The sequence below is a fragment of the Copadichromis virginalis genome, linkage group LG7 (genome assembly GCF_057382275.1).
Source record: "Copadichromis virginalis isolate Kocher_CV1m ecotype Utaka linkage group LG7, C_Virginalis_male_GT1.1, whole genome shotgun sequence".
Lineage (NCBI taxonomy): Eukaryota > Metazoa > Chordata > Actinopteri > Cichliformes > Cichlidae > Copadichromis > Copadichromis virginalis.
The window spans coordinates 30,865,593-31,150,032 of NC_140624.1; the positions used below are offsets into that span (position 1 = coordinate 30,865,593).

At 41.3% G+C, this 284,440-nt stretch overlaps 16 protein-coding genes, 2 long non-coding RNA genes, 3 other non-coding genes and 4 pseudogenes across 33 annotated transcripts in view; 17 read left to right on the forward strand and 8 right to left on the reverse strand.

Moving 5' to 3' along the window:
* wdr36 (WD repeat domain 36) overlaps window positions 1-12,144 on the reverse strand; it is a 12,591-nt gene extending 447 nt beyond the window's left edge. The window contains exons 1-21 of the mRNA XM_085462995.1: window positions 11,820-12,144; window positions 10,987-11,014; window positions 10,789-10,889; window positions 10,345-10,462; window positions 10,120-10,252; window positions 9,647-9,701; window positions 9,421-9,553; window positions 9,154-9,329; window positions 3,787-3,907; window positions 3,568-3,633; window positions 3,200-3,289; window positions 2,976-3,118; window positions 2,772-2,889; window positions 2,089-2,254; window positions 1,879-1,987; window positions 1,718-1,797; window positions 1,522-1,629; window positions 1,168-1,399; window positions 588-707; window positions 396-477; window positions 1-37 (exon numbers count right to left, since the gene is read on the reverse strand). The exon at window positions 1-37 is cut by the window's left edge and continues 151 nt beyond it. Of these exons, the coding sequence (XP_085319121.1) occupies window positions 1-37; window positions 396-477; window positions 588-707; window positions 1,168-1,399; window positions 1,522-1,629; window positions 1,718-1,797; window positions 1,879-1,987; window positions 2,089-2,254; window positions 2,772-2,889; window positions 2,976-3,118; window positions 3,200-3,289; window positions 3,568-3,633; window positions 3,787-3,907; window positions 9,154-9,329; window positions 9,421-9,553; window positions 9,647-9,701; window positions 10,120-10,252; window positions 10,345-10,462; window positions 10,789-10,889; window positions 10,987-11,014; window positions 11,820-11,966 (2,363 nt within the window). The 5' untranslated portion in view covers window positions 11,967-12,144. The remainder of the gene's footprint in view (window positions 38-395; window positions 478-587; window positions 708-1,167; window positions 1,400-1,521; window positions 1,630-1,717; window positions 1,798-1,878; window positions 1,988-2,088; window positions 2,255-2,771; window positions 2,890-2,975; window positions 3,119-3,199; window positions 3,290-3,567; window positions 3,634-3,786; window positions 3,908-9,153; window positions 9,330-9,420; window positions 9,554-9,646; window positions 9,702-10,119; window positions 10,253-10,344; window positions 10,463-10,788; window positions 10,890-10,986; window positions 11,015-11,819) is intronic.
* A 3,820-nt stretch (window positions 12,145-15,964) lies between these two features.
* On the forward strand, window positions 15,965-26,592 carry LOC146705345 (single-strand DNA endonuclease ASTE1-like). The gene is made up of 5 exons (XM_085462996.1): window positions 15,965-16,347; window positions 22,809-24,204; window positions 24,311-24,512; window positions 24,814-24,976; window positions 25,057-26,592. The coding sequence occupies exons 2-5, from the start codon at window positions 23,002-23,004 to the stop codon at window positions 25,307-25,309; spliced, it is 1,821 nt and encodes a 606-aa protein (XP_085319122.1). The 5' UTR covers window positions 15,965-16,347; window positions 22,809-23,001; the 3' UTR covers window positions 25,310-26,592.
* On the forward strand, window positions 18,067-21,180 carry LOC146705346 (uncharacterized). Of its 4 annotated transcripts, XR_014921344.1 has the most exons (6): window positions 18,067-18,110; window positions 18,232-18,364; window positions 18,779-18,842; window positions 19,219-19,366; window positions 19,728-19,815; window positions 20,397-21,180. It is a non-coding gene; the product is annotated as an uncharacterized LOC146705346 (long non-coding RNA). The 4 variants fall into 4 exon arrangements; XR_014921343.1 differs by having other exon boundaries at window positions 18,078-18,364; XR_014921345.1 differs by having other exon boundaries at window positions 18,078-18,364; window positions 18,807-18,842.
* A 30,969-nt stretch (window positions 26,593-57,561) lies between the features above and the next one.
* Window positions 57,562-67,440, forward strand: LOC146705347 (single-strand DNA endonuclease ASTE1-like). Its single transcript, XM_085462997.1, has 5 exons — window positions 57,562-58,799; window positions 58,904-59,108; window positions 63,908-63,967; window positions 64,643-64,808; window positions 64,889-67,440. Exons 1-5 carry the CDS (start codon window positions 57,588-57,590, stop codon window positions 65,652-65,654), a joined length of 2,409 nt encoding a protein of 802 aa, XP_085319123.1. The 5' UTR covers window positions 57,562-57,587; the 3' UTR covers window positions 65,655-67,440.
* A 3,762-nt stretch (window positions 67,441-71,202) lies between these two features.
* Window positions 71,203-75,774, forward strand: LOC146705348 (single-strand DNA endonuclease ASTE1-like). Of its 2 annotated transcripts, XM_085462999.1 has the most exons (5): window positions 71,203-72,441; window positions 72,548-72,752; window positions 74,694-74,859; window positions 74,938-75,027; window positions 75,139-75,774. In XM_085462999.1, exons 1-5 carry the CDS (start codon window positions 71,239-71,241, stop codon window positions 75,155-75,157), a joined length of 1,683 nt encoding a protein of 560 aa, XP_085319125.1. In that variant the 5' UTR covers window positions 71,203-71,238; the 3' UTR covers window positions 75,158-75,774. The 2 variants fall into 2 exon arrangements, with proteins under 2 accessions (XP_085319125.1, XP_085319124.1); XM_085462998.1 differs by having other exon boundaries at window positions 74,938-75,774.
* Window positions 75,775-80,436: 4,662 nt separating this feature from the next.
* LOC146705349 (uncharacterized) lies at window positions 80,437-82,396 on the forward strand (annotated as a pseudogene).
* A 15,047-nt stretch (window positions 82,397-97,443) lies between these two features.
* LOC146705350 (single-strand DNA endonuclease ASTE1-like) lies at window positions 97,444-100,175 on the forward strand. The gene is made up of 4 exons (XM_085465183.1): window positions 97,444-98,604; window positions 98,711-98,909; window positions 99,138-99,306; window positions 99,385-100,175. Exons 1-4 carry the CDS (start codon window positions 97,444-97,446, stop codon window positions 99,650-99,652), a joined length of 1,797 nt encoding a protein of 598 aa, XP_085321309.1. The 3' UTR covers window positions 99,653-100,175.
* A 993-nt stretch (window positions 100,176-101,168) lies between these two features.
* LOC146705351 (uncharacterized) lies at window positions 101,169-105,129 on the reverse strand (annotated as a pseudogene). Its single transcript, XR_014921346.1, has 3 exons — window positions 105,074-105,129; window positions 103,150-103,306; window positions 101,169-103,074 (listed from the first exon to the last, which is right to left on the reverse strand). The product of XR_014921346.1 is annotated as an uncharacterized LOC146705351 (transcript).
* Window positions 103,687-105,694, forward strand: LOC146705352 (mitochondrial outer membrane protein SLC25A46-like). The gene is made up of 2 exons (XM_085460997.1): window positions 103,687-103,713; window positions 105,098-105,694. Exons 1-2 carry the CDS (start codon window positions 103,687-103,689, stop codon window positions 105,692-105,694), a joined length of 624 nt encoding a protein of 207 aa, XP_085317123.1.
* Window positions 105,695-107,496: 1,802 nt separating this feature from the next.
* On the reverse strand, window positions 107,497-111,954 carry LOC146705353 (single-strand DNA endonuclease ASTE1-like). Its single transcript, XM_085465184.1, has 4 exons — window positions 110,692-111,954; window positions 110,381-110,585; window positions 109,089-109,254; window positions 107,497-109,008 (listed from the first exon to the last, which is right to left on the reverse strand). Exons 1-4 carry the CDS (start codon window positions 111,952-111,954, stop codon window positions 108,393-108,395), a joined length of 2,250 nt encoding a protein of 749 aa, XP_085321310.1. The 3' UTR covers window positions 107,497-108,392.
* Window positions 111,955-117,262: 5,308 nt separating this feature from the next.
* LOC146705354 (uncharacterized) lies at window positions 117,263-121,955 on the forward strand (annotated as a pseudogene).
* A 14,061-nt stretch (window positions 121,956-136,016) lies between these two features.
* LOC146705355 (single-strand DNA endonuclease ASTE1-like) lies at window positions 136,017-140,515 on the forward strand. Its single transcript, XM_085463001.1, has 4 exons — window positions 136,017-137,201; window positions 137,308-137,512; window positions 138,639-138,804; window positions 138,885-140,515. The coding sequence occupies exons 1-4, from the start codon at window positions 136,017-136,019 to the stop codon at window positions 139,498-139,500; spliced, it is 2,172 nt and encodes a 723-aa protein (XP_085319127.1). The 3' UTR covers window positions 139,501-140,515.
* Window positions 140,516-141,703: 1,188 nt separating this feature from the next.
* Window positions 141,704-146,672, reverse strand: LOC146705356 (mitochondrial outer membrane protein SLC25A46-like). The gene is made up of 8 exons (XM_085463002.1): window positions 146,241-146,672; window positions 145,527-145,569; window positions 144,991-145,048; window positions 144,738-144,815; window positions 144,052-144,152; window positions 143,881-143,937; window positions 143,694-143,751; window positions 141,704-142,801 (listed from the first exon to the last, which is right to left on the reverse strand). Exons 1-8 carry the CDS (start codon window positions 146,503-146,505, stop codon window positions 142,205-142,207), a joined length of 1,257 nt encoding a protein of 418 aa, XP_085319128.1. The 5' UTR covers window positions 146,506-146,672; the 3' UTR covers window positions 141,704-142,204.
* A 136-nt stretch (window positions 146,673-146,808) lies between these two features.
* On the forward strand, window positions 146,809-151,445 carry LOC146705357 (uncharacterized; annotated as a pseudogene). Its single transcript, XR_014921347.1, has 2 exons — window positions 146,809-147,117; window positions 150,493-151,445. The product of XR_014921347.1 is annotated as an uncharacterized LOC146705357 (transcript).
* Window positions 151,446-155,851: 4,406 nt separating this feature from the next.
* Window positions 155,852-158,495, reverse strand: LOC146705358 (coxsackievirus and adenovirus receptor-like). Its single transcript, XM_085465185.1, has 3 exons — window positions 158,480-158,495; window positions 156,572-156,940; window positions 155,852-156,470 (listed from the first exon to the last, which is right to left on the reverse strand). Exons 1-3 carry the CDS (start codon window positions 158,493-158,495, stop codon window positions 156,304-156,306), a joined length of 552 nt encoding a protein of 183 aa, XP_085321311.1. The 3' UTR covers window positions 155,852-156,303.
* A 7,859-nt stretch (window positions 158,496-166,354) lies between these two features.
* LOC146705359 (U6 spliceosomal RNA) lies at window positions 166,355-166,460 on the forward strand. The gene has a single exon (XR_014921792.1). It is a non-coding gene; the product is annotated as a U6 spliceosomal RNA (small nuclear RNA).
* Window positions 166,461-168,937: 2,477 nt separating this feature from the next.
* LOC146705360 (U6 spliceosomal RNA) lies at window positions 168,938-169,043 on the forward strand. The gene has a single exon (XR_014921793.1). It is a non-coding gene; the product is annotated as a U6 spliceosomal RNA (small nuclear RNA).
* Window positions 169,044-170,682: 1,639 nt separating this feature from the next.
* On the forward strand, window positions 170,683-170,788 carry LOC146705361 (U6 spliceosomal RNA). The gene has a single exon (XR_014921794.1). It is a non-coding gene; the product is annotated as a U6 spliceosomal RNA (small nuclear RNA).
* Window positions 170,789-174,554: 3,766 nt separating this feature from the next.
* LOC146705362 (histone-lysine N-methyltransferase SMYD1-like) lies at window positions 174,555-181,027 on the forward strand. Its single transcript, XM_085463005.1, has 10 exons — window positions 174,555-174,845; window positions 176,205-176,381; window positions 177,164-177,377; window positions 177,470-177,600; window positions 177,914-177,952; window positions 178,877-179,063; window positions 179,140-179,232; window positions 179,343-179,506; window positions 180,512-180,680; window positions 180,760-181,027. The coding sequence occupies exons 1-10, from the start codon at window positions 174,709-174,711 to the stop codon at window positions 180,850-180,852; spliced, it is 1,404 nt and encodes a 467-aa protein (XP_085319131.1). The 5' UTR covers window positions 174,555-174,708; the 3' UTR covers window positions 180,853-181,027.
* Window positions 181,028-181,389: 362 nt separating this feature from the next.
* Window positions 181,390-192,186, reverse strand: dqx1 (DEAQ box RNA-dependent ATPase 1). 2 transcript variants are annotated; one of them, XM_085463004.1, is made up of 12 exons: window positions 191,890-192,186; window positions 189,674-189,908; window positions 188,034-188,227; window positions 186,734-187,187; window positions 185,080-185,379; window positions 184,837-184,936; window positions 183,688-183,846; window positions 183,355-183,546; window positions 183,124-183,249; window positions 182,651-182,841; window positions 182,373-182,563; window positions 181,390-182,104 (listed from the first exon to the last, which is right to left on the reverse strand). In XM_085463004.1, the coding sequence occupies exons 1-12, from the start codon at window positions 191,898-191,900 to the stop codon at window positions 181,894-181,896; spliced, it is 2,364 nt and encodes a 787-aa protein (XP_085319130.1). In that variant the 5' UTR covers window positions 191,901-192,186; the 3' UTR covers window positions 181,390-181,893. The 2 variants fall into 2 exon arrangements, with proteins under 2 accessions (XP_085319130.1, XP_085319129.1); XM_085463003.1 differs by having other exon boundaries at window positions 189,674-190,039.
* Window positions 192,187-194,283: 2,097 nt separating this feature from the next.
* thnsl2 (threonine synthase-like 2) lies at window positions 194,284-199,923 on the reverse strand. Of its 2 annotated transcripts, none has more exons than XM_085463007.1 (9): window positions 199,662-199,923; window positions 197,867-198,098; window positions 197,583-197,777; window positions 197,347-197,499; window positions 197,029-197,268; window positions 195,615-195,763; window positions 195,173-195,298; window positions 194,947-195,101; window positions 194,284-194,738 (listed from the first exon to the last, which is right to left on the reverse strand). In XM_085463007.1, exons 2-9 carry the CDS (start codon window positions 198,087-198,089, stop codon window positions 194,513-194,515), a joined length of 1,467 nt encoding a protein of 488 aa, XP_085319133.1. In that variant the 5' UTR covers window positions 198,090-198,098; window positions 199,662-199,923; the 3' UTR covers window positions 194,284-194,512. The 2 variants fall into 2 exon arrangements, with proteins under 2 accessions (XP_085319133.1, XP_085319134.1); XM_085463008.1 differs by lacking the exon at window positions 199,662-199,923 and adding an exon at window positions 198,582-198,653.
* A 989-nt stretch (window positions 199,924-200,912) lies between these two features.
* tbc1d13 (TBC1 domain family, member 13) lies at window positions 200,913-219,847 on the reverse strand. 3 transcript variants are annotated; one of them, XR_014921349.1, is made up of 13 exons: window positions 219,716-219,847; window positions 217,211-217,284; window positions 217,077-217,117; window positions 216,619-216,680; window positions 215,402-215,501; window positions 214,100-214,182; window positions 213,867-214,026; window positions 212,380-212,590; window positions 212,114-212,277; window positions 206,312-206,472; window positions 205,679-205,736; window positions 205,116-205,595; window positions 200,913-203,702 (listed from the first exon to the last, which is right to left on the reverse strand). XR_014921349.1 is itself a non-coding variant. In XM_085463009.1 (12 exons), exons 1-12 carry the CDS (start codon window positions 219,736-219,738, stop codon window positions 205,530-205,532), a joined length of 1,203 nt encoding a protein of 400 aa, XP_085319135.1. In that variant the 5' UTR covers window positions 219,739-219,847; the 3' UTR covers window positions 200,913-205,529. The 3 variants fall into 3 exon arrangements, 1 of the variants encoding a protein (XP_085319135.1); XR_014921348.1 differs by having other exon boundaries at window positions 200,913-204,780; XM_085463009.1 differs by having other exon boundaries at window positions 200,913-205,595.
* Window positions 213,978-215,421, forward strand: LOC146705366 (uncharacterized). The gene is made up of 3 exons (XR_014921350.1): window positions 213,978-214,032; window positions 214,635-214,857; window positions 215,360-215,421. It is a non-coding gene; the product is annotated as an uncharacterized LOC146705366 (long non-coding RNA).
* Window positions 219,848-221,414: 1,567 nt separating the features above from the next.
* zer1 (zyg-11 related, cell cycle regulator) lies at window positions 221,415-233,352 on the forward strand. Its single transcript, XM_085463010.1, has 16 exons — window positions 221,415-221,605; window positions 223,394-223,610; window positions 223,698-223,848; window positions 225,843-226,297; window positions 227,326-227,499; window positions 227,593-227,707; window positions 227,832-227,978; window positions 228,074-228,247; window positions 228,615-228,830; window positions 229,410-229,451; window positions 230,084-230,203; window positions 230,806-230,921; window positions 231,034-231,222; window positions 231,319-231,416; window positions 232,013-232,115; window positions 232,634-233,352. The coding sequence occupies exons 2-16, from the start codon at window positions 223,444-223,446 to the stop codon at window positions 232,719-232,721; spliced, it is 2,355 nt and encodes a 784-aa protein (XP_085319136.1). The 5' UTR covers window positions 221,415-221,605; window positions 223,394-223,443; the 3' UTR covers window positions 232,722-233,352.
* A 5,911-nt stretch (window positions 233,353-239,263) lies between these two features.
* The window catches only part of sh3glb2b (SH3-domain GRB2-like endophilin B2b), a 65,742-nt gene continuing 20,565 nt past the window's right edge, over window positions 239,264-284,440 (forward strand). The window contains exons 1-10 of one of the 3 annotated variants that reach the window (XM_085463011.1): window positions 239,264-239,646; window positions 243,669-243,810; window positions 247,719-247,847; window positions 248,125-248,258; window positions 250,202-250,294; window positions 252,085-252,147; window positions 256,947-256,970; window positions 257,062-257,151; window positions 258,590-258,690; window positions 277,531-277,780. In XM_085463011.1, coding sequence (XP_085319137.1) covers window positions 239,584-239,646; window positions 243,669-243,810; window positions 247,719-247,847; window positions 248,125-248,258; window positions 250,202-250,294; window positions 252,085-252,147; window positions 256,947-256,970; window positions 257,062-257,151; window positions 258,590-258,690; window positions 277,531-277,780 — 1,089 coding nt within the window. In that variant the 5' untranslated portion in view covers window positions 239,264-239,583. The remainder of the gene's footprint in view (window positions 239,647-243,668; window positions 243,811-247,718; window positions 247,848-248,124; window positions 248,259-250,201; window positions 250,295-252,084; window positions 252,148-256,946; window positions 256,971-257,061; window positions 257,152-258,589; window positions 258,691-277,530; window positions 277,781-284,440) is intronic. The other 2 variants (XM_085463012.1, XM_085463013.1) reach the window with 2 other exon arrangements.

Sequence of the window (284,440 nt, forward strand, 5' to 3'; positions counted from 1 at the left end):
GGCCCACAATCCTTCAGGAGACGCAGCGGCTGATCAACTGCAGAGAGAGTATTGATCTCTGATCAGAACTCAGGTTTGTGTTTCAAACTTTGATGAAAACCATCTATTTATACTCTGATAAAATACAAAAGTATAATGTTACGGACAATATCAGATATGGACTAAAAACCACAAAAACGTCTTAATCAATCACTGGATAATTGATTCAGTTGCTGTCATTTCAGACTCTCCTCAGGTATAAAAAAATTAAGCTGTTTTCTTTCTTTATCGTTAATTTTGTTTTTCTGTCAGCTCAGTAATCAGCTTTTATTTTGAAATTCCGATTAAATACCAGCTTTAGATTTTAGTATTAAAAAATAAAAGCATGAAGGTGAGCCAATCCTGTCCCAACTCACATGATCCCGTGGTCAGAGCTGACTCCAGAGTGCAGATGAACTCTGACCTCTGAGAGAGCACGCCCCAGTTCAGCACCTTAGACTGAGACACAGGAAACACGACTTTATTTACACATGATTAAAGTGCACATCCTCAGTTTGGACTAAAACATACTCGGGTCCCGATGTGAGCGGGTCCCAGGCATATGTTACCTGTGTTTCGTGCTCGGTTTGTGTTTGCGTCGCAAATCGAGGCGTGAGTCCGGGAACTGTCGGCAGGAAGAAGGGAGCAGCAGCTGGAGCAGCAGGGGCCGCCACGGGTTTATTCCTTTTCTACAAACACCAAATCACACAGGTGAGAGGTTGTTACATGATCAGTACTCAATCCTTAGAGACCATCAGCTGATTTGTGATCATGTAAAGAATTAATCTGTTCATGAGCTGACTCATCACACTCCCAGGTGAAGCTGGTATGTGGAAGAATCAACAGTATGTGCTGCAGGGAGGTTTTAAAAAGAAGCAGACTGAACATGAAAAAAACAAAACATAAATATTTGATTTAATAAATACAAAGATGGGACTGGGAATCAATCACAGTCAGGTTTGTTCCTTTTTCACAGGATTATGATGTTGTTTTTATTTTTGGCAACAACCCAAGTGAAAAAGTGATCATTTCACTTCACATTTTAACTGCTATCACTGGTTCTTATATTTTGTCCTCCCCACTAAAATGATTTTGAAATCAAGGACCACAGCTGCTCACAGTGTTCCTAATAAAGTGACAGTTCCTCACCTTGATTTCATCGAGGTGCAGCAGACTCTTCCACCGAGACTCTGGCAGCAGAGACAAAGTTACAAGCTCCGCCCCCAGTTGTTCAGCTGACTGATAGACATCCTCCTCCTCCTCAGAATTCACCTCCTGTTCTGTCTCCTCCACCGTGACGCCCGGTAAAGTCTCCACAACTGGTTGGTAGTCAGCTGGGAGGGGGCGGAGCCCCACAGGCCCACACAGGCTCTTATTGGTCCTAAAGGAGGACAACTGCACTGTGACTGGCTGATAATGGACTTTCATATGACCAATTGTGAATAAGAAAAAAAGCCCCTGATTGGTTGCTGTAGCAAAGGCTGCATTGTGATTAGTTCATACCAGAGGTAGAGGCCCAGACTGTCAACGTGAGTTGTTGCGAGGAAGTCACCTGTCGGGGACAAGGACACACTCACTGGCGCCGTGGCAACCAGGAAACAGTCGACTAGACTGAGGATAGAAGAAAATGATGGATCTGATGATCAGCTAATGTCTCTGATTAGTTGTCCCAGTCACTCATTAAAATTTTCAGTCTTACCTTCCAGAGGGGAGGTCCCAGGCACGGATGGTACAGTCCATTGCCACAGTAACCAGCCATCGGCCATCAGGGCTGAATGTCTGAGGAATAAAAACATTTAGCTTCCTGTTAGCATACTGTGTGACGTAGTGTATGTATGCTAACACCTTCATCCAACCCACCATGTCGTTGATGTTGCCGTGGTGACCTGCAAATTTCCTAACGACTCTTCTGGTTTCTATGTCGACAACCACCAAAGTGAAGTCATCCAGTGCTAATGCTAGCATCCCACTAACAGAGAAACAGAGTGAGCAGTGTTAGGGAATGCTAATTGTTAGCATTCACTGCAGCTAATCATGCAGTTTATTAGCATCATGCTAGCTCCTAGCTACCTTTCCCTGTGTAGCTTCATGCTAGCCGGCGCAGCATTTAGTTTCATCTCTTCTTCCAGCTTCTTCGATTTGAAGCGCCAGAATTTCAGCAGCCAATCAGAGCCTGTGGTAAGGGTCAGCTGGTTCAGGGTATCCGTGGCGATGCCTCGCACCACACCATTGTGAGCTGGAGGAGCAAGACACAGGGGTTAACCTGTTACTACAGGAATTTCTGAGCTTCCTGCTCGAAAATGACACCCAAGTTCACATTTTAATCCAGAAAATCATTAATCAACATATAAACATCTTCTGTGCAAAGATTTATGCTTCTGAAGCCAAAAAGTGCAAAATGACAGCACTATTCAGGCGTTGTGCAATTATTGACGAGGTCTCTGAGAGCTAACAAGCCATTGTTTACAGTGTTACATGAAGTGGGATTGGTTTGGGGCTCCATTGTTTGTGCTTAGTGGACTTTTTAGCAAATACGCAACTGCTCTTTTAATCATCGCTTGTTTTCGCTGTGTTTGGTAGTTGTAGAAATGATTTATATGAGCATTTAGCTGAGATTCTAAGATTTCTGTGTATACATGTTCATATTTGCATAAAAGGCTCGATAGCATGACAGATTAAACTGCAGTTACCGGGGGCTTTGGGTTAATAAAATGAGAAAGTGCTGCAATCACAGGAAAAAAAGGTGAACACACCTTTCTCATCGTCACCGTAGCAACCTCGATGCAGTCCGGACTGCAGGTTGTAGACGTCCACGCGGCCACAAGATGACCCAATTACAACAAAGTTACCACAGGAAGTGATGTCAACAGCCTGGGAGCAGAAACAGGAAGTCATGTGACCCTCAGAGCCATCCAGGAGAGGAGCTTAGAGAAACACAGGTTTAAAGATGCTATTACCGTAGCAATGGCACCCCTCCGTGAGCCTGGTGGTTGCAGATGGTGCGCTCCCATCGTGCACCTCTGGTAGTTCCATGTGGTTGTTGCTAGGCGATCACGATGACATGCGACGATGCCGTCCCAGTCTGACTGACGAGTGACAGCTGTGAACAGAAAAAGGACAGTGTCAGCTTTAATGGAACGTTTTCTGTATGGACTTCTGCACAGCTTGTCATAGTGCTCACAGGAGGAGAACGCTGTGATGGCAGGAAGTCGCAGTTCCTCATACGTCAGTCCTTTCTTCTTCTTCTTTTCCTTTTTTTTGTTAACAGAGCCTAAAAGAAATAAATATAAACCATACTCAATTAAAAAAAATAAGATTTTTATTAAAGCAGCAGCATTTAGTGTCCAACATGAAACTGCAGTGGGTGAAGTCAGGAGGATGTTCTTAGCCAATAAAGGAAATAGGTCGAACAGTAAGAGTTCAGTTTTCTGTGTCATAATTTTTGTGTTATTGTTATCGAGAGGCTGCCGACAGACACACTGAGTCTGAGAAAGCGACTCTAAAATGTCATATTTTTTGAACAGAGTCTGATGGGAGGGCTGAGCTTACCATGACCCAGGTTCTTGTTGAAGCGCTCGTGGACGGTGGAGAAAGACTGCAGTGTCCCATCCTGACCTGCAGGGCGGGCAAAAGCAACACAAAACATAAATATAAAGAAGTTAAAAAAATATCAGAAAATATAAACAGCGGGTTCAAAACAGGAGGACACAGAAAAAATAAAAATGGCACAATAAATAAAGAAATATGTATACTATCATCTGATCTTACCTGCACTTAGGATGTTTTTTCCGTCATTGCCATGGTGATGAATGGTGGTGGGCGGGGCGCTGTGTCCCTGACGGATCCTCAACAGTCTGGCTCCGCCTCCTTCCTGATCAAAAATCCACACCTGAGGGGGGAAAAGGTTTTCTACTGTTTTATATTTTGTTGTAATTATTTAATTGAGAATGTTGCTTTTCATTATTTTCTTTATAATATAAGTTATTTTTTATATTTTCCTCAATGTCTGACTTTTGTTGGGAGTTTTTTTTTTTTGCTTTGTTTTTATTATTACTGCAGTTCTTGTTTATACTTCTTTTTTTGTTTATTGATCTCTGGTTTTAACCCTCTGGTCAAGATGCAGTGACTCAGAGTCTCAGTTTCAGCTTGTGTCGAATGCACAGACTTCAAACTATATACCAGTTTTTAAATCATGTTGATAGGCCACATAAAACTAGAGTTATCATAAAAAATAAAAGCAATGTTTTTTTCAAACAGTGGTGTTTACAGCGGGAAAAAATGGTAAAAACAGTGTTTTCTATGGACAGCGTTAGCAAACACTCTCCGCTTGGGAGTAAAAAAAGAAAAAAAACACCCCTTCCCTGTCTATTGGTGTTAAAGTTTACCATGTCAACCAATCAAAAAAATTCTATGGCAACATGTGACATTTGGTTGTTTAGGAAGAGGGGGAAGTTTTAGGAGCGACACCGGCGAGAGAGAGAGAGAGAGCGAAAGAAAGAGAGAGAGCGAGTTTTGATACGTGAGAGATTTGTGACATTTAGCGTGTTTGGAGGCTGTAGTTAGTGTGTAGTGTAGTCATTGTTTTGTTTTTTGTGTCAGTTATACTGCTCAATGTCACAGTTGGTGCAAAAAAGCCACCAAAGGCAGAATGTATTGTTAACTCTGTCTCCAGCTAAAAAACAGGAGGGCTGATCCACCTCCTGCTGTCAGACCTGCAGGGTTTATGCCTGTGGTGTTCTCCTCGGTCTTATAGTGGACAGAAACTATCTTTTGGAGTAAACAATTTGTGTCCCTTCTTATTTGATGCAAAACACCTGATTGTTCCTTAAATAGTTTTAAATGGTTATTTAAAAACAAACAAACAAACAAAGAAAAAAAAAAAAAAAAAAAACCTGAGGCCTTGGCTGCATTTTTAGTTAAATAGTACTATATAACTTTGTTGTTTGCAAAACTTGTGCAATGTACAGTTTGTATTTGCATTTCAAGTTAAACATGTTTGTGGCTTTTACAGTAAAAATTATAACTTTTTTCTACTCGGATTTTATGTTTTTTGTCTCAATTTAGATCAACTGTGTTAATACAGTATGTCAAAATGAAAAAATAACTCTACAATCTGATACCAACTGATACCAAACAAGGCAAGATGAACAGTTTTTAAAGGTGAAATATGGAGAGAAAATGAAAAGTAGCCAAAATTGGCCAATTATACCCTGGACCCCAGAGGGTTATTCATCGTAGTCTCTGATTTTAGTTAGATTTAGTTATTATTTAGTTATATGTAGTTAATTTTAAAAGTTGTATTTTTGTTGTTTTTAAATGGAATCACTTTATTCAGGGTTCATGCGCCTTTTTCAGGATCAAATTCAAGCACTTTTTAAGCACTTTCAACTAGGGCTGCTCAATCGAATTTTAATCTAAATTACGATCTGGGCTTTCAACGATCATTAAAAGTGACTGAGCCGATTATTAGCCCCTCCCTCGTGCTTTACTCTCGCGCTGCTCCGTGTGGCAAATCGAGTGCACCTCTCTGCGTTTCGAACACGTGTCACAACAATTAAGAGGACCCGAGGGAAGCTCGGAAAGCTAAGCAGAAGTTATTTGGAGAGGAGAGTGACTGCCGCTGGTTGAAAAGAGAGGTAAAAAAACTTCAGTGGTGTGGAAACATTATGGGTTCGCGGAGTCAGACGTGGATCAAGTAGACACAGTGTGTAAACTTTGCTACAGTGTCGTAGCTGCACCACAGAGCAACACTGCAAAGTTCACGAAACATAGATGTTTACATTTTTCATTTATGTTTTATATTGCAAACATTTGCACTGTTATCAGTATTTGCACACTATTTTATATTATTTTTTGACAATCTTTAAAGCCATTATTCAATACATTGTTATTGTTAAATAAATATCATCAAATAATCGAGATCTCAATTTCAGTGAAAATAATCGTGATTATCATTTTTGCCATAATCGAGCAGCCCTACTTTCAACGTCCCTTTTCAAGCTTTTTAAGCACATCCCCCCACCCCTCGTAAAAAAACCCCCAAAAAAAACAAAAAACAAAAAAACAACCTCGCATCACCTCAGTAAGACCATGTGAAAATTAAAACAAATCAGGGTGAACTTAAACACCTTTGTTCACCTTTTGTTAAGAGATAGTAAAAAAGCACCACACAAAAATACTGCAAAAGGAAACGGTCACCTTATACACATAGTGTATAAACTCAAAATGCACATTTCACTTAAAAATTAAGATGTGAAAATGTGAACGAATCAGCTTGTTTGAGATGTTCTTCTCCTGTTGAAACCCCCCCCAAAAAGAAATAAATAAGTCTTCTCATCAGATATTGATGCTTCTTTCCTGTGTGACAGAAAATAGGAGACAGATGTTTGTTTGTTTTTTTAAGTTAATTCCCAATAAAACTGTTTTATTGCTAACTACATTGCTGTCTGTATTAATGCTGAAGTCCTAAATGATCATGAATCATGATCATGATGAATTTGTGCTAATAACATCATGTACAGTCAGACAGGCATGGAGAACAGCACTGACTGGGAGGCTTTGAACAAACATAGTTCAATTCAACATATCAGACTTTAAGAATGCACAAGCATCTACTTAAAATCTATTTAATTTATCATCCATGATATTATTATGTACAGTTCCAATGTATTTTGTATCTCCCTTAAATAAACAGGCAGCCTTAAAGTATGAAATATTCATATACAAAAACACATAAATGTGTGTACTGTCTCAGGGGCTGATAGTGCCCCACAGGCCTCAGTGTGAGCTTGCAGACATTTATAATGTTTAAGTAGATTAATGTGTCGGTGCTGACGATAAACAAATTTTGAATGAAAGCCGGGGAACTTTGGTAGCACAGAAACAAGTGGCTATTCTTTGTGACCATATGGATCGGTCCCTCATATTACCATTATTTCACCCAAAGGCACCAAGTTAATACTCAAAAAAGCTGCAGCAATACACACAAATATAAACAGTACTTGGTGACAACTTTGCTTTTAGCCTTTAACCCTCTGGGGTCTATTGGCCGTTTCTGACTACTTTTGATTTGGCCTCTATATTTCACCTTTAAAAACTGTTTATCCTGCCAATCTGTTATTTATTCATTTTGACATAATGTGTCAGCACAATTTATCTAAATTCAGACATAATTTAAAATACGAGTAGAAAGTGATATTTTTGACTGTAAAAACCACAGGCATGTTTAAGGAATCATTTTCATAACTTGTAATGCAAATTGAAATTGTACATTTTTTTAAAATATGCACAAGTTTTGCAAACAATGTCATATGGTACTATTTACCTAAAAACGCAGCCAAGGCTCAGACGTTATTCATATAACCATTATAACTATTTACAGAAAACTCAGGTGCTCTGCATCAAATAAGAAGGCACACAAATTATTTATGCAACTCCAAAAAATAGCGTGTGTCACTATAACACAGATGAGAACAGCACAGGGCAAACCTGCAGGTCTGACAGCAGGTGTGTCACTCAGCGTTTACACTGCAATCTGCCTTTGGTTGCTTTAAGGCAGCAACTGTGACGTTCACTAGTAGAACTGACACACAAAACAAAACAACAACTACACACTAACTACACAAGACAACACACTAACTTGAGACTCCAAACACGGAAAACGTCACAAATCTCTCACGTATCAAAACTCTCTCTCTCTTTTTTGCTCACTCGTGCTCTCTCACTTCCCCCTCTTCCCAAGCAACCAGATGCCACATGTTGCCATATCATTTTTTGATTGGTCGACATGGTACATTTTTCCACCAATAGGGAAGAAGTGTTTTTTCTTTTTTCACTCACGAGCAAAGCGTGTTTGCTAGCACTCTCCATAGAAAACGCCGTTTATACCGTTTCCTCCCAGAGTAAACGCCACTGTTTTATTCAAAACACATCGGTTTTACGTGGCCTATCAACACAGTTTAAACACTGGTATATAGTTTGAAGTCCGCATGTTCGACCCAAGTTGAAATGGAGACTCTGGGTCCGTCGACCCCAGAGGGTTGATCAGAAAGCCTTAAGTTAGCTAGTTATGCATCGGGCTAATGTTTAAAGCTTTCACTTGAGTAAATTAACACTGCTAACTAACGTTAGCTAAGTTCACAGCATATTCCATAATAGCGCTGCCATACTGCATCACACTCAGTTCATTTCAATCATTTCTCCAGTGAGTTTGATAGCAAAATAATAATCATAATTTTAAAAAATGGGGCGACCGTGGCTCAGGGGGTTGGGAATCGCATCTGTAACCGGAAGGTCGCCGGTTCGATCCCCGTGCTCTCTGTCCTGGTCGTTGTGTCCTTGGGCAAGACACTTTACCCTACTTGCCTACTGGTGTTGGCCAGAGGGGCCGATGGCGTGATATGGCAGCCTCGCTTCTGTCAGTCTGCCCCAGGGCAGCTGTGGCTACAACTGTAGCTGCCTCCACCAGTGTATGAATGTGAGAGTGAATGAATAGTGGTACTGTAAAGCGCTTTGGGTGCCTAGAAAAGCGCTATATAAACCCAATCCATTATTATTATTATTATTATTATTATCATTAAAATAGCGTGTGTAACGTACGCATACTGGAAAATTATTTACTAGAACTCACCTATCATGCGACTGTCGTTTTCCATCAAACACTCATTAAAACAGCAACCTGCAGGTATGTTAGCGCACTCATCCTCGACTGACCGAGGGAGGGGCGGGGTCACACGTTGAAACAGATGCAAGGCAGCCCAGGCGGGGAAATTTTGCTTTTACATTTTGCGACTCATTTTATTTCTCTATCTAATAAGAAAACTATTCAATCAGATAGTTGTTTGTGGTGAATGAAATACAGTTACACTTTCAAGCACTTTTAAGCACCACATCTGAAATGCAAGCATTTTCAAGGATTTCAAGCACCCGTACAAACCCTGTTTATTCTTGTAGTTTCATATTCTATTTTGTTTTTACACTTTTAGCTGTTTTAATTTTATTTGCTGTCGTGGTTTTTGTTGTTTGTTAGTGGGATTGTGTTTTTTAAATTTTTCTTTAATATTTAAAAATAAAGTTAAACATTAGAAAGTTATCAAAGGGTTTTCATAAATCTCTCTCGCTTGTTTTGTTTTTTACCTTGATGGCGTTGTCGGCGCCGTTGGTAACTAATATCGGCTCTCCTTGCAGGAACGTTGCCCCGGCGATGGACGTTCTGTGGGCGTGTCTGTGCTGAGTGACGAGCTGGTGACGTTCTAAATCCCAGAATGCAATGTGGCCCTGAGGACTGCCGGACGCCACAATGGGAGGGCCGTCTGAGAGACAGAGGTAAAGATACGGTGAATACGTGAAGAGAGACGGAGCCAATGGCAGCGAGCGCCACGGGCATGACATCATCACGTGTACCTGTTCTGAAAGAGAGCAATGTGATTGGTCCCCAGTCCTGCGTGAAGCTCATCAATGTCTCGTCCAGTCGGATGTTGTGAATAATGATGCGACCTGTTGCGGTGCCAACACCAACCACATCCACCGCAGGACTCTGGAAAGTTAAGTGTTCATTTACAAATCTTTCAAAATAAAAGAATCAGGTGTGTATTTACTTCCAACAATAAAAGTCTGTGAAGTTCCTGACCTGCTGCAGAACTGTGACTCCTGCTGACCAGCCAGCAAACGTGAAGAGCAGCTTACTGAGGATCAAACAACTTTATTAACACCTCATCACTTTAACATTAACACTGACGCAGGAATATGGATACACATGTAGCTTACAGTATTAACATCAACAATTTAAATATTTATTTAAAACACATGTACGTGTGTCACTTTTTATAAAAGAATAAAAAACTTTTACGATTTTAAAATAATTTATTTTTGACAGCATGCTGCAGCAGAAGATACTTTTGTAAGAGACTAAGGCCCACAAGCTGAGACAGTCGAGGCTCCTTTGAACATGCTGATGGTAGTTGTGTCATTGGTGTTTGTATGCACGTTTTACACAGCGACCATCACAGAGACATGGAAGGAAACCTAAAATCAGACAGACTCTCGGGGCATTTCTGAATGTGTGTTTCTGTCAGTGTTCAGAGTCGAGCGCTACACCCTTACCTGGTCTTGATGTTCCAGAGCTGCAGTGCACCCTGGGAGCTCCCCAGGAGCACCTTGTTCAGGTAGGTGCTCGGGTGCATCATGGCCGATACGTCAAAGGTTGATGGGTCAAAGTGCAGCCGCAGGTACACCTCTGAGAGGCAGAGAGAGTGAGGCATGATGGGTAAGAGCACATGTATGCTACAGCAGGTGAGTGCAGGGCAAGCCACACCACTTCAGACTCACCCCCACTCTGGACATCCCACACGATGACATCACCGCCGCTGTCAGCAGAGATCAGCTGATCACCCAGAGGCAGCAGCAGGCGCACTTCCTGTTCATGACCGTTGTAATGCATCACCACCTGTACGGAGAGCAAACTACTGGTTCATTTTTATTTTCTGCTCGTTTTTATTATTTTATTTTATTATTTAATTTAAATTTATCTGACCATAAAGAAAAAAATTATTCAAATAGAAATAAAACAGATTTTTTAATTAGTTATTTAAATAACATTTAATATTTTGTTTTCTAATTTGAATTTCAGAAAAGCAAAAGCACCAAATATTATAAAGATTTTTATTGTTTTTATGTTTGAAAATTAAATAATTTGTTTAACTAAAAAAAAGTAGTCAGAATTTAAAATTAAGAAAAAAAAAAGATGATAATGTTTGGTTACAGTTTTGGTACCTCTTTGTTCCTGGCAAAGGCGCTGATGAGCCGTCCGGTGGCGGCGAACACCAACATCCTGTCGGCTGCCAAACAGGTGATTTCATCTGGTAGGCTGTTACCTGGACAACAACATCACAATTTCATTACAGTACATCACAACAGAGCAGCCAATCAGAGAGCAATAAAATAAAATAAAATAAAAATCTAAGTACTCACTGACAGCAACGATCCCCAACCTGTTCACCTGCAGGAGACCAATACAGATCATCAATAATCAACAGATATTAGCCACAGCATTCAGGTTATTTTCAGAGTAACAGGCGCTCAGGATGGACTCCACACAGGAAACTGATCAGAAATCCGCAAATTAAACAATACTCCTGATGGTATCAATAAAACCTTCATCGCTGATCCTCTTTGTATGTCTCAGTCATAACAAGATTATCATATCACTGAAGGATAACTCTTTACAAACTACCCTGATTAAACCTGGGTCTTAAAATGTGTTCAGGCTGCAGGTGCACTTTAAAAAACCTACCAGCAATCCACCAATCAGAGCATAGATCAGTAATGAGTATAAACAGAGGGAGCTCAGACGCTCAGATGAGGATCAACATCTTCTGATGAACATGGTTATGAAGCTCATTTAATACCAAGCTGGTTTCTTGAACATGCCAGTGCATTCACGGCACTCTAGTAAGCTCCAGAGTCACCAGATCTTAATCCCTCTCAGCACCTTTGGGACGTGCTGAGACATCTGTATCATGGATGCAGCTGACACATCTGCAGCAGCTGAGTGATGACATCATGTCAACATGGACCAAAATATTTTAAAGCCCAAAGGAGGCCCAACCCGGTACCAGCAAAGTGCGCCTAATAAAGTGGGCGGTGAGTGGACATAACGTCATAACCTAAAGTAAAGCCACCGTAACCCCGTGTGGTTATAAAGCGGTTATAAAGTCTCGGCCTTTCCCCGTCCTGCAGGCGGTGTTAGTCAGGTTTACACTGAGTGTGAGACTGTGTGTGTGAGCACGTGCGGCTGTTCTTACGTTGAACGTGTGGAAGCTCCGGCCGACCGCGGTCACCACATAGGACTCCCGGTGCTTCAAGTGGTACCGGAGCGCGTGCGGCACGTGGTTGGAATAAAGTCCCAGGACCCGGAAACCGGAGAACAAAGAGCTGCCGCCGGCCGGCATGTCCGCTCACCGGAGAACAGCACACCTAAGAGAGCACCGAACAGACAGGGAGACACAGGTAAACAGCAGGCACCGCGAGGAGCCGCAGAGAAAACACACACGAAGGAGCCACGAGGAATCAAGTCCGGCAGGAAACACATCCCGCCGGCTCAGCAAGGTTCCGCTTCGGCTCAGTGCCGCCACCTGCTGGACGGAAACAGGACAGAACCGTGAGCGCAGAGTCGGAACAGGATGAGAAATAAAACTTTGCAATATTCTGCCTGGTTTTCCTGGTTTTATGCCGAAGGAGCTCAAACTGTGAAGGAGCTTCAGATTTAAACAATACAGAAAAGAGTTCTCTGCATAATGTGATGATCTTACATTAGAGCTGAGACGCATTAGAAACTGAACTGGTTTCATTTTTGAGTTATATCTAATCTAGATGTATACTCATTTCTCCTGAGTGAAGTCAGTTCATATTAAAATGTAGCATTTAATTAAAGACATTTAATTTATTCTTTGAAATAATCTGATTGATATTTTTTCTCTGTGTGAGGCAGGTTTTATTCTGGGTCCATTTTGGAGGTGACATCAGTGTTTCAACCATGTTTGCTTTCATCCTTCCACTTTGTGTCACTTATCCAGGTTACCAGGACAACATAAACCAAATGAATCAACTTAATCATTAATTGGTAGAAAACAGACAAAAGACCTTTAACCTGGGAACTATAATTTTTACACGTGTGGTGTGTGTCATTGACATGAAGAAAATAAAAGTCACATTTGACCTCTGATCTGGAGGTCAAAATTACAATAATAATATGTTGAGCTATTCAGACTGCCTGATAAGAGCTTGCTGGCACATGAAAGTATAACTGATGACTTTTATTATGACTTTGTTATTTACATTAGAGTAACAGGTTATAACTATTTAAATAGATAACAGTTTGAACACATGAGCCAGCACAGGTCCCATTCATAAGTTACAACACTGATCAAACAAGACTTAATGCTTTAATACTAAATTTGATAAATTTATCTGCATTAGCAGGGTTTTAAGTTGGCTGTAATACTTGATCCAGTTGTCTTGGTTAACTATAGACTGATCTCCAAATTTCTTAGTGCACTGCCAGCACCCGAACCCTAAAAAACAGAATCAACCTGGCTTGAGGGACACAGGCAGAAATCAAACAGGATCAAGAAGCTCTGAAGGAACATGGGGAACAATCAACCTACAGGACCTGAAGCTAAGTTCTACAAAGATACAAAAATATTTGAGTATGCAGATCTGAGTTAACGTTATGGAGTTACCTGGTGCACTAAGCGTGAGGAGAACTGTCACAAGCCATGCAAAAAGGCAAAGAAACCTAGGGACTGTGAGAAAATCAAAAGTGGAAAATGCACAATTTGTCTCAACAAGTCTTCTGCAGATGCTCGTGTGTAAGACAGCCAGTTCTATGTGGAATACACCCTACAAGTTCAGAAGACAATAAAACATGTGAAGAAGTTTGAGAAGAATAAATCAGAACGGAGAAAGAGAAGGTTGAGACACTGGAGGAGATGAGGAGCAGAGTGGGTGAAGGGAGCAGAGCAGCTTTGAGATACAGGTTTGATAAATACCAGGAGCTGGTAAACAGTTTAATACATGATGACATCATTATTGTCTAATGATGTAAGAAGGAGACTGTGAGCAGACAGAGAAATAATTCTATGTTAGAGGCTTAGCAGCTTATTTAAACTGACTGAACTCTGTAACACTGACCAGTTATTTCTCCATTTCATTAGAAAAGCTGCTCTTCTGTTTCTTCTTCAGAGGCTTTAAAATGATTCATGATGATCAATAAACAGATTGTATGAACAACAACTGAGTGTTTCACATTTTTCAGTTCTGATTAAGGTTTTTATAATAAACTGGAACAATTTTGTGTTTTTACAAATGAATAAAATTAAACAAGAATGTCTTTTTACAGCTTGAGGTGTCATGATCAGGCTGTGTGGCAGGCAGGAAATAGGACCCAAACGCAGACTCACGGGAAAACAGGACTGAACTCAAAATACAGCTTTATTGCTGACAAAAGATAACAGCAATACAAAATAACATGAAACTAAACTGGGAAGTACTAAGGAACTGACTTAATAGGAAACACACAGATGCGCACACAGTCATGAGGGAGAACGCAACACTGAACTGAGGGAGATATGGACATAAATGCACAGAGGGTAAACGAGGGAAGTGGGAGCACATGGGGAACACAGCTGACACAGATAATCGTAATGAGACAGGGCAGGGGTGAACACAACACTGACGGGAGACTGTCAAAGTAAAACAGGAAGTACACAGAGGTTCAGACAGGAGGAGAGAGAGCACGGGGAAAACATGGAATAAAACACAAGGAGAGACGAGGGCTCACAGATACACAGAGGGGCACACAGGGGGTAAGAGTCACAAGGGGAAAAACACATAAGGAACAACGTAACAGAGCAACCCAGGAAGCATGGCCTAAATAAGGGACAATACACAAATACATGAAAACTAAGAATACTGGGCCACCATGGCCCAGGACCATGACATGAGGAGACTTTGATAGAAACCTTCTTCAGCATGGAGGGCCAACGCTGGTTTCTGGCCCAGAGGAGGACAGACGTTACAGACAGGAGAAAAACCCTCACAGATTATCCCATCAGTGTCACACAGAGCAGGAGGACTCCCTTTATGTCTGATTTGATGTGTCCAGCTGCAGATAATCAATAACCGGACTCATGGAGACTAAAGCATATCTTACTGGTGAAAGTGAGCATCTGTCTCAGATTCTCTTTACCTCTAAACACCACAAATAACACGAGAGAAAAACATCCAGAGGTATTTTAATGTATTTATTTTAAATTTAAATATTTCTGTTCTTCAAAATACTCCAAAGTACTCGTTACTTTAAACATACTCACAGCTTTCAGAAGAATAAAGAATAAAACAGTAATTTTATATAATAGATTTTTTTCTTTTCTTTTTTTGCAAATTGGTCCCCAGTAAGAAAACAGAAAGAAAGAGAAGATTTTCTGTGTATGAAGAAAACTTTTATAATTAGAGGACAGCCTTAGATATGAACTGCCAGAATATTTTCTATACTTTTAAATATTTATTTCTTATAATCGTGCGGACAGAGTTCTGTCATTTAATACAGCAATACTTTTTTATCATCTAAAGAAATTTAGGTGAACTGTTAAAATTGAGCTTCTTTTTCTTCTATTAAGATAATTGAGGCATTTAATGTGCATTTTCAGTTCTTTACACTGACACTTTCATTGGTTCAGAAAACTTAACCTCAAAGTTAGGCGATGCTCTGATATCAGAGTTCATGCTGTTTGTGAGCAGCATCTGTGACTCTGATTGGTCCACATTAATTTTAAAAAGCGCTAACTGGAGACCATGTGATTTCAGAAACAAACCTCATGGTGGGACTGAGTGAGGACATCTCAGCTGCTCAGTAGTGATGGTAAATTTGATTCTTTTTACTGAATCGAGTGTTAATGAGTCACTCACCAAAGTGAATCAGGTGTTTTGAGTCATTTGATTCACTGAGTCAGTTGACCAGAGAGTGCAAAAATTTTACGTTTTCACTCAAACTTAATTTGTTTCCCTTTTCATGTAAATCCCACTGCTAAGATGAATGATTAAAAAAACAACAAAAAAAACAAACAACTATTTTATAGAGAACAAAGAGCAAAAACATTTCTAAAATTAAGCAATTTCTTATCAAAATTGCTTAATAAACATTTATTTTGTTTATTTGTATTTTATTTGTATTTTCCTTAAGTGTGTCAAATATATATTTTCTCATCTAAATGTCCACTGCGCTGTGAGCCAGGGGGCGGTAATGCGCCTTAACATTGGTCAAAGGAGCTTGCAAAGAACATTGGTTGCCAACCAAGAAGAAGAAGAAGCTGTGAGCCAGGAGGGAGGGGGTTAGTGAGTGAGTGATTCGTTCGCTCGGTCTATGATTCAGCACAGGAGGGAGGGGGTGAGTAGCTCAAATGTGCTGTTAGCATGTTAGCAGCGCAATGCTACTGTGAACCGAGGAGCTATTTTCTTGATGTGAGCTTCTACTCAGGGGGTTTTCTTTCAGTTCAGAGCAGAAATGCTTTTGTTACGAAACTGGCTGTTGTTTTTCCCCCCACAATTTTAATTATAAGCTAGATATATTTCTACTAATGGAATTAGTTTGCTAACAGCAACAGGGATGAGTCAGTGAGTCAGTTGGGCTTGTGAATCATGATTCACAAGTCAGTAAAGTGATTCTCGAGTATTGAACGATTCGTTCACGAATCGAACATCACTACTGCTCAGACATTTTGAAGAGTGACTCGTCGGAGCTGCTCGGACTCTCAGCTTCTGCAGACTAAAAAGGTGAGAATCCGCTCGTTATGTCATAGTGATTGTGCAGGTAGGAGAGAGAGGCTGGAGAGACAGAGAGCCAAAGAAGGAAGGAGGACTCAGATAATGTTCAGATAAACTCTGTTTGGAGTTCGTGGCGAAGTGAAAGTGAAACTAAGCATCAACAAGTGTTTTTTTTTTGAGTATTTTAGTTTTTTTAAAAACGTTTTTCCTGAAGAGTTTTCAGAGACTGAAAATAGTTTCATAACAGATGTATTCATCTGTACGGGATCTGAGTTTGATCTGCGTCATCACAGCAGGAGCAGGGCTTGCAAAATCGCTAGCCCGACGTCCCGGGGCTAGCGATTTTTCCAGTCGGGCTACCATCTCTGCCCTGCCTGTCGGGCTAATGTAGGAAGGAAAAATATATGTCAATGCTTTTGCATTCTTTCGGAAATGTAGCTGGGTAATTATGTCATTGGCATCGGTGAGCCACTGTCAATATGTGACATATTGAATTCGCGCTTGTTTTTTGCTTTCACTTTGCAATCGCGCGAACTGTGTATAGATAGGGACAGTACTGATTGGTGAGTGATGATAATTTGCACACCAATTCCTCTGACATCGTCTTATTAATCGTTAGCTTACTATGCAAACATGACAAGTGAAATCTCCCGCAGCTTAAACATGTGAGAGGTTGATCGCGCAGAGAATCGCTGAGCTTATGTGAGTCCGTGTGTAAAAGCAGCAGGATTTATATTTTAGTTCTGCTGAGCCAAATAAGACAGGTCAGGGTGAAGAAGTGACAGCCAAAGAAAAGCTTACCACAAAACGGAGAAGTTATGACAAATCAGACTATAAGGCAAAAAGAAAGTGCAGCTTTATGGTTTCATGGACAAAAGAATTTCTGTGGCTGCAATATGACAAGCTATATAATAACCAGTGGTGCACATAAGTGGTCCGCAGGTGCGCATTTGCTGTCAAAATAGTTGCAACACGCGTTTGCGTACATAAGATTTTCTGGAGGAGGACAGACATTTGTTTAGCACTCTTAAAGATGTCGAAGAAGCAAGCTCCTTTAAGCAATTACTTTGGTTTTCCTCCACCTCCAAACAAATGTCAGAAGGAGTCCGAACCACAAAAGAAGCACGTATTCTCGAAAAAGTAGTTGCAGGAGGTGAGCTGGCTTCAAACAAATGATGAACGCACAAAGATGTGGTGCAGAATGTGCCCTGAAAATCCCACTCTAGCGGACAAAAACAGTGCTTTTTATATGGACGCAAACGCGTGTTGCAACTTCTTATCTGGTGCGCATCTTTTATTTTGACAGCGAATGCGCTGCGCACATGCAGACCACTTATGTGCACCCGTGTAAATAACATGATGTTCTGCCGGGTGTGTTGTTGGTTTTCCCTCGATTTCTGAGTCGACAAGCATCTTTGTTACTGGGACCAGTCATTTTAAGAAAGGCCCCCATTAGAACCCATGAGAAATGCAAGAAATGCATTATTGCTCAGTCTGCAATGTCTTTCCCAGAACAAACACCAGTTGCAAATAACATACTAAAAATAAACCTGAAAATCAGTCTAAAACAGCGTACTATGTTGCAAAGAGTGAACTACCACTGGCACAATTTAGCAGTCTTTGCAAACTTCAAAAAGCAAATGGCCTCGATCTTGGTTCCACTTGTCTCTTACCTGTGATTTCAGTGGAAATTTCAAATTCAGGATCTGACACAGACTGATTCATGTCCTACACACACTGAAAAAAAGGGACTGGCCATCTCTTGGATTTATGTAAGCATCTTGCATGTATTTAACACAATTGCCTCATGTTTTAAAGATAAATGTAACTATATAGTGTAAAAACTACATGATATGCAGAAAGGGTGTATTAAATTGTTTATATCATGTTCAGGTGAAGTAAGTCAATAAGATAGCAACGTTAAATCTCGTGAAACCACGCGTGATTTCATCTCGCGGGCTTTGGATCGTGGTTTAAAAAATGCATCCATCTCAGTCAAGTCGAGCAGCCAACTCTACGTTTTTTGGTATGTCTTGATTTTTTTAATTAATATTTACCATATTTCAGCCAAATGTAGTTAAACGTCTAAAGTGCCGCCATGTAACATGCTAAAAAAGAGCCGTTAGCTTATTTGCTGTTTTATCTGTTATCAAAGAATTGGCGCTTTTTCATTTGAATTTGTCTTTGGCACAAGAGCCGTAATATCACATTAAACCTAATTACGAGGCACTCATAACATAATTTGGTTTTCTGTGTGAATAGATTTGTCAACTGACTCTTCAGTTACATTGTGTATTTACTGCACCGTGGTGTTAGTGAGATTTTGGACATTGAACAGCTTTAGCTAATATCATCAGCGGTATTATGCTAGCTTACATCCCTACCCCTCCTGCCCTCACCTGCTGTCCTTTTGTTTTTGTTTTTGTTGATGCACATTGAGAGACCACATCTATTCTGCATTTCACCAGGAGTCAGCTGATGGATTGTGGGTTCAAGGTGTTATGGTAAGAAAGTATATTCTATTTTCGCTTAAGGTTTCTGTAACTTAATTATAATAGGTTTTTTATAATTATTAGGTGCATGCATACTCAAATAGACCACCCTATTAATACAACTGAGAAATCCAAAATCTGCCATAGGTTTGACTTATACCTGTATGTATTGTCAGAAAGGTGATTACTGGACTCACATTAATGCACACTTGAACTAAAATGAGGTTGTAACTTGTGGGTTCTTGGGTTGCAAATCAGAAATAAACATCTTTGGATTTTTTTAATCCCATAAGATCTGGAAACACAGTTTTTATTCAATAAAACATTACTGATTATTAACCAAGCACAGTGCCTGCTGTTATTTCAAAATAATTTTATGTCATTTCAGATGAAATGCAGCATTCCAGTGCATCCCAACCATGCCTTTACAGGTTTCTGACGGAGCTGAGTTTCTCTCTGACAGTCTGCTGAAAGTGTTTGCAAAGTGATCGGGGGAACAGGGCACAAAGCTAAAGGATGTAGCTGCCATGATGACAGTAAGAACTTTAAAATTCTTTAACTACAAAGTGTATATGTATTGCATTAGGTCAGTAAAAGATTTTTATGCTGCATCCATTGAAACAGTCAACTATTACCTGTGAGTACTGATTCCACCGAAAGGATGCCATAATTTTCGTCATGCATTTACTGGCCCACTGAGAAAAATTGATCTTTTTAAAAAAATAAATGTTCTGGAAACTATATATCCATAAAGTTGATGTCAAACAGGAACTTTTGATATTGCTTTGTAGATGCTGGTGTTGCATGTTGACTGGTTTAAGTTTTGGTCTGGGATCATTTTCTTCTCTGCTACTGAAAAGTTCACAAATCTCTGTTTTCTTTGTTATAATACTTTAGGATGACATTAATGCTCAAAGGGAGTCTCATCAAAGTGCTCCGCATCTGTGTGAAAGACAATTGCAACATCTTGGTGCAGGAGTTCATGGTGAGTGTTTTATGAGTAGATTGTGGCTTTGCAACATTTTAAAATGCATTTAGTTATCCACTTGATCCTCATTGGACCAGTTAGGACCAGTAGTCCTCTTTAATAATTTGAAGTTCACATGAGGCCTGGTAGTGAACTCAGCCGCCGGCCCTTGAGGCCCCACCCCTGTATTAGGGGTCACATCAGTGTGAAAAAACTTTAAATTTGTCATTCTAGTGAACAAAGGAAAATCCCACCAATATTTACATTAGCTTTTGTTTGAAAAAAAAAAAGACCAACAGCTAACCAAATTGTGGGGCTGAAAGTCTAAATTCTAACATCTTCTGAGTGACAAAACCTGGATTTCTGATGGGCCGGTGTCTTTCTAAGAAAAACTAATGTAAAGCATTTGAAATTATGTTTTTCACCCTCTCTTAGAAACTCTGTTAGACCATGAATGGCAGCATGGCAGGCCACTCTTTGGCTATAGCTATTTACTATGTTGCTTGCATTGGTTTAAATTACTCTAACATTAGAACTGGTAGATTCAAAAGAGATGAGTTTAAAAAGGAATCTTAAAGAAATGTTTTGTGTTTAACCAGGACTTGACTGAGGCCACTGCACAGATTGAGAAAACCACAATGAACATCTGTCTCCAGAGGATGCACCAGGCAATGACTTTTCTGACGTTGGCATCATCATCGAGGGTATAGTAGTTCTTCAAGATCTGGATAACGTGACCTTTGCAGTAGCCATGCTGTTTGGACCTTTTTTATTCCTTCAATATGAGTTACCCATCACAACTCTGCTACACTTTTGAGGTGATTCAAAGGGTGGTAATTGAGTTGGAAGCAACTCAGCTCTCAAGAAAAGCTCACAACTAAGACAAAACTGCTCCTGCAACGAAGCTCACTGTTATGCATGTGAGGTGACCAGCTCTAGGTGAGAAGACATTTAAATCTCACACTTGTTCTGCTGCATTTTTGAAGCTCAATTCCAGGAACAGATCGCAGGGTTCATTTTTATATACACTGCAACTGCCATGAGGACGAGCCGTTTTTTTGTTGTTGTTGTTGTTGTTTGTTTTTCCTTTTGCTCTGTACAAGTTCTCTGTCTGTTTGGCAGCATTTTTAAATTTCTCTTTGTATTTTTTCTTTCTTTTACTAGTGAAGAGATGTAGCGTGAACAGTTATACAGTCTAAATATCCCATATGGGTCGTGTGAAATGGTATTTTCAGTTTCATTCAGTTGAAGTAAGGAACGTTGAATATTTCTAAGCTTGCTGTTTTGAACCAAGATGTCACAGTATGATCAGTGCCGTAATTTTTGACAGTCACTGTATCAATGTTATTTTTGCATCTCTTGAATAAAGGTTTTGACCTGCAAGTGCTAATTTCTTTAGTTATTGGGGTAAAATGGGTAATGTTAATAGGAAGGTGTTTGCCAATTCAGTAACCTAATTTAATGTTAATGGAAACTAACATTACCTCAAATTGTTTAGTTATAATTGTTGTTTAACTGAATCTTGACGTCAGAGGCCTTAAATAGAATGTTTTGTATTGTTCTTTCCCAACATTTTTCAAAAGAAAGAGTCTAATTTCTTTGCTGTGATTGATTCCAGAGAACACGGAAGAACTGACATTATTTAACTGTTGGTTTATATAGATTCAGTAGTGGAGTAATGTCAGTTTAATTCTTTACCTACTGTCAATGCAGTGAAATTAGACATTTTGTTTTGAAAGGTTACTGGTGGATGCCAGCAACCATCTTGGAAGAGAACAATATAATCTGTTATAAGGCCTCCATTTGAAAATTGTGTATTTGATACTAGAATATAATAGCAAAATGTAATTTGAAGATAACATGTAGTATTTAAGTGACCAAGTAGTATTGGGTAAAAGTTATTGAATGGTGTTGGGATAAAGTGAGAAAATTGTGAAGGATTAAAATATTTCAAGAGCTCAAATTACTTCATCAAAACATGTTTAAGTCACATTTTATCAACACAAATTGCACAGGTTTATTGAACATGAATAAATTGTGTTAATTTAACTCAATTGTTTAAGTTGCTGCCAAAGCAAAACATCTGTGTGCAACAAATGTCCACCATTGAATTAAGTAAATCCAACAACATATTTTTTTCAGTGCAGTTCTTACAAGTTCATAGAAATTTCTGTTCAATTAGAACCAAGTATTTGAATTGATGATTGTAATTTTTATACAATGTTGTAATTTGTTTTTCAACAATTTTTTGATTAATGTTTTGTTTCCTTTACAATATTATACTTTAATGTATAATATTGTAAAGGAAACAAAACAGGAAACAAAACATCAATCAAAAAATTGCTCTTTTTTATTCGGGCTACTTAAATTTATTTTGGGCTACAAAAAACTGAAGAGTCCCTGCCCGAAGGGCTACCAGGGATTTTGAAATTTTGCGAGCCCTGAGGAGAGTTAGAAACCTCAGAGCTGGTACACAAAGAGAAACATGTTCAGGCTCTGTATTCACAGATCTTTGCTGTAATAATTTTTGCTGCCCTGAAAACTGATTTTTTTTCTAAGAATTTCCCTGAAAGTTCAGATCCTGTAAAGCATAGCAAGCATAGCCAAGTTCCTTGGTTGCAATTCTGTTAGAAGTGATGATGGTGAAGACAATAAGAGGATGAAGAAATCCCTGCAGAAAATTTTTCAGATAACAGGTCTTAATAAAGTGCCGTCTGAACCAAACAAAGAAATAGAAATATTGTCTGGGCACACAAATGTTTCACCTCCATCGTCCCCTCACATCATCATAACCCGCTCATCTCCATTTCCCATCTTATATGGAAACTAACAAATCATCCTGAATTCAGAATTACTTTGTTTTTCATGGCGTCTGTTGGCACTTTTTGTAAGACCATGTATATCACCTGTTAATAATACATTTTGCTTTGTCCTCTGAATGCTTTGTTACATTTTCTTGTTAGTCAGACTGAACTATTGTAAACGGCAGTAATCTTTTCTTTTTTTTGTAGAAATTTCTGCAAAGTTTCCAGTTGATCAGTCAGGAGGTCGATTCAACATTTTTCCACTGCTTTGAATAGTATTAGAACATCTGGTGGTGCACCCTCACCCTCTGCTGACATCACTGCTAGCATCGACTAATCACCAGACACAAAGGCATTAGCACAATAACCACCGCTCACCTTCACCACACCGTAAGGAATCATGGGGGTTTCAAAGTTAAAGAAAATGCTAGATGATTTGTGTCTCTGTGAAGAGGTTAAAGTAGAAAAAACAGGTCTCATCATTGATGGTGCAGCTCTGTACTATTGTTTGTATTATAACTCTGATCCAAAGCTGGACCAGCGCTGTGGAGGAGATTATCCTGGATTCAAAGATGAGGTCTGTAACTTTTTTAAGACTCTGCAGGACTGTGAAGTCACTCCATACGTCATCTTGGATGGAGGCTCAGATCCTGACAAGCACAAAACACTTGTGTCTCGCCTTGGAAATAAACTAAAAAAAGCAAAGACAATAGCAGAGAGTGAGCCTGACGCTGTGCCAAAAGGATGTAACGTCTTACCACCTCTGGTCAAAGATGTCTTCATAGAAATCTTGAAGGAGAAAGACATAGAGTTTAAACAGTGTTTAGGAGAGGCAGACCCTGAAGTTGTTTCTGCTGCAAATCAGAAACAATGTGCTGTGCTGTCCCATGACGCAGATTTCTGCATCTATGATGTGAACAAAGGTTTCCTTCATCTCGACAACTTTGAATGGAAAAGAAAGAAGGATGAAAAAATTCCTGCTAAGCTCTACACACGTTCAAAGTTTTGTGAGCATTTTAAATTGGACCCTGCTCTCATGCCAGTCTTTGCTTCAATAGCAGGAAATGATTATTCAATATTAAAAGACAATGGTACCTTTGCAAATGAATCATCTTCATCTGGTGAGTACAGCATTAAAAGACTGGATGGTATACTCAGGTTTTTAAGTAAAGTGAATCTGGATGGTTTGAACGACTCACAGAAGAGAGAACGTGCTCTGAGTCAAGCTTTAAATCATGTTGGTGAAAAAGAGAACAAAACATTCAAACTTGCCATTCAAAAATATGTTCAACCAGAAAAAACAAGTTCTAATCTGCCTTCGTGGATGCATGAAAATATGATGTCTGGAGAACTCACCACTTTCGTCACAAGTGTTGTGGATCAGAAGACAATGATGCTGACTCCAGTTGTGGAGGACTTTTCACAGCACAGTAGTTACACAGCTGCTTACCGTATCAGACAGTACTTCTATGGACTGTTAATTGGAGATAAGATGTGCACTGAATATGACAGGGATAGAGAAGATATCAAAGACAAGCGTGTCCCATCAATACTCCTCAGCAGTGATGAACAGAAACAACTGCAACTAGAGCGTCTGCATAAGGTACTGAGGTTAATCATGAAATATGTGTTTAATTACTCTGACAGGTCATAGATGTGTTTCTGTGGTACACGTGAGCATCTTGTCTGTGTGGTACCTCTCTGTGCAGGCTCCTGAGGGTTTGCGTCGCAGAGTGTTTGAAGAAGCTCTGCAGGTTCAGACTTCAGCCTTAGAAAACATCCCCGACCAGCTGAAGCTGCCAGTCTGTGTGACTGTTTTCTGGTTCAAGAGGCTACACCACCCAAAACCTGAAACTGTCCACTGCCTCCACGCCCTCCTGTTGGGGTTTGTGTTTGACCAACATGGTCCAGGTGAGTCTCACTGGGTAACATGATGGATATTTACAACGAAATGCATAGTTACAAGTCACTTAATTAGGAACACTTGTGACAGCTCTACAGTTTCAGCTCCATAAAGTTGATTATTCTGTTTATTATTCACGGTCAGCTGTCAGCAGGTTAGTCTCTCTGAAAGCAGTCAGCAGATGGACTGTAGTCAGAGTTTCTGTGACAGCAGCAGCACTGATGCTTCCACATCAGCCTGATCAAGAAGACAAACTGCTGCTGGTCTCTGGTTCTGTGTCACTGAAACTTTGTCTTATGTTGTCTGTAGAGGACGAGTTTGAGAGGAAGAGGAAAGCTTTAAAGGATGAAGGTGTGAGTAACTGGCAGCCCCGTGTGGCTCATGCTTTCAGCCAATGGCTGTGCTGCATGAGGCAGAGCCTCCACCTGAACCAGCTGCTGTGTTCCCCTCTACCAGAACCTCAGTGTGCCCGGTAAACACCAGACCAATGATGCGCTCCACAGATGTTTAACACACTTCATCAACTTTAACTGAGATTTTCTGCTTTGTCAGGCTTTACTGTGGACCTCTCCTTCATCGGCTGGCAGATGAAGACGAGATTGAAGAAGTACAGAAAACACTGAGAGGAGAAAAGAAGGAATTATATGAGAATCTAAAGACTGCTTGTAATCCATCTTCTGGAGAGGGATCCTCTCAGTCCTTGATGAGTGCAGCTCCCTCTAATGAGAAGGGATCACAGCAAGTCCAGAAACGCAAGAGGGAAGAAGAGCAGAGAGACTCAAAGCAGAAGAAAACAGATTATTGAGACCAAGTGATGCTGCTGCTCCTGAAGCTCTATTCTGTTACACTTCTTTGTTATTCTCAGAAACTTTGTACCTTTTCTGCTCTCACTTTAGCTGTACTCTGTCTTTTGTATGCTCTGCATTGTCTATACTGAATGTAAATTGCAGAAGCATGGAAAGGAGTGTGAAGGGAATTGAAATTTGGGACAACAAGGCTGCCGATTTAAAGTAAAAGAGAAATTTTTATTTGGCCAAAGAAAAACATGCAAACCAAAATACAAAAGGAAACAAAAGCTAGAGTCCAGAAATACACAGAAATAATCTGATTAATGTGCCACATGTTGTACAAAGCACTTTGAGTGCTCTGGGAGAGTAGAAATATAACAATCAGTCCATTTACCTTTTACATGACAAATGACAGTTCATGGCGGTTTTATGTCACACAGTATCCACAGGAAGTATCATGATGTGCAACAGCAGGTTAAACTCCAGTGAGATTTAGACTGAACATTGATCATCATTTTACTTATTCTGTTTTAACAGCTTTATGTTGTTAAAACAAGTTATGGTGACAATTTGTGTTACTGTGAGATGTTCTCTTCTGTCTTAACTTTCTTTTATCCTGTTTGGTTTTGAATTGTCTCTTGGGTATAAAGCTGTTTCTCCCCCTCACCCCCCTTTCTGCATCCTCAGCATCACTGACCATCCTGAAATAACACAGGTAAGATCACTGCAAATGTTGGGATCAGGAAATCAAGATAAATTTAATGTAGAAGTTGATTTTTTTTTATCATCCTCATTTTTAACTTAATCATTGAGAAAAGGAAGAATTGCCAAGGGGAAGCAGCTTTTTGTGACGTATAGACGCAGATGTGTTTTTTCCAATATTGTCTATCATTATTTTAGATATTAAGATATATTAAGAACCAGTGTTTGCAATTTTCTTGAACATGGGATTATGTACCCTAACATATCAAGTGTGCTTAAATGAATTGGTCCTGGTGGAATTAATCTATTTGTATTACAACTACAGATAAGACTTGTCTGCATAAAGAAATAAATATTAAAAATACAGTGGTTTTGTTTTTGGCTTTTTAATGAGGGGTCAGCCATGTTGAATTAGCCATATTTATAACAACCTTTTTAGAGAAGTGTGTCAGTGTGCAGCTATTTTACAATAACATCCCCATAACGTCTTTCAGACTAAAATATCTTAAATTTACATTCAGGTTTAAATTTTCCTAAATATGATTCTGCAGTAGTATCCTTTGTGTTACAATGTTACTTCTCTGACTTTAGCTGAACAGATTCTGGAGCTTCATAAATGTGTTTCAGTGTTTGAAACATGGAGAAAATCTGCCTCTTTGTTTTTTTTAAACATATATTTATTGAATTTTGTATTCAGAAACATCCAACACTTTAAACAACTTGAACATATGGCAGTAAGAAAGTACTAAGAACACAAGACATTCAAAAAACAAATAAAAAAATGTTAATAATACTAAAGGAAATTTAAAAAATATAAAATAAAAAAAAAAGTACAGGATAGTCTGTACTGTATACATTCCCAAATTTAGTTGCATATTTTCATTACATTACTCTCTCTCCAGTTCCTCAACGTCCCCGGTCTTTAAAAGCTCCAGAAACATCTTCCAAATATCAAAAAATTCTGATGATCTTTTCCTAACCACATAGGTCAGTTTCTCAAGAACTAAATTTACATTGTTTAACATTGGTCAAAAGAGGGGCCACCAACATTCTTTTAGCATATAGCAATACAACGTTTGGCCTGGAGTAAGCAAAAGTCAACCATCTTTCTCTCTGTCTGAGTTGAAATACAGTCATCTGAATAAATGCCTAAAATACAGACCTTAGGACTTAACCCTTTAAGACCTACCATAGAACCAAGTCCGCCAGAGCTTATATTATATTTTTACATGGTGTGGTGCCATTTTTGGGAGCATTTCAAGTTGCTATACATCAATACATCAATTATAGCCCAGATTTTAATAATATGTATTCATTAAGTGCATAGTAATTACATAAATTGCAAAAAAGTGCAATAAACTACAAAAAAATTGAAAATCGTTTTTGCTTTTTTAACATATATTTCTAGTTAGAGAAATTTAAGAGGCTTATCCCTCAAAACTGTAAATACAAAAAAGTTGCACAAAATAGTTTCCCACCACAGGAAATTTATTTTGAGTGCCTTCATAGTTTTATTTTTGAAATACACCAATTTTTATATACTGCAGGAAAAACGAAAATAAATATTATACTGCAAATTTGCAAAAAGGCAGCATATGCATCAAAATAAACTATTTCCAGCAGTGCAATATGAGTCCTAAGCATCCCAGAAAAGACAAAGAAAGTCATAAAGTCAAAGATAACTTTTAAAAACACCAGTATAAGCCCTGAGGCCCTGATGGTAAAAAAAAACTACATTTCCGCGAAAACGACGGCACTTCCGGTTTCGGGCAAAAGTTCGCGCTGACGTCTATTCCAACGTAGGAAGTGTTATGAACAGCTGATTGGATCGGCAAAGCGTGTTTCTGGAATATTATGTTTTTGTTGCTGCAAGTGCTTTTTATGCAGTTTTTGCAAAGCTATATGTGGAAGGAAACCGTGACCTAGTTCAAGCTGATGGCATAAGATGTAAGTACATCTCCTCCGGTTTCATATGCAAAAAAAATTATTGCACTAGCTTACGTGGTTGCAGAGCTACCGGGATTTAAAAATAGTTACGCAAAACAGAGCGTGCCCGCTCTGACCGGCTCTAAAGGGTTAATGGGACAGGGAAGATGTGATCTGAGAAATATATTTTAACACTGAGCACCAAAACTTTTGAATCTTTTCACACTCCCACAAACAGTGGTACAATGAACCTTTGTAACCAGTACACTTATAACCAATGTTCCCCCTAAGCTGTGCACGTGCGCAATTGCGCACTGCTGGCACGGTCTCTGCGCACAGAAAATTTGCGTTGCGCACAAAAAAAAAAAGATCTAACCTGATTTGAAATTAAAATTAAAACTTTAACAATTCTGTTTTGCAGTGTTAGTCAGTAAGTGACTGGCTGCTCCTGTATGGGATTACAATGATGCCACCTTATCCCATAGTCCAGCCAATCACGCGATTCACATTCGTATATACGCAGCTAATCAACGTTGACAGGCTATGACAGCGTCCTTATGTGCCGACACCGGTGTTTTAGCTAGCAAAGCGGCTGATGTGGAGTGAAGCCACGGTAATGACAACGTGTACAACCATTGGAGATGTGAGCAGGACAGACGGAACAATTGACGGAAAAAGTGTGGACTTTATACCAGTTTTTAAATTGTGTTGATAGGCCACGTAAAACCAGAGTTGTGATAAAAATATCTGCAATGTTTGGTTTTCTTCCTGAATACTGTCGTTGTTTATATTTACTGCGGGGAGAAACGGTAAAAATGGCATTTTATAAGAAAAACGAAAGCACTCTCCACCTGTGAGCAAAGACAAAACCAAAAAACCCCGCCCTTTCCTATTGGTGGAAAAATGTACGTCGACCAATCAAAAAATGATATGGCAACATGGCATTCAGTTAAGAAACGGGGGGAAGTTTTAGGAGTGATGCCGGTGTTTTGAGATGTGAGAGATTTGTGACGTTTAGCTCAAATCTTGTGTAGTTAGTGTGTAGTGTAGTCAATAGTTTTGTTGTGTGTGTCAGAACAATGAGGCGACTGCTGAATGTTACAGGTGTTACAGCAGTGATACATCTCCTGTTGTCAGGCCTGCAGGTATCAGGCTGTTGTTCTCCTTTATCTCATAGTGGACAGAAATTATTTTTTTGGAGTGGCACAAATAATTTGTGAGAACAGAGAGAGTACAGAAACTAAAACCTAAGAACTAGAAAATCACAAACCGAGAAGAACTGGAGACAAAGAAAACACAAAACAGAAGCCCAAAACACTTGCAGCCAAAAACCATAATGAGAACAATGGGTCAATGACTAAGGTACCCTAACAGTGTGGGCCAAGGGCGGGAGCACGCAGTGAGCTCTGCCCAGGCAGAGAGGTGAGAGAAAGAGTAAACAAAAACACATGTAGCCTTGCGGGGCTGGCCGGGCTGACACGGGGACTGTGACATTATGAGATCCTGTATTCCACTTTGGGCCTAGAAATATTTATAATTGAAATTTTGTTTGTGAATCTATTTTTCATGGAGTTACAAACATGTCCACTTGGACACCATGTGATTGACTTTTGAACTAAAGAAATATGTATTTAACAAATCAATAACAGAAAATGGTATACTGTATGAAAACAATGAAAATAACAAGTTTTAATGTTGTTGATGTTTTTGCACATTTTAAGATTTTTAAAGCAAAAACGCTAGAATAGAAAGGCTTGTCTATGCTCTGCTTGACACCCAGAGTCACACTGTGTTTATTGATGAAGATGTTAGTCATAGCTTGACAACCAAGACCTATCCTGTAAGGCTAAAGCTAACCACCATGATCGGAAAGGACACAGTAACACACAGGGAAAGAGTCTCAGGTCTCAGAGTGCGTGGCTATACCTCCACAAATCTCATTGATCTCCCTCCTGCCTATACCAAAGCCTGCATACCAGTGAATCGAAGGCACATTCCTACCAGTGAAACGGCGAGGCATTGGAATCATCTCAAAGCAATAGCAGATGATATTCCACCACATTTAGACTGTGAAGTTGGTCTTCTAATAGGCTATAACTGCTCACAGGCACTAGCACCAAGACAGGTCATGCTAGGAAGAGATAATGAACCTTATGTAGTCCGCACAGACCTAGGATGGAGCATCATTGGCTGCTCACCACCTCACCTTGAATCTCCTCCTGTTGCCAACATATGCCATAGAGTAACTGTCAAAGAGCTTCCTCCAGTGACGCCATCCGATGCCATTAAAGTACTTGAGTCTGACTTTAAGGACATCAACAAGGACAGCAGAACAGTGTCTCAAGATGACATCCTCTTCCTGAATATGCTAAAGGAAAGCATTTCCATGAACGCCCATGGTCACTATGAGATCTCTCCCTTTTAAAGACAGACCCTACCTTCCCAACAACAAGCAGTTAGCTATCATCCGGCTCAACCATCTCAAACGAAAGCTGCTGAACAACAAGAACTACAAGACTCACTATGTAATGTTTTTGAATGAGGTAATTAAAAACAATGATGCTGAAGAAGTTCTCTGTGAAGAGAAGGAAGGTGAAACATGGTATATTCCACACCACGGAGTTTATCATTCCAAAAAACCAGAGAAGCTCTGAGTGGTTTTTGATTGCTCGGCTAAGTACAAGGGAACTTGCCTAGATGATCATCTCCTGTCGGGCCCAGATTTGACAAATACTCTAACTGGTGTACTTATTAAATTTTGACAGAACCATGTTGCTCTGATGTGCGACAAGTTCAAAGAAGCGCCCCTCCGACAGCCAAACCCATCTGTTCTCTGATTGGATTGTTACATTTGTGATTGACATGACATTGACCAATCAGATGAAAGGAAGAAAAATAGGGTTAAAATTCGTACTTGTAACTTGCAGAGTTTCATACAGTTTTTTTTGGGCTAAGTCCACACACAAATCTTTTTTATGTACACACAAATTCATTTTACACATACAAATCCTGATTTACAAGTACAAAACTGATTTACAAGTACAAAATATTTATGACCACAATTTGAGCCCATAGACTTGTGCGTAACAAGCAAGCGAATAATGAAGAAAACAGATTTTTAGATTGGAAACTGTTCTTGAAGTATACAGAGAGAGCGAGAGAGAGAGAGAGAGCGAGCTGTGCATGACGTGTGATTTTATCCTGGTGGAAGCAAAACAGCAAAAGTAAGAGGGAATTCATGATGATGTTTATGTGAAGCGTAGTTTGGATCTTCTTTTGCTGCTGGTTCGGTCAATACAGTGGGGCAAAAAAGTATTTAGTCAGCCACCGATTGTGCAAGTTCCCCCACTTAAAATGATGACAGAGGTCAGTAATTTGCACCAGAGGTACACTTCAACTGTGAGAGACAGAATGTGAAAAAAAAATCCATGAATTCACATGGTAGGATTTGTAAAGAATTTATTCGTAAATTAGGGTGGAAAATAAGTATTTGGTCACCTCAAACAAGGAAAATCTCTGGCTCTCACAGACCTGTAACGTCTTCTGTAAGAAGCTTTTCTGTCCCCCACTCGTTACCTGTATGAATGGCACCTGTTTGAACTCATCATCTGTATAAAAGACACCTGTCCACAGCCTCAAACAGTCAGACTCCAAACTCCGCCATGGCCAAGACCAAAGAGCTCTTGAAGGACACCAGGAAAAGTATTGTAGACCTGCACCAGACTGGGAAGAGTGAATCTACAATAGGCAAGCAGCTTGGTGTGAAAAAATCAACTGTGGGAGCAATCATCAGAAAATGGAAGACATACAAGACCACTGATAATCTCCCACGATCTGGGGCTCCACGCAAGATCTCATCCCATGGGGTCAAAATGATCATGAGAACGGTGAGCAAAGATCCCAGAACCACACGGGGGGACCTGGTGAATGACCTGCAGAGAGCTGGGACCAAAGTAACAAAGGTCACCATCAGTAACACACTACAACGGCAGGGAATCAAATCAAATCAAATCAAATGTTTGGAGAGAGATAAAACTAACAGCCTTAGAATCAGCGCAAAAGGGTGTAAACACAAAGCGCGGACCCGCCGAAACATCAGAATCGAGCGAGCTGTCGGCTTTCAGCCCCGATCGTGTCCGTGCCGTCGGGTTAGAAAAGCGACATCTCACTGATTCTGATCCGCTGGCGGGTCCGCGCTTTGTGTTTACGTCTTTGTGCAGAATCCGTGTACCTGCTCTCATTTACTGTTTTAGCTGTTTGGTGGTTGTTGAAATTGTTGGGTCTGTGTTTCCACAAGCCCCGCTAATTCTAGAGACTTATTCATCATGAAGAAAACAAGACAGTCGACCGATCAATCACTTGCGCAAGGGAGGCCTGTGTCCACCACGAAAATGACCCCGACGACGACCTCCCTTGCTGCCCTTTTTATTGAGACACAGTTCACACAAAAAACATCAGAACAAAGCCATGCCCACATGGTTCTAAGACAAGGCCTTGTATGTATATGTGTGAACTTCTGTAAGAATGTGTGTGTGTGTGTGTGTCAGACCTCCTGTTGACCAAAGGGTCGTAAACGCTGGAATCTTACATCAAAAGAAGCAGATCTTCCAGATAGGATGTATCTGCAATAAAACATTACAGCCCCCCACCAGAACCTCGAGAATCTGGGGGTATAGGACAGTGGAATTTCTTTCATCAGAGTTGGCAAGCATAGAAATGACAACATTTAACAATTCACTCTAACAGAAATTTTGTGAGATTTAACCTGAGATTCTGGCGTTTTGGGCAAAATACATTTATATTGAAAAATCGATTCAGGATTTTAATGACTCGATATCACGTTATCCGAGCCAGAATTCAATTCAATTCAATTCAATTCAATTTTATTTATATAGCGCCAAATCACAACAAAAGTCGCCTCAAGGCGCTTCGTAGATACAGAGAAAAACCCAACAATCATATGACCCCCTATGAGCAAGCACTTTGGCGACAGTGGGAAGGAAAAACTCCCTTTTAACAGGAAGAAACCTCCGGCAGAACCAGGCTCAGGGAGGGGCGGCCATCTGCTGCGACCGGTTGGGGTGAGAGAAGGAAGACAGGATAAAGACATGCTGTGGAAGAGAGACAGAGGTTAATAACAGATATGATTCAATGCAGAGAGGTCTATTAATACATAGTGAGTGAGAAAGGTGACTGGAAAGGAAAAACTCAATGCATCATGGGAATCCCCCGGCAGCCTACATCTATTGCAGCATAACAAAGGGAGGATTCAGGGTCACCTGGTCCAGCCCTAACTATATGCTTTAGAAAAAAGGAAAGTTTTAAGCTTAATCTTAAAAGTAGAGATAGTGTCTGTCTCCCGAATCCAAACTGGAAGCTGGTTCCACAGAAGAGGGGCCTGAAAACTGAAGGCTCTCCCTCCCATTCTACTTTTAAATACTCTAGGAACAACAAGTAGGCCTGCAGAGCGAGAGCGGAGCGCTCTAATAGGGTGATATGGTACTACAAGGTCATTAAGATAAGATGGGGCCTGATTATTTAAGACCTTGTATGTGAGGAGCAGGATTTTGAATTCAATTCTGGATTTAACAGGAAGCCAATGAAGGGAAGCCAAAACAGGAGAAATATGCTCTCTCTTTCTAGTCCCTGTCAGGACTCTTGCTGCAGCATTTTGGATTAGCTGAAGGCTTTTCAGTGAGTTTTTTGGACATCCTGATAATAATGAATTACAGTAGTCCAGCCTGGAAGTAATAAATGCATGAACTAGTTTTTCAGAGTCACTAAGAGACAGGATATTTCTAATTTTAGAGATGTTGCGCAAATGGAAGAAAGCAGTCTTACATATTTGTTTAATATGTGCATTGAAGGACATGTCCTGGTCAAAAATGACTCCAAGGTTCCTCACCGCGTTACTGGAGGCCAAGGTAATGCCATCCAGAGTAAGAATCTGATTAGATACCATATTTCTAAGATTTTCAGGGCCGAGTACAATAACCTCAGTTTTATCTGAATTAAGAAGCAGAAAGTTAGCGGCCATCCAGGTCTTTATGTCTTTAAGACATTCCTGCAGTTTAACTAATTGGTGTGTGTTATCTGGCTTCATGGACAGATAGAGCTGGGTGTCATCTGCATAGCAGTGAAAATGTATGCTATGTCTTCTAATGATACTGCCTAAGGGAAGCATGTATAATGTAAACAGAATTGGTCCTAGCACTGAACCCTGTGGAACTCCATAATTAACCTCAGTGTGTGAAGAGGACTCTCCATTTACATGCACGAATTGGAGTCTATTAGATAGATATGATACAAACCACTGCAGTGCAGTACTTGTAATACCTACAGCATGTTCTAATCGCTCTAATAGGATATTATGATCAACAGTATCGAACGCTGCACTGAGGTCTAGCAGGACAAGCACAGAGATGAGTCCACTGTCAGAGGCCATAAGAAGATCATTTGTAACCTTCACTAAAGCTGTTTCTGTGCTGTGCTGAGCTCTGAAACCTGACTGAAACTCTTCAAATAAACCATTCCTCTGCAGATGATCTGTTAGCTGTTTGACAACTACTCTTTCAAGGATTTTTGATATGAAAGGAAGGTTGGAGATTGGCCTATAATTAGCTAAGACTGCTGGGTCTAGAGATGGCTTTTTGAGTAAAGGTTTAACTACAGCCAGCTTGAAGGCCTGTGGTACATAGCCGATTATTAGAGATAGGTTGATCATATTTAAGATCGAAGAATTAATTAATGGCAGGACTTCTTTGAGCAGTTTTGTAGGAATGGGGTCTAAAAGACACGTTGAGGGTTTGGAGGAAGTAATTATTGAAGTTAACTTGATTTTAATCGATGAATCGATTATCAAAACCCACCCCTACTGAAGAGTACTCAGAGTAAGAAAGTAAAAGTAAGTTATTGAAGGACAACACTACTAACAAGAAAACTGAACCTTGTGTTATATTAATATGACAATAGAATATTATTATCACATGATAATAAAAATATTTAAAGTCTAATTCTAATGTATGTCCTCAGTTTCAGACTGATATGTAGGACACAAGCAGAGAAGACCATCCTCTGTACTGGTGGACGTAGGTTACTGGCCTGGTGGCCTGGCTGCCCCTGAGTGGATCCGGGGCAGGCGTGGGGGTTTGGGGGTGCTTCGCCTCCGTGCTGGGGCTCTGGCTGGGCCTTGGGGGCTTCGGTCCTCGTCGGTGTGTCACCGAGGTTGTGAGCGGGTGGGTGCACGGGGGCTCAGCCCTGGCGCAGGGGGCCTCTTGTGCATTGGCCTAACTGGGGGGCTCTTCAACTGGCGGGGAGGTTGTTCCATCCTTGCAGGAGTCCACTCTGCAGGTGGGGGAGAGACATAAGAGAGGTGGAGAATAAACTTAACCTGGGTGTCTGTTGTCTTGTGTAGTCTGGGAGACGATTGAATGTTGGGGTGGGTACAGTTCCCTCTGCGATGGGGTAGGGTGGGCTGCCCCGGGTCCTGTGGGGCTTGGCAGTGCTACCGTAGGCCCCAGTCTGGATGGACCTGGGCTCCCTTGCCTTGGTGGGTACCAGAGGACAGGGGTGCCTACTGGGGTCAGCAGGGGAGCTGGCCCTAGGGAGGGGCATCCTCCCCTCCCTCCTTTTCCTCCCCATCCCCGGCTACCTCCCTCTTCCCGCTCCACCACACTCACCCACACAGGTAGGGCCTTGGGGTGCGGGTGTGTCACAAGGGTGCAGGGGAGACATTACCCCCCCCCCCTCTGTCCCCTTCTGGCCACCTGTGCCTCAATTTTATCTCACAACTTAGACATCCACATTACTTACACTCTCATAACACACACATATATATAGGGCCTTGAGGGTGGGCACGTTAACGGCGTCCAGTGGACGGTCTGTGTACTCAAACCTACCTCTGGCGCTGGTGCCCACCTCTCAATTTTAAATCCATGTAGACATTGAGGGTTCTCGGGAGGGGCCGTGCTAACACCTGCTGCTCTCTGGCAGCAGCACCATGCTCTCCCTTGTGTTAAATGCACTTTAGAACAACACGCAGCAACATTACACATGAGCGGGAGGAGGGAGGTATGGGGTCTTCAGACACCCCCGTTCTCTGCTGGCCATTGGGGCGGGGGGGCTGGGAGGAGATGTTGGCTGTCCGATTGGCCTCCCTGCTGCTGCGGAGCCTGGGGCAGTCTGCTTGCCTCCACCCCGGGGGGAAGGGTAACATCTCTTGGGTCTGGGTTCTGTTTCCCCCTCTGGGGGTGAGGGTACCTGGACCCGGAGTATAGAGTATGTTTGGGGAGTGTGATTGTGTGTACATGTCCATTTATGTCAATCCTTACGTTGGGTGAGTGCTGAGTGTTTGTATATGTGTGCATGAGGGTGGGAATGCATGTTTGTGTCTGTGTGTGCCTGTTTGTCTGTGTCTATATTTCAGGTCGGGTCTTAGACTCCACCTCTCTGGGAACTCCCAGGCCCTCCAAGGCCTATCTCCCCTCACCACACTCCCTGCCGGTGACTGATGCCCTCAGGGGTCGGTGTATTGGTGGTTCTTGGTGTCTTGGCTGGGCACTCAGGTATGTACCAGCTCACTCCCGGTGGCTACCTGGCGGGGCCTGGCGCCTGTTGCTCGGTCAGGCCTCCTCCGGGGTGCGGGGGGCCCTCGGGCCTCCGGCCTCTGGGCCTGCGGCTCGGTTCACTCTGGCACAGCTGGCTGCTGGCAGAGCCGGCGGGCACGCCGGTGCAGCCCCCTCTAGCTTCTGCTCGGTGGCTACTGGGTGACGCCTCGTCTGGGGATCCTCAGCCCTTCCCATGAGGATGGCACGGATGCCCCTCCGGTGGTCCTCCTTGGGCTCTCGCACTCTGAGGCCTCTGGATGTCTGGGGCCTGGATCTCCTCCATGCCTGCTTCATGCCCTGGGGGACGGGGCTATGGCTCGCTACATCCTCTTGCAGACCATTACATGTGGGAACTATTTGAATACAAGCGCGCTGATCCACACAGGTATGCACATGGGTGTTCACTGCTCGTAGACTTAAATTACACCTTTCTTGGCTGCTACTTCAAAGCACATTGTGCGCTGTCTGTCCTGCGTGCTGCACAACAACATTGAATATTTAATATTTACTGCTGTTTACACTTAGCTAGATTAATGCGATGGTGTTGTGTTTAGTATGTTGCTTTGTTGTTTTTTTTTTGCTTGTTTTCTATTCTTCTCTCAACAGGTGATCCAGGAGATTTTTTTTCCTCCCCCCCTTTCTCACTGTCCCTCTCCCCTTCTGTTTTTCTTTTCCTTCCTCTTTCCCTCTCCCTTTCCTATCCCTCACTCATGTCTGTCCCGTCTGTAACATCTGAAAATAAAATATAATAAATAATAAAAGCAAAGGTCGATCAAATGGACCAATACGGCAATGCCACGATGATCCATTTGGCAAAGTAAATCCATTGGGTATCCTTGTTGGTCTTCAGACAACAATTCTGACGGCTAAAGAACCAAATGGGACAGGCAGAAAAGAAAAAAAAATGATTTTCTGTTGCTAACATGAAACCACAGCCACCCTGCACCAACCAACACAGAGCTGTACTGACAGTGCAGCAAACAAACCTTTTTATCCTGAACAAAAGTGCTCAACAGTATTTTCATGCAACATTTGAATAACACAAAGTTATTATAGCTTTGGTTGTTTAGCCAGATGTTTCACAATAATGCTCACAACATTCAAAAGGAGTCAAACTGGATGAGAGCAGATGCCACAAGTCTGTGAACGAGGCTCAGAGTTGGAGGGAAATGTAGAAGAGGGTGAATCTTTCCCAGGATGCTCTCTGTTTATTACAGAGATGAGAGATTTCTTTGTTTACATTTGGTGGATTTTGTATTTTGGACTCTGCATTCAAAACAAGCAGAAACTGAAGCATTTTATATTTTCTGTTTGAAGTTTATTTCTAGGACACTTGAAGAAGAAATTCTTATTTTTTTTAATTGTTTCTGAATGTATTAAAATAAGTAAATGGTTTTAAAATGGTTTGAATATATTTTTTTTTTTTGCATGATGTGTCTTTTATTTATTTATTACCTTTATGTCATGTTTTGTTGCTCTCTCTCCTTTTTTCATTATATAGAAAATTATTTTTAAGAGCTTTTTCTTAAATAGAAATGTTTATTTTATTTATATTTAATTCATTCTTTTTATTAACCCTTTTATGCATAAATTATTAGATCCTCAGTGAAGAAATGTATTCCTCTTTGGACCTAGAAAATATTTGTCACGGCTGGCGGGTTGAGCCGTGTGGTGTGGAGGAAAAGGAGAACCCAAAATGCAGACAGCCGACGATATGAGTGAGGGTTTATTTACAGGTGACAGTGGCAGAACAGACAACGAATCATGAGACATACTAACGGAAACCTAAACTGGGAAAACTAAAGAGCAACTAGAAATCCTCAGGACACGGGGTGAAAGGCAGAGAGACACAGACTGACGGAGGATACCAAAAACGCAGCGATACACAGATGAATGCAGACGAGCCGACAACGAACACAGACCGACAACGAACACAGACCGACACCCACTAAATATACACACGCAAGGTAATCAGGTAATCACACACAGGAGGGAAGAACAGCTGAACCTAATACACATGAGGACCGGAGGAGACAAGCTGAACACAATGACAACAGACACAGACTTTCAGAACAAAACAGGAACTCTAGGACACGAGCCTTCAAAGTAAAGCAGGAAACACACAGACTGATTTACAACACAACACGGGGACATGAACAGGGCCCTGTTTCAGGAAGCCGGTTTAGTGGAAAAACTGAGTAAGTATACCCTGAGTTAACGAAAACTCTGGGTTTTCGGTTTCACAAAGCGAGTTCAGCTGAAGCCTGAGTGAGTCACTATGACGACACACGCCGTGAAGCTAACCTGCCCCCTAGCAGGTTTACTACAACTAACCTTGACTGTCTCCGCCCCTTTGTCGGAAACCTGACAGTAGGAAGTGTCAGACATGGCGTGCCACTTCCTTGAAGAGCCAGTAGATCGTGAAGCCCAAATTCTCCGCAGAGCTCTCCGCCGGGAGAGAGTGATCAGAGCGCGTATGGACATTTTATCATTTCCTGATGATTTTCTGTGTGAACGTTACCGTTTCTCAGCACAATCTATAAGTTATTTGGATAACATCCTCAGGCCATATATTACGCATGTGACATCGCGGACATTCTCTCAGTTCATTACATATTATTTGTATTGCACTTCGGTTTTTTGCAAACGGGAGCTTTCTGTATAATATTGGTGAAGCTGAGCACGTTTCCAAGGCTACCGTCTGTCGGGCAGTCAGGAATGTTACAGTTGCACTGAAACGTCTCCTGTACACGTTTGTGGTGTTCCCCGGTCATAGACCCACAAGATTTATCAAAGAGGGATGCCACAAAATTGCAGGTATCAGGATGACCAAAACTTAATTTATGATGTGGTGATACTTGAACTACTACTTAAATTTTACATTTATTTTCAGGGTTCCCAGGCGTGATTGGCTGTATAGATGGTACTCACATTCCAATCATTGCTCCTTCAGTAAATGAAGGAGACTATGTGAACAGGAAGTCTTTCCACAGCATTAATGTGCAGGTACATAGTTCCCTGTAGCATGTCAAACTAACAAATTCTTTCATTATAGTAATGGATGCTAATTTGTGTTCTCTGCACTGTGAAGATCATATGTGATGCTGCCAACATTATCAGAAATGTGGAAGCCAAGTGGCCAGGCTCTGTCCATGACTCACAAATATTCCGTGAATGTACACTGAGCACAAAATTTGGACATGGTGAGTTGAAAATACTTTAAAATATATAAAGACCAATTGCTTCAGGGACATTTGAACTGAAGTGTATCCTTCTGTCTTAGGAGAGTTCACTGGCTACTTGCTTGGTGATAGGGGGTATCCATGTTTACCCTATTTGCTTACCCCTTACTCTGACCCTGAACCGGGCCCACAGCAGCGATATAATCTGGCTAATTGCAGGACAAGAGCCAGAATTGAAATGACTATCGGAATGCTTAAGGCCCGGTTCCAGTGCCTGCAAAGACTCAGGGTCACCCCAGAAAGGGCATGTGACATTATTGTGGCATGTGTGATTCTTCACAACATTGCCACAATTAGAGGAGAACACTGTCCTTCTGAACCAGACAGCAGTGATCCAAACCATGAACATCCTGACCCTCCCACGGACATACAAGATGGAAGAGCAGTCAGAGACACCATATGTCACAATCATTTCTTTTGACCCATCACCTCAACATGTTGAAAGAAGAATAAACAGATTTTTTGTTCAACTGGCTTTATTGGTCGCCTGTGTTTCCTGTACACAAAGTATTAAAAGATGTAAACCTCATAAAGTGTCTCTGTTGCTTCCTCCTCTGTAACAGCTGTCAATGTTTCTTCATTATTTTCCTGTAGTAAAGAAATAAACAACATTGCTGTTCTACTGTAAACTCATATAATCTGTGGAGTATTACTCACAACTGCATGTTGGTCTGGCTCAACAGGAGGCTGCACCAGATGCAGTACACCATCACCATCAACTGATAGAATATGAGGTTTATACAGGTCACTTATAACTTACAAGGGACCAAATGGCAATTAACAAACATACCAATCACCTTACACTTCATTGTCATTATGCTCTCAAAGACAACCAAGACTGAGGGAAGGCAAAATCAGTAGGAAAATAACTTCACTACAAAATAATTCATTATGGTGAAGAGTTTATCAAATGAATGAGCAGCACTGCGAAGGTGACTGTGAAGAAAGGATGTATGCACATCATGTATTATTTTGAATTTACCCCTTATGTAGGCACTTGTGTCTTGCGGGGTTATTGACTCAGAGGATGTCCCCACAGAGATGCCTTCGGCCACAGGGCGCCCACTGTTTTGGCTGAGGGCCAACTGCTCAGCCTCTGTGAGTGGTGGTGGTGGAGGACCCCCACCTGTTTTTCGGGCCTCCGCTTTTTTTCTGTTGGCTATAACGGGCCACATTTGAGCATACAGAGTAAGCAAATATGTACTTGTAATGTGCTCAGATAATTTCAATAAGTGCTTACAGAGGGGAAATTAATGTAGCCTCTAACTGCAATTGATTTACATCGGACAAACAGACCAAGCACTATGGCTCATAATACAATTACACCTCACCTGTTTGGACTATATTTTTATATTTCATTTTTACTTGCTGCCAGGAACGTTTGGGGCCTGTTGGGTTGCACCTGCGCTCACATCACGTCACAAAATAAAATGTATGAAATAAAAAATAAAATAAAATAGAATAAAATAACGTGTTAAATGGGTGGAAATCCCTAGATCAATGTTTAAATTAACACTCACGCATTGACTCTGTCGGCTATGTTTTGCCATGCATGCTCCCTGTCTTTTGCAGCTGAGGCTGTGTTACTTTTTTTCTGAGAAATTTGCATGTTATCGGCATATGCTGCCATCAGAATTTCGGCCTCAAGCGCTGTAAAATACATTGACCGCGCCTTCTTTCCCTCCGTCTCCATGGTGACTCGCTTAATCTGTGCTCCACTGATCAGGGCTTTATGTATCCTCGTCCGCGCGCTTCACTTGGGGTTAAAGCAACTCCGCGTTGACTGAACTAATTGTTATCAGCCTTTCTGAAACCGAATATTCCGAGTTGGACAGTTCGGGGTTACTCAACCCTGAGTATCGTTTTTCACTCTGAGTTTTCTAAACCGGCTTCCTGAAACAGGGCCCTGAGCACCAAACTTCAGGTTCAACCCTAAACGAATACAAAATCAGAATAAACACAAGGCACAAAATTGAACTTCAAGGAAACACAAAACGCTGGGTCAAAATGACCCAGGACCATGACAATATTTATAATAGAAATTTTGTTTGTGATTCTATTTTTCATGGAGTTACAAACATGTCCACTCAGCTGGACACCATGTGTTTGACTTTTGAACTAAAGAAATATGTATTTAACAAATCTATAACAGAAAATGATATACTGTATGAAAAAAATGAAATTTTAACAGTAGTAAACATTAAAACAGTTTTAATGTTGTTGGTTTTTTGCATATTTTAAGATATTTTAAAACTTTTCAAAGCAAAAATGCTGAACTTCACTCCTGAACGATGAACTGCAGACTTTCAAGGATTTTATAAATCCTAAAAAAACAAAAAACAACCCACTTGGAAAGCAGCAAAGTCTTTTCAGTATTACTGTCATTTACAATAGTTCAATCTTACTTCAAGAAGATATTGCAAAGTATTCAGAACACAAATGAAAAATAATGTAATAAACATAATGTAATAAAGTGCAAACTGAACCAAACAAAGAAATAAAGATATTGTCGGAGCACACAAATGTTGTTTCTCTCGTCTAGTTTGCCATCATCCTCTCACATCATCATAATCCTCTCATCTCCACTTGGAAACTAAAAAATCAACATGATTTCAGACTTACTTTGTTTTTCATGGCGTCTGTTGGTACTTTTCGTTAGATCATGTATATCAACTGTTAATAATTATTTTTGCTTTGTCCTCTGAATGCTTTGTTACATTTCTTCTGCTCCTGACAGGGTAAAGAGCAGCAGATCAGAGAAGAACTCTCTGGTCCTGAAGTTCTGTTTTGTTACACTTCTTTGTTATTCCCAAACCTTTTCTGCTCTCACTTTAACTGTACTGTGTCCTCTGAATGGTCTGTATTGTCTACTTCCAATGCAAACTGCAGGTTTTTATTATTTACCCACTTTTATGTTAACACTGAATAAGGTAATAAAGAAGCATGGAGAAGACTGTGAAGGGAATTGAGCAGAATTTCCCACTGAGCGCACTCTGTGGGAAAATATTTAACTGGAATTAAATTGTTTATTTGACCGCTCTGCACGCTAAATCGCCAGACTAACAATTTGCTGCTACATTGCTGCACACAGGTACTGTACTATGTTGTGTGGAAGAAGAGTCATATGACCTACAAAATATGAATATTTTTATGTGAGCATGCTCAGAGCCTAAGCCTTAAAGCCCTAGAGGGCATTTAAACCCCCTTTACTCAATCGGTAACAGGCCCACTGGAGAAGAATGTGTGGGTAATTCTTCAAAAAGAGCTGTTACCCAGAGATGTTCCTTGGAATGGAGCTTCACAAGCAAAAACAAATCTTAGCTTATTCTTCTGTGAACAATACAGCCAATGGTGGGGAATATACCATGCCTTTCCATCATGGTTATCCAGCTCTTTGTCCCTGACAAACCTTCTCTGTTCTGTAACCTTGTTAATATTCAGCATTTTTACCTCACTACGTCAGAAAGGTAAACTAATGCTATAGTGATGATGCTCTTACTAAAACCATGAAATTGTTCTTTCCTAGAGAGAAATCTGCTCAATGCATGCTTTCAGGGATACTGATACTCACACAATTCTCTCACAAAAACACAATTTTTTGCAGAAATGTGTTTTATCTTTGCAGAAAACATCCACAGAAACATCGGTACTGACATCAGCAATTCACACAGACACAATTCAATTCTGTTTGATTTATATAAAGTGGAAAATCACAAATCACATCAAGGAGCTAAATATTGTAAGGTAAATTCAAATTCAAATTCAAATTTTATTTGTCACGTACACAGTCATACACAGTACGATATGTAGTGAAATGCTTGGACAACTGCTCATGACCTAAAGAAAACAAAAAAGGAAAAGGCTATGAATAAGATAGGAAATAAATATGAAAAATTAAAAAGGGTAAATTTAACTAGGAAGGAATAAAATATAAATTAAGGTTAAAAATGAAATAACTGTACAACACAAATTAGAATGAAGGGTAAATTTAACTGGGAAGAATAAGATAAAATATATAAATTAAAGTTGAAAATAAAATAACTGTACAACAAAATACACAATATAGAACTATATAAGAATGTATGAAGAAATATAAATATAAATAAATATATACACAATAACAGCAGCTGTACAAGTATTAACCGGAAATGAAGAATATAGTGACCAGTGTTGTGCAAAACCAAAGTCCAGAAAGTCCAGTGTGTGTGTAAGAACTGTATGTGTGGGTCAGTACTGTGTGGTGGTGTGATTGAGAGACCGTATCGCCTGCGGGAAGAAGCTCCTCCTCAGTCTCTCTGTGTTGGTCTTCAGGGAGCGGAATCGCTTTCCTGACCTCAGCAGAGAGAACAGTCTGTTGTTGGGATGGCTGAGGTCCTTCACGATCTTCCTGGCCTTGGTCCAGCACCGCCTGCTGTAGATTGAGTGCAGGTCAGGGAGCTCGGAGTGGATGGTGCGCTCAGCTGACCGCACAACCCTCTGTAGAGCTCGTCTGTCCTGCATGGTGCTGTTCCCGAACCAGGTTAAGATGTTTCCCGCCAGGATGCTCTCTATGGTGCACGAGTAAAAGTTCCTGAGCACCTTGGAGGGCAGTTGGAAGTCTCTCAAGCGTCTGAGGTGGTAGAGACGCTGTCGGGCCTTTTTCACCACAGTGTTGATGTGACAGGACCATGACAGGTCCTGCGTGATGTGAACTCCGAGGTATTTGAAGCTGTCCACTCTCTCCACTGGGCACTCGTTGATGACGGGGGTCTGGTAGTTCCTCTCCTGCTTAGTGCTGAAGTCCACTATCAGCTCCTTTGTCTTACTGACGTTTAGAAGGAGGTTGTTCCTCTGGCACCAGTTCTCCAGATTCCTAATCTCCTTCAGGTAGGCCGTCTCGTTGTTATCAGAGATCAGGCCCACCACGACGGTGTCGTCAGCAAACTTGATGATGGTGGTGGAGCTGGTAGTGGCCACACAGTCATATGTGTACAAAGAGTACAGCAGGGGGCTCAGAACACACCCCTGGGGGGCTCCAGTGCTGAGAGTGGTGGAGGCTGAGACATGTCCGCCCATCCTTACTGCCTGTGGTCTGCCAGTTAGGAAGTTGGAGATCCACTGACACATAGATGAGCTGAGTCCCAGATGCTCCAGCTTGGTGGTGAGTGTGGAGGGAATTATGGTGTTAAATGCAGAGCTGTAGTCTATGAAGAGCATTTTAACATAATTCCCCCTTCTAGTGTCCAAGTGAGTGAGTGATGTGTGGAGGAGATGAGAGATGGCATCGTCTGTGGAACGATTTGGACGGTAAGCGAACTGTAGTGGGTCCAGTGTGTCTGGTAGTGAAGAAATGATGAAGTCTCTGACCAGGCGTTCAAAGCACTTCATCACTACTGAGGTGAGGGCTACAGGGCGATAGTCATTGAGAGAAGCAGGGTGGGGTTTCTTCGGGACAGGAACAATGATGGACTCTTTGAAGCATGTGGGGATCACCGACTGAGATAAAGAGATGTTGAATATCTCAGTGAACACAGGAGCTAGCTGGTATGCGCAGTCTCTGAGGATACGACCTGGGATGCCGTCTGGTCCTGCTGCTTTCCTGGTGTTCACTCTCTTGAAGGCTCTCCTTACTTCATGCTCGGAGATGACGAGCACGTTTCCAGTGCTGGCAGTATCTTCCTGTCTGCAGCCGTTAGCGCCGCTAGTACTAGCATTGTTGGAGACCTTAGCTGCAGCCTCGAAGCGAGCATAGAAAGTGTTCAGCTCGTCTGCCAGAGTCACGGCCGCGTTCGTCATACCGGTTGTTGGTGCTTTATAGTCCGTTATTGTCCTTAGTCCCCGCCACAGGCTCCTAGAGTCACTCTGTTGGAGTTGTGACTCTAGTTTCCTCCCGTAGCGCTGCTTCGCCTCTTTCACCGCCCTCCGCACGTTATATGACGCGGCTTTGTACGGGTCCATGTCCCCCGTCATGAGTCCCGTGTTGTAGGCAGCGGTGCGGGATCTCAGAGCGTCGCGGATGGTTTTATCCACCCACGGCTTCTGGTTGGGAAACGTTGTGATAGTCTTTGTCTCCACGGTATCATCCGCTAGTTTCCCGATGAATCCCACAACCGCTTCCGTAAACACGTTGACGTCATCGTCGGAGCTGTTTCTGAACATGCCCCAGTCTGCGTCATCGAGTGCGTCCTGTAACGCGGCCACCGATTGATCCGTCCAGCGCGCGACCTTCCTCTGAACCGGAACTTCCTGTTTCAGCCTTTGTTTGTATTTTGGCATGAGGAAGATGGCGGCGTGATCAGATTTGCCAAACGGGGGGCGGGATTGTGCCTTGTAGCCGTCCTTGACCGTAGTGTAGCAGTGGTCCAGTGTCCTTTCACCCCTGGTGGGGCAGGTGATGTGTTGATAAAAGTTCGGCGCTGCGCGTTTGAGGTTGGCGCTATTAAAGTCCCCCGTCACAATAAGCGCAGCGTCCCGGTGTTTTGTCTGGTGCTGTGTGAGTGCCTCATGCAGCTCGCATAAGGCGGTGACCGTGTCCGCTTGTGGTGGAATATAAACGGCACTTACAATGACCGATGTAAATTCCCGAGGTAGATAAAAAGGACGACACATGATGGACAGTAGTTCCAGATTTGGTGTGCAGGAGCGTGTGAGAGGAACAATGTTCGCACTGTTGCACCAGTTGTTGTTCACCATTAAACACACGCCGCCTCCCCTTGACTTCCCCGAGTCCCGTGTCCTGTCCATGCGGTGAACCGAGAAGAACTCGGCCGGCTGGATGGCGTGGTCCGGCACCGCTGGGTTCAGCCATGTCTCGGTGAAGCAGAGGAGATTGCAGTCCCGAATGTCTCTCTGGAACTTTATCCTGGCCCTGAGGTCGTCAAGCTTGTTCTCCAGTGACTGGACGTTGGCGAGCAGGATGCTAGGCAGAGGTGTGCGGTGTGCACGAGCTCTCAGCCTGTTCCTGACGCCGGCTCGCTTCCCTCTAGGCCGCCGCCGCTTCCCTTTGTTCTCCCTCGAGATCTCACTCGGCCAGCTCGGATCCGGAGTTAAAAACTTCGAATTGTGAGTACATTGTATACCAATAGAAACAAGAGTGTCACTGTCATACCTAATGTACCCAATGGTGATGATTTTGCCGATTTAGAAACGCTGAAAACTAACTTAAAAAGCAAAGACAAAGAAAAAGTGGTCGGAGCAGATGTGACGGCAGCCGACCTCACCGGCGCCATCTTAAAGACCCCACAATCATACAATCTCACACACACAAGCAAACAAACATAAACTGAAGGGTTCCTGTTAAAGCTGCGATTTCCAAGAAATCACATGGGTCGGTGGCTCCTCCTCTCTAAGCTGTTTGTCTCCTTCCTCTCTGCTCTTTCACTTTCCTCAGCATCACAAACATCCAGAAACAACAGACGTAAGATCACTTCTAATGTTGGGGTAACAAGATGATGACATTATTGCTAAAAGAAACAAACTGTCTCAGTGAGAATGGAGAACCTGATTTTATTTATCGTCCTAATATTTTAATCTAATCTAAATCAATGAGAGCAGGAAGATTTACTGAAGAGAAAGCATGTCTTTGTGATGATCAGAAGCAAATGTGTTAAATCTGCCATTAAAATCTCGAAAGTTTTTATCTTTCTAATGAAAAAAAAGAATGAACATTTTTGCTGTTTTAATCTAGAGTCTTCACAGACAGCTCACTGTGTAGAGCTCAGACATCATCATGTATGTAGCACAAGTACAGTTCATTCATGAACCTAAATGCTACTTTCATGCTTTCGCATGTCATCATACCACACGCTTGCAAGGTTGTTAATCCACCTGACCTCACAGATATGGGTCAGGAAGGATCCTCTACTATTAGACAGTCAGAGTTCTCATTATCATTTATTCACATGGTCTAAGGAGCTTGGAAAGAAAAGCATCTGGACTTCTTTAATTTTCCTTGAAGATGTTTCACCTCTCATCCAAGAAGTTTCCTCAATTCATGGATGATCACACACAGGAAAACAGGAAGACTCCAGATTCAGTCCAATAAGAATCCATTTTTACTATAATTGGCTGACAAAGGATGAGTCCGTGTGTATTGGTAATACGATTCAACTGGACAGAATATAAATTGTGGTTAGCGTACATCAGTAAGCATTTCAAAAATACTGTTGTGTAACATTAGTATTGATATGAGTTTTGTAAATACCTTTGTAGATATTATTGTGTGTTTTACCATCTTTGTGTTAGCTTTCTGTTAGCTTAAAGTTACTATGCAGTTTATACTATCGTGAACAGAGATGGGCAGTAACGCGTTACTTGTAACGCGTTACTGTAATCTGATTACTTTTTTCATGTAACGAGTAAAGTAAGGGATTACTATTGCAAAATCGGTAATTAGATTACCGTTACTTTCCCGTAGGAACGCTGCGTTACTGCATTACTAAAACCGTGATTTTTTTTGCGAGAATGTCTCATGACAGTGACGTAAGCAAGTGCGACGTTGGTGACAGCAGCTGTGTGCAGATCAACAATGGATAATATATCGAGTGCGGGAGAGAGTATGAGCGTGCAGCGTTTAAAGTGTGGAAGTACTGACCTTACTTTGAGTTTGATTCCATAAAAAGTGACAAAAACATTAGCGTCCATCGTGCGTGGGAAGAAAACTTCTTTTTACAGCGAAAAAAACCCCTAAACTTCCGAGCAAGCACCGAGTAGCTACGACGTGATGGGAAACTCACAGAGACACTCGCGCGGATTCTTCAACTGACCGCAGCACACCTGCACCAGGGTAACCCTCCGCCTACCCTGCTCCTGCTTTACAGGTGAAAATAGAGCAAAAGGACCGCTGAGTCTTTGACTTTATTTATTTTCTGCTGTGTTTTACTTGCATCTGTTTGAAAGAGTGAGTGTAAACACAAAAAATATTTTATTTTATGTGCTGGAATGTGCAGAAAATAGGTTTAAATGTTAAACTAATTTATTCAAGTCAGAGAATGTTGCATATAATTAAATGTTTTGCTTGATGCATAAAGTTAAAAGATTAAAACTGATAAAACAAGTTTTAAAAAGAGACTTTTCCATTTGATTACATTTTGTATGATGGATTATGTAGAAAAAGTAGAATTGGGCTGAAAGATCTATCGCTTTATCACCTATTCAGGTTGTAAATCGTGTTTTTAAAAAGTAACTAAGTAACTAAGTAACTAAGTAATTAATTACTTTTGAAAATAAGTAATCAGTAAAGTAACGGGATTACTTTTTGGGGGAGTAATCAGTAATTAGTTACTGATTACTTTTTTCAAGTAACTTGACCAACACTGATCGTGAAGCACTCACTAATTACCCAATGTCATATATTAGCTTCTGTCGTAATTGGTAAGGTCAGTCAATAGTTAGAATGCTTCCTAATAAATACCCTTAAAAGCTTCACTGATTCTCCATGGCACTCATATTAACAGATGGTTTTTTTTTCTCATTGTAACCATAAAGAGGTCAATTAAAACTGCATGTGTGAACAAAACTAAAAACTGCATTTCAGCATAACATCAAGTATCTGAAGTTGGAGTTATTTTTTCATTTTTACAGACTGTATTAACACAATTGATCTAAAATCAGACAAAAAACATAAAATCAGAGTAGAAAAAGTTATATTTTTTACTGTAACAACCACAAACATGTTTATTGAATCATATTTCATAACTTTAAATACAAATCTAAATTGTACATTTTAAAATCATATGCACAAGTTTTGCAAACAGCAAGTTATTTGCTGTCATTTACCTTTTTTTTTAAAATAGCCATTTCAAACTATTTACATAACAATCTGGTGTTCTGCATTAAATAAGATGCCACACAAATTATTTGTGCTATTCCAAAAAATAATTCCTGTCCACTATAAAGGAGAACATCAGAAGCCTGATACCTGCAGGTCTGACAACCTGGAGACACTGTTTACACTGTAATCTGCCTTTGGTGGCGTTCTGGCAGCACCTGTAACATTCAGCAGTCGCCTCATTGTTCTGCAGTGTTGGGGAGTAGCAGAATACATGTACGGCGTTATGTATTTAAAATACAAAATATGAGTAACTGTAGTAACTGAAGATGAGATGGAGGTGAGAACATTCAACAACAGATACAAATAATTAACAGCAGAGAAAAATAATGAGGCCAGGTCAGACACTCACACAGGCTGAAGTTAGAGACAGAGTACCGGGCTGTGGTCGACTCCTTTGTCACGTGGTGTGAGCAGAATCATCTGCAGCTCAACGTGGCAAAGACCAAGGAACTGATCGTGGACTTCAGGAAGACCAGGAAACACTTGACCCCTGTTTCAATCCAGGGGGTCAGTGTTGACGTTGTGGAGGACTATAAATACCTTGGAGTACACATTGACAATAAACTGGACTGGGCTAAAAACACCACAGCACTTTACAGGAAGGGCCAGTTTTTTCTCTATTTTTTGAGGCGACTGAGGTCCTTCAACATCTGCCAGAAAATGCTGAGGATTTTCTATGAGTCTGTTGTGGCCAGTGTGATCCTCTATGCTGTTGCATGCTGGGGGAGCAGGCTGAGGGTCGCAGATGCCAACAGACTTGATAAACTGATCCAAAAGGCCAGTATGCCTGTATATATTGTGCTATTCTTAGTTAGTGTATTGTCTGTCTTTGTTAATGTTTGTTTATAATGGAGCACTGTAACGAAAAATTATTTCCCCCAGGGATCAATAAAGTATTCTGATTCTGATAAAACCACACACAGAAAAAAAGAAAAGCAGCTACTAACATAAACAGGAAGTGGAACAAGAAGACAACAAAACATAAAAAACGAATAGTAAACATGGATGAACTGCAGAGGAAAACAAAACGGTGAAACTTAGCTGAGCTAAAAACAGAAAATCATCACAAAAGTAAAAGTCATCATAAAAACAAGAAAGTTAAACAAGAACCAAAAACTCAAAATGCTGAAAATCTGTGATTAAATCAGTGGGAATTCAACTCCTCACCAACACTGAGCTGCAGTACTTTATATTCATGTTTGTTCATAAATAACATTCATGAGCACGAACTTTGCTTCACTTGTGATCCAGCTCTGAATAAGATAGAAATAGAAATGATCAGAGTTCATTCATATTCATGAACTGGATCCCCAGGTTTCATTTAATTAACACCAAATCACAACAACACTCCTCACAGCATTTTATATTGTAAGATAAAGACCACATTAATACTCCAGCTGTTTGTTATGTGTTCCTGTCTCAGTGGCAATCTGGCCCTCCAAGATAAAATGCTGCCTGCACAGATTTAAACACACTTGGTCTGTTAATCAGGACCGACTGGGATGGGGATTATTTTCAGCTGTTTTCAAGCTTGCTTCTCTACATCAGTTACCTGCTCATTTGATTTATTTGTACGTCTGTATTGATGACAGTATAAGCCTGTTCTGGAGATCCATAGCAGAAATGTTGATGTGATCCCCATCCCACATCCTCATCTGAATGTTTAAAAATCAGGACTTTTACCATCAAGACCATTTGTTTCATCATCCATTATTTTATTTTCTTAATTTCTTGATCACTGAACGTGGAAATGCTAACATGACAAATGACACTTAGTAGCTGTTTTACGTCACACAGAATCCACTGGAAGTAACATGTTGTACAACAGCAGGTTACACTGATCATCACTTAATTTGATTAAGTTTTATTATTTTTATTATTTCTGAATTATGGTGACAGTTTGTGTTTCTTTGTCAGATGTTTTCTGTCTTAACTTTCTTTTATTCACTTTCTATTGTCCATCTTTCTGTCTGAAACATCAATTTAACTTTAAGCTGGAGATGCTGATTAGATTCACTCTCTGAATTCTATTAGTTGAACATCGGCTGATAGTTCGGGAAACCAGTTATTAACTGTGTTTGCCAACCAAAGTTTCGACTTCAAGCTCTGAGTGCGCTCACATGAAAGGAGGGGCGTCACACGTTGACTACACAAAGTGGATCAGCTGAGCAGCTTACAGCAGTCAAACACTATTAGAGGAACAGGTGGCAGAGATCAATAAAGAATATGCATCAGTAAAATGAATGCTTCAGTACAAAATCATTAAATCTGATGAACTCACAACAGGACTACTGAATGTGCTCTCAGTGATGCCGTTTGTTTCTAATATGACACTTCAGAGTTCATGCAGGTAAACATTAAAGGTGTATTGTTGTTGTTAAAAAGGTGCAGACTGATATATAAAAAAAGCTCTTTCAGCAGACTTTTTATATATGACTAATTTCTAGGGGATTCTTGTTCCCATGCTGCACCGCTACACCTGATCTTAAGGTTCCTCCACTTACCAAATCTCACTTTAACCTGTGCTGATAAATGATCTCAGGCTATTATGTCCAAGCAACATCGAGTGTCAAGAATGAAGACATTCTTGACATTTAATGACTATGCAGAATAGTTGCAGACAAATATAGTACAATGACAAAAACATTGTTTAATGAGTAAATATTAAAGTAATTAATGAAGCCAAATTAAAGGAAAGAAATAAGGAAGTGATGTGGTTGTGAAAACATGCCCTATTTCCACCCTGATTGAAGGCTAACTGTGCTGTTTACATTCATGGACATTTACACTGTATTTATAAACCGTATTTATTATACTGTATTGCAACCAACACCCCTACCTCTAGCTATATAACTGTATTTATGATAGTAGCAACCCAGCAGCTCTAAACCTTACTGAATGTGCAATACCACTGTTCACATAGCACCTTATAATGCACTAATCCCTCACTTCCTGCTTACATTGCATATCTTTTTATCTTACATACCTTTTTTTGTAAAGATAAAAAACGACTATCTTACTTTCTAGATACTTACGTTGTAAGAATCTGAGTGTAAATCTACATGCTGCCAACGGAGAGATGCCAAACTGTGTTTCGTTGTTCTTGTAACAGTGACAATAAAGATCTATTCTATTTCATATTGAACTGTAGCAGCAACCAATAGTGTTGGTCTCCAGTTGGTATCAAATACTGACCATTGGTGATTGTTTAGCTTTAACAGCATTAAAATAATTTGCTTTTTTTCAGTCTGATGTTTATCAGTTTGTTTAAATATAGTACTGTGCAGAATTGTTGAGTAACCCCTCATTTTATTATATTTTGCTTCAAGCAATTAAACACTACAGTAAAACTAGTATATATTTAAACAAACAATGAATGGTTGATTCTTTGATAAAACACTGGCCTGTTCATAATTCAAACATTAAAAAGCTCCAAACACAAGGGATTAAGCAGTGCTGTGCTGGGCTCCATAGTTCTGTGCTACAAGTAAACCCGTTGTCCATCCATCCATTTTCTTCCGCTTATCTAGGATGTATTATGTGTTATACTGACTGATGAAAAGAGACCAAATAGGCAAAACTGTGTGCCATAGTCAGAGGTTAACTGGTTTGGTCACAGTTGGCGAGGGAACCGTGTGGAGAGAAGAGAAAGCAGACCAAAGTGCAGGCACTGATGACAGCGTAGCTGTGAGTGAATTTATTTAGTGAAAGACAAAATGAAACAAAAGCAGAGCATGAGGGGGACTTAGACTAACAAAACCTACACTGGGATAAACTAACAAAAGAACATGAGGAAAGTAATTAGTAGTACTATTATTAGTAAATGTTACAAAAACCTGAACACCAGGAATGCGGAGCCTGAGACATAAACACCGGGGATGAGACACATTACACCCTGGAGAAAACAGACGATCTGACGAGGAACAGAGGTGAACACACACAATAAATGTACACAGAGGGAAACGAGGAAATGGCAAACAGGTAGAGAACACAGCTAAACATAATCAAACGAGATAAGACAGAGGGGGAGCAAACAGAATACACTGACGCGGGGCATGGCACTGTCAAAGGAAATACACGAACATAGAAACCAGGACTCTAGATGTAACACAAGGAACACAAGGTAGGCACACTGACAAAACCTAAGGCCTGGAAAATCTTTAAATTACCAAAGAATAACTAAGAATACTAGAAATACGAAAGACAAAGCCATGACAAACCACTAAATCATATAAATATAAGAAAACAAAACATAAACACAGAGTCACCAGACTCCGGACCATGACACTGCAGGTGTCTGTATGTTGCTTCAGCATCTAGCTAGCTCTACTGAAGATGAGATAAAAATAAAGACAATAAAAACATAAAAGGAGTAAACTATTTTTAAGTGGCAGGTAATTTCAAACGCAATGTTTCTATCAGCTTAACAAATGCACAAACTGTGCTGCTAGCTAAAGGTCCAGCTGCTGTATTTCACAGGCAGGTGATATTTAAAGGTAAGGACTGCTCATTTAAAGCTTACATGTAAGTCCTCATGATTTTAAATCACACATTGGGTCTGTAATGTGACATTGTGCTTTTTTATATTGTGAAACCTGCTGCTAAACAAACGGAGGTAAACTGTGTTAAAGGTTATATGAACATCCTCTGCAGGTTAGTGCAGGTTAACAGGTTAGTTTGCTGTACTGTCATGGATTCAAAGTAAAGAACAGTGTGTGACTGGTGCACAGTGTCTGTGGTTTCATGGTAGGTTACATCAAGTGTAGCAGAGATTCAGATGACTTTTAGATGATGATCCTGAGATTCATTCACTGAATTCCACCTTCATACCAGCTTTGCAGAGTCTAATATAAACACAGCATAAACAGTATATTAGGGGTATTCAACTAAAATTTAAAGAGGTCGAAAAAGAGAGAAATTTGCCTTAAAAGTGTTGGAAATGCATACAACATGATCCACAAGCGTAAAATAATATTTACAGATGAGTACAATGATTTGTGTGTAACTTTTGAGGACTCACATGTGCGTGCTTCAAACCACACAGAAATAAGAATCAATCTGAACACACAAGACTATTTTACAAATGCATAAATCCAAACCCGTGTAAATACTGATCATTAACAAACAGTTGATTAAGTTTAGCTTCATGAATCTGATAATTTTATCTTTCAAAAACCTTGCTGGGAGCATAAGTGTCCCCTTTATTTGAAATAAGTAAAAAGAATAAACAAACAAAACAAAACAAATAGACACAGGTACACAGTTGAAGCCCAGAAGTCCCAGTTTTACACTGGGACTTGAACATAGCTTGCACTTGTCGATCTGTGTGAACCCCACGTGGGCATGTGATATGATCTGTGTGTACCAGGTGACCGGTGCACACGTATTTGAGGTTTTGTGAGTGAGGGAGATGTTAGTGTAGTTTCAGACATTTGGGTGCAAATTTCTCTCCATATTTAATCAACTCCCCACTTTTCTGCTCAGTGAATGAATTGAGCTTTAGCTTATTCTGACAGCATTTTAAACCTGGGCTTGAATGGAGTCAGGGTCATCCTTATACACATGTGGGGTGCTCATTGATGAGCTGGGATCGGTATTTAGTTTTGATAAAGTTCACTGTGGAGTGGAGCCAAACATGGTCAAGATGCACAGAGCTACTTTCCTCCTACCTGAGAAACCTGTCTCAGTGGCAGGATCAGTTCTTACAAACTGCTCTTTCAAGTCCACATCATCTTAGAGAAAGGAAGAAATAGATAAGGAACAAACAGTGCTGTGAACAGTGAAAAGCAATAGGTGGATGCTGGGCCTCTCCAGATGCAGCTGGTGACAGAGACTATCTTTGTTCTTCTTTCTACTGCTTTCATGTGTAACTTACTAACTCAGCTGTTGGTTTTGCAGCCTTGGTGGTTCCTGGGTTATTCTTAATCTTTTAGAGTATGCAATCTTCTGACCACATCTGTACAATGTTTTCCTCTGCTTACTTTCTACATAACAGATGTTCAAGGTGATTACATTAATTGAAATAAACTTTTCATTATTATGCATTAATATTATATTAATATGGCACCGGCTCCCCTCTGGGCTGTGTTCTTTCTCCTCTGCTCTTCTCCCTGTACACCAACTGCTGCACCTCCACCCACCAGTCTGTCAAGCTAATCAAGTTTGCAGATGACACCACCGTTATTGGACTCATCTCGGACGGGGATGAGTCTGCCTACAGGAGGGAGGTTGAACGTCTGGTGTCCTGGTGCAGCCACAACAACCTGGTGCTGAACGCCCAGAAGACAGTGGAGATTATTGTGGACTTCAGGAAGCACACAGCCCCACTCCCCCCCATCATCCTGACTGACACCCCCGTCACCTCTGTGGACTCATTCCGCTTCCTGGGTACCACCATCACCCAGGACCTGAAGTGGGAGCCCACCATCACCTCCGTCATTAAGAAAGCCCAGCAGAGGATGTACTTCCTGAGGCAGCTGAAGAAATTCAACCTGCCAACACGGACGATGATGCAATTCTACACTGCAATCATCGAGTCCATCCTCACCTCCTCCATCACCGTGTGGTACGCTGGAGCCACTATCAGGGACAAACAGAGACTGCAGCGTGTTGTGCGCTCTGCTGAGAAGGTGATTGGCTGCAGACTCCCATCTCTGCAGGACCTGTACACCTCCAGGACACTGGGGCGTGCAGCTCGGATCTCAGCTGACCCTTCTCACCCTGGACACAGTCTGTTTGACCTGCTCCCCTCAGGCAGGAGGCTCCGGTCCATTCGCACCAGAACCTCTCGCCATAAGAACAGTTTCTTCCCCTCTGCTGTTGGACACATGAACAATAACCGTATGACTGTTCCCACCACTAACACATGACCCTACGCTGTGTCACTGCATCATTCCATGTTTGGCACTGATCACCACCTGCACTCATGTATATATCATGTATATATCTATCTACTTAGCACTTTTAATTCTTATTCTTATTTTCATTTTCTTGTCTATTTAAGCGTAATTTATGACAATATGTTTGCACTGAAGCACCGCAGCAATTTCCTGATGTTGTAAACCTGCTCAACATTTGGCAATAAAACCCTTTCTGATTCTGATTCTAACAAGTATCTCTACCTCTACTTAGGTGACAAATGACTCTAGTTGTTTCACCTCTGATTAGAAACCTAAAAATGTGAATACAAACACACTGCAGTGATTTGCAGCTATTCAAAGCTCATGAGTCAAGATATGAAATGTTGAAATCTTTTGTAAATGTGTTTTACTTCAGTGCAATGCCTGCTCCTCACATAGTCTCCAACAATATCAGGTTTTCTCTCAATAATCCGATGACAGTCTGAGGTAATGATTCTCTCTAGCTTATCACAAACACTGTTTTCACTCTGTTATTTAAAAGTATGGGTGAATGCTCTAATGAGTCAATCAATTCATTGTTTCACAGAAAGCCAGTGCACCTGAGTTTGGACTGTTTGTAGTAAAGAAAGGAGAACATGGACTGAATAGGCAGTGTTACAGTGATCAACCCGAGAGGTGGTAAAATCGTGCCTTTCTTTAGCAGTGGCTCTCAATTTGAAAAGTTCCTCTTCACAACATAGTTCATTACTGAATTTAAATACTGATTTTTTAAACACCAGTTGGGACATGTGTTGATAATAAAACCTTTTTTAACCTCTATTAGTTTGGGACTAATAAAGGTTTATCGTATCGTTTTCTTATCTTAAAGAACTAAGTATCTTTGATATATTAACAGAGCTGGAAAGTTAATGAAACACATTTCATTTTGCACCACATAGTGAAATAAAACTGAAAGCCACAAGATGAAGATAAAAGAAATGAAACCAAAAGAGTAACATAGGTATGCTAGATTAGTCAGAGCAGGTGTGACTGGATCTGTCAGTGTGGGCGTGTACCTGTACGATGTTCTAGTAGGTGTATAAATATCTGCAGACACAGAGGCATTAGCACAATAACCACCGCTCACCTTCACCACACTTTAAGCAATAATGGGAATTTTAAAGTTAGAGGACTTGATAGATCAGATACCTTCTCTCTGTGAGGAGGTTAACATAGAAAAAACAGGTCTCATCATTGATGGTGCAGCTCTGTACTATTTTTTGTATTATTACTCTAATCTGAAGCTGGACCAGCGCTGTGGAGGAGATTATCCTGGATTTAAAGATGAGGTCTGTAACTTCTTTAAGACTCTGCAGGACTGTGAAGTCACTCCGTACGTCTTCCTGGATGGAGGCTCAGGATCTGACAAGCGTGAACATTTTGTGTCTCATCTAAAAAAAAAACTGGAAAAAGCAAAGACAGTAGCAAAGACTGAGCTTGGCTGCACTGTACGAAAAAGATACAGGCCTAACGTCTTACCACCTCTGGTCAGAGATGTCTTCATAGAAATCTTGAAGGAGAAAGACATAGAGTTTAAACAGTGTTTAGGAGAGGCAGACCCTGAGATTTTTTCTGCTGCAAATCAGAACCAATGTGCTGTGCTGTCCATTGACACAGATTTCTGCATCTATGATGTGCACAAAGGTTTCCTTCATCTTAAACACTTTGAGTGGAAAAGAAAGAAGGATGGAAATATTCCTGCTAAGCTCTACACACGTTCAAAGTTTTGTGAGCATTTTAAATTGGACCCTGCTCTCATGCCAGTCTTTGCTTCAATAGCAGGAAATGATTGTTCAAGATTAGGTAAAGAAATATTTGCAAATGAATCATCTTCACCTGGCCAAAACGACATCAAACGACTGTATGGTATGCTCACATTTTTAAGCAAATTGAAGCTGGACAGCTGTAATGATTCAGTGAAGAGAGAACAAGCTCTGCAAAATGCTGTAAATCACGTTCGTGAGATCGAGGACAGATCTTTCAAACTCTCCATTCAAAAATATGTTGAACCAACAAAGACTGATTCTGAGCTGCCTTTATGGGTTCTTCAAAAAATTGAGCGTGGAGAACTCACCACTTTCGTCATAAATATTGTGGATCAGAAGACAATGATCCTGCCTGCTCTTGTGGAGGACTTTTCACAGCCAAGCAGTTACACAGCTGCTTACCCCATCAGACAGTACTTCTATGGACTGTTAACTGGAGGTCAGATGTGCACTGAATATGACAGGGATAGAGAAGAGATCAAAGACAAGCGTGTCCCATCAATACTCCTCAGCAGTGATGAACAGAAACAACTGGAACTAGAGCGTCTGCATGAGGTACTGATGTTAATCAATAAATGTGTTTAATTACTCTGACAGGCCATAAACGTGTTTCCGTGGTACACATGAGCATCTTGTCTGTGTGGTACCTCTCTGTGCAGGCTCCTGAAGATTTGCGTCGCAGGGTGTTTGAAGAAGCTCTGCAGGTTCAGACTTTAGACTTAGGAAACATCCCCGACCAGCTGAAGCTGCCAGTCTGTGTGACTGTTTTCTGGTTCAAGAGGCTACAACACCACCCAAAACCTGAAACTGTCCACTGCCTCCACGCCCTCCTACTGGGGTTTATGTATCACCATGACAGTCCAGGTAAGTCTCACTGGGTAACATGGTATATATTTCCCAGATAATGGATAGAAAATATACTGTACTACAGGGTGGGCCATTTATATGGCCATTTATATATGGCCATCCAGTATCCGTAGTTTCAGGTGCTGCACATCTCGTATCTTCACACCATAGCCAATTGCCTTCAGATGACCCCAAAGATAAAAGTCTAAGGGGGTCAGATCGGGAGACCTTGGGGGCCATTCAACTGGCCCACGACGACCAATCCACTTTCCAGGAAACTGTTCATCTAGGAATGCTCGGACCTGGCACCCATAATGTGGTTGTGCACCATCTTGCTGGAAAAACTCAGGGAACGTGCCAGCTTCAGTGCACAAAGAGGGAAACACATCATCATGTAGCAATTTCAAATATCCAGTGGCCTTGAGGTTTCCATTGATGAAAAATGGACCCAGTATCGTTGTACCCCATATACCACACCAAACCATCACTTTTGTTGTTCCAACAGTCTTGGAGGGATCCATCCAATGTGGGTTAGTGTCAGACCAATAGCGGTGGTTTTGTTTGTTAACTTCACCATTCACATAAAAGTTTGCCTCATCACTGAACAAAATCTTCTGCGTGAACTGAGGGTCCTGTTCCCATTTTTGTTTTGCCCATTCTGCAAATTCTGTGCGCCGATCTGGGTCATCCTCGTTGAGATGCTGCAGTAGCTGGAGTTTGTAAGGGTGCTATTTGTGAGTAGCTAATATCCGCAGAAGGGATGTTCGACTAATGCCACTCTCCAGTGACATGCGGCAAGTGCTACGCTGTGGGCTCTTGCTGAATGAAGCTAGGACAGCCACTGATGTTTCTTCATTAGTGACAGTTTTCTTGCGTCCACATTTTGGCAAATCCAACACTGAACCAGTTTCATGAAACTTAGCAAGCAGTTTGCTAACTGTAGCATGGGAGATAGGTGGTCTCGTAGGGTGTCTTGCACTGAAATCTGCTGCAATGACCCGGTTACTGCGTTCACCAGATATCAACACAATTTCAATCCGCTCCTCACGTGTTAACCTCTTCGACATGTCAATGGCTGTGAACAAAGAGAAACCTGTAAATAACTCATGAAAGAATGAAGTTACGTTGAAACCAAGCACACCATTGTTTTTCTTGTGACATTACCAATAAGTTTGATGTGTCACATGGCCCTCTTCCTATTGAAAAAACAAAAGTTGTATCCAAGATGGCCGACTTCTAAATGGCCACCATGGTCACCACCCATCTTGAGGAGTTTGCCCCCTCACATATACTAATGTGCCACAAACAGGACTTTAATATCACCAACCATTCCCATTTTATTACGGTGTATCCATATAAATGGCACACCCTGTACTAAAAGTAGTCACTCACCCATCCAAATCATTGAGTTTAGGTGTTCCAATGACTCTCGTGGTGTAGGGTGTCTGAACTCAAGCTCCTAGGAATGCAGACTGCTCCTACAAACATGAGTAAAAGAATGCTTCGCTCTCAGGAGCTCAGTGAATTCCAGTATGGTACCACGCAACCTGTGTAACAAGTACAGTCGTGAAATTTCCTGCCTACCAAGGCTATGTCCACATGTACACGGGTACTTTTGTAAACAGAGATTTTCAGTTTTCGTTAAAAAAAAAATCCGGACCACACGTGCAGTTTTGAAAAAATATCTCTGTCCACATCTAAAGGCAAAAAACTATGGAAGCCCGTTTCCGCCACTAAAAAAAAAAAAAAAAAGGATCCATAACTCAAAATTTCGAGTTATTTTCTCGAAATTTCGAGTTATTTTCTCCAAATTTCAAGTTAGTTTCTCGAAATTTCGACATATTAACTCGAAATTTCGATTTATTAACTCAAAATTTTGAGAAAAGCAACTCGAAATTTCGAGTTAGCGCTGCCAATCAGTAATCTACGTGAATGACGTCATTTCCATGTTACCCGGAAGCTGAAGCCCTCAGCTACAAATGCTACAGCTAAGCTACCGGTATTACATCCAGTCGTGAATGCACAGATTGCTGAGTGTTTTCAGCCTGGCTTCACAAATGATGAAATCCCTGTGTTATTAGCTGAATCACATGGTGTTACTATCAGCAAACATACTTTAATTTGTTGGGATCCGTTTTTGAGTGCGCGGTCCTGCGCCATATGCTTCCGGGTAACAAGAAAGCGACCTCATTCACGTATATTTTTGATTGGCAGAGCTAACTCGAAATTTCGAGTTATGGATACTAGCTTTTTTTTTTTTTAGTGGCGGAAACGGGCTTCCATAAAAAACAAATCAAATGCTGTCAAGAACATGCAAAAAAAAAAAAAAAGGTGGCAAAATAATCCTAACCATGTTGGCCAGTTAAGCACAAACAAAGATGGCACATAAAAGCAGAAAGGAGTCCTATGTGTGGAGGGACAGTGAGGTGGAATTATTCCTCAATATCACGCTGGAATATAAAACAGCAAAAACACATGAAAACACGAACTGGGAGACTTGCCAGGGCCTTTGCAATGCTCCAAACCATGCTTTCAGTCTGTAAAACAAATTCAATGAGCTCGACTTAAGCATAGACCAAAATAGTGTTCGTGAGCAGTGCTTCCCACGGTTGCGTATTCTTTCTTTAGGTAAGGAAGCCATGGGTATGCTGGATCCTCAATAAGGAAAACTGGAATTGCCTCTTTATGTTCCACAGTTCATGCTATTTTTGAAATGTGTGTTCAGCATAGAATTTGCAAAAATATGGGTTTTGTGTACACTGCCTTGCCAACGCAACATCAATAAATTAATACCTTTAGTCACAGGTGGCTTGTATGTTCAGAGAAAACCTCCCCTTCCTGTTAACATGGTCCATAGAATTCATGGATGGTTGCTTTATTTCCACATGGGTCCCATCCACAGGACCAATACACTGAGGAATTCCATAGGCTCAGTAAAACCCTGCTACAAGTTCCTCTACTTTGTACTTGCTGGTAACTGTATAAACACAGGGCCCAAGTGAACAGTAATTGCAGTACAAACTTGTCTTACAATTTTCAACACCACTTGCCTTAATAGTCCGAAAGCGTTTGCAGTCTTGCATAACCTCACTTCATCAGCTAAATAATGCAATGTGCATGCAACTTTTTTTTTTACAACACTGACAGGCAACTTCATTTTCGTTGTTTGGGCTTCAATGTGCAGACGAAGTAGCTCACAAAGAGCCAAAAGTGAAGTCCTCAACATGCAAAAATTCTCTCGCCATTTTTCTGGAAGTACCTCCGTGCTTTCAAAGTTGTCTATCAAGAGGTGGTTCGACCCAGTCTTCGTCCGAAACAGACGACTTTGGCATTGGGATTTGGGTTGTGAGAGCATATGTGTTGAATGTAGAAGCCACAGAAGTAGAAGTTCACTCTGACGCCTCAGTCTTTCTAAATGGAGGGAAAGTAACTCCGTGTGTGTGTATATAAGCGTGAAAAAACTGCAACAGTATTTTGTCTATATCTGCCATTGTAGAAATTTATCTCATGTAAACACAGCGTGAAGTCAAAAATGGCGCACACCTTTGACGTTGGTTGACTAAATCTCAGTTTTCCTCGTCCACACGTAAATGCAAAGAGTTTTAAAAAATCTCAGTTTTCAATGATCCAAAACACCGTTTACGTGTGGACGAAAGGCCCAAACGCATAGAAAAGGCTGCATTTTCAAAAATACCCATGTACATGTGGACGTAGCCTAAAATTCCATAGTCAGCTGTTAGTGGCAGTATAACAAAGTGGGAGCGATAGGGAATGACAGCAACTCACAAAGTAGTAGGCCATGTAAAATTACAGAGTAAGCAGAAGCATTGTGCTCAGAGGTCACCAACTTTGTGCAGACAGTCACTACAGACCTCCAGACTTCGCGTGGCATTCAGATTAGCTCAAGAACAGTGCGTAGAGAGCCCTGTGTAAAGGGTTTCTATGGCGACTAACTGTATCCAAGCTTTGCATCACCAACCACAATGCAAAGAGTGGGATGCAATGGTGTAAAGCAAGCTGCCACTGGACTCTAGAGCAGTGGAGACATGTTATCTAAAGTGATGAACCACACTTCTCTGTCTGGATATCCGACTGATGAGTCTGTTCTTGATGGTGGTCAGGACAACAGTACTTGTCTGACTGCAATGTGCCAAGAGTAAAGTTTGGTGGAGAGGGGAGAGGGTGTGGGATTGTTTTTCAGGAGCTGGTCTCATCCCCTTAGTTCCAGTAAAAGGAACTCTTAATGCTTCAGCATACCAATACATTTTGGCCAACTGTGTGGGAACAGTTTGGGGACAACCCCTTCCTGTTCCAACATCGCTGCACATAACTGCACAAAGTAGGTCCATAAAGACATGGATGAGTAGGTTTGATGTGGACAAACTTGACTGACCTGCACAGAGTCCTGACCTCAACCTGACAGAACAACTGTGGGATGATTTACAGTTGAGAGTGCGAGCAAGGCCTACTCGTCCAACATCAGTGACCTTACAATTGTTTTTTATGGAAGAATGGTTAAGAAAAAAACAATATAATGGAGGCTTTCTGATGGCACTTATAAAATTGTGTTGTCCGTCCTACACTGGACGTCACTGCTTATTTATTCTATCTAAGTAATTGCGAATGTGCACCATGAGGGATATCTTTCCCCATGGAAGAAGAATAAAAGGTATTAAAAATGAAAAGAAGGAAATCAAGAAAAGCAAAATGAGGGAAGTTAACTGTTATACAATTTAAAATAAAATCTGGTTTAGCTATCAGCTGTCACTGAAAACAATGAAAAAGTGTCACATGTGAAAGATGTTCCTTCATTTCAGAAGCTAACAGAGAGGTTGAAGCAGCATCGACAGCCTCCTCTCCAAATGATGGGAAACAAGGTGAGCTCATATAGCAGAGACCTTAAGTTATAAACAGTTGTATCTATCAGTATCAACACTCTAAGTACAAGTTTCAAAACTTTAAACTTTCTCAGTTACAAAGATAAGTATATTATTTACAGTTATTCTGGTGTGTCTTGATGAGCTGCTTTGACCCCTGTTGACCTTCAACACCAAACAGGTCGAAAACAGTCTGAGGCTCTAAGCAGGTTAACTTGGGACCAGGCTAGAAGAAGATTGTGAGCATGACAGAGGATGACAGTGGCAAAAACATGTTTCTGGTGAAATGTTGTTAGTTGTTTTTAGTGTTACAAGTGTAATCGGAGTTTTCAATTTTTCAAGATACACAAAAAAAAACTTATTTAACTAAAAAATATTTGTAGATTATAAAGTGTTGGGAAATCAATGTGAAAACTGTGCAGACATGGACATCGTGGACTGTTAATAAATGTAGAATATGAATCACTACTGGCTACACTGAAAGGAAGAGGGCCCACAGAGATGACTCATGCCCTTGCATGTCACAGCAGGTTAAGACTGTGATCAGACATCCTGTAGTCAGAGTTTGTGTGACAGCAGCAGCACTGATGCTTCCACATCAGCCTGAACAAGAAGACAAACTGCTGCTGGTCTCTGGTTCTGTGTCACTGAAACTTTGTCTTATTTTGTCTGTAGAGGACGAGTTTGAGAGGAAGATGAAAGCTTTAAAGGATGCAGCTATCAGGAGGAAATGGCAGCCCCGTGTGGCTCATGCTTTCAGCCAATGGCTGTGCTGCATGAGGCAGAGCCTCCACCTGAACCAGCTGCTGTGTTCCCCTCTACCAGAACCTCAGTGTGCCCGGTAAACACCAGACCAATGATGCGCTCCACAGATGTGTAACACACTTCATCAACTTTAACTGAGATTTTCTGCTTTGTCAGGCTTTACTGTGGACCTCTCCTTCATCGGCTGGCAGATGAAGACACGATTGAAGAAGTACAGAAAACACTGAGAGGAGAAAAGAAGGAATTATATGAATATTTAAAGACGATTTCTTATCCAAAAACTACTGGGGAAGGGCCCTCAAGTGAGGAACAAGTACAGAAGACTGAGATAGAGGAGAACTCAGATGAAGATTCCAAAACCAATCCAGACAATCCACACATTGTGGAAAAAACTCTGCTTATTGGTGATGCTGTACTCAGAGATGTGCAGCTAGAGACTCCAGGAACTGTGATCAATTGCATTCCAGGAGCAAGAGCAGGTGACATTAAAGCTTATCTGAAACTGCTGTTTCAGAATGAACATAGATATGGGAAGATTGTAATTCACGTTGGCAGTAATGACAGCATTTTCAGTCAATCCGAGGTCACTAAAATTAGCATTGCATCAGTTTGTAACTTTGCCAAAAAAATGTCAGACACTGTAGTTTTCTCTGGTCCCCTCCCCTATGAGACCAATGATGTCATCTATAGCCGCATGCTGTCATTGAACCACTGGCTGTCTGCATGGTGTTCAGAAAACAGCGTGAAATTCTTAGATAACTGGCAAACCTTCTGGGAAAACCCTGGTCTTATTGTGGAAGATGGCATCCATCCCACTTTGGATGGTGCAGCTCTCCTTTCTAGACGTCTGGATGAATTTATACAGAATTTGGACAAGAAAGCCGAGTTAGGGTCTGTTGTCATAGAGACTGTGACTCCATAACACCAAAGAGTCAAAACAGCTAAATGTGGTTTACTAAATATATTATTTTTACAGTAGACGTTAAGAACACAGAGAAATGAAGTGATGCAGGTTTAAGAGATTAATGGCTTCCTTATATTTTTGGATAAACATGATGACGTTTTTAAAACTTAAAGTAATGCAGAAATAAAACACAATCCTGCCTCAACATTTAATACAGCAAGAAGAAAAGAACAAAATCAGGGAAATAAAGAGCTGTCAGTTTGGTTTGTTTTACTTCTTTCAGTCAGGTGATTGAGCTGCACTAACTCAAATATAGTTTATGAGCAGCAGGAAACTGAAGAAAACAGGAACATGGATGCCAGTCAGGTGTTTAATGAGCAGCTGAGAGAGGAAAGGAGGAGCCTTTCAAGAATTTATCAGACAAATCATTTGGTATAGACAAGTTTTTTTTGTAAAATCAAACACCTTTTGGAGAGTATTCTCATCCAGAAAAACTGTAGTCTCTGTCAGATCCGGTCCTCTTTAAATTTTAGCATGTTGATGGTAAAAATGTCTTTATCTTACCCGTTCAGCTGGTGCTGTGCCTTCTGGAGTATTTTTGTTGCTTCAAGGCCGTAACAGAGCTCATTTGCAGACTCTTAGGAGTAATCCTGTTTTTTCTGCATCTGAGGCTGAATCTCAGGTGGTGTCTGTAATCAGCCATCTTACATTCTGTTTGCTCATACTGACACACAGCCCCTAATCCTGTTAACTCTGTGATTTCATGCTGTTCTCCGGTGATTTTCTTTTCATCAGATCCCCCCCACCCCACCCCCCCTTTATGCTCAGTTTAACAAATACAAACTTGGACCAGCCTCAGTTTTGCTAGTTCAGGAAATAAAAGGTGATGAAAAATAAATACATTGTTTTGCTCTGTTTAATGTCCCTGTGTGTGTGTGTGTGTGTGTGTGTGTGTGTGTGTGTTTCACTGGTGTTTGATTGTAGGGGTGTTTGTTTCTGTTACGGCCCTAGCAGGGCCTTCTCCTGAAGTTGCCTGTGTGGGCGTGTCCTACGTATGTCCTGCCTGAGCTGCCACCTTTTTGCTTTTGAACAGCTGACTCCCATCAGCAATTAAAGGTATTTAAGGCAGGAGAACGGTGAGCTCTGGTTGTTGCAGCTAGAGAGCTATGTTTGGTGATTGTTTACGCCTGCTCTGTGGAGAGGAGTGTTTGGTGACCAAACTCTTTTTTTTTTTTTTTTTCTTTTTATTTACTTTTCAGTTTTCTGACCAATGTCTGAGTTGTTTGTTTCTTTAACTGGTCATAGCAGCTTGTCCTTCTCTTTTAGTTGAGTTATTAATAGAAACTTAAATAAAACTCTTTAATTTAACCCTTTTGCCTCCCTATCTCCTTTTTCTGACTGGGACACATTTTGTCAATTTTCCTGATCACCTGGACCCTTTTAATAGAACGTGTCATTGATGATCAATAAAGTCGGGTGAGCACAGTTTGTGTTGCATATTGTGCTTCAGCTTGTGCTGCTGTTGTACAAGGTTAATGCTGTGTGTGTGTGTGTGTGTGTGTTGCATGTCATTTGTATCTCCATGCTGTAGCCCGTACCTCATCAAGTACAGGAGACATGTTGTTAGGAGTTTTATGCTTTATGAGTTTGTAAATACTAATTTACAGTCTAAGTAATAAATTGTTTTAAAAGAATGTTTTCTATTTTGTTTTGGGATTGGTCAGAAAAACGTAGTGGGATATAAAATGTTGGAATAAAAAACAAAATAAAATTTAAATTATCATTCGAATTTGTTATTTTTCAACTGCGTTATGGACAACAAATTTGAAAATATGATTTTGGAGGTTTTTTTGTTCACTAATATCATCAAGGATTAATATTTTTATGAGTCCACATTATACTATTGAATTCAAGTTACTCAACATCCTTATGTGCCCCATCATTTTTATCGCAGTTTAACCAACATGTAAAAGATTTATGACACAGAAATCACATGTAACACCATGAACAATGTTACAGAGTTTACCGGGCACATTAGCAGGAAAAAAGAAAATATTATTTAAGATAAAGACATTTTATTTTCTCTTTTTGTTTGCATAAATATCAATACCTTTTGTCTTGGCACTGCTTCTCAGACTATAACCTCATGTAACACTGATGAAGTGCTAATGAATTCATAGAAACCAGGTATTAAGCTAGATATTGTGCGATTATCAGTTGCCTCGATCGTTAGACTTAAGAAGGGCTACTGGAGCTGATGTTCAATAATCAATAAATAAACACAACACAAAACGATTGTGCAGGTACCATGTCTGCACAAAAGCAAGGAAAAATAACAAGAAAGGAAAAGTAAAATAACTTAAGTTTCTCCTACTGGAGCAGTTCAATCAAGCTTCATCATATTTTCTAGTCTTTGGCTTGGAATGAAGTTGGTTTGGAAACATATTTGGCGATGTTTCATCTCCTGCTTTGTGTTTATCTAGGTGCCCCACACTTTGGGAACCTCTGATCTAAACATGGCTGCTCGAAGGCCAGCTAGGATCCCTGTGGACCTTGCCCTACAAATGATCCAGGACCTGTGTTGCCAACTTAGCGACTTTGTCGCTATATTTAGTGAGTTTTCAGACCCCCATAGCGACTTATTTTTCTAAAAAGCGACTAGCGACAAATCTGGCGACTTTTTCTGGTGTTATTGGAGACTTATTTATGACAACTTTTTGACATGAAAGTGTGTATCACTCTTAATCTCAACAAGCAGCAGGTGCTGCCGTGGGCACCTCACCCGTGCCAAAGCGCTCACAGGTGGAGGATAGTCCTCCCCCAGCTGCTATCAGGGCAGAAGACGTTCACACCTCCAAATGAATCGTGCATGAGTGAAGCCGCTGCTCCCGTAATGACTGTAACGCAGTCACTTCTTCTTTTACTGTTATGATGTTTTGTGGATCACAAGATTTAAAACTACTTATAAATGCAAACAAACACACAAAGTAACTTCACCAGAGAGCCTATTTCGGGTCACTTTTTTCTTGCTCCAAGCCCGGATAAAGGAGGAGGGTTGGAATTGAGACATTAAAAAAAATAATTGATAAAAGACATTTAATTTGTAGTTCTGAACACAAACATGTTTTGACGCCTGATTGATTGATTGCTAAGTGCTAAAATGTGAATGAAAATAAAAAAATGTACATGTCAAAAATGAAATTACTCTTTTGTTTGAACAAGATATATCATCTTAACCAAAATGAGAGAAATGTCTTTAGTTTATTGCAAAAAAGCATTGATTTTTTGTGAAGACTTAGGTAGTGATACAAAAACTGCAATTTCTTAAAATTAATGAAAAAATACGTAAAAATGCAAATGGCCTCATGTCATATATGTGTTTTATGAGGAACACCTGGAATATGAATATATTACAACTCTTTGTTTTAAAGATTTTGAAGAATAACACCCAGTTTATTGCAAAAACAGATTTTATTTGGGGTCATTTTTGACCCCACAAAAAGAAAGAGCGTAGGTATTGGTAGGTTGTGCATCCAAGGGTTAAAGCTTACATGTAAGTGCTCATGTTTTTAAATCACACATTGCATACATGAGACTTGGGCTTTTTCATATTGTGAAACCTGCTGCTAAACGAACTGAGGTAAACTGTGTTAAAGGTTACATGAACATCCTCTGCAGGTAATGCAGGATAAACAGGTTAGTTTGCTGCACTGTGATGGATTCAAAGTAAAGAACTGTGTGTGACTGCTGCACAGTGTCGGTGGTTTCATGGTCACAGGTAGGTTACATGAAGTGTAGCAGAGATTCATGAATTTAACTATGCTACTACTACTATTACTATGTAAGTAATAGATATATGTAAATATTAATATACACATGTACATGTCTATACTACATGTACACTAAATATACATACGTATACATATACCTGCACACATCCATACAAATAAAAGGTGCATTTTGCATGAAGCGTGTCCATGAATGTCCAGAATGTCCTGTGACTCATGATATTGTGATTGAGGAGTTATAGAATCAAAATGCTGTTGGAATGAATTCTCTGCGAAAGCGAGGGTGTTTCATCCAAACATTCATTCAAGGATCACCCAAAAGCTTAAAATTAGACTCACAAATGTGTACAATGATTTGTGTGTAACTTTTCAGGAAATGCGTGCTTCAATCCACACACAAATAATCAATATAAACACATGTAAGACTATATTACAAATGCGTAAATCCACACCTGAGTAAATACTGATCAATAACGCACAATTTATTAAGTTTAGCTTCATGAATATGATAACTTTCTCTTTTAGCACCGTTTGTTCCTCATCTATTTCTGCCTTTCTTTGTGTGACTGTTACTTTTATCTGAAAACACAGTCGTGTGTATTTCTACATCGCTATCTTTCTTTTAAAAAAAATAGTGTTTTTTCATGTATAACTAGTAGCTCAGCTGTCAACTTGTTTGCAGCCTTGGTGGTTCGGGGTTATTATTAAGATCTTCTGACCACAGCTGTACAGTGTTTTTCTTTGCTTATGTTCTACATAAAAGATGATCAGAGTGATTACATTCATTGAAATAAAATTTGTATTATTATCTATTGATATTATATTAATATTGCATTTGTAACAGAAGTATCTCCACTTCTATTTCTCTCAATAATCAGAAGACAGTCCGAGGTAATGATTCTGTCTAACTTATCACTAACTGTCATGGTCCTGGGCCATGTTGGCCCAGTGTTCTTAGTTTCCTTGTATGTTTGTATTTTATTCCATGCTTCCCCTGCCCTTTATGTCTAAGTTCTCCCCGTGCTCTCTCTTCCCCCTGTGTGCCCTCTATGTATTTATGAGCCCTCGTCCCCTTTCGTGTTTATTCCATGTCTCCCCTGCCTGTTACGTTGGTGTTCTACTCGTGCTCTCTCTCCTCCTGTACTTCCTGTTTCACCTCTCCCGTCAGTGTTCAGTTCACCCCGCCCTGTCTCGTTATGATTATCAGTGTCACCTGTGTTCCCCGTGTGTTCCCACTTCCCTCGTTACCCTCTGTGTATTTCTGTCTGCGTCTCCCTCTGTTCAGTGTGACGTCGTCCCTCATGCTGTGTGTGATTCCCCCGTGTTTCCTGGTGAGCCTTATGTTAGTTTTTCCCAGTCTAGTTTTGTATCGCCTATCATCTTCTGTTACGCAATAAAGCTGCCTTTTGAGTTTATTCCCTCGTGCCTGTGAGTCCTGCATTTTGGGTCCTACTCCTGCCTGCCGCACAGCGTTCCATGACAGTAACACCGTTTTTACTCTGTCATTTAAAAGTATGGGTGAATGCTCTGACGGGTCGAGAACCAATTAATTGTTTCACAAAAAGCCAGGGCACCTGAGTTTACTTGAAATCAAATCAAATCAAATGAAATAAAACAGAAGACCACGACATGAAGATAAAAGAAATGAAACCAAAGAGTAACATAGGTATGTTAGATTAGTCAGAACAGGTGTGACTGGTTTTGTCAGTGTGGGCGTGTACCTGTATGATGTTCTAGCAGGTGTGTAAATATCTGCAGACACAGAGGCATTAGCACAATAACCACCACTCACCTTCACAACACTTTAAGGAATCATGGAGGTTTCAACCTTAAAGAAAATGATAGATGATTTGTGTCTCTATGAAGAGGTTAACATAGAAAAAACAGGTCTCATCATTGATGGTGCAGCTCTGTACTATTCTTTGTATTATACGTCTGATCCAAAGCTGGACCAGCGCTGTGGAGGAGATTATCCTGGATTCAAAGATGAGGTCTGTAACTTCTTTAAGACTCTGCAGGACTGTGAAGTCACTCCGTACGTCATCTTGGATGGAGGCTCAGGGCCTGAGAAGCGTGAACATCTTGTGTCTCGTCTAAAACATAAACTGGAAAAAGCAAAGACAGTAGCAGAGACTGAGCCTGACGCTGCACCACAAGGATGTAACGTCTTACCACCTCTGGTAAAAGATGTCTTCATAGAAATCTTGAAGGAGAAAGACATCATGTTTGAACAGTGTTTAGGAGAGGCAGACCCTGTAATTGTTTCTGCTGCAAATCAGAAACAATGTGCTGTGCTGTCCATTGATAAGGATTTTTACATCTTTGATTTGTGCAAAGGTTTCCTTCATCTTGACAACTTTGAGTGGAAAAGCAAAGAGGATGAAAAAATTCCTGCTAAGCTCTACACACGTTCAAAGTTTTGTGAGCATTTCAAATTGGACCCTGCTCTCATGCCAGTCTTTGCTTCAATAGCAGGAAATGATTATTCAATATTAAAAGACAATGGTACCTTTGCAAATGAATCATCTTCACCTGGTGAGTACAGGATTAAAAGACTGGATGGTATGCTCAGCTTTTTAACTAAAGCGAATCTGGATGGTTTGAACGACTCACAGAAGAGAGAACGTGCTCTGAGTCAAGCTTTAAGTCATGTTGGTAAAAAAGAAAACCAAACTTTCAAACTCGCCATTCAAAAATATGTTCAACCAGAAAAAAAATGTCTTGAGTTGCCGACATGGGTGAGTAAAAAAGTTGAGCATGGAGAAATCACCACTTTCGTCACAAGTGTTTTAGATCAGAAGACTATTCTGCTGCCTGCTCTTGTGGAGGACTTTTCACAGCGCAGTAGTTACACAGCTGCTTACCCCATCAGACAGTACTTCTATGGACTGTTAACTGGAGGTCAGATGTGCACTGAATATGACAGGGATAGAGAAGAGATCAAAGACAAGCGTGTCCCATCAATACTCCTCAGCAGTGATGAACAGAAACAACTGAAATTACAGCGTCTACATAAGGTACTGAGGTTAGTCATGAAATATGTGTTTAATTACTCTGACAGGTCATAGATGTGTTTCTGTGGTACATGTGAGCATCTTGTCTGTGTGGTACCTCTCTGTGCAGGCTCCTGAGGGTTTGCGTCGCAGAGTGTTTGAAGAAGCTCTGCAGGTTCAGACTTTAGACTTAGGAAACATCCCCGACCAGCTGAAGCTGCCAGTCTGTGTGACTGTTTTCTGGTTCAAGAGGCTACAACACCACCCAAAACCTGAAACTGTCCACTGCCTCCACGCCCTCCTGTTGGGGTTTGTGTTTGACCAACATGGTCCAGGTAAGTCTTACTTGATACAATGATGGATATTTACAATGAAATGCATAGTTACATGTAGGGCTGCTCGATTATGGCAAAAATGATAATCACGATTATTTTCACTGAAATTGAGATCTCGATTATTTGACGATATTTATTTAACAATAAGAATGTATTGAATAGTGACTTTGAAGATTGTCAAAAAATAATATAAAATAGTGTGCAAATACTGATAACAGTGCAAATGTTTGCAATATAAAAAATAAATGAAAAATGTAAACATCTATGTTTAGTGAACTTTGCAGTGTTGCTCTGTGGTGCAGCTACGACACTGTAGCAAAGTTTACACACTATGTCTACTTGATCCACGTCTGACTCCGCGAACCCATAATGTTTCCACACCACTGAAGTTTTTTTTACCTCTCTTTTCAACCAGCAGCAGTCACTCTCCTCTCCAAATAATAATGGATTGGATTTATATAGCGCTTTTTCAAGGCACCCAAAGCGCTTTACAATGCCACTATTCATTCACTCTCACATTCACACACTGGTGGAGGTAAGCTACGGTTGTAGCCACAGCTGCCCTGGGGCAGACTGACAGAAGCGAGGCTGCCATATCGCACCATCGGCCCTCTGGCCAACACCAGTAGGCAGTAGGGTAAAGTGTCTTGCCCAAGGACACAACGACCAGGACAGAGAGCCCGGGGATTGAACCGGCGACCTTCCAGTTACAAATGCACTTCCCAACCCCCTGAGCCACGGTCGTCCCAAATAACTTCCGCTTAGCTTTCCGAGCTTCCCTCGGGTCCTCTTAATCAACGGTCCCCAACCCCCGGGCCTCGGACCGGTCCATGAGTCGTTTGGTACCGGGCCACGAGAGTTGAGGCTCAGGTGTGAAATGTGTGATTTTCAGGGTTTTTATCGGTTTTTGGCATTATTTTGTTATTGTTTTTATCGTTTACTCGGTTTTCCTTGGTCTTTTCACGTGTGTTATGAATAAATTTACCGGTACCGGTACTAGTTTTATTTTGTTGTATTTATCCGCAACACCTTAAAGGCCGGTCCATGAAAATATTGTCGGGCATAAACCGGTCCGTGGCACAAAAAAGGTTGGGGACCGCTGCTCTAAATGACTGAACAGCAGGTCATCTAACAGCTGCTCCTCAGCTTCCTGTTTGTGTGACATCATCATGCTCTCGTTGTTTCAAACAGGAACCGTGTGGCTGATGGCGTCATCAATCTCACACAAAGCTGGTAAGGTGTTGGAGAGATTATGCACCACTTTATGTGATCTCATGGCAGTGAAGGCATAAACCAACATCAAAAAGCCGCAACAACACCTCACTCTCATTGGTTGCTCTGTGAGTGATGTCATGAACAGAGAAAGAGGTTCTGATCTAGACCACTAGTTGGTAAACCTCATCATGTGATAAAAGGAAAGCTAATGAGCTGCTGCTAACTGACTGCTGTCATAAAAGAGGCATCGCTATTCAATAAACAATAATCAGTGATTAATTAATTGTTGTGACACGTGTTCGAAATGCAGAGAGGTGCGCTCGATTTGCCACAGGGAGCAGCGCGAGAGTAAAGCACGAGGGAGGGGCTAATAATCGACTCAGTCATTTTTAATGATCGTTGAAAGCCCAGATTGTAATCGAGATTAAAATTCGATTAATTGAGCAGCCCTAGCTACATGTCACTTTATTAGGAACACCTGTGACAGCTCTGCCATTCTGATGAAATTTCTACAGTTTCAGCTCCATAAATCTGATTATTCTGTTTATTATTCACAGTCAGCTGTCAGCAGGTTAGTCTCTCTGAAAGCAGTCAGCAGATGGACTGTAGTCAGAGTTTGTGTGACAGCAGCAGCACTGATGCTTCCACATCAGCCTGAACAAGAAGACAAACTGCTGCTGGTCTCTGGTTCTGTGTCACTGAAACTTTGTCTTATTTTGTCTGTAGAGGACGAGTTTGAGAGGAAGATGAAAGCTTTAAAGGATGCAGCTATCAGGAGGAAATGGCAGCCCCGTGTGGCTCATGCTTTCAGCCAATGGCTGTGCTGCATGAGGCAGAGCCTCCACCTGAACCAGCTGCTGTGTTCCCCTCTACCAGAACCTCAGTGTGCCCGGTAAACACCAGACCAATGATGCGCTCCACAGATGTTTAACACACTTCATCAACTTTAACTGAGATTTTGCTTTGTCAGGCTTTACTGTGGACCTCTCCTTCATCGGCTGGCAGATGAAGACACGATTGAAGAAGTACAGAAAACACTGAGAGGAGAAAAGAAGGAATTGTATGAGAACCTAAAGACTGTTTGTCATTAACTTTTTGGAAAGGGATCCTTTGTCCTTTTCCCCTTTTACTTTATTTTTACTGCATCCTCTGTATGCTCTTTTTTTAAAAGATCTTCAGATGTGACATGAAGCCATACTGAAAACAGATGATAATTATACAGGTCAAATAGTTTATATTTAAATTTAATTTTTTGTTCTTTATTTTTTCTGCACGATTGAATGAAGTGTTTGAAGTAGAGGATTTAGCGGTACAACTAAGGGTCAAAGGTCATTTTATTTCTATATGTTGGTAAATCTGTTTTTTTTCTCGGTATAAGCTAAACTCAAGAAAACGTAAAACAGTTCAAGACAGTAAAAAGTAGCTCTTTTCAACAATTTGTCTCTAATAATGACTGAACACAAAAGCCAAGAACAGAATAGTATCACAACACTGTCATCATAAAAACAAGAAAGATGAACACGAATCAAAAACCCAAAGCCCTCAAAACAGGACGAGTGTGTGATTAAATCTGTGAGAATTTCATTTTCCCCACCAGCACTGATCTGATCTGATTTTATATTCATGTTTGTTCATAAATAATATTCATGAGCCTGAACTTTTTGTCGCTCAGTGATGCAGCTCTGAGTCAGACACAGCAGTTACAAACAAAAATGATCAGAGTTCATTCATATTCATGAATTTGAGCACTGATGATCCACGAGTTATATTTTAACTCTTCATTTATAAAAGTAATTCTTTAACATTTGCCTTAAACTTGTCCTCTCTGTTTCTCCTGCTGCAGCTGGTGATCTTTAAATGTTGGGACTGTTGATTCGTTCTATCCCTGCAAATTACTATATGACTTATTTCTAAGTGATTCTTGTTCCTACGCTGCACGGCTACACCTGATCTTAGGGTTCCTCCACCTACCAAATCCCACTTTAACCCCTGCTGATAAACGATCTTAGGCTATTGTGTCCAAGCAACATCAAGAATTTAAGAACCTGTGTGCAGAAACAGAGTAACGAAAAATATGTGATGTGTTAAGTATATACAGTGGGGCAAAAAAGTATTTAGTCAGCCACCGATTGTGCAAGTTCCCCCACCTAAAATGATGACAGAGGTCAGTAATTTGCACCAGAGGTACACTTCAACTGTGAGAGACAGAATGTGAAAAAAAAATCCATGAATCCACATGGTAGGATTTGTAAAGAATTTATTCGTAAATCAGGGTGGAAAATAAGTCTCTCTATATACTGGACTGTATGTAGCAGAGATGACAATAAAGTTTACTTTGACTTCAGCAGCAAGCAGGCGCACCGAGGGCTCTCGCGCTCACTTTTCGCGTATAGAATTTTGAAAAAACATCGGTGCAAATTATAAGTCTGTATCATAATGTCTGGTGTTTTTGTGTTTGTTAGTTTGTTTTTATTTTGTTTTATTTTGGTTGGTTATTAGACGCTGCTCCAGCCAGCCAGAGAATCCCCCGCCCTCTCCTCCCTGTGCCGCAAGCAGCAGGCGCACCTTCCAAACGGAGGGCGCCCTTACTCCCAGCAAATGGGCGGCGGTAAACCGATTGGTGCCTGTGCCATTCCCAATATGCGCTGGCTGATGTCGGGGCAGCATCAGTACGAGCAATTTTTTTTTCTTTTTTTTTTGTTTTTTTTGCCGATGCCCGTGATGCCGCTCCCCACCACAATGCCTCCCTGGGCAACCGCCCATGTCACCGTATCAAAAACCGCTACTGTGTGTAGTCAGTAGTTTTGTTGTGTGTGTCAGAACAATGAGGCGACTGCTGAATGTTACAGGAGTGATACATCTGTTGTCAGGCCTGCAGGTATCAGGTTGTTGTTCTCCTTTATGTCATAGTGGACAGAAATAATTTTTTGGAGTGGCACAAAACGCCATGGCAGCATTTTCAGGTAAACAGCTGCAAAAAACTGTTTGCAAAACTCAGTAACGTTTTTGAAGAAGTAACTATATAATTAATTGCCCAATATTGGTTGAAAATACAGTATATAATGAAAAATTGGGGTTCAAGTTATTTTTACTTCCAATAGTGTTAACATACTACACAGGTCATGAACAAGATTTTTTTTCCTTTTTCATTGTAAGTGGGCTAAAGCAGTTAATTAAAAGGAGTCTAACATAAATGTAAATGCTGTAATTTGATTATTGTAATAAACCATGTAACTTGGATGGATTTGATGCTGGCGTGACCACAGTGCACACGTCTGCTGATCGCTCAGGGAGTTTGTGTGTTCACTCAGACACATGAAAAATTAGAGGGAACATTGACTTTAACCCCAGCTGATAAATTATCTCAAGTTATTATGTCCATACAAAATCAAGAATTTAAGGTCCTGAGTGCAGAAACAAAGAAAAGAATAATATGATGTATATGTTTTATTTACAAAATCAGCCACTGTGTTAGTCCATTATGTTACTTGCTCACTGTGTATTAATGAAAGGTAGTGGACACTTGAAGACACTATGCAGATGTTGTAGACAAATGCAGTACAATTACAGAAACACGTGTCAAACAAGTAATTATTAAAGTAATTAATGATGCCAAATGAAAGGAAAAAATAAGTTAACCAAACAGGAAGTGATGTGGTTGTGAAGACAGATGTTATTAGATAGAAAGAGACCAGAATGATGACTGATCTTCATCTAATGATGGATTTCATATTGAACTGCAGCAGAAACCAATAGTGTTGGTCTCCAGTTGGTATCAAATAGTCACCATTGGTGACTGGTTAGCTTTAATAGCATAAAAATAATTTGCTTTTTCTCCAGTCTGATGTTTATCAGTTTGTTTAAATACAGTACTGTACAGAATTCTTCAGTCACCCCTCATTTCTTTATATTTCACTTCAAGCAATTCAAAGGTCAAAGCTCTTCTGTGGACATCGGCTGCTTTTTCACTAATTTTCAATCCAGTCCTTTTCGCTCACCATTTTCACAGGAATGTTTGCTTGTTTCTTAAAACACTGATCTGTGAATAATTCAAGCATAAAAAAGCTCCAAACACAAGAAATGAACCAATGTTGTGTTAGGCTCCATGATTCTGTGTTAGAAGGAAAAGTGTTGTACCGACCGATAATAATCTTTTTTATTATTGATGCAGTCATGTGTCCACAGCACCGCTCAGCTAAAATGAAAGTGGGCTATGTCAGGCTGCATTTGTATTTGCATTATGGATCAATAATTGATCTGATTTTATTTTTTTGCAAGATTTTTTCAGAATGTTTGATGTTGGTTTGTTGTTTTTTCTCATCTGTCCTGACAGAAATGGTAAATTTAGTGGTGCAGTTTTTTCCTTACTTGCGCACTCAAAGAATTTTATTACTGCAAGCCTTATTCATCATCATCAGGATGTGTTCAGTCTGTTTGCTGCATTAGCTGATTTTCTCTGAGAAACATGGAAGGATTATTGAGATGGGTGGGGGAGGAGGTGAGGCTTTGTGTCATGTGATTTCACAGAACCTTTGGCACTGACCGTGAAACTGGTACAAGTAGTTTCATATTTGAATTCTCAAAGGCTTCAACAGATCAGGGTGAACAGGTTGAAGCTGGTTGATCAGGATATGTCCTTCAATGCACAAATTAAACCGATTTGCTTTCTACCATTTGTGCTCTCTAAAATTAGAAACATCCTGTCTTAGAGTGTAATAACAAACAAAAAAAGCCTTCAGTTAATCCAAAATGCTGCAGCAAGAGTCCTGACAGGGACTAGAAAGAGAGAGCATATTTCTCCAGTTTTGGCTTCCCTTCATTGGCTCCCTGTTAAATCCAGAATTCAAAATCCTGCTCCTCACATACAAGGTCTTAAATAATCAGGCCCCATCTTATCTTAATGACCTTGTAGTACCATATCACCCTATTAGAGCACTTCGCTCTCACACTGCAGAATTACTTGTTGTTCCTAGAGTATTTAAAAGTAGAATGGGAGGGAGCCTTCAGTTTTCAGGCCCCTCTTCTGTGGAACCAGCTTCCTGTTTGGATTCGGGAGATAGACACTATGTCTACTTTTAAGATTAGGCTAAAAACTTTCCTTTTTGCTAAAGCAAATCCCATATTTTTCTGACCATAAGGCGCACCAGATTATAAGATGCATTAAGCGAAACAAAATCAAGTCAAACTTTACTCAACTCATTCTTCTTGATTCCTCCACTTCTCTACCATCGATTCATTAATGTTAAATTCTCTCACAGCTGCTCTATTCCCATGTTGTTGTAGTAGATTAATGACTAACCTCATATTGTGGATGGATTATCTCAGTTGTTCTCCTGACTGAAGTTTGGTCCGTTTACAGCATCCTGCCAGGCGATTGCATTTGTCCCCAACCATCGGGAACCCTCACATTAACTTTTGTCCAGTGGAAAAAAGTTAGCCTTCATCCTCCAGCTTCACTGTGTTTATGTTATGCTAACATAGCTGTGTCATGTAGCACATCATTATATACCAGCTAGTCCAACTTCAGTAACCCTACAGAGGTCATTGCTGTTTAGTTTTATGTCTTCATTTATGTTGGAAGTGATAGCAGAGTTGTACATTTTCATTTTTTCAGAAATATCTGAGTCAGAACATGCTGTATCATGTTTAGGTGGAAACTAGCAAGCTAATTTCCTGCTAACTTCTAACTCTGTTAAATTTCTGTTTTCATGGATGCCTGGATGTTAAACCTTTTTTTTTTTTTTTTTTTTTTTTTTTTTCTTAAATGACATCAGAAACAGCAGTATGCGACATTACGTGATGGCAGAGCTTCAGTTCATCCTTTGTCATTTTTTTTTTTTTTTTTTTTTTTTTAATAAATAGGACAGGGGGAATGAATGAGAGAAAGAGGGGGAGAGAAAGAAAGAAAACCAAAGGGGAGAAGAGAGGTGAGAGGGGGGGGGAAGAGAGAGAAAAAAAAAAAGAACTCCTGGGTCACCTGTATGGAGAAAAAAAAACAAACAAACCAAAACAAACAGAGGAGACAGCAAACAACAAAGAGCAACATAATAATAGAGAAAACAAAGCACCATCACAATAAACTAGCTAGTCATAGATATCAGTATTTACTAAGTAATAAACGATATTGTGCAGCACGCAAGATAGACAGCGCACAGTGTGCTTTGAGGCAGCAGCCAAGAAAGCTTTAGTCCGCGTCTGTGAATACCCATGTGTGCATACCTGTGTGGATCAGCATGCTTGCATTCCAAAGGTTTCTCCATGTAATGATCTGCTAGGGAGTGTGGGGAGCCACACCCCCGTCCTGGATGTTAAACCTAATTGTTACACCTGGTAAAGAAGCAACGCTGATCATTTTATTAAAGATGAAAGAATTTAGACAGTTTTTAACTTTCAGTGATTCATACATAAGGCGCACTGTCGATTTTTGAGAAAATTAAAGGATTTAAGTACACCTTATAGCCCGAAAAATATGTTAGGCTGGATCAGGTAAACCTGAATCATCTCTTAGTTATGCTGCAATACGGTCTTTAAGTGATGACGTATGATCCCTGCTCCCAGGCCCAAACTCTCCTGTGTTCAATATGGCGCAATCTGTGATCCTTGTTGTTTTAACCAATCTGGTTCAAAACAACACTCTAATCTGTCATTTTGCCGGTTTCCTTGTGAAAAGAAAGAGAAGAGGAAGTGGGTGCAGTTGATAAGGTACCTTACAATGAATAAATGAATGAATAAACTTGTAAGATAAGAGCAAGTGGGTTCTTACTTTAGTTAGCTAATATAGCTAGCGCTGAACAACTAAAACTCGCTAGTAAAAGACACACCGGCTTTTACAAGTAATTTTACTTATATAGACTATGGATTTTATTGTATTTTCGCACTGAAAGACATCACCGCATGTTTGATGTCATTTTTATTTCTCCAAGCAAAGTTTGAAAGCTGAGGGTCACTTTGCTATATATTAACCTTAGCTAGCTTTCAACACTCAGAGGAATCAAAATTACATCCAAAAAGCGTTGTCTATGTAAGAAAATACATTAAAATCCATAGCTTATGTGTGAGTTAATGACCAAAACAGAGATCTAACCAACAAATAGCTTGCAAAATTTGACAGCACTTAACCTTTCTGCTAAGTTTAAAAACCAAATAGTACAACAATATGTAAGATTTTAATAATTAGGGTCACTGTCTGTGAAGGCTCTCAGTCATCCAGGTCATTGTAATCTAAGGAGCATGGAAAGAAAAGCGTCTGGACTTCTTTAAGTTTCTTGAAGACATTTCACCTCTCATCCGGATGAGAGAAGCTTCAAGAAACTTTAAGAAGTCAAGACGCTTTTCTTTTCAAGCTCCTTAAATTACTGTCACATAACTAATGGAGGGCTACTGTAGGATCACAAATTTCTCTCTCCCTTTTTAAACACGTCCACAGATGTGAAAACTTCACCCCAAACTGCAACTCAAGAGTCTGCAGTTGGCACTTCCCTCAAGGAAACATTTGCATGGAACGACGGTAAGTCTTTCCAGTTCCCAGATGACCACAAACCTGTTAGAAAAAATAAGAAAAAAAAGAGGTCCCAGCTAGTGAAAATCAGAGTGAAAGCTACATCATTCCAGCAATGCAGATACACAGATAGCTAGTGCAAGTTACTCAAAGTTTTTCCAACAGTCTTCTGGTGCTAGAGATTCTGAATGACATACTAAGACAAGAGAATGAAAAACTAAAAAAAAAACAATTAGAGAATCAGAATCAGACTTTCTCATTCAGTCAAATATCTGACAACCCTGAAAGGGTCCAGTACTATACTGGATTGCCTGATGCTGCTACTGTCCTGTTTTTAGAAACCCTTCTTTACAGATTTGAGCTCAAATATCATTCTGATTGGACTGTCCAAATGATGCCCCTGGTTGACCAGTTATTTCTAACCCTGATGAAGCTCAATTGTGGTTTAATTGTGGCCATGTAGACCTGGCTACAAGGTTTAACTGCAGCACAGCCACAGCAACTAATATTTTTACAACAATATGAAACTGTATGACATTTTGTATGTTGGCATGCTGGAAAACAACATCCCTTGAGAGCCAAAAACTGGACATCGCTACCAGATTGCTTCCAGCCATTTTCTAACCGCAGGATTGTACCTGACTGCACGGAGGTTTCTGTGTCTAACACAGAGAAGCTTGACATACAAAGTTATTTGAACAGCCAGTACAAAGGACGGACCACACTAAAGACTCTAATTGGTGTGGCTCCTAATGGTGTAATAACCTTTGTAAGCAACTTGTATGGTGGAAGTGCCTCAGATAAGGCCATAACAGCTGACTGTGGAGCACTGCAACATCTACAACCAGGTGACATGAAAATGATGTCCCGGGAGTCCGCTGTTCTCGCCGGCTCTAATAATCCTCAACCTCGCTGTCTGCTATGGAGCTAGCGGGTCACAGACGCACGTTTGGAAATATATGATATCTTGATAAATCGAGCAGATATTTGAAGTTTACACAGCTACATTCTCGCTTGAAAAGAACTTAAAAGTTTATTTTGTGACCAAGAAAGAGTAATATTTAAAAGTTTTTAGCCCCACTCATCCGCCATTGCCACGTTTGAGTTTTGGACGAAATGCATTCTGGGATATTTAGCTGTACCAAGTCCACACAAGTCACCACCAATGCATGCTCGATAAAACGGGCAGAGCGAGAACACATCCAGGATTTTTTCGCATTCTCGGCTTGATGCGTACTTCGAATTGGAACAATACTTGGTCTCTGACTGATGACGTATCACGAGTACACGAGAACGCAAGTACACACAAGTACGCATATTGAGAAAGGCCCCCCGGCTAACGAGACAGGGGGGGAAGCGAAGCTGGACGCACTGACATAAGACACAATCTTTCAAAATAAAACAGGAAACAATACAGACAAAGACGCAGACTAAGAAACAGAGACTTTACACGGGCAGAACTATTCCTAAACCAGAATGAGCTGGAACATACTAAATAATACTAATAATAATCATCATCATCATCATACAATAGATCAAGAAAATAACCAAAAATACAAAATACAACCAGAACTTTAATCATAATACAGAAATATACCAGAATAACTGAAACATAGATTTATTATAATAATCAACAAAGCACCAGTGAAACAGAAAACAATCAATCATTCAAAAATAAACCAAAACATAAGAAATTCAAAATGCTGGGTCAAAATGACCCAGAACCGTGACATATTCTCCGTGAAATTGAATGAATTATACCAGTGAGATGGTGTCATTAACAGCCCAAGATTGTTCTCTATTGACAGGCAAGATTACAAAGTCACATGGAGTCCAAATAATAAAGTGAGAGCTTTTTGCCCCCATGAGATATAGGTAGTTGACAGTAGTTGTGATTCTTTTTTAATACCAGGGAACCACTTGTCTTGTCCAGCTGAAAGAAAAAGTCCTTACTTTCTGCTGCCTGCAAAACAGTTCTGGTTCTGGCTGACTATGGTGCATTTCACCTCAATGATGCAGTCATTAGAAACTGTTCCATCTGGAGAACCACCAAGCAGGCCACTGTTGGATAAATACAGTCCCCTCTCCTTGATAGCTGCACCAGTACAGTCAGTGTACAGCTGCTTGTCCTTGGCTCATGAAGGATCCCCCAATCACATGCCTTTGGGGATGAAAATACCACTTAGTCATAAATGAATTCTTAGAAGCACAGACCCTTTCCACTAACAAATTACTTTAGATCCTTCTGTCAAGTTGTACTGGCCAAGCAGAGTCTTAAATAAGGAAGGAGGGTATGAGCGTCGCTGGACTGCACCCAGGACCAAACCAAAGTTGCTGGCTGTAATTCTCTTCTTGCGATATGCTGACCTTTTTAGAAATAAATACAAATTAAGAGGCAAAGCAAGGCGAGTTTATTTATATAGCACAATTCAACAACAAGGTGATTCAAAGTGCTTTACAGAGACATTAAAAACAAATAAAAAGCATGATTTAAAATTGATTAAAAAAACAGTAGATAAAATCAGAACAGTAGATAAAATCAGTAGTTAAAATTTTAAGTTTTGAAATTTAAGCTTAAAAGTGTGGATTTGGTGTTTTATTCAAATGCAGCTGAGAACAGGTGAGTCTTCAACCTGGATTTAAATAAACTGAGTGTTTCAGCTGATCTGAGGCTTTCTGGGAGTTTGTTCCAGATATAAGGAGCATAAAAGCTGAATGCAGCTTCTCCGTGTCTGGTTCTGACTCTGGGAACTGATAAAAGACCGGATCCAGATGACCTGAGGGATCTGGAAGGTTCATACTGGGTCAGGAGGTCACTGATGTATTTTGATCCTAAACCATTCAGAGCTTCATAGACCAGCATCAGAACTTTAAAGTCTATCCTCTGACGGACAGGCAGCCAGTGTAAGGACCTCAGAGCTGGACTGATGTGGTCCACTTTTTTGGTCTTAGTGAGGACTCGAGCAGCAGAGTTCTGAATGAGCTGTAGTTGTCTGACTGATTTTTTAGGTAGACCTGTAAAGATGCTGTTACAGTAATCAAGCCTGCTAAAGATGAATGCATGGACTAGTTTTTCCAGGTCCTGTTGAGACATCAGATCTTTTATCCTTGAAATATTCTTGAGGTGATAGTAAGCTGACTTTGTTATTGTCTTAATGTGTTTTTCTAAGTTTAGGTCTGCATCCATCACTACACCCAAATTTCTCACCTGGTTTGTGGTTTTTAGATGTATAGATTGAAGTTCTCTGGTGACCTGTAATCGTTTTTCTTTGGCGCCAAAGACTATTACCTCAGTTTTGTTTTTGTTTAGCTGGAGAAAATTGTGGCACAACCAGTCATTAATTTCCTCAATGCATTCACACAGTTCACTAAAATTTCTTGCTTAACACCTAACACCATAGATTTAATTTCAAACCTCAATTTCTTACCACAATGCATTCTTTATTTGCCCAACTGCTCCTTCCTTGATCTGTTTCTTCTCTTCCTCAGACACAGCCAGTGATGCCAGTAGATAACTAACCTTGTCTTCTGCTTGGGCATAACCCAGGTTCTTCAGCACTCCATTAAATGTCTTGGATGGTAGAGTCTAGATTTAAAGCAAAAGGATTTTAAAGGTTTTCCTGGGACCAAGCAATTTTGACCACAGAGTAGACAAAGTCATAAAATTAAAGTTGGGACAGTGGAGTTCTTTAACCTGTCCCCTTTTACTTCACTACTGTCACCATTTAATCTAAGTGTTGGATAACATATCTCTGTGGATAGATTTTCTGTGTTTGGATGTTAACAGAGCTGTGGGGGAAATGAAACACATTTGGTTTTGCTCTACAGTATGTGTAAAGATTACCATAGAGATGTAAAGATGGCAGACACAGCGATGCAAAATATGGCAACAATGAAGCAGGAATTTTAGTAATCATGATAATCTGTAGAGATAAAAAAAAACAATATAGTTTCACCTGTATAGATCACCTGCTGTCCTTGTTGTTCTGGAGCCAAAACAACACCTGTCCCTGCTGGTTGGGGCTGAAACACTCTCTGCCTTGACTGTTCTAATACTATCATATGTCGCTGTGATGAAGGTGGTAAAGATGGCAACTATAAAGAAGTACAATGATTTGATTGTTTTGGGTTTTGTTTTGTTGTTGTTGCTTTTTATAATTTTCCTTTTTGTTACGTCCCCACGAAGAAGGTCTAGGGGTGTGTGGGGGGACTGGTAACAAATGGGTCCAGAACAGAATGAAAGGAGAACAGACAGGTGTTTAGTAACCCTGGATTAACGGAGATGTTCGCGCGGCACAGAGCACCGCCTTTGCCTCCGCGAACACATCGGACTACAAACACGCACATTACCAACTCCGGAAGACGATCAAAGCAGCCAAACGTGAGTACAGGGACAGGGTGGAGCAACAGTTTGACAACCCTCGGAGTATGTGGCAGGGACTAAACACGATCACAGACTTTAGAGGGAAAACCAGCACACCGCAGACCACGGCCTCTCTGTGTGAGGATCTAAACGTATTCTACGTTAGATTCGACACAGCGAACACCATGAGACCGGACAGTGTGTGCACCGCGGATGACGTCAGTGCGCACACTGTGTCTGAGGAGGATGTGCGGAAGTGCTTCAGGAAGGTGAACGCACGCAAAGCTACTGGTCCGGACGGGATTCCCGGCCGCGTCCTCAAGTCATGCGCGGCTCAGCTGGCTGGAGTGTTCACGCACATCTTCAACCTTTCCCTCTCTCTGTCTGTAGTCCCAGCCTGCTTCAAAATGGCCACCGTCGTCCCTGTACCCAAATCCTCCACCATCTCCTCATTGAATGACTGGCGACCTGTAGCCCTGACCCCCATCGTAAGCAAATGCTTCGAGAAGCTGGTCAGGGACTTCATCTGCTCTGCACTACCCGACTCACTGGACCCTCTACAGTTTGCATACCGCCACAACAGGTCCACTGATGATGCCATAGCCCTGACACTACACACTGCCCTGTCACACCTGGAGAAGAGAGACACGTATGTGAGAATGCTGTTTGTAGATTACAGCTCAGCATTCAATACCATCGTTCCCTCGAAGCTGGACAGGAAACTGCAGGATCTAGGACTGAGCAGCTCCCTCTGCAGCTGGATCCTTAGCTTCCTGTCTGACAGACGCCAGGTGGTCAGACTGGGCAGCATCACCTCATCCCCCATCACACTGAACACTGGTGCTCCACAGGGGTGTGTACTGAGCCCTCTCCTGTACTCACTCTACACCTACGACTGCACAGCCACTAACAGCTCCAACATCATTGTGAAGTTTGCGGACGACACTACAGTGGTGGGTCTTATCACCAACGGTGATGAGACGGCTTACAGGGAGGAGGTCAGCGCCCTGACCCACTGGTGTCAAGACAACCATCTCACCCTCAACGTCGCAAAGACAAAGGAGTTGATAGTGGACTTCCGGAGGTGCAGAGAAGTACACACCCCCATCACCATCAACGGCGCTGCTGTGGAGAGAGTGTGCAGCTTCCGGTTCCTTGGTGTACATCTGGCTGAGGATCTTACGTGGTCAGTACACACAAACAAAACAGTGAAGAAGGCGCAGCAGCGCCTCTTCTTTCTCAGGAGACTGAAAAGATTCGGCATGAGCCCCCGCATCCTCAGGACCTTCTATCACTGTGCCATTGAGAGCATCCTCACTGGATGCATCACCACCTGGTATGGCAACAGCACCGCCTACAACTGCAAAGCTCTCCAGCGAGTAGTGCGGTGCTCTGTACGGATAATTGGAGGTGAGCTTCCCTCCCTCCAAGACATCTACAGGAAGCGCTGCCTGAGGAAAGCGGGGAGGATCATCAAGGACTCCAGTCACCCCAGCCATAAACTGTTCAGACTGCTTCCATCAGGAAGGAGGTTCTGCAGCATCCGGTCCCGAACCAGCAGACTGAGAGACAGCTTTTTCCATCAGGCCATCAGACTGCTGAACACGTCATAGACACCTCACCTTCACTACTGGAACTTTAACATTATGCACTCCATACTGTACAGTAATGCCACTGTTTTGCACATGTCTCAACTCTGTATATTCTTATATATTTTATTTATTGTTTACTCTATTTAATTTGTAAAATATGTGTATACACACACACACACACACACACACGTAGAAAAACATTTAGTATACACATCCAGAAATGCATATACTATTATATATTGTACATATATTTATTAGTTTCAGATTTAGCCATTCTTGTATTTTGCTTGTTTACATTATTGTATTTTGCACAACTCTGTTGCTTGTGAAGCTCGCACACAAGAATTTCACTCACATGTGCTGTACCAATGTACCTGCACATGTGATGTGACAATAAAAGTGATTTGATTTGATTTGATTTAAATAAAATAGTTTTTATTATAGAGAACCTTAACATAAAGAGCCGGCACCGCCGTTTTTCCAATAACACTAGAAAAAGAAAAAGGTCACAACAATAAAGAACACAACAGCCAAACAAAAAACTCCACATCACGAGGAAGCACTTCCAGGGGCCCACAAGGTCACCCTGTCACTAGCAGCAGCTAGGTTTACTGCTGCCGAGGCTGACAAGCCCACACTACTCACGTGAAGCAGCTACACTGCACACAGCCTGTAAATGTCAACAACAAAAGGAGTGTGTAAAACATGTATATTGTTGTGATGGCAGTATACTGTGTATATTTATACTGGCAGTATGGGAATGATTATTTGGAAATGCTTAAAATGGAAATGATCATTTACTGTGAGGTGAGGTGTGGTTGGGGTGTGGACAGTAGTTGTGCTTTTGTAATGTTGAGGTATGGACAGCTACACACTGAGGCTTTGAGCCTCAGTCCTGCCTGTTCACATTTTATTCTGTAAAAACTAAATTTTCACTGCTTTTACGACCTTTTTAGTGGGGAGAACATAGCTAGGATTTAATGATTTAACAAATCTTTTAAATCCTTTGTCCCCCACAATGCTAAATGGCTGGGAGTCCTCAATCACCATGCTAACCAGGTCTTCATCTATTTGAGATTGTTCTCCTGAGGAAAGACAATAAAGACAAAGCACAAATATAAATATCACACACGTAACTTATTACAGCTGTATAATATTGTTATATCATTTAGTAACATTACTGCATGCTATATTATCATGGCATTTGATGGCTCACCTGGTCTTGCTCCACAATCGGTGTTCCCCTTATTCTCATGCAAAGCTCTGTAGTGCCTAAGCATGGATGAGGTGTTGTTGTTATATCCCAGCTCCCTGGCACATAGCAAACACTTCACCTTGTACAAAAGTAAAGCCGCTTAACATAAATTGCATTGCACCATCAGTATTATGAAAATACATCTTCTGTAGAAATTTGCATACCTTGTTGGGAGGAATAAGATCAAAATGTTCCCACACAGGCAGAGGTGGGTCGAGTATCCAAAACTTGTACTCAAGTAAGAGTAGCATTACTTTAAAATATTATTACTCAAGTAAAAGTGAAAAGTAGTCGTCAAAAAAGTTACTCAAGTAAGAGTAAAAAATTACTTGGAGAAAAGACTACTCAAGTAGCGAGTAACTGTTTGAAATGTCCGATTTATTTTATAAATAAATGTTATCAGACAACCAAAAATTAACAAATATACAAATTTTAGTATTTTCAAAAGGAATATATGTAAAAAGATCAACAAAATAAGGCACAACAATTCTAATTTCCAGATTTCAGTTTTTCACAACATAAAGCTTTTTTCAACAATACCTACAGTAAATAATATAAATATATAAACAGTGCAAACAATTTCCAGTGACAAATGCTGTAAACTTTATATTCATTTTTGCTCCAAATGGCACAGCAGCCTCAGAGAAAACAGAACGAGGCATCTTCAACATATGTTCATACAAGGGAGCTCAGTTTACCATAAATTGTATGGGTGTGCATCTATTACTGCATATTTAGCAAAAACGGGCCATTTCTTCACTCAGTGAAGTGATGGTTAAGCTTCAGCAGCAGTTTGCTCTCAAGGTTCTTTCTGTGAAGCTGTAACTGTTCAGCAGTGAACAGGAGTCCTGCATGACTGAGAAGTCCTTCACAAGCTCCAGATGCAGGAAGAGCTGTATTGATTTTGATCGAAAGCTTCTTGATGTGAGGAAAGCCATGCAATAGATCCACACCTCCAGTGAATGGACATGAAAGGTACCTCTTTAGCTCCCCTGCTTCTGGGTTTCCTGACCCCATGGATCAATCATCTTCGTCGGTTAGGCTGCTGTCTGTGCTGGCCTCATCCAGCTCTGTGTCTAGGTGATGTCTGATGCTGCTGTTTCACATAATAAACCCTGTCACCCGCAGGTATTGCCTTCTGTTTTAACAGTTAAAGCAGTAGAGACGAGCTGTTTACATGTGCGTTGAACTCTAGCATCATTAACCAGGCTAGCTGTTAGCTTATAGCTCACGCTAGCTAACCAGCGAGCAGTTAAAAGGACAGCCGAAGCTGCACAAAACACCCACAAACTTATCTCACTACAACGTAGCGCCGAAAATGACTCACAGCTCGAGCTCGACACAGCTGCTGTAACATAAGACTGACATCCAGCTAACCACAGCTAAAAAGATATTTAGAGAAAACTTACCGTTTCCTCAGGTTACACGAGTTGAGTTGTTTCACGCTGAAAAGTTGGTTTGTTTTGGCTCTCACTGAAGACATAGCTGTTCTTTTGTACTGTTTTTAAGTGAAACATTCTTTGTATGTGAGGTCAACCAAGGGTGTTCATCCTCTTCAGCTCTAGCGTAGACGACTGGCTCTGCCATGTTTTCATGTGTTTCTTCTTTTCGTGCTTCCGCTGCTACTTTGAAATGCTTGGGCCGCTCTGCCCGCCACAGTTTCAAACTGGTCATGTGACTGCATGGCCACATCTGATTGGTAAAAAAGTTACCGGAAACTCCACTGGCGGCATGTTATCTAATGTGTTAAACTAATAATTTTTTTTAAAAGTAACGAGTTGAATTTTGCAAATGTAGCGGAGTAAAAGTACCGTTTCTTCTTCACAAATGTACTCAAGTAAAAGTAAAAAGTTTTGTGCAAAAAAGGTACTTTAAAAGTACATTTTTTTTCAAAAACTTACTTAAGTAAATGTAACGGAGTAAATGTAACTCGTTACTACCCACCTCTGCACACAGGGAAGGACATCCTCCTCTTCTTAGCTGACTCCATTCTCTCCTGACTTTCTCTCCTCACTCTCCTAAACCTCCAAACTCTCACTAACCGTAACTCTCCCTCAAACACCTACATTTTGAATGAGGTCTGAGGGGTTTATATCGCTGTCATAGCTCGCGGCAAAGCTCGAACCACTTCCTGAACCAGTCACGTGGTACAGCCGGGCAGCGAGGCTTAGGACGTCATCATTTTCAGCTCCTCCCATAAATGAAGCAAGCCTCATTACGCACATCACGGAAACGCCCCCTCCATTACCCGACACAAGCTTTGAAGCCTCGATACAGAACGTCACATCACTACCGATAAGTAAATGATTCTCAAATGTTGCCAGAGTTTCGGAATCATGAATCATCCTGTTCTTAATGAAATGTTTTCTTTTTGTTCATCAGACAGAGAAACTGTCATGCGGCGGCTGTGTGAAGGCAAGAGAGGACCCAAATGCACGGCTCTAGACACACGGGGATGAACTCAAAGGCCGGTCTTTATTAACAGGAACATAAGAAGTCATATAAAACTATACTGGGAGCAACTAAAAGCTGAGGCGCTGGGAAGACACGGAAAATGCACACAACCTAGAGGGACGACGCAACACAGAACAAAGGGACACTCTGACATAAATACACAGAATGTAATGAGGGGAGTGGGAACACACGGGGAACACAGCTGAAGACAATTACTCATGGCCGAGCAGGGAGGACACGAAACTGACGATACTGACACCAAGATGTGGACCTTAAACACAACACAGTACACAGAGATGAGCACGGAGAGAGAGAGGCAGAGAAGAAGGATGAATACGAGGGGATGAGGAGAACACAGAACACATAGGGTGGGAACACGGTACCAGAGCAAACACCACAATAAAAAACATGGACACAGAGGGAATCCAAATACCAAACCAAACAATCCAATGGACATAAGAAACAAAATACAAAACTACAGAAAAACTAAGAACACTGGGTCAAAATGACCCAGGACCATGACAGTACCCCCCCCTCAAGGGCTGGCTCCAGACAGCCCAAACACAGGAAAACAAAACCCAAACAGAAAACGACCCAGGGCGGGCGGCGGGGGCCTAGGACGGAGGGCTCGGAACAAAAAGCAAAAACGAACAACAGAAAACACAGGAGCACAAGACCAAAGGTCAAAGAAAGTTCAGGGGGCCGACCATGCGGAAGGCAATGGCGGAGACATGGAACCAGTTCAGGGGGCCGACCATGCGGAAGGCAACGCCGGCGATGCGGAAACAGTTCAGGAGGCCGGCCGTGCGCAAGGCAACGGCGGCGACGTGAAAACAGTTCAGGAGGCCGGCCGTGCGCAAGGCAACGGCGGCGGAGACAACGGAGCAGTTCAGGAGGCCGACCGCGCGGAAGGCAGCGGCGGCGGCGAAGGAGACGACGGAGCAGTTCAGGGGGCCGACCGCGCGGAAGGCAGCGGCGGCCCTCCAGTCTCAGGCGTGCTGGCCATGGCCTGGTGGGCACAGGACCAGACGGTGGCGATGCGGGGGCCGGACCAGGCGAAGCACAGGCTGAGGCTGGACCAGACGAGGACGAAGACTCGGAGGCCGGACCAGGCGGAGCTGCTGAGGCTGAGATCGGACCAGGCGTAGCAGAAGCACAGGCTGAGATCGGACCAGGCGTAGCAGAAGCACAGGCTGAGATCGGACCAGGCGTAGCAGAAGCACAGGCTGAGATCGGACCAGGCGTAGCAGAAGCACAGGCAGAGGCTGGCCCAGGCGTAGCAGAAGCACAGGCGGATGCAGCTGGACCAGGCGTAGCAGAAGCACAGGCGGATGCAGCTGGACCAGGCGTAGCAGAAGCACAGGCGGATGCAGCTGGACCAGGCGTTGACGAGGCGGTCGCAGGAGGCGGCTGGACAGGCTCCTCGGGCCCTCCAGCGGAGACAGGTGGCTGAACGGGCCCCTCGGACCCTCCAGCGGAGACAGGAGGCTGAACGGGCTCCTCGGGCCCTCCAGCGGAGACAGGAGGCTGAACGGGCTCCTCGGGCCCTCCAGCGGAGACAGGAGGCTGAACGGGCCCCTCGGACCCTCCAGCGGAGACAGGAGGCTGAACGGGCCCCTCGGACCCTTCAGCGGAGACGAGGAGGTGCTGGCCGGGCTCACTGGAACCCCCAGCGGACAAGGTAGATGGCGGCGTGGGAGCCGCGGAGTCCTGGATGAGCTCATCCGAGCTTCCAGCAGGAGCTGATGTAGAGCCAGAGAGGTTTGGGACCCCTGGCTGAATGTTAAGCCGAACAGAAGACCGTATTGCTATCGGGGAGTGGGCCAATGGTTCAGGTGCGAGCTGAGCTACTGGAGATGCGGATGAGAGTGGGAGCTGAGCTACTGATGGTGGTGAAGTAGATAACCGCACGGGAGACTGAACTGAGGGCGTCTGCACTGGCACAGGGGACTGAACTGATGTCTGTTGTAACGGAGGTGGTGAGAGTGGAGTAGGCAGTGGAGTTAATGACTTCATAGGGGAATGAACTAGAGGTAGTGACGGTTGTGGTGCTGGTGGTTGAGTGGGTGACTGTGCTAAAGGAGGCTGCACTGGGGAAAGCAGGGCTGCAGGAGGCTGCACTGGGGACACTGGAGACTGCACTGGGGACACTGGAGACTGCACTGGGGACACTGGAGACTGCACTGGGGACACTGGAGACTGCACTGGGGACACTGAGACTGCACTGGGGACACTGGAGACTGCACTGGGGACTGCAGTGATGGTTGCAGTGATGGTTGTAGTGGAGGTGTGACGGGTGGAGGAGTGGCTGAAGTGGCTGCGGGTCGGGCGGCTAACGGCTCAGCTACAGAGTGTATTAATGGCAGGGTTATGGGTCGAATGACTGACTGAGGGGCATCCTGTGCAGCTGAGTGCAATGATGGGTGTGGGAGCGGATGTAGGACAGGTGGCAGTGTCAGTTCCCCTGGGCCTACAACGCAGTTGAAAGGTGCAGGCACCTGCTGGACACCAGTCGCTCCCACCTGAGGAGTAGGTACAGGTGCAGAGACTGGCTGGGTCCTGGCGGGCCCCACCTGAGCGGTTGGCACAGATTTCGGCAGGGACTGGGCGGCTGCTGTCCCCACCCGAGGAGCCGATACAGGTGCAGGGACCAGCAGAGCCTCAGTTGACCCGGAAACCGGAACAGGGACCAGCTGGGCGCCAGCCCCCCTCACCTGGGGAATTGAGACAGGTGCAGGTGAGTGCTGGGCCGCAGTTATCCCTAGAACACAAGGGGCCTGGGAGGCGGGCCTAGAAAGAACAGTCTGCAAGAGATCGATTCCCTGCCCTGAGTGAGCGGATGAGGAACAGCGCTCTGACTTCGTAGCGTTAAGTGTACTAAAGCTGTAGCTTACAGGCACTAATGCATCACCTTCAGTGTGTACAGACTCTAGAGAAATGTGATCAGCTGATGCACCAACAGTCTTAGAGCTTCTTTCTTCGGAGCTAACCGTACTTATACTGACAGAGGAGGGGTTAATAGCCGATGTAAACATAGGTCTGTGCACCGGAGAGGCAGATGAAACAAAGTTTTTTACCACCGGATCGCCGGAAGCAGTAAACCTAGGGTAAACAGTGGTGGGTGTAGAGCCCCCTGACTCAAGAACATTTGAATCAGTACATACGTCAGAATGGACAATCCCCGGGGGTGATGGCTCAGAAGTAACGAGCTGGGGTCGAGCTATCACAGGAACATTTACAGTCTTGGATTTTACTGTTTTACCATCTAAGGGGGCAGGTAGTAAAGCCCCAGGGGTGAGCTTAACTGCAAAACAATCATCCTCAGCAGACACACAGGTAAAGGGCACAGAGACAGGTGTCTCTAACTCAGGAAATGCTGACTTCGAGTTTTTAGACCTAGGAAACACTAGCGAAGGATGATCTTTCTCGAATATGAGTCCAAACGTAGGAGAAACTGTCTCTGAGTTGACCCTCCGGGCAGTACAATGGTTCATAAGAAGTTCGGGTTCAGATTCAACGTTTACAGACCGTGAGCCTTTAGCGTCTACGGCAAGAGTCACAGAGTTTGCATTCCTGCATTCAGAGTAGTGAGAACTAGCCTCAGAGTGAACAGAGAAAGTGTCTTTGTCACTCACCCCAGCCGGCTGCCCAGTAGTCCCGGAATCCGACTGAGGAGAGGACCGGCGACGGCGTCTCCTCCTTAATGAGGGAACGGAGGTGACGGGGAAAACCGGTGATGATGCGGGGGTGACGGTCTCCTCTTCATCATCCGACCACATCGCTGCTAGGAGAGCAGCGGGAGAGCGACGGTCAGAGCTGAGAGGGGATGGAGAAGGGCTCTGCGGCAGCGGCGCCAAAAAACCCTCTCGTTTTAGCAGCTGCTGTTGCGACACCGAGAGCCCCGTCTGCTGCTGCGGTACCGTCGCGGCGAGCTTAGTTTGCTGCTGCTGCGGCGGCTGATGGGCGGAGATCTCCGTCTGCAGTCGCTGTGGCGTGGAATCCCGGGAACGGACATTGTCTGCCAGCTCACGGGCTTGTAATGCCTCCTTAGCTCGGCTCAATTCGGCGATAAAGCCTTCATAGCAGGTGAGCTGCTGAAGGAAAGGGTTTCCCTCGATTATTGCCTTTATGGCGTTAAGTCCGACGGAAATTGTCCGTGAGTCCGAGGCGTGGGTTATTCGTTGCACCAGACTCTGTACACGGAGAATATCTCCCTCACGGGCGGAGCCTGCTGGGTCCATTTCGTGGTTGCGTCGTTCTGTCATGCGGCGGCTGTGTGAAGGCAAGAGAGGACCCAAATGCACGGCTCTAGACACACGGGGATGAACTCAAAGGCCGGTCTTTATTAACAGGAACATAAGAAGTCATATAAAACTATACTGGGAGCAACTAAAAGCTGAGGCGCTGGGAAGACACGGAAAATGCACACAACCTAGAGGGACGACGCAACACAGAACAAAGGGACACTCTGACATAAATACACAGAATGTAATGAGGGGAGTGGGAACACACGGGGAACACAGCTGAAGACAATTACTCATGGCCGAGCAGGGAGGACACGAAACTGACGATACTGACACCAAGATGTGGACCTTAAACACAACACAGTACACAGAGATGAGCACGGAGAGAGAGAGGCAGAGAAGAAGGATGAATACGAGGGGATGAGGAGAACACAGAACACATAGGGTGGGAACACGGTACCAGAGCAAACACCACAATAAAAAACATGGACACAGAGGGAATCCAAATACCAAACCAAACAATCCAATGGACATAAGAAACAAAATACAAAACTACAGAAAAACTAAGAACACTGGGTCAAAATGACCCAGGACCATGACAGAAACATCTTACATTAGACAAATACCACTTCTCTCACTCCAACCGGTCACAGCAGATGGCCGCCCCTCCCTGAGCCTGGTTCTGCCAGAGGTTTCTTCCTGTTAAAAGGGAGTTTTTCCTTTCCACTGTTGCCAAAGTGCTTGCTCATAGGAGGTCATATGATTTTTGGGTTCTTTCCCTTGTATTATTTTAGGGTCTACCTTGCAATATAAAGCGCCTTGAGGCGACTGTTTTAGGATTTGGTGCTATACGAATAAAATTGAATTGAATTTAACTGTGTGAGGAAGCATGTGTAACTGAACAAGACAGTGTCACAAATGAACTGATTGTGCAGGTTTGTGCTGTTGAAATAGTTTTGCTTTCATTTCTATCAGAGATGTGCTGTAAAAGAACCAAGAAGAAAAACAGAGCAATAGACACACAGGACAACAATACTACTTTTTGTTAAATATAAGCTGGCAAAGGACATATTTAGTTGGGTGAGAGTCATTGGGTGAGAGGTGGGGGTTAGGACAGGTCACCAGTCTGTCACTGATTAAAATACATTTTTTTAGTCTTCACAGTTATCACTGGAGCTGTGAAAGCAAGAGATTAAAACAAAAGATGTTTAGCGCAGTGACAGGTAATTGACAAATTGACGCTTCCATATCAGAGAGCATTACTTCTTTTACAGAATATTCTTTGTCATTTATTGCTTTTACTTTGTTTGTAAAATCTGAATTTAAAATGTTTCAAACACTTACAGCAAAAATTTAATCAGAAAATTCGAAATCTTCTGCAAAAGTTAAAAATTTAGGAAAGCAAGTGGATTTATATCAGGTTGTATGGTTATTTGCATTATGTGTTGGTAATTAATGAGATTTTTTTTTGGTTTAATTGTTTCTTTGTTTGTTCTTTGTGCTGCTTTGACCACTCCAAAAATAGTTTCGTGTGTGTGTTTTGTCCTATTTAAACAGTCAGTTATATCATCTGCTCAAACTTAAACTTTTCTCCAAAACACATTTCGCTCATTCATGTGAGCAGCTGCAAATTTCAGTCGAGCTTCATGATGTCGATTATGGAGCTGTTGCTTCTTTCTTAGTCAGCACGCTCTCAGTCCATGGTTATATAACACTGTCTTCACTGTGGACGGTGACACTGGTGTTGCAGCAGTTTCCAGTTCATAGCAGGGTTGAGCCTTTGTGATGGACACTAAGTACCTTTGCTTTTTTAACAGAGCTGGAAAGTTAATGAAACACATTTGATTTTGCTCCACAGAGTGAAATGAAACAGAAAATCAAAACATGAAGATGAAAGAAATGAAACCAAAAGAGTAACATAGGTATGTTAGATTAGTCAGAAAAGGTGTGACTGGTTCTGTCAGTGTGGGCGTGTACCTGTATGATGTTCTAGCAGGTGTATAAATATCTGCAGACACAGAGGCATTAGCACAATAATCACTGCTCACCTTCACAACACTTTAATAAATCATGGAGGTTTCAAAGTTAAAGAAAATGATAGATGATTTGTGTCTCTATGAAGAGGTTAACATAGAAAAAACAGGTCTCATCATTGATGGTGCAGCTCTGTACTATTCTTTGTATTATACGTCTGATCCAAAGCTGGACCAGCGCTGTGGAGGAGATTATCCTGGATTCAAAGATGAGGTCTGTAACTTCTTTAAGACTCTGCAGGTCTGTGAAGTCACTCCATACATCTTCCTGGATGGAGGCTCAGATCCTGACAAGCACAAAACACTTGTGTATCGTCGAAAAGACACAGAGGAAAAAGCAAAGACAATAGCGACGACAAAGCCTGAGGATGTTGTACCAAAAGGATGTAATGTCTTACCACCTCTGGTAAAAGATGTCTTCATAGAAATCTTGAAGGAGAAAGGCATAGAGTTTAAACAGTGTTTAGGAGAGGCAGACCCTGAAGTTGTTTCTGATGCAAATCAGAAACAATGTCCTGTTCTGTCCATTGATAAGGATTTTTACATCTTTGATTTGTGCAAAGGTTTCCTTCATCTTGACAACTTTGAGTGGAAAAGCAAAAAGGATGAAAAAATTCCTGCTAAGCTCTACACACGTTCAAAGTTTTGTGAGCATTTTAAATTGGACCCTGCTCTCATGCCAGTCTTTGCTTCAATAGCAGGAAATGATTATTCAAGATTAGAAGATAGAGGTACCTTTGCAAATGAATCATCTTCATCTGGTGAGGACAGCATTAAAAGACTGGATGGTATGCTCAGGTTTTTAACTAAAGCGAATCTGGATGGTTTGAATGACTCGCAGAAGAGAGAACGTGCTCTGAGTCAAGCTTTAAATCATGTTGGTAAAAAAGAGAACCAAACTTTCAAACTCTCCATTCAAAAATATGTTCAACCAGAAAAACCAAGTTCTAAGTTGCCATCATGGGTGCGTAAAAAAGTTGAGATTGGAAAACTTACCACTTCCGTCATAAGTGTCGTGGATCAGAAGTCAATGATGCCTCCTGTTCTTGTGGAGGATTTTTCACAGCGCAGTAGTTACACCGCTGCTTACCCCATCAGACAGTACTTCTACAAACTGTTAACTAAAGATGTACAAGCTCTCCTGCCAGATTTGAGCAGTGATGAACAGAAGAATCTGCAACTACAGCGTCTGCATAAGGTACTGATGTTATTCATGAAATATGTGTTTAATTACTCTGACAGGTCATAAACGTGTTTCCGTGGTACATGTGAGCATCTTGTCTGTGTGGTACCTTTCTGTGCAGGCTCCTGAGGGTTTGCGTCGCAGAGTGTTTGAAGAAGCTCTGCAGGTTCAGACTTCAGCCTTAGAAAACATCCCCAACCAGCTGAAGCTGCCAATCTGTGTGACTGTTTTCTGGTTTAACAACTTAAAGCTTGGCCAAAAAGCTGAAACTGTCCTCCACGCCCTCCTGCTGTGGTTTGTGTGTGACCCCAATAGCCCAGGTTGGTCTCAACTTCTACAGTTTCAGCTCCATAAATCTGATTATTCTGTTTATTATTCACAGTCACCTTTCAGCAGGTTAGTCTCTCTTAAAGCAGTCAGCAGATGGACTGTAGAGTTTGTGTGACGTGTGTGACGTTTGTGTGATGTGGATCAGCCTGAACAAGAAGACAAACTGCTGCTGGTCTCTGGTTCTGTGTCACTGAAACTTTGTCTTATCTTGTCTGTAGAGGACGAGTTTGAGAGGAAGATGAAAACTTTAAAGGATGAAGGTGTGAATAACTGGCAGCCCCAGCCCCATGTTGCTAAAGCTTTCATCCAATGGCAGTGCTGCATGAGGCAGAGCCTCCACCTGAACCAGCTGCTGTGTTCCCCTCTACCAGAACCTCAGTGTGCCCGGTAAACACCAGACCAATGATGCGCTCCACAGACGTTTAACACACTTCATCAACTTTAACTGAGATTTTGCTTTATCAGGCTTTACTGTGGACCTCTTCTTCATCGGCTGGCAGATGAAGACAAGATTGAAGAAGTACAGAAAACACTGAGAGGAGAAAAGAAGGAATTGTATGAGAACCTAAAGACTGTTTGTAATCCATATTCTGGAGAGGGATCCTCTCAGTCCTCTAGGGTTGAGGTTTCCTCTACTGACATGGAGTCCTCTAATGGGGAGTGGGAGACAAAAAAGAGGAAAAAAAAGAGGGGGGGAAGAAGAACAAATTGCAGAAAAAGAAGTGATTATTGAAATTGAATGATGTTGCTACTCCTGGCAGGAACAAAAGAGCTGCTGGTCAAAGGAGGACTATTACACAGTTCTTATTATTCACTTTGTCTTTATGATTAAACTCAATTTTTCAGGTAGAGGGTTGGTCAAATGTGATGCATTCTTCATGTAGGTAAAAATCTTTAGCAGTATGGGCTAAATATGTTTGATCCAGTTCAATAAACACAGAAATGATTTATAATTTTTTTGTTTGGGACTTCAGTAACCTGATTATCATTGTGTTGTTCACCGTTTGTAACAAGTAGTCATAAGTGGCAAAAGTACAGAAATTCTTTACATAAGTAGAAGTACAGATACCTGTATATAAACAAAATATATACAGGTAAAAGTTTAATTGCTGAAGCAACTTCTTTATTCAAGCAAAAGTGAAAAAGTAGCACTGCAATATACTCAGAGTATACTCAGATGGTATACTCAGAGTAATGAAGTAAAAAGTAGCCTGTTGAAGGACATTCTACTAGGATTTTTGTACAAAGGTAATTAAAGCTTGTATTATATTAATAGAATAATAAAAATATTATTACATGACAATAAATTGCTGTTCCAGTCTAAATCTGAATTCTAATGAATGTACTCTTTATTCTGTTATGTAGGACACAAGCATTGCTATAGAATTTAAATAAATAACACCTACCTCTTGGTGAGGTGTTGTTTGGGAGAGGATGACTTTGCCTCCAAACCTACACACTAAAATGAGAACAGTCAAGGGTTACAGTTGGATTCGGCAGCTGGGGGAACACAAATATCTGTGTAGTGGCTCAGCAATGGGAAAAAAAATACAATTCACAATATTTTTTCCCACACAAGCACAAGTGAGCTTCAGTAGATTTTCTTTGTGTGTATGATGTGATCAGCTGACCTGCTCCTCTTTGTGGATTTATACAACTGAATTCAACAAGATGTACACAGCCTGAAACTATCATGTCTGATGTCCCCTACACTGACAGTATACTGTTTATACTGTCTTTGTATTAGACGGTATAAAGTTGGAATTCAGTGAATGAATCTAAACATCAGCTTAAATGCAAATTCATCTCTCTTACACTCAGAAAAATAAAGGTGCCAACTGGAACCAAAACTGCCATAGAAGAACCTTTTAGTGTCACAAAGAACCTTAAAAACAATGGTTCTTTGAAGAACTATTTCTTTCAGTGGTTCATTAAAGGACCTTTAAGAAATGGTTCTTTGGGGCACCTTAAATGGTTTTTCAAAGAACCTCTTTTTTTTTACAATGGTTATTTGAAGAACCATTGTTAAAAAGGTATTTAAAGAACCATTTTAAAGAACCTATTTTGAGTGGTTCTTTAAAGAACCACTATAAATCTTTCAAAATAAAATGTATCATAAATTTAATTTGAGTAGGGTAAAATAAATACAGGCACATAGACATATATTAATGGTTTATTGCCATTTTGTCGTATACCAAAAAAAGGGCATTTTAATCCTCAGCACAACATCACTACTAATACATGTCACACATTAGTCATTTAAACAGTAATAATTAAATATTTCTACTACACTATAAATAAATACATATTAATGAGATGAGATAGCCTTTATTTGTCAGTTGCAGGTCTTTTGCCCACAACCAAGATGACAGACCTTGCCGACCGTACATAAAATACACAAACATCACATTGGGGAGACAGGTCAGCCCGGGTAGCGAGGAAAAAAAACATTGAAATGTGTAACACAAAAGGATAATACAGGAATGCACAGATATCAACACACCATAGCACAATAAACACAGACAAGCAACATGGGAAAGAGTTCCAGTGTGTACATCTGATCTGGGACCGCTACAATCTTCGACTGCGCCTCCAGCTGACCCGATGTCCACATCAGAGGGGAGGTAAGCGTTGGAGGTGGCGTGGGATCTGGGGTAGGGAGGGTGATGCGTCAGTGAGTGCTTATCAGTATCAGTATATGTATGTGTGTGCGTGTCCATAGTTCAGCTGAGACAGTGTCCTTCGCCCTGCCAGGCTAAGTCTTCCAGCCAACCCAGGTGGCCTTGCATGGAATGGGAAGGAACAGACTAAACACAGTCGTTATCAGGGAGTTTTTGTTCAGCTCCAGCCTTGAGCCCACAGCTGGCGCTGAAGGGGTAGCCGGATTATGATGGTAATTTGTCTTTTGCAACAACTCATGAGAATTTCAAAGCTGTTCTTTAACACTCCGACACTGGTCTCTCAAACTCCCGTTGAAGAACCGCGAGCTTCCCCATGATGGTATCAAACTTGCTGGTGTTGTCATTCTTTTGCTCAGAGAGCTGATTCTGAGAACTCACGACTGCAGTCAGCTGTTCCACAATGTAATCCAACTTTCACTCAAAGGTGTTATTCTGAGCAGGCCTCTCCTTGATGTAACCCAATATATGCTCAGAGGTGTTATTCTGAGTATTCACGGCAGCTGTAAGCATCTCCAAGGTCTTAACCATGCTGCTCTCAATGAGCCCATTCTGAGAAGTCGCACCTCGTCCCATCATTTCAATCCCAGCGGGCAGCCTTGGGGGGGTTGGAACAGCCGGTTCCGCTTTCTTAATCTTCCGATAAGCCAGGGCGAAGCCAGCTCCAATCAGCAAGAACCCTGTTATCATGGTTCCGAATAGATAGATATCTTCAGCGTCCTCGATTGACAGTCCCGCCAGGCACACGACCCTCCATTCCTGCCACCCGTCCATCGTGTATCTGGCAGGGAAAGTCCCTCCAGGGCACTCGGGCTCTCCCGAGCCCAGACTTCTCGTTGAGAAAAGGGTGTCAATAGCATTCAGAGACCAGTTGATCAAATCCATAATTCTCTTTAGGTTTTAGAAACAGGCTGTGAGAGACTGTTCTAGGGAAAGTAATACAAAAAAACACGAGACTAGACAAGGACATAAGAACTAAGCAGGGAAGATAAGGGAGAGGAGAGGAGAAAAAGTGTGTCCGCCTCCTCCGAGAGCCAAAAGGAAAACTACACTAGAATAACACAACAATCAATACATGTATTGTTTAATTAATAAAACATCAGAAAGTGATAAAACACATTAGAAATAGCAATAGCTTCATAACAGACCAATAAATCAACACATTTTCATCAGTAGATGTTTGCATGTTCAGCAAAAATATTTCAACAACTATTTTTTGAAAATTATCAACAAACGTCAGCCTTACGTTATTTACGGTAAGTTTCATGTTGGACTCATGGTCCTTTGTTAGTCCAGTTTAGGACAATGTCTCTGACATATGTGTCATATCAAAACAACCCAAACCTGCAGTTGTTTCAGTTTTTCACAGGTGTTTTGTGTCAGCTGGTCAGCCTCACTCAAGCGGACATCCATATCAGCCAACTAATGACAAGCTCCTCCCATGTGCTTCAAACACCTCCCACTCTGACACAAGGAGCTGAGAGAGAGAAAAGAGTCAATTAAGAAGAAGAGAGAAAAGTGAAACCCTCCTCAGAAGGTCTGACTGGCATACCTGCAGTCGACCTGTGATGGACTCCAGTTTGGCGTTCATCTCATCCCAGCGGCATCTGCACTCCCTCCCTGCCATCAGCCGAGCATGCAGGGTGCCCTAATGTCCCGGTCAGGCTGTACTGCTGGATGAGCCAAGGTCCCGCCTCTCGCCACAGCCTCTGAACACACAAACACAAATTGCAGATTTGTGCAGGAAGTGCAGAATTTGTTTTGCTATTCTTTTCTAAATCCAGGCTTGATCACGTGGAGGTATTTGGAAAAGTTTTTTGGCCACCTACCTGCAATTGTTGTCTTCCAGAAAGAAGGACTGGAACCCAAGTCAAATGTATGCGATATACATTCAATTCACAAGAACACATTATAAAACAAAGTCCCGTTCTTGCCTGATTTGAAATGAATTCTGCATCAAAACAGGGTGACAGAATTACAACGAGAGTTTGCAGCAAATGTGAGTACAATCCTCACTTCTTACAAGCCTGCTATTAAAGTTCTCCTGTATGCAGACGACTTTCCTGTTTTCAGGGCACAACTTGGATCAATGGCTGACCTGGGTTTTATCACAAGGGTGATAAATATATAACATAAGGTCTTAAGACTAAAACTATAATACAGATCTTAGTCAGTCTTAGAGATTTGATCCAGATGCACTATACGTGCCTGCTCTGTGGTTTTCGCCTCTGTCAGTGCGCCCCAGGGCAGTTGTAGCTACACTGTAGCTTACCATCACCAGTGTGTGAATGTGTGTGTGAATGGGTGGATGACTGAATGTAGTGTAAAGTGCTTTGGGGTCCTTAGGGACTAAGTAAAGCGCTATACAAATGCAGGCCATTTACCATTTTTCCACATCACTATTTAATACAGGAAGTAGGTGAACTAGGTCATCTTTTTTGTGAGAGGACCATATTAATGAAAGAAAACCTCAATGACATCATAGAGATCCCTAAAAACGCTCCGGCTGCTTCTCTTCCTCCTCATCCTAAGCTTCCTTCCCTTTGTCCTCGACTTCCATCCAATTGTAATTCAATCTAATTGTGTTTATCCCCATTTTGTTGGAGCTGTGAACAGAATTAGTGTGAACCTGAATTAATTTGTGCAAAAAAGAAAAATCGACAGCTTTTCAGCCAGAGGTAATCTTGTGATTTAAGCCGGCAGCACAAATAGATTTATGTGTTGATGCTACCTGCTTCAGCTCTACGACTCTTCTTAGTTTAATGTAAGATGGTGGATAAAGGAAATGTGCAAAGAAAATTTTACTATATTACAAAAGGACATCTATCTTGGTAACTTCAAATGACCAGAGCATAATTTGTCAACTAGTCTGAAAATAAGTTATACAGTAACAGTCAAAGACACACCTTCTCACGTGTCACATTTTTAACAATATTATAAATTTTAATATATTCGTTTATGTACTCAGCGTACGCAGCGGTCTCCAACCTTTTTTGCGCCACGGACCGGTTTATGCCCGACAATATTTTCACGGACCGGCCTTTAAGGTGTCGCGGATAAATACAATAAAATAAAACTAGTACCGGTACCGAAAAAAAGAAGATTTATTCATAACACACGTGAAAAGACCAAGGAAAACGAGTTAACGATAAAAACGATAACAAAATAACGCTGAAAACCGATAAAAACCCTTAAAACTATACATTTCACACCTGAGCCTCAACTCTTGTGGCCCGGCACCAAACGACTCACTCACGGTCCGAGGCCCGGGGGTTGGGAACCGCTGATTTAGAGCAATGATTAGCTGGATGTGTGTGTGTGTGTGTGTGTGTGTGTGTATGTATGTGTGTGTGTATATGTGTGTGTGTGTGTGTGTGTGTGTGTGTGTGTGTGTGTGTGTGTGTGTGTGTGTGTGTGTGTGGTTTTTTTTTTTTGTTGTTGTTGTTGTTTTTTTTAAATTGATCATTTGATCGGACCTGTGTTCCTCTCTCCATCTTCAGAGCGAGATTGTGCGGGATGAGTCGTCCTCTGGCCTGCTGGACTGCGTCCGTGAGGGTGTTGCTCGACTGCTGGGTGTCGGCGCACCTCACAGTTGTCGCCTGCTTCCTCTCAGATGCCTGCTGCTTCCCGCTGCGCTGCATGCCATTCTGCGCTATGCCGTGGCTACCTCCATCCAGTGGGTGGTGCTGTGGCTGCACCAGCGTAGCAAGAAGCAGCGGGCAGAACCATCCAATCCACTGGATGCCTACTTCCCCGAGCTGGCGGCATCTTGGGCGGGTTCTCTGGTAGCTGACGTGGTGTTGTTTCCTCTTGAGACGGTGCTACATCGCCTGGCTCTGCAGGGTACGCGCACCATCATTGATGCCACCGATGGAGTGGTCGCGGTGGGAAATGGCGGGAGCCCGCTGGTAGTGCCCGTAAACACGCAGTATGATGGCTTCTCTGACTGCCTGCACGCCATCAGCCGCAAGGAAGGCGGGGCTGGCTTCTACCGAGGTTTTGGCGTGCTGGTAGCCCAGTATGCTTTGCACGGAGCGCTGCTGGCCGCCGCCAGGACGCTGATGAGGGTGCTGCTGCTGGATGCCAAGGCCAGCTAGGTTGTTACTACAGAGACTGTTGTCATGACAACAGGACATTTCTCATCTTGTAAATGAGACGAAAAAGACCTGCTCGTGTGACGACATCAGCACTTGAGTCCTGTTACCTAGCAACCACTAAGAATCACCAGATTGTGTCACCTCCTCCCCAATGATGTCACTTCCTGCTTATGTTTGGACAAACAGTGGTGGCAGTTGTTTTCCTTCACGTAAACTGAGCATCACTTCCTGTGTTTTTGTTCAGCTCTGACAGCTGATTGGTCACCCACTACTGATATACAAACAAACATGTAAACAGATGTTTTTGTATAAAGTTGTAAAAAAAAAAATTTAAAAAGTTCAGTGTAGATTTAGACGAAATTATTTCTGATCGATTGGTCTCTAAAGCGATACTTGGATGAGATGAGCCTGGCTTTTCAAAATAAGTGTCTGTTTAAGCTGGTGTAAGGTGTAATGGTGTCTGTAAATGTTTAAATGTGAAATAAATCAATGTTAATTTGACATTTTTCTTCTTTTTGAAACATTTTTAAATGGATTAATTTGGATTATTTTGAAATTCAGCTTTTTAAGTTTCATAGAAGAAATTTCAAACTTTTCTGACTTATTTTGAAAGTTTTAAAAATGTGACTGCATCTGTGTCACAGCACTGTGAAGGTAAAAACTCCTGCAGCCTCTTCTCTCCTTATGTCAGGAGCAGAGATCTCCCTCAGCATGATAAGGGTTTCTTGCTCAGAGGTGGAGGACAGACATTTGAGACGTGAGAAAAACCATCACAGAGGCTCCTGTACGTGTCACAGGTAGCAGGGGTACTTTCTAAAGTCTGCTTCAATGTTTTCAGCTGCAGATAATAACCTGACCGGTGGAGACTGCAGCGTTACTGGTTGTAATAACTGTGTTCTTCCACAAGGTGAAGCTGTTTACAGTAAGGTAAAGCATTTCCCTGTAGAGCCCTTAGTTCAGTTCGATTATATTTATATAAGTTTCCTAAAAGCGCTTTATATTAAAGTGTAACACACTGTTTGCTACTACAGCTACACATGTTTCTTTTCCAACTATTTATTTATGAGTGACTTATGTATGTATATATATGTATATATTATACTATTCTTAGTTAGTGTATTGTCTGTCTTGTCTTAATATTGGTTTAAAATGGAGCACTGTAACAAAAAATAATTTCCCCCAGGGATCAATAAAGTATTCTGATTCTGATTCTAAAGACTTTACAGTAATACAGAGAAAACATGTGGATTGACTTTTAATACAGATACTTTAACTGGGGTGAAAATAAGCGTCTGTCTGAGATTCTCTTTATTTCCAAACAGGACTAAGGAGATGAGAGGAAAACATCACCAATGCTTTATTCTTAACCTCCAGCTTTATTTGGATAGTTCACATGGAACAGGAACAAACTCGTTATTGATCTGTGTAACTTTATTCAAAAGTAATTTGCAGAGTGCTGCGACATACAAGCAAAAGCCTGACAATAAATTCAGAAACTGACGGAAAAGTCTCTGAGAAACAGTTTCCGTTTATTCACAAATGAAATACGAATTTCAAGATCATAACGTATAAGGTAGTTATTTGTAGAGTTATTTGGTTGTAATAGTTATTTGGCCCAAAACTTGAGATAATATACAGAAAAATACATCTACATTTTTAAATATGTAAACTATAACACCAAGCTAAATCACTAAATGATCCAGAAAAACACAATAATGATAAAAATTCAGTATATATAATCCAGTATATGTAGACAGAAATAAGTACTCTATCACAAGAAAAATTCTTTCAAAATCAGACATATTTTACAGTATTCATAATTTGCATTATATAATAAAATATACAATTATATTTAAAAGATTTTGTTGCAACTGTTGTGTTGCATTTGAAGAGAAAGATGTTAATGTTTTTGAAGTGATTTGAAAATTATTCCAGATTTGTGGACCACTGCATGGTCACACTGCAGGCACAAATGATAATTAAGCTGTTATAACAAACACATTAAATATCTTCATCCTTTCATGAACATTAAAGCATTTTCTTTATCTTAAAATAAGCTCCTTGAGCCGACTGTTGTGATTTGGGGCTATATAAATAAAACTGCAGTGAATTAACTTCCTGTGCTAATCATGTGTTGTTAGACAATACCTGCTAAATATGTCCACCTCGGTCTCTTGTTACAGCAAAGAACAAATAACAGACAGACTCTGATAAAACATTGATGTGTTCCTCCGCTTCCTCTCTCAGCTGCTGCTTGTTAGACACATCGTCCTGCTTTCTTCAGCTTCCGGCTGCTCAAAGACTCCTCTTCGTCAGCCCACTTTCATTCAGTTCAGTTATAAAACAAACCAAACCGATAGCCTGCTTCTATATTTCACTGGTTTACTTTTTCTTTTCTACTTAATGTATTTAATTTAGAGGTAGGGTCAAGTTTTATTCATGCATTACTTTCAGTTTCTAAAATGTCATCATGTTTATCCAAAAGACAAAAGCAGGGAGGAGGTGAGGAAGCCGTCGCTCCCGAACCTGCGTCACTGCATTTCTCTGTGTTCTTAACTTTCATTGTCAAAGAGCATTTGTGTTGAATAGAAAACATCTGCTGTTTCTTTAAAATGTGCATTAGACTGAGAATGTCACCAGGTGAGTCAGACTATCTAATATAATAATGTAACACTGAAAACACCTCAGCTTTCTGTTTTTAACTCAGAATAAACTTGGCCAGTTTTCTAGAAATGAGATCTGCACCCTCGCGAGTTGGATAGATGTGGTTGCTCTCAATGAGACCAGGTTTTAACCCAAACATTTTCCAGTTATTTATGAAGCCCACATTGTTTTCTGGACACCAGTTAGACAGCCAGCAGTTAAACGATGACAGGCTTCTAATGATGTGAGCATTGGTTCGACTGGGGAGGGGACCAGAGAAACCTACAGAATCCGACATCGTTTTTGCAAAGTTACACACCGACTCAATTTTAGGTTTTATGACCTCCAGTTGATGATTCTGGATGTCGTTATTGCTGACATGAATTACAATTTTATCAAATCTATGTTCATCCTGAGCCAGGAGTTTCAGTTTAGCCTCAATGTCGCCTGCTGTGGCCCCTGATCTGTATGTGAGTGTAGTTGCTGGAATCTCTGGGTCCACATCTTTAAGAACAGAGTCGCCAATAACCAGAGTTTTTTTCCGTGCGAGTAGATGAAAAATGGTCTTTAAATCCTGATATAATTTCTTCTTTTTTCCTCTCAGTGTTTTCAGTAGTTTTTCAAACGTCTCTTCATCTGCCAGCCGATGAAGGAGAGGTCCACAGTAAAGCCTGACAAAGCAGAAAATCTCAGTTAAAGTTGATGAAGTGTGTTACACATCTGTGGAGCGCATCATTGGTCTGGTGTTTACCGGGCACACTGAGGTTCTGGTAGAGGGGAACACAGCAGCTGGTTCAGGTGGAGGCTCTGCCTCATGCAGCACAGCCATTGGCTGAAAGCATGAGCCACACGGGGCTGCCATTTCCTCCTGATAGCTGCATCCTTTAAAGTTTTCATCTTCCTCTCAAACTCGTCCTCTACAGACAAAATAAGACAAAGTTTCAGTGACACAGAACCAGAGACCAGCAGCAGTTTGTGTGGAAGCATCAGGAACTCTGACTACAGTCCATCTGCTGACTGCTTTCAAAGAGACTATAACCTGCTGTAACATGCAGGGAAATATCCTCTGTATAAATAGTCTATGTGGACCCACTTCCTTAACCATAAAGAATGTAATTATGTAGATAACTGTAAAATTTAAATGTTCAGACTTAACTGTCTTTGTGAAACTGTAACAAAATGCCAATTTATAAGAAATACAGCTAATAAACTATGTTTCACAGAGTTACAGCAGAATAATGAACGCTGATTTCCTTTTTTTTCCTTTCAATCAGCAGTGGGACATATTGGCTTGAAAACAGTGTGATGCTTGCAGACCTGTGACCTTCATTCAGCTGTCTCTAAAACCATCTCTCCAGTCTGAGAGACAAACTAAGCCTAATCTAACTCTGCTCAGGTTATGATGTCATGTAGATGTCTACTTTATTAGCAAAATCTATGAAATATAATGTATAAATATAATGTATAAATATAATGTATTTTCCTCCTCATTCAATGATATTATTACTTACATAGTAATAGTAGTGGTAGAATAGTTACTTGCATATTTCCACAACCCTCTATCCATAATCACATACTGTGTATGCAACCATTGCATGTAGCGTATTATCTTACTTATTTTGTATTTGTTTATATTTTATTTGTATTTTTTTCAATTTTTCTTCTGCTATCCGTACCTGAGCTGAGGTAATGCACAAATTTCCCCACCACGGGATCAATAAAGTCTTATCTCTCTTATATCATCGAGGTCATATTGGGACCACTTAAACTGAAACATGCATCTCACCTTATTTCACACTTTTATATTATTTTTGATGCTTTTTGGGCTGAATCACATTTAGATGTTCCTAATAATTAGTCCACTTCAATGACAGACACAAAGAGAACAAAATAAACAACAACACTAATTAGGAGTGAAAACAATAGCAGGCGTATCACAAGTGTTACTAATAAAGTAATGAGTGAAAATACTGATTTACACATATTTCCATGTATTTGCTAGTAAAATATCAGTCATGTTGCTCAGTGAGCTCAGAGACTTACCTGGACCATCACGATCACACACAAACCCCAGCAGGAGGGCGTGGAGGCAGTGGACAGTTTCAGCTTTTTGGCCAAGCTTTAAGTTGTTAAACCAGAAAACAGTCACACAGACTGGCAGCTTCAGCTGGTCGGGGATGTTTTCTAAGGCTGAAGTCTGAACCTGCAGAGCTTCTTCAAACACTCTGCGACGCAAACCCTCAGGAGCCTGCACAGAAAGGTACCACACAGACAAGATGCTCACGTGTACCACAGAAACACATCTATGACCTGTCAGAGTAATTAAACACATATTTCATGAATAACATCAGTACCTTATGCAGACGCTGTAGTTGCAGATTCTTCTGTTCATCACTGCTCAAATCTGGCAGGAGAGCTTGTACATCTTTAGTTAACAGTTTGTGCTCTAGTTGCAGTTGTTTCCCTATGGATGGGACACGTTTGTCTTTGATCTCTTCTCTATCCCTGTCATATTCAGTGCACATCTGACCTCCAATTAACAGTCCATAGAAGTACTGTCTGATGGGGTAAGCAGCTGTGTAACTACTGTGCTGTGAAAAGTCCTCCACAAGAGCAGGCAGCATCATTGTCTTCTGATCCACAACACTTATGACGAAAGTGGTGATTTCTCCACGCTCAACTTTTTTACTCACCCATGATGGCAACTCAGAACTTGTTTTTTCTGGTTGAACATACTTTTGAATGGAGAGTTTGAAAGTTTGGTTTTCTTCTTTACCAACATGACTTAAAGCTTGACTCAGAGCACGTTCTCTCTTCTGTGAGTCGTTCAAACCATGCAGATTCACTTTACTTAAAAACCTGAGCATACCATCCAGTCTTATAATGCTGTACTCACCAGATGAAGATGATTCATTTGCAAAGGTAACATTGCCTTCTAATCTTGAATAATCATTTCCTGCTATTGAAGCAAAGACTGGCATGAGAGCAGGGTCCAATTTAAAATGCTCACAAAACTTTGAACGTGTGTAGAGCTTAGCAGGAATTTTGCCATCCTTCTTTCTTTTCCACTCAAAGTTGTCAAGATGAAGGAAACCTTTGTTCACATCATAGATGCAGAAATCTGCGTCATGGGACAGCACAGCACATTGTTTCTGATTTGCAGCAGAAACAACTTCAGGGTCTGCCTCTCCTAAACACTGTTTAAACTCTATGTCTTTCTCCTTCAAGATTTCTATGAAGACATCTTTTACCAGAGGTGGTAAGACGTTACATCCTTGTGGTGCAGCGTCAGGCTCACTCTCTGCTATTCTCTTTGCATTTTCTAGTCTATGCTTTAGACGCGAATGAAGAGTTTTCTGCTTCTCTGATCCTGCAGCTCCATCCAAGAAGATGTATGGAGTGACTTCACAGTCCTTCAAAGCCTCAAAGAACTTACAGACATCGTCTTTAAATCCAGGATAATCTCCTCCACAGCGCTGGTCCAGCTTTGGATCAGAATTATAATACAAACAATAATAAAGAGCTGCACCATCAATAATGAGACTTGTTTTTTCTACTTTAACCTCTTCACAGAAACACAAATCATCTATCATTCTCTGTAACTTTGAAATCCCCATGATTCCTTGAAGAGTATGAAGGCGAGCCGTAGTTATTGTGGTTTTGCCTCTGTGTCTGTAGATTTTTATGTACCTATGGAAACAACATATAGGTACACACCCACACAGAAACTGTCACACCCAGTTGAACCACATATTTTAGAAGCTTAAGGTTCAAATTAGTTGGGAGCACCTTCACTTAATTATAACAGTGGTTTTGTTAGGAAAACAGTTCTGTATACCAGATACTAAATTGCGTTAACGTCAGCAGCTAACATACCTAGCATAGCTAACCATTATTGTTAGCGCAACATTAAAGCTACAATGACACGTAGCAAAAACAAAACCGTAAAAATGTTGTAATGAAAATGTTTTACCTTTTCCAACAGTCCCAGAATCCAGAGCTTTGCTGTCACCATCCATGAGAAAGAGTTTTTTCCCCTTAGAAAGTTCAAGGCCCACAGCTGGCGCGTTCTAACGTCACTCCCTCTCTCTCCTTGTCATTTGGCTCGAAAGACATATTAATAAATTGCTCAGTGACGAACAAGTATTCAGATCATTTACCTAAGCAGTGTGCTTTGCCAAAACTAAACATTCTACATACAAAATGTTACATTATTATAAGTATTGAATGAACATATGCATAAGTGTGTTCATTACATTGACATTTTGAAATTGTTATTTACTTATTTTATTTTATAATTTGACTTTACATACTGCTGGGTGGTTTGTAAAGTTCACAATAACTAGTATTATCATTATGCTACATTTTCTAATATATGTATATAATATTTTCAAAAGTAATGTCTTGAAGCAGAAAATAGTAATTCTTAACTAAAATTGAAAACTTTGAATGTGTCTAATTTCCCCTGAATGGATTGTTAATTTAAAATGGCCTGTATTTGTATAGCACTTTTGTCACAGTCCGGGGTCGTATGACCTTTTGTTTTCTTGTATTTTGATATTCATTGTTTATAGTTAGTCCTTTTGGCATTAGGTCCTGGGTTCCTTAGTTGTAGTTATTATTAATTGTTTATTAGGTCTCCTTTGGGTCGTCTTCCCATGTCTTAAAGTTCCCATTGTTGTTTATTGTGTCTTATGTGTCATGTTTCTGGTCTGCCTGGTTAATGCTGTCATGCCTGTCTTGTCAAGTCCAGTTTTCATGTCGTTGTGTTTTAGTTTACATTTCCTGTGCATCATTATGTTCATCCTAGTCAGCTGTTTCCTCATGTGTCTCCACTTCCCCTCATCACCTCATGTGTGTATGACATCATTGTCAGGACGTCTGCCAATTTTCCTCATTCCATCTAGTCACAGTCATAGTTTCACATAGTTATGCTTGGTGTTTCATATTTTCAGTCGAAATAAAGGCTCGCCTCCAGTGTCTGCTTTTGGGTCTGCTCTAACAAACACACCGGCACCATGACAACTTTACTTAGTGCCTATGGACCCCAAAGCGCTTTACACTACATTCAGTCATCCACCCATTCACACAATGGTGATGGCAAGCTACATTGTAGCCACAGCCGCCATTGGGCGCACTGACAGAGGTGAGGCTGCCGGACATTGGCACCACCACCAGTAGGCAACAGGTGAAGTGTCTTGCCCAAGAACACAACGACCGAGACTGTCGGAGCCGGGGTTGGACCGGCAACCTTCCGATTACAAGACGAACTGCCAACTCTTGAGCCACGAAGTTATTCACTCTCCATATTCATAAATGTCTTAGTAATAAATTCCATATTCTATTACCATATCATTTGTGATCAGTGGGTTTGCAGGGTTGGGGTTTGTGTGTGTGTGGTGGTGGGGGGGGGGATCTTTAGAACCTAGATAGCTAAGGATAAGGAACCTTTTATTCTTTAAAGAACCATTTGTAATAGCTGAAGAACCATTCACAAAATAAAAAGGTTCTTTGACATATGATGGTTGTTTTTTTTTTTTGTTGTTGTTTTTTCTCCCCTGTCCCATTTGGTTCTTTAGCCATCAGAATTGTTGTCTGAAGACCAACAAGGATACCCAATGGATTTACTTTGCCAAATGGATCATCGTGGCATTGCCGTATTGGTCCATTTGGTCGATCTTTGTTTTTATTATTTATTATGTTTTATTTTCAGATGTTACAGACGGGACAGACATGAGTGAGGGATAGGAAAGGGAGAAAGAAAGAGGAAAGAAAGGAAAAACAGAAGGGGAGAGGGACAGTGAGAAAGGGGGGGAGAAAAAAAATAAAAATCTCCTGGATCACCTGTTGAGAGAAGAATAGAAAACAAGCAAAAAAAAGACAAAAAAAAAACAAAGCAACATACTAAACACAACACCATCGCATTAATCTAGCTAAGTGTAAACAGCAGTAAATACTAAATATTCAATGTTGTTGTGCAGCACGCAGGACAGATGTGCTTCGAAGTAGCAGCCAAGAAAGGTGTAATTTGGGTCTACGAGCAGTGAACACCCGTGTGCATACCTGTGTGGATCAGCGCGCTTGTATTCCAAAGGTTTCTCCATGTAACGATCTGCTAGGGAGTGTGGGGGGGCCACAGCCCCGTCCTCCAGGGTGTGAAGCAGGTATGGAGGAGATCAAAACTCCAGACATCCGGAGGTCCCCAGAACACAAGAGACCAAGGAAGACCAACAGAGGGGCAGCCGCGCCACTGTCCCAGTAAGAGCTGAGGAGAGTCCCAGATGAGGGTTCACTCAGCAGCCGCGGAGCAGAAGCCAGGGGGAGTTGCAGTGACGCGCCCGTGAGCTCCGCCGGCCGCCAGCTGTGCCTGAGTGACCGAGCCCCAGGCCGAGAGGCCGGGGGCACCCCACCCCCGAAGGGGCCCGAGCGAGCCCCAGGCTCCAGGCCCCGATAAGCGGCCGCCAAGGAGTGAGCCGGTGTGTACCTGGACGCCCATCCCCAGATACAAAGAACCACCAACGCACCGACACCTGAGGGAGTCCGCCACCGGCAGGGGAAGAGGTGGTAGGTGGAGATAGGCCTCCAAACCTTGGAGGGCCTGAGGTGTCCCCAGAGAGGTGGCGTCTGATACCCAACCTGACATATAGACACAGACATACAGGCACACACAGACACAAACATCCATTCCCCCCCTCATGCTCTCATATGCACTCACTCCACACTCAACCAACGTGGAGACAAACATAAAGAGACGCTGTACACACAATCACACTCCCCAAGCGTACTCTACGAACCGGGTCTAGGTACCCTTGCCCCTGGAGGGGGGAACCGCACCCAGACCCAGGTGGTGTTACCCTTTTCCCTGCGGTGGGGAGAGGCAGACCACTCCGACTCCGTAGCAGCAGGGAGGCCCCACACTCCAGACCGCAGTCGGACGGCCAACTCCACCTAGCCCTCCCGCTCCAGCAGGCCGCAGAGAATGGGGGTGGGAGAAGACTCCAAACCTCCCTCCACCCGCTCATTGTAGTGTTGATGCATGTGTGTTCTAAGGTGCAATTAAAACCCAGGAGGGCATGGAGCTACCTGCCAAGGAGCAGCAGGTAAGCACATAGTTGCAGGGTTGGGGTTTGTGTGTGTGTGGTGGTGGGGGGGGGGGATCTTTAGAACCTAGATAGCTAAGGATAAGGAACCTTTTATTCTTTAAAGAACCATTTGTAATAGCTGAAGAACCATTCACAAAATAAAAAGGTTCTTTGACATATGATGGTTGTTTTAAGAATGATAAAGACATCTGAAGAACCATTTAAGAACCATGATTTTTCTGAGAGTACACTTGATGAATAATTGCAAGGTTGGTGGTTCGATCCCCCATCTGCCCAGATCTGCATGCCAGATATCCTTGGGTAAAATATTAACCCCATATTCCTCGTTAATGCATCCATCAGAGTATTAATGTTTGTCAGTTAGAGTCACCGTTAGGGAGAGGACTCAGATAGCCATGGAGTAATCATCTGAGCAATTAGAGCCTGGTGCGTGTGCCAAAGCTCGCAGTAAGCTCCACCCAGGCAGAGTGACAAGGGGGAGAGTAAACAACCATAACAAATATAGCCTCGCTGAGCCGGCCGGGCAGACACAGGGATCATGACAGTTAGAAAGCACTTACATAGGATGAAAAAGTGCTTGTATGAATGAATCCATTTACTATGTAACCTAAATCTGACCACGAGTACAGCAGCTGGACCTTTATCTAGTAGCACACTGTGCGACAAACTGCACACAAACAGTTTGTGTGTTTGCCTGCACTATTTCAGATAACTGGAAATTCTACTTAACTGCAGTAACAAAGTATTTGTTTCTTCCTACCACTTTAAATAGTTTCGGGTTCCTAGAACCTAAATGATTTGTATCTGTGAGGTTTCACCTGAGATTCTGGCATTTTGGACAAAATAAATTTATTTTAAAAAATCGATTTAGGATTTTAATGAATCGATATCACGTTATCCAAGCCAGAATCGATTTTAGTCAATAAATCGATTATCAAAACCCACCCCTATCAGTAACTGATGAGTAGTCAGTAACTACAAATCGAATTGAATCAAATCGTGGATCGAATCGTTTTGGGACCTTGTGAATCGGAATCGAATCGATTCTAGAAATCAGTGACGATACCCAGCCCTGGTTACTGAGGCCAGTCACCCTGCAAGGACACAACTTTCCTCACAAGCACTGATTTACGATGTTTAATATTCTTTTTTTTTTTTTATAAAAATTGTTAAAATGAGCTTAAGCTTTATTAACCCTTTAAGACCTACCATAGAACCAAGTCCACCAGAGCTTATATTATAGTTTTACATGTTGTAGTGCCATTTTTGGGAGCATTTCAAGTTGCTGTACACCAATACAACCATTATAGCCCAAATTTTAATAATATGTATGCATTAAGTGCATAGTAATTACATAAATTGCAAAAAAGTGCAAAAAAACTACAAAAAAAATTGAAAATCATTTTGCTTTTTTTAACATATATTTCTAGTTAGAGAAATTTAAGAGGCTTATCCTTCAAAACTGTAAATACAAAAAAGTTGCACAAAATAGTTTCCCACCACAGGAAATTTATTTTGAGTGTCTTCATAGTTTTATTTTTGAAATACACCAATTTTTATATACTACAGGAAAAACTCAAATAAGTATTATAATGCAAATTTGCAAATAAATTGCATATGCATCAAAATTAACTATTTCCAGCAGTGCAATTTGACTTCTAAGCATCCCAGAAATGACACAGAAAGTCATAAAGTCAAACGTAACTTTTAAAAACACCAGTATAGCCTTTCAAGGCCCTGATTGTAAAAAACTACATTTCTGCAAAAATGACATCACTTCCGGTTTCGGGCAGGTCATGGGGGATATGCATAGTTCGCGCTGATGGACGTAGGAAGTGTTATGAACAGCTGATCGGATCGGCAAAGCCTGTTTCTGGAATATTGTTTTTGTTGCTGCAAGCGCTTTTTATGCAATTTTTGAAAAGCTATATGTGGAAGGAAACCGTGTCCTAGGACAAGCTGATGGCATAAGATGTAAGTACAAATCCTCCGGTTTCATATGCAAAAAAAATTATTGCACTAGCTTACATGGTTGCAGTGCTACCAGGATTTAAAAATAGTTACGCAAAACGGAGCGTGCCCGCTCTGACCGGCTTTAAAGGGTTAACTGACTGATGGTGCTCTTAGTCAGATACAGCAGTAAGAAACAGAACAGGGAAAGTCAAATAGACTTTGTTCATATTCATGAATTTGACCATGTAGGCATCAGCATATTTTCACAAAGGGTCTTCTTATGGCCTCTGACAGCAGAGTTATCTCTGTGTTTGTGAGGTCCTGCTGGACCCTAATACAGCCCTTGATACTGTTAGGGGTGACTGTAGCTGAGGAGGTAGAATAGGTCATCAAAAGGTTGGTGGTTGCTCGGGTCTGCATGCCAAATATCCTTGGGCAAGATACTAAACCCAAGTTGCTTGTCGATGCATCAATCAGAATAAGAATCTGTGTGAATGTCTGTGAAGGTTCTGAGCCTTCCAGGTCATGGTAGTCTAAAGAGCTTTGAAAGAAAAAGCATCTGGACTTCTTTACGATTCTTGAAGACATTTTACCTCTCATCCGAGAAGCTTCTTCAATGCTTCGGGACTGTTCTTCATGGTGGAGAGTCCCACATTTTTAAGTCTGGGACCAATTTTTAAAACTCCCAAACACAAACTAAACAACAGTGTATGCTGTGCAGTGCAGCAAGGAATCCTCAGACCTCTAGATTAGAGAGACCAAAGATACCATACCAACATAGAAGAGCCACCTCGACACGACAAGACTAAGCTGTGCATCTACATCTAAAGGACACTCATTAGATGTAGATTGAGGACCAAAGCGATGAAGCTTGCACCTTTATTTTTAGAAAGTCAGATATAATTTTATTGTCAGTAATTGATCTTTTTATTATGTTCTCTGTCACACAATAGACACAGGAATTGATATGTTGTACAACAGCCAGTTAGACTCCAGAATTCAGTATGTCTGCATGCCCACAGAACTGGTCTCACTATTGTCAAGTGTCCTCTGACTGTGAGGTGTCCACACTTGAAAAAGACCAGACTTTGAATTTCACTCAACTTTATTTAGACCAGCTAGTTTGATAGCTGGTAGGTAGATAGGTAGCAGCAGGTGAAAAACCTTTCAACACAAAAATAAAGAACATTTTATTACCCAGTAACCATTCAGATAAATTACATGCATTACACAGAAGACAGATGAAATAACAAAATACACTTCAGTAAAGCCATTTACCATGTGGTTAACTGTGTTAATTTAACTGTGGTTCTTAAATATACAAAATGTGTCTTCTTTCCATTTAACACTTTTTTATAAACAATTGTATTTTAAAGTTCAAACATTTTAATAGAGACTTTAACTAAGGATTTTCTTTACAAATAATTATTTTCTTTAAATCAAAACCAAACATTTATTCACTAGTTTTACGATCCACCCAAGGATTTGGGGGTAACTATTTTTAATATTAAGTAACATAAATATGTGGGAACACTAACTGCACAAACAATTTATTCAAACTTAAACATTCTGTTTTGTCAATATAATTTTTTAAACTTAAATGCAGCAACTATTTCCCTAAGCGTAAAACATTTGCACAACTGAGCTTCCATAGTTCCAAATATATGTGCAGCAAATGTGAGCTCAAGAGCTTACCCATAGCCCATCTTGTTCAAAGTCTTCCTCACAGTGGAAAAGTGGATCGTACTTTGTTTGCTGTCCTCTCAGTATGTCGCGCACGGGTTGAATGACTGCTGCATGCATTTTAAGGTCTACTAGGCACGCCCACCCTTGATTGCTCTAATGTGGGTCACTTAGCAGGGCGGCGCACACCAGGCCGCGCTTAGTTGTTGATTGCACCCCAGGGCTAATCAGCGGCCATGCGCAAGCAGCAGCACTGAACAGGTAGAGGGCAGGAGGAGGAAGAGAGGAATAACAGCCACACCTACTAGGTCAGCGCGACAACTATAAAGTTCAGGATGAGGCTGATCATCACTTCATTAGTGTGGATGAGGATTAAGCATCCACACTAATAAAGTGTTGCAACTTTTCATCTTCCGTACATTTTTTGCCGTCTATCTCCTCCAACACCGATCAAAAACCATTCAACCACAATAACCCACATAGCTAGGAGGTCTGCTGTCGGCAGTCAAGTCGGCACTGCTGGCTGACTTCTGACATGATAAGACGTATGTCATCCAGATAGGTGCCAGGCCTAGCATAGATGGCACTGTCTATGTGATGGCATGCCACATCTGGCAAACCAGATCTGGGCCACCAAAGGGCCATGATTCTTTGTGGTTTGTGGGCCATGTGTAAGCACATTGTGTGGGCCAGATCCGGGCCATACCAATTTTGCTCTGTGGGAAGATTCCTCTTCTTTTGGAGATGACTGCTGTATTTTTCTAATTTTTTACTTTTATATTTTTTAAATTCTCATTCAACTTATTCCTCTTTCAACTCTAACTACTTCCACATACATTGACATACAGCCAGCATTCAAACTTTAAAATGAAGCCAAGACATTGAACTATTCAGCTCATATTTATCTTGTCAATATCTTTTATACTTTTTCTTCATTTCCTGTTAAAGTTTCATGCTTTTTAACATTTGTTTCAGAGTTATGGCACGGAATGTTGACAGTTAGAGTGAGAAAAGTCAACTGCTAGAGTGGGAGCAAGCAAAATATTCATCTTAAAATCTTTTCTTTCAACTGCTACTGTGTCCACAGCATTTGGTCTACAGCCATCATTTCACCCTCAAAATGTAGCCGTCAATGCCCTCTTTAATTGATTGGATTTATATAGCGCTTTTTCAAGGCACCCAAAGCGCTTTACAATGCCACTATTCATTCACTCTCACATTCACACACTGGTGGAGGCAGCTACAGATGTAGCCACAGCTGCCCTGGGGGCAGATTCATCTAATGCTAGCAGTATTGTAATATATAGCTGTGTCCCAAAACGTCGGCTGTATCCTTCGGAGGACCCGCCCTTCACGGTCTACGTGGGCCGGGTCCTTCAAAGACTGAGAAGGCCGGAAGTGCGAGGCTTGTGAAATGGGACGGTCTAGCCTTCACATTTGCGTCACCAACTGTTCCCACCCTTACCACTTCTCCCCACCCTTAGCGCTTTCTCCCCCTCGGTGAAACGATGGGTGCTGTTGAAATTCTTGCTATTTTTATCTGCTTTTTGTTAATTGAAGAGTTACAACAAATCAGTCGTCGCAGACATGTCTTCAGTTTTTTCCCCCATCGTTGATGTCTGTTTTTGAAATCTGTTTACCAGTGTGAACCAGTGCATTTTACTTAAGTATAATAATCAAAATAATGTTTTGACACATAAAACATTTTTTAAAGAGGAAAAACAGCAATTAATTCATAATAACGACAAGAATAAAACAACAGAAACAATTTCTGTTGTTTTCCATATTTTTCTTCACCAGACGAGGCCACAGTACTGCAGGATTAACCTGAGTGTCCCAGTCCTGGACAGGTTTTTTAATAATGAGGACACTAGGCCTGATTTCCGTCTGAGCAGGGAGTTTCTGAAAGTGCTATTGAATCTCCTTAAGCAGGATCGAACACATGGTTGGGGTGCCTCAATTGAGGTCCTTGTGTTTCTTTTCTGGCTGGCAAGTGGAGCATCCTACAGAGTCATTTCCAGGGTGTTTGCAATATCTCGTTCCACTGTTCACTGCATCGTCCACAGGGTCACAGAGGAGGTGGTGGCTATTCACCATCAGGTCATCCACCTCCCTCGGACTCCTGAAGACCTAGATGTCATGTCTCGTTTGCAGGGCTGGCAAGACACAAAGCCTTTTTAAAGGCTGCTGGTGAAATTGATGGCTGCCATGTCCGCATCAATCCTCCCAGCAGCCCTGAGGGGCCGTTTCATCGACACATATGTGGGCTGGCCTGGGTCAGTGCATCACTCCTGGGTGCTGCGCAACACCCCACTCTACCGACAGGCCATTTACCCTCCTCCAGGGCATTTCATCCTTGCAGATGGAAAGTATCCATGTCTCTTGTCCCTGACTATTAAATTAGTCGTCAACGATTTTAATAGTCGAAGTAATCGTAACTAGTCGACTAATCGTGGCAACCCTATTCCAGGGCATGCTCTATTATAGAGCATGCTTTTGGATTGATGAAGATGAGGTTCTGGGCCATCTTCCTTCAAGCACTGAAGGTGCACCACACCACATGTAAGTCAATACAATATAGTGCCGTTGTTTTTTGAACAATTATAATGACATAATGGGAACTTTAGTGTATGTGCATGTATAAACACACAATTTAAAAAACAAAACATCTGTTTCAGGTCATAACAAAATGTGCCGTTCCGCACAACATCTGCCTCGGCGCTGGTGACGTTATGGACCCGGACGATGCGCCCGAGGATGATTTGGAAGATGAGGGGGAGGCTGGTTTGGAGGCAGTCAGTGGTGCTCTCTGGCGGGACCAGCTATCTGCTGAAGTGTCTGCCCTGGAGGAGCTACACCAGGACCATGATTATTTTTAACAGGCAAGTATTCTGTTAGTAGTGCATTTTTAAATATTACTTTTTATATCTTTATTAACAGGATTGTTTGCAACACTTTGTTTTGCATCTTTCTGAATACATCTTAGTGACATGGCAGCCGTCAGTTACATCAGCCGTGCAAACCCAAGTGACAGATGATGCGGTGGACAGTGGAAGCGAGCATCCCTATAGACCTTCTGAAGATCACCCTGTATGATGCTCCACTTACTAGCTGAAAATACAAATCAAGGTCTCACTTGTGGCACCTCCTTCGTCTCTCTGGTCCTGGTCCAGCACATTCAGCAGCACTTCCCGAGACTTCCTGCTCAGCCAAAGATCAGGCCTGGTTAAAAGTACCTGTGCTTATTGGGACATTCAGGTTAATCCTGGACTGTAATAATAATTCTTAAGAATTCCATTTTCTGTTGTTTTTTCTATTGCTACTCTTTTCAGACATAAATTTTCTTAACACAATTAATTAATGTTGTACATAGTTTGGTAAAAAAAAGAAAAATCCAATGCAAATAAAGGTGAAGCATTTACTTACGTCAGAGCACTTTTTAAAAATATGTCGTGTCGTGATAAACCGAGTAGATATTTGAAGTTTACACAGCCACATTCTCACCTGAAAATATGTTAAAAGTTTATTTTGTGACCCAGAAAGAGTAATATTAACTAACCCTTATGTAAAAAAAGAGCAGGACTGTACATCTACGTGACTGATGTTCATGAGTTTATGTCATAAGTTTAACAACTCTAAAACTTACTTCCATTTAACTGCCTTATTAAATTTACCTTAACCTCTTTAACATCTTAACATTTCTATTGGTACTTCAAAAACAACTTACATTTAAAAACGTAGGTGTCCTCGGCCGCCTTTTCTACCTCCTCTGTAGCTGCCGCCATTGCTGGAAACTGGAATAGGCTGAGCTGCGCTATGAATTCTGGGATATGGTGGGCCACAAAGGATACACCCGACCCATCCTTCAAATGTGGGGAAAAGCAGGACACATTTTTCAGCCGGATTCGGAGGAGTCTACGAATAGAGATCGACAGACCACGTGACGCACATTGCATTGTGGGTACGAGTGGCAACAAAATCGAAACACTTCATCAAGTGCTGGCATTTCCAGCACCGCTAAAATCATTAATTCTGCAGTTTTAATCCCTACTTGCATTTTATTTGCCCCAAAAACAGGTATGTACAAAATGAAGGAGAACACGGCAGGTCCGTACAAAGACAGACTTGACAAAAAGGCAAAAACAAGGTATGAGGAAAAAATCAAAGGAACGTAAGGGTTGAACTTATACGAGCATACAGAGTGAACTAAAGACGTTAGCGTGTGGCCCAACTTTCATCATGCTCGTATTTATAATTATATGGTAATTAATTAAGTGTGAGTGCATACACTCACGAAACGTTCAGATCCCTGCAATAAGCCCAGGTCCAGTTTACTTAGGTGTATCCCTAATTTCCTTCGGGATTAATAAAGTATTCTGATTCTGATTCTGATCTATTTTCTGATTTGGACTGCTTCATTTTACAGCTGTCGTTAAATTTTTGTCTTTATTTCCTGTACAGGCCAACGAAATCTATTTGTCTTTTCAGGTTGTTGCATTATGCAACATTTTCACTTCCAATAGAAATAAAATACATGTTTCATAATTCATTCAATGTATTGTCTTTTATTATGACTGACGTTATTGTTTCATTTTATTATAGAATCTTACAAAAAAGAGGCAAAACTGTATTCCATTGTGCTTTATCAGCTGCTTCGGTGAAAAACAAATTAATACTGCAAAAAAAAAAAAAATTCAAAACAACATACTGGAAAACAATTATTCATCACTTGATTGCTTCAATACAAACACTTGGGCACATATGTGTAGCACTTTTCGTGGCTGTTTTGATCTTGCTCTCCCTCTTTACCAATCAAATCTCACTGTGGTAGCAGCTTTAAACTCGGTATGACCCAGGTTGATAGAGGCTGCCCAGTCTGGATTGTATTCCAGCATTTTCCTACAAAACAGAACAAACAGCCCGCAAAGCCACAGTAAACAAAGCAGCATAGCGCAACGAATTCAGTTCAAATCAATATAAGACTTATTTGTAACCTACATCAACAATTACAGTGGCTTGCAGAAGTATTCGGCCCCCTTGAATGTTTCCACATTTTGTCACATTACAGCCACAAACATGAATCAGTTTTATTGGAATTCCAGGTGAAAGACCAACACAAAGTGGTGTACACGTGAGAAGTGGAACGAAAATCATACATGATTCTAAACATTTCTTACAAATAAATAACTGAAAAGTGGGGTGTGCGTAATTATTCAGCCCCCTGAGTCAATACTTTGTAGAACCACCTTTTGCTGCAGTTACAGCTGCCAGTCTTTTAGGGTATGTCTCTACCAGCTTTGCACATCTACAGACTGAAATCCTTGCCCATTCTTCTTTGCAAAACAGCTCCAGCTCAGTCAGATTAGATGGACAGCGTTTGTGAACAGCAGTTTTCAGATCTTGCCACAGATTCTCGATTGGATTTAGATCTGGACTTTGACTGGGCCATTCTAACACATGGATGTGTTTTGTTTTGAACCATTCCATTGTTGCCCTGGCTTTATGTTTAGGGTCGTTGTCCTGCTGGAAGGTGAACCTCCGCCCCAGTCTCAAGTCTTTTGCAAAAAGGTTTTCTTCCAAGATTGCCCTGTATTTTGCTCCATCCATCTTCCCATCAACTCTGACCAGCTTCCCTGTCCCTGCTGAAGAGAAGCACCCCCAGAGCATGATGCTGCCACCACCATATTTGACAGTGGGTATGGTGTGTTCAGAGTGATGTGCAGTGTTAGTTTCCCGCCACACATAGCGTTTTGCATTTTGGCCAAAAAGTTCCATTTTGGTCTCATCTGACCAGAGCACCTTCTTCCACATGTTTGCTGTGTCCCCCACATGGCTTGTGGCAAACTGCAAACGGGACTTCTTATGGTTTTCTGTTAACAATGGCTTTCTTCTTGCCACTCTTCCATAAAGGCCAACTTTGTGCAGTGCACGACTAATAGTTGTCCTATGGACAGATTCCCCCACCTGAGCTGTAGATCTCTGCAGCTCGTCCAGAGTCACCATGGGCCTCTCAAGTTAATCACATTAAGTTAAGACATAAGCTGTTATTGGGCACGTTGTTGTCCACGCAACTTAAATTTTTTTACTGGATTGGTAAATTGCCAAAAGAAAATGTGTTTACTTACATTTTTCCTGTTTGTTAATAATAATAATTTATTTTAAAAAATAGTTAAATTAGACAGAAGACAGAAGCGGCTACTTTCTTACTTAACCCACATATGTTCACACTGCAGGGAAAAGAATAACATGTGCAGAGGTGTTTTTTTCTGTTCTCAAACTGATCTCCCTGTTGGAGCTCAGTCTGGGGGGAGTTATTTTTTTTCTCCTTATCTTTCCTCATGTTGTGCATTTTCCATTGTTATACCTCTCTGACCTGTCTTCCCCATGTGATGTTTGTGTAATGTATGTATGGTCAGAAGGGTAAGATAGCGCTGGCAAAGGTCGGCAGCCTTAACCCAATTTCCTTCGGGGTCAACCTTCAGGATCAATAAAGTTTTATTGAATTGAATTGAATTGAATTGCTCCTCAAAATTAACAGAGCAGGGCCAAGTTTAAAAAATTAAAACACATTTTTATAGCAGCTGCCGTACAGCTCAATTCAGTACTTGTTCTCTAAGTTGACAGTTTAGAACACCTTCACATGTAAAAGAATTATATGGTTTTGACAGTTTGGTTGGTTGGTTGGTTTGGTGACCATTATCCATTTTAAGATAAGATAAGATAAAACTTTATTAATCCCTCGGGTGGGTTCCTCTGGGAAATTCGGTTTCCAAAAGCACAGCACCGACAGAAGTTACAGAGCGTGAGCAGAATATTATATATATATACACACACATATATAAATACAGAAACAAATATAAATAAAATATACGAAGGGGATAAATAGAATAAATAGGAATAAAAATAAAAATACAAGTGAATTGCACATTTCAAGTATTGAGGTCTATTGCACCATTGACTATTAACAAAAGTATTGCACAAAAGGTATTGCACAGTGAGGTGAAGAGGCACTACAGCTTAGTTGTTCCCCCCTCCCTTGTCCTCCTGTTTCCCCTCCCTCTCCCCTCCAGAGAGGAGTTAAACAGTCTGATGGCGTGTGGGACAAAGGAGTTTTTAAGTCTGTTAGTTCTTGTCTTTGGGAGAAGCAACCTGTCACTGAACAGACTCTTCTGGTTGTTAATGGCCGTGTGCAGAGGATGCCCAGCATTGTTCATAATGTCCAGCAGTTTTTTTAGTGTCCTTTTCTCTGCCACTGTCACCAGAGTGTCCAGCTTCATGCCGACCACAGAGCTAGCCTTCCTGATCAGTTTCTCCAGCCTGGATGAGTCCTCCTTTGCTGTGCTGCTCCCCCAGCACACCACAGCATAGAAAAGTACTCCAGCAACCACTGACTGGTAAAACATCCTCATCCTCATTTTGATGTATAGACTTGCAGTTTAACTACTACTGCACTTTAATTTGTAAAGTTTTTCTTTAAATTAAAAAAACAACTACTTTGAGATTTATCCCATTGTCTTTTTTGCACTACTCAGAAGAGGCTGTAGTCCTGCTGACAAAAAAGTAACTTTGTAACTTTTACTCTGAGTACATTTTAAATGAGCTACTTTTTACTTTTACTTGAGTAAATTTTTAGACAGGTAATTTTACTTTTACTTGAGTAAAATTTCAGCAAAGTAATAGTACTTTTTCCTTGAGTAAAATATTTTAGTACTCTTTCCACCTCTGAATGTCACCAATCCACAGCCACCTGCCTGCATTTCCTCCATATATGGTGACCAACCGTCCTCTTTTACCTGGACATGTCCTCTTTTCACGTTCTGTCCAGGGCATCTGGGGGATTTTCATGATTGATAAAAGTGTCCAGGTTTTCCTATATTCCGACAGAGGACCCACGTGTTTGACGTCATCCCCAAACTGCTGCTTTGTGAGCGCTTGTTCTGCACTCACAGATGGGACAGACAGCACGCAGCAACGCACCTAATGATGTTTAAAAGATCCCGAAGCGCAAGTCCATTTTCAGACAAACTGCAAAAAAAATTTCCCTCGTACCGACCCAGTGCTGGTAATTTTTCTTACCCATATGGAAAAGAGATAGAAAAAACTTATAAAAGACTTGCATAAGATTTGGCTTGCTTCATATAGTGAATCATATAAGGCTTATATGATTTACTCATGAAAGTGGCCACTTTCTCATTACTTTCATATATTGTTTTAGGAAGTATCCAAAACATACAAGTTTCATTTATATAATTTTTCAAGGGATCTTATATCTGTTTTCACACTTGTATGCTTTTCATACAAGTTTCACACAAGACAGATACAAACTTTATAAGATTTATATATATCTTTTCCATATGGGTATGCAGATGAGGCATTAATTCTGTACCATTATTTAATTCCACAGGCTTTTAAGATATTTTTTTGCACTTGTTGACTTGTGAAAGCGTATATGTGTCATGGCTGTGTGCAGGCAGGCAGGGAGGAAGGACCCAAAATGCAGGACTCGGAGGCATATGTAAACTCAAAACACGCAGGTTTATTGCTGGGCAGAAAAGGAACATAAACTTAACTAAACTAAGAATACAGAAATAAACTAAGCAGACAGGCAGGCTAGCAGACAGAACACAAAGTTAACTTGAGGGTAGAAGACGTTAACGACGCAACACAGAGTAGGGGAAGACACAGACACTAAATACAAGAGATGAACGGAGCAAAGAGGAAACAGCTGGGAGACACGGCTGATGCTGATTACACTGATGACACAGGGAGAGCACAAAGCTGAACGCACTGACATAGGACACAGACCTACAAAATAAAACAGGAAGCACACGACAGACAAAGACACACAGACTCACAAGCAGGCATAATGACATGATGGACAGACAGGGGGGACATGGAAGGAGGGACCAGGACAGGCACAGAACAGAAACCTAACAAAATGGCGAATAATAATGGAATACCTAATCAGAATAACAAAAGCATAAAGAAACAAAACACTGAGTCAACAGGCTCAGGACCACAACAGTATGGCATATTTTATTTCACAATTCATTAACCGCACAGAGAAGGCATTATTTTAATATGTTAAATATGTTTCTTTAAGCAAGTTTTTTACTGAGCCAAGTGTCCTCTTTTTTGGAAATCCAAATATGGTCACCCTACCATAGAGGCTGTGATGGCTGCACTAGCAGCCACACAGTGGTAATATCCACCATATTAGTGTAGAGGCTTATACATAAACTTGCATTCATATTTGTCTTTCTTTAAATATAGGAATTAATTTACAGGACAATAAATTAATTAATTCACATACCCACATAACACTGCATTCTAAAATAAGTGCGCACATTTTAGTTTACACTGTTATGTATGATTTAATCTTTGGTTTCTGAGTTACCTAGTTGCAGCTGCTCCAGTCCCTTGATTGAAGAGCCAAGAGGTGGAAAAGGGGCGGAGCGAGCTTTGATGGAAGACTGCAAATTGGCTCATTCCATAAATCGAGACCATGGGGGGCAATTGGAGTTCACATATGTTAGTTTAAGTTTTGTGTGTTTTACCCCTTTTTTGTGTTTTTTGTGGGCTGATCAACCACTATATAAGTTTCCCCTTTATCTCATCAAGTGAGGTCAGTATTGCGAGGGTCTGTGTGCCGCGCTGGAATGGTAGCGCTGTGCAGGGCGGCTGCTGTGTTCGCTTCGGATTACTCCTCACCCCCACCCACCCCTGTGGCTTGTCATGTCTTCACAATGTTGTGCTGTGGACATTTATGTGCTTTTTTTGTGCAGAGGAGTTTTTTTGTTTCCTGTTCTCATGCTGTCCTACCATGGAAGCATAGCATGAGCAGGGGTCTCTTTTTTTCCTCTTGTACTTTCCCCATTGTAGTGTACATTTCAATGTTTTTCTCTGATTCTACCAATCTCCGACCTGTATTCCCATGTAATGTTTGTGCTATATGTGTAAGGTCGGGGGGGGTCCCATTTCACTGCAGGGCAACCTGCATGTGACGAATAAAGCTTTGATTGATTGATTGATATTGTTGTCAACTTTGAGTACAGTTCTGTTATTTTGACCTCTTTTATGGGCCCAAGATTTTGATTCTTTTGCATGATTTAACCAATTATGTTTTTAGGATAAATAAAAAATCCTTTTTTTGGACTTTAACCTGTGCCTAGGTTTCCTTCGCTGTTCGGTCTGTCACAGAATCCAATGTTAAAATGGCTCTCAAAACTCCTCTGAAAATCAGAAGTACAGGCTGTACTTACACTGTCACCACGTCCATATAATAAACTCGACTGACACGAAAACTGAGAATTCTGTAGACCGGAGATTGCTGGCGCTCACGGTGACAGAATTTTTTCAGTACGAGTTGTAATTTTTGATTGTTGTGCGAAGAAGCTTGACGAGTGAATTGTTTGTGAGAAGAGCTGCATAAAAAAAAAAAACTTGTTGTTCCACTATGATTGTCTTGGTCTGCCTCACACTGAAATCTAGCCACTGAGGGACGCCCTGTTACAAGCTTCAATGCGTTCTTTGTTTCCTGATTTTGGAAGTCCCAGGAAGCCCGATGGGTGTGATGCCTCTGTAATGAAACCACACCTTTTATTCTTGTTTCTTAAAAGGGGAATAAACACATCAGTTGAGTAGGTGTGGCAGGTTCCTGTCAGTGTGTGCCTTTATGTTATTTTAGTACGTGTATAGATTACCATAGAGAGATAGAGATGCCAGAGATACCAATGCACAATATGGCAACAATGACGCAGGAGCTGTCCTCTTCATGACGATCTTCAGGGCTATACAAAGCTAAGGAAGATATTACTCACCTGCATGACTAACTATGCTGTCCTTGGTGTTCTGGAGTCAAAAGAGGAACCTGTCCCTGCCGGGGGCTAGGGCTGAAACAGTGCCTACCCTCACTGATCTATCATATATAATCATGATGGAGGTGCTGGTGTAACTATAACTATATGATATAATGATATCATATAATGATTTGATTGTTTTTTAAATCACTTTCCTTTTCTTAGTCTATCCTTCATTGGTAAGATACTGTGGGACAGGTAGGTGTACACACACACACAGTAAACAAACTCTTTCTGACAGAGCAGAAAAGCATCCACAGCAGCGTAATCTCGAGCCCCCTGATGCAACATTCCAAATACAAAAACACTCCATCCACAGCTTCTCCCAAACTATTTACAAAGAGCCTCTCAGAGGTGGGACCAAGTCATTGTTTTGCAAGTCTCAAGTAAGTCTCAAGTCTTTATCCCCAAGTCACAAGTCAAGTCTCAAGTAATGTCAGGCAAGAAAGAGTCGAGTCTCAAGTCACTGGTGTAAAAGTCTGAGTAAAGTCACAAGTCTGAAACTTTGAATTTCAAGTCCTTTCGAGTCTTACAAAAAACAAAAACAAAAAAAAAGCATGTTGCAGTTATATGCTAAATGTAAATATTAGACCATGTGATTTTTAAATCTGTGTTTTTCTCAACACATGACAAAATAGTGAACTTAGAAAATATACACAAATTGTGAAATTGCACCTCTATAAAATGCAGCTCAATTAAACTTAGCTCCAAGAATAATTTTCACCGACAGTTCTGAGATAAGCTGCATGTTATTCTTGGATGCGCTTGTAGGACCGGCTTTAAAATCGCATGACAAAAATATCATACACATTAAAAAAAACTGCATCACCAACATAGCCTGGACAAGATTTGCTAGTTAGATGAAGTCAGCTATCTCATCTTAGCAAAAGAGAAGGACCACCTCCTGTTCTTTACGGAACTTCAACTGTCGGACAAAGTTGGAAGTTGTTCCATCTCTGCCTGTGATTCTCTTCTTGCATGTTTTGCATATTGCGTTTCGGTTTTTTCTTGACTACTTCATAATTTATGTACCTGAAAAAAATAACTCCTTGCAACATTTTTGAGGGGGGTTTTTTCTTTTCTTTTTTAAAAAAAATCTGGTTAATTTGATTGGCTGTGCTACAGCTCACGCAGACATACGTACAGAGTGTGGTTTGAATAAATGAATTTAATTAATGGTGCACACTTTCTATATAATATGCATGTTAAATTTTATATTTGGGGTGAAATATCAAGTCTCTTCAAGTAAACCGGTTCAAGTCCAATTCAAGTACCAGGTCATTGGTGTAAAAGTCCAAGTCAAGTGACAAGTCTTAGAACATTTTAGTCCAAGTCAAGTCTAAAGTCATAAAATTAATGACTCGAGTCTGACTCGAGTCCAAGTCATGTGACTCGAGTCCACACCTCTGGAGCCTCTGACCTCTCTCCTTTACAAAAAGGAAAGCACAGGTAGGTAGCCTCCACACAAGAACACTGTCTTAACTTCTGAGTCAGAGTTACACTCGCTGTTTGTCATACAGTGATCCAGCACCAACTGAAGTCCTGATGCCGCACAAAGATGAGAACAACAGAATACACTGGTAATGCAAAGAAAGCCTGACTTTGTTGAACTCACTTTATAGTTTACCCCTCAGGTCAGCAGCATATGTTTAAGTTCAGCATTAAAAAGAGCTAAATACAGTGGAAAAAAATTGTGTTTTTTTTTTATTTTCTCCAGTGTTCCTTCCAACCAGGTTTGAAGTCAGTGAAAGCAGCTGTCTGCTCCACAGGAGACAAACACAAAACACAGACACAAACGAAGCTGAGTGAAAAAAAACACCTGAACCACAAACTGACCTTCATGAAAATATTACAAACCAAGCTCTGAGCACACTCACATAAATGGTGGTGTTTCATTTGACTTCTTCAGGAACCGGTGACAGAGATCAATAAAGCAGACGTGGAAATCAATTTGGTTCGTCACCAGATCAAATTTATTGACTGAACATCTCAAATGATGAATGTCCTACAAACTGATCAGTGTTCTGTTAGCTGTAATTAAACAGTGTAAAATATACTTTAGGACCAAACATCACAAAAATGATGTGAATGTACCCACATTAAAGTGACAATGCGATGCACAGTAACTTCACAGCTGGGCTTCATCTGGTGGTTCTACTAAGTTACAGTTTGACATACGTTAAAAACTCCTTCAGCAAAGACTCTCACGCTGAAAACAGACTTTAAATGTATGAAAGAAAGCAATGAAAATGTGGAGCTTCTAGCTGATTTTAAACTGTATTTATTTTAAACCAGGTGTTCCAGCTGGTCTGTCATGTATAGACATGAGGTTTTCAGATCTTTCAGGTTGAAGCTGTTCTATGGAGTACAGTCACCTGGATTCCTGACCTAACGGTTTATTTGTTTGTTTTTGTTTTATTTTTTTATATTTTGAATCATATTGCAAAACAAGCTAACTATACAAATTTTATTATACCAACTGTATACAGTCTTGTATGAAGACAATACATGTCTTTATACTATATATAAAGGTGTAGACTGCAATAAGTGTGGGCTCTTGGGGAATTCCCATGATGCATTGAATATTTCTTCTTCAGTCACCTTCCTCACTCAACATGTGTTAACAGACCTCTCTGCACGGAATCATACTTGTTGTTAATCTCTGGCTCTCTTCCTCAGCATGTCTTTTATCCTTTCTTCCTTTTTTCACCCCTGCCGGTTGCCAAAAATGGCCGCTCCTTCCTGAGTCTGGTTCTCCTGGAGGTTTCTTCCTGTTAAAAGGGAGTTTTTTCCTTCCCACTGTTGCCAAAGATTTAAGCCCTATGGGAGTGTCACCATGAGGGTCATGGACCCTGTATTGATCCTAAAGGATAACGGTCACTCCTTCGAGGATGCCAGTGTTCACATTTTGGACAGAGAAGACAGATGGTTTTAAAGAAGAGCGAAAGCAGCCATCTATGTTCCCTGTGTGACCCCCTGTGAACAGAGGGGGAGGCTTACGTCCAGATGATTTCTTTCCATGCTTCTATGACAACAGATCTTAGTGTTCCCCCACTAGGCGAATCTCACTTTAACCCCCGTGTTGGGCTCTCCTTAGCTTTTTTCTAGGTAGGTGGTGCGATTGCCCCTGGGGTGGTCCTCCTTGGGCCCTTCTAAATACTAGCATGTTCACGCACAGAGGTGTGCAAACAGGTGTGCACACGGGTGCCTCTAAACACATTGTGCGTTGTTGATCTTGTGTGCTGCTCAGTACTGTTACTTATGCTTATTTAGGTTGTTGCTGTGGTTTTCTTGAACTTCTCATCTATGTCTTTCCCTTTCCTATCCCCCGGTCATGTCTGTTCCAATTGTAACAACTTAAAAGTAAATGAGTAATTAAATAAATAAGTAATACAGATCAATCAGATGGATCAGTATGGCAAAGTCGCAATGATCCACTTGGGAAAATAAATCTGTTGGGCATTCTTGGCCTTAAGACAATAATTGCGATTGCTACAGTGCCGGACAGGACAGGCAGAAAAAGAAAAAAAGAGAGTGGTAGAATAGTTATATTTCCACAACCCTCTATGCATAATCACATACTGTGTATGCAACCATTGCATATAGCGTATTATCTTACTTATAAAAAGAGAGATAAAGAGATAAAAGTGGCTTTATTTACAAATGGTTTTCAATTTTAAAAGCTGCTCTCCACAATATGGCTGATCTGAAGAATCCAATAGAGATTGACAGACCACGTGACTTTCGCGCATTGCATGCCGGGAACTCGTGGCAAAACAATTCAAGTACCGCATCAATCGCAAGCATTTGCAGCACCGCAAAACGTTCATTCTCTGGTTTCAATACCTTCTTGCTCTTTCTTTGTCCCCCAAAAAAGTTATGTACAAAACGAAGGAGAACAATGCCGGTCCGTACAAAGACAGACTTGATGAAAAGTCAAAGAAAAGATACGAGGAAAAAATCAAAGGTGTGAAAGGGTCAGACCCTTACGAGCACACAGAGTGGACAAAAGACGTTAGCGTGCTGCCCAACTTTCACCACGCTCAGATTTATAATTATACGGTTCTTGGAGTGAGTGCATACACTCATGAAGTTTAGTAACTTCAGGTCACTGCAACAAGCCCAGGTACAGTTTACCAACGGATGGGTGCAGGACCTTGAAACGCACCGTGTAAAGACCATTGTACGAACAAAGGTAAGTTTACCAGTCTCACAAATTATCTTCATAAATACACATTCGTTAACCATTTATTAATATAACCTTTGAGCTCAACGGTAATTAATTAGTAGTGGAAATAATTTCTGGTAGCATCACAGAAATGTAGCAGTGACAATAATACTGTATGCTGTAATCGTACTGGGCAATTAGTGATACAAATAAACTGTTTTATCCTGTGAATAAAAGTATATGTTTTTGTCAATGTACCATAATAACAGAAGCGAAACGCAATATTGTGTCACGACAATTCACTATTTATGCACAATAAATAAAGGAGCATAGCGCGACAATTTCTGTTCAGCGCCAGACTTGCTTGTAACCTATATCACCAGTTATGTTAAGAAAAATGACGCATTAACTACAACAGAAGACTGACCTTTGTGGAAATGCTTGGAGCAGGTTAACACAACGAGGAACGAAGCATTGCGCCATATTGAACACAGGAGAGTTTAGGGTTCATACGTCATCACTTTATATATATATATATATATATATATATATATATATATATATATATATATATATATATATATATAAAAGACCGTATTAGAGCATAACTAAGAGAGGATTCAGGGTCACCTGATCCAGCCCAAACTACCATATTTGTTTGGACATGTGTGGAAAAAGACCAAGTATCGTTTCTGTTCCAACAGAGTTATTAAGAGAAACACATTTGGTTTTGCTCCACAGATTAAAATTAAATAGAAAACCACACAATAAAATAGAAATAAAACCAACAGAGTAACAGAGGTATGTTAGATGCATCAGAGCAGGTGTGACCAGTGTTGGGAAGGTTACTTTTAAAATGTATTCCATTACAGAATACAGAATACATGCCCCAAAATGTATTCTGTAACATATTCCGTTATGTTACTGAATGACAGTAACGTATTCTGAATACTTTGGATTACTTAATATATTATCATGCTTTTTACAACGTGAATGTACTATTGCTGTGTGATTTATTACTATTACTGAAGGTCCGCGACTCCGAACTGTAGTAAAGGGACCTCTGACTAATACGGCGGGGTCCCTGTCGGCTCGTAGCCGAAAAATAGCTTTACTTTGTTGTGTGGGTCAACTTTTCTTGCGAGTGACAGAGAGAGGCGTTGAAAGACTGCTCCAACGGAACTTGTTGTTTTCGGAGGAAAACACGAACACGGTGTACAGTCGAGTCTTAATAGCTTACTTACAACTGGGCTCGTCAGGCTCTCTTCTTGGCTGAAGTGGTTATTATTATATTTACATGCTTCCAGCTCCCGTTTTTCCTCGATGACAGCTCGTACCTTTCCACTCCCCTTTTTCTCCCTCCTTACGCTCACAGACCCATAACGTGTATGGCAGTCCATTCTCCCTGCAACACGGACTACACTGCCCATGATGCTACATTCTTTAGAGCTATGCTTGTAGCATTCTGCCTGTTAGCTTAGCACAACAACAACAGCAACGAAAAGGCGCTCTCTCACCCAGGAAACACACAGTCGCAGAGAGAGAGAGAGCGTCGCCCTGTAAACATGGCAACCGCATGCCGCCTGGAACAAAGAGCGTAGCTGTCAAACAAACCCAAACAGTCCTGACAAAATGAAACAGGAAAGTACCGCAGTGTAATCCATTTATTTCAACAAAGTAACTGTATTCTGAATACCACTTTTTAAACGGTAACTAACGGAATACAGTTACTCATATTTTGTATTTTAAATACGTAACAGCGGTACATGTATTCCGTTACTCCCCAACACTGGGTGTGACAGTTTCTGTGTGGGTGTGTACCTATATGTTGTTTCCATAGGTACATAAAAATCTACAGACACAGAGGCAAAACCACAATAAGTACGGCTCGCCTTCATACTCTTCAAGGAATCATGGGGATTTCAAAGTTACAGAGAATGATAGATGATTTGTGTTTCTGTGAAGAGGTTAAAGTAGAAAAAACAAGTCTCATTATTGATGGTGCAGCTCTTTATTATTGTTTGTATTATAATTCTGATCCAAAGCTGGACCAGCGCTGTGGAGGAGATTATCCTGGATTTAAAGACGATGTCTGTAAGTTCTTTGAGGCTTTGAAGAACTGCGAAGTCACTCCATACATCTTCTTGGATGGAGCTGCAGGATCAGAGAAGCAGAAAACTCTTCATTCGCGTCTAAAGCGTAGACTAGAAAATGCAAAGACAATAGCAGAGAGTGAGCCTGACGCTGCACCACAAGGATGTAATGTCTTACCACCTCTGGTAAAAGATGTCTTCATAGAAATCTTGAAGGAGAAAGACATAGAGTTTAAACAGTGTTTAGGAGAGGCAGACCCTGAAGTTGTTTCTGCTGCAAATCAGAAACAATGTGCTGTGCTGTCCCATGACGCAGATTTCTGCATCTATGATGTGAACAAAGGTTTCCTTCATCTTGACAACTTTGAGTGGAAAAGAAAGAAGGATGGCAAAATTCCTGCTAAGCTCTACACACGTTCAAAGTTTTGTGAGCATTTTAAATTGGACCCTGCTCTCATGCCAGTCTTTGCTTCAATAGCAGGAAATGATTATTCAATATTAAAAGACAATGGTACCTTTGCAAATGAATCATCTTCATCTGGTGAGTACAGGATTAAAAGACTGGATGGTATACTCAGGTTTTTAAGTAAAGTGAATCTGCATGGTTTGAACGACTCACAGAAGAGAGAACGTGCTCTGAGTCAAGCTTTAAGTCATGTTGGTAAAGAAGAAAACCAAACTTTCAAACTCTCCATTCAAAAGTATGTTCAACCAGAAAAAACAAGTTCTGAGTTGCCATCATGGGTGAGTAAAAAAGTTGAGCGTGGAGAAATCACCACTTTCGTCATAAGTGTTGTGGATCAGAAGACTATTCTGCTGCCTGTTCTTGTGGAGGACTTTTCACAGCGCAGTAGTTACACAGCTGCTTACCCCATCAGACAGTACTTCTATGGACTGTTAATTGGAGGTCAGATGTGCACTGAATATGACAGGGATAGAGAAGAGATCAAAGACAAACGTGTCCCATCCATAGGGAAACAACTGCAACTACAGCATCTGCATAAGGTACTGAGGTTAATCATGAAATATGTGTTTAATTACTCTGACAGGTCATAGATGTGTTTCTGTGGTACATGTGAGCATCTTGTCTGTGTGGTACCTTTCTGTGCAGGCTCCTGAGGGTTTGCGTCGCAGAGTGTTTGAAGAAGCTCTGCAGGTTCAGACTTCAGCCTTAGAAAACATCCCCGACCAGCTGAAGCTGCCAGTCTGTGTGACTGTTTTCTGGTTTAACAACTTAAAGCTTGGCCAAAAAGCTGAAACTGTCCACTGCCTCCACGCCCTCCTGCTGGGGTTTGTGTGTGATCGTGATGGTCCAGGTAAGTCTCTGAGCTCACTGAGCAACATGACTGATATTTTACTAGCAAATACATGGAAATATGTGTAAATCAGTATTTTCACTCATTACTTTATTAGTAACACTTGTGATACGCCTGCTATTGTTTTCACTCCTATTTAGTGTTGTTGTTTATTTTGTTCTCTTTGTGTCTGTCATTGAAGTGGACTAATTATTAGGAACATCTAAATGTGATTCAGCCCAAAAAGCATCAAAAATAATATAAAAGTGTGAAATAAGGTGAGATGCATGTTTCAGTTTAAGTGGTCCCAATATGACCTCGATGATATAAGAGAGATAAGACTTTATTGATCCCGTGGTGGGGAAATTTGTGCATTACCTCAGCTCAGGTACGGATAGCAGAAGAAAAATTGAAAAAAATACAAATAAAATATAAACAAATACAAAATAAGTAAGATAATACGCTACATGCAATGGTTGCATACACAGTATGTGATTATGGATGGAGGGTTGTGGAAATATGCAAGTAACTATTCTACCACTACTATTACTATGTAAGTAATAATATCATTGAATGAGGAGGAAAATACATTATATTTATACATTATATTTATACATTATATTTCATAGATTTTGCTAATAAAGTAGACATCTACATGACATCATAACCTGAGCAGAGTTAGATTAGGCTTAGTTTGTCTCTCAGACTGGAGAGATGGTTTTAGAGACAGCTGAATGAAAGTCACAGGTCTGCAAGCATCACACTGTTTTCAAGCCAATATGTCCCACTGCTGATTGAAAGGAAAAAAAAGGAAATCAGTGTTCATTATTCTGCTGTAACTCTGTGAAACATAGTTTATTAGCTGTATTTCTTATAAATTGGCATTTTGTTACAGTTTCACAAAGACAGTTAAGTCTGAACATTTAAATTTTACAGTTATCTACATAATTACATTCTTTATGGTTAAGGAAGTGGGTCCACATAGACTATTTATACAGAGGATATTTCCCTGCATGTTACAGCAGGTTATAGTCTCTTTGAAAGCAGTCAGCAGATGGACTGTAGTCAGAGTTCCTGATGCTTCCACACAAACTGCTGCTGGTCTCTGGTTCTGTGTCACTGAAACTTTGTCTTATTTTGTCTGTAGAGGACGAGTTTGAGAGGAAGATGAAAACTTTAAAGGATGCAGCTATCAGGAGGAAATGGCAGCCCCGTGTGGCTCATGCTTTCAGCCAATGGCTGTGCTGCATGAGGCAGAGCCTCCACCTGAACCAGCTGCTGTGTTCCCCTCTACCAGAACCTCAGTGTGCCCGGTAAACACCAGACCAATGATGCGCTCCACAGATGTGTAACACACTTCATCAACTTTAACTGAGATTTTCTGCTTTGTCAGGCTTTACTGTGGACCTCTCCTTCATCGGCTGGCAGATGAAGAGACGTTTGAAAAACTACTGAAAACACTGAGAGGAAAAAAGAAGAAATTATATCAGGATTTAAAGACCATTTTTCATCTACTCGCACGGAAAAAAACTCTGGTTATCGGCGACTCTGTTCTTAAAGATGTGGACCCAGAGATTCCAGCAACTACACTCACATACAGATCAGGGGCCACAGCAGGCGACATTGAGGCTAAACTGAAACTCCTGGCTCAGGATGAACATAGATTTGATAAAATTGTAATTCATGTCAGCAATAACGACATCCAGAATCATCAACTGGAGGTCATAAAACCTAAAATTGAGTCGGTGTGTAACTTTGCAAAAACGATGTCGGATTCTGTAGGTTTCTCTGGTCCCCTCCCCAGTCGAACCAATGCTCACATCATTAGAAGCCTGTCATCGTTTAACTGCTGGCTGTCTAACTGGTGTCCAGAAAACAATGTAGGCTTCATAAATAACTGGAAAATGTTTGGGTTAAAACCTGGTCTCATTGAGAGCAACCACATCTATCCAACTCGCGAGGGTGCAGATCTCATTTCTAGAAAACTGGCCAAGTTTATTCTGAGTTAAAAACAGAAAGCTGAGGTGTTTTCAGTGTTACATTATTATATTAGATAGTCTGACTCACCTGGTGACGTTCTCAGTCTAATGCACATTTTAAAGAAACAGCAGATGTTTTCTATTCAACACAAATGCTCTTTGACAATGAAAGTTAAGAACACAGAGAAATGCAGTGACGCAGGTTTGGGAGCGACGGCTTCCTCACCTCCTCCCTGCTTTTGTCTTTTGGATAAACATGATGACATTTTAGAAACTGAAAGTAATGCATGAATAAAACTTGACCCTACCTCTAAATTAAATACATTAAGTAGAAAAGAAAAAGTAAACCAGTGAAATATAGAAGCAGGCTATCGGTTTGGTTTGTTTTATAACTGAACTGAATGAAAGTGGGCTGACGAAGAGGAGTCTTTGAGCAGCCGGAAGCTGAAGAAAGCAGGACGATGTGTCTAACAAGCAGCAGCTGAGAGAGGAAGCGGAGGAACACATCAATGTTTTATCAGAGTCTGTCTATTATTTGTTCTTTGCTGTAACAAGAGACCGAGGTGGACATATTTAGCAGGTATTGTCTAACAACACATGATTAGCACAGGAAGTTAATTCACTGCAGTTTTATTTATACAGCCCCAAATCACAACAGTCGGCTCAAGGAGCTTATTTTAAGATAAAGAAAATGCTTTAATGTTCATGAAAGGATGAAGATATTTAATGTGTTTGTTATAACAGCTTAATTATCATTTGTGCCTGCAGTGTGACCATGCAGTGGTCCACAAATCTGGAATAATTTTCAAATCACTTCAAAAACATTAACATCTTTCTCTTCAAATGCAACACAACAGTTGCAACAAAATCTTTTAAATATAATTGTATATTTTATTATATAATGCAAATTATGAATACTGTAAAATATGTCTGATTTTGAAAGAATTTTTCTTGTGATAGAGTACTATTATTTCTGTCTACATATACTGGATTATATATACTGAATTTTTATCATTATTGTGTTTTTCTGGATCATTTAGTGATTTAGCTTGGTGTTATAGTTTACATATTTTAAAATGTAGATGTATTTTTCTGTATATTATCTCAAGTTTTGGGCCAAATAACTATTACAACCAAATAACTCTACAAATAACTACCTTATACGTTATGATCTTGAAATTCGTATTTCATTTGTGAATAAACGGAAACTGTTTCTCAGAGACTTTTCCGTCAGTTTCTGAATTTATTGTCAGGCTTTTGCTTGTATGTCGCAGCACTCTGCAAATTACTTTTGAATAAAGTTACACAGATCAATAACGAGTTTGTTCCTGTTCCATGTGAACTATCCAGATAAAGCTGGAGGTTAAGAATAAAGCATTGGTGATGTTTTCCTCTCATCTCCTTAGTCCTGTTTGGAAATAAAGAGAATCTCAGACAGATGCTTATTTTCACCCCAGTTAAAGTATCTGTATTAAAAGTCAATCCACATGTTTTCTCTGTATTACTGTAAAGTCTTTAGAATCAGAATCAGAATACTTTATTGATCCCTGGGGGAAATTATTTTTTGTTACAGTGCTCCATTTTAAACCAATATTAAGACAAGACAGACAATACACTAACTAAGAATAGTATAATATATACATATATATACATACATACATAAGTCACTCATAAATAAATAGTTGGAAAAGAAACATGTGTAGCTGTAGTAGCAAACAGTGTGTTACACTTTAATATAAAGCGCTTTTAGGAAACTTATATAAATATAATCGAACTGAACTAAGGGCTCTACAGGGAAATGCTTTACCTTACTGTAAACAGCTTCACCTTGTGGAAGAACACAGTTATTACAACCAGTAACGCTGCAGTCTCCACCGGTCAGGTTATTATCTGCAGCTGAAAACATTGAAGCAGACTTTAGAAAGTACCCCTGCTACCTGTGACACGTACAGGATCCTCTGTGATGGTTTTTCTCACGTCTCAAATGTCTGTCCTCCACCTCTGAGCAAGAAACCCTTATCATGCTGAGGGAGATCTCTGCTCCTGACATAAGGAGAGAAGAGGCTGCAGGAGTTTTAACCTTCACAGTGCTGTGACACAGATGCAGTCACATTTTTAAAACTTTCAAAATAAGTCAGAAAAGTTTGAAATTTCTTCTATGAAACTTAAAAAGCTGAATTTCAAAATAATCCAAATTAATCCATTTAAAAATGTTTCAAAAAGAAGAAAAATGTCAAATTAACATTGATTTATTTCACATTTAAACATTTACAGACACCATTACACCTTACACCAGCTTAAACAGACACTTATTTTGAAAAGCCCGGCTCATCTCATCCAAGTATCGCTTTAGAGACCAATCGATCAGAAATAATTTAGTCTAAATCTACACTGAACTTTTTTTAATTTTTTTTTTACAACTTTATACAAAAACATCTGTTTACATGTTTGTTTGTATATCAGTAGTGGGTGACCAATCAGCTGTCAGAGCTGAACAAAAACACAGGAAGTGATGCTCAGTTTACGTGAAGGAAAACAACTGCCACCACTGTTTGTCCAAACATAAGCAGGAAGTGACATCATTGGGGAGGAGGTGACACAATCTGGTGATTCTTAGTGGTTGCTAGGTAACAGGACTCAAGTGCTGATGTCGTCACACGAGCAGGTCTTTTTCGTCTCATTTACAAGATGAGAAATGTCCTGTTGTCATGACAACAGTCTCTGTAGTAACAACCTAGCTGGCCTTGGCATCCAGCAGCAGCACCCTCATCAGCGTCCTGGCGGCGGCCAGCAGCGCTCCGTGCAAAGCATACTGGGCTACCAGCACGCCAAAACCTCGGTAGAAGCCAGCCCCGCCTTCCTTGCGGCTGATGGCGTGCAGGCAGTCAGAGAAGCCATCATACTGCGTGTTTACGGGCACTACCAGCGGGCTCCCGCCATTTCCCACCGCGACCACTCCATCGGTGGCATCAATGATGGTGCGCGTACCCTGCAGAGCCAGGCGATGTAGCACCGTCTCAAGAGGAAACAACACCACGTCAGCCACCAGAGAACCCGCCCAAGATGCCGCCAGCTCGGGGAAGTAGGCATCCAGTGGATTGGATGGTTCTGCCCGCTGCTTCTTGCTACGCTGGTGCAGCCACAGCACCACCCGCTGGATGGAGGTAGCCACAGCATAGCGCAGAATGGCATGCAGCGCAGCGGGAAGCAGCAGGCATCTGAGAGGAAGCAGGCGACGACTGTGAGGTGCGCCGACACCCAGCAGTCGAGCAACACCCTCACGGACGCAGTCCAGCAGGCCAGAGGACGACTCATCCCGCACAATCTCGCTCTGAAGATGGAGAGAGGAACACAGGTCCGATCAAATGATCAATTTAAAAAAAACAACAACAACAACAAAAAAAAAAAAACACACACACACACACACACACACACACACACACACACACACACACACACACACACATATACACACACACATACATACACACACACACACACACACACACACACATCCAGCTAATCATTGCTCTAAATCAGCGGTCACCAACCCCCGGGCCTCGGACCGTGAGTGAGTCGTTTGGTGCCGGGCCACAAGAGTTGAGGCTCAGGTGTGAAATGTATAGTTTTAAGGGTTTTTATCGGTTTTCAGCGTTATTTTGTTATCGTTTTTATCGTTAACTCGTTTTCCTTGGTCTTTTCACGTGTGTTATGAATAAATCTTCTTTTTTTCGGTACCGGTACTAGTTTTATTTTATTGTATTTATCCGCGACACCTTAAAGGCCGGTCCGTGAAAATATTGTCGGGCATAAACCGGTCCGTGGCGCAAAAAAGGTTGGGGACCGCTGCTCTAAATGACTGAACAGCTGCTCCTCAGCTTCCTGTTTGTGTGACATCATCATGCTCTCGTTGTTTCAAACAGGAACCGTGTGGCTGATGGCGTCATCAATCTCACACAACGCTGGTAAGGTGTTGGAGAGATTATGCACCACTTTATGTGATCTCATGGCAGTGAAGGCATAAACCAACATCAAAAAGTCGCAACAACACCTCACTCTCATTGGTTGCTCTGTGAGTGATGTCATGAACAGAGAAAGAGGTTCTGATCTAGACCACTAGTTGGTAAACCTCATCATGTGATAAAAGGAAAGCTAATGAGCTGCTGCTAACTGACTGCTGTCATAAAAGAGGCATCGCTATTCAATAAACAATAATCAGTGACCTGCACGGTCTCAATGAGGCTGGCACAGTAAAATGGAAGAGCGACGACTGCCGTTAATCTGCAAGAGAGAGAGAGAGAAAGAGGAGGCGGGGTCAGTTTGTATCTCAGTCTCTGTTTAACAGCAAAAAAAAAAAAAAAAAAAAAGAACTGACAGGTAAGAAGATGAAGAAGAAGAAGAAAAACTGACCCTTTAAGCAGCAAATGCCCAGCCACCTGTTTCCAGCTGCACCTGTGAGGAAGCTCCCTTCACGCACACACACACACACACACACACACACACACACACACACACACACACACACGTCAGAGTGACGTTGTACAATACTGTATCCATGTGCTAGTGGGAGCAGGTGGTTACCGTGGCAGTGGCGTGAACTCGCTGATGATGCCCTCGGCTCCGAGCGTAACACCATGAACGATGAATGTGCTGCCCATCCCCTTCCACAGAGCCTTCACACCCTGATCAACACAACATATTAATCACCGACAACATAATAACACAATTTATATCCTGAAGTATAAATGCGTGTGGACAGGCCGACTCAGGTTAGTGGGAGGAAGCCGGAGTAGATCAGTAGTAGTCCTCCTTCCTGTGAGGCAACATCACAGTGCCCCCTCCATCATCAATAATTAAGTCTCTATTTTTATTCTTTTAATATTTATCTATGAGTTTTCATATTGTATTTATAATAAATACATTATACTGTATTATTATTTATTTAGATTATTCTGATCAGTTGTAAACCTCCATATTGTATCTGCATTTACTATTTTGCAATATTTAAACTTTTTAAACTTATTTGTAAATAATGTTAGAATACTTTCATTTTCCATTTTAATATATTTAACTTTGTATTATTAAAAGAAATATTCTAAATGTCATTATGTCCAAATACATTTAGATTTTCCTATTTGATTAATATTTTTATACTGCTTTTTATACAAATATAATTATCATAATTTATAAGAAACAATCAAACATATTCAAAATGATCTTTTTACATATATTTTTATTCATCTTTGGGTTTTAGTGTGTCCCGTTACCTGAGCTTTGGTGATGCTGTACATTACAGCGACAGCGCTGAATGGAGTCAGGTGATAACACCGGGCGTGGTAGTTCACCTGATGTAAACAGCCAATCAGAGTGCAGCAACAGAAAGAGGAAAATAAAAATTTAATGTCTCAAAACGCACAAAAATGAAATAAAAAAGTTTCTCCCACAGCGTTAATAAAAGTATTTTAATCCATAGCCATCATTATTTATGGATCATTTATTGATAAGAAGGTGAGGTCATACCTGGCACTGTCTGCGGAACACAATGCAGGGGTGAGAGAGGACGTTCTCTGTGAACAGACTGAGTGCACACACACACACACACACACACACACACACACACACACACACACACACACACACACACACACACGTTTTAGTTAGAAACCCCCTGACTTCTCCAAACTCACACTTCAGCCTGTTTTTGGGATGAAAGTGTCAAAAAGTAAAACATCTCGCTTTTTGGTTGTCACTAATGGCGAGCACTGACACAGTCTCGTCCCTTTTTTGCTCTCATTTTTCCCTGTGATTAGAACCAAAATCACCACCAGCATCTTTGACTCGACAGTGGAGACTTTTGTTGCAGTGAGTCGCTGAAACTAAATGAAGCTTCAGCTTCAGTGGAAACACTGAGAACAGAAAGATGTGTGATTGTTCCCAACCATGGAGTCCAAACAGTTCAGACTGAATAAACTCATTCAAGCTGAATATTGGTCCACATTCAGTGACTTGGTCCGAGCCTCTGCTCATCTTGAAACCATGAGAAACGATTTCCTCACCTGACGAATCCAACCCCGAAGCCAGCGAATCGATTCAGCTGCTCTGCAACGACAAAAGCAAACACGATAAACTCGCACAGTGCAGGACGTCCATAAATAAAATCAATAACGGCTTTATTCACATAAGCTACCAAACAGTCTGCTGTCTAGTTCATTCATCACCGAGGATGATTCCACTGTTTTAATAACTTTTAACTCCAATAAAGTTAGTTAATAAGTAGTAAACTAAACATAGCACAACAAACACAAATTACAGAAAGCTGCCTTTGAGAGTTCAGGCGGTGCTGCAGAATAAAGCTGCTCATACCAGATATTTACTGTCAAGCTCGTTGGAGTTAGACTCTGTTTTGCGTTACTTACTGTATTTCCAGGTATGTTTGCATGTTTTTAACACATCTTTGCATTTTGCGTTTCCCATTTTGGGAAATGATGGGCGAGTCAAAATTTTACTATATTACTGTATTTACTATTTGTGCATTTTGTTAGCCAACTGGCTAATATAATTAGCCTTCTAGTTAACTAGCCGCTAGCCCAGTCCGTTTATTACATAATTACTCTGAGCTTGATTAGCTTGTGCGCTAGCTTCCGGTTAGCATGCATGCTGACAGGTCATCGGCGCCTATCAGACCATTATCTCTTTAGTTGGCCAGCTCTGGCTTCATCCTGTCACTAGCCAGCTAGACTAGGTGACTCTGAACCTGCACAACAACCTACCAGCGGGGGGCCTGCTGGGATTTGGAGCTTCCCAGCCGCTTGCAGAACCTGCGATCTCTCCCGGGGCGTCATCGAACAGAGGTGTCCGCTCTCCAGGGTGCAGGTTGCGGCTGCCGGGGATGTCGGGCGGCGTGGTGACCCAGTGGTGGAGCTGCGGTTCGGCGGGGGCTCCGGCGCTCCGAACCGGGTAGCCCGCTCCGTACAGCGGGTCATCCCGGCCACGGTACCCGAGCCCGTCGAAGCTGTCCGGCCGCCTGGAGGCCATGTCAGGGTCGGAGCGAGTGAGGGGGGCGACACTGATATCCGGCTAGCAGAGCTCAGGGGAGCGCATCAAAGTGTGCGCGGACAGAAGACACGGTTTAATGGAGAACCTGTAACGACCTAATCAACCCGACCCACACCAAAACATCCACCTGCCACCCGGAAACACTTCTTTTTCTATACTTTGTATACCGGCTGACTGCTCGTGCTGCCTCCTACAGGCCATCAGAGAGTGGTGAACCCTAGCTGGGTTATGTCTTTCTGCACGCTCAAACGTTTGTGCTGGTTTGTGTTGCACAAACTTTCGGTTCAAGTGACTTCTTTAGTCTCAGCTGACTGCAGGTTTTCACAACCTTATGGAACTGACCTCACAGCCCATTGTTCATTTAGTAGGCTAGTTTCACTAATTGGAAATTATTTCACTTGTAGCACATAAGCACAGTGTGTATAAGGAAAGAACACAAACACACAACAAGAGTTGAGCAGATTTGTGAAAATGTGAAATACCTGCAGTGGTGTCAAAATGGAACCTGAAATTTTCCCTTTAAAAAAAAATCCTCAGAGAGCTGCAGGAGCTGTACCGTTGTATCTAAAGCTGACAGATTATCATATCCAGGTAAAATAGTTTGATTAATCTGTAAGTTTTTAGCTAGTTTTATGGTTAATTTCAGGAACTGAATCATTGGTGATCAAATATACACATTTATTATAGCTAGAAAAACTAAATATATCTTTCAAATTTAAAATAGAGCATATATATATATATATATATATATATATATATATAATAGATATCTGACTATTTTACAGGATAGACAATATAAACATATTTAAAATTAAAGGAATTGAAATGTACATTGTGCCTTGGTTTAGTGTCTGGAAGAGTCCTGTCTCAGTCAATTATAGATGATGTGAGAGGGCGGGTGTGTGTGTTTAGGGCACGGATGGCTTGGGGATAGAAGCTCCTCTTGAGTCTCTCTGTCCTTGTCCGGAAGATGCGGAACCTTCTACCAGATTGCAGAAGTTGGAACAGTTTGTTGCCAGGATGAGACGGGTCCTTCAGTATCTGCGCTGCTCTAGTCCGGCATCTCCTGGTGTAGGTGTCCTGAAGCGGGGCGAGAGCAATCCTGCAGCAGCGTTCTGCTGTACGGATCACTCTCTGGAGAGCTTTTTGGTCCTTCACACAGCTGTTCCCAAACCACGATGTCATGTTCTGTGTGAGGATGCTCTCCACAGCGCCTGTATAGAAAATCCTGAGGATCTTTGGAGAGACCCTGAACTTCCTCAGTTGTCGTAGGTGATACAGGCGCTGCCTAGCCTTTTTGGTCTGGACCTGAATGTGGGCAGCCCATGTCAGGTCTGAGGAGATGTGGACACCAAGATACTTGAAGGACTGCACCCTCTCCACTGGAGCTCCATTGATGATAATGGGCTTGTAGTCTCTGTGCTGACCCCTTCTGAAGTCCACCACCAGCTCCTTGGTCTTGCTGACGTTCAGCTGGAGGTGGTTGTCCTGGCACCACGATGCCAGATTCTTCACTTCATCCATGTAGGCCGCCTCATCGTTGTTGGAGATGGCACCCAACACCACTGTGTCGTCAGCAAACTTCACAATGGTGTTGGAGCCATGGGTGGCCACACAGTCTGAAGTGTAGAGGGAGTAGAGCAGTGGCGAGAGGACAGATCCCTGAGGTGTTCCTGTGTTGATGGTGATGCTGTTGGAGAAGCACCTGCCCACCCTCACCACCTGAGTTCTGCCAGTGAGGAAGTCCAACACCCATGCACACAGACGGCTGTTAAGAGTCCCAGATCCCTCAGCTTTGTGAACAGTCTGCAGGGCACTATTGTGTTAAACGCTGAACTGTAATCAACAAACAGCATTCGCACATAGTTACTCTGTTTCTTGTCCACGTGGCTGAGAGTGGTGTGTAGGACGTGGGCGATGGCATCCTCTGTGGATCTGTTGGATCTGTAGGCGAACTGCAGCGGATCTGTGGTGTCTGGGATGGAGGAGGAGATGATGTTCTTCAGCAGCCTCTCAAACACCTTCATTACTACTGAGGTCAGTGCAACTGGCCGGTAATCGTTCAGGGATGAGGGTTTGCTGTTCTTGGGCACAGGGATGATGGTGGATCTTTTGAAGCATGTGGGGACCACAGACTTCGCCAGGGACTCGTTGAAGATGTAAGTGAACACACCTGCTAGCTGGTCAGCACAGCAGCGCAGCAGACGGCCGGTGATGCCGTCTGGCCCCGCCGCTTTCCTTGTGTTCACTCTCCTCAGTGCCGCTCGGACGTCATGCTCCGCGATGCTGGTCACCGGTCTCTCGCTGATGACGTCACTGTCCTCGGTAGTCAGGCGGTAGATAGCATTAGCCGCCTGGCTAACCTCAAAACGGGCGTAGAACCGATTCAGCTCGTTGGTGAATGCAGAGTCGGCGTTGATCGGCGCAGTGTCCCTGGCTTTGTAGTCCGTAATGGTGCGTAGTCCGTGCCACATACTCCGTGTGTCGCCCTGGTGGAAGCGGGACTCCACACGTTCCCGGTACCTGCGTTTGGCATCTCTCACCGCGCGCCGCACGCCGTATGAGGCCGCTTTGTAGGCGCTCATATCGCCAGTGGCGAGACCCGCGTTGTAGGAGGTGGTCCTGGCGTTTACTGCAGTGCGGATCGATCTGTCCATCCACGGTTTCTGGTTTGGGAATGTGGTGACTCTCGCAGTGGGGATAATCTCCTCCGCTAGCATATTGACGAAGCATACTGCTACTTCCGTAAACTTGTTGATGTCGACTGCACATGCTCTGAACATGTCCCAGTCTACGTCGTTGAGTGCGTCCTGTAGCGTAGCTTCTGATTGGGCAGTCCACCGTTTTACTTCCTTCGTGGTCACGTCTTCCCTCCGTATGCTTTGTTTATACTGGGGAATGAGGAAGATGGCGTTGTGGTCAGACTTCCCAAAAGCCGGGTGTGAGACAGCTTTGTAGCCCTGCTTGTATGGCGTGTAGCAGTGATCCAAAATCCGATCCCCTCTCGTTGGACACGAGACATGCTGGTAAAAGTTTGGCATGACTTGTCTGAGGTTCGCTTTGTTAAAGTCTCCTGCTACAATGAGGGCTGCGCCCGGGTCCTTGTTTTGAAGCCAGCTCAGCACATCATGTAATTCGGACAAAGCCATACCTGTGTCCGCTTGGGGTGGGATGTAGACCGCCGTGGCGATGACTGAGGTGAACTCACGGGGCAGATAGAAAGGGCGGCACTTAATGCTCAGGAACTCCAGATGTGGCGAGCAGCCGCTGGAGAGAGTAGAAATGCTCCTGGCATCACACCACTTTCTGTTTACCATGAAACACACTCCTCCACCTTTGGTTTTGTTCGACTCTGCCGTTCTGTCCGCACGGAGCACAAAGAATGAATCCGACGGAGTTACGGCCTGGTCCGGCACGGTGGGGGACAGCCATGTCTCCGTGAAGCACAGAATGTTGCAGTCCCTCATGTCACGTTGGAAGGTGACCCTTGCTCTTAGGTCATCGAGCTTGTTCTCCATGGATTGTACATTGGCCAGTAGGATACTGGGCAGTGGTGCGCGATGCGCCTGCTGTCTCAGTCTGTTCCTAATACCAGCGCGTTTTCCCCGGCGCTTCTTTGTTCTGCGCCTCGGATGAGCGGCCCGTCCTTTGTTGTTCTCCGCGCCGCGTAGAATCTCTGGCGGCCAGGAAGGGTCAGGTTTAAAAGTGTCCAAGATTAGATGTGCAACCTTGGCACCGATTCAGTTGATCTTCTTGTGTGTGTGGAAAAATGTCACAAAACTGAAAACAGACTCTTTAATGTTTGAGTTCACAACAAACCTGATTTGCACAGGTAAGGCGTACAACATTGGAGTCTTTTCACTGTGCGTTAGTTTGTTTAATTAAGTGTAAAATTCTGAATGCTTTGATCTCTGAAGATAGCCCATATCGTACCTTAATAGTAAAACTGTTTATGTTGTTCTTTAGCTTTTCCTTAACCAGAGCAGACCTCTGTACTGCAGTGTCCCAGTGCTGGACAGTGTCTTTAACCATGAGGACACCAAGCCTGAATTTCAGCTCAGCTGGTAGTTTCTGGCAGTGCTGCTTAATCCACTGAACCAGAATCGGAAGCATGGATGGGGTGCCCCAATTGAGACTTTTTCTTTGCTAGTTGGCAAGTGGAGCATCCCACAGGCTGCTCTCAGGTGTTAGGGGTGCCTCATTCTAGAGTCTTCTACAGTCCACAGACTCACAGAGGAGGTCGTGGACACCAGGTCTTCCAGATCCCCAAGACCGTCAAAGACATGGAGGTAGTGTCCCATACGTTTGCAGGGCTAGTATGCCTCAGAGTTTTTCTGAAAGCAGCTGGTGCAATCGATTGCTGCCACATCTACATTAAGCCTCTGAGGGCCCATCATCTTACAGGCGGCTTGTGACCATCAGGGCTTTATTGACGCGTACCTGACCAGCCTCAGGTCAGTGTATGAGTCCAGACTGCTCCGCCACAGCCCACTGTGCAGGCAGTCAGTCAGTCTACCCTCCTCAAGGGCATTTTATCTTGGCAGATGGAGTGTACCCATGACTCCAATGTCCATTACCCCTCATCACTCCCTACAAAAGGCAAGTACAAGCTGTGGGAGCCCAGCGCGTCAACAGCCAATATTCCAGGGCACATTCTATTATGAAGACCAGATTCTGAGCCATCTTCCTGCAAGTGCTGGAGGTCATAACAGCATATGCTTCTTCTGCTTCCGTGCCGGTGACATCATGGCCCCGCAGAATGAGCCTGAGAAATATGCAGGAGTGGTTGAGAGGATGACTGGTTTGGAGGCAGTCACGGGTTCTCTCTGTCAGAGCAAACTCTCTGCTGTCCTGGAGGAGGTACACCAGAACACGACTACTTTTAACAGGCAAGCTAAAAAATTTAAGTATAGGTTCCTCTTATGTTTTTTTTTAGTGCTTTGTTAACCTGTTTTGTTTGTTGAAGAGTGACTAGTATCCACATTTTTTTTGTTTCATCTTAGTGGCAGCCACCGATGGACAATGGAAGGAAGCATCCAAAGCACTCTCTACAGACCACCCGACCAGAAAAGACAAGATACGGGTCTCAGGAGCAGTACAACATCCCTCTCTCTGATCTAGCTTCAGCAGAAACTGCCAGAGACTTCCTGTCCAGGCAAACATCGGGCCTGCTGTGCTATTAAAGTTCAAAGAAACAATCCAGGTACAGGTCAGTCAGATTAATCCTGTGGTCTGCACTATAAATACCTGTACATAGTTGTTTTCTTATCCTGTAAATATTCTTGATTTCTTGTATATATTCTCGTTTTGTTGTTACCTTTTCATTTTCTTCTATTTTATTAATCAGACATTTAAAATGTTCCAAATTATCTTTATGTTATAGATGTAAAAAATAAATAAATAAAATATGCTGATGACAGTTATCTATGCATCCATCCAAATTCATTATTGATAACACATATACATGTTTTGTATTTGATTTTTTAAATTGTCCCACTTCTTTTTAGCATGTAAGGGGTGACCTACCCCCATAGGCCCATCTTTTCCAGAATAATAGATAATTTTTTTGACAGCCTGGTAGAAAGAGAAACAATACTGTCCCATATACTGGCTCTCTTGATATCATAATTCAATTTCAATTTCAATTTTATTTCTATAGCACATTTAAAAGTCACAGGTACAACAAAGTGCCCCTGGGCCTAGGGCTCAGTCACTCTGGCACAGCTGGCTGCCGTCGGAGCTCACGGGCACGTCACTGCAACCCCATCTGGCTTCTGCTCCGTGGCTGCTGGGTGAGCCCTCATCTGGGACTCTCCTCAGCTCTTTCCGGGATAGTGGCGCGGCTGCCCCTCTGTTAGTCTTCCTTGGACTCTTGTACTCTGAGGGTCTCTGGATGTCTGGAGCCTGGATCTCCTCCATACCTGCTTCATGCCCTGGAGGACGGGGCTATGGCCCCCCACACCCTCTAGCAGATCATTACATGAAGGAACCTTTTGAATACAAGCGCGCTCACGCTCACAGGTGTGCACACGGGTGCTCACACACACAAACTACACCTTTTTTGGCTGCTACCTCAAAGCACACTGTGCGCTGTCGATCCTACGTGCTGCACAATAATATTCCATATTATATATTATATACACATAGATTATCGTGATGATGTTGTTTATTATATCGCTCTCTTTTTTGCTTGTTTTCTCTTCTTTCTTTTTTTTCTCTCTCAACAGGTGATCCAGGTGATTGATATATATATATGTATATGTATTTTTTTGTCCCCCCACCTCATTTTTTGTTTTGTGCCCTTTATCACTGTTCCTCTTCCCTGCTGTTTCTTTCTTTCTCCCTTTCCCTTCCACCAGCCATGTATGTCCCATATGTAACACCTGAAAATAAAATAAAAAATAGTAAATAGTAAAAAATAGTTTTATTTTACTTTTATTCTTTTTTTTTTTTTTACCTCATAATGGTATCCTGTCAACGTCACTTTCTTAACACAATGCCTACTAATTTTAATTATTGCAACAACTTGATAATTATTGGTATTTGTACGTTGTTTTTAAGAGAAGTTATTTATTATTCAATGATACTATAAACACATACCTTGTTTTTAATGCTCACAGCTTTGCTCCATATTTAGAGTATGTGGCGCTGTATACTTGACTCACTCCACAAACAAAACGAAATGTTGGGGCAGCATCGAGGTAAATCCTCTATTGAGCTGCCATGTAACACTAATGTAAAAACAGCTGCAGCAACATTTAGTTTCAAAAAAGAAAATCACATTTGTTAAAAAACCTTTTGATAATTTTGGTTTCTAACATCACTCTTACATTAACAATATATTGTTTTACTATTTTCCTTTTCTTCTTTGTCCAGTCTTTGTTAATGCCTGATTTTGTTCACCTGATCCTTATTAATTTGGTTCTCTCTGAGCATTTGCTGTCTGTAAACTTGGTCTTTCTCTAATTGTTACATACCCCTTTTTTTTTTAATCAAAAGGCTGTCAGAATCCCCCCTTTTTTCTTTTCTTATATTCGTTTTGCTTTGTCTTCAACTACATCTGAGATATTTCAATTTATTTACAATTTTTCTGTGAAGAACTCTGTTGAAAACATCTTAAATAAATCCAACCAGCACAAACCCGTCTTTTGGTATTAAAAGATTTATTTATTTTTTTGCTAAAAAAAAAAAAAAAAGAAGAAGCCCGGGGTCAATATTTCCAAATAAAAGGTGTGGTTACACTCATTTTTTTTACGTTATTGGATATGTAGGTGTTTCCCTCAAAATGCAAATGTTTTGGTATATTAGAGTAGTTAAATTGCACCACATTTAATGCTCAAGAACAGCATGTCTTTTTGTGCACCCCATCAATAAATGTAAATTTGTCTTAATTTATTTGAAATACCACAGGAGATGTTACCAGAAAATGCTGGAAACATGTTCCCAAACTTTGGTTCTTTGCTGTCCTCAACCTGAGATATTTTTGATACTAGAGCTCTGTAACATGTACTGATAACATTACCCGAAAACCTCAGTGCAACACACCTTTTTTTTTTTCTCTACACAGGAACCGCATTGCCCTAATTAAAATATAAATTACTGCTGATGCCTGCTTATATAGGAAAATATTTATTTTGTACACACAGACACAAATCAGTGTTTTGAGATGACCGTATCACAAACTGCCATGATCCTGTGTTAGATGGATTCTCACACCAATGGGGCAAAAATTTCTGCTGCTGCTTGAGTAATTTTATCATTTCTGTGTGTTTTGAGTTTGAGTTTCACCTTAATATCTTTCTTATTGTCGTATTTATTTGGGTGTGCTGAGTGCATTTTGAGCCTTCACAGGAGAGCACGGTCCATTACAAGAAGCTGTTAAGCAAAGTAACAGGTGGTTTCTGGCTGTATGTTGACTTTTTTTTAAAGCAGACACGTCTGGATTGTGTGTGTGAGGAAAAACACTCTCTGAAGGTTTGCTTTAACGACATTAAGTCCTGCTGCAGCACGAGCCTGTGAAGGTGAGTAACTGAAGACTGAAGTCTGTTAGGAGGCACGGAAGAGAGGGAGCCCAGAGGCCAGGACGTGGACGTGGACCCAAACACAGATTTGATCATAGGAAACAGCAGTAAGGTAAACAAGGTAAACGTAGTTTAGAAACAACGAACACGAAGCAGAGGCGGCTTGTAACTAACGTGAGGTTAGCTGACGAACGGAGAAGACAGTGAGGGCTCCGACCTATAACGCCACAGTCGCTGGATTCTTGGCTCCCGTGAAGAGATGTTCATTTTCACATCGGAGTTTATTGAAGATTAATGTTGTTGTTGTTGTTTTTTGAGTTTTTGGTTTTTTTAAGTTTGATTCTGTCAGTTATGCCGTGCTGTGATTAAATTAGAACTGGCCTGGTGTGTAAAGTATGCCATGAACACTTTTATGCCTGAGATCATTAAAAGCGATTGAATGATTTATGAAAATATTTTTGTTCCAGCTGTTGCTTCAATTTGACCTTAACACTTAAGCTCACATCTGTGATGGGACACGAGGAGAGGATGTAAAAGTGTGTGCATATGAATGGAGCTCGCTAACTAAGCTAGCTAACATTAGCAGATCTGATGACTCCACTAAATATATATATATATATATATTTAAATGAATAAATAAATAAACTAAATGGCTTTTCAGGTGATAACTGCAGTCTAGAAGTTATCACTTGGTTGGTCTAGATTTTACTCAGGTTCAGTGATGATTTCTTTGCTTTGAACTGATTCCAGCTCTGTTTAATTACAACTATTTAAATGTTGAAGATGAATTTTAACTTTTACAGCCAAGGACAACAAAAGACTAGACTGACTTACAAAAAGTGATGCAGACATTTATTAGCAGTACACAAACTCATGCTACACAATCTGTAGTGAGAGTACCAACAGGAAGAGGCGTAGACAAGACTCCCCCATCTGAAATTGGAGGTCATTCAGCTGTAATCAACCAGTAGGTCCTGCACCATTAAACAGCTTAGTAACAACTGTTGGTTTATAATCTACAGTAATACACAGTGTATTTGTTGTCAGTCAGCTCAGTGTCTGTAAGATCTAACGTAGATTAGTTTAGCATGTTCTGTCTGAGAGATTTCTAAAAAATTCAAACGTACAGCTGTGCTATCACTTCCAGCATAAATGAAGACAGAAAATTAAACAGCAGTGACGTTTGCAGGGTTACTGAAGTTGGACTAGCTGGTATATAATTATGTGCTATGTGACCGCTAGCGACACAGCTATGTTAGCATAACATAAACACAGTGAAGCTGGAGGATGAACGCTAACCTTTTTCAACTAAATAAACGATAACACGAGGGTTCCCGATGGTTGGGGGAAAATGCAATCGCATGGCAGGATGCTGTAAACGGACCAAACTTCGGTCAGGAGAACAACTGAGATGATCCATCCACAATACGAGGTTAGTCATTAATAAACTGCAACAACATGGGAACAGAGAAGCTGCGAGAGAATTCAACATTAATGAATCAATGGTACAGAAGTGAAGGAAGCAAGAAAAATTACATGAATAAAGTCTGACTTATCTGACTGTTTTGTTTTGCTTATTGCGGCTTTTAATTCAGTGCACCTTGTGGTCCGAAAAATACAGTAATGAAAACCCAAATAAAGTACTGGTGTATAAACACTGAGGATAATAAGAGGCATGTAAAAATCAAACCAAATACTGAGCGTTCAGTCAAGTCTTCAATGTCAACACTGGAAACGGCACCAGGAGGCTTGCACTTCATCCTGTTGTTGCTGCTGAGCCGTGATTCTGTTGCCTTTTAAGTTTTCTGTAAATCAATAGACCACTGACAACAACCACTGTTGTAGAAAAAACTAGCACACCAACTATCAGTCCAACAGATCCATCTTCCTCCCATCTGTCCTCTCTGTGTCCTCCTGGTGGATCTGTAGGTGAGAAATAGGTGTGAGGGACAGGAACGTGATCACTGAAGCACAGACCAGAATCAATTTCCTCTTCAAACTGCACACACTGAACTCAAACTCACCTGAAGGAACAACACTCAGGTTGATGATATTTATGGGGTCAGTCGTCAGCCAAGTTCTCTTCATTCGAGTTGTTCCTGTCCTCTGGATGATACGACACTCATATGTTCCAGCATCACTAATCGTCACATCCTTCAGCACCAATGAGACGTCTCCATCTTTCATCTGGTTATCCTGCAGGTCCACCCGGCCCTTAAAGGATGGATCCTGGTAATCTGGATGAAGTTGGTTGTCCCGGTATAAGATCACATACTCGTCTCTCTTCAGGTCAGGCCTGCTCCACTCTACAACTGAGATCAGGATGTTATTGTTTGGAGCTCGACATGGCAGAGTGACGTTCAGTCCAGACTCAGCTGTGATGTTTTTCAGCTCTAAAAGAGGAAACAACACAAAGTAGAGGGGTTAGAGCAACCATTGTATAACTGCTTGCTTCTACAACAGCCAATCACAGTGAGGAGTGAGACAGACCACTGTTGGGTCAGTGTACCGTGCCTCTGAGACTGTGCTGAGACACAGCAAACTTTGTGGCAGTGGCACATAGTGATGAGACATTCTGGACGAGTTGGTTACTGTGGGGTCCAGGTATCGCCTCATGCTACAGGTAATGAAACTGACACTAGCCAAAAGCAAAACTAGTGGGAAAAAACCCAGAAAGGATGAAGAGGGAAAAATGTCCACCTTGTGGTTGCTTCATTGCCTCTCATTCTGTAACAGTCATCAACCGCAGCAAAACAATACCCGGTGGTGTACGTAAATTATGCATGATGAAGTGTTAAAATTTTGATAGATCAGTCCATAGCACCTTCTTCCAGTCTTCAGTAGTCTATCGGTGGTGTTTCATGCCACAGGCATGTCTCGTTTTCTTATTCTGACGACTTACCAATGGTTTCTTGTTGTAACTCGCTGTGCTTGAAGTTGGGAAGTCTGTCACATAAGCTGTTGACTCCGAGAAACTTGTCTGTTGATTTTTATTGTGGTCTGCCAGACCTCTTCCTGTCTGAGATTCCCCAGGTTCTGAGTGCCCTTTGATGGTGAAGGGAACTGTACCAACTAACACAGTGACTTTCTTTGCAAATTCACTGTAGGAAAGACTTTTAAACCTTATGATGAGTTGTCTGCCATCCATTGTTAATTGCTTTTTTCTTTCTTTTTCTATAGCAACACACAAATTTCTTCAGTACATTACTGCAGTACAACTGAGTACATTAAGGGTATGGTACCTCATTGTGTTCCAACACTGCATTTACAACCCCCTGCCCCCAGCAGACAGACCAGTTTGTAAGTAATCAAGAAAAATTGGGACACCTGTAGCAATTGGTAGCATCGACTTTGAAGGCTTGATCAATCTCTACTGTTGCAGAACAGCTTTAAGTTGTTAAGCTATTTCTTGTTCCCTGAAAAAGGCCTTTTTGTAGGATTCTGAAATAAAAATTTAAAAACTAGAAGAATTTGTGTTCTAAAACATTTTACTAGTAGTGTAAATCAGTGCATACAGATTACAGAACAAAACCATGCCATGGTACAATTAAATATGCAGTCCCCTCATTATAGGTTACTGTGTCTATTCAGTGCAGCCACTGCTGGCCTTTATTCTTTGAACAAAAAGCTTTATTCAATGGAGACTCATTCTGAAAACTACAGATGCTGCAGGCAGTAAAGTTCTTTGGTCTCTGTGGTCAGACATGGAGTCAAAACGTTACAAGGCCACAGACACCACCCAGCCTCGTGTTGCCTTAGCGTAGCGTAGCCTTGCTTTGTGTGTATAACAACCACCACCAGCCTCGTGTCAACACACAAAGAAACTCAGTCATTATGAAAATAATTCTTCAAGAAACAGTATTTATATGTAAAATGGGCAGATACTACTACTTCTATAAACCAAATGTGAATGTTTAAGAAATAACGCTCACCTGCAGAGACAAGCATGACAATGCTGAAAAACCACAAGAACCAGCGGAACAACACAGATGACTCGGCAGCCATTCTTGTGCTTTCTAGATCAGCTGACTGTATTTTGTTTTATGAGTATGTTATTGTTTTCTGTTAATGCCACAGGCTACTTTAAAAACTAAAGGAATGCCAAAGTCACAAACCACGTTTTCAGCAGTGCGCCGCCATTACTGTTCAGGAAGAAACTTAGCTGAAAACGTCATCACATGGAATTTTTTTTTTTTTATAGACAGCACAAGTTTAGAGCTGATGTATTTCACGTGAAAGGGTGTTTTGGGTGAGAGAAATAGCAGCCCTGAGACCTAAACTATTTTTAATTTTCTCCTAACTATTTGTAATGAGTTTATATTCCTGTCTGGCCCAACTAAGCTTCCTTTATTAACTGGAAGATGTAACACAGTTGTTACTTACTTAAAAAAATAAAAATCCTGAGTTTCAGGAGCTTAAATATTATTCACAGCTCACCTACTTTTCCATCCAGTTTTCAGAAACTGCATTAGCCTTGCATGTTTTCATGTTTCTTGGTGTATTCTAATAAGTTAAATAAAAAACAACCTGGCAGGGCAAAAGCTGCTGATAACAATTTGAACCTCTGTAAATGTGAATTCTTACCTTTTTTTAAAAAATGTGTATTGTGTTAGTTTGTTCTTTATCTGAAGCTCAGGTGGTCACAACAGGAAAGTATTATCCTGATTAAGCCGGAGTCATGTTAATATATTCATTTAGTGATGGTCACAGAGCGGTCAGTTTACTGAAAATATTGTTTACAGATACAGAAGGTTGTTTCAAAACACTAACTGTTGCTCTGAAGAGATCTTCTTAGCTCTTCTAAATGTCACGGTGGAAAAAAACACGGAAAAACCAAAAATCTACAAGAGAATAAATCATTTGGTCATAAAATAAAGCTCATAAAATCAAGACTATAGAACTTGACTACATGCTGAAGTGGCTATTCAGCCATCTGATTCATGTTACAGCAGCTCATGAGTGAATGAACATGGTGCAATAAAAGTACTTTTAAAACTATATTTTTCCAAAAACTTGCATTTACTTGAGTGCAGTTAGGGGTTGGAATGGTGTGCAGTGGTTTTTGGAGTGTAATCATGGGGTTAGAGTGAGCAGTAATTTTACTAGTGCTCCACACTGTGCTACAACCGCTCTGTCCCCTTGTTTCTTAACTGAACCTTTAGTCTGCCTGGCTCTTGAACAACAAAGTATTTTAAAAATGTCGCAAGTTTATGTGGTGATATTCTCATGCATGAGGCAACTACGAAAACAGCAAATAAATAGACATCTGCATCTTTTCTCCGGAAATGAACATTTTGATCCAATATAGGTAATTCATCAAGATGGCTGGAGAGAGTTTGTAGTTATATACAGTCTGTATAAATTTGGTTAATTTAACAAACATTTGTAGGGAGATGGTTGTTACTGTGAATTTACAGCAGTTACAGTGATTAGTAATAAACAGAGCCAGTGAGATTGAGTCGAGCTTGAGTAGATTTAAGAAAGTGAGTGACCTACGTGTGTCAGTTGGTTTGTGGTGTGGTTTTGATTTTTTCGGTGAGTTAGAATTTTTTGGTTTTAAAGCCAAGTTAAGAATATTCATAGTTTAATTTCCAAAACTTGCATGTGATCTTCAGTCTGTAGCAGATCTACTGACTATCACCTAGCAGCTGGAGCACTCTCAAATGGAGCTCAGTCCACTACTGCCACCTGTGGCCAGGTGCCATAGCTTACGACCAGATTAACTTGAGACACACATCTGTACCTGGTTCTATCACCACATTGAGTAGAGGCTGAGTGGCTGCACTTGCATCTGGCATGTGAGTGAAGTTGGCCCCCCACCTTCGTCAAATCTAACAAAAGTGGTATCAAACGTTTGTGCTACGTTTGTGCTGCAAAATTTTTCGTTTGGGGGCCAACTTCACTCACATAAATCATGTGCATTCAAATCTACCCACAAGCATGTTGAAAGATGCAATGCCAGCAATGTGGATTGTCAAGAATTAAACCAATCATTAAGCAAAGACAACAGCGATCATTTCTTCTGTTTATTTAGCATGCATAACATTTGTAGTAGCCTTCTGTACAGTCCACGCTCACTGTGTGGTATCACTTTCCGTAGCTGTTGCATTCAATCTGAAAGAAAAATTAGATTGTCAGAGTCATTCATCTAAAGTCAGGCTGTTGAGTGAAGGAACTAAACATATCTGAATGTGCAGGTACTGCAGATTTCTGTGCAAAAGTCTTATCTGTGGATTGCTCGATGTTTTCATGTGTCCTTTAGGTGCTCCGTGTGTTTAAAGTGCAAAGGCATGCAGGTCACCTGAACTATAAGTTTTCTGTTGGTGCATCAAAGTGACATTTTACCCAGTGATGTTGAAGTAAACCATTTAAGGTGCTTCAGTCTTAGGTATTGATTTGGTTATCTTACCCACTGATCTGTTTCTGCACCCGAGCTTCTCTCACCACAGGCATGACAACTTTTTGTGGACCCCTGCCAAACTGATGTCATTAAACATTAGTCCATAATTAATGCAGCATTTTTTCGCCCCACCATTGTCAAATAGGCACAAACATTACACCGTCATTCCCTTCCAATAAGGTGATTTGGAAAAAGTTTACATACCTCACTTTCCAACTCTTTCCCAGGGGCCAAGTCAACATTCTCAGAAAATAACTTCACCATCTCCTTAGTCATCATCTTCTGGGTCACAGCAAGACTGCACCGGCGATTTCCCCTAACAGGAAGGTGGTGACACTGGTGGTGCTGATGGCCCCTCACAAGGAGCAAACAGTTCCTTCAGTTTTGCTTGGACCCTCTCTTTAGGCTGGAAGTAGTGTGTCAATTGGTCTGTGTTAATCTTGAGAGTCCTCTTTCCCTTCTCTGACACCAAGTTTTGCCCTCCGGCTTCATAATTTTAAAGGGTCCCACCATATCCAAATCCAGTTTGCCACCTTTCCTCTCTTCTTGCCTTATATTTTTCTGCAAAACAAGGTCTCCCACCTGAAAACTATCCTCCTCTCCCCTTTTTGTTTCTCTCCTGTGGATATTTTCTTGGCTGCTTTTGGCATTTTTGGTCACTTCAGCATACACCACCTCCTGAGATTTTAGGCCCTCACAAACTTCACTGAAATGATCATACAGACGCTTTCTTCTGTAATCTGCCAAAATAGAAGGACACCGAGTAACTGAAACTGGATTAAAACATTTTCCCTCAAGTGCATTATAGCATTTTACCTGCATTCCTTTGGGATCTCCAATGGATACCTTGCCTCCCTGCCGAACATGAGGAAAAGGGCGCTTTATTTTGTAGTCACCTGCTTTCTTGTTTTGAGCCCGAACATAGTCAACTGCAGAAATTTGTCCCAGCTCTTTGAGTGGTCAGTCACCAGTTTATTGAGGGATCTGAAATTTGGTAGCATGAAAAAGAAAAATATACTCAATATGCAGTTTTGTGACGTAGTTACAACATTAAATATAAAGGGCAGTACTTAACCTCTGGCTTGTGCCATTTAATTTTTCCACAAGGCCATTTGTTTGGGGATGACATGCTGAGCAGAGGCTTCTTTTGATGCCCAGAGTTTCACACAGGTCATAGATGACCTTGAAAAGTTGATCACATTAGTCATCACAGCTGAAATTACATATTTGCTTTATTTATTAATGTTGTAGCTTGTGGGAAAACTCTGAGCCCTGGTCTGTTAGCAGTCTTTTAGGTGCACCTAATTTGTAAAAGAGATCAAGAATACACCGGTGTCCTCATCTGCTGTTTTACTTTTTAGTGGGTAGGACTCTGTCCATTTGGTGAAATAATCAATCATGACACAAATGTATTGATTACCGCCATTTGTTAAGGTTAGTTTACCAACAAGATCCATTCCAGTGAGCTCAAAGGGCTCTGTGAATTATGAGGAAAAAAGACAAGTGTGTTATATTATGTTTGAAGTATTTGAATAGTATCAACTATTCTGTCTGCATTACTGTAACAACTATTGGAATGTATAATTTTTTCCCTTCCCATATGGAAAAGAAATAGAAAAAACTTGCATCAGATGTGGCCTACTTCATATGGTGAATCATATAAGGCTTACATGATTTACTCATGAAAGTGGCCACTTTCATATATTGTTTTAGGAAGTATCCAAAACATACAAGTTTCATTTATATAATTTTTCTAGGGATCTTATATCTTTTTTCACTCTTGTATGCTTTTCATACAAGTTTCACAAAAGACAGATACAAACTTTATAAGATTTATATACATCCTTTCCATATGGGATGATATTGCCCTGGTTATATTGGCATTGTGGACACTGAGCAACCTAGTGACAAATAGAGTAACATTAAATTCTTAAAAACAGTCTAAATTTCTCCTTGCTTTTCATAATAATCAGCACAATGACTTATAGCTGTAGATAATATGTGTTTGTCAAAACCAACAGAGTACAAACAAAGAAAAGCACAGTAAAACACACACCTTTGTTCATGCTCATCTTGAAGAACTGTACTCACACATTTTTGAATGTCCCCTTCCATGCCAGGGAAGTAATAGTGTGCCATGATAGTCTGAGTCTTCTTCCATCCACAGTGTCCACCAAAGTGGCTGTAATGAAATATCCTTAAGCATTTCATTTGCCTCTTTGGCAGAGCAGACCACTTTCACCAAGTGCTCAGTTTTAGTTTTCTTTCCATCAAGATTAAACGTGTAAAAGCGGGAAAAAAAACAAAACAAATGAACACATGAAAGCAGAATAGTACACTCTGATAGTTTACATGAAATAATCAATTGTACTCATCATTTTTCCTGAAGGTCTCAACTCTTCTCTTAATTGTACATCTTTCTCTGCTTCTTGACCCTTCAGCAGTTGTGGAGTTTGCACTCCAGAAGCTCCCTCACAAGTTTGGGCTCCATTCCCCCCACCTACGCCTGTCCATGTATCTATTACACCTGATAACTTACCTACTCCACTGTACCACAAACACACAGAGTCAGAAAGAAAAGAAAGCAAACCAACTGAAACACCCCAGTCACTCACTTTCTTAAATCCACTCACTTTCACAAGCGCTTCTCAATCACCACCCTGGCTATAATTGCTTTCTAACCACTGTAAATTCACTGTAACTACTTTCTCCTCATAAACCCCCAAAGGTTTGTTTTACTCACCAAGCTTATATAGACTGTGTATAACTACCAATTCTCTCCAGCTGTGCTTATCAATTACCTATACTGGCTACTGGTGTTCCTAGCAAACACTACACGATTCTCCAAGGTGAGTTACACAGATGGAATATACAAAGTCCCTACCCTGTTATTTCAGTTAAAATGTGCAGAGAAAAGACTTACCTGGATGACTGAGTATGCATCAAGACATTATTTTATTAATATTTATTAATATTAATATTTTATTATTATATTATATTATTATAATATTTTTATTTTTAATGTAAATGAGAGCGGCACAAACAGGGGGGGAGTTGACCTCTGATGACATCTAGAAATTTGTATTAATATCTTTAAAATGAATGCAGCACAAACGAAATTTTTTGCAGCACAAACATTTGATACCATTTTTATTTGATTGAAGAAAATTGGGGGGGGGCAACTTCACTCACATGTTAATCTGGTTGTATGTTCCCTCTAATTTTTCATGTGTCCCTGAGCGGTCCCTTGGACCTCTGTGAGCAGACGCAGACAGACAGCAGACGTGTGCACTGTGGTCACGCCAGCGTCGAATCCATCCAAGTTACATGGTTTATTAAAATAATCAAATTACAGCATTTACATTTAATTAACTGCTTTAGCCCACTTACAATGGAAATTTGAAAAAATCTTGTTCATGACCTGTGTAGGATGTTAACACTATTGGAAGTAAAAATAACTTGAACTCCAATTTTGAAAGCACAACTTTCTTTCTTTCTTTTTTTTCTTTCTTTCTTTTTTTTATAAAGCTCTGACTTGTATTACGAGTCTGTGGTCTGGGAGAGAGTCCTGTAACTCTGTCTGTAAAATACAGTATATAATGACCAGTGCTGGGCAATTAATTATATAGTTACTTCTTCAAAAAAGTTACTGAGTTTTGTAAACAAGAAAGTTTTTTTGCAGCTGTTTACCTAAAAATGCAGCCAAGGCGTTTTTTAAATAAACATTTCAAACTATTTACAGAACAATCAGCTGTTCTGCATCAAATTTGATGCCACACAAATTATTTGTGACACTCCAAAAAATAATTTCTGTCCACTATGAGATAAAGGAGAACAACAGCCTGATACCTGCAGGCCTGGCAACAGGAGATGTATCACTCCTGTAACACCTGTAACATTCAGCAGTCGCCTCATTGTTCTGACACACACAACAAAACTATTGACTACACTACACAACAAAACACACTAACTACACAACAAAACACACTAACTACGCAAGATTAGCGCTAAACGTCGCAAATCTCTCACATCTCAAAACACCGCCGTCACTCGTAAAACTTCCCCCTCCCTAAACAACTAAATGCTATGTTGCCATATCATTTTTTTGATTGGTCGACATGGTACATTTTTCGGTCAATAGGAAAGGGTGGTTTTGGTTTTCTTTTTGCTCACAGGCTTTCGAGCGTTTTCCTTATAAAACGCCGTTTCTTCCCGCAGTAAATATAAACAACGACAGTATTCAGGAAGAAAACCAAACATTACATATAATTTTATCATAACTCTGGTTTTACGTGGCCTATCAACACAATTTAAAAACTGGTATAAAGTCCACACTTTTTCCGTCACAAAAAGCCAGTGTATATAATGATGTGAAATATGTGATCGCTAGCGACTCAGCTATGTTAGCATAATATAAACAGCTGGAGGATGAACACTAACTTTTATCCACTCCATGGCTACTCTTCGCCTGTCTGTTAGTCTCCCTTCGGTGGTAACTAGGTTCTGCATTAAATCTTTGCTTTTTCCATGTGAGATTTTGGATTCCGTTTGATTTTTGTTTGTGCAATTAGTGATCAGCACAAATGATGATACCGCCTATGGGAAGCATGTATAATATAAATTGAAGGAAGAAGAATGCCTTGGTGTTATTAAAAAAAAACAAAACAGAAAAGAACATAACAGCTGTCTTGAACTAACGTTAGTGTAGAGACGTCCCTAATAGAGCTAATAGATGAGGGGCTGCTGGAGGTCACACATTAGCTGGACCAACCTGGAGAGTCACCAAAGCCAAGGAGGTCATACACAATGAACATAATCAACTTTTTGGGATAATTGAAAGTGGTTTTAAAATGGGAGCTGTTTCAGAGGCAGTCAGCAGCAGAATGATAAGCAGAATGAGTCCAGGTCCTGCTGGGATTCAGAAAAACCTCCGGATCTGAGTCCTGATGCAAGATCCAGACCCTGTGGAGGTCTTTCTGTTTGAGTGCAGCAGGGCCGGGTTTCTCTCTCCTCCCGCCTCCTGATGGTGTCTCTCTCCCAGCCTGCAGGGCGGGTGAAGGTCAGTCGGGGGTGGGAGGGTTGTTGAGTCGGCTTTTGTTCTGCTGCCTTCAGCCGTCCAATCAGCAGCGTGTGAGTACAACCGATTTGTGTATATTACCCACAATGCCTCCGTGTGTCTCACAGGCTCAAAGTGAAAGCAGAGAATGAGGAACAGACTCAGACTGGCGCTCTCTGAGCCTCTGTGTCTTCTTACAGATGTATAACCGACCCAGCAGCACCGAGACGTGTTTCTGCTGCAGTTTCCCATCAGTTTAAACGCAGTTTAAGCCTCTTCCCACTGTAACCGTGACTCAGACAGCTTCCGTGACGGAGGGCTTTAAATAGCTCCCGGGTCCTTAGAGCTGTCGTGTTACTTCGGTAGCACATATACTAAAATTGGAACGATACAGAGAAGATTAGCATGGCCCCTGCGCAAGGATGACACGCAAATTCGTGAAGCGTTCCTCATTTTCTCTTTTAAAAACACGCACAAAATCTGTGTTTAATCATTCTTTAGCTGACTGACTGTAAATTTAAATCATGCAGGAAGTGCCTCTGACTCCGCCCCCTGGTGGTAGAGAGTCTAATTAGTGTGTGTTATCTGGCTTCATGGATCGATAAAGTTGGGTGTTATCTGCAGATCAGTGAAAATGTATTCTGTACCTTCTAATGATACTGCGTAAGGGAAGTTTGTGTAAGGCAAAAAATTAAAAACATCACAGGAGGCGCCGCTGGAGGTCACACATTAGCTGGACCAACCTGGAGAGTCAGCACTTGCTCCTTTTGTTGGACGTTTTAAGCTCATAATGGATGTCATATTGACGAATGGAGGCCATTCTGAGAGTTCACGTGTTTGTCCTGCTACAGCCCTTAATGTGAGATTTTTCACATTAAGGGCTGTAGCAGGACAAACACGTGTTGGTGTTGGAGTCAGACACAATATTAAAATATGTCATTCTTTATGTTAAATTAGATACAAGTATATACATTCATTCTTCTGTATTTACTGTCATTAAAACACACAGTTGACCTGAGTTGTACTTCAACTTGGGCAGGACTTTCATTTTGAAGGAAATCCCCTCCATCACCACCACCACCCTACCTGTGGATGGACAGAGATCATGACCAGAGATACTGTGAGTGTTACCCAAACAGAGAAAATCTGATTTTCATACATTTAAAGATTTTCAAGACTCGCTGAATCCAAATATACGCAGAGATGAAGTTTGTTTCCTCTGCTGTCTGAGTCAAAATGAATGACATGAGTGTTGAGATGAATTCCTCAGCAGGCTGCAGTGGCCCTGAGGAGTAAAACTGGGGGGTGTTTTTCCACAACCATCTATGGATTACCTTATATTTTAATTACCTTTCAAAGTAAATTCCACAGAAGAAAATAAAGATAAAAAAAAGAGAAGTGGCTCCTGTGTGCGCCAGACTCCATTCAATATTTATATAAATTACTGTGTCCTTGGTTTCCAACCAAGAAAGTGAGTTTTATAGCAACTCCAAAGTTGTGCTTGAATTATGCAGGGAGGTTTAATAAATTCAACAATGGATGTTGGTTACAGAGAATTTCTCCTCAGCAGAGCTGTGCAGCCCTCATGTAGCATCCCAACCGAAAAACTCAAATAAAAAAAACAAAAACATGAAGGTCAAGTATTCCCCACAGTGTGAGCCGATTTTCTCAGCAGGATGTGTACCTCTGCTTAGAATAATGTTCGAAGCCGTATTTCACAAATGTACAAGTTTGTCTTTTGTGAATTAAGCATGTTAATCTGCAATAATAAAGGTGTTTTTTCTGACCTACATTTCAAACTTAAAACCATCATTTTAACCGTTCAGTTCTCCAAACTTTAGTGAAGCTGGGCTAAAGCCGTTCACCATCACCTGTCCTCCTTAAGATGGGAGATTGTGGGAAGAAACCCGTTATAAGCCTGAACGTCTGATCAATATTTTATTCTGGATTTGTAGGTTGACCCGACTGGTTTACTCCGTGGTGTCATGAGTCATCTTTGTGACCTTGTTAATGATTTGATCAAAGTAATTTATACTTTTAATGGACATCTGTGATGTGGCTGATTTCCTCCTTTCGCACTCCCACTATGCAGCTTGTAGTCAGACAGCGATGCCCTGAGATTGCTAAATATTACAATTTTTATACGGAGTCTGGTGAGGTCTGTCGTCTTAAATCAGAGACTCTTATATCTCAGTGTCGCCCTTGTGTGGCAGGTTGGTGGAGCTGCAGGTTTTGTTTTTGTCATTTAAACAAAAGCAGACTTCCTCCTTCAGTTTAACGCAGGAAAATAAAGACAGCAAAGCAGTTTTTAGTCCACACATACACTTAATGTTCAGAGGCAGCATTCAGTATAACAATAATTAAGAGAGGTTTTAAAATAGAGGCCAGATCAGGAGCTGTTTCAGAGGCAGTCAGCAGCAGAATGAGTCCAGGTCCTGCTGGGATTCAGAAAAACCTCCATATCTGAGTCCTGATGCAAGATCCGGACCCTGTGGAGGTCTTTCTGTTTGAGTGCAGCAGGGCCGGGTTTCTCTCTCCTCCCCCCTCCTGATGGTGTCTCTCTCCCAGCCTGCAGGGCGGGTGAAGGTCAGTCGGGGGTGGGAGGGTTGTTGAGTCGGCTTTTGTTCTGCTGCCTTCAGCCGTCCAATCAGCAGCGTGTGAGTACAACCGATTTGTGTATATTACCCACAATGCCTCCGTGTGTCTCACGGGCTCAAAGTGAAAGCAGAGAATGAGGAACAGACTCAGACTGGCGCTCTCTGAGCCTCTGTGTCTTCTTACAGATGTATAACCGACCCAGCAGCACCGAGACGTGTTTCTGCTGCAGTTTCCCATCAGTTTAAACGCAGTTTAAGCCTCTTCCCACTGTAACCGTGACTCAGACAGCTTCCGTGACGGAGGGCTTTAAATAGCTCCCGGGTCCTTGGAGCTGTCGTGTTACTTCGGTAGCACATATACTAAAATTGGAACGATACAGAGAAGATTAGCATGGCCCCTGCGCAAGGATGACACGCAAATTCGTGAAGCGTTCCTCATTTTCCCTTTTAAAAACACGCACAAAATCTGTGTTTAATCATTCTTTAGCTGACTGACTGTAGCTCCTGTGCGCGCCAGACTTCGTTCAATATTTAGCTAAATTACTGTGTCTTTGGTTTGTAATCAATAAAGCGAGTTTTATATCAACCCCAACGTTGTACATGAATTATGCAGGGGGGGGTTAATAAATTCGGCGATGGTTGTTGGTGACAGAGAGTTTCTGCTCTGCAGAGCTTTGCAGCCCTCATGTAGCATCCCAGCCAAATGTCTGAAATAAAAAACATGAAGTTCAAATATTTCCTACAGTGTGAGCCGATTTCCTCAGGAGGTTGTGGAGCTAGAATAATATTTGAAGCCGTATTTTGCAAATGTACGAGTTTGTCTTTTGTGAATTAATACAGAGCATGTTCATTTGCTGTAATAAATGTGTTTTTTCTGACCTACATTTCAAAATTAAAAGCACAATTTTTAACTGCCCAGTTCTTCAAATGTTAGTGAAGCTGGGCTAAAGTCTTTCACAGTCACCGGTCCTCCTTCAGGCGGGGATTGTGGGAAGAAAACCGACGTCTACTGAGCTTGGAAAGAAAAGAGTCTGGACTTCTTTAAGTTGCTTGAAGACGTTTCACCTCTCACCCGAGAAGCTTCTTCAGTTCTAGGGTCAGATGGTGGAGAGTCCAGAAGAAAACCGACATAAACCTGAAAATCTCACAAATATTCTACGCCGGTTTGTAACCTGGTCCAACTAGTTTAGTGCAGGCTGTCATGAGTCATCTTTGTGACGTTGTTAATGCTTTGATCAGAAGTAACTGATAATTTTAATGAGATTGGTGATGCGGCTGATTTCCTCCTCTTGCAGTCACACTCCTCAGCTTCGCGTCCACACAGCGACGCCCTGAGGCAGCCACTGGAACTGCGGCTGGTGTTTTAAGAGATAAGAGATAACGCTTTATTGTCGTTGCAGTCATACCTAGTGCAATAGTACAACGAAATTGCAAAACTGTCCCACGTTGGCAATACGTACAACACAACACAAACAAGAGAACACAACACAGTAACTTAATAAATAAAAAGAATGAGTGTATATTTTTATTGCACATTATTAGTATTATTTTTATTGTCCATAAAGGCAGATATTCAGGTCAGCTTGGACCTGATTGGCTGCTGTCAGCTGTTAGCATTGATTAGGGCTATTGCGCTGTTGTACAAGCTGTCCTGGAGTCTGTTTGTCCGCGACCTCCGCAGCCTGAAGGAGCTGATCAGTGTTTTTGCCCACAATAAGCTGAGATTCTGAAATATACTATGTGCCGAATTTCCCACCAAGTGGTAATGAGTAATGTTCTGCCTTCAGCCGTCCAATCAGCAGCGTGTGAGTACAACCGATTTGTGTATATTACCCACAATGCCTCCGTGTGTCTCACGGGCTCAAAGTGAAAGCAGAGAATGAGGAACAGACTCAGACTGGCGCTCTCTGAGCTTCTGTGTCTTCTTACAGATGTATAAACGACCCAGCAGCACCCAGACGTGTTTCTGCTGCAGTTTCCCATCAGTTTAAACGCAGTTTAAGCCTCTTCCCACTGTAACCGTGACTCAGACAGCTTCCGTGACGGAGGGCTTTAAATAGCTCCCGGGTCCTTGGAGCTGTCGTGTTACTTCGGTAGCACATATACTAAAATTGGAACGATACAGAGAAGATTAGCATGGCCCCTGCGCAAGGATGACACGCAAATTCGTGAAGCGTTCCTCATTTTCTCTTTTAAAAACACGCACAAAATCTGTGTTTAATCATTCTTTAGCTGACTGACTGTAGAGTTAAATCATGCAGGAAGTGCCTCTGACTCCGCCCCCTGGTGGTACACAAGCAGGCGATGGCAGCGGTGCCGAAACATTTAAATTTTAAGATTTAGGATTTTTGTCCACATGCTAAGTTCTGCTTCTCCTGCACGACTTTTACTGAGATCACAGCAGGATTGTAACATGAGATCAGTGTGAAGTTTAAAGCCGCACATTATGCTGTAAACGTTCCTGATCAGAGGCTGGTTCGGTGCTCAGAAACGTGTTTAACAGCAGTTAAGTAATATTTTTATATTATTAAAATATTTATAAAATTAATGAGTGCGTGTTAAAAGAGAGAGAGGGGACACTTAAACGCTCTGAATTGAAATGTAAACTTTGATCAGAGTTAATGAAGTTTTTATATCCTGTTGGTCTCTGAAGATAGGGTTAGTGTGGATAATGCTTCAGTCCTGTGCCAGGACCAGAAGTACACAAATACTTAGATACTCAGAAGTACAGAACAGCCTCAGGGAGAAGCTGAAGTACTGATTTATCTTTAAAGAAATGGAGAAGTTGAGGCTCTGAAATATGCTTAAAGGTTAAAACGGCAGCAGATTTCTGTAACATTTGTTATGTTTAGTTCTTTATAGACTCGTTCACGCTCGGCCTGACTCTCCTCAGACGACTGAGCTAACCTGTAGTAAGCAGTGATAAAGTGTGTCTGTAGAAAATGTCCTTCTCATTCTGCAGTGTTTCCTCCTGACATGGAGGCCACGGACCGACTCCTCAGTGTGACTTAATATCTGAAATGTGTGGTGGAGTGTAAAGACCTTCATCACTGACACTGATGTTTCTAATTGAACGCCATCATATGACTGTGAATATCTCAAAAATTGGTCTGAGCTGAAATCACACAGAAGTGAACTCTGTTATCAAATCAGGTGTAATTGTAATTCAATCATGTTTGCACTGTTTGACCTGTTGAGCTTGTCTTGTTGTTTACATGCATGTCTAAATATTTCTTCTACCTTGTATATTTTATATTTTCTTCTGTTTTTGCATTATTGTTATTATTGTTCTTCGGTATGCTGCATCTATTGATTTATTCCTTCTCTTTCTACTTTGCTGCTATAACAAAGTGAATTTCTGGGACTTATAAATTCTTTCTTATCACTGTGATGGAAATAACTGTAAACAAAGATGGCAAATAGTTCTTTCTTTTTTAAAAAGGAGTCTGGAGACATGTCACTGTGCTGGTGATATCCATGTCGATGATTTGATTTGATGAAGCCTTTATTTGTGACTTGCAGTTGCCTGCAGCAAAATTGGACCTCTTGCAACCATACATACATTACACAAACTTCACATTGGGGAGACAGGTCAGAACAGGTAGCGTAAAGAACAACAATGAAATGTACAACACAAAAGGGCAGTGGAGGAGAAAAAAGAGAACTCTGCTCAGACTGAGCTCCTGATAGGGGATCAGTATGAGAACAGAAAACAAAAACTCCTCAGCACAAAAATCTTCACACCATAACACCATGGAAACACGTGACAAGCAACAGGGATGGGTGAGTAGGGTCAGAGTAAGCCAATGCAGACGGCAGCATCAGGTCATCTCTGCGCGTTGCAGCTGACCCACCGTCTGCATCGGAAGGGGGGAAGAATTGGAGGTGATGACGGTGGGTCGGTCCCCTCGTCCAGAACGTCAGCTGACATCTTTGAGCTTGATGCCTGCTGCTGCTGCAGCTACTCCACCCCGATCAGTTTTGTGTAACTCATCACACGTAGATCTCAAAGTATGAACGTCATTTATACTGTGAGAACAGAGCAGCTTAAAGGTGAAACCTGTGTACACAGCAGGCTTGATCAAACCCACGTGAAGACTAAACACCTTTGGCTCACCTCATCTGGTCTGGCAGTGGAAACCAGGGCTCAGGTTGGACGAGGTCAGGAACTGCTCGGTTATGGTGGAGGAGCCACCAAAGATGGAAGGGGAGCCTTGTGAGGAGTAGCAGCAGGAGATGGCACCTCCGCAAGCTGATCCAGGCCCTGTGAGACCTCCAGCAGCTCCTCCTGTGACTCCTGGTAGGAGCTGGATGTGGTTGTAGTGAGAGGCTGAATGAAAGAGAAGTAAATGTTTTAGTTCATGAAGCGTTTGATGTTTAAATTGAAGAGAGTGGAAGCTGATCAGACTGCAGAAAGAAACCATTTCTTGTTGGTTGGTGTAGCTGGTGTAACAAACCCTCTGAGGCATCCACCTCCTCTGGGCTCCGCAGCCTGCCCGATGTGGACCAATGACCTGGACTTCTTTGGAGGCTTCTAGGATGAGGGTCCCAGTGGGGGCTCTACCAGATGTTAAATGCTCCTTCTAAAATTAGGCATGAGTATGAGATAGTAAATGCAGTGATTAAAGAAAAATCTAACTCAATATGTTTGGTTTTAAAGCACTTTGGATGTGAAACAGAGAGAATTTGACACAGTTTTTAGTAATCTGCTCACTCTTTCATCAAAGCCTTCACTTGTAGAATCAGGTGTTTTATACAGTTTGATGTATGCAGCGAGCACAGATGTTATGATGATGAGCTGGATCATCCTCTCACAGTGGAATAAGTCACCGGATGTACAGCGTGAACGGTGCTCGGTTAACACAACACTGACCAACACTGTGTGCCGACTTTAAATCCTCCACCCGTGTGTTAGATAAACATTGAAATCACTGATTCACACAGTCACAGAAAGAAAATCACAGAGAGCCTCGTGTGAGTCTGAAATAATATAATTTAACTGTTTTTCACCATTATTTCATGAAAATAAAGCAAAGAAAGACTGAATAAATCGGTACTCACAAGATCCTCTGGAGCTCTGCCGATGGGAGGGTCAATGAAGAAACTGGAACAAATCCTCGAACTGTGTTGCTAACAGGGATGTTGAAGAGTGCCCTCTAGTGGATAAACTCTGACAATGATACTCACAGCACAGATGAATGGTGTTTCTCTCGTCTCTTCTTTACTTATTTAGATTTACAAACCATTTTAAATGCTGATGCTGATAAATCAGGTTGTTCAGGCTATACCACGTATTAGTATTGTTTTAAGGACCTTAATCACAGCCTGTAACCAATGTACATTTACTGGAAATATCATTTATACACGTTTTCCTCATACTGGTGCTGAGCGTGCAGCATCCACAGCATGAAACAATTCACACCTGGATTCACTTTCTCATTGGCTCTGCCTCTTCGCTACTTGTCCTGAATCTTTTAATACTTTTATCTGCACATGTGACCAGTCAGCATGACTGATATACACTTTATTGGTTATTGGGTCAGCAGTTATTTCAGACTCATCACTTTGTGGATGGTGTGACTTTAAAACAAGAATAATGTAGTTTATTGTTTTAAATATGAAGCATGGCTTTGTATTTCTGTCTGTTTTCCAATGAAAATTAACACTAAAGTGACTTTATTTCTATTTATTTCATAAAAGAAGACTTTAAAATCTTCTTTTATGTGTTAATGAGTGTAAACTGGGTGCAGTCACCTCCACTCTACTGTAAAAAGCAAAGATAAAGTCACTGAATCTGTTTCCTGTCATGTGCCTCTGACAGACAGCCACAGCTGCCCCGGACCAAAATACCACTGGGGGAACCGACCCAAACAAGGGGTACCCACATGCACCACCTCATACCTCCGTCACCTCCCTCCCTCTCTTACCGCTCTGCTGAGGTGGTTCAACCCCTTCAGGGTTATTTTTGGCCTCTGCAGGGGTCGGCCTAAGAGGAGAGAGAGAGGGCACCCGAATGTTAGTGAGAGTCCTGCACTCCCTCAGCCTGTCCCGCCCTCGGCTGCTTTCTCCTTCCTCACTGTCTCCTCTGTGTTTTGTTTGCCCGGCACAATGACTGTAGGGAACATGGAGCGAGCCGAGCTGTTTGATGCCGGGAGCAAAGGTCGAGGCTTGAGGGCCGCCAAAGAGCTCAACACGGGGGAAGTGATCTTCTCCGAGCCCAGCTTTGCAGCTGTGGTCTTCGACAGGTACGGGTCTCCTGGTCGTTCTGGGTTTTGCATGAACATGTCTCAGGTGTACTCAGACTGTGGGCGTTGGTCACCATCTCAGGGTCGTGACCTTCCTTCTAGACCTCTGAATTCTATGACATCAGCAACACGAAGGCCATCGAGGTGTCATGTGAACTTGAGCGTGACATTCTGGATCCAATGTGAGGAGGCTCCAGCAGAAAGGATTATGGCACCTTTACAAGGTTTAACGTTCAGGTTATATTAATATAAGATCAGATTTGAGAGTGTAACGGCTTTTAGCATCATATATGGAACATAAAAAAGCACATTGTGGTTGGTTTCAGGTATGCAGTGATCTGCAGGTTGATTCTCACTGTTTAGTTTGGCCTCTGGAGACAGAAAACAGACCTGTCCCCGAAAATCTGAGAGGGATGGATGTTTGACAACGCAGCAAAAGTCAAACTGGGACACACAGGAGGCCATTGCGACGTCATTAGGAACTGGATTGATGTGGTCTGCTTTGCTGGTTTCAGTGGTTTGAATAAGCTGCAGCCATCTGAGTTTAAAGTCGTTCAAGCTTGGTTTTGTTTTTTTGGCGCCAAAGTTGACAGTTGACCTTTTGACATAGAAAATGACTCTTGTGTCCAAATGTAGGTAAAAGAGAAAAGATTTATCCAGCAAATTATTGGAAAACAAACATCCAGAGAACCAGTTTGTTTTTTCTGTTCCTCTACGAGGACATGGACTCTTTGATCTTTATTGAAACTATGAGATATTATGATGAGGGCCTGCAACTGTAATTTCATACAAGAAGGTAAAAATTTTATGCCTTCGTTAAATGAACTAAAGTTATTGGATCTCAGGATCAGGCGGGAGCTGATTCCTGATTTTTTTTGAGCGTTCTACATGTTTGCTTTGGTTAGTAATGATTTGCTGATGGCTAAAATCAGCTGGTATTAAAGGGAACACTGGTTTGTTGATGTGCTAGAATACCAGACACAGATCTGGTAGCAGTGTTAGTGTTACAGCCTTATAAGAGCTCGTATCTGCAAGACGGCAGCTCACCGAAGCAGGCATGTACTGAGGGTTTCTGCACAGTGTAAGGCGGGAGCTGTCCAAAACTACAAAGAGACTGAGGACGCTGTAAGTGGTGAGAGGCATTAACAACGCTGCTTGGCGTTGTTTTGGACCGGCACAGAGGGCTAAACAAACAGTTTACACACAGACCTGCAAACTTCTGTGAGGTTTAAAGAATGATAAAGAAATGAGAATCAGGGAAACTAGAAAAACAGCTACATACTTTCATTATTCTCTGAACATAGGAGCACTCCTCATCTCTGTGATTTTACCATTAACCTGTCTGTGTTTCTCTTTCAGTTTGGCCACCCAGGTGTGCCACAGCTGCTTCCGCCATAAGGCCAATCTGCACCGCTGTGCTCAGTGCAAGTTTGCCCACTACTGCGACCGAACCTGCCAGACCGCGTGCTGGAACGAGCACAAGCAGGAGTGTGGCGCCATCAAGAAGCTCGGCAGCGCGCCCAGCGAGAATATTCGGTAAGAAAAGGTGCATGACAGAGACCTCTGGGTTTCCCACCATCGAAAAATGTGCTAACATCTGAAATGTTTTTGCTTCCTGGATAAATAAAGTTTGTAGAAGAGAAGGGAAATAAACTTTGTATGAAAAGACAGATTTTCACTCCCCTTGAACGCTTACAGACTTCACACATTCCCTGCAGTTAAGAGCTGTTTACAGGCCGCGAAGTACCAGAAAGTGTGCTTAAACTAAGATTTATTAATACCGGAAGTGATGTTAAATGTGATAATGCAAGGTTTGTCCAAATGTGCTCAATCTTGTTTTGTATTTGGTTACTACCAGCAATCCCATTTATCTGTTATCCCCAAATTACCTGTGACTCATCTAAAGCTAAGATTGGCATTGGATTTTGTTTTAGCCACGTGCTAAATAGGTAAAGTTTCTTTTGGGGTGGGGTTCAATTGGGGTGTTCCAAATTAGGTGGACCAACCCAACTAAAAAGCTTAACCAAAGTCTAAATAGGTCATTGGGGACCTGGTTAAAGCCTTTGCTGCTGTCATGATCAGAAGGTTGAACTTCCAGGTATATGAGGCTAATAAATCAGCCAGGCTGGGGGTTTGTGTCACATGATTGTTTTAGAATTGTGTGTCTACAACAAAATCCCAGTTACACCTGGAATCATTGCACTACATCATGCGTTTCCTGCCAGGTTTATTGTTCTGGACTATGATCTGGCTGATATTCCCAGGAATCTTGGACATGGATGAATGAACCTTCAATTTCCTGTTTCTTCCTGCGACAGCTTGGCAGCTCGTGTGCTGTGGCGTATGCACAAGGACACGGGCATCGCTTCCGACAGTCAGCTGATCTCTGTTGACCAACTGCAGGAGCATGTGGCCGACCTGGCCGCCGAAGACTTTAAGCAGCTCCGGGCTGACGTGCACAAGTTCCTTCAGTACTGGTCTTACAGGACGAGGCAGCACTCTGTCGACTATATCTCACACATCTTTGGCATCGTTAGTGTTTCATCATTAATCACCAAATCCAACATCCTAGCCCTGCCCCTGCTTCTTTTTACCCTTCCTGCCATCTGTGTCTGTTCTTGCAGATCAAGTGTAATGGATTCACCCTGAGTGACCAAAGAGGGCTGCAGGCTGTGGGTGTGGGTCTTTTTCCCAACCTGTGCCTGGTCAACCATGACTGCTGGCCTAACTGCACCGTCATCCTCAACCACGGGAAGTACGTATCCGAGCTGCGGAGCCCTGCTCCATCATGAAATAAACCTCTCAGGGTCATTTCATAAAAAACACTACAATTTGAAAAAATCTTAATGAAAGCACGCAGAATTTTATCCTCCTAACACTAAGAAGTTGTTTATTATGTGTCTTTTGCGCTTGTGACGACTTAATTTACAGATATATATGGAGGCATATATTAGGGAAGTAAAGTACAGTAATAAAGCCAGAGTCTGGCAGATTTAGTGGACCACACCGATGCTTTACTTTAAACAGAGTGCAGCGTATAAACGTCTGACTCTCTCTTTTCTTTGCAGCCAGTCAGCTGTGAGCTCTGCTCTCCACTCTCAGAGGAGGTATGTTTTGCAGACGTTCACCACTCGTTCCGACATATGACTGGCTTTAGTGAGAACACACAGAGACACACGCCAGTGTTTATTCCAGCTATAACGCAGAACGCTACATACAGTTTTATTATCTTTCTGTTTCTCCTGTGAGGCTGAGGAAAAAAACACAAATATTAGACTGAGGTTAGAGTTGCAGTTCCTGTGATGTCCACTGGAGGCTCCCTCGAGAAGTGCACAAGTCCCCATAGGACTTGTGTTAAAATATACAACTTCACAGCAGAAATAAAAATGTTTACAGCCTGGTACAAAATCAGTTTTGATCTCTGTGGATAGTTTCCTCTTCATAGCATCTGTGCAGGTTTGGTTGCACTAAAGAAGTTCTTAGACGTGAACTGCTTTTCCACAAGAACTTTTGAAGTTTTCAGTTTAATAACACAGTGTCTACAGGATCCACCTAAGGCTGTTAACCACTAAGGTTGCATATAGCTAAATATCCACGTTAGTTCAAATATAGTGTATCCAAACAGTAGCCAAAACGTCACTAGTCTCAGGGCTGCATTAGGTTTTTACCTTACAATTCTATGATTATAAACAAGAGATCAACCTGCCCCATATCTCTAAAAGTACACTTGTATGCAGAGATCATAGTGAACATGGACTAATCAACTTCCAGGATTCAAGATATTCAGATAGGTAACAAAGTCCAGTTTCCTCCGCTATAAAACAATTTACATGCATCGTGGTGTCCTCAGAGTTGTCCCTTAAGACGGTTGATAACCATCGTAAACCCTCACTGGGGTTTACTGAGACTCTACACATGGAACCAAATGTCTTCACCAAACTTAAAGAAGTCCAGTCACTTTCTGTTCAAGCTCCTTAGACTACCATGACCTGGATGACTGAGAAACACCATCCGGTCCTTCTCTGTCCCAGGATTGAGCTACGGGCTCTGGGGAAAATCCCTGAGGGAGAAGAGCTGACCGTGAGCTACGTGGACTTCCTGAACCTTTCGGCTGACCGCCAGAAGAAGCTAAAGGAGCGTTTCCACTTTGACTGCACCTGTGAGCACTGCAGCAAGCACATCGAGGATGACCTGATGACAGCGGGTGCAGACAGCAAAGTGCGAGGGCAAACATTAGACTGTTTTTAAAGTGTATTTTCAGTTTATTACCTCGACTTTTCTCTCATTCTCTCAGCCATCTGCGGATAAGGTAAAGGAGGTAACAGTCTTCAGTAAGGAGTCTTTGGAGAAGATTGAGAAGTCACGTGTTGAGGGAGATTACAATGAGGTACACCACGCCCCTGTCAGCTTCCTTCCACCTAACCCTCTCTTGATGACTGTTGCCATGCTTTCGTTAACTCCTTCAGTCTAGTCAGCATCTCTCCTTTCCTCTCTCAGGTGCTGAAGTTGTGTTATGAGTGTCTGCAGAAGCAGGAGAATGTCCTGGCAGATACTAACCTGTACAAGCTGCGAGTGCTCAGCATCGCCAGCGAGGTCCTGTCATACCAGCGGTCCTTCGCCAAGGCAGCAGACTACGCCCACAGGATGGTGGAGGGATACAGGTTAGTGCTGATAATAGACTCCGTATCATATCAACATAGCCGCCAGGTTTGAGAAGTGAGGCCAGTCTGGAAGCGCTTCCATGAGGCAGACCAGAACAGCACATTTAGGAGTCCCGATGTCTGCTAAACTCTCTGCAGACCTCCATAATTAAACTTTGGTAGGTCATGCATGGGAGCTAGGGTCTAAAACCATGTGTGAAATGGAAGAAGTTTGGAACCACCAGGACTCTTCATAGAGAAAGTGACTATCTGAGGTCTTGATTGGGGAGCAACGATGAACTGGTTATTCCAACAAAGCTTCCTCTGAAGAGATTAGGGATAGCCATCTCAGTAGCTCATTAATAGGGCCCTTCTGTTAGAACAGCTGGAAAGACCCAGACTATTAGACCTGATGAGGCAAAAAATTCAGTTTTGAGGTACAAAAAAAAAAAAAAAAATCAGTCCCTGCCTGTAATCTGCTAAAACTGCCCCTATAGTAAAGCATGGTGGTGGTAGCATCATGCTGTGTGGTTGCTATGTTAGTAACTTGGACATGGAGGCTGGTGTAGACTGAGGAAAAAGTAAATAATACCTCTGGTGTATACTGGGTTTGCCCCAGCACCTTATCCTGGTAGGATGTGTCCTACACTTCACTTAGATTGCATCCAGGTGGCATACTAGTCAGATACCAAAACCGCCTCAACTGCCTCTTTCAATGTGGAGGAGCACAACTCAAATGGTTGCAAACAAAGGCTACGTTCTAACGCTTTTTATCTGCTGCTTCTGAGCTTTGAAACAGTCCATCACTTCATAACAGATCTGCCTAAACATCAGCGCCTTTTAAATGAATGCATGAGACACTACTTCAACCTGGCCTGTAATCCTGCTGGAGCTCAGAGTTAATGTAAAATAAATCTACAAATAATAAATAATTTATAATATATACTCATTGCTTTAGAGTGTGTATGTAAAGCATCTAAAACGTTGATTTTGGATGACTTTCGCCCCCTTTGCTTTTGGAAACAGGAAGTTGTACCACCCCAATAACGCCCAGCTGGGTATGGCCATTATGCGGGCAGGTGTCACCCACTGGCATGCAGGGCAGATTGAGGAGGGCCACAGCCTGATCTGTCAGGCCTACCGCATCCTGATGGTCACCCATGGATCCAACCACGCCATCACCAAAGACCTGGAGGTCACAATGCACTCACATGTTTGGTCTTTAAGTGCTATAATAAATTGTAAATTCATTGATTTCACTGTTTTTGCTTTAGGGGATGCGCACACAGACCGAGCTGGAGCTGAAGATGTTCAAGCAGAACAAGGCTGCGTACCAAACCATGAGGGACGCTGCACTGAAGCACTGAACACCAGAAACCTTCACCGCTGATGCTCCTATCTTAACTGTCCGCTGTACATACCGAGTCCCCTAAAGCTCTGCAAACAGCCCCTGAGCAGAGATTGATCTGATTGCAAAGCTGCAGCTAGTAATGCAATATGCTGCATGTATGTACAATAAAAGTGGAGATACATGTGCTGTAACTACAGGCATCATTAGTGTTTATCATTCAGTGTAAATTTTATCTGCCTGAGTAATGCATCTACACAGCTCGCCGAGCAAGGACAAAGTTGACACTCCTGCTTCTTGTTGAAATACAGTCTCACAGTCTTCCCCGATGCCCAAAAACCTAAAACCAGTGGCTGAACTCACGGTTGCTACATCCTTTTTTTACTTACAGTCTGTGGTTTAGCCTCATCATTTATGTGTAATCTCACTGACAAACCAACAGACTCTTTGGAGGAGGCAATTCTCTTTAATAACTGACAGTTTTAAATCTTACAGTAAAGCGACTTTAAAGGTTAAAACTCAGGTAGCTACACAGTGCAAAATCACTCAGCTGAAATCCTGAAAACATGAAAAACTTCACTTTATTCAAAGCAGTTTTTGCACCGACACAAATTCTATTAAAAAGGGAAAAGACTGAGCAAGAAAACTGTATCAAAACAGCTGGGAAGCATCAGCATCACAACAGATCACAGTGAGCCCTGAGAAGCACCTCTTCATGGGCGTCTGCATAGAGGTCAAAGGTCGTACACTAACAGGGAGTATTGCTTCCGGTATTTCACCCTCATCGCTCCTTCCTTTTTGTCTTTAATTTAAAACTCTAAATTCATAGAAACATAGAAATCTCTCTTTAAATAAAAGCAAATGTTTGAGATTCATTTTTAAATAAAGTCAACAACAAAAACAAAAAAAGAGGAAATGAGGAGGTGTGAATGTTCATAGCCGCCACACAGAGGAGGAGACACACAGGACTGTACATTAGTGTTGCACGTGTAAAGTCACATCAAGAAGACCGCCAAGTCTTCAGAATCCTCTCCTGAGAAGCTCCGCCCCTTCTCCCTTCTCATTGGATGACGCAGAGCTCAGTGCTGGACTGATTGTGAGGCTCCTGCCCCCCCTCAGCGTCTCTAGGACTCCGGCCGTGCTCCTGCGCCGCCCCCTCCTGATCGTACAACCCTGGCGGCTCTAGGCTCTGCCGCAGCTCCATCAGCAGCTCCTTCCCGTCACTCGAAGGCAGGTTTCCAAGGAAGTACTGTGGCGCCAGCTCCACAAGCCTATGAGGAATCACGATAGGCGTCAACAGAGATGCTTAAAGGTGATAATAATCAGCACTAAGTGACAACAGCGTCTCAAAACACGACTCTTTTACGCCCTCATCCTTCACAGGCTGCTCGAGGCAGCTGAGAGCGTTGTGGAGGGTCTGATTTTTAAATTAGATTATAATGTGCTCAGACACTGGGATTAAAAATGTTTTTCACTTTAATAAAGTTGCATGAAGCCACTTTTTTACTACATTGCAGCCAATTTGCAGCTTTAACTCACATCTGTGGGTGGACGTCAGAGGCGATGCGAATGCAGTTGTCGCGGGAGATGGTGAACTCGTGATAGAGGACCCAACTGGGGGGGTCGGGCCGCGGCTGTCGACACAGGTAAGAGGAGAAGGGGTGAAGGTGAGCCACGTGGCGGTGAGTTAGCAGGAGGTAGTTACCGGAGCCGTCCACATCGTGAGCCACCTGAGGAGGAGGAGTCAGTGTTACACAAATTCACCAAGTGGAAGAGCAGAAATATGGGTAAAAATATTTTTAAAATGAGGAGTTTACTTTGAGGAAGAAGCCTGAGATGAGAGCCCGCTTGATGTTCGTGCAGTTGTCTTGGCATCCGAAAGTGGGAGGAGAAACGGGAAGCTCTATCCGCTGCATCACCTCCAGCAGCTGCGCCCTGATCACCACAGCCAATCGCAGGGCGGCGTGACAGAGGAAGTTCGTCGTGCACCAGGCCTCATCCTGATTGTCTGCAGTGATCACACACAGGCCGGCCAGCAATCAGAGGAACCAGCAGAAGCAGTTATTGAATTTCAGGACTTGTACCCAGAAAACAGTGAAAATGTTTTTGGGTTTTTTTTTTTTCCTTTAGGCTTCAACTTGATTAATGTCAAATACAGCATGGAAACGGGTCCACGGGCTGTTCTGTTAAATTTCTGTTTCATGGAAAAAAGTTGCCTAAAGCTTCTGAAAAATATTGCACCATCACTGCTGAGCACAGTACATCTGTGATGAAGGTTAAGTGTACGTACGCTCCAAGAAGGCATTATATATATTGATGAGAGTCATGTGATCTCCCTCTGTGTGCATCAGAGGCCTCCAGTGTGTGACGGCAGCCTCCTCTCTGCTGGGCTCTGCAGTGACGAAGCAGGAAGGAGCTGCAACAAGAAAACACAAAGATCAGATCAAATGTTCTTTATTAAAAGAGTCAATGTAGAACGAATGTCTCTCATCGGGCTTCACTTCCTGCAATGCTTGCTTACCCGTGAGCATCGCAGCTATCGTGAGCAGCTCGTCGACGCAGTCGTACTCGCAGGCGGCGATCAGGGCTTTCGCCAGCGACGGCTCCAAGGGCAGCTCTGACATTATGATGCCGACCTCCGACAGGTTTCCGTCGTCGTCCAGCGCTGCCAGATAGTCCAGGTCCTCCAGGGCCTGCATCAGGGCCTCAGGGGCTGGGGGGAGGGGCAGAGAGAGGAGGGTATGAGGGTAAATCCAAACTACTACCAGTTTGGACTGTCTCCTTAGCATGGGTACAAACGTGTACCTCCTTCACTGTGTGCTCTGTGGCACAGAGGAGGTTTGCAAAAAGTCACCTGGTCTGTCCAGGAACTTGCACTGCCCCATGTCAGCAATATCCAGCCTCTTCAGCAGCAGCACCAGGTGGCTGAGGTTCTCCTCCATCACACCTGGACAGTGAGCCTCCGCCATCCCCTCTTCATACAGGGACTGGGAGTACAGACGCAGGCACAGGCCTAAAAAGTGAGAGAAGTCACACAGTTAACAGCCATGGTGAAACACTGCAGGTGTTAAAGGTATTTTCTGTAAACTCCTGTTTAAAAATAGTTCAAATCCTCCCAGAATTATCCAAAGCAGCCAGCAGAGTGTGAAGAAAGATACAGAGCTAGGCCTCTCCCTGTCCATGTAATACCAAACTTTACCATAAGATGGCAGCATGCAGTCTGCCGAGAGGAACTGCACTATAACTACATGGACGACCCTGTTTTATACCTCACAGTCACCTAAAGTTAAAACCATTTAATCCCCGCTGTATTCTGCTCATGTTTAATGGTCTTCTTTTACTTCTGTAAAACCATCACTGATACATTTATGCTATCATCTACTGAAAGGTTTTGGAAGTTACCGTTTGTCCCTAAATCCTGCACTGAGCTTATTTTGGGGGATTAGTTAGAAAAGTTAGAATTTGTCGCTCCGTTTGCCTTTAATCAGTTGGTAAAATTACATCTAAACGAAACCTCAGTGAGCTGCTGTCACTAAATCAATTTCAGGCCATTTAAAGTTACCCGGCAGCTGTTCAGCCTGGAGCGACTGTAAAGATGAGCTGTTCTGCTGCCTTAAAATGGTAGATACTGCAATACACCCTATAATCAAGCACTTAGTGACAGTGGAAAGGAAAAACTTCCTTTTAACACGAAGAAGCCTCCAGCAGAATCAGGCTCAGGTAGGGGCTGCACCTGCTGCGACCAGCTGGGGGTGCAAATATGTGAAACTTAAAATTAGATCAACGGTCACTTCAGACTCTCACCACCAAAGTTGAGAAACCAGCAGGTGACATCATGGCAGCTATGGACATCTTTTATTTACAGTCTATGGGAAATACCAATGGAGTTTTATCTTTCAGTCTTTGAGCTGTGATTAGCTCAGTCAGTGCTTCATAACTCTTCAGCAAACTGTTAACCCTCAGGAAGCATTTGTGTGGGAGTGAAACCTGAACAGATGCGTACCTGGAAGGTGGCTGTTCACCCTCTGAGTGCGCATGTCGGCCTGGTGTTTGCTGATCGTCCTCAGAACCTGAGAGTTTGCTCTTATTTGTGGATTATAAACCTGCCACAGAACATGAATTAAATTCAAGCTCAAAAACAGGCCTGAATATGCGTAAAGCTTATTAAGTGATAATAAAAAAAAAAAAAAAAAAAAAAAGAGTACTTTTACATGAAATATTGCTGTTGATACAAAAACAAACTCACATTTTTTAGTTGGAGCCCCATGTCGATGACGTAGCGAACTCCGGGCAGTGAGAAGGATGCCTCTGCAAGTGCATCGGTGAGGATGACTTTCCTTTTTTTGCCCACACCTCCAGCTCCCAGTGCCGAGCTGTCCTCAGAGCTGCCGTCCTCCCTCAGGGTGGACGCATCAGGGTCGGACTCGTAGATCCGCTGTGTAAGCCCACCCAGTCCGGCATGGAGGGGGAGGAGTCGCAGAGCGCCGAGCTGAGGACTCAAAGCTACACACTCCTTCTCCAGCAGGGCGGCGCACTCTTCTATTTCCTGTTTAACAGAGAGGAGACAGGACATGATCAAATCCACTGTGAGGGTGTGATTCAGGGGACATGTTTTCATCACCAGGCTGAAAAAGCACCAACAGCTGCAGTTCCCCTGATGTCCACTGGGGCTACAGCAGTGAGGCCCCATACTCTCCCGTGTTAAAGTGCCTGACATTAAAGCAGAAATAAACATTTACAACCTGATACGTAACCGGTTTTGCCTCCATTGCCGATTTCCTCTTGTTTGCGCTGTTGGTTCCTTTTGGGGCATTTCTCTAAAAATGAAACACCTTCCACAAACAAACAAGCACAAAAAACCCTCACCTAGCTTGTGCTCTGTGAGGTTAAATGATGCTCCTGCCAAAGTTTGATGGTTTTAGCTCTCTGATAGAAGACAAAGAAGTCAAAATGTTCTAAATAAAGAGCACACTTAACAGAGTGAATGTTTTTAGGTGGCCTGCTGTCACCTGCAGCTGTCCTTCTTTTCTAGCGTTGCTTCTCCAAACTGAGGACGAGCTGATTGTCACTTAGTGGCAATTTAAAAAGAACTTGACAGTGTTCCACTCCAGGTAATCCTAACTAAACCACCCTCGAGGGAGACAAGGCCTCAACAGTGAGTGAAGGAGCAGGAGGTGTGGTGATGTTGACACAAAGGGAGTTTAAATGAGAGTCTAAAGTGAAGGTCAATATGTACAGAAAGCACATGAGGGATTTCTGCATATTTGTAGTTTCATTTGAGCTGAGACATCAGACACCTGCAAAGCCCCAGACGCCTCTCAGGTGGAGCTGACCTTATTTCACTGCTCTGCAGGACAAAGGTGGTGAAACTCTACAACTCAGAATAAAGAATGAAGATCGGTTTGGGTAATTTGCTTTGTGTTAAAGTGTAAAAACTAAACACTGTGTTAAAGGAATAAGATCAGGGGTCATTGTACCAACAGGCCCAGGCGTTGTTTACTTTGTTTGAAACAGAGATAGCTCAGTGGGTGGTTCCATGATTGGAAGGTCGGGGGATCGAATCCACCGAACCCTGAGGTACCCCTGAGCAAGGTACCGTCTCCGCACACTGCTCCCCGAGTGCTGGATTGGTGGCTGCCCACTGCTTCACTGAGTGAATGGGTTAAATGCAGAGGACTAATTTCCTACAGACTAATTTCCTATGGCATTAATATAGTGTACATCATTATTAAATCAGTCTTTGGTTTAGTTTTTGTTAAATGAGTCATGCTTTCCTTCATTAGAGGTTGTATTTAAATAATTTTCATGCCTGCTGATGTGGAGATTAATTTTTAAAGATATTCTGTCACAAAAAACCTCGGAGGATCTACTTTCTTCTCCGTGGCCGTTTACTCGTGTACCTGTGCACTGGCCAGAAACACCATCACGTCTCCTTCCTCTCCTCTCCGGTGCAGATCCAGCACCATGTGACATGCGACGGCGGTGGGTTCCTTTCCCGCTGAAAGCTCCCTGTACAGTGTCTCCACCTCCACGTTCACAGCCTTCCTTTCCACTGCTCCACCCTCTCCCTCCTCCTCCTGGTCTCCATTAGCAGGCTCTGAGGGGAGGTTGTCCAAGGAGAGGTGAGGGACAGAGGGTCCCAGGAAGGTGGCGAGCCGAGGGGCGAGAGTGGGGTGAGTGAGGAGGACCACTCGGAAGTTGTCAGGCCTTTGGCGGCAGACGTCGCACAGCAGGCCAAGCAGCACGTCTGTGGGCACTGTGCGCTCCTGGAGCTCATCCAAGACCACGACGCCGTACTGATGCAGCAGGGGGTCTGACATCATTTCCTCCAGCAACAGCGTGTCGCTGACAAACCTGCGGAGAGGGCATCAAAACAGGACACGTGGATCAATCTCAGAGGAAACTAAAGTGTACAGAGTATAAGAATTGATGGTGAGGCTGCGGGCAGAAGAAAGGCAGAGGAATATTTTCATCCAGAACCAAAGAAATCCAGAGATGCAGAAGTTTAGACTTTAACATGGATCAAATGTTTCATGCAGGTTTGTTTCAGAGACTTTTCAAAGAATAACAAAAAGGAATAATTTGATACTTGCTTCCTTGTTGTGAGTTAAATGAGAACAGGGAATGAGCTGCAGTAGCTCCGTTCAAAGCAATCCTTATTTATCTTTTATCGAGCCTTTATGTAACCACTCTGTTCATCTAACTGAAACGAGCCATTTCAGCTCCCGTCTTTTTAAGACCCCCCTGATTGATCACCTTCTGAAAGCCTGCAGAGGGGCATCATCCAATGCTTATAAGATATACTGCCTGTACCTGCTGGATTAGAGTGTAAACGTGTTATGAAGTGATGGCAGCTGATCTTGAAAGCAGAAGAAAGACAATATCTAGTGTAAATATTGAAGCAAAGATTCAGAGCAGTCTAAGGTTTATCGCAGATTAATTACTTTTACTTACGATTACCTAATTGTTTGATACTGACAACAAGAAGCAGTGCTGCTCTGTTCTATGCACTGTGTGCCTCATTTTTTAAATAACATTATAATTCACAATAAAAAGCATTTATCTTAAAAATATATTGTATCTAAAAGGTACAAGAGACAGAGTAAAGGAGAAATTTCAGAGTAATCTGAATACTTTTTATTTGCCACTACAGAAATGAAATTACTTTGAAAACAGCGTAAGATTTCAAAAGGATCTAACCTGAGCATGGTGTCAGGCGTGCAGCCGTCATCGTTGGGCACTCTGTAGCCGACCTCCAGACCCAGGCTGAGGTCCATCTCATCGGCCACGCGCAGGGCCAGACTCACCGCCGCCACCGAGTGAGGCTGCGAGCAGCACACGAGGCCATGAGAGAACTCGTAGGAGAGCGCGTACTCCACGCACCACTGAGGAACCTGCAGTGAGCACATGGGAGGACAGAGGTCACACAATGTTTTTAGACTTAATAAAGTTCTTCAAAGCCTATAATTCACACTATACTTGCGCAACATCATGAGCTTTTGGATGGACTGCTGTCATTTGGCTGTAAGCATTCAAATTCTGAGTGCTGCTTGTGATTGGTTCTCTTGCCCTCGTCTGCTAGTCAAGTCTGCTCACTGAGCCTGCCATGGCTGCGACCAGACAACCACCGCCATGCTGCATGACCTCAGACACCACAAGAAACCAGTGCACAAGTCCCAAAACCTGCACATGACCTACGTTTAGTCATCTTCAAAAGGTGCAGAAACCAGTGGGTGACATCACCATGGCTACATCCATCCCTTATTAACAGCAATAAATAAACTGCCAACAAGTGTCATCCACGCATTACCAAAGAGAACAAGCTGGGCCTTAAATGGAGCTTAAATCCATATTTAATCAAAGCTTTCATTTGATCTTAAGAGGAGGAGGGGGAAGCTGATGGGACCCAAACTAAGAATAAAGAATTAAATACAAAATAAGCAAAATATTCAGACCCAGAATAGACAAAAATGTACCCTTATGACACGTTTTTGTTCTTCTAAATTAAACCTTGAAGAGGAAATCAGGACTCATCAACACTGAGTAAAAACAGAAGAAATTACTGACATACAGCGAGCGCACTGAGGGGCAAAGGTCAAAGTGATAACAGATATGTGACCCAGATTCAGGTTAATAAACAGACAGCGCAGATAAAGGCTGTAACACAAAAAGAAAGACAAAGTGAAGGTATCACAAAAAACAGCCGATCAACAGAGACCGAAGCAACGAGCACATAAAGACTCACAGGGAGGAGGAGGAGGTGGTGCTGGAAATGAGATCTGTGGGTGTTTCAGGACTAAATGAGCGTTCAGGTTACAGCACAGCACTGTGAATCTATCACATTGGTTTAATGGTGTCATTCATTAGCCTGTGGGTGGATGTAACTATGGAGCAGGCATATAGATAACCAGATTGTCCCTGAGAGACAGACCCAGCACAGAAACCACCTCCAGGCCTGCAGTTCCTCTGATGTCCACTTGAGGCTGGCTCCACACACGAGTCATGTTAAAAGACCGGGTGTCAGACTGGACACATACAGCTCAGTCTGATCTTAAATGAGTGAGACCAGTAAAACCACCGTAAAGCACACAGGCTTCTAAACCAGCAAAACTCAAAACACAGTTTGAATTTACAAAGAAAAGACCAAAAATCAAGCCAAGTGTAAGATAAAGAGGGATTATTTTGATGCAAGTCATGCAAAGCGTCTCTAGTAGAGTCCAAGAATGAAAATATGGATTAGGAAATTTTCTAAATGGGAGCAACTGGGAGGCAGTCACAGATCTGACTGGCTTTGTTACATTTTCGAAAAAAACAAAAAACGTTTTCCTGCCTGTGGTTACCTGCGTGCTTTTCCCAGACCCACTGGGCGCGCTCAGTAGGACCATGTTGTGGCTCTCGAGGTGCTCCAGCAGACTCTGCCTGAGTCGCCACACTGGAAAGCGCTGCCTCTCCTCCAGCAGGGCATAGTATCGCGAAGAAAAGGGCAAACCATCATAAGGGTTCACCTCCAGGTCTCCCAGTCCTTCATCCTCACCGCCTCGACTTCCTCCATCTTCTTCATCGTCCAGATCCCCGCTTAAGAGGGAAGACACAGACAGTGAGTCCAGAGCTGTGGAGGGCCGAAGTTGGGAGGCAGAGGCAGTGGATGGCTTTGCTGCCATCGGTGATGACATCATCAGCAGGTTATCTGAGATTCCTTAGATTACCTGCAGAGAGAAAAAAAAAAACAACTAAAGGTCACAACGAGCAAAGTTCACCAATTCCTGCAAAACCAGAGAGGAAGAGTCTGAGGGCCCAGACTACTTCCTGAGACTTCACAGGAACCATCATGTTTGGTATGTAGCTGAGGAATGTGCGTCTCCGCCCAGACGCCACCGTGGTCATCAGACAGCTGCAGCACACACCCGCTGGGTGCCTGCTGCTCGGCTCACTTATTAATGTGTGAGGAAGCCAGAGAAGCAGATAAAAGCACAAGAAGAGGGAAAACACTGAGGTAGGGATGTGCAGCGAGAGTTCAATTTTTGATCTATTTTTAGATCATGATCACGCCTAATTTCTCCAGCGGTCCTCAGGGTTTGACTCAGTTCAGTGGGAACTGCGAGGTGTCTTTATGTAAACAGCAAAAAGTACTCTGCATGGCCAAAAACATCCAAACACACACAAAGCAAAACCAAAACCAGCAGGTGGAAGTTAAACAGATGACAGAGGCCGTCTACAGATTTTGCTTCATGTGCCACACCCTCCTCCACCTCCCTTTCCCTCCTGCTGACCTGCGCCCCTCCCTGAGCGTCTCCTTTTTGTGTTTGTGTGGTTTCAGGTGTGCCGGAGTCAGACCAGAAGCACACCGGATGACAGCAGCTCCATAATCAAATACTCAGCCCTGCCAAATGTGCCGGCGCCAAGCCAAATTTATCCACCTGTGCTGCTTTTCAGCACTCGGCCTTTGTTGCTGGTTTCCCAACATTCATCCTTTTCTATGTCTTCTTTACAGTCTCCAGATATGCTGCTAATAAGCCTCCCTTCCCACTCCACACTAACCCCCCTAATCCTGCTCCCATCTATCCAGACAGCACATCAATAGATTTTATTTAAGCCTCTCTGCAGCTTGAGGACATGTTTTTTGATATGTACTGTATTATTAATTATCATTAAAAACTCCTCGATTGTGTTACGGTGACAAAAACTACTCAGACCGCCTGGATACTCCTGCTCAGTAGCCCACCCACTTCTGTTTACAAGGAGCAACCAATCAGAAGAGGACTGTATAAGATGAAGGAGGATTATTTTTTAATTTGAAGCATGCTAAGCTACTCATATGCTCAATACATAGCTTGAAATGAGCAGAATGGATCTGTTTTTAATGAAAGATGAGAAACAGAAGCAGGTCGTTCATGTCGATGGCTGCTTCCTTGCTCTATTCAGCTACTGAAAACTGTTGGGTTGGATGTGGCTGGGCTGAACCCATCATATCAGCCTCTGGCAGAGGGGATATTCCTAACATGCCATCTCAGTCACACAGAAGCTCCACCCACTTCTGCCAATAATTAAAGAGAGAAAAGATAAATAAGACCATTATATAATAAAGAAGGTTTATTTTGAAGTGTGACTCATGCAAAGCTATTCAGTTCAGTCCAGAAATAAAAAGTTTGGAGCAGAATAAGTGGAGGGGATTATCTAATATGAATCACTCATGGGTGGAGCCACCACCAGGTTCAGGTGTTAATGAAAACCACTGATTAGATTTGGATGACAAACAAAAGACCTTCTCTTGTGACTCTACAGCAGAGACAGTGGAGTCTCTGTTTAGGAGAAACTCGGGTTTAAAAACAGTCTCTGAGAAATAAGCCTGTATCAGGGTGATGTGGCACCGTTCTGACCCTTAACCTTAACAAGCCTGACGAGTCTATTTAAGCAGACTAATGTCACAGCAGTCAGCCGCCCGCTCCTCTTTTCTTATCTCTGAGAGCCATTTTAATGCCAACGGGTCACCTGACTTGGCCGAGAGGAGGGAGGAAAGCCAGCACAGCAACGAGCCATCACAGGTACGCCTTCTTACCTGAGAGACATACCGGTCGACAGGTGAAGAAGCCCCGCTGAACCAGCCCGCCCTCCGCTCCTCCTGTTGTTGTTGCTGTCGGTTCAGAAAAAAAGCCGGCTTCACGTACCGGACAACAGCGAGACAGAGACCGGGACAGACATCCGCTCACCGGCCCTCCCCGTGAATCTTCCCCGGGCCCGCTGATCTCTTCACTGCTGACAAAGATAACGATAAAGACGGAGGAGGAGGCGTCTGCGTTAGCTGCCAGCCGCCATGTTGGCACGTCGAGCTGTCAAAGCTCGTGTTACTTTGAGGAAACCTCGGAGAGTTCAGAGCGTGACAGAGAGGCGTTCACGGAACAAGTTCGACATTTTTACTTGAGTAAAGACAGCCCAGTTAATATTTTCTTCCATTTTCCCCTCCCACATTCCCTTTATTTGTTTTTTTACTTATGAAGAAATTAAAATTATGTGTATTATTTGGACATCAAGGTCAGCAGTTCTGTGGCGCGACAACGAGACATAACCACGGTAATACGAGAAGAATTAAGATTGTTAAAAACAAATGAATAAAATAAAATACAAAAAGGGTACAATATCACACAAAAATGAATAAATATTTAAATAAATCAAAACTTTTTGCCTGTCTCCTTTGGATCTTTAGACATCAGAATTGTTGCCTGAAGGCAACAATTCATCATGGCCTTGCCATATTGGTCAGTTTGACTGACCTTTATTATAATTCTATATTTAGTTAATTTGATTTTCGGTTGTTACAGACATGACTGGGGGATAGGACAGGGAGAAAGAATGAAAGAAAGAGAGGGAGAGAAAGAAAAATAGAGGGGAGAAGAGATGGTGAGGAAGGGGGGAAGAAAAAAAAAGAAAAACAAACAAAACACCTGGATCACCTGTATGGAGATAAGAGAAAACAGAAGAGAAAACAAACAAGAAAGAGCAACATAATAAATACAACATCATCACAATAAACTAGCTAACGGTAGATACTAAATATTACATGTTATTGTGCAGTATGCAAGATCGAGAGCGCACAATGTGCTTTGAGGTAGCAGCCAAGAAAGGTGTAGTTTGTGTCTGTGAACACCCGTGTGTACACCTGTGTGCACACCTGTGTGGATCAGCACGCTTGTATTCAAGAGGTTTCTCCATGTAACGATCTGCTAGGGAGTGTGGGGAGCCATAGCCCCGCCCCTCAGGGCATGAAGCAGGTATGGAGGAGATTCAGGCCCCAGAATACGAATGAATGTTAGTTTTGATGTTTGATGAGTAAGCTTTAAAAAAATTCTTTATGTAATTTTATACTCATGTGTCTGTATTTCATATATTTCTGTATTTTCATAATTAATAGTTTAGATTGATTTATTTCAGTATGTATACACTGATTGTTATCTGTTTTAAATATATTTTAACAATAATTTGTTTAATTCTGTATTTTTTGTGTTGATTATTTATGAAGATTTATTTTTAAATATTTATTTCTTCATTTATTATGGCATGATGCAAGTATTTATTCCTGTATCTGTATTTTAAAATTTGCTGTACTACACTGATATTTATCTAATATAAAGTATATCTATAGCCACATCCAGTAAGCAGTTTAATTAACTAATTTATTTATATTTTTGCACATATGTATTCCTGTATTTTTATATTTATTTCTAAATCTTTATATTTCATTAATGAAATTTATAAATCTATATTTCTCATTTTTATAAATATATTTGGATATTTATGTATGTCTACATTTATTTAGGTTCCTCCACCTTCCTTTCTGTATTCATATATTAGTATTTACTTTAAACCACATGTTTTTTCAGTCATTTGGTCACAGGGCAGCTTTAAGGAGCCAAAATGAGTATATTTTATCAAAATAAATGTGCAATCTTACCATAATTTTTGACAAAAGTGATAGTGACAGGAATATTTATCTGTTGGTGTGTGTGTGTTCTTTTAACCTCCCTCAAATCTGGAAAACTTTCACATTTAAAGTAGTGTTTGTAATTGCCATCTGGAAATTTTAATTGATACATTCCCCAGCAGAGGGCAGTGTTTTACCAGTGGCTGTGTTTAAAGGTTTCGTCAGCTGATTCCTCTTCAACATGACACACAAAAACAAAAGTTGTAAAATTATTCCAGGCCCCAAAAGTACAAAAAGTACTTGATCCTGATATGTAGGTGCCAAAATATGATGAAGAATGACATGCCAAAAATGTATTTGTACAAAAATATGTGGATTTGACATTTCAGGGTGAGCTGTCATGAAAGCTAGACTGTTTTTATCTGTTGACCAACTCATAACTTAAAAATACATAAAGGCCTCAAACATCCTTTTAGTGTTTCCATGACTGCATGACTACAGTGATAAAAACAGCAGCTGAGACGGTTAAAGTCATAGAATTTAGCTTCATTTTATTTGTCACATACAGTTTGAAGCTGTGGAGAGACGGCTTCGTTTCAGGTGTGAAAACACAAAAGTCATATGACACCACAGACCAAAGTCCACCTGAGGGCTCACGTGATTCCTTTGCCATCAATATCATTCACTAAATCCTGATAAGCAGGTTCAGAGATCAGCGACGTGCTGCCACAGTCACCTGACCTGAAAACTGTTTAATGTCCACTCAGGTGTAGTAAGTCATGCCATTCTTCCTCGCCACGCTCACAGACTGGATTGTCTCTCTCAGTCTGTCCTCCCAGTCTTCGCACCAGTTCTGGCACCGCTCCAGCTCCTGATAACGGGTCGGCAGCTTTTCCAAAGCCAGCACCGCCTCTGGAAGGTCAAAGGTCAAAGCTGCCTTCTCCACTGCTGCCTGAAACTTGGCCGGAGAAGCAGTTGCAATGTAACATCTGTAACGAGAGAAAAGTGGACTTAACACGCAGATGTCACATGCCTCCCAGCAGGTTATTACTACTGCTAACTAACTTTATTAGAGCAACTCAGTGAACTATCAGCTGATTATTATCTGTCACAGAATAAAATATCTGCAGAGGAGAGCCTCAAGAACAGCGGGAGCACAGGTGATATGACTGAATATTTAAACTTGGCATGTCTGACCTGTTGAGCTGGGCACTGTGAGGACAGTGGTAGTGATGCCAAACTGCCACAGCTGTGTGAGGACACAGCACATACTGGTTCTCCTCCCAGCAGCTCTTCATGGTCTCCAGGATCCCCTCGTCCGTCACTGTCCCCGTCGACAGAACCTGTGACAGCTAAAAAGGAAAAAATCAGATTAGAAGCTCAGAGGAGAAGCACTGGCGTGAACCAGCTAGGTGGCGGGTACCAGTCTGCGGTGGTTTTCAGGCAGCAAGTGTCGGCGTGAGCGCTGAAACCCCTCCATCATCGTCTTCACTTTGGCACCGTCTCTGCCCAGCAGCAGCCAGAACACTCGCTCCATGTTGTATGGGTCCTGCAGGAGACAAATAAACCAGAGACATGTCACCTGTGTTACCACCCACCTGTCAGTCAAAGAGGCCACGCCTCTAATAATGGAAACTTTAAGCATTTATACAATTTAAACAGGTGAGACCAGGTGAGATTTACCCCTGTGCAGCTGATATAAAGGAGGAAATCTGCTGTAAAGTTGGACATTTTAACTGACTGTCAGAGCTTCAAGTGAACATCAGAGGAACTGCACTGTAATAAAATGCTTAAGCCATCAGGCTGTCTGAGGACTGGAGGAAATAGATACACTCTGCACACATGAGCAGGTGTAGTGTCTCTACCTGGATGTCTATAGCCGGGGCCAACGTCTGTGTGACATTAGCCGCCATGGAAAAGTCACCGCTGGTTACCATCCTGTGCACGATGTCATTGGAATTCACCATGGCAACCAGTTTCAAGGGGAGTCCCATCTGCTTTACGATGAGGCCGGCTGACCAAAAAGAAAAGAGACAGGAACAGCTTTTATAAGGAGGCACTAGTGTAAGGACAGAGAGACAGACACACAGAAAAAAAGAGGACCAAAACGACAAGATGATTACAGCTAGCTGTTCATAGATTCTAAGAGTATATGATTTAACTTTAATACAGAAAAAGAAAGAGAAAGAAAAGAAGGGTCTGGAGAGAACTGAGCAAAATCACAGAACTACTTGGTTAGTGTTAGAAAAAGACTTTTCAGAGTCTTACTGGCAGCTGTGGTGACACTTTTCTTCTTAACACTCAACAAAATATATGTGCTGCAGACAGGAAACATACTGACTAATGGAAACCATCAGTTTCAAAATAAGAGAGAAAGATTTTTTGGTGACTATTTCAAATTTTTCCATGGGACCTTGCAGATCTATGTGGCCCATCCACTGGGTGTGCACCTGCGAGCTTGACCTCAGGTCCCAGTAATTCTGTACAAAGCAAAGTGATGTGCTCGCTTGGTCTTTTCTTCATAGACGTCTTTGGATCATACTTAGTCTACTTAGGACGTAGGATAAACTTTCCCCAGGACCAAACAGAGTGTCTGCAGTGATCAGGACATTGCAAAGGTCTGCTGCATTGAAGAGAGCTGAGCTTCTGTTTTGATAGAAAAGTTGATCCATGAAGTTCAAGCTCAAATATCACTAAGCTCCTCCTCCTTTTCTGACTGATGGTAGCGTTAGGAGAATCCACGGTCTGTGATATAGTATCTGCAGATAAATCCATTTCTTTCTGCATCATCAGGTAAATTTGCATCAATTTACCTCATTTCATGGGTATGAAATCGAACTGTGGAAAAACTTCACACTTTAAGAAACAGGACAAGGAGCTTAGAGAGGAGTCGATGCTCCTCCACATCAAAAGAGTCAGTGAAGGTGGTGCAGCATCCGACCAGGATGCCTCCTGAACACCTTCTAGATGTGGCGTTGTGGGAACGTGCGACTGGGAAGAGCTCGGGATGGATTGTAACGATAAAGAAAAACATTATTTGTGTCATATTTGGAAAATTCTTGATGTTTCCTGGATGCTGAGGACACTGACCTGCAGCCAGGACCCAGATAAGCGGATGTTATTTTTGACAAAATAATAAATAAAACTGAGTAACTGAAATCTCCCTTTTTAAATAAAAATGGTTTTTAAAAAAGTAATGCTGGTGATTTTACTTTGGCTCTCAGATCAGTCTGACCAAGATTTCTCACATGGATGAGAAATCTTACATTATCAACCCACCTGCGATGTTTCCTGCCCCTCCCGTGGGAACCACCACCTCTAGCTCCGGCAGCGCTGCGCCCACATCGTCCTGCTTCACCCCACTGAGCTCCAAGTAGGCGTAGACGAAGTGGGCGAGCTGGATCATGACCCTGGACCAGTTCACTGAGTTGAGGCTCATAAGGCCGTGAGACTTAACAAGCTCCTGGTCGGCAAACAGGCGGCGCAGTGGCTGGTCTATGTCATCAGAGCTGCCGTCGGCTACAGACGGAGTGAGATTGATTCAGAGAAACTTTATAACCATAAAAAACGTGGCTGTTTGAGCTTCTCTGCGTGTACCTGCAAAAACATGGACGTTATCCTTCAAGCAAGAGATCATGTGCTTCTCTTGCACTGGAGTGATGCGTCCACGGGGGTAAACCACCACCATGTCCAGCCCAGGGAGACCTTTGGCGCTCTGGATGGCCGAGCCGCCGGTGTCCCCAGACGTACCTGAGGATGACATTTATGCCAGTTTTTCACCTGCATCTAGTTCTCTGGTTTTAACCCATAATAAAAACATGTTTCCCTCTCACCTACGAGAACAGTCGCCCTGCGGTTCTCTTTTTGCAGGAAGTAGTTTAGGAAGCGTACAGTGCAGGTCATAGCCAGGTCCTTAAAGGCCAGGGTGTCTCCATGGAAGAGCTCCAGGACAGACAGACCCCCCTTCAGCCGGGCAATTCGAACTACCTCCGGCACAGAGAAGCCAGACAGGGCTTCACCCACGAGAACTGGGAGAGAGAAACACGGGAAACAGGACTCACTGATTATCTGATCAGTTCTACCTGCATGCAACGGTGAATTTTTCCCCCCAGCTCACCTTCCAGGTGGTCTCTGGGGATCAGCTGAGGAGGGATGAACAGTGAAGCAACCTCCATCACTACTTTGGTGTAGGACAGCCCCTTCCAGCTCCTCAGGGTGTCGGGGCTCAGCAGAGGCAAACTCTCCGGCATGAACATCCCTCCATCTGGGGCATAGCCCGAAAACAGCACCTCCCGGAAGTCCCAGCCCCTGACCCCCCCACGAGTACTGCAGTACTGCATCCTACACGCCTGTGAAGGAAGGTAACAGTCATCATATCCTGGTCTGAGTTCTGTGACATCATTCTGCATCATCTGCCAGGGTGCACTTCTCTGAAACTATGTGTGTGTGTTTTTCTGTAAAGCAAAAATTTATAAGAAAAGCTTGAATTTAAGCCACACTTTTTGTTGTTATCGGTACAGGTTCATCAGCAGTCTTGACACAGACAATACCAACATGTGAATGGGTGAAAGTTTTGACTGCCATTGTACACATCCTTGGAAAGCAGGACTAAAACACTAAGAGTAAATGTGCATGTGTAAAACAAATCAGCTTTGTCTGTGGCGACACAGAATAAACAGATTTTAGAGTAAACACAAACATGTTGTGACCTTTATGAGTTATATTAAGCAGTAAATGAGCACTTTAAATTTTACTTATTATTATTTTGTGGCAGATATTGTTCCTACAAAGAAAGCCCATTTCACACTGCCAACTATAAAACACACACTTACCGCTCCGCACTGAGCAGAACTGCTGCAGTCCTTTTTTCATAATTCAGAAGAACTAACTCACAGAGTTGCTTTTTAACCAAAGCTTTCTAAACCTCGAGGCATGGCTCTACTAACCAGGAAGAAAAAAACCTGGACTTTGGAACAACCGTCCTGAAACCAGGACACACTTACTTAATATAAAGTCAGTCTAACTAAGATTTTCCCAGGTTTTCACACACATCCATGTCAGCAATATTTTCTGAATTCACTGAAAATAAAACACAGTGAATAACCGTCACATGATTCTAACATAAGCTTTGGTTCTCATTATTTTGATTGTGTTACATAAAATCTAACTGTTCTATCACGTGAACAGTGTGAAGCACCAAAACACCCACCTGTTAACCGTGCACTAACAGTGATTTTAATAAAATGCGGCAAATAAATCAGAGCCATCAGACACATGAAATTAATCTGGTACTATAACTATTATCAATCTTGAAGCTCAAGTTATCCTTCGTTTGAAAGTCTGCCGTTTTAAATTTGTTTTAAAACTTTTTTTCTTTTTTTTTTTACCACTAATTTGAGTTTTTTTAAGGTAAATTATTCTGAATCAGTTTTGGTGATGCAACTGTTTTTAAATTAACCCTTTCGGCAGCAGCAGGTTTAAGTGAACCTCTACAAGAGTTTAGGTGATTTTTGAACAGGGCAGCCTCCTGTGATCAGGTAAGAACACAGGTGCGGGTAACACCACACCTCCTGAGGCCAAAGAAGTTAGATTAAGTGAATATTTGTAAACAAAAGCGGTAACTTCATGTCAGCTAACATTTGTTTATCCTCTGCAGGGTTTTCTAATCTGTTTATACCTATATTAATATGCTGAGTGGGGTGCTCCTAAAGCAGTTTTCACATGACTAAGGTTGCATTCACCACAAGCCAAAATAGAAAAAGCAATCAGGACTTCATAAATAAAAATCAGTTTAACATAGTGAATTCTCATCAAACATGCAGTGTGTGCGGTTCTGTGTTCACTAAAATAGGCAGTCATTAATTTTAAGCGTTAGTTTTTGCTTTTAAAGCCGCTAAAACTAGCCAAGTTACCTTCAGTCTCCAGGGTTCCGAAGAAACGATGGGAGAAGTGAGAAGTGGCCGTTAGCTTAACGTTTTTTACGGAGCAGGGGAGGGAAACCGGTGCGTGTATGCAAAAACATCTTACTCTTCTTTCTTAGTGTCCCTCTTTTGCTCAACTGAGAAAAAAAAACCCTACTTTAAACACATCTAATAGTGAAGAAATGTGAACTTTGTGTGAAGCTTATTTATCCATAAGCAGCATTTTCATCAGCGAACTGAGCTCATTATTGCCCCCTGCGGTGGGAGGATGGAACAGCACCCGCTGGTGTTCAGTATGGGAGAGCAGCAGCAGGCCCTTTCTGTATCGGAGTTGTTTCAAAGTTATTTATGCATGTAATAAACCACCCGTAGTAAAAGCAATGCGCTGTTGTCACCTTACCTGAAGAGTAATGTGTTTCCTGTTATTTAGGACCATACGATACACAAATGCCCACAACGCTTGAGTAAAACTAATTAAATTATGCAAAAAAATAAATAAATAAATAAATTTTATTGATGAATTGTCTACACTTTGTGCAGTAAAAAACAAAAACAAAACAGTAATGTGGGTCGAGGATGTCTGATTAATTAAGTCTTTTTGTTTTACTCTTACCCTGCAAGTAAGTGTGTGTGTGTGTGTGTGTGTACGTACATAGCTACTGTGATACCACCCACTGATTTCAGAACTCATTTTAGAGCTTCAGTGTTTGTTGTGGCTGTCACACCATGTTAGATAATTCTGTTAATTCTTCAAAAGGCATCAACAAAACAAACATGGTCTTTAGGTCCAATTCAGGCACTCCAGCTCATTCCCCTAATATACTAACTTTAAGCTTAAGTACAGTTTGAAGGAGTGAGAACCAGCCTCAAGATAACATTAGAGCAACTGCAGCTTTTATACTTCAGTGCTGGAGGCTGGTGCTTGTTTCGATCTGTGATAAGAAAAACATGTGGTTTATCAGTAATGATGTGTGAAACTGTCTGCTGTAAAACATGACTTAATCTCAGGGTAGGCCCAATCTAAGGCATACATTACTTTTACTGTAAATGAGATCATGATTGTAAATAAAACATGATAATTATTTGACCAAAGACTTGAAACTAGCAGCTGAGATCATAAACTCATCATGAAAGTATTTACAGAGGCCACAGGAGAAGTAGGGTCCTCATAGACAGAATTTTACAGAATCCGACTTATTCTGAAACCAGAAAGAAAGAGGCATGCGATTTATCCCATTGTTCATTTTAATGCACGTCTGCAAACATGTAAAAACATATTTACAAGTCTTAACACTGGAGACGTTTTACAAAAATCATCTTACAAAATCCATTCCATGCATATAACTGATATAAGACTGAGTATAGAGAACATCACCCCCTTCAACACACACACACACACACACACACACACAGGAAATAAAAAATAAATACACATTAAAAGAGGAGCATGGGAATCTAACTAGTAACAGTCCCTCAAAATAAAAAAAAAGTAAAAATCCCAACATGGTAAAAATACAGAATAATTTTGGTCTTCGTAAACTTGCTCTTTCACACTGAACAGAATATTCCAGATGTTCAGAAGTGGTTTAATGAGACTAAAATACACTTCAATACTTTCATTTTCATGCCGGCTTTTTCTTGAGATGCAAAAAAACCCAAAAACTGCAGATTTTACTTCAGCTGCAGGTTGTCAGGAAACAAAGATTAGTGTAGTTGTGCGTTTGTTCCTTGCGGAGTCAGAAACATGAAAGATCGATTTAACAGTGTCAGCAGAAATGTGAACAACCTGTGTAGCTGTGGCAGGGCTACTTATGGTAAAAATCATAATTGTGATTATTTGGGGGAAAAACTAATCTCAGATTTTTAACGTGATTACTGATCTTTAACCTCGTATCAGTCACAGTGATGTTGCATTTTAAGCATGTTAACAAACATGCTTAAACAGCACGTGGGCCTCTCAATTCAACTCTCAAAGCAACTTTGGCCTCAACGTTCGTCTGTTATAACATAAAACAGAAAAGGAAGATCTGACTGAACCCTTAACTACTCAATGGACAGTAAGAGGTTAGAAAGTACAACAAGAAGTGCGGAAGATTTGATGTAAAATCAGCAAAATATGAGAAAGGTTCCCAGCGGACCTCCTCAGAATCAGCTCATTTTTGTTTGTACAATAACGCCAGTGCATTTATTGAAGCTACTTATAATTTTATCTTAGCACCATGGCTGTTTGTACACTAACAGGACATGGAACCTCAGCAACTGGGATGAAATTTGGTGCTTTTTTATTTATTTAATCTTTCCAGAATTTCTGAGATCTAAATATTTTTGTGGTTGAAAAACCCATTTAAACAGCAGGAGTCACAGCTGGAGGACAACCCTGGTATCAAAGTGCAGGTAGAAAGGAGGCCGGTCATATGTTATCACTTGTTTTAAGCAGCCATATATCTCACATGGTGATATGAGCCTTGAAAGTTTTACCCAAACTGCACTTTTTGAAGTTTTCTGCAGTTTATTGTCAGGAAAGATTAGAAAAAAAAAATCTTGCTGACTAAAGATCTGATTGTGGCTTCACATTATGAAACCTGTAGTGGGTCTAATACTGATCTGGTTGCAGTTTTTAAAACAGAGCTCAAATGTGTTTTTCCAGCCTAATATTTTGCACAGCTTCATTAAATAAACTGAAATTATTGTACAGAAAAAAATGATTCCAGTTTTCCTTAATAAAAACACAAAAACAGCTCAGATTATTTGAGACAATCTGAAAATACAGATTTTGGGAGATCTGTCATTTCATTTAAAGTGCGACGTACCATCTCCAGCTTGACTAAATATTGATTTCTATTGTTAGTTTAGGGGGATTTCACACCTATTGTTCGTTTAATCTGGTCTAAATAAGTGATGAGTTTGTAAACTTGTAGATTTTCCCTGTGTTTTGGTCTGTTTTCACACAGAGATGAAAACAAGTGAACTGTTCGGTCCACTCAGCGACCAGATGTGTCTGTACTGTGACTCCAACCTTATATTACTCTTAAGTTTTTTAGCTCAGACTTGTAGCGTATATCTAGTAGTTGGTTTAGCCACCATAAACGAACCGCAGCGTGACCACCTCCAAAGGGTCTCGGTGTGGTTGATTTGCTGTGATCACCATGTTCACACATCCTCGATTTAAACAGACTAAACAGCGTTGGTGGGAAAACACCTTACGATCACTTTTACAGCAGAATGTATGGGCCATTGCAGGTTTAAAGAAGAGTGATATTTAAAGAAAAAAGTTAAGCATTAAAGTTGTTTTGTTTTTTTTGTTCTTTAAAAAAAAAAAAAAAAAAAAGAAGCCAAAATGACATTTTAAAGTCATAATTTTGCAAGAAGATTTGTGTTTTTCCCCCATCAGGAAAAACTTTATCTGGATTCACCTCATCACCTTTTTCTCACAAATGTTGACTTTATCGTCTCAAAGTGTTAAAGCAGTTTATGTGTAATTCATAAATTTTTCCCTACATATGAAGCTATTGTTAGATTAACAGTTAGTGTTATATTAAGTCTGACAGTTAAAAGCGGTCACTAAAACTAAAACAAAACAGCCATTTCTCAGGTTCTGAGATTTTACTGGTTTTAGATTTAAGTGGATGCATTGTTGTAATTTCCAGCTCCAGTTTTTTCCTGAACTCTACAAGAGGAGCTTTGCATAATTCACAGTTCAAAATAATACTTCTTTATTTTACACGGAGCCTTGGGGCAGACCTTTAGATCTCAAGCTAGCCATTTTAGCTCCTCCCCCTTTAAGCCAACTTTATTCTGACTGACTGCCCCTTGTCAACTGAAGTGTGTGGGTCGTCTGTGCTTAACATGACTGTATTAGGGACGTCCCTTCTCTGTGACTTCATGCAAGTCCAAAAGTAGAAAGGAAAAAAATGAGTGTTTGGAGCATTTTGCAGCCTGAGCTTTGGTGTCAGAGGGACTAACTGTACACTGACCTTGTTATTTGTTAACTTTGGCCGTGTTTAATATGAACATCCACCACTGGAGCAGGAACTATGAGACAGGAAACAGGAAAAGAAGAACAGGTCCACTTTGATTCATTATGATAAGTTGAGCAAGAATAATCTTTTCAGTTTAAGTGAAAGAGCAACTTAACACTTCCTCAAAGTTCAGCACTGTTACAGACTGTAGGTAAAAGTAAATGAAGAAAAGTAATGTTTCTATAGTGTGGAAGATTAGGTTTAATTTTTAGAAGCAGAAAATAAAAAGCAGACAGGGAAAGCTTAGATTATTTAATGCCCAAACCAACTTCTGAGAAGTGTTTGTAAAGACGATAAACACTGCACTTTAATGGCCCTGGGCCTGTGCATGTAGGGCCACATTACAAATTCTTAGAGTTAGAATGACCTCTTTTCATTCGTGTTCAGATCAAATATCCACACAGAGTGCCTTCATATGAGCGTCATCACTCAATAAGCTTCAAAAGTTCGCTTCTTTTCTGATTCTGCATTGATTCTCCTCACTGACGTGTTACAAGCTCAAGGCTGGACACAGACGTGCACATCAGAAGAGAAAAGTGCAATGAGCCAGGATGCCGTTTTCACACTGAACATCATCAGTCTAAACCAAAAGTGATTAACTTAAATTTAGCAAGGCTATTATTTTGTTATAAACAGCCAAGCCTCCTTTCTGACTGAACAACTGCACTCTGTAAAGAAGAGGAGAAAAGAAGTGTTTCATGCCAACTTTTAGAAAGTTTGCCTAAAAGGCAGCTGTGTGGTTGATGCATTGCTATGTAAAGATAATTCCTCACTATCCAAAAACATCAAACAAACAAAAAAAACACCCTCTTTTCATTTTAAGTTACTTGAGCAACTGTGCATGATTCATAGATAAGAATAATCCTTCTTTATCTTACACTGGGCTCAGTTAATCCTTCTGTCTCAAACAAGCTATTTTAGCTCCTCACACATTTCCTCCGATTGGTCGATGACATTGGCAATTTCCAGAAGCTGGACTGATTGCTGATCAAAAATTAAGAACTTCACTAAACCATACTGTTAATATTTCATTACTATTAAAATTAAGTGCACATTGGTCCCAACGTAGTTGTGAGACTTGCTTCTTTGGGCTAGAGGAAGAAAAAAATAAAACTGCTGTGAAAATAGTGTTCAGTATGAAAAAACAACACCATTCTTTCAACAGCAGTTTCCTTCTGCTGTGATTCTCCAAAAGGTTAGAAAGCATTGCTGAGATGATAACAGGCGGAAACTATCGCTTCATGTTTCTGATGTCAGAGTGAATATATACACAGAAATGCCATCTCCCATTTCACATCCTTCAAAAGGTAAGGCATACATGTTTCTTACATCAGCAAAAATCATTGAAAATTAACTTTTTTTTTTTTTTAGAAGAACAAACATGCACATACTGCTCAACACAGTTAAACTCAATCGGACTACATACGTGATCGCAGTGGGAGTTTCCTTTGAATTCTTGGCTCCTTCGTTGAACATGTGGTTACGATTGGTAGTGTAGGATTACTGTGGCCCCGCCTCCCTACAGACCTTCATTTGTCTCCACGGGAGAGATGGCTGAGAAAGCAGGACAGGCACGTACCAAGGGAGCCTTTTCCCATAATGCATTATGACACAAGGCACCCCTCCATCCTCCACTCATTTCGAGGAAGTTTTCAGCATGTCCTCCCAAGTTTTGCACGCTGTCCCCAACATCCGTGCAGACTCTTCATTGGTCAGGTCCATCCACAACACATTTGACATGACAAATGTTTTTTTGTTGTTTTTTTTTTTTTTTCTCCTTTTTGTTTTAGACTCCCACCTACCACACGTGACCAGAGAAGGCGGGAGGACGAGGACCAGGTTAGGATGTATCCTGCAGGTCTTTGGCTTTGGTCAGGATGGTGTGGACGTCTGAGATGGGGTAATCCTGAAAGACATATCCAGCCCAATTAATCCCTGTAGCATCAGCTGCATGTCTGAACATGAACACTGTGTGCTTTAGAGTTGTACCTGCAGTAATCTCATGTTCACTGTGAAATCACCAGCCAATAAGTTATCCCGGATAAGTCTGTGAGAAGGAGGAGTTGACACAGTGTGAATGCTTCCCTTAGGAAATGTTATTTAAAAAACAAAAAAAAGAAAGTGCATACACTTCTATGCAGATGACACCCACTTCTATCCATCTATGAAGCAAGACAACTAATGCCTACTTCTAAATTCACACAAAACTCAAGTACTTCTGCAAAGACTGCCGAGTCATTTTTCCTCTTCGCAAAGAACACTGTAATGCTAAATAGCACCCTGACTCGGACTTTGAAAGCCTAGTCTGCCCATAGTCTTTTACACCTGAATAATTAACATTTCATGCTCTGTGCGTGTTCTTCAGGTAATCTATTAGAAAATAACACAGTTTCTATTGTATGCAGATGATACCCAATTATAATTATGAAGATGACAGATCAATTAATAAAACTAGAGTCATGTCTTAAAGACAAAGACCTGGATTGCTTGCATGTTTGTATTTATACATTTAAAGTAAACTAAAGTTATTGTATTTGGCTCTAAAAATCTCAGGAGAATCATGTCCAATTGATGACATATAAAAATAACTGAAATAAATTCAATCCAGTCTGAAAGACTCACATGAGCATGGCGCAGCAGACCAGGATGAGGAAATGGAATCTGTCCTGGTCAGAAAAAAGTGTGTCCCAGATGCGGATGACATCTGGCAGGAGGAACTCCTGAGATAACAACAGGGTGAGCCAGCGGAAGGTGAAATATTGTGGTTTGATGTTCTGCTCTTCCTGTGGGGGGAAGACACACAGGAAGTCAATGCAACAATTTTTAAACAAGAATTTAATCTGCATTTTACTTTTTTAAATTTTTATTGCAGGGAGAACATGAAGCTGTTCCATAAATGAAAGAAAACACAGCAGTACTGGTTTGTTTTGATTTTGTGTTTGTTTATAATTATGACTAATTATGAATTTATGAATAATCAAAGTACCGGTAGATATCTTGGTAATTCCAAGGGCTGTTTATTTTTTCCTTGCACCTGCAGCTGATCAAGAAAAAAATTTAATATTTTGACAGTGAATTAGAAGTATGCCCTATGGATGCTGCTTTGGGAGCACTAGGTGTATTGCCCAGAAACTGCTTAGTTTGAGTTGTTGAAAGTAACTCAGAATACTTCCCAGTGGGCTCACACCCAGGCAGCCATTGTCACCAGATCTATTTGGAGTTGGAAGGTTTATTAGTATCCATTTGGATTTCGCTCAGGTCTACAGTTTCAGTCTTGACTGCAGTTTTTACCTGTCTGCTAGGCCTATCCTCAGCAAATTGGCCCAGAAGATGCAAACACCATACAGTCCAGAGGTCCAGTTCTGAGACTCCAGTTAGCTGAGGTGAAACCTAATAGACAGCTAGCAGCTACAGATGAATGTGTCACCATCCACCTGTCAGTCACATTCTAGAAGCTGTAAAGGTGTTTATTTTTGCTGAAAAGTTGGACATTTAAACCCGGGAGTCTACAGGGAGTGCAGAATTATTAGGCAAGTTGTATTTTTGAGGAATAATTTTATTATTGAACAACAACCATGTTCTCAATGAACCCAAAAAACTCAGTAATATCAAAGCTGAATGTTTGTGGAAGTAGTTTTTAGTTTGTTTTTAGTTTTAGCTATTTTAGGGGGATATCTGTGTGTGCAGGTGACTATTACTGTGCATAATTATTAGGCAACTTAACAAAAAAATATATACCGTATTTTCACGACCATAAGGCGCACTTAAAAGTCTTAGATTTTCTTCAAAAAGTGCGGCGCGCCCTATAGCGCGGTGCGCCCTATGTGTTGTAAGGAGGACGTAGTAGAGAACACCATGAGAACGTTAAAGGGTGAAGTGTGGGCGTTGATCGTATATACCGGGACAATCGCACATACCTGTATAAAAGAACAGGTATGTGCATTATGCAGGACATCGTTGTTTTAACAACCCTGAAAATGGCAAAGAGACACGCTTACGAAGCACAGTTTAAACTGAAGGCCATCAGCTACGCGGAGGAACATGGAAATCGAGCAGCGGCGAGAGAATTTAAGATTAACGAATCGATGGTTCGCAAATGGAGGAAGCTGGAAAACAAGCTCCGGCAGGTCAAGAAAACGCAGCTGAGTTTCCGCGGACATAAGGCGAGGTGGCCCGAGTTGGAGGAAAGACTCGAGCGGTGGATCATCGAGCAAAGAGCGAGCGGGAGAAGCGTTTCGACGGTCACCATTCGGCTAAAAGCAGTTTCACTAGCTGAAGAGATGAACATTGAACATTTCCAAGGAGGTCGGTCTTGGTGCTTTCGTTTTATGAAACGGTGCCATTTTTCCATCCGGACCAGGACTACGGTAGCGCAGCAACTTCCAGCGGATTATAAGGAAAAGCTGGCCATCTTCCGCTCCTACTGCAGCAAACACATCGGCGACAAAAACATCCAGCCCAGCCACATCACAAACATGGACGAGGTCCCGCTCACTTTTGACATCCCGGTGAGTCACACTGTGGAGAAGAAGGGGACCAGCACGGTAGCGATACGCACAACGGGGCACGAAAAGTCTTCTTTTACTGTTGTGCTTGGCTGCCATGCTAATGGACAGAAACTGCCGCCTATGGTGATTTTTAAGCGAAAGACTTTGCCTAAAGAGAAGTTTCCAGCAGAAATCATCATTAAGGCAAATGAAAAGGGCTGGATGGATGAGGAAATGATGAAAGACTGGCTGAGGGAGGTGTATGTAAGGAGACCAGGTGGTTTTTTCCACGCAGTTTCACTAAGAGTGGAAGGCAGCGCCGGGCGAGTTACGCCACAATTTGCCAATGGATTGTAGATGCTTGGGCTAACATGTCTGCTGGCACTGTTGTTCGAGCTTTCGCAAAAGCCGGCATCGTTTCCGAGGAGCCGCACGGCACGGAAAGTGACTCTGACGGTGAAGAAAGTGAACCTGGCATGTTTGATGGAGATTTAGCGCAGCTGTTCAATTCAGACACAGAGGATGAGGACTTTGATGGGTTTGATTGATGATAAAAATGTGAGTACCAAACTTTGTTTTGCTCCTGCTTTATTTTTAAATACGCACACTTGTATACTTGTGTGTTGTTGATGATGACGATTACCGGCAATAGAAATGTAAGGTACCGAATTCAGGTTTGCTCCCGCTTTATTTTTAAATACGCATACGGTACTTGTATGCGCCCTATGGTCCAGTGCGCCTTATGTGTGTGTTAAATACAGTAAGGGCACACATAACTGAGACTGCGCCTTTTAGCACAGTGCGCCTTATGGTCGTGAAAATACGGTACCCATTTCAATTTTTATTTTTACCAGTGACACCAATATAACATCTCCACATTCACAAATATACATTTCTGACATTCAAAAACAAAACAAAAACAAATCAGCGACCAATATAGCCACCTTCCTTTGCAAGGACACTCAAAAGCCTGCCATCCATGGATTCTGTCAGTGTTTTGATCTGTTCACCATCAACATTGCGTGCAACAGCAACCACAGCCTCCCAGACACTGTTCAGAGAGGTGTACTGTTTTCGCTCCTTGTAAATCTCACATTTGATGATGGACCACAGGTTCCCAATGGGGTCCAGATCAGGTGAACAAGGTGGCCATGTCATTAGTTTTTCTTCTTTTATACCCTTTCTTGCCAGCCACGCTGTGGAGTACTTGGATGCGTGTGATGGAGCATTGTCCTGCATGGAAATCATGTTTTTCTTGAAGGATGCAGACTTCTTCCTGTACCACTGCTTGAAGAAGGTGTCTTCCAGAAACTGGCAGTAGGACTGGGAGTTGAGCTTGACTCCATCCTCAACCCGAAAAGGCCCCACAAGCTCATCTTTGATGATACCAACCAAAACCAGTACTCCACCTCCACCTTGCTGGCGTCTGAGTCGGACTGGAGCTCTCTGCCCTTTACCAATCCAGCCACGGGCCCATCCATCTGGCCCATCAAGACTCACTCTCATTTCATCAGTCCATAAAACCTTAGAAAAACCAGTCTTGAGATATTTCTTGGCCCAGTCTTGACGTTTCAGCTTGTGTGTCTTGTTCAGTGGTGGTCGTCTTTCAGCCTTTCTTACCTTGGCCATGTCTCTGAGTATTGCACACCTTGTGCTTTTGGGCACTCCAGTGATGTTGCAGCTCTGAAATATGGCCAAACTGGTGGCAAGTGGCATCTTGGCAGCTGCACGCTTGACTTTTCTCAGTTCATGGGCAGATATTTTGCCCCTTGGTTTTTCCACACGCTTCTTGCGACCCTGTTGACTATTTTGAATGAAACGCTTGATTGTTCGATGATCACGCTGCAGAAGCTTTGCAATTTTGAGACTGCTGCATCCCTCTGCAAGATATCTCACTATTTTTGACTTTTCTGAGCCTGTCAAGTCCTTCTTTTGACCCATTTTGCCAAAAGAAAGGACGTTGCCTAATAATTATGCACACCTGATATAGGGTGTTGATGTCATTAGACCACACCCCTTCTCATTACAGACATGCACATCACCTAATATGCTTAATTGGTAGTAGGCTTTCGATCCTATACAGCTTGGAGTAAGACAACATGCATGAAGAGGATGATGTGGACAAAATACTCATTTGCCTAATAATTCTGCACTCCCTGTATGGGGACTAACTCGCTTTTAGAGCCAGCATCAAGAGACCACGAGAGAAATTAGCTTGTGGTGCTGCAGCACTGGCTTTGATATTTATTCCCAGAGGTTGATTCTTACCAAAAAATAAATGAATAATAATAATAATAATAATAAAAAAAATCATCATCTTTTACATACAATCTAACATGAAAATTACAAGTTGCTTTGATTGAATTACTAAACATGAGCTCTCACAGAGTCAGTAGGCTTTAAACGTATCTGGTCAGCCCAGTTTAACCTGTGGGAGTTTCTGTTTTGCTGCTTTGTAGGAAATAAATTCCTGATGAGTGAGAAGAAAGTCTGTCAAACAGCCAAGAATCACAGCAGTTACAGGCGATTATCTTGAAAAGAAACATCATGAAAAGTGCTGACTGTCCGACAAAAATTATTTAAATCCTACAAGAGGAAGGACAGGAGAGATCTTTTCTACTTTTTTTAAAGTATCTTATCAATAAGAGAAACTGGAAAAGGGCTGACTGGAAGCAGCTCTGTTACAAACAAGGTTATCATCATTAACGAAAACTAACGAAATAACGAAAACTAGAAGTGAAAAAACATTTTCATTAACAGAAATAAAAACAAAAAAAGGAAAACTAACTAAAACTGTAATGAGTGTTCACAAAACTAACTAAAATTAACTGAATTCATAGCAAAAATGTGTTTAGTTTTCATTGATGTGTGCGTGTCATACAATAGTCAAGAGTGAAAATGAAGTTGAGTTTCCAGATTTTTGTCTTGCTGTCTCATTATGCCTGCAGGTGGCAGTATGTTAGTTGAGTCGTCTGTGTTGCTCCGTCCTCGCGCAGAATCATGTCAGGAAAAGTCGGGAGAAAGCGCCTGAGTCCAATTTGGGATTACTTTGAATATGACTGTGTTTTGGATAAAGTGTCTTGTAGTGGAAAGAGACAAATTATGAGGGACATTTCTAAAGGGAAAAAAAATCCCACAAACCTTAAAGTGCACTTGAAAAGCTCACACAAGAAGGCTAACCTAGCTTACCTTGAGAAGGTAAGGGAGCACACTCAACCCTCATCCCCAGAAAACAGAAGCTAACCCCAGGCAAGGCAGCGTGATGCATCCCGAGACAACAGGACTGGGACATCTACATAACTGTGTGAGTCAACTGCCTTCAAAAAGTTTATCAATTCACTTGAACCAAAATTACGAACACCCGGTGCTGCAAGAGTTAATAGTCTCAGTGGGGCCAAGATATACATTTTATAGTTGCCTGGTATCAATGGTTGTTCATCTGCCCTAATTTATTTATTTATTTATTTAAAGAACCCATAGTTGGGAATGTGAGTTGTCTGTCTCTGCGTGTTAGCCCTGCGACAGACAGGCGACCTGTCCAGGGTGCAGGGTATGGTAGCTGGAATAGCAACATACCCAAGGATAAGCAGAAGAGCATGACTGATATGATGAAACTGGGATTTTGCTGCACGTAATTATTGCAAACAACTAAAACTATAACTGAAACTAATCAAAACTAAACTGAAACTAAGGATTTTCAAAAAAATAAAAACTAAACTAGCAAACAATTGGTAAAAACTAATTAAAACTGATATAAAATTGAAAATCTGAAGTCAAAACTAAATAAAAATAAAAACTAATGAAAATTGCAAAACTATTAAAACCCTGGTTACAAAGCATATTCAAGTCAATTTGGTAATTGAGTTATTGAAGAAAATACTTGTTTGCGTCTGTGTTTAGTGGAAGGAACAAGAAATGTGTTAAAGGTGAACCTTACCAGCTTAAGATATAGCTCCATGTCTTTGTCTTTGAGCATGGAGTACACACTCTCCATCTTGTAGGTAATGCCACACTGAGAGTCGTCCAGGCTCTTGATGAAGTTATCTCTGTTCTCCGACATCAGATTGGTGAAACAGAAGAAGGTGTCTGCCTCAGCGTGCTCTGTGAGATGCCGCAGTAAAAAAACAAACAAACAAAAAAAAAAATCACCAAAAGGAAAACAGAGTTTATGTAAGCTTTTTTCCCCTTTTAAACGTTACAAACCTTTCCACTCGCTGTTGGGATCTGTGGCAAACGTGTAGTAAATTGGCCCCACAATCTCATTCATGCCCTGGACGTAGGCGATGCCAGGGTTCAGTTTGGCATAAATGAAGAGGATCCGCTCTACCACCTCCCAGTGGGCTTCACTGCCATTGGGCAGCACCTCGTACTCGTTAGATGGATACAGGTTCAGCGCCTTTCCAGGTGAACTCACCTGAGAAAACAAGACACAGCTGATCCGAAACAGATTTTAAGTAACATACACTCAATGGCCACTTTGTTAGGCACACCTGTACAACTGCATAGCAACAGTAATATCTAATCAGCCAATCACATGGAAGCAAGGATTAACGCCGCTTCTAATTTTTTATGCTAACAGACAAAACTGTAATGCAAATATGCCAAACACACAAAATATTCTTATTATCACAGAACACATGCTATTAATGACAATTAGACATGTGCCCATGTTATTATCGTTTACTGGCGAAGGAAACACCTGATTTATGCCAGTTATGTCTGTAAATGTTACCAAATATCAAATAGATGTGAAACAAATGGAGACATGGTGCTCATGCTGATTAGTCATATCCACATGAGCAGGGTTTCTCCACTACATAAATAATCTTGCTGCCCTCTGAATAAAACTACTGTTTCTTTGTACACACAAACTGTGTGACCAAGGCTGCTTTGTGAACACACACTTTTTCTGCACATAACTCAAACTTAACGTTTACACATTATGTGCACGTTTTAGCAGTCATCAGGGGGTTTAAGTTTTAACAACTGCCAAGTTTTTATTTCCTGCCTGGTACAGGACATGATCTACATTTTTCACCATTAACTGAGGTTGAAAGACGGTCACGGCAGAGAGAGGAATCTGTCTAGATATTATCCAAAGAACCACGATCATTCCTTTGAGGTAAAGTATTGCCCTTTCAGTCATTTACATCTAAATTTCTAATTAAAACCCCTTTTACAGATATTAACCTGAGGGTTAAAATGCCTGACCTGTAGAAACATGCTGCACCATTTCCTCTTTAAGTGACTGTGTAAACGTGTAGTTTTAAAAACTTTATGTAATGTTGCAGTAATTAAGCAGTAATTCAGGTCTGTGATTTATAGGTGGATAAATGTTTACAGAAAAGTCATGTACAACAAACGAATGTAAATAGCTGACGATGGCCATCATCATTCCATCATAAGTTATACATTCCTATTACATTTCTAATGAGATGAATTCTTAGTCATTAACTGTTTTCTTTTCTCAGCTGTACCGGTGTCAGCTTTGATGTAGGCCGTGTGAGTAACTTCAACCCTTCCTGCTGTTAATACCAGGATGATGGTTTTGTTTCAGCGCGTCACTGTACCTGAACTAACCTGTTTGTACTGTAAGCGGGGCAGAAAAGTCAAAATTCGACAGATGGGCCTGAATCAGCAAAACTGAGCTGGACCCCACAATCGCATTCATGCCCTGGATGTAGGCTTACATTGGTGACCCCGCTGCGGTTGCAGTTCACCGTTTGTGCCTTCAGCGTCGTCTGCTCCACTCGGCGACGCAGTGTCTCGTAGTCGTTCTGAGGGTCCAGGATCAGCTGACAGGGGTACTCTGTGGGGCGCTGGAAGAACGCCATGTCCGGGTACAGCCGCCTGCAGGTGAACACTCACATTCACATTACTGTTATTTAACAGAAGTAACAGAACAGCTTGTAAAGGTGTTTACCTCACGTCTTTGTCGATCTGCAGCAGAATTTCATTATCTTTAAAGTAGGTGTTCCACCTGCTGTCAGGGTTTGGATTCAGAGGCTGAAAAGAATCAGATCAGATAAAAACTATTCAATCAAACTCGTCAAGACAAGTGGCTCATGACAAAGAGCCACAGGAGAAGGTGATCTATATTTCTGTGATCTGTAAGGACGTGCTGTACATCTCTTCAGCGTTTATCTGACTGCAGAGCAAATTTGACTTTAAAGTGACTTCAAAATATAAATCCGACAGTTTCAGAATCACGCTGCTGCGTGTGTGCACTGTGTGCACGGAGATAACTTGGCTTCTTATCACTTCAGACTCTGACTCCCACGTTTTTAGAGTCAAACAGATGAAGCACAGCCATGTGCATATGAGTGATAAATAATGATAATAATAATAATAATAATAATAATAATGGATTGGATTTGCATAGCGCTTTTCAAGGCAGCCAAAGTGCTTTACAATACGACTATTCATTCACTCTCACATTCACACACTGGTGGAGGCAGCTACAGTTGTAGCCACAGCTGCCCTGGGACGGACTGACAGAAGCCAGGCTGCCATGTCGCGCCATCGGCCCCTCTGGCCATCACCAGTAGGCGGTAGGGTAAAGCGTCTTGCCCAAGGACACAACGACCAGGACAGAGAGCCCAGGGATCGAACCAGCGACCTTCCGGTTACAGATGCGATTCCCAACCCCCTGAGCCACAGTCGCCCCCAAATTAATTCATGGTAGGCACTCATTGTGATGGATTTGGTTGTTTAAAAAGCCTCTGTAACAGCTCTAGTTTATGCTACACTGTATGCCATCGTGCAAATATAAATTACTGCACACAGTCTGTGCCCAGTGTGGGCAGCAGTCACAAAGTGAAAGGTATTATTCAGTACTCACACGTTTAAAGGTTCACTCAAGCACAACCTTATGAAGCCAAGCCATAAAATTTAATGTTGCGAGTCCAGTAAAATCTTTATTATGCAGACCTCAGCTAAAGATCTGTAACAGAATCAGACCAAACTCCTGCTTGCTGAGTGCTCGAGTTGAAAACGGCAGCAGTGAGTGTTTTACGACTTTAGACTCTGTAATTATATTCACCTGACACAGTTTAATGGCACTCAGCAGGAGAATCCACACTGTTTATCTCAATCTGACACTTGTCTAACTGTTGGGAGGTGATGCTAATTTTCATTTCGATTTATCACTCATAGCACAATTTGGTTTCATTATTTCTTTCAGCTCGTCACTGCAGCGAAGAGAGAACGACAGAGGATGACTCACGTGATCCTCCATCGTCACGTCTTCTCTGGAAAGGCCCAGGTTGGCGTTGGCAATGCCGGGCTGGATGATCATCTCCTTCAGGAACTGGGAGTACACCTCTCTGTGAGACCCATGGAAGAAAAGGAAAGAATACATTAATTGATTAATAATCACTGAATTTGATTAGTCACATCAGATTCTCATATATTAGTGAATCACATGGAAGGATTCATGTCCTGTTTTTGAAGTTAAATAAAGTTTCTTTTTAGATTTTCTATTCTTTGACAAGTTTGACTGATTAAATAGTTTAAACTCTAAAAGAAAAATGACTAGTTTTTCCTCTTGTAAATTTGTCAGCGTTTCCCTTCTGAGTTTGCTTGCTTTTCCCCCTGTGTATGTGTCACCTTTTTTAAATAATAATAATAATAATAATAATGGATTGGATTTATATAGCACTTTTCAAGGCACCCAAAGCGCTTTACAATGCCACTATTCATTCACTCTCACATTCACACACTGGTGGAGGCAGCTACAGTTGTAGCCACAGCTGCCCTGGGGCAGACTGACAGAAGCGAGGCTGCCATATCGCGCCATCGGCCCCTCTGGCCAAAAGTTTTAAGATTACTTTGGGTCCTTGTATTTGGATTGCTGATGACTGATAAAACTTGTGTGTCCTTTTCCAGCTACTGAAGTGAAGCAAAAAGTTTAAGAACTACTCAACTGAGCCGCAGCATTTAAAATTAGGTTGACTCATCTTTTCAAATTAAGCAGCATTCACAAAACAAAGCAAAAGAACCACAGTGTAGTGTGGCCACTCGTGAGTTCGGCACATTTAAAGTGAATAAGAATCGAGAAGCCTCCAGCTTTCCATCTATGCACATGGAACATCGGGAAGCTCACAGAGCAGACTTCCTGCTAAATCTAAATAATCAGAGGTGGAAAAGACAATCTTCTTTAGGCTGCATATTCATTTACTAAAAATGTCCTTTTTCAACACTCTTAGATTTCACTGATTACCCCAGTAGAAGGAAAGAGTGGTTAAGACCAAACTGGGTCTCAGTGCTCTCATGTGAAACAGAGGAAACCACAACAGAGCTGCGACTTCAACCATAATGCATCATAATAAGCAGCATCAGGTTTTGTGAGTCAGACTCAGAGCAGCTGACACAAAACAAGGGTTCTCCTAAATAAAATCAAAGCACCAGCTCTTTGATCGGGCTTTAAACTGATCCACTTACCTTTGCTTTTTCAGGAAAGACTCCCACTGGGTCTGATCAACAGGTAGGTAATTAAGAAGGATCTGAGAAGGAGGTAAACAAAACACAAGAAGAACGACGCTCTGTGTTAAAAACATAATTAAAGCTGTTTCACTCCTACAAACAGATCAAAGCTCCTTGCACACTCCAAAACCACTGGGTGACATCACTGAGGCTATGTCCAGCTTTTATATACAGTCTGTAGTTTGGTCTCATGTGGTGGGAGTGTTGGAAGTGTCATGTGTCAGCAGGGATGTAGACACAAGCTGTAGTATTAAAAAGAAAGTGCAGACAACAGATCAGCAGCTATTAGTGAAACTCTTAGACAGCATTTTTTCCGTGTTTCCTGGAGTTTGGATATTTCACGGAGAGAAAATCAGTTCCCTGATATTGTTAGTTGTCTTAGACACCAACAGCCCAGTAAACTGTAAAGTGCTCACCTTCCAGCACAGCGCTCGTATGCCTCCTTCAAAAGGGATTCCTGCATTAAATAAAGAAAGGTTCCGTCAGTAAAGCTTAACAGAATATTGTACTATTACATTACCAGTCCCACCCCTTCAAAAAATCCAGTTACCATTAAAGCACAGCTCCCTCAGTGTCTTCAAGTTGATTTTTTCTTCAGCCAAGGCAACTTTGAACTCTTGTATCCTGAAAAAAAGGAGGCGAGATTAGAGCCAGTTTCATTTCTGACCCAAATGTTAACTCACCAGAGTTAGAGAGACAACAGGAGAGAGTGAATTTTAGAAGAAGATTGATGACAGCCTCTTGTCTCTGAGTCAAATATGAAGATGGGGAAATGGCATCGCTCACTATTAACACTTTTCAATCCCGACTGAAAAGTCTTAATTAGGGCTGCACGATTAATCGTTAGAAAATCGCGATCTCGATTCATACTTATGTGCGATCTCATTTCCAAATGACAACGATTTTTAAAAAGAGAGAGAGAAAAAAAAAAAAAAAAGACGACGACGATTGTACCGCATTTTGATCCGGGACGTAATCTGCATGAAAACAAGCGCTCACTCTTCCTGCTCAACAAATGACAAGGGCGGAGCCTTATACCACGTGAAACAGAAGCTGTGCCGTGTGATGCTAAAATTAGCAGGGAAAAAACAACGGAGAGCACGTCAGGGATGACGAGAAAGTGACAGGAGAAAATCCGTCCCGGTCAACCACCCAAACATCAATAACGGGAACCTTATACAGCGCTTCCCTATACCCGTCGAACTCCCGCAGGCACAAAGAAATTACGGAGGCTATCACTTATCACCTGACCAAAGATATGGCTCCCATCAACACTGTGCAAAACGAGGGATTTAGGAAAATGATCAACACCCTAGACAAACGCTACACAGTGCCGTCCCACAACTGTTTTTCTATTGTTGCACTACCTGCTCTATACACGCAGTGTCGAGCAACAGTGGAGACGGAATTTCAAGCAGTACAACATTTTGCGGCAACAACAAAACCTGAGACATTTGTTGTTTTTATGTTTATTTATTGTTTTTATGTTCAGTCTCAACTGTTACGAAGTTGATGTGCAGTTAATAAGTGCAATAAATATTTATACTGGAAAAGAAAATCGTGAGAGAATCGTGATTCTCATTTTATGCAAAATCGTGCAGCCCTAGTGTTAATAGTGAGCGATGCCATGACGGCCGTTCCCCAAAGAGGTTTGAGCCGATCTCCCACAGGAAAAATTAAACCCAGAATTAAGATGTAAATATTTGAGCCATTTTTAAAGCACAGAAAACATATCTGTTCATCAGATGTAAATAAATGTAATTTCGTACACTTTCCATTTATTCTCATTATATTACCAGGTCTTGTATAATTGCCCATTTCGTCCACACAAATTTGCCTCTGTTCCTCCCTCACACAGATCTGGGGTTTTTTCTCTCCATACGTTTGCCATTTTTCCTCTCTAAGTTGATTATTTCCCTTAAATCTTCCATTTTCTTCTCACTTGGGTGTATTTTTGACTCAGAAATGTGCCTTTTATTTAAACAAAACTGATGCCGCCCCCACAAATGTGTCACTTTTCCCTCAAAAATGTTCCACCTCAAGAATTTGACTGTTATTTCCTTATTAATTTTGTTTTATTTCCTCAACATTTTCACAGAAATTTGCTATTGTTCCCTCAGAAATTAAACATTTCTTCCTTGTAGACCTATTATTCTTCCTATTATTTCCTTGTAATGTTCCCATTTGTCCCTCCAAAATTTGCTATTTTCTTCTAACAAATTTGGGGGTTTTCTCAGTAACTATTTTTCCTACTACATTCGCCCCATTGGCCCTTTTCCCTGAAATCTAAAGGAAACTTTAAACAGAAAACACCCTGCTTTTCCTATTATAAGAATCTGCCATTTGTGTAACAGTCCTTCCTCTGTCAAATTTTCAGCTTGTGTTTACATCGTTTTCGAGTCTTTACTTGGCTCTATTTACTCTGAGATTTGATTATTACATTGACAGCAAAGACATGGTAATATTGTCAGCTTCTGTAAAATATGTACTGTTAACGAAAAAGATTTGCTCAATAAAGAAAAAGCAAAAGAGAAAAAAAACCCATAAAAAGGCATTACTAAGGTCTTTTTGTCGAGCAGTTATCAGGTCAGAGGGCCGGGTTCGTTTGTAGTAAGGACATGTGTTTGAATTTCCGTTCAGGTCTAGTGTTTATGTGTGAACAGCTGATTTATTGTCAATCTTTCGGTGACACAAACAAAGTCAGCACATACCGTTAGCCGGACAGTGGCTAATTGTTAGCCTTTTGGGAGTGGAGGAAGTTGTGTCACCTGATGTGCTAACACGGAGGTAGCATAATACCTGAATACTTGAGTTTACAAAGCACCCTGCGCGCTTTCCATCTGCGATACTAACGGTGACTCTTTTTTTTAGCTGAAAAACCCATATTAGCGTTCACAATGCGCGTGTTCCAGCGGCTGTAACTGGGCTCGTGTCTGGTCAGCGGGGCTGCTAATGCTAATTCTACGCTTTGGAGGCTAGCTGCTGAAATAAACAGCTTCAGTATGTGCGCGCGCCCTATATCCCTCACGAGGGCAGAGATTTGAATGCCTCTCACCTGTTTTTGTACGCTGTAGACATGTCGAGGCAGGAGACGGTGCTTTCCTTTAACTGTTTCCAAAGAGGAATGAATTATTGGCCACAGGGAAGTCTTCCTACTTCTCTTCTTCTTTTACCAAGGAAATCCGACAGGTAAATGCACTGTCGGCTGCAATGCTGCCTCCTGCAGACCAGTTAGTAATACATTTTTAAACGGAAGAATTCGAGAAGATTTATTCCAGAGAATACATTCTGAGTAAAGCTTTTGAGGTCCGAGTTGAGCTTTTAATTAATAAATTAAAAGACAGTTAATTACTGCCCAAACCTTTCTTTGTAACTGACAAATGTTGGCATAGATCTGACATAAATACACTCCCGCTGACAGTCCTCCCCTCAACAGCTGCAGGGTCTCTGCATGCCAAGATGCCTGAATACACGTAGTTATGGATTCACAAATATGTGACACCATCTGTAATACGACTGTTTGATCTTTCTGTTTTTGCAGCGCAGTGAGTGAGAGATAAGATGTAGGTAGTTGATTGCAGGAATTTGCTTTACAGACACAAAACATACATCACATACATCAGGAAACAAATCAAAATAATCCTACACTGTCTCCATGAATCATGGTGAAAATGTTTTGTATTTTTTTGTAAATAATAAACAACAGACTATTGTAAAAACGACAGTCTGATTCTGAACTATTAAGCATGCTGAATGTCTGAAACGATTATCCTTTCCAAAGGACAGTTAGAGGAGGTTGTCATGCAATCAGTAATATTTATTCATTTTGTTATTATGTAAAACATACAGATTTAACACAGACGATGAAAGTCACTCGGCTGGCATCACTAATCTCACCAAACAAGTAAACAGGAAATAATAAAAAAATAAGATAGACGTAAACAGGAAATTCAAGTATCGTGTCATGTTTACATTAATACTCAATCTTTTACCATGGTTCCTGCTTTTTTTTTTTTTTTTTTTTTTTAAAGAAGAAGCTTTTTTGTAGTGTTCTTCTTATTATATAATTGCACTACAGCATCCTCTAATTACCCAAAACCTTTGCGCTATTCTTTTGCAACAATCTCAGTCTTGCTTTTAATCCTCCTGTAGGAAGGAAGGGAAATTAATTATTTAACTGAGTAATACCTCTACTTTCTCTCTTTTTTCATTTTTTTCCTATTTAATAGCATTTGTTCGTAGTTCTGATTTTTGTTTCTTAAACATGTGGCAGTTTGGGTCTTCCACATACAAAGGTAAGTCAGTTTTTCTCATTTTTGTGGAAATGACAAATAAAATTTAAAACAAGGTTTTGTTTTTGTTTTTTAAAAATTCATCAGATTTCGTCCTCCATACAAGGGAATATAGATACATTTACCTTTTTTCCTGTATGTTTTTAATATCTTGGTGGGTCTAATTTTGATTTTTGATCCAGTACTCAAAAGAACTGCTGGGATGACCAAGATGGCTGCTGAGAGGCAAGAAAATAAAGGACTAATCTGCGAACGATCTTGGGTTTAACAGAATTTAAATAGGTGTCCACGTCAAATAGTATGTGTGACTATAAACATCTTTTTACTTGTGGCGATTTACGTAAACTTTACAGGTTAATAATGAACCGTTATTGGTATTGTTTAATGTATTACTTTGTTGGAAATCCATATTTATAGGAGTATTTCTGCAGATTTGGAATCAGCCTCACTCCACTGGCGGAAGTTCACCTGGCTGCTGGATGCCACCGACCTCGGAGAAGAAAAAGACGACGAAGAAGAAGAGTTGTAGAAGTAGCAGGAGGCGGAGCCTGTTTGTTGACATCGGGTGAAATCGAAAATCAGATGAGTGAAGGCTGCTGATAATTATCAGTTTGTCGCTACTACCGGAACGCGAAGCCTTGGCGAGAGCTAAGGTAGGACCCCAGCGGGGGAACCTGGCACTCAGATGCCGCTGCCCTGCGCTCGGATCCCGGCTTCACACACGCACAGCTCTGCGCTAGCTCCTCCGGCTAAGTCTGCTAGCGTCGTAGCACAGGGGGAAAGTCATCGTTAGCTTTGAGCTAATGCAGACGTTGAAATCCACTGCTGACCCGAGTTATAACTAAACTCTGAATAACAAGTGCTCATCCACGGTGTTTGAGCCTGTTGAGACTCTCTCATGACTGTTGTGTGTTTTCTCGCAGCGTTAATGATGTTAAAAGGAATTATTTTGCAGTGTAGGTAGCTAGCTAAGCTAGCTTGCTAACTTGGTAACAGTCAGAATTCATTGCTGTGTGAGTGTTTGGCTAACTCAACAGAAAAAAAAACAGTGAAAGCTGGACCTCTGGCTTCAGTCCAACAGGAGCAGTGATCACCTTTTGGTATTAACACGAAAAATGTGTTTATAGAAAATGTTAGGAGGTACAGAGCAGTTAGAAGTAAAATGCTAACATGTATGCAAAGATGCAAATAAGTGTAAACACGCTGTGTGACAGCAGTTAGGCCCTTTAACAGAAACATGTTCATTTAACTGACAGGACAAAAACTCAGCGACTTTGTAGGCAGACAGCTCACTTCAGCTCCCAACTTAGGCCACAGAAAAGTTTTGCATTTAAAGTATTTTATCAACTTGCAGAATTAAGTGTTTGAACCTTTAGTGGAGTTTACAAAAAATAATTTGGTTATATATTCAGTTTCAGGCAGCAGTTAATGCTAAGTGGCAGGTATTATCTTATTTTAACATTTGTAATAGCAGTGATCAGAGCAGTCACAATGTGAGGTTATGGTGGTAAAAAAAATCGTGATGTTAATGTAAAAAGTACAGAAAATTTGTGTGTTTGGGGGGGATAATAGCAGTTTCACGATCAAAGTACTTCTGTTTATTGTGATTTTCACCAATTAAACTCAAAATAAAAGTGTCAGGATCTATAAAAATATGATTATAACTGTTTAAATAATTATTGTGTCATGAATGGGACAGGGACCGAGTTTTGAGTGGAGTTAACTTTCAGCGTTGGTCGAGGTCTGCAGGCGCAGTCTGCTTGTCTATTTGATAAGAAATAAGAAATGTTTTTGCATATGCACATAGCTCTGATGATAATCATTTCACCACAAGAGGAAGGCTTAAAAGGTTGCAAGCACACCACTCGAATTGCTCTAAAAATAACATAGGGCTTCTAGAATAAACAATGTTATTACCTGTAAAACCGTATAGTTACCTGATATATCAAATATAGTACCAAGGTTGCTAACGCATAGAAGCGCTTTGGCCTTCCGCCTAAAGAAAGTCACCAATTTTCTTAATCAAATGGCCAAAATTAACAGGAAAATGCTCATGTGATCCCCCTCATTCATTGTCTAAATTACTTGTGGGCCAGTTGTTTTTCTGAGCAGTGTAAAAACCCTGACCGTAACATAAAAATGCTAAATTTACTTGCTAAATATACCTAATTTTCCGAGTAAAGTGTATGTGGTGGGATCATTATGGTCATACTTTGGAAGGAAGTAGTTCTTCTATTGCCTGAATATTTATGGGTTGAAATAGCCCAGAAATCTCCAGTGAATTTATTTGCACGAGCGATCCGAGGCTAAACTGATCTGTCTCTTACAGCTGTTCCTGAGTAAATTTGGGTGCTGTTTAGTTGGGTTTAAAGGCTTAGAAAAGGGAACTATTTTTTTTCTTCTGTTTCATTAGAAATGCTTCACTCGTTTTATTCTCACAGGTCCCCTGCACTGCCCCGTCTTGATCTGAGCCAGAGAAGAAGAGGCGAACATGGCAGCCAAAGCAGGAGACAACCCCGACAGCCTCATGACTCTGGCGACTGTCTTCTGCCTGAGGAACCTGAAGAAGACGATGTGCTACCAGGGCTTCAGGAACAAGCTGTGCCTGCGCTCAGACATCTTCCTCCCCAGTGAGATCTGCGACAAGCTGGTCAACACGTGAGTAACAGTCTAAAGGGTTCAGCCTGTCATGTCAGTAGCCATGGACTTTTAATTGCTTTTTGTTGTTGTTGTTTTTTTTTACAGATACATGGAACTGGTCCACACAGACAGTAACTTTGAACCAGAGGAGAGCTTCTTCCAGCTCTTCTCAGATCCCCGGAGCACCAGACTGACCCGGGTGCAGCTCAGAGAGGACTTTGTCCGTGACAGAGACCTGGAAGCCATCAAAAAACAGGTGGGAGGCAACAAGGTGGTAAGAGTAACCACACCAGTTTAAGCTTTTGGCAGGAGATATGACCATCGAAATTAAGAAAATTTGTTTTTGTTCAGCCAGTGCTGCTTCTAATTTCTGGTTGGTACTTATTCTAAAAAATAAAATCTCTGTTTTGAGATAAACTATCCATAAAGTATCAGAAATCATGGAAGAAAAACTGCATTGAAGGTGGATGGTGTAGCTGACAGAGCATGTGACGGAGTCTATCCAGTCTTTTAAATTACGTCTTAAAACTTATTTTTTTACTTTGGCTTTTGATTCTGTCTAGTTGGCTGTTTTAGCTTGTTGCGTTGTTACCTATTGTTTGTTGTCCTCTTATTGTTTGTTTTAACTGTCTCATGTTTTTATTGACTGTGAAGCACTATGGTCAAAACTGTTGTTTTAATATGTGCTATATAAATACATTTTGATTTGATTAACATTTAAACACTGGATAGTTTAAAATGCTTGAGTTTAAGGCAGCTGAGCTTCCGGTGGGTTCTTGAAGATGTCTCGCCTGTGATCCAAAAGGTTTCTTCAGTTCTAAAAGTTGATGGGGAGTCTCAGGCATTACACCTGCAGTGTGTTTCTCACAAAACTGAACAAATCAGATTTAAATAAAATTATAAGTGACAAGGGAATTCTCCTAAAATGTCTCTAAGCAGAAAATAACTGTATAATTTAGATAAGATGAAGTTATATAAACTGTATTTATCCATAAATTCCTGCGTTACAGCAGCAAAACATTAAGCACAACCTTGGGCACTGAGATAGACGAGCTTGAGGGAGCACAGTGAGCAGAGTTTCATGTGTCCCATGGAGACGTGGCTGCTCGTTCCCCTCCTGGATCACAGTGTTACTGTGTGTGGATTCTGGACTGTTTGTCCTAAATAGTGATAACACTACAAATAAAAGACTAACAACAGCAAAAACTATTTTCAGCTCCCACTGTAGTGTTGTATGCTCTGATGTGAACTGCCCTGGTTTTAAAAACAAGTCAGTGTATAAATCTGTTTGTTACTTGACCTTTGACCTCAGTAGAGACTTTCCCGATGAGTTTATGATCTCAGACTCTAATGGGACCATAATTCAGAAAAGTAGAGTGAAAAAGGGCATCAAGGCAGGGAGGATTTAGGGTGGGGCTAACTTGTGATTGGTAGGTTGCTATTGTGTGATCACACAGTGTCCCTGTGTTTCAGATCTGCCATGAGGTTTCACCCACAGGTTATTAATAAACTAAAAAGCTGGGGGAAAAAATGCCGAACATGCAGCTATAAAATCAGGATTCCCCATGTCTCTCATTCTGTTGTTGGACAGACTCCAGCTTTACCTTCTTGACTGTAGTTGGTGGTGGGTCACTTTAAGGAGAACCTGCAGCAGGTGGAGAAGTGGTCTATGTGCTTCTAATCTAAACAAACCGAGGCTGCAGAGCGAGCACTAGCAGCTGCAGTCCAAGATGGAGGAGCTGGAGTCTATCTGACTGCTGGATGACATCCTCTCTGAGGATTTATATTGAGGACTGGCACAGCAGCAACGTTCCCAGAGAGCCAGCCAGTGGAGACACGAAGTGCTAGAACTGACAGCAACTGAATTTTCAAAATAGGACTGAGGGAAATGTTTGCTAGTAAATTAAGTGTGACTGGCATTGTCCTCACTGGTGGCCCGCACAAATAAAGCCTGTGTGAAGGAAACATGAGCTCAGAACAAGGCTTTGCATGGCAGTAAGCACGATTAGAGTGTAAAGTCAAGTGAATGAATGCCTTGTTTAACAGAACTCTGATGTATTTTTCTGACCTTGTTATCATCAAAAATGCTAATTATTTGAAGTAAATGCACAAAACTGGAGGAAGGAGAGAATTCATGTCTCAAGCCTGGGAAAACCCCGTCTGACAGGAATTTCATGATATAGAGACAGTGAGAAGTTAATGTCAGTGGTTTCTTCTCTTGGCCCCACTAATCACTGCCTTTGTGTGCAGGACCTGATCGAGCTCCACCTCACCTACTGCAACAACCTGTCGTCCCGCAGCTTGAAAGCACTGTCCTGCTTCCGCGACACTTTGGTGTCTCTCTGTCTTTTCGGCTGCAGCAACATCTTCTACAGGAAGTGCGGCGCCCCACTCGCCTGCAACGAGGACACAGACGAGGACGAGGAGGAGAGCCCCTCCTCTCGGCATGCTTTAGAAACAGACTTTAACTTCCAGGGATTCAACCGGCTCAGGCTGCTCAACCTGGGTGGCATGCCGAAAGAGCTGGACCCCGAGACACTGCTCAAACCCCTGAAGTCGCTCACCTCGCTAGATCTGTCCAATGTACAGTTACTGGGGACATCTTTTCTCACCCAGTGGAGGGACAGACTGGCCTCTCTTGTTCTCTACAACGTGGACCTATCCGAGGAGTTGATCAGCACAGTTTTGGAGCTCGTTAATCTCAGGTAAGCTCTGTGGGGTGGGGGATGAGAGGTTAACGTTCATTTAACGCATCAAATAAAAAGTATTAATGTCTGGTTCAAGACTGGGAGGAGACCTAAATCCACAGAAGGGTCAAAGAGGGCAACCAGTGTGAAAATCAGTGCCAAATCAAAAATTCAGATCTATCTGCTGTGGTCATCTCTTGTAGGTAAAAGGAGACCTTTCATCAGACACTGAAGTTTCCATAAACTAATCATGGGCATGAATGATGGGGAATCTTGGGCTTTTAATGATATCTTTAAACTGTTCTGTGAAATGACTGTACCGCATACATCTGTAAGGGCTGTAAAAAAAGCCAAACAAACAAACAAGAACTGAGTGCACAAGTTTGATTTTATTTTGGATTTTCTCTAATCCACACAGGGTTAAAAGATATATCTCCACTAATATTTAAATGTCCCTTAGCAAATTGCTGAGGAGTCCTTAGCAACCAGATGCTTTGGTAGCCATCAACAAGCTTCCCTGATAATTCTGGCTGGATATTTGATCACATTTAAATTGTTTGGTGTCCTGGCATGAACTCTGGCATTTAAGCAGGAAGGGAATTCCAGAAGCTTAATGTTTGCCTGCTTTATTTATTCTAAGACCAGTTTTGATGTGTTTGGGATCACTGTCCTGTTGGAACATCAAACTATGTCTAAGTTTAAGCCATCTAGATGCTGAGTTAAAGTTGATGAATTTGGAGGTAGTCGGTTTTCATTGTAGCAGTACCACTGGCAGCAAAACAGCCGTGCAGCATCATGTTACCACTGCTGTGCTTCACACCTGATGCAGTGTTCTTAGATTTTAAAGCGTCATCTTTATTTGTCAAAACAGACTCCCTGTCATTTTGGCTAAATGGTGACATCATCCTGAGCCAAGAGAAGGAAAAAAAAACTGTGATAAACTGAGAGCAGTTTGCATGTTGTCATTTTAGTACATGTGTAGCTCCCCTTGTATGCCCACTGATCACTTGAAAAATAGTCACTGATGACACTCCCTCCTTCTTCAGGCACCTCGACATCTCCCAGGAGAGCAGGCGGATCTCAAAGTTTAAGATGACCAAGAAAATCCTGACGGCCATCGTCCAGCGTCTGGTACACCTGATGTCCCTGGACATCTCGGGTCACATCATGCTAGACAACTGCACAGTTCCACACTTTGAAGAAGCGATGGGGCGTCCGAGGTGGGTAACGATGAGCTGAGGCTGGAATCTCCCTTTATTGACCCTCAGATGATAAATGAGGTTCTTAACAAGCTGTGTTTTTCTCTCCATTAGCACTGAACCGTGCAAGAGCAGCATCTACCCTTTCCAGGAGCTGAAGAGGGCCCTGCAGTTTCTGGGCTTGTACGACACCACCCTCTGTAATGTGACGCACATCCCTGCCTATAAGGTACCTGAACCTGGGTTTCTTTCAGCTGATCACACCAGGCTGAACTGCAGATTAATACAATCTATAGCGCTTTATTCAAGGTTTGTTTTGTTGGTTAAATCTTTGTGTTTCTGGACTTTTTCAGGTGACTGGATCAAAGAATGAAGACCAGGTCCTGAACGCTATCGAGGCTTACACAGAGTTTCGCCCTGAGCTCGCCCACAGAGCCATCAATCAGCTGTTTGACATCGCCAGGATACAACATTGCAGCCAGCTGCTCCGCGCTCTGCAGGTAGGACTTAAAGTTCTCCTTCAATTACTTCCTGTGATCATCTCTCCTGACTGCTTCTCATTCCTCCCCTGAAACCTTTGTTTCCTTGTTTGCAGCTCGTCATCGCAGCACTGAAGTGCCATAAATACGATAAGAGCATCCAGGTGACGGGCAGCGCTGCTCTTTTCTACCTGACCAACACCGAGTACCGCAGCGATCAGAGTGTGCGGTTACGGCGGGAGGTCATTCAGGTGGTGCTGAATGGGATGGAGCACTACCAGGAGGTCACTGTAAGTCTGATATCATCCCCATGAACCAGCTGCTGCATAAATAAGCTGAGCAGAGTGTTATGGTCAGTGGCCACACTAACAGAATTAAAGCAGAAGGGCAGATTTTGTGTTATGTGAAGCTCTAAAACCTTCAGTTGCGTTTTTATTGTAGGACTGAAGTATGTATAAAACGGCGTCTTCAGAACTGGGGGCAGGATTGGGAGATCAGAAAGGGCTCAGAAATTGTTCAGGTCCACTATTTGATAGGAAACCTTGACTATGCATCTTAGCCTTCAGTTGATTATTAACAAAGGCCATCATATATTTAGAATCACGCTCTTCGATTACATTTGATTTGTGAATCTGTGAGTTCCTGTTTCCTCACCAGGTCCAGAGGAACTGCTGCCTGACTCTGTGCAACTTCAGCATCCCAGAGGAGCTCGAGTTCCAGTACAGCCGCGTCAACCAGCTGCTGCTGAAGATCCTGGAGCCGGCCCGGCAGGATGAGTCCATCCAGAGAATCGCCGTGCACCTCTGCAATGCTTTGGTCTGCCAGGTGGACAACCACCATAAGGAGGCTGTGGGCAAGATGGGATTTGTGAGGGTAAAGAAACCTTGGAAAGTCTTGGATAAATTTCCTCCTTAGTGTAGAAGTCGGTGATCCGCTTCAGATCTCAGGCCTGTTACTTATTGCCAGTCAAGGTCAGCAGCAGGAGTTCCTATTATCTAACAAGCTTATTTTTGGTGTGGCAGGAAACCAGAGCACCCAGAGGAAAGCTGTGTGAACACACTGAGAGCATGTGATGACAGCAGTGCAGATATTTCAGATCCAATCTCAGCGCTTTAGCCATGTTTGGAAAAAGAACGTGCTCTGTAATTAGAATTTTATACCAACATGCCATCGCACTCACTATGGGCTAACATGCTAAAATTGTACTACATCTATGGTGTGATATATGGCTGCAGCAGCATTATTTAGTCTGATTTACGATAACTTAAAGCAAACGTTATAGTAAAAGTAGCCTTCAGGAGTCTGTTGCTGGTGTCCTACCTTCAAAGTGGATTCAGGATTGTTTCTCTGTAGCAAAGCTGCATTTTCTCATGTTTGTGTTGCATTTTGACTGAAATCAGCTGCTGATTATACAGGTGATAAATTCATTCCTGACTCTTTTCTCATTCTCAGACAATGCTGAATTTAATTCAGAAGAAGTTACAGGACAGAATGGTGAGTTTAAGTGCTTTACAGATTTATATGTGGCTTTTAGAAACTGAAAGAGTGCTCACAAAGGCCGATGCACTCTCTCTCACTAATAGCGCCCCGTTTAATCATCTTTTCATGGCCTACAGGCTAGTGACACTGGCTCATTTTAGAGAAATATTCATGCTTATTTTTAATACTACTGTATACATCAAAATGAGCCCTGCTTTACTATTAAAACCATGATTACTAAACTCAGCTCAGTAATCATGTGACTAAATTGATATGCCAGAGTGTTTGTAGCATTTTATGTCTTGAATGTAGTATACTCTCCCTCTTAGTGAAACAAATGTGGAGGTGTTTAATTTTGAAAATTCCCAGACATTTATAATGACTGAGAAGGTGTTACAGTGTTACAGCGTCTCTTCCTTTGTCTGTGCTCCACCAAATCTCCTGAAGCCCAGTTTTTGTTTTTTTTATTTATTCTTGGTGAGAAGCAGGCAAACAAGCAGCACTGAAAACATAACACTTCCACCTGCTGGAAGCAGGAAACAGATCCTCATCATCATCGTTTAAATGAAAACTAACCTTTATTCAGTTATACTTTATTTTGTTTTGTTGTTTAAAGCAGATGTTTTGTGTTTGCGTGTGTGTCTCAGTGTGACCAGGTGATGGAGTTTTCCTGGAGCGCCCTGTGGAACATCACAGACGAGACGCCCGACAACTGTCAGATGTTCCTGAACTGTCGGGGCATGAGCCTGTTCCTGGAGTGTCTGCAGGTGAGTCCAGGCTGCACCCATCTGTGTCTATGGTGATGAAGATGAGCCAGGCTGCTCGTTATTCTTCAGAACTGATATAGAAACTGAACTGATATAGGAAGTTGCTCGATTCACAAGAAATGACTCGAGAACAACGATCGCTTTTGTTATTAAAGCCAAAACCATGAAAGGAGCTGTTAGGAGTATAAAATAAAGTGCAGCCGTCCTTTTACTACTCGTGTACAGCTCGTGTCCACACACTGTTAAGGTGATGATAAGTGTAATAATTGAAAAATACTAAAATAAATATTTCTGTCAAAATTAATTTTGTGTCAGAGGAAACAGTTTAAAAAAAGAAGTTCACCATTATCCTTAAACTTAGTGTGTACCTTTATTTTGCTGTTATGTTCCTTTCAAAGAGTCGTTACATTTTTGCTTTTTATGGTTTTTTTTTTTTCTGCTGTAAGTTTGGTCTGAAATTTGTCTTCACCTGTAAACACTGAGTGGATTTGAGGGGATACAATTATCACTTAACTATACAGTTCTGCAATCGTCATGGAGAATTTCGCTGTGCCATCATTTCTAAATGTTTTCATCTCATGTTGTATGATTTCTGTCTGCAGGAGTTTCCAGACAAGCAGGAGCTTCATCGCAATATGTTGGGTCTTCTGGGAAACGTGGCTGAGGTCAAAGCTCTGAGGCCACAGCTGCTCACCCCACAGTTCATCACAGTGTTCAGGTACCAGAGGCAGAAACACCTGGACTGAGACTCTGTTGGTGGTTACTATTGGTCCGCACAGTCTCTCCACTCAGCCTCTTCATGTCCTCTTCTCCGTCTGTTTTCTTTGCAGTAACCTGCTGGACAGTAAGGCCGATGGGATTGAGGTGTCGTACAACGCCTGTGGAGTGCTGTCGCACATCATGTTTGACGGGCCTGAGGTTTGGAAGATGGAGGAGCCGCGGAGAGACATGGTGATGGAGAAGATGTGGGAAGCCATCCAGAGCTGGGACGTCAGCTCGCGGCGCAACATCAACTACAGGTGATCGATTACCGTTTCCCCTCTACAGTGAACTTCCACAGCTGCTGGTGGCTTGTCCTGTCTGAATGTATTAACAAAGCGACGGTCCTCTCTCAGGTCATTCGAGCCGATCCTCCGACTGCTGCCTCAGAGCATCTCTCCTGTCAGTCAGCACTGGGCCACATGGGCTCTTTACAACCTGGTGTCAGTTTACCGTGAGTATCAAGAGGCTTTGAGAGCGCAGCGTGTGTCGTTTACCCCTAAAGCTGTCCTGAAGGGTTTATATGTCACCTGACATATGTGAAACATTGGGGGTGTCCAAATTCATGGGCTGCATCCTCCTAAGTAAATCGGTTTGGCTGAGATTAAAGTTATAGTTTTCACACAGCTGAATAAACATCAAACAGAAGTGTGAGATGATCGAGAATTTGCATCAGTGTCCTGTTATATTTTGGGTAGAAAGGAGTAGACGGCCGAGTTTATTAAACTCCTCCGACACAGCAATGACGCAAATCAGAAGGCTAGACCGTCCAATTTCACAGCCGCGCACTTCCGGCCTACCCGACCTCCTGAGGACCCGGCCCACGTAGACCGCAAAGGCCGGGTCCTCAGGAGGATGCAGCCCATGAATTTGGACATGGCTATTATCTTTACTTGTTTACTTGTCTCCAAACTGCTTTGTTTTTTTTGGTTTTTTTTTTATTTAATTTTTTTTATTTTCTTTACCTGCTTCTTTTGGGCCTAATGTTCTATCCAGTCCACTCTCTGGGAATCTCACACTTGTTCCATTTGCATTTTTCCTACTCTGCAGCAAGCAAGTATTGTCCTCTGCTGATAAAAGAAGGAGGAATGACTCTTCTGGAGAAAGTTCTGGAGCTGGAGAGTTCACATCCGGACACAAAGGACATGGCCCGGTGAGACTGACGGCTCTGAACAAACTGTAGGATGATGTGGTAACTGAGTCAGAGGCTGGGCAGCAGTCAGAAAGCCTCATTTTCCTGCTTTTAGAAGCCCTCTGTTGCATTCAGCAGAGAGGATGATAAGAGTTGTTGGGGCTGATCACCGAGTGTTTGAGGCTGAATCACATATTTCTGTATTTTTTTTCTTACAAACACAGCAGGTCAGATATCACAAGCCCTTTTTTTTAAAACATGTATCAGGTGACATTTTTCTACTGTTAGGTGCTTTAATGCCATTACCTTAATAGATGGTAATTCAATTTTTTAAAAATGGGATCTTTCCTGAGTCAAACTAACGCTAGCTGAGAAATAAAGCCCACCAGTCACGACCAGCTCCCAGCACAGCAAAGAAACTAACGCTGATGTGGCTTCACAGATGATTTCCATGGAAATAAAATAGATATATATAATATTTTTACGAATTAAGAACGTCTTGGTCAAAATTCCAACCTGTGACTGTTGTCTTCTTGCAGAAAAGTAATGGAGCACTGTGAAAACTTCAAAGAAGACCCGATGGAAACAAATCCCGGACAGGATGCAAACTTTGGACAGAGAGGGTGACGCCAAGGGAGCCGAAATTCCCAGTAAATATCCAGAAAACCAACCTGAGGCCCCTCCCACCATCATCACCACAAGGGTCAATTGTGTGCATTATTCTTATAATTCTTCTTTTGTAGAGTTAGAACAGTGTCTCTGACCCTCCTCACAGCAGTTTGATATTTGACACATAGAACTTAAGACGTGGTGCATGGTATTTTGTCGTGAGGGTGTTTACATCTGCTGCACATCTCTTCTGTTGGGGGCAGGTTTGTGGGGTTGGGTGACTGTTATTTCTCAGTGTGAGTGTGAGTGTGTTTGCGTGTCAAAGGTTTAAACCAGAACAAAACAGCCGTAGTGATGCTCGGTTCTCAGCGGACGGCAGCGCCAGCCGCCCCCAGCTCGCTGTCGGTAACCGAACAAAAAAAAAAAAAGGCCGCGTGGCGAGTCGGAGGCCTCAGCTCACACTCGCTCGTGCTAGCGAAGGCCGCGGAGCCGTGGGACACATGTACAGTGAATATTAGCCATTAAGTGTGCGGGCTGCAGACCTCGCGGCTCTGTGATGGACTTCTTTGTTTATATATGTAAATATTATGTGTGGGTCTCATCCTTTTACTGTGTGTATGTTTTATAATACAACTGTAAACACTCATGACTTTACGCTGTATTTAAATCTCTTTAGGTCTGGCTGATTGCAGTCAGTGCTAAGAAACTATACACAGAATCATTCATAGCAGTCCTGTAAACTCTTTAAAGGACCATTCACATGTAATTCAGCCTCCCGTCTTAAAGGTACTCAAACTGCAGATTCCAGCTTTTAAAATGAGTTTAAAGTTAACTCAAGGTAACAACAGACTGTAAAGAAACAGCAGTTCTGACATTATGTCCAACGCGTCTGTGTGCTGAGCTACAGAGATATCAGCTGAGGTTTTAATGGGGACAGGCTGTACTGTTGTGCAATACTTTGAACCAAAAAGTGCAGTCGGCCAGTGTAGCATCCTTTTTTTCTAACATTATAAAGCCTACATTCTTTCTAGTGACCAGCAGGGGGCAGCTTCTTGGGTTGGGGGGAAAAGGCTTCTGGTTGTATAGAAGTCAAACTTGAGTTGATATCTCTGCAGGTCCATACGTAACAACGTAGTAATTTCTTCTCATTCTGTTGGTGTTTGTGATTTTTGTTTAGGTTTTAAACTCTTTTTAAACAAAGACTTACAACAAAAAAGTACCTTTAACCAGTCTGGTAACTCTTACTGGAAGCAGCGGTGAGCTTTAAACTAAGAGGGAGGTGAAATTAATCAAAGCAAATACACTTCATGGACAAATGTATGTGGACATTAAGGCTTCTGGATACAAAGTGATAAAGCCTCTATACAAACAAAGAGCTACTGATGACAGACAGTAAGAATTGATCCCTGCACAGGCTCTGGGTGAATTGACTTGGACATATACTGTATATCAAAAGATTCACATAGCCTTTTGGGCAGACATGTGTTACTTCTAATGTCCAGCAGGGGGTGACTCCTGTGAAGTCAGATTATAGAAGTCTAATGGAAAAAAGACCCAGACATGCAGACCTCGATTCTCATGCTTTGTTTTACAGCACTAAACATGGACTGTCAAATGCCAGACCTCAGTGGTGTCACATTCAGCGGTTCTACATGATGAGAATCTCCATCAGTGTCAGTACAGCTCTACTCAACTCAGTAAAATATTCAGCAATTTTCATTTCATTATTAACAGAGTTGAGTCTTCTGGAAGCCCAACACTAAATTAAATGAAACAACAATAATCCAGTACAGCTGGACACCTAAACACCTGGAAACGCAGGCTAATGGAAAGCCTTTGGAGTTCCTCTACAGGTCTACTCACGTGTCCACATACTTGGCCTTTACTAGAGCTTTGATGCTTCGTACTGCTCTCTCTGTGGTGTTAAAAGCCCAGAACCCTCTGAACTCCCTGGTGCTTCCAGTGGTCCAGATGATACTAAAAGAGAGGAGGTTGGAAGATAAACGGTTATCCTTTGAGGACACCTGACGGCCCATCATGTTTATTGGTCGTTCAGCTTGCTGCTAAAATAACTCCTTCACTTAAATCAAACAGTTTTATTTTGAAAAGCTAAGGGGAGGAAAATAAAACTGCGTGTTCACTTGTATGTTCAAAACTGGTGATGGGATCTTTAAAAAAAGACAAAAAGAAAATCACATCTGACTTGTTTCAAATTAAGGTTTAGTCATCCAGAAGGAAGGGAGGTTAAGTTTCATGTTTAATCCCCACCCCTGCTGACCAGGTTACGGTTAAACTTAACACTTTAACACATTTAAACACATTAACAACAACCAGACTCTTAATTTCTCCTCTCTGTTTGCTGTAGTATCCCTGAAGATGCCCTGTGGAGGTCCCATGGTCAATTTGTTTGTTTCACAATAAACATTCAAAAGCTGAATATCTTGAACACCTGAATCAGAAATCCAGGAAAAGTGTTCTTTCTTAGCTCAACAGCACCCCTAGTGGTGGAAAAAAGAAAGGAAAAACCTCCACAGGGCACCTTGAAGATGTCTTTGAGTTTAAAAAGTTCCTTCACTGGCATTTTTCGTCTTGTAGCTTTAAAGATGACTTCAGGAATTTCCTCTTTTAAACGGTATTCTTAATTTATTAAGTAACTAAAACTTTACTTTATTAAAAAAATTTAAAAAAAATATGTCAATCTCAATTCCGAAAAGTTGCTTTTAGCTTAGTAGGTGGAAACTTCCAAATGCAGATAATTCTAAAGAATTTTAGTGTTTACAGATTTAATGTAATTATTTATTTCTAAACTGCAGTTTCAGGTTGTTGTAGTTTTTTGTTTGTTTTTTTTTTTTTTTTTAAATTACATTAATCACCATTAGCAGAACCAACCAAGTAAGACCAACAGCTTTGGCAACGTCACAAACCACCTGGTTACATCTGGCTGTTTGATTTTAGTGTGAACAGGACAGTTGGCATTCGTTTCCTTTTTTCCTGCTCGATTGATGCTGCTCCTCTAGCACGAAGTTGTGAATAAATCCTTCGGTATCTTCTGTCACATCAGTTCTGCTCCTCCTCGCACTCGCCTCTGATGTGTGTGTTTTTTGTTGTTGTTTTTTTGGGGGGGGTTCTGAGGAAAAACTTTGAACCTTCAAAAATATCTGTTAAACTGCCAGAACTACAAACAGTACAGGATGGAGGACTGTGGCTCTTTAATCGAAAATAAATAAATAAATAGGTTCTAAATCTATAATTTTCTATCATAAACTAACCAGTTTAATGTCAGAGGATATTACAGGTTTTTTTTTTTATTATTTTCTCTCCTTTAGTCTTTAAATCAAGTTTTTAAAGCAAAATTGGTTCCTACCTCAGTTTAACATTGGTCAGTGTGACTTTAATAACCTGAAGCTATATATAATATAGTCCATAGTTTATTTGTTCATTTCCAAAAATGTAAAACTTTGAAAGGAAAATCTCAAAGGTTTTTACAACCGTAATCTCTGTTTCATAATGTTTCTTGCAAATTTAAGACATTTCTGAGGTTTTTATTGGACATTTGAGTTTTATAACCTCAACAAATACTTCAGTGCTTTCTTAGAAGTGTACTGAGAGACTTTGTTTTTAACCATCAAAGAATATTAGTTTTTCCATCTCAAATTTAGAAATTCAAACTTTATGACCTAAATACATATTAGTTTATTTTCTTTTAATTTAAATTTGATTTTATTGTATCAAAAGAATTTTTTTTACTAATTTATATTAAAGTTTTGTCCTTCCTGTGATTTTTATATTTTCACAGAATATCAATGTAGTTTTTTTGGTTTGCAAATAAACAGCAAACCTAGGAAACAATATTAGATTTTCATTTCTTTTTCTTTTTTTGACTTTTTGTCTCAGAGATCAGTCGTATCCAGTGAATTAACAGCTTTAATCTCACAGCATTTTTGATATTTTTACAAGTTTGATTTCAATAAAATTGCAGTTTTTCTCACATTTTTTTTTTTTCAACCATCTCAGAAATGTTTGTTTTCCTTAACATTAAAATCTATAATTTCATAATACCTCAGAATATAAGAGTAGTCCTTACAGATTATGCCTCTCGTTTTAAGAATATTACAGTTTGTTCCCACAACGTTGCGACTTTAGCTTCAGACTTTTCCTCTGAGGATAATCGCCCTTCCTCGGCTCCTCTTTTTAAACCTTATGTAATGCCCCCAAACACTTATTTATTCTTTGAATGCAGTTTTACGTCAGTGATTCGTTAATTCTCAGAATTGATTTGATGCCACTTTAATAAATTGCCTGCGCGGGGCTGGAGGAACAGGGATTAAGTACTGTCTTCACTTCATGGGGTGAAAGCGGCGCTGATGCTGTTAACAGGATTTAGTTGGAGTGCAGTTTGATTCACCAGGCTTCTGACGCTGGGCTTCCCTCCCAGATGACGCCAGTGAAGGAACACATCACCAGCTGTCCTGTTTCCTGTGGTTTAACGTTACAGTCCTCATGCTCATGAGCGGTGCCTGACTGATGGATTTAAGCTACTTCATATCAGCCGCGTCGGTTTTCCAACCAAACGCGCTTCCTGGTTCTCGTGTACAGTTTTTCTTTGTGTGATTTCAGGGATCAGATTGGTGCAGGTCTCTGTTGCTTTCTCACGGTCACCATTATGATCATGATGATTCAGTGTGTGTGGAAGTTGAATATGAGGAGGACTTGATGCATGATCAAAGCTCTTTAGAGTCGCACAGATCTTCTTTCTCAGTCGCCTGTTCTGTTCATTGAATGTCTCCATTTATGCTTTCTGGACACAACATTATTCTTTGGGTTTAACTGTTCTTTATTTATGAAGATGTATGTACTGATAATAATAATAAAAAAAAACACAGAGAGAGAGAACTGCTGTGTGGCAAAGCCTTTCAGATTTCATCCACTAGGTTTCCTGTTTGTCCACACTCTGTTCTCAATTTGTTTTGTAACTGCTGATAAGTTTAGTCCAAACTGAAGTGAAGAACTTTGGATCCAGACAGTTTGGAGTTCCACGTTTTCCTGATCACAGTAGTTCCAGGACATCGGTGTAAAAATATGACAAAGCAATAAAGATGGAGTGGTTTAAAAAATAATGTGTTTTTTTTTTCTTTGCTTCTTTGTTTGTTTGTTTTAAATCCTCAAACATTTAGACCAGCGGTCCTCAACCTTTTTTGCACCACAGACCCTTTTATGTCTGACAATATTTTCACGGACTGGTCTTTAAGGTGTCACGGATAAATACAACAAAATAAAAAAATAAATAAAAAAAGGATTTCTTCATAACACACGGGAAAAGAGCCAGGGAAACAGAGTTAACGATAAAACCCCTTAAAACCATGAATTTCATACCCGGTACCAAACGCCTCACGGACTGGTGGTTGGGGACCACTGATTTAGAACAGTCCAAATTCGAGGGCCTTTCCTCATGTAGATAACAAACTGCAATTCAGTAATAGGGGCATTTTGTCTGCCCAAGAAAAAGAAGCTTGCCTTATATGTGACATTAGCAACTCCTTACAAATCTATTATAACAAATTAATTTTTTATTAAAAAATAAATAAATCAGCATTAAATCATCTTTATCAGAGGACTGAAATTCAAACAAACAAAAATATTTTACACAGTCAAAAACTGCTGTGATTGTACCACCTTCAAATACAGTAATGTAAAGTTCGTCTGTCTGTACCTTAAGATTTAAATAATGATCATTGGCTAAAACTTGCTGTATTCCTGATGCAGCCCTCCCCATTTCTCCAGGCCTGGGATCCAGTGCTAAGAGTATATGTGCACACTTCTTAAGTATTTACCTTTTGCAAGTTAAAAAACTCTGCATTTTATATGTATTTGATCTCAATCTGAAATATACAGGCAGACATTTCAGTCTTCACCTGCTTTCAACTAAATCAGTGGTTTCCAAACTCTTTTTGCTAGGCCCCCCTTTGTTTTACAAGAAAAATGTTCTCACTGTAACTTTACTGTATAAAGAGCTAACATCTCCAAAATGTCAGGAGTAGTTCTGACATTCTAAAAATCAAGAATGTGGGATACTGTTTGTCCGTGATTTAAACAGCCCAGCATGTGCACCCAATGAAGGGGAAACCAATGCTGCAGGGGAGACCAAAGGGAAGACATGCTTCACCATATTTTCTAGTCTTTGGCTTGGAATGAAGTTGGTTTGGAAACATAATCAGCTATGCTTAATCTCCTGCTTTGCGTTTTTGTAGGCGCCCCGTGCTAGCAGTGTCCAAGCGTTTTGTCCTCCCCCCCCCCTCCCTTTCATACCGTGCCCCCCCTGCCATGGCCCCACACTGTGGCAAGGTCTGAACTAAATGATATATCCGTAAACATATTTATTTGGATACTTTAACATGGGGACCAGCTCACTGTTAAGAGCCACTAGTGGACACTAGAGGGACTGCAGGTTTTGGTGTTTTGTCTGCAGCCACCCCATCAAAAACCGTAGAAACGCCCCTGAATGATGGATGTGACTGGAGAAGACATGAAAAGCAGACAGGTCCGCTTTGAATGCGTTTTTTAATGCAGATTTGTGATATTTCCGCAGTGCTTTTGTACTTAGCTGCCGGTAAAGGTGTCAGGGGAGGTCATGTGGAGATTCAGTACCGCTGCAGGGGAACCGGAGGAGTCGTGACTTGCAGCCCGGTGCGGTGTCTCTTTAAGCGCAGGGCGGTGAGCAGATTTCCGATCGTGCACGAAGCGGATTACAGTCCCTGACATCAGTCCTCCTCATCCTCCTCCTCTTCCTCCTGTTCCTGCTGCTCAGCTGATCCGGAGGATTCCCTCTGCGGGGACACTCAGCACAGCCCCGCCTGTATGCTCGCCTCCGCTCGCCTCCATCATGGACTTCAACGTGAAAAAACTGGCTTCTGATGCGGGGGTCTTCTTCACCCGGGCAGTGCAGGTAAGACCGGACCTCCCTCCAGCTGCAGGCGGTGATGTGTGGACCGATTTACTGCTAGGCTCTCACTGCATCCCGTTGGGCCTGGAGCTCGATGAAAGCAGCTGAAGCCTTGCGTTTTCTTCGTGAGGTCTGTGGGTATAACGGAGTGTATTTGTGTGGCGTGTTTTCCATGCAGACCGAGCAGCCCGCTGCGTGTAAGCCGATAAAGGTTTGTCTAGCCTCGATCCATTATTGATGGCTGTGATCGGGTGCATCACCCATGTGACTCCAGCAGACTCTGTCCTGCTCCCCTCCAACTCCCCAACATAGAGATTCATTCATTTATCTGGCTCACCAGCAGTAAACAGCATTAAATCCTTCACTCTCGAGAACTTGTACACCAAACCTCATTCGAAAAATTGGAAATTCATTGATAAAGTCTGTGCTACGAGTCAGGTAATGAGCAGAACAATACTGGATCTTTAGGCTTCAGTAAGAAATTCGGCAGCCATATGATACACTTTTTATTAAAAGCTTAAAAAGGTCTCCCATCTCACTCAACAAAGAAAGAGAAGACATCAAAACTGTATTTAAAACGTTATAATCAGGATACATTGAATTGTTACAGTAAGAAGCAAATATAAGATTAAAGTAAAAAAAAAAATGAGGGCACTTCAAAGAGTCAAGTTTTTAAGCCCTGTTTCAAACTAACTCACCATATTTTCAGGATGTTTGTTCCACAGCTGGAGAGCATGAAAACTGAAAGCTACTTCACTTTGTTTAGTTCCCATTTGTCGCAAGTAAATTCACATGCATCTATACCCAAGTTCATTTAGTGCTGCGTAGACTAAGAGCTGGGTTCTTGGGATCCCCTTTGGGCATTAGTGGGTGAGTTGCAGTTGTCTGTCACCTGTAAAGACAATAGTCTACAGTGCAGGAGGTCAAACTGACTTTCATTAAAGGCTGAAGTCGGTTTGGGATCACATCAAGGGCCACATAAAAACAGGGTCTTCTGTATAATATTGTTGAACATTGTGGATAGAATTTAATCTGCATAAAAGCCTCAATGATGCAACAAAAATTCAACAAGTTGCCTCATTGTTTCTGAGCAAGTCGAGCACAACAGCTGCTTATTTTCACTGTTTCTGTTAAAATCCTGAACATGGATCCACGTCACACCAACTCTGCAGTTAGAGCTGGATGTTGTCCATGAGCTTAAAAACTTGTGGTCTGACCAATGCATGAACAATGCATGAATGCATTTTTTTCTGGGGGGGTTTCTAGTCAGAAATCATTGAATTTATTGCTAAGTTATTATGCTGTTAAAGATTTCTTTATTTGAAGAGTGACACTTCATCCTATCCAGACAGAGGCTCTTCTGACTTCACCAAACATGAATGTTCACAGTATAATTCAAAGATTAAAATAATGTATTTTAAATCATTTAAGAATAATATTAATCAATAAAAGGAGAAAAGTCCAGTGAAGCATATTAACTGGTTTATTCTGCACACTGCTGCTCCTATTGGAAAAAATGAACCCATGAATGCAACAAGGTCAGACTGCTTTCCTGGAGGTTGTCCAAGTGCATTGTGGGAAAACACAGGAAACCAATGAAGGCAGGAAGCGGGATAAAAAACAAACAAAAAACAGCTCTGCACAACACCAGAAAACCATTAACTGTTTCTGTATTTTACATGTCTACACGTGTCATATATGACTCACGGACTGGGAGTGAAAGGGTTCCTGCACACTGACTTGAAAAGTCTGACCAACCATTAGTGAGACACTAAGAGAGAGAGAGGGAGAGAAAGAGACTCAGTCGTTGTTCTGTGTCTCTTTGTGGTTGGTGCTGCCAGGGCCGGCCCGTGGCATAGGCCGTATAGGCAAATGCTAAGGGCGCCGTCCATCAGGGGGCGCCACGCCAGTGCCACAAATGTTGAAAAAAAAAAAAAAAGTTGGTACTATTATTTCTAAATACAAAAAATAATCCCACGTTAATTAAAATGCAAAGTAAAGCTTATTTAATAGAAATATTATTTGTTACAACATTACACTACACTGCTGATGTAGGGGGGCGCCACCTAAAATCTTGCCTAGGGCGTCAGATTGGTTAGGGCCGTTTCTGGGTGCTGCGTCTGGGTGCAGATTTTGACACAATGCAACTACAGTACTGGATGTTGTGTTTTAGTGGTGCCAGTGACCAAGCAAAAAACTTAATAAGCAAATTTAAAGACCGTTAGATTAAATTTTGTATTTGGATAAACACTCAAATTTATCCCAGTTTGACTCTTCAAGATTCAAGATTCAAAAGCTTTATTGTCAATACAGCAGTATACACAGTATACAGAAATTCTGTTTCATCCCAAGCCACCCATGGTGCATAAAAGATATAACTCCAAGAGATATAAAACTAGAAATTGCAAAGTGCTGAGTTAATGTATTTTGCATAGTCCTTAAATTGCTCTGCTGTAAAGGATGGGAACGGTTAATTAAATACCCACAAATTAATTAAAACTTGGTGGACCTACGGCTTTTACAGTCCCTAAGGCCCTAAGTGGAGTCCAGTAATCCAGCCCTGAATAAGAGACTGTCCATCGTATAGCTCCTGAATACCTGCCAGTACTTTTGCCTTTTAAAGAACCGATCTGGCCCATGAAGCTGCTGTCAGTCAGAGCTTCTCCCTGCTGCTTGGTGACAGTGACGGTGAATTCCTCAGCCTGCCTCTGAAGTCCAGCTGGCCGCCGTCGCTGTATGTCAGTCAGATTTGAATGAAAGAAATCATCTGACAGCCCGGCCTGATACCACAGATGGTGATCTTTGGCCTCAGTTATTAGAGAGCAGAACTGGGCCTTCTCATCTTTGATTGCATAAGACATGCTTCAAAGTTCCAGTTAGTGAGAATAAAAACTTATGTGTAAGTTAGAAACTGAGGTTTAAGATAATTTGTCTGGGTCTTAAAATATGATGGGTTTGTTCTGATTATTATAGAATTGCGATCATAAAGATCGAGTAAACGGTGGATGAAGAGCATGAGGACAACTTTAAAAATTAAGATATTTTCACATTGGTTTGTAAAACCTTTGAGATTTTCTGTAATTTCTGTATAAATAAAAACTAAAATGCCATGTGATCCTTTTTTTTTTTTTTTAATGAACATCCTTTTGAAGTAGATGAAGAGAACCTTTGGACTTAGTCAAGGATTACCTTTTAATCTTGGGAATGCCAACCGAACAGTGACAAACTCTATTGATTTGGTGGTTTGTTGGTAGATAATTCATTCTGTTAAGTAAGTAATTCAATCTGTGACTTGTTGATTATGTCGCACTTCTTCTAATATGATCACAGATTAAGCATTATTAGAGATTTTACGATATGTACGCTGTGTTCACTGCATCATTCCATGTTTGGCACTGATCACCACCTGCACTCATGTATATCATGTATATATCTATCTACTTAGCACTTTTAATTCTTATTCTTATTTTTATTTTCATGTCTATTTAAGCGTAATTTATGACAGTATGTTTGCACTGAAGCACCGCAGCAATTTCCTAATGTTGTAAACCTGCTCAACATTTGGCAATAAAACCCTTTCTGATTCTGATTCTGATATAGTATTCCATAGAAATCTAGGCAATAACTGTTGAGATGTTCACTCAAAGCTCCAAACATCAGCCCCATGCAGTCCCTCTCCACCTACGTGGGCCTGTGGCCCAAACGAGAATGGATTCCACCAAAAAAACAATTGGTGCCAGCAAAGTTGGAATGATGTTGAAGTGGCTATTGGACCCCTACAAAGCTTTTGGCAGATGCAGATCAGAATATTCCCCATGAAGTTACCCCAACTTCTGTAAAAATGCTATGTGATGATCAACTCTCAAAACTATCAAAATATCAGCTGGTTTTCATAATCCAAACCGGCACTAGAACTGTGTGGTGATGGGCAGTGGATGACCTGGTTTAGATTCATACAGTCGTTGTTCTTCTAGAGCTTGTTTGCCTGTTATCAGTGTCATCTACCTGTGGCTTTTCACTCTTAGTTCACAGAAGAGAAGCTTGGCCAGGCTGAGAAGACTGAGTTGGATCCACACTTGGAGAACCTGATCACTCGTGCCGACTCCACCAAGAATTGGACTGAAAAGATCTTAAAACAAACAGAGGTGCTACTGCAGCCCAATCCAAGTAAGTTCTATACATCGCGGAAGTTCCCCTACATATACAGGGAGTGCAGAATTATTAGGCAAATGAGTATTTTGTCCACATCATCCTCTTCATGCATGTTGTCTTACTCCAAGCTGTATAGGCTCGAAAGCCTACTACCAATTAAGCATATTAGGTGATGTGCATGTCTGTAATGAGAAGGGGTGTGGTCTAATGACATCAACACCCTATATCAGGTGTGCATAATTATTAGGCAACGTCCTTTCCTTTGGCAAAATGGGTCAAAAGAAGGACTTGACAGGCTGAGAAAAGTCAAAAATAGTGAGATATCTTGCAGAGGGATGCAGCAGTCTCAAAATTGCAAAGCTTCTGAAGCGTGATCATCGAACAATCAAGCGTTTCATTCAAAATAGTCAACAGGGTCGCAAGAAGCGTGTGGAAAAACCAAGGCGCAAAATAACTGCCCATGAACTGAGAAAAGTCAAGCGTGCAGCTGCCAAGATGCCACTTGCCACCAGTTTGGCCATATTTCAGAGCTGCAACATCACTGGAGTGCCCAAAAGCACAAGGTGTGCAATACTCAGAGACATGGCCAAGGTAAGAAAGGCTGAAAGACGACCACCACTGAACAAGACACACAAGCTGAAACGTCAAGACTGGGCCAAGAAATATCTCAAGACTGATTTTTCTAAGGTTTTATGGACTGATGAAATGAGAGTGAGTCTTGATGGGCCAGATGGATGGGCCCGTGGCTGGATTGGTAAAGGGCAGAGAGCTCCAGTCCGACTCAGACGCCAGCAAGGTGGAGGTGGAGTACTGGTTTGGGCTGGTATCATCAAAGATGAGCTTGTGGGGCCTTTTCGGGTTGAGGATGGAGTCAAGCTCAACTCCCAGTCCTACTACCAGTTTCTGGAAGACACCTTCTTCAAGCAGTGGTACAGGAAGAAGTCTGCATCCTTCAAGAAAAACGTGATTTTCATGCAGGACAATGCTCCATCACACGCGTCCAAGTACTCCACAGCGTGGCTGGCAAGAAAGGGTATAAAAGAAGAAAAACTAATGACATGGCCTCCTTGTTCACCTGATCTGAACCCCATTGAGAACCTGTGGTCCATCATCAAATGTGAGATTTACAAGGAGGGAAAACAGTACACCTCTCTGAACAGTGTCTGGGAGGCTGTGGTTGCTGCTGCACGCAATGTTGATGGTGAACAGATCAAAACACTGACAGAATCCATGGATGGCAGGCTTTTGAGTGTCCTTGCAAAGAAAGGTGGCTATATTGGTCGCTGATTTGTTTTTGTTTTGTTTTTGAATGTCAGAAATGTATATTTGTGAATGTGGAGATGTTATATTGGTTTCACTGGTAAAAATAAATAATTCAAATGGGTATATATTTGTTTTTTGTTAAGTTTCCTAATAATTATGCACAGTAATAGTCACCTGCACACAGATATCCCCCTAAAATAGCTAAAACTAAAATCAAACTAAAAACTACTTCCAAAAACATTCAGCTTTGATATTAATGAGTTTTTTGGGTTCATTGAGAACATGGTTGTTGTTCAATAATAAAATGATTCCTCAAAAATACAACTTGCCTAATAATTCTGCACTCCCTGTATAAAGTCGCATCTTCAACTCTGCGCACGGGGTTTAAAGAAGATGTAGTTCTTAAACTTGTTGACAAAAGATCTGTTCATACGTGTTTTGCTAATTGTTGCTCAGTAACATTAAGCTTTGAAACTAAAAGTTAAGGTTTCTACTAAAGAAATTTCCCTGGGAAGCAGAAACCGGTTGAGCTCTATCATTTCCACCAGAAGTTCCCGAATTCCAGCGATAGATTATTTCCCCCTTTCCCCTTTTGTTGAACTGTATATGTAATAAGTCTTTGCTCAGGAGCTAGTATTTTCTGAAGATTGACAACCTTCCCGTGTTAACAACTAATGCTAAGTGGTCATGTATAAAAGCTTTTTAATCTTGCAATTTTTTAATGCTCTACATTTCTGAGAAACCACTACTAAAAGCAGGATTTGTTTTTAGTGTCTGACAGTAATTGAAAATAATTAGCCAGGGGGATTTTGTGTTTGGACTAACAAGAAAGTCGAAGCTTCTGAGGTTGTTAGGTCAGAATTTGAGACAATTTCCCAAATTAATTTTAGTTTAATCAGTTTAACTTGCTGGAGGAACCTTTACCCTGGGGAAGGTTCCTGGACGTTAGTTCCTGGGTGTTTTGGGAACTTTCTCTGGAAATGTGCCTTTTAGAAGCTTCTATAGTTAAACGTGAACATGATTGGGTTTTTGGGAGTAATGCCTAACCTTTGACCTGTGTATTTTGTACCCTCCATGCTTCAGTTGACCACACTGGTAAGTCTTGGCCTTGTTTCCCAGAGTGCTTTGTGTAAAAAGCCTCCTCAGCATTGTGATGTGACTACAGATTATACATACATAGCTGTGGTCAAAAGTTTCCATAAACTCATCATGGGCAGGAATGTCAAAGTAATCTTGGGCTTGAGAGGTGGTGTAGTGGCATAAGGTTGGAAAGCCTCACATTTACTCCTCCAAACACACATATTGTCATTGTGGCCAAATAGCGGTGTTCATTTTAGAGCAGGGGCTTCGTTGTGGGTTGGTACCCTCTCAATCCAAGGTGGTGTAACGCTCTAGATAGTTTATTAAAAGCCCAAAATTACTCTGGTTTTTCATGCACATAAACTTCTGACGACATCTGTAGTCTAGCACATACCACAGACCTACAGTACGGCCCCACATTTTAAGCTTCAGGCACCGTCTGCTGTGCTGTTTAAGGTCTGAACTGGAGCTTGTAGATACAAACAGGTGTTGAATTACTAATGACCTTCTATTCAGGAAGACAGCTGCCAACTTTTGATGGGATACAGCCATTGATACCTTCGTGAGGCCTGGTTGATTCAAATACCATACTCGGGTACAATTGTATGTACTTGTATTTTTATTTCCCATCACACATTATACCAATCAGACCCATCAGATGGTTTGAAGTCATCCTGGAAACTATTTGGAGAAGGGCTGGTTCTTTGATATAATGATTAGCAGGCGATTGAACCATCTGTCTGTCACTGCTTTTCATGGGCCACTTCAACCAATCATGTCACGACAGATATGATGCCACCCACAACATTTATCTGCTGTTATATGCTGTCGTTAAAAACAGGTTGAAGTCTAGATTACAGATCCATTTGTGATCCAGCTGCCATGGAAAGCAAAGGCTATACTTTCATTAGCTGAACGGAACATTGGGCTGCAGCTTTGATCTTGCTGCCAATATTTAATGATCAAAGACGCCGATCCACTCCTACCCCTGGATAGCCCTGTTGGTGGGATTGGTCAGTTGCAATTCTGGTCCCAGAGAAACATAAATGTGATACCATAGGAAGACCACTTATGTGGCAATGTCAGATAAAATATCAGATAGAAGATTATGACACTAGTGGGTTCCCACTAAAAAACGCTTCAAGAGCTGTACACGCCCACCACCGACCCCAACCACCTCCTGCCAGCTCTGATGCAGCTTGAATTATTAATAACCAAGGTTACATCTGTGCATAAGTGAATGTTTTTCAGAACCGCCAACATGTCTGCACTTACTGAAGATTAAGCATCTGCAGTGAACTGGTGTTTACACATAGCGTATCAGAGGAATTTGGAGGAATGTTTCCCCATTTAAAAAAAACTTATTTTAGAAGCAAAGATAACCTTTGGTATTAAGAGTAAACTATGGATAAATTCAAGACAAAAATGACAGCAAATTACCTTTTGTTAAACTCTCTTTGTTCAGAGAGATTAATAACACCTTTTGTACAATTGGACTCTTAAATGTAGGATAATAAACAGTGTGGGATATTCCTTTTAATGTGTTGGTCACAGTTGTCTTTTTATCACCTTGTATCCAGGTGCTCGGATCGAGGAGTTCATCTATGACAAGCTGGACAAGAAGCTTCCCTCCAGGACGACCAACGCGGAGCTGCTGGGTCAGTACATGCTGGACGCCGCCATCGAATTCGGTTCAGACACGCCATACGGTGAGTGGACCTGCAGCTGAAACTGACACTGCTGCAGCTAATGACTCATGAAGCTCTAAATGCTCCTCTGAAGCAGCTCTCTTTCTGTTAGCAGTTAAAGAGCACACTATTTTACAACATTTTCGAGAAAACAAAAAAAAAATGTGGATGTGGATGCTGCTTAAACAGCTAAAACACACTTTAGTCCAAATTGTATTTAAAAACCGATTTGATTGTTTTGTCTCCATCAAACCTGTGGTTTGAACCTGAGTGTGCTGCTGTGCTGTTGTAACTGTAGGCAAGACCCTGATCACAGTAGCGGAATACCAGAAGAGGCTCGGAGGAGCCGAGCGCGAGTTCCTCCACACTTCAGCCGTCACTTTCCTCTCACCTCTGCGCAACTTCCTGGAGGGAGACTGGAGGACCATATCAGTGAGTGTGTAGTATGAAAATATGGTAGTATATGTAAATACGGACGTGCTGATACAAAATAGGAATGAAGTCTTTGCAGCTGTAAGCATCCTTATTACATCCTTTAGGAAAGCAAAAGAGAAAGTGCCGTCCCAGAATTCACAGCATCATTAAAAACAACAGTGATGTGTCGGTCGCGAATGAAACTGCTCTTAGAGCCGGCTCTTTGAAGTGAATGACGCGAGCCGTGGGTTGTTTGTTTTTTTTTTCTTTCTCTCACCCTCTCTCTCGCACTTTTTTCCGCTTCACTCTGCACGCGAGCCTTGTGCTTGCGCTGGGCAGAGGGGGGAGGGGCAGTAATTACACTCACAGTAGCACAGGAACAGAGCGGGAGGGAGAGAGAGAGAGAGAGGCAGGGACAACAACGTCACATTAGAAAGGTATAGTAATCATCCACAACTATATTCAGTTGCAGATGATAAAGGATTCAGAAAGTTTATTCATGCAGGCCCATATGACAGAGAATATGCATCTTCTTTTTATTTTCATATTTTAATTTATATTTAATTGTGTTGTGGTTTGCAGTGTTTTGTGTTGTTTCAGTTTAAATTTGTAAAAGGAAAAAGCTGAAAATTTAAATAGTTAAAAGTTGAAATGTGAATAGTTGGTTTTTGTAATATATGATTTATTTATTACATTTTATGTGGAGTGAATAAATAAAAGTATATTTACGGTGGCCCGTACAGACAAAACACGTACAAAACACAACAGAAGTGCTCTAGGATGCTGGGCGCAGTGTTGAGCTTTTGTTACCTGGTGGCTACACAAGCCAGGAAGTACCAACGACCGGATTTGGTGTGTGGTAGTAACATGTAAATGAACATTTTTTTATTCTATTTTTTGTATATATATGAGTGCTTGTGTATAAATACACAAACCATACACATATGCTTTCAATTGTGTTATTTAAGTGATCTAGGTAGCTCTGTTTAGGAAGTTCAGTTAACTCTAGGAATGTGTTTTGGAGTTTGCGTGTGCCTTGTCTCTAGGGGCCACCGTATATATTTATATATAAATAAAACCACGTTTTTTTACATTAGTAATTCCTTTTGTGCATAATTTCATATTGTTGTTAATAATAAATTAATGAAAGCAACAAAACAACCTGAAGAGCCGGTTGGGAGTCGAAAGAGCCGGCTCTCTAAAAAGAGCCGGAAATCCCATCACTAAAAAACAAACAGTCAACATGGCTGTGTGGTGAATATCATGAAAATGTTCATTAATAGTGTGTTTTTCATTTAATGCCATAACCTGCTGATATGTTTGAACCTTTAAAACCGCAGCTGAACTCTGACCTTTACACAGCTGCAATAACAGATGAGTAGGTTTCAGTGACAGCGTTGGCATGCATGATGATCTCAAGCATACCTGAAGTGAGAATTTGGACAAAGTTAAACTACTGACAAAGTTTAACTTGTAATTTGCACTTATTGGAAATCTCAGCAAGTCTCAAAATGTTAAAAATCGCAGTAATATCATATTGTGATTTGTGATAATATCGTATTGTATTGAGAGCAGTCAGGCTCTCTGAGCAGCAAACCTCTCCTTTCCTCTGTCCTGACCAGTTCTTCTTCACATTTTTCCCTAACCTCATGACTTTTTCCACAAAAAAAGAGTGACTGGGAAAGGGAAAGTGGGAAAGGAAAGCAATACATAGGAAAAAGTGCTTACCAAAATAAAGCGGGAAGCTGAAAGAAAGAAGAAAATGTTCCTAACGCAAAGATAAAGAAGGGAAAGAATATCAGTAAAAATAAAATGGTGATCAAAACACAAATCCTGAACTCAGAGTCAGAGTGATGTACTCGCTGCTGGAGGTCTTCAGGGTGATGATGTGTTGCACAGGTTTGCTGCAGGTTTGATCCTCGCGGTTGTTCCTGAATGAATCATTTTTCTTCCTCGTGCAGAAAGAGAGGCGGCTGCTGGAGAATCGCCGGCTGGATCTGGACATCTGTAAGGCACGCCTGAAAAAAGCCAAGCTGGCAGAAGCCAAAGCGGCGGTGAGATCAAATTTCAACAGTTCTTCTTCTACCCTAAGATCAGAAACCATCAGAGCACAGCCAGACTCAGACAGCTTTAAGTGAAGTCAGTCAGGTGCTCATTTTGTTCTTGTTTTGGTCACATGTTCAGAGTGCATGTGTGCAGATTCACCTCTGACATGTTGGAGAGCTTACTGGCTGGCTGCGCTGCTTGTCGCATGTTTGTCAGATTCATGAAGGAAAAGTTCCTAACGCTTCTTTATGCACCAACTCTGCATGGAAATATTACAAACAGTCTTTTGGTTTAGTCTTTAAAAACTCCAACAGATGCAGTGGACGCCTCGTTAGCAGACGGGTTGATGGCTGCTCTGTTAACACTTGTAGAGCAGCAGATGTCTCAGCCATGACCGGATTATCAGAACTAAAGTCCAGTTCAGTGATCACTGGGAGCCTTCAGAGTTCATCTGTTCACCATCGCATTGATTTTAAAGTGATTTAATCTAACACAGCTACCTCAGATTATCCTATGCATGCAGGAATGTAAGAAAACAAACACGGTAAACCTGATATTAGTTGATGCTGGTGAGCTATCTCAGACGCCTGTGGTACCAACAACTCTGAATCAGGAACAGCAGGGGGCGCCCGTGTCACAAAACAAAACATCAGTACCGGTTTACTCCGATCAAATGAGCCCTTCAGTAGCAGATTTATGACAGGGATTAATAATCTTTTACATCACAAGAGACATTTTATGGGGATTTTTGATCCTCAAAAATCTTAATGGGGCCACAAAACATATTTAAGCTTAAAAATGGAAGGTCCAATCAATCCAATCAATGTCATTGATGTTAGTAATTCAGATATTTTAACACAAGATACTTTAAGTTCAATTTTATTTCTACAGCATATTTAAAAGCAACAAAGTTGATGGAAGTTCTTTACAAGTTAGTTTAAAACAAACAAGAAAAGACCATAGACCAATAAATAAATATTGTAAAGTAAGTCGTGAAAACAAACAATAAATTTAACTTACAACAAGCTAAAAAAAGACACTACAAGTTAAAAAAGAAAAAGCCAGATGGGACTCAACGTGAAACTTAATTTAAAGCAAAGGTAAACGAAGTGAGTTTGAAGACAGGATTTAAAAGAATCTCCAGCACAAATATGGAGTTTCAGGTTATTCCAGAGTCTCAGGGCTTCAACTCGAGACCTCAGCAGTCAGAGGAACTTTAGCTGCTTTAAATCTAGAAACCTGAACAGAGGTAGAGTCGGTGTAAACCTGCTAAAACTGCAGTGATGTGATCATGTTTCTAACACCTGTTAAAAGATGAGCAGCAGTATTTTGGACAAACTACAGATGAGTTTTCAAGACACACCTGTAGAGAATTACAGGCATGAATGAGGTTTTTCATGGAGGACGATAGGATTTCTAAAATTATAGAAGCTGAAAAACTTCTATTTCCAATAAAACACAAAATTTTTAAAGTGGAAGAAAAATCTACCAGCATGATCAGACCTTCCTCTGTTTGTGAAAAAAAAATCAAATCAAAAGTGTCCTTTTAGTAAACTTTAAAAAATAAAACCACACAGCAGCTTTAAAAGGAGATAAATTATTCACTGTGACGTCTCTTTGGGGTCAGCAGGAGTCACAGGTTAAATGCTGTGGATGCTTCCAGCTTCAGGCTCAATGATCCGCTCTCGTTGTGGTTGCTTTGTGCTTCCTGCTAACATGTTTTTCTTTGTCTGCTCACGGTTTGTAACTGCATGACAACCTGTGTTTGTTTCCTCCTCCTTGCTCTCCTTTGCTGTAGGCTACACCTGATTTTCAGGAGACTCGGCCTCGAAATTATGTTCTTTCTGCCAGTGCATCAGCGGTAAGAGAAACGAGCAGCACCGCAGAGCTCATGGCTCACATGACAATCAAGAAACTGCATTTTTAACATGTCATATGCAAACAACTCCATAAGAAGCTAACAGCAGCATCTTTAAGTCTGACTGGCAGCTGAAGCTGTTAACACAGGCTTGTTTAACAACCGGGTTTCCATTTACCATCAACCTGTTTATGTATTTTCTTTGGTTTTACTTATTATCAAAAATTTAGTTTTTCTTTCTTTTTATATTAAAATATACTAATTTCATGGCAATCACAAATGAACAAAGTGAACCGGAAGTGAGGACAGTGGGGGAAAAACAGCCGTATGATTTTTCTAAAAAAAAAAACCCCCAAAATGCAACAATTTCTGCATATGTTGGAAATATATGAAAATGGATTTTTAATTGTATTTTTATTTATTTTCTTTTTGAGAAAGCAACCTCACTAGTCAAATAAACAAAAATAGCCTGAGGTGAGGAAAGTGAGCCGTCATTAAAAAAAGAGCCATTCTGTCACATTAAATATGAATTTATAATTAATGACTCATCAGGTTACACAAAGGTTACATTGACAAACAGAAAAAAGCCAAATGAAATCAATTGTATCCATAATGTAGGTGCAGAAACGTAAAAGTCTGATTTACTCTCTTAGTTTTAAATTATTATTATTATTATTATCATTATTGTTATTAATGATAATGATAATAACAACAATGAAACAAGCCTTGTTCTGATGGAGGTTTCTTCCTATTAAAAGGGAGTTTTTCCTTCCCACTCTCGCCAAAGTGTTGCTCATGGTGGGTGATCTGATTGTTGGGGTTTCTCCGTATTAATGTGTCTTTAATTTACAGTGTAAAGAACGTCAAGGCCGCTGTTATTGTGGTGAAATAAAACGGAAATGAACTATCACTCCCCTGATACTAGTACTGCTACTGTTATTAGTGCTGCTACTGCTTCTGCTACCAGTCTTGCTATCAATATGATTTCAGCTACTGTAAAATAGAATTTCCCAATAATGGGCAGAAATACTATTTATTATTCTTTTTTATTATTATTATTTATGTATTCTTTTTTTTTTTTTTGCTTGCTTGAGAAAAGGAAACCCAATAAGCTAAAGGTTTTGTGTTTCACTGCTTCAGTTTTTTTTAATGGTTCTCAGATGTATTAAAAAACTGTTCAAATCAAAATGTAGTTTTGCCACAGCTGTATTAGCGAACACTGCAGGCTGCTGCTGTCACTAACAATTTGCTGCTTAAATGAAAGTTAAATAAACAGAAAAGGGGAAAAAAATCTAATTTCATTACCAGGATCTCAGATTTTTAATCTGAGCAGCATTTTTCTGCAAATCGCACTCAAAAAGTTTTTTTTTTTTTTAGACTGAAACGCACACGTGACAGCTTTTTAACCCAGTGAGATCCTGACCTGTTGTTTTTAGAGGACAACACAAGAGTTTATTTCTTTACTTCTGCTGGAACGTTTATAATTTCAAAGAAAGCTCAGGGATGAACAATAGGAAGGTATAAAAATGAAAACACAACACAGCATGTAATCTAAACCTGGCCGTGTCTTCTCAGAAGAAAAGCTGTTTACAGAAGTCTGTGAGCACAGATGAGGAACACAAAGATCTGAAAGTGAGATTTGTTTTATCTCAGCTGAACCCATCAGGGCTCTGGAGTTTACACTTCACTGGCTCCTTTATTTTGTGCTAACACCTAGAAAATAAAAAGTTGTCAGATTGCAGATTTCACAGCATGAGTGATCTTTCAGGGCTGTGTTTTGAATGTTTAGTCAAGCATGTCGTGTTAGCCATGAGATAACCGTGTTTGTGCATGACGTGTTACAGATGACACAAGCATGTTTGAGCATGGTTATTATTGTTTAGTTTTGGCTCTGATGCTTTTTAAATGAGGCCTTGTTGAAGTTTATTGTATGTCCATGTGAAATAAAACAAAAACGGCAGCTTCAGCTCAAACAGAAACACCGCTCAGCAGAACCTGGAAGAAGCATGGACTTTTATTTTGAAAAATCACTGTAATTCATTGGAGTCATAAGTTCTTAATTATTTTTATGATCAAATCACATTCCCTGATAAATACAGTCCCTGGGATCCTTGTCACTTTATATTCAACTATCTTGTATTTGTAACCTGCCTGATTTTTATGGCTTCACTTACGATCGTGGCTCAAGAGTTGGGAGTTCGCCTTGTAATCGGAAGGTTGCCGGTTCGAGCCCCGGCTTGGACAGTCTTGGTTGTTGTGTCCTTGGGCAAGACACTTCACCCGTTGCCTACTGGTGGTGGTCAGAGGGCCCGGTGGCGCCAGTGTCCGGCAGCCTCGCCTCTGTCAGTGCGCCCCAGGGTGGCTGTGGCTACAATGTAGCTTGCCATCACCACTGGGTGGATGACTGGATATGTAAAGTGCTTTGGGTCCTTAGGGACTAGTGAAGCGCTATACAAATACAGGCCATTTACCATTTATTTTACCATAAAATTAAAATATCCTTAAAGAGCCTCTGTGCAAAGCCTCAGTTCATGCTCAGTCTGAAACAAGCCTTTTTAGCTCCTCCCCCTTTCAGAGGGCTTTCTTCTGATTTAAGCAGAAGTGGTTGGAGCTTCAAATACCTGGTTTAGAGTCGACTGAAACCTGAGGTTATACCTTCATGTTGTTATTTATTGGCCGTGTTTAATATTAGTGCTGGAAATGTATGTGACAGGAAATAATCTGTTATGTTATTTCAGACAGTTACAGTGTTTATGCAGCGTATGATTTTTTATTTATTTTTGATTTTTTGACCCCCTCTGTGGTTTCATTAAACCAGCTGCAGAGCGGCTGGGAGAGCTGGGACGTGGAGCCCGACCCGGTCGTGTCAGAGCAGAGGAAGGTTGGACACGTGGAGAGACTAGAAGTCCCGTGTTTGTTTAGTAGTTTGGGTAGAAAAGACATGTTTTTTAGGGTGTTTCATGGTTATTTCCCCCCCTGTTTAGAATTCACAGTTGTTTTGTTCCCTCCCTTTGTTATTTTTAGAGCGCACAGAACACAGAGATAAACTAGGCATCGGTTAGGACACTCTCAGAAGATCAGATTTTAGGAAATTCACTGATTACTTTTGCAGATTGAATCAGCAAACTAGACCAAAGAGATGTCACACAGTTTCCACTGGAGACTTTTCTGGTAAATTTGGGAAATAAATTAACTTTATAAAAATCTGTGAAGCTGGAGAAATGCAATAAATTGTATTCTTTGTGTGACACAAGATAGGAAGGACCGTACCTTTTATTCACAAAAAGACCCTCAAGGTTACCGTTTCATTCATCCCAAATGGACAGGGGAATTTTTTATTTTAATGTTAATAACATTATAACAGACATGCAGTGTTTTAAAAAAAAAATATCATAGCCTCTTTAAATTTTTCACATTCAGACCAACACGTTGTTCAAAATGTTTTACAAATAAAAATCTGTGTGGCCTGCGTATGTATTCAGGCCCCTGAGGTCGTCTAATAAATAAACAGAGTCCAGAGTATGTCCTTTAATCTCAGTCTAAATACAGAACACGGTTCTGTGACAGCCTCAGAGGAACATTAGAGAACAAACTGCATCGTGAAGACCAAAGAACTCACAATTTTTCACATAAACTAGTATAAACCTGCACACAGGGATACACATCTACATTTAGGATGGTTAAACATGAAGTATCTGTCCATAAAGTCTTTTCAAAGCGAAAGATGCTCCCTCCCTGCTACAATACTGCATGTTTACCACCGGGGGGCGCAGCTCCACACTAGTTCCTCCAGTCTTCAGCATCTGCAGAATGCAGAGTAAAGGTCGTGTGAAGTTCAGCAGCAGCTGCAAGAGGCGCGTCATCGCTGTGTTTACAGTGCATTTGAGGTCATGCTTTCCCTTTACTCAGCATCTCCTGTAACTCAGGTTCACTCAATGAAATGATGCGTTTGAGTCTTAATTATAAACATTAGCACAATTTATATCGCATGCTGTCGTCATAGCCCGGGTAGAAGGGCATGAATTTGGGATCATTTCACAGGGAGACCAGATCCCAACGAACCAAAAAGTGTTTGTAAAGCAAAGTGTGTAAAGGTCGCTAATGCAGGGTTTGGCATTACTAACACAAACAAAAAACTGCTTTTATTTGATTTAAATGTTTCCTTTCTGTAGTGGAATTGTTCAGCAGCGGGGTTTCCCCTGTGATTTCTGTTTTCAATGCAAACAACAAAAAGCAATTTGTTGTTTCTCATTTGGAAGGTGACTCACACGATTTTATCCTTTCCCTTTGTAATCCATCTCACTTCTCCCACAGCACAGGATAACCCCACCCACCAGTCTTATTTACAAACGGAGATTCCTGCCTTGGCATCTTTTTATAGCTCTGTGTGCTGGATGATGAAACTTGAGCATTATTTTCCAACATGGGAACATTTAAAACCTGCAAAAATCCTCAGAGTCCCACTGCGTCTCGCTAAGTAACTGAAATAAATTTTTGTTTTGGTATGTAATGCAATGTAATGCAGGCTCGACCCCAAGTAAAAGATGGGATGTTCTGAGAAGATAGAAGTTAAAGTTAAGTGGGCTAAATAAACTTAATTAAAGTATACTTTTCTTCCATAGTTTGTGCCTAAAAATTGCCAATAAAAATTACTTTAAATCCACCTTAAATCTACCCTGATGGCTGCTTTCCCCCTTCCCTGTGTGAAACTAAAGCCCTAATGTAGATTTAGTTGTGTCTACCAAGATAATCTGCTCTTCCTGACTTTTTCTTTCTTTCTGTCCTTGCCACACTCGTCTCAGCTGCTCAGTGAGGAAGTGGACAAAGTGAGTACCGTCACCAGCAGGAAGCGCTCTCTAGATTTAAAACATGACTCGTGTTGTCAGCTTCCTTCCTTCCTCTCGTCTTGTTTTCCAGGCAGAACACGAGCTTCGCGTAGCCCAGACGGAGTTCGATCGCCAGGCTGAGGTCACCAGGCTGCTGCTTGAAGGCATCAGCAGCACACATGTGAGTCACCGCAGGCCAGTCACCCCACTGGGCTCCTGTTAAAGGCCTGGCGGTGTAAATCACTTCAATGTTTTTGTCAAAATATTGCAGATGAACACATGGGAACCAAATCATGTTATTCTCACGGTGATCTTAAATTGGTTTTAAATAAGCTTGAAATGAAATGCATGAAGGCAGACAGCTTTTAGGTGCCAGATAAAGCTTTGTTGATGTTTACACATGTTTACACATCAACGAAGCTGGCAGGCTTTAGAAAACTTTTGAACTGTCTGGATTTTTATCCAGTCGATGGTGCTGAGAAACTTTTATGTGAGCCCACCCTTCAGGCGGAGAGGTTTGTGTGGGAGTTTGGGAGCATTTCAGTGGCCTGACGTCATCTTTGTCTGTGTGTTTATATTGTAATATATGTGTTTATTTTTAATAAAAGTACACACACACACACACACACACACACACACACACACACACACACACACACACACACACTTGTTTTCATATCTTGGTGTGGACATCTAATTGACATAATGCTTTCTCTAGCCACTTACCCTAACCCTTAGCATAAACCTGATCATAAACTAACTGTAACCCTGAAACTAAAACCACATTTTGAGCCTCAAAAATGCCTTCAAATTCGTGCGGACGGGCATTTTGTCCCCACAAGTATTGTGGCATGCCAATTTTCACAAAGACTTCTAAACCAGTACACACACATACACACCCTCTCACTAACACAAACACACTCACACCTCATTGTTTCCAGACGACCAGCTTGTAGATATGTCTCAGTATTACAGTATGAGTGGAAACATACGAAACACATCGGTGGTAACAATGTTTCAGTATCATCACAGCTTCATCTCTCAGGTGTGCGACACTCATTAAGCATAATTTAAAATGCCGGCTGACTGCTTGATAAGACACTCACTGAAAAAAAAGCTGTTGCACAGTTAACGTCTACGGGTTCACCGCTGTTTTGCACAGACGACAGGGAAACACAAGCGATATTTTTCCCAGCATGCCCTTCCAACATAACCATTTTCCTTTTGAACCATTACCAGTTTATGCAGTATACATTTTCCTTATAATCAAAAGTTAAAAAAAAAAAAGAGCCGTGACTAAAACACACAGGGGGACTCTTTTAATGTGTCCATCCTACTGTAATGCTGTGAATATAAGCATCCTGTGGAATATTATCAGGCCGCCATGATTAAAGCATTTTTGTGCCTTTAATCATGGCACAAAGCTGGGCAGTAAATGGTGACTGTACAGCTTTGATTCTACTGTTTGACTGTCAGTGGTCATTTCTAGAGCTAAATATTTCAGTCCCATCTTCATCCATGAGTGGGAAAACTGGCTGTAAAAGGTGCATGATGATTTATAAAATCTTTGGTGTCCTTCACTCCTGTTGAGTAAATCATCTCCTTTCTTTTCCCACCAGCTCAACCACCTGCGCTGTTTGCAGGACTTCGCTGAAGCTCAGGCCACATACTACGCTCAGTGTCATCACTACATGCAGGACCTTCAGCGGGAGCTCAACAGGTCGGCATTTATTTGCAGAGACTGCTAGGACTCCCACTGACCGTAATATTTCTTGAATCAGAAACATTTTTACCTTTTCTTGAATTGTTTAAGTTATGGGGAAAGATCAGAGTTAGTCACATCATAAAATACTGAAAATGACCACATAGTCTGGGTCTGGTTATGTGCAGCTGGGAGTTGGTGCAGTCTCTCAAGGACCCATGATGGCTTTGTTTCCAATAATTAACTCGGATCCAATGTCTGACTTATCAGTAAGGCCTTCAACTAAGCAATCACAATGATCAATAGTTCATGACTATGATTTTCTCTGTGTTATTGGAGGGTTTTGACCTTACAATATAAATCACCTCTAAAGGGGAGGATATAGTCACAGAGGTTTTCACACCATCTACAAGCAGAAAACAGGTACACAGTCACTCTGCCTTAAACACTGAGATTTCTCCTGGGTACCTGAATAATGTTAGCAATAAAAAAACATCCAGAGAAACATCCAGACTCAAAGAGATACCCAAAACTAGTCCAGTCCTTACTGACCTCAGGGTCATCCAAAATGCTGCTACTTACAGGAACTAAAGATATTAGTAGAAAGGGATGGTCCCCAAACTCTTCCCACAAAGCTGGGAGCATGAACTTCTCCAAGATATCTTGGTGTGCTGAAGCATCATGAATTCCTTTCACTGAAACTAACCAACTCCTGAAAAACAACCCTCCACCATAATCCAACAAACTTTACACTTGGCACAGTAAAGTCAGACAAGTACTGTTCTCCTCTCAAACGCCAAACCCTGACTTGCCCATCGGATTGCCAGATGGAGACGTGTGATTCATCACTCCCAGTGTTGGGAAGGTTACTTTTAAAATGTATTCCATTACAGAATACAGAATACATGCCCCAGAATGTATTCTGTAACGTATTCCGTTACGTTACTCAATGACAGTAACATATTCTGAATACTTTGGATTACTTAATATATTATCATGCTTTTTACAACAACGTGAATGTACTATTGCTGTGTGATTTATTACTGTTACTGAAGGTCCGCGACTCCGAACTGTAGTAAAGGGACCTCTGACTGAAACGGCGGGGTCCCTGTCGGCTCGTAGCCGAAAAATAGCTTAACTTTGTTGTGTGGGTCAACTTTTCTTGCGAAAGACAGAGAGAGGCGTTGAAAGACTGCTCCAACGGAACTTATTGTTTTCGGAGGAAAACAGGAACACGGTGTACAGTCGAGTCTTAATAGCTTACTTACAACTGGGCTCGTCAGGCACTCTTCTTGGCTGAAGTGGTTATTATTATATTTACATGCATCCAGCTCCCGTTTTTCCTCGATGACAACTCGTACCTTTCCACTCCCCTTTTTCTACCTCCTCGCGCTCACAGACCCATAACGTGTATGGCAGTCCATTCTCCCTGCAGCACGGACTACACTGCCCATGATGCTACATTCTTTAGAGCTATGCTTGTAGCGTTCTGCCTGTTAGCTTAGCACAACAACAACAACAACGAAAAGGCGCTCTCTCACCCAGGAAACACACAGTCGCAGAGAGAGAGCGTCGCCCTGTAACCATGGCAACCGTAACGCTGCCGCCTGGAACAAAGAGCGTAGCTGTCAAACAAAACCGAAACAGTCCTAACCCGCGACAAAATGAAACAGGAAAGTACCGCAGTGTAATCCATTTATTTCAACAAAGAAACTGTATTCTGAATACCACCTTTTTAAACGGTAACTGTAACGGAATACAGTTACTCATATTTTGTATTTTAAATACGTAACGGCGGTACATGTATTACGTTACTCCCCAACACTGATCACTCCAGAGAGCACATCTGCACACAGAACAGTGAACACTTTGGTAATGGAAGGGTTGGATACAGCTGGTCACCATGGAAACCAATTCAATAAAGTTCTCTATGCACTGCCCTGGAGCTAATTAGTGATGGGATTTCTAGCTCTTTTTAGAGAACCGTCTGTTTCGGCTCCGAACTGACTCTTCAGGTTGTTTTGTTGCTTTAATTAATTTATTATTAACAATAATATTTAATTATTTACAAAAGGAATTACTAATGTAAAAAAAAGAAGTGGTTTTATTTATATATGTTTATATATAAATATATGCGGTGGCCAATAGCGACTTTCCTTACTGAGGAATTGGCAACACTGGCTCTAAGAGCCATTTCGTTCGCGACCGACACATCACTAGAGCTAATCTGAGGGGCACATGAAGCTTGGACGTGCACTCTATGTGCCTCAGCACCCATTGACCCCACTTTGAGTTTACATGGCCTACCACTTCATGGCAGAGTTGCTGTCATTTCCACTTTGTTATAATACCACTAACAGCTGACTGTGGAATATTTAGTATTCAGGAAATTTCAAAGCTGGACTTGTTGCACTGGTGAGCTCCTATCATAGTACCACGCTGGAATTCACTGAGCTTCTGTGAGCGACCCATTCATTGACAAATGTTTGTAGAAGCAGTCTACATGCCTTGATGCTTGATTCTATACACCTGTGGACATGGAAGTGATTGAAACACCTGAACGCAATCATTTGGATGACTGAGTAAAAACCTTTGGCAATACAGTGTAGCTTAAAGACCTCAAAATAGCTACTATTTAAACTAAGCACTTTACTCTTCACCTACTTGTAGTAACTTGAGCTAACCTGCATCATCCTTTAGTAATGTCACTCTTTGCCTGTTCAGTCTAATGTCAAAAAGAGTCAAAAGTGGTCCAAATTATTTCCACTGCAGTGAAATGACTTTGGCTGATGTCTCGGGTGTTGGAATAAAATCCTGGCATCCATGGCTACGTCCACACGTACACGGGTATTTTTGAAAACGGAGATTTCCGTTTTCGTTTTAAAAAATAATCCCGTCCACACGTAAAGGCAGAAATGAAGAAAAACGCTGCTATGAACATGCCAAAGCAACAGGTGGCGATATATTCCTAACCTGTAGAAATGTTGACCAATCAGAAGTCTAGAAGCCTTGGTGGGAAAAAGTAAACAAAGCTGGGGCATAGAAGCAGAACCGAGTCGTATGTGTGGAGGGACAGTAACTGTGTGTATATGTAAGCATTTAAACACTGCAGAGAGTAGAATTAACAGTAACAGTATTGTAGAAATTCATTTCACCGAAACAATAACGTGGCGCACAGTGTGACGTCAAAAAAGGCGCACACCTTTGACGCTGCGTTTTCTCCATTTTTCTAGTCCACACATAAATGCAAAAACTGAGTTTTCAAAAATATCCACCCTGGCCGGAGTTTTTAAAAATCTCCGTTTTCAGTGACCAAAAACGCCGTTTACGTGTGGACGAAAGGTGCAAACACATAGAAAAATCTGCATTTTCAAAAATACCCGGGTACGTGTGGATGTAGCCCATGACAGGGAGGCTGATTTATGAAGCTGGACCCGTCATTGGCCAGAATCTGGAGGCGTTTGTGTCAGTGAAGGTCAGAGGTCACTGAACACACTGCTCTCCGTTTGTTCCCACTGATGTGAAAATGTAAATAAAAGAGCCATGCAGTGTTTTGGAAATCATTAAATGCCAGTATCTGATTAAAAATAAGAGATCATCAAATGACATTAAAATGGAGTGTTTACGTTTGTAAAACGTTTTGAAATATGCCATACTGAGCCAAAAAAACAGAAAGACGTTCCCTCAAGACCAAGTTGGAAAGACTTGATTCATAGTAATCTTGAGATCTGGTTCAAATCTGAAAACTAATACTTGTTGGTTTCAGTATTCAGACAGCATGTGAGAGAGATACTCCCATACAGCTTATGACAAAATTTAATCCGAAGTGATTGATGGCCCTAATCACGACCTTTTGACCTCCCCCCTCCCCCCCGGAAGTGTGTAATGAGCGTGACGAATCGCATCCGGAGAAGGGGGGGTGAACCCCGGAAGCGCGCCATCTGTTGCTAAGCGTGACGAATTGCATCCTGAGAAGGGAGGGGGGAAACCTCCGGAAGAGCGCCATCTGTTGTTGGGAAAAAAAGTTTTTAGTGGGAGGGAGTGCAGCAGGGGAGGAGAATAAAAAAGCAGAGAGGTGGAGTCCGTCACAATTTCTAAGGCACAGACGCAAGATGGATTTCCTTCTGCAGCCCAGCAGCGTTCCTGTGTCCGATGAGATCTGCTCTCCCAAAGAAGAAGGCTTTGAATATGACATATTCAAATACAGCATATTTACTATGGAAGGCCTCGATCCGGACCTTATGACCCTACCGGAAATACTCCGGAAGTGTCTAGTCATTTTCAGACCTGATGCGTCATGTTCCCTAAGCACAGCGGTGATGCAGCAGCTGATTCTGTGCTGTATAGAGAGACAGAGCGGCAGCTAGTTTTCCGCAAACTCATAGTCTGAATTCTGTTCCAATATTATGACAATTTTCTCTGTTTTTTTTTTACAATAGCGGGTGTAATTTTACTTTCTTAAGCTGCACCGGCGTTTGTAATGGAAATAAAGAGTGACTTCCTGTAGAGATTTCAATAGTATTTTATTTTCCTATAATACAGACGCTGTAAAAAACCTTTAAGATACACCATAGCTTGTGATGAAAAGAAGAACTTTCTATCCGTTTGTAACCTACAGGCTGCCTATGTGTAAAAAACGAATAAATATCCCTTAGTGAATACTACTTTTCCTTTTGAGAGACTGAAAAACAAACCATAATTGCAGCGACAGGCGATCTTGTTTCACACACACACACACACACACACACACACACACACACACACACACACACACACACACACACACACACACACACCGCGGGTCAAGGAGGAGTTTTTTCCTTCATTACTTTTACAATGGGTTTTCTCAATAGATAGAAAATGATGACGTTGAGGAGTCAACAGCCGATATTATCATTGCTTGTAACCCGGTAAATAATTTCGTACATCTCCTCCCCTAAAATAAGCCTTAGCGGAAAAAAAAGCTCATATTCGAATAAGTTTATTCCCCTCTGTGGGAAAGAGTTTTTTTCTCAGAGTCAACCATGAGGCGAGTTTTGTCAACAGCAAGAACAACTGTTGCCCATAAAGTAAAACAAATATCCGCCTCTAAGTCGTATTTTACCGTTGCAGAATGTGGAAAACAGACAGCCCTCACAGGAGGCACCCAGGGGCCCACCTCACACACCATAGTTAAAATATTTAAATTTCAACTAAATTTGTAGTAATGATCGGATTTCCTCACTTATCTACACCACACTCCTTGTCCTTGATTTCTTATCGTTTCTTATCGTTCCTCTGTCCCTTAATAGAAACCACATATATAGAAACTATCCTCCCTTTCAGTTGTCTTTTGCACTTCCATATCGCAAAGCAGTTACTGTAGGTTATTTTCTGCTTATGCATTAATGTAATTAATTAACTTATTTATCCTTAAGTAAGGTAATGACTTGAGTTCTAATGCTTTTTGTCTCTTGAGTTAGCTGTCAATGTGGGATTTTTTTCCCCTTTTGTCCAGTTAAAGCTGCCTTTCATTCTTCAACACAGCTTAAACTCTAATAGGTAAGCTTTCTTGTAATTTCTTAGTTCTGCAGGCTTCTTGAAAGACATCCGAGACTCTTCTTTGGATGCTGGCTGCCTTTTGTTTTGTTTTCTGTCAAGATGATCCCACACTGCTTCGATTATCTTGAGCTTCGAACCCTGGAGAGATCAATCCATGACTGATGCGTTGTTTCATCCAGGCATACTTTGACTACATTGGCAGTATGTTTGCGATCATTGTCGTACTGAAAAATGAAGTTGAAGCCAATCAGACACTACGTGGTATTACATGGTCGATCAAAATCTGGTGGAACTTTTCTACATTCATAATTTGATTAATTTGGATAAGAGCTCCAACAACACTGGCTGAAATCCAGCCTCAAAGCACGGTAGAGTATCCACGCTGTGTTAAAGACGGCTATAGACATTCACTGTTGTATCTCTCTTCGGACCTCTTCCATGCATATTTCAAATTTGGATTCATTACTCCATAAGACATATTACAGCTGATTTCTTTTTCCAGTCAATTTCTTGTGTAATTTGGCACACCTCAGCCTTATTTTTCTCTGTTCTCCTTCCTTAAGAATGGCTTATTAACAGCCACCCTTCCAACTCAGATAACTTTTGATGAGGTTTCATGAAATGTTTACAGCACTTGAGTTACTCGCCACGGCCATCCTAAATGCTAAAAACACTAAACTTTAATTCTAAATTACGTAATTAACGTTAACCAGAAAAAACAAGCCAAAGTCGAAATGTTGCTGAGCTGACCTGTGGTATGCTATGTCTTCTAAAGCACGTATAATGTAAACAGAACTGGTCTTTGCACAGAAGCCTGTGGAGCTTCATAATTAACCTCAGTGTGTGAAGAGGACTCTCCATTTAATAATAGCTGTAATAAAATGTTCTGGCCGACGGTGTTAAACGCTGCACTTGGGTCTAGCAGGGAAGATTTCAACTTTTCAATACGAATGAAGGCTGAAAACTGATTAGATTAATGTCTGATGATCTTTTCTGTGCTTCTTCAAGTTTGTAACACCAAACATATTAAAGGATGATGTAAGGCTCACAGGAAGAGTTTAATTAGACACACATTTACTATTTTTCTTTATACTCTTTCTTTCTTGACATGTTTAATATGATTACTATCAGAGGAGAAAATGAACCTTGTGTAGTCTAAAAACTTTTTTATTTAATCAAACTGTAATGTTGTTGAACTCTGACGGACGTGTCTTTTAATCTTGTCAACAAATCCTTAATCATCTAAATCTGCCATTTATCATCTTGTAAAATGTTCCCTCTGCTTCTGTTGCACATCTCCCCCGACACTCTCTGCTTCACCTGTCCTGTGCAGGTGGTCCAACCCCTGCCTGCCTCCTTAAACTGGGGTGTTTAAATCTCTTTACCTCTGTTGTGAACTTCACACAAAGTTTGTGGTAACAAAATCAAACTGACGAGGATCTCGTTTGAAAAACACACACACTCACGAGACAAAATAAAAACAGACTGCTCAAAGCAAAAGCAGAGCCCTCACAGCTGGTAGTACAAACACAGTGACAACATGCGTATTAGATACCCTCAGTGCCAAAAGCATAAATATGAAAAAAATGTGATCACCAAGAATATCCTAAAAATGGCATTGAGGTGCGTGTTACAGTAAAGAAAAAAAAAAAGTAGCCAAATTTTCATCGGAAAATGTTGAATTTTAGTAAAAACAATGCTCTGTAGTTTGATACTGTCGTTACAGACAAAGCAGATGTTTAAAGCCTTTGGACGCACATTTGAAATGCACTCATTCTCCTTATCAGCTGGAAACATTAAAGCCGTAAAATGACTTTTTCAAACGGATAAAAACTATTGAACAGCAGCAATGTTGAGCCTGTTCCAAAATTTGAATGTACATGTGTTGAAGGTGCGGGTCTTGTTGGATTATTAAACATACTTTCTTTAATTTTTCGAGCCACAAAAACAACAACTTTTAATTTTCTTCTGCTTGAGTCTCGGCCTCGGGTAGCTCTACTTATCATTGCTCAGTCAGTTGTCTGTTTGCGCTACTTTTTCAAGGAGCAGCGGATTATTGGTAAGGGTGACTTTATGTGTTTAGCTACTTAAGTGGAAGTACTGTGGATAGTTTTACCTTACATACATAAGGCTGACAGTACAGCTTCTGAGGTAACTGTTTACAAAATGTTATATTCTATCCACAAATTCTTTGCAATTTTACATTGATAAACATTATCCTTAACACATTTGGCCCACATAAAGTACTATGGCCATCACACTGTCATTTAGAATTGTTTAAATAACTCGTGTCTTAAGTCCTTCCATCAAACAGAAAAAAAAAAAAGTCGCATGGTTCACTTTATATTTCTAACATTTTGTGATATAAAGTCGTTCATAACAAACTGAAAGGCCGGGAGTTTAAAATGCAAACCGATGGAAGCAGAAGTAGAAGACTATAATGTCTCAGAGCACACGGTGTCTATTAATGTGTAGACATGTATAAATAAGAGCTTAATAAAGATGCTTAATTTCTTAAGAAATAAACAGGTGGAGTGATCTTTATCAAAAGTGGATGTTGCATCTGTGGCTAAACCACTGTACCCAAAAAAAACTTTAAAAATCTACTGTGTGTGAGGCTGTGTAAGTAAAGCTTGCCCTTCACACCTGCGTGTAATAAACCATTTGTTGGGGGTTGTGGATTTGGCACCTCAGCATTGTGAAAGTGGGGAAACATGTTTCTGGCTGTGCATAAGATTCCTCCTTACAACTTAGAATCTCAGTTCTAAATGAAATTCAGATGTTTTTTTAAGTATGGCTAATGTATTATTTGACTTCTAAGGCACACACACACACACACACACACACACACACACACACACACACACACACACACACACACACACACACACACACACAAGAACAACACAGAGAAGAAGAAGAGGGGGTCGTTTTACTACACATCATAAAAACGCAATCATTCATCTTCCAACTGTATCTTTCTGTTCTGTCTTTAGAATCATAGGTTGTTTACTGAGCCGTACTTTGGGAGTCATACTATTGTGATACTGGGGAGAAAAGGGTAAGGTTTGATAGACTAAACCCTTACACACACACACACACACACATAACTTGAAAAACCTAAAGAGTGTGTGAGACTGCTAGCTGTGTTGTTCAGCATTAAACTCATCTACAAATGTGTTAGTAAAGAGCGACTTGTACTTCTGTCCCATTAAGCAACGGTTTAACAAATTTCACTGCAAACTATAAAAGGAATCTGGATTTATATAGAACATAGTAGTGATGGATTAAGTGCAGGAAACACTAGTATAAGGTGTCTATTGAACAAATCTCCTTCAGCGTTCAAAATGACCAAAGTGAGGCCTACAGGCGTTTCTCTCGGTTGGTTGTGTTCAGGGAAAAAGCAGCTAAATACACTGAGATTGCTCCACATTGTTAGTGAGTTAACTCTGGATATCTGTAGGTTTTGTCAAACTTGGAGTGAACAAAAGCAGAAAAACAGTAAAAGATGCAGACAGTGAAAGTCTGGTTTATTTCATGAACACAATGAAACATTTTACAGTCCACAGAGCAAAGTAGCATACATGATAAATAGATACACATAACATGAGAAGTAAAACTCGTCGTCTTACCACATGTTATATTCTGTAAACTTAAAATAACCACAGAAATTAGAGTTTAGTGTTTTAAAGTCATTATTAAAAACATGAGTCAACATTACTGAAGTGACGCTTTAACGATGCGTCTTATCACCGTGTTTATGATGATAAAACATGTTCTCTCGTTAGTAGTTGTCTGCGCTGTCACTTGTCATGAAAATGTCCAGAGCCAGGGTTCCTCTTTAATCACCATTGATCATTAATAGGGTCACAAAAGATTTGTCACATTATCCCCATAAACAAAATGCTTTTATAGAAATCATTGTGATACAAATATTTAGATTCTTGATTCACAATGTGCACGAACTCAAAATCTTTAGAGGTTCATATTTATAAAGTATCGCAAATAATACATTTATACCATTGTATGAGCTACACTTCTTGTAAAAAACTGATTGAAAAAAGCTCCTGTCGTGACCTTCCTTCTGTGAGGACACACACACACACACAGAGAGAGAGAGAGAGGGGGAAGATCATTAGGATTGGAGGCGTTTTTGGATTTTCACTTATTGTTGGCTTTACAGTCACATAAAATTCATTCCAATTTTTTTGCCTTTGCTTCAATTAAGGTGTTTCTTTAAATCTACAGCAGCTTCCTTTTCAAAAAGTTTACTGACATAGTAAGGAAGTAGCTAGGGAACTCAGTAAGTATGAGCAACAACAGCTTAGGGACTGTTTCTACAATAAAGAGGAATTCATCATCATCTGCAGTTCATCAAAAAAAAAAAAAAAAAACAACAATTCAGCAGATCCTCAAAGTATGGATACAATCTGTTTTCAGCTGTAGAGGTACGCTTCATGTACTTATCAACATGCAGTTTAGAGGCTTGCATTAGAGTGCTTTGGTACTTGGGCCTCTTTTATTTAGCACGGTTATACCATTGTGTATTTAGCTATATAAATATGCTCAAGAGTCTATTGTATGTTTGTCATGCAATTAAAAATTCAAAAATATAATTTTTAAATCAGTAACTTTGCAAATTTAGCGCGGACCCTCACCCCTCCCTCTGGCTCCCACGGCCCCGCTGTCACCGTAAGACTCATACTCTTCCCCCACGTATGCTGCTATTTCCCCGCGCCCCAATAATTCTTGTCCTGTTTCTGTTGCAGCCTCCCACAGTCCCGTTTTCGGCGTTCCTGCGCGACTCATCTCCCGGTCCTTGGTTTCTCGAGTTTCACGCGTGTTTTCCTTCTACCCTCCCGGGACACCTTCAGTTAAAATAAAGTTTATTTTCTCGTACTCCTGTGTGTGTTGGCTCTGCTTCTGGGTCCAGCTTGTGCGCTGAACTTCGGTTCATGACACTAATAGTTTTAAATAGAGCACCACAAACAACAGGTATTCCTTTAGAAATAAACTTTTCTTGTGTTACTTCTAAAAACTACAGATTCTTAACTCTGCAACAGTTAGACAGAGTTGGTTACAGTTAGGCCCTCAACAGTCAGCAAAACAAGTCATAAAACAATAAAAGAGGCTCCCTTATCAAGAGCATCCCAGCACTGTAGTTCCATTACAATCAGTTTCCTTTATTTTATCTTATCATGTCAGAGGCCAACTGACACCAAGTCCACCTATATAAAAACACCCCATCAGACACACAGTAGTTTCCTCAGCACTTCACAACTGCCGCAAGGTATAGCGTTTTAACTTTTTTTTTCGGATCCCAGACACAGCGGTGTGAGGTAGTTAGCACACAGTTTGGACGTGTAGAAAACATTGCTTGTTTGGAACACATCAGCAGAGAGGTAGAGTTCATAGCTGTTCATAAGAGTTTAATTTAATCAAACCTCATTTTACGGATCTAAGTGGCTCCTCATCACTAGCCAATTCACCATTTTATTTAAATATCTGAATTTTCGGAATGAGGATCCAAGCGGGACACAGAGGCTGCTTTAACGCACCAGAATGCAAATATAAATAAAAGCCTGACTATCCTGAGAGCCTAGCTGCAGCGAGACCTTTCTTTCACACGGATTCCTGGATGTGCGTTGGATCCGACTTTGCTACCCACACAGAGCGTTTCTGACAGTCGGGCGCTGCTTATACAATAGAGAAAAGCAACAATACACCGTGTTTCTCTGCTCCAAGGTAAGGACGTCTGTTATACCCAGCGCATAAATGTCTCTGTGTTAACGCTGATTATTCAAACCCTGTTGAAAATGTGACACATTTGTTATCCAAAAACATTTCCTCTAAATTTGCAAAGTTACTGATTTAAAAATTATATTTTTGAATTTTTAATTGCATGACAAACATACAATAGACTCTTGAGCATATTTATATAGCTAAATACACAATGGTATAACCGTGCTAAATAAAAGAGGCCCAAGTACCAAAGCACTCTAATGCAAGCCTCTAAACTGCATGTTGATAAGTACATGAAGCGTACCTCTACAGCTGAAAACAGATTGTATCCATACTTTGAGGATCTGCTGAATTGTTGTTTTTTTTTTTTTTTTTTTGATGAACTGCAGATGATGATGAATTCCTCTTTATTGTAGAAACAGTCCCTAAGCTGTTGTTGCTCATACTTACTGAGTTCCCTAGCTACTTCCTTACTATGTCAGTAAACTTTTTGAAAAGGAAGCTGCTGTAGATTTAAAGAAACACCTTAATTGAAGCAAAGGCAAAAAAATTGGAATGAATTTTATGTGACTGTAAAGCCAACAATAAGTGAAAATCCAAAAACGCCTCCAATCCTAATGATCTTCCCCCTCTCTCTCTCTCTCTGTGTGTGTGTGTGTGTCCTCACAGAAGGAAGGTCACGACAGGAGCTTTTTTCAATCAGTTTTTTACAAGAAGTGTAGCTCATACAATGGTATAAATGTATTATTTGCGATACTTTATAAATATGAACCTCTAAAGATTTTGAGTTCGTGCACATTGTGAATCAAGAATCTAAATATTTGTATCACAATGATTTCTATAAAAGCATTTTGTTTATGGGGATAATGTGACAAATCTTTTGTGACCCTATTAATGATCAATGGTGATTAAAGAGGAACCCTGGCTCTGGACATTTTCATGACAAGTGACAGCGCAGACAACTACTAACGAGAGAACATGTTTTATCATCATAAACACGGTGATAAGACGCATCGTTAAAGCGTCACTTCAGTAATGTTGACTCATGTTTTTAATAATGACTTTAAAACACTAAACTCTAATTTCTGTGGTTATTTTAAGTTTACAGAATATAACATGTGGTAAGACGACGAGTTTTACTTCTCATGTTATGTGTATCTATTTATCATGTATGCTACTTTGCTCTGTGGACTGTAAAATGTTTCATTGTGTTCATGAAATAAACCAGACTTTCACTGTCTGCATCTTTTACTGTTTTTCTGCTTTTGTTCACTCCAAGTTTGACAAAACCTACAGATATCCAGAGTTAACTCACTAACAATGTGGAGCAATCTCAGTGTATTTAGCTGCTTTTTCCCTGAACACAACCAACCGAGAGAAACGCCTGTAGGCCTCACTTTGGTCATTTTGAACGCTGAAGGAGATTTGTTCAATAGACACCTTATACTAGTGTTTCCTGCACTTAATCCATCACTACTATGTTCTATATAAATCCAGATTCCTTTTATAGTTTGCAGTGAAATTTGTTAAACCGTTGCTTAATGGGACAGAAGTACAAGTCGCTCTTTACTAACACATTTGTAGATGAGTTTAATGCTGAACAACACAGCTAGCAGTCTCACACACTCTTTAGGTTTTTCAAGTTATGTGTGTGTGTGTGTGTGTGTAAGGGTTTAGTCTATCAAACCTTACCCTTTTCTCCCCAGTATCACAATAGTATGACTCCCAAAGTACGGCTCAGTAAACAACCTATGATTCTAAAGACAGAACAGAAAGATACAGTTGGAAGATGAATGATTGCGTTTTTATGATGTGTAGTAAAACGACCCCCTCTTCTTCTTCTCTGTGTTGTTCTTGTGTGTGTGTGTGTGTGTGTGTGTGTGTGTGTGTGTGTGTGTGTGTGTGTGTGTGTGTGTGTGCCTTAGAAGTCAAATAATACATTAGCCATACTTAAAAAAACATCTGAATTTCATTTAGAACTGAGATTCTAAGTTGTAAGGAGGAATCTTATGCACAGCCAGAAACATGTTTCCCCACTTTCACAATGCTGAGGTGCCAAATCCACAACCCCCAACAAATGGTTTATTACACGCAGGTGTGAAGGGCAAGCTTTACTTACACAGCCTCACACACAGTAGATTTTTAAAGTTTTTTTTGGGTACAGTGGTTTAGCCACAGATGCAACATCCACTTTTGATAAAGATCACTCCACCTGTTTATTTCTTAAGAAATTAAGCATCTTTATTAAGCTCTTATTTATACATGTCTACACATTAATAGACACCGTGTGCTCTGAGACATTATAGTCTTCTACTTCTGCTTCCATCGGTTTGCATTTTAAACTCCCGGCCTTTCAGTTTGTTATGAACGACTTTATATCACAAAATGTTAGAAATATAAAGTGAACCATGCGACTTTTTTTTTTTTCTGTTTGATGGAAGGACTTAAGACACGAGTTATTTAAACAATTCTAAATGACAGTGTGATGGCCATAGTACTTTATGTGGGCCAAATGTGTTAAGGATAATGTTTATCAATGTAAAATTGCAAAGAATTTGTGGATAGAATATAACATTTTGTAAACAGTTACCTCAGAAGCTGTACTGTCAGCCTTATGTATGTAAGGTAAAACTATCCACAGTACTTCCACTTAAGTAGCTAAACACATAAAGTCACCCTTACCAATAATCCGCTGCTCCTTGAAAAAGTAGCGCAAACAGACAACTGACTGAGCAATGATAAGTAGAGCTACCCGAGGCCGAGACTCAAGCAGAAGAAAATTAAAAGTTGTTGTTTTTGTGGCTCGAAAAATTAAAGAAAGTATGTTTAATAATCCAACAAGACCCGCACCTTCAACACATGTACATTCAAATTTTGGAACAGGCTCAACATTGCTGCTGTTCAATAGTTTTTATCCGTTTGAAAAAGTCATTTTACGGCTTTAATGTTTCCAGCTGATAAGGAGAATGAGTGCATTTCAAATGTGCGTCCAAAGGCTTTAAACATCTGCTTTGTCTGTAACGACAGTATCAAACTACAGAGCATTGTTTTTACTAAAATTCAACATTTTCCGATGAAAATTTGGCTACTTTTTTTTTTTCTTTACTGTAACACGCACCTCAATGCCATTTTTAGGATATTCTTGGTGATCACATTTTTTTCATATTTATGCTTTTGGCACTGAGGGTATCTAATACGCATGTTGTCACTGTGTTTGTACTACCAGCTGTGAGGGCTCTGCTTTTGCTTTGAGCAGTCTGTTTTTATTTTGTCTCGTGAGTGTGTGTGTTTTTCAAACGAGATCCTCGTCAGTTTGATTTTGTTACCACAAACTTTGTGTGAAGTTCACAACAGAGGTAAAGAGATTTAAACACCCCAGTTTAAGGAGGCAGGCAGGGGTTGGACCACCTGCACAGGACAGGTGAAGCAGAGAGTGTCGGGGGAGATGTGCAACAGAAGCAGAGGGAACATTTTACAAGATGATAAATGGCAGATTTAGATGATTAAGGATTTGTTGACAAGATTAAAAGACACGTCCGTCAGAGTTCAACAACATTACAGTTTGATTAAATAAAAAAGTTTTTAGACTACACAAGGTTCATTTTCTCCTCTGATAGTAAGCATATTAAACATGTCAAGAAAGAAAGAGTATAAAGAAAAATAGTAAATGTGTGTCTAATTAAACTCTTCCTGTGAGCCTTACATCATCCTTTAATATGTTTGGTGTTACAAACTTGAAGAAGCACAGAAAAGATCATCAGACATTAATCTAATCAGTTTTCAGCCTTCATTCGTATTGAAAAGTTGAAATCTTCCCTGCTAGACCCAAGTGCAGCGTTTAACACCGTCGGCCAGAACATTTTATTACAGCTATTATTAAATGGAGAGTCCTCTTCACACACTGAGGTTAATTATGAAGCTCCACAGGCTTCTGTGCAAAGACCAGTTCTGTTTACATTATACGTGCTTTAGAAGACATAGCATACCACAGGTCAGCTCAGCAACATTTCGACTTTGGCTTGTTTTTTCTGGTTAACGTTAATTACGTAATTTAGAATTAAAGTTTAGTGTTTTTAGCATTTAGGATGGCCGTGGCGAGTAACTCAAGTGCTGTAAACATTTCATGAAACCTCATCAAAAGTTATCTGAGTTGGAAGGGTGGCTGTTAATAAGCCATTCTTAAGGAAGGAGAACAGAGAAAAATAAGGCTGAGGTGTGCCAAATTACACAAGAAATTGACTGGAAAAAGAAATCAGCTGTAATATGTCTTATGGAGTAATGAATCCAAATTTGAAATATGCATGGAAGAGGTCCGAAGAGAGATACAACAGTGAATGTCTATAGCCGTCTTTAACACAGCGTGGATACTCTACCGTGCTTTGAGGCTGGATTTCAGCCAGTGTTGTTGGAGCTCTTATCCAAATTAATCAAATTATGAATGTAGAAAAGTTCCACCAGATTTTGATCGACCATGTAATACCACGTAGTGTCTGATTGGCTTCAACTTCATTTTTCAGTACGACAATGATCGCAAACATACTGCCAATGTAGTCAAAGTATGCCTGGATGAAACAACGCATCAGTCATGGATTGATCTCTCCAGGGTTCGAAGCTCAAGATAATCGAAGCAGTGTGGGATCATCTTGACAGAAAACAAAACAAAAGGCAGCCAGCATCCAAAGAAGAGTCTCGGATGTCTTTCAAGAAGCCTGCAGAACTAAGAAATTACAAGAAAGCTTACCTATTAGAGTTTAAGCTGTGTTGAAGAATGAAAGGCAGCTTTAACTGGACAAAAGGGGAAAAAAATCCCACATTGACAGCTAACTCAAGAGACAAAAAGCATTAGAACTCAAGTCATTACCTTACTTAAGGATAAATAAGTTAATTAATTACATTAATGCATAAGCAGAAAATAACCTACAGTAACTGCTTTGCGATATGGAAGTGCAAAAGACAACTGAAAGGGAGGATAGTTTCTATATATGTGGTTTCTATTAAGGGACAGAGGAACGATAAGAAACGATAAGAAATCAAGGACAAGGAGTGTGGTGTAGATAAGTGAGGAAATCCGATCATTACTACAAATTTAGTTGAAATTTAAATATTTTAACTATGGTGTGTGAGGTGGGCCCCTGGGTGCCTCCTGTGAGGGCTGTCTGTTTTCCACATTCTGCAACGGTAAAATACGACTTAGAGGCGGATATTTGTTTTACTTTATGGGCAACAGTTGTTCTTGCTGTTGACAAAACTCGCCTCATGGTTGACTCTGAGAAAAAAAACTCTTTCCCACAGAGGGGAATAAACTTATTCGAATATGAGCTTTTTTTTCCGCTAAGGCTTATTTTAGGGGAGGAGATGTACGAAATTATTTACCGGGTTACAAGCAATGATAATATCGGCTGTTGACTCCTCAACGTCATCATTTTCTATCTATTGAGAAAACCCATTGTAAAAGTAATGAAGGAAAAAACTCCTCCTTGACCCGCGGTGTGTGTGTGTGTGTGTGTGTGTGTGTGTGTGTGTGTGTGTGTGTGTGTGTGTGTGTGAAACAAGATCGCCTGTCGCTGCAATTATGGTTTGTTTTTCAGTCTCTCAAAAGGAAAAGTAGTATTCACTAAGGGATATTTATTCGTTTTTTACACATAGGCAGCCTGTAGGTTACAAACGGATAGAAAGTTCTTCTTTTCATCACAAGCTATGGTGTATCTTAAAGGTTTTTTACAGCGTCTGTATTATAGGAAAATAAAATACTATTGAAATCTCTACAGGAAGTCACTCTTTATTTCCATTACAAACGCCGGTGCAGCTTAAGAAAGTAAAATTACACCCGCTATTGTAAAAAAAAAACAGAGAAAATTGTCATAATATTGAAACAGAATTCAGACTATGAGTTTGTGGAAAACTAGCTGCCGCTCTGTCTCTCTATACAGCACAGAATCAGCTGCTGCATCACCGCTGTGCTTAGGGAACATGACGCATTAGGTCTGAAAATGACTAGACACTTCCGGAGTATTTCCGGTAGGGTCATAAGGTCCGGATCGAGGCCTTCCATAGTAAATATGCTGTATTTGAATATGTCATATTCAAAGCCTTCTTCTTTGGGAGAGCAGATCTCATCGGACACAGGAACGCTGCTGGGCTGCAGAAGGAAATCCATCTTGCGTCTGTGCCTTAGAAATTGTGACGGACTCCACCTCTCTGCTTTTTTATTCTCCTCCCCTGCTGCACTCCCTCCCACTAAAAACCTTTTTTCCCAACAACAGATGGCGCTCTTCCGGAGGTTTCCCCCCTCCCTTCTCAGGATGCAATTCGACACGCTTAGCAACAGATGGCGCGCTTCCGGAGGTTTCCCCCTCCCTTCTCCGGATGCGATTCGTCACGCTCATTACACACTTCCGGGGGGGAGGGGGGAGGTCAAAAGGTCGTGATTAGGGCCATCAATCACTTCGGATTAAATTTTGTCATAAGCTGTATGGGAGTATCTCTCTCATGTGGACTCAATCATATCAGAAACCAGGATGGTGTCAAAACATGTACACGAGGTCCAGACACTGAGCTGCCGTCTTTTTCGTAACCTCCGGTAACATAGTTTAAACTGGAAAAAACTTTTTTTGATGTTGTCTTGTTATGCTTGTTTACATCATCATCAGTGATGCTCGCATTAATGCTGACCCTGGTCTATGAGTTTTAGAGCTCATGCCAAACCATGTAAACAAAACTGCTGCTTTCACTGGACCCCACGTTCATTTAAGCCATAGGTGTCAAACTCTGGCCTGCGGGCCAAATTTGGCCCGCAGCCTAATTACATTTGGCCATACCAAATTATTATTAGAGCTGGCCTACTGGTATTATACAGATAATATATATATTGTTTAGTATTAAGCTTTGCTTGTTTCATATTCAGTTTTTCAGCAAAACTTGTTTGAGTCCATAAGAAGAGATTCATTCTTAAACCTGGAGGAAGATTTTTTTTTACAATAAATATTGATGTAAGCCCGCGACCTTGTTCCAGTTTTGAATTTTGGCCCACTGTGTATTTGAGTTTGACACCCCTGATTTAAGCCATCGTGGGGAAAGTTGTAACTGTGGGGGGGTTACATCTCTTGGCCGGCTTGGGAACACTTCAGTCTCCTCAGAGGAGCTGGAGGATGGAAGATATGAGGAGATTTTGGGGGAATGGCCATCAGCAAAATGTGGTTTTAACATTTTGTACGTATTTCAGCTGCATGACTCCACATCAGGACAGCCCAGCTTCTAAACAGGCCTGCCAGTAATTCTGAAGCAGTGGATCCTGGGGTCGTGTATGAGGTTATGAAGTGAGAGATGAAAGCTTTTTGCTTATAAAACTGTTGCTAAAAGTCCAACTGCCCCCCCCCCCCCCCTGAAATAATTGCATACACTAGAAGAAAAAAAGAAACACCAATAAAGCCTTAAAGTTTTTGAGATTCTTTCAATAAAAATAGGCTTTAAATTATTTTTTGTAAATAATAATTTTTATTTCTTCCTTTTTGGAAGGCATAAAATGTTTGTTTACAGTAAGTAAACCATACCTACCATGTATGTGTCTTCACACAGATGTGCTAATGCTGTCAGTGCACCCCACTCCTCTGCCTCCGTCTGCCCCAACCCTGTGTCCCCCGCCTTTCTGTCTGGACCGGCATCCTCCGGAGCCGCTGTCCCTGCCGCCTCCTCCTCATCCAGCCAGAAGCCGGTCACGCTCGCCATGGAGCAGTCACAGCTGCCCGTCACGGGTGCCAGGAAGGCCAGGGTCCTGTATGATTATGATGCCCACGACACCAGTGAGCTGTCATTGTTGGCTGATGAGGTACAGCAGAGTCAAGCTGAGTCACCACATACACACACTTCACTTCACTTCACTTCACTTGTAAGTGAAGTGTGGCTCTTCAAATGCCTTATTGCTATAGGTCGCCTTTTTTTGGAATCTTTTTGCAGCTTTCAATGTTTCCACACAAAATACAGATATAAGCTGTCCAAAACAATGCAAACTGTTAGTGTTTGTTTCAATGGCATGTGAGACAAACCAGCACCTGCCTTCGTCTCAGACACTCCTGAGCCTAAGGCTACGAGTATGAATAGAAAGAGCGCATGGGCATGTGTAGCATTTCTTTGTGATCCCTTTGAAAACTCATTGGCCTAAAATCCCGACGTCAGGTCGAGACATGATTCTCAACTTTTAAAAAGATATCTATTGACAGGCTGTGAATCCCCCGATTGCAATAGTGCAGTCATTATTATCACGCAGGGTTTGCACTAAAGAGACGGAACTTGAAAGAGTGTTTAATGTCAGATCAGACATTTGTAGTTTAACTTCTAAAGTTCAGGCCACACAAACCACAACCCTATATTTCTGAAAAAGTCCTAAAGAAAAAATGTTGATGTTTCAAAGATTTGAGAGAACAACTTTCCAAAACCTAAAAACCCCTTGGACACGCCGTGACCTTGAACATATTTTTGGTTATTTTTCCAGCAGATGTCGTGGACTGAGCCATGTAGCACCATTTCTGTCTGTCTTTTCTGATTTGGGGTTGAGCATTTTTTTTTTTCTCAAATCTCTTTATTTGGTTTTCCAGTGTTCTTTATCATAAAAGGCAACTAAGATTCAAATATAAATGATTACATATATACAATAGAAATTAAACACAGTAAAAAAAAAAAAAAAAAGCAACAACAAACAACGTTGGACAGAGGATGCTATTTATCGAACTAACAATGAGGCTCAGTGACCATTTATATCTGTACAGTATTGAAGAAATCTATAAAAGATTGCCAGGTTGAATGGAATTCCTCCAACCTCCCCTTTAGTAGGAGTTTAATTCTTTCCAGCTGCAAGTGTCTCAATACATCTTGTATTAACGCTGATGTGGTAGGAGGCACCTTTTGTTTCCAATTTAGTAGAATCAAACGGCGTGCCAGCAGCGTCACAAAACGTATCACATTATTTTGGGTGGCTGATAGGTCTACAACAACCGGCTTCACTCCAAATAAAGCACAGATTGGGTCTGGCTTAAGTGGTTTTTTTAGAATTTTAGACAAGATATGAAAGACATTATTCCAATATGTTGTTATACAGGGACAATTCCAAAACATATGCGCCAGTGAAGCAGGTTGCTGTTTACATCTTTCGCAGGACGAGTTTACATTGGGGAACATTTTTGACAGTATCAACTTTGATAAATGGAGTCTATGTAGCACTTTAAACTGTAAGAGTCCATGACGAATGCAAACAGAGGAAGAGTGTACATTTTCCTGGGCTTTTGTCCATTGATTATCTGTAATTCTCGTACCAAGGTCACACTGCCAGGCCTCTCTCAGATAGTCAAGTGTGACAGTTCCATCCAGTTGTGAGTGCGTTGTGAATTTTTGTTATTAGTCCTTTCTTGAGTGGATCAAACTGAAATAAGTTATCTAAGGCAGAGTCTGGGGGCCGACCTGGAAAAGATGGAAAAAGCCTCCTTACAAAGCTTCTGCTCTGTAAGTATTTGAAAAAGTCATTACTATGCAAGTCAAATTTTTCTTGCAGTTGCCGGAATGTGGGAAAAACCTTGTTGATGAATAAATCCTTTATTGAGTGCAGCCCATTGTGGTTCCATTGGAGAAATGAAATGTTTGAAAGTGATGGTGTGAATGTTGCGTTATTCATGAGTGGAGTTAGTATGGAAGCTTCCCTCCACCCGAAATGTTTCCTTATCTGTGTCCAGATTTTAATTGTATGAGAGACTACAGGATTTTTAAAGTCATGTTTAGGGATAGGGAGAGCTGAATAGATCATAGCTTCTAATGAGGAGAAGCTTTCATTCTCCATCGTTGTCCAGTCGGCCCCCTTAGTCTGCAACCAAAACGACATGGAACGAACATTACATGACCAATAATATAGACGGAAGCATGGTAACCCCATCCCTCCCTGACATGTCGGTCTCTGTAGGTAGCTTTTCTTGATTCTTGGATTCTTTCTGTTCCATATGAAATAGGATATTAAGGAGTCTAATTTATTAAAACAGGCTTTATTAATCACAATAGGGATACACTGAAATAAAAATAAGAATTTGGGAAGAATATTCATTCTAACAATGTTTATCCTCCCTGCTAGTGAAATTGGTAGATTAATCCATTTGTCTATGTTATTTTTGGTTTCATCATATAGTTTAGAGAGATTGTGTTTAAATAAACCATAATAATCCTGAGTGATATTTATTCCAAGATATTGGAACTGATTAGAAACCTGAAATGGCAAGGTATTGAAACAACTTGGGTTACCTATTGCTTTAGAGTTGACTGGGAATAGCACACTTTTAGATAAATTCAATTTGTATCCTGACACTTCTCCAAAATTCTGCAAAATTTCCATGATGACTGGGACTGATTTTGCAGGGTTAGAAATATACAGTAGTAAATCATCTGCATAAAGCGAGACTTTATGTTCTGCTTTTCCCCTTCTGATCCCTGTATATTCGTCTGTTGAGCGCAGTAGAAGAGCTAAAGGTTCAATAGCCAACGCAAAAAGCAGAGGTGAAAGAGGACAGCCTTGTCTTGTTGAACGATTCAGATCGAAATAGTCGGAGTGGACATTGTTTGTTTGTACCGACACTTTTGGTTGGATGTATAGTAGTTTAACCAGAGAAATAAATTTAGGGCCAAATCCGAACCTCGACAGGGTCGAGAAGAGATAATCCCACTCGACCCTGTCGAAGGCCTTCTCCGTGTCCAAAGAAAGCAAAATTTCAGGACTAGGATTGTGCTTGTCTTGCGTATAGATAATGTTTAAAAGTCTTCTAATATTAAAAAACAGCTGCCTGTCTTTAATGAATCCTGTTTGGTCCTGAGATATAATTGTTGGCAGAACAGTTTCCAGGCGTGTTGCCAAAATCTTTGCAAGTATCTTATTATCTACATTAATTAAGCTGATCGGTCTATATGAAGCCGGGTCTAAAGGATCTTTTTCTTTTTTATAGATCAAAGAGATGCTTGCCTGATATAAAGTCGGCGGTAGGGCTTTTTTGTCCAGCGCCTCATTATATACTTCTAGTAACAGGGGTGAGATATGGTCTTTAAAGGCCTTGTAAAATTCCGAAGTATAACTGTCTGGACCTGGAGCTTTGGAGTTCTGTAAATTATCTATTGCTTGCTGTAGCTCTTGTATAGTTATGGATTTTTCGAGTTGTTCTACTTTGTCTGGGTTGATCACAGGTACACTAAACTTGTTAAAGAACATCTCAAATAGTGCGGGGTTCTTTTTTGATTCTGAGGCGTATAAGTCTACATAGAAACTTCTGAATATACTATTTATCTCCTTTGGGTCCCTCGTTATTTGTCCCGTATTGGTGCGAATTTCTGTGATCAATCTTGTTGCTGCTTGTCTCTTGATTTGTTGTGCTAGAACTTTACCCATCCTTTCCCCCTGTTCATAATATTTATATTTTGCCCTGGTTAGAAGCTTGACTGTTCTTGCGGTATACATCAATTCTAAATCAGCTTGCAGGGACAGTTTCTTCTTGTGCAAGACTGTTGAGGGCCGCGCTGTGTGTTGTCTATCTACTTCCTGTATCTTGTCTTTTATACGTCTCTCTTCTTCTCTTTGTTGTTTATTCATTAGACTCTTCCGCGAAATTAACTGCCCCCGAATGTACACTTTTAGTGCTTCCCACAAGGTAGACTTGGTAATATCCGGAGTGTTGTTAATTGACAGGTAGAAATCAATTTGGTTCTTAATGTCTTCTATCCCCTGTTTATTTGATAATAAACTATTATCAAATCTCCATATCTTTGTTGTGTGATTGAACCCGAGGGCTAGTTGCAAAAGGAGGGGGCTGTGATCCGACAACATTATTGTGCCATATTCACAGCGCTTTACTGATGGCAGAAATTTAGAATCGATTAAAAAAAAGTCCTGGTATATGTCTGGTGGACCGGAGAATAGAATGAATATTGTCGCACATTAGGATTCTGAACTCTCCACGGATCAATTATTCCATAATTTCCCATAAATTCCTGGATGGCCTTTGCCGATTTAGATATTTTGGCAGGTTTACTCGATGATCTATCAAGGTTAGTATTTAACACCAAGTTAAAATCACCTCCTATGATTAATTGATGAGTATCGATATCCGGAAGCTTTGATATTATCGACCGTATAAATTGCTCATCGTCCACATTCGGAGCGTAAATATTTACTAACATAACTAAATGACCATAAAGTTTGCCAGTTACAATAACATACCTACCCTGAGTGTCTGGTAGTATTTTTGCTGCTGTAAATGGTACCGATTTTTTGATCAGTATGGCTGTGCCTCTGCTTCCAGCTTTAAACGTAGAGTGAAATATTTGTTCTATCCATTTGCATCGTAATCTGTTGTGGTCTTGTACTTATAGATGCGTTTCTTGCAAAAAGATTATATCCGCGTTTACTTTTTTTAAGTGAGCTAAAATGTTTCCTCGTTTCACTGGTCCCCTGAGTCCCCTACAGTTCCATGTTACAAAGTTGACAAGATTTTGTGGTGCTCTCTCAGTAGAGGTACCAATAGTTATTAACTGTTACTGAGTGGTTGATGGATCTTACTCTGAGCTTTCTAAAAGTGATCCTCTGAAATTCACAACTTTCTTGAACCAAACTAAAGAACAACCTCATGAACTCAAACCGGAACCCTTTCTTCATTTGCAAAGAAAAGAAAAACAATTTTTGTCCAGCTTTTTACAGGCTGTAGACATCAGACTCACCACTAAACTCCTTAAGATTGTCTATTATTATATGCTATTCCCTCCTGGGTCATGTTTGTAAAGATGTGGCTAAGCGGTAGATGTGGCTGGGTTCTGGACGTGGGTACTGACGAACTTCTCTGCTTCGCGCGGATCTGTGAATGAGTGCTTAGCGTTGTTCACCGTTATAGTCAGCTTCGCGGGGTAGTACAGACTGTACAGGATGCCAGCATTCCGCAGTTTCCCTTTCACGGGGTTGAATGACGCTCGAAGTTTGCTGACCTCAGGATTCATGTCCGGGAAGATGTGTACAGGTGATCCTTTGTAGAAGAGGCGACCTTTTTCCCTGGACAATCGTAAAATCTTCTCTCTGTCGGTGTAGTAGTGCAGGCGGACTATCATGGCTCTTGGGCGCTCCCCTGTCCGTGGTTTCGGGGCGAGGGTTCTGTGGGCTCGGTCTATCATGATAAGCGAATCATCATTTTCTTTCCCGAGCACTTCTGAGAAAAATTCTGCCATGAAACAGCTGGGGTTTCCCCCCTCTGCGTCCTCATTAATGCCCACCACACGCAGATTGTTTCTGCGGCTTCTATTTTCTAAATCCAGGCATTTGTCGTGTAGCTTGTTGTAATCTTTCTTTAGGGTTTCGTGATCTTTCTCCAAGGCTGTTAACCTGTCTGTAGTGTCGCAGAGGGCCCGCTCCATGTCCTTCTGTATACTTGTTGTTTCTGCATGAGTTTCGTGCAGTGCCTCTATTTTCTGTGATAGCTCATGTCGAAGCTTATTGGTGTCTGCTTTAGCTTCTTCTCTTAGCGAGGAAATGTCCTCACGTAAGTTTTCATGCATGTTATCTATCTGCATCTTAATATCGTTCATCATACCGTCTCGGTAGGCTTGCAATTCGCTCCGAAGGATCCTCACGGAGATTGGCGAGTTCTCGTCCGCCATATCGTGTTGTGGCTCTTCGCCGCCAGATGTAGCAGAAGCTGACGACAAAGTTTTTTGCGTGTATTTCCGACTACTCTTCATGACTCGCTTTGGTCAGGAGGAGTTTGTACAGTTGAATCTTGGTCCAAATCAAAGTCAATATGTGTCCCAGGAGGTTTGGATAATCAAAAATCTTAGCGGAGCTGCCTTTCGCTGCTACTTACTCCATCGGCCGGAAGCAGAAGCCCGGGGTTGAGCATTTTTGATGTTCTGTTCTGGTCTAGGAAGAAAAATCTTTAATGTTTTGGGTGTGAGGAAATAATGGCCTGTCTTGATATGGGTAGCTGGCTTTAGAAGAACAAAGCTTTCACGGCTGAGAGCGCGGTAAGGGAGGACTCTAAGGCTACGTCCACACTAATGTGTTTTCGTTTGAAAACGCATCGTTTTCTCTCCGTTTTGGCCTCCCGTCCACACTGAGACTACGTTTTTGCTCAAGGAAAACGCCGCGTTTTGAAAATGCTCTCGAAAAAGAATACATTTGAAGACGGTGCGTTTGCATCGCAGTGTGGACAGTGAAAACGCAGACTTTGTAAAACGGTGACGCATTTTAGTCATGTGATGCTTGTATTGTTATAAAGGGCATTATACAGCAGTTGTTTTGTTTGCTCTCAACTTGGACAGCCCTATTAAAGATTAATATCAGTCTGTACATGCTCCAGATAGCTTTTCTTCAAATTCTTTAATTCTCACTTGCTTTTGCAACTTTGTACTTTTGTGTTACTCGCAGCAACAACTCCACCTCATTGTTAGTCTATTTAAAAAAACTTGGTGCTTTTCCTCAACCTTT

Coding starts and splice junctions, on each gene's coding strand:
- LOC146705355 (XM_085463001.1), top strand. CDS start 136,017: ATGGGGATTTCAAAGTTACAGAGAATGATAGATGATTTGTGTTTCTGT. Junction 137,202..137,307: donor AACTACAGCATCTGCATAAG/GTACTGAGGTTA, acceptor CTTTCTGTGCAG/GCTCCTGAGGGTTTGCGTCG. Junction 138,805..138,884: donor CCAGAACCTCAGTGTGCCCG/GTAAACACCAGA, acceptor CTGCTTTGTCAG/GCTTTACTGTGGACCTCTCC.
- thnsl2 (XM_085463007.1), bottom strand. CDS start 198,089: ATGCAGTACTGCAGTACTCGTGGGGGGGTCAGGGGCTGGGACTTCCGG. Junction 195,299..195,614: donor CCCCGGCTATAGACATCCAG/GTAGAGACACTA, acceptor TGTCTCCTGCAG/GACCCATACAACATGGAGCG. Junction 194,739..194,946: donor CACAGTGCCCAGCTCAACAG/GTCAGACATGCC, acceptor CTCTCGTTACAG/ATGTTACATTGCAACTGCTT.
- LOC146705347 (XM_085462997.1), top strand. CDS start 57,588: ATGGGAATTTTAAAGTTAGAGGACTTGATAGATCAGATACCTTCTCTC. Junction 58,800..58,903: donor AACTAGAGCGTCTGCATGAG/GTACTGATGTTA, acceptor CTCTCTGTGCAG/GCTCCTGAAGATTTGCGTCG. Junction 63,968..64,642: donor TCCAAATGATGGGAAACAAG/GTGAGCTCATAT, acceptor TTTTGTCTGTAG/AGGACGAGTTTGAGAGGAAG.
- LOC146705352 (XM_085460997.1), top strand. CDS start 103,687: ATGGCTGACCTGGGTTTTATCACAAGG. Junction 103,714..105,097: donor ACCTGGGTTTTATCACAAGG/GTGATAAATATA, acceptor CTCCATCTTCAG/AGCGAGATTGTGCGGGATGA.
- zer1 (XM_085463010.1), top strand. CDS start 223,444: ATGGCAGCCAAAGCAGGAGACAACCCCGACAGCCTCATGACTCTGGCG. Junction 227,979..228,073: donor AGCTGCTCCGCGCTCTGCAG/GTAGGACTTAAA, acceptor CCTTGTTTGCAG/CTCGTCATCGCAGCACTGAA. Junction 231,223..231,318: donor CGGCGCAACATCAACTACAG/GTGATCGATTAC, acceptor GTCCTCTCTCAG/GTCATTCGAGCCGATCCTCC.
- LOC146705350 (XM_085465183.1), top strand. CDS start 97,444: ATGGAGGTTTCAAAGTTAAAGAAAATGATAGATGATTTGTGTCTCTAT. Junction 98,910..99,137: donor GTGTGACCCCAATAGCCCAG/GTTGGTCTCAAC, acceptor TCTTGTCTGTAG/AGGACGAGTTTGAGAGGAAG. Junction 99,307..99,384: donor CCAGAACCTCAGTGTGCCCG/GTAAACACCAGA, acceptor TTGCTTTATCAG/GCTTTACTGTGGACCTCTTC.
- tbc1d13 (XM_085463009.1), bottom strand. CDS start 219,738: ATGTCTACAGCGTACAAAAACAG. Junction 217,118..217,210: donor GAGGGAGCTGTGCTTTAATG/GTAACTGGATTT, acceptor TATTTAATGCAG/GAATCCCTTTTGAAGGAGGC. Junction 206,473..212,113: donor TGGAGCTATATCTTAAGCTG/GTAAGGTTCACC, acceptor TTCCCCCCACAG/GAAGAGCAGAACATCAAACC.
- LOC146705358 (XM_085465185.1), bottom strand. Junction 156,471..156,571: donor CCTGAGTGTTGTTCCTTCAG/GTGAGTTTGAGT, acceptor TCTCACCTACAG/ATCCACCAGGAGGACACAGA.
- dqx1 (XM_085463003.1), bottom strand. CDS start 190,009: ATGATGTCATCACCGATGGCAGCAAAGCCATCCACTGCCTCTGCCTCC. Junction 183,250..183,354: donor GATAGCTGCGATGCTCACGG/GTAAGCAAGCAT, acceptor TTCTTGTTGCAG/CTCCTTCCTGCTTCGTCACT. Junction 182,564..182,650: donor TCTCAGGCTTCTTCCTCAAA/GTAAACTCCTCA, acceptor CCTCCTCCTCAG/GTGGCTCACGATGTGGACGG.
- LOC146705348 (XM_085462998.1), top strand. CDS start 71,239: ATGGAGGTTTCAACCTTAAAGAAAATGATAGATGATTTGTGTCTCTAT. Junction 72,442..72,547: donor AATTACAGCGTCTACATAAG/GTACTGAGGTTA, acceptor CTCTCTGTGCAG/GCTCCTGAGGGTTTGCGTCG. Junction 72,753..74,693: donor GTTTGACCAACATGGTCCAG/GTAAGTCTTACT, acceptor TTTTGTCTGTAG/AGGACGAGTTTGAGAGGAAG.
- LOC146705356 (XM_085463002.1), bottom strand. CDS start 146,505: ATGGCCTCCAGGCGGCCGGACAGCTTCGACGGGCTCGGGTACCGTGGC. Junction 145,049..145,526: donor TTCGGGGTTGGATTCGTCAG/GTGAGGAAATCG, acceptor GTGTGCACTCAG/TCTGTTCACAGAGAACGTCC. Junction 142,802..143,693: donor GCCTCATTGAGACCGTGCAG/GTCACTGATTAT, acceptor CTCCATCTTCAG/AGCGAGATTGTGCGGGATGA.
- LOC146705353 (XM_085465184.1), bottom strand. CDS start 111,954: ATGGGGATTTCAAAGTTACAGAGAATGATAGATGATTTGTGTTTCTGT. Junction 110,586..110,691: donor AACTACAGCGTCTGCATAAG/GTACTGATGTTA, acceptor CTTTCTGTGCAG/GCTCCTGAGGGTTTGCGTCG. Junction 109,009..109,088: donor CCAGAACCTCAGTGTGCCCG/GTAAACACCAGA, acceptor CTGCTTTGTCAG/GCTTTACTGTGGACCTCTCC.
- LOC146705362 (XM_085463005.1), top strand. CDS start 174,709: ATGACTGTAGGGAACATGGAGCGAGCCGAGCTGTTTGATGCCGGGAGC. Junction 177,601..177,913: donor GTCATCCTCAACCACGGGAA/GTACGTATCCGA, acceptor TTTTCTTTGCAG/CCAGTCAGCTGTGAGCTCTG. Junction 177,953..178,876: donor GCTCTCCACTCTCAGAGGAG/GTATGTTTTGCA, acceptor TCTCTGTCCCAG/GATTGAGCTACGGGCTCTGG.
- LOC146705345 (XM_085462996.1), top strand. CDS start 23,002: ATGGGGGTTTCAAAGTTAAAGAAAATGCTAGATGATTTGTGTCTCTGT. Junction 24,205..24,310: donor AACTAGAGCGTCTGCATAAG/GTACTGAGGTTA, acceptor CTCTCTGTGCAG/GCTCCTGAGGGTTTGCGTCG. Junction 24,513..24,813: donor GTTTGACCAACATGGTCCAG/GTGAGTCTCACT, acceptor TGTTGTCTGTAG/AGGACGAGTTTGAGAGGAAG.